This window comes from Neofelis nebulosa, chromosome 4 (assembly GCF_028018385.1).
Source record: "Neofelis nebulosa isolate mNeoNeb1 chromosome 4, mNeoNeb1.pri, whole genome shotgun sequence".
In the NCBI taxonomy this organism is placed as follows: domain Eukaryota; kingdom Metazoa; phylum Chordata; class Mammalia; order Carnivora; family Felidae; genus Neofelis; species Neofelis nebulosa.
Window position 1 is genome coordinate 12,674,348 of NC_080785.1, and position 238,959 is coordinate 12,913,306.

At 45.6% G+C, this 238,959-nt stretch overlaps 1 protein-coding gene, 7 long non-coding RNA genes and 8 gene segments (V, D, J or C); 5 read left to right on the forward strand and 11 right to left on the reverse strand.

Annotated features, from left to right (window-relative positions):
• The first annotated feature begins 23,888 nt into the window (after nucleotides 1-23,888).
• On the forward strand, nucleotides 23,889-26,158 carry LOC131508846 (T cell receptor beta variable 30-like). The segment is given in 3 exon segments: nucleotides 23,889-24,117; nucleotides 24,490-24,794; nucleotides 25,799-26,158. Coding segments are annotated over 3 exon segments (411 nt in total).
• A 9,076-nt stretch (nucleotides 26,159-35,234) lies between these two features.
• Nucleotides 35,235-50,653, reverse strand: LOC131508836 (T cell receptor beta constant 2-like). The segment is given in 5 exon segments: nucleotides 35,235-35,470; nucleotides 44,582-44,682; nucleotides 44,817-44,834; nucleotides 45,395-45,781; nucleotides 50,405-50,653. Coding segments are annotated over 5 exon segments (702 nt in total).
• On the reverse strand, nucleotides 36,748-176,863 carry LOC131508845 (T cell receptor beta variable 12-3-like). The segment is given in 4 exon segments: nucleotides 36,748-36,938; nucleotides 40,436-40,579; nucleotides 176,328-176,634; nucleotides 176,720-176,863. Coding segments are annotated over 4 exon segments (546 nt in total).
• LOC131508837 (anionic trypsin) lies at nucleotides 56,720-60,537 on the reverse strand. The gene is made up of 5 exons (XM_058724029.1): nucleotides 60,408-60,537; nucleotides 59,005-59,164; nucleotides 57,714-57,967; nucleotides 57,215-57,351; nucleotides 56,720-56,923 (listed from the first exon to the last, which is right to left on the reverse strand). Exons 1-5 carry the CDS (start codon nucleotides 60,445-60,447, stop codon nucleotides 56,771-56,773), a joined length of 744 nt encoding a protein of 247 aa, XP_058580012.1. The 5' UTR covers nucleotides 60,448-60,537; the 3' UTR covers nucleotides 56,720-56,770.
• On the forward strand, nucleotides 76,203-136,841 carry LOC131508852 (uncharacterized). 5 transcript variants are annotated; one of them, XR_009260169.1, is made up of 5 exons: nucleotides 76,689-76,887; nucleotides 124,813-125,174; nucleotides 127,207-127,407; nucleotides 131,872-133,627; nucleotides 136,731-136,841. It is a non-coding gene; the product is annotated as an uncharacterized LOC131508852 (long non-coding RNA). The 5 variants fall into 5 exon arrangements; XR_009260172.1 differs by lacking the exon at nucleotides 136,731-136,841 and having other exon boundaries at nucleotides 76,203-76,887; nucleotides 127,166-127,407; nucleotides 131,872-135,273; XR_009260168.1 differs by lacking the exon at nucleotides 136,731-136,841 and having other exon boundaries at nucleotides 76,206-76,887; nucleotides 131,872-135,273.
• On the reverse strand, nucleotides 136,775-138,132 carry LOC131508842 (T cell receptor beta variable 19-like). The segment is given in 3 exon segments: nucleotides 136,775-137,253; nucleotides 137,386-137,468; nucleotides 138,010-138,132. Coding segments are annotated over 3 exon segments (642 nt in total).
• On the forward strand, nucleotides 136,955-153,549 carry LOC131508854 (uncharacterized). Of its 3 annotated transcripts, XR_009260176.1 has the most exons (7): nucleotides 136,967-137,064; nucleotides 137,216-137,575; nucleotides 138,493-139,116; nucleotides 146,719-146,943; nucleotides 147,064-152,260; nucleotides 152,895-153,087; nucleotides 153,200-153,549. It is a non-coding gene; the product is annotated as an uncharacterized LOC131508854 (long non-coding RNA). The 3 variants fall into 3 exon arrangements; XR_009260174.1 differs by lacking the exon at nucleotides 137,216-137,575 and having other exon boundaries at nucleotides 136,955-137,064; XR_009260175.1 differs by lacking the exons at nucleotides 136,967-137,064; nucleotides 137,216-137,575 and adding an exon at nucleotides 138,264-138,378.
• LOC131508848 (T cell receptor beta variable 18-like) lies at nucleotides 138,136-138,960 on the reverse strand. The segment is given in 2 exon segments: nucleotides 138,136-138,530; nucleotides 138,824-138,960. Coding segments are annotated over 2 exon segments (477 nt in total).
• Nucleotides 176,864-192,038: 15,175 nt separating the features above from the next.
• On the reverse strand, nucleotides 192,039-194,160 carry LOC131508849 (T cell receptor beta variable 5-1-like). The segment is given in 2 exon segments: nucleotides 192,039-193,907; nucleotides 194,008-194,160. Coding segments are annotated over 2 exon segments (429 nt in total).
• A 9,306-nt stretch (nucleotides 194,161-203,466) lies between these two features.
• Nucleotides 203,467-204,412, forward strand: LOC131508856 (uncharacterized). Its single transcript, XR_009260178.1, has 2 exons — nucleotides 203,467-203,547; nucleotides 204,125-204,412. It is a non-coding gene; the product is annotated as an uncharacterized LOC131508856 (long non-coding RNA).
• An 11,849-nt stretch (nucleotides 204,413-216,261) lies between these two features.
• LOC131508847 (T cell receptor beta variable 6-5-like) lies at nucleotides 216,262-217,775 on the reverse strand. The segment is given in 2 exon segments: nucleotides 216,262-217,549; nucleotides 217,653-217,775. Coding segments are annotated over 2 exon segments (492 nt in total).
• Nucleotides 217,776-217,784: 9 nt separating this feature from the next.
• Nucleotides 217,785-224,181, forward strand: LOC131508851 (uncharacterized). The gene is made up of 3 exons (XR_009260167.1): nucleotides 217,785-218,418; nucleotides 218,721-221,657; nucleotides 222,227-224,181. It is a non-coding gene; the product is annotated as an uncharacterized LOC131508851 (long non-coding RNA).
• LOC131508853 (uncharacterized) lies at nucleotides 221,880-222,402 on the reverse strand. Its single transcript, XR_009260173.1, has 2 exons — nucleotides 222,273-222,402; nucleotides 221,880-222,137 (listed from the first exon to the last, which is right to left on the reverse strand). It is a non-coding gene; the product is annotated as an uncharacterized LOC131508853 (long non-coding RNA).
• A 395-nt stretch (nucleotides 224,182-224,576) lies between the features above and the next one.
• Nucleotides 224,577-224,982, reverse strand: LOC131508858 (uncharacterized). The gene is made up of 2 exons (XR_009260180.1): nucleotides 224,867-224,982; nucleotides 224,577-224,833 (listed from the first exon to the last, which is right to left on the reverse strand). It is a non-coding gene; the product is annotated as an uncharacterized LOC131508858 (long non-coding RNA).
• A 5,578-nt stretch (nucleotides 224,983-230,560) lies between these two features.
• LOC131508857 (uncharacterized) lies at nucleotides 230,561-234,343 on the reverse strand. Its single transcript, XR_009260179.1, has 2 exons — nucleotides 233,572-234,343; nucleotides 230,561-233,466 (listed from the first exon to the last, which is right to left on the reverse strand). It is a non-coding gene; the product is annotated as an uncharacterized LOC131508857 (long non-coding RNA).
• Nucleotides 234,344-234,630: 287 nt separating this feature from the next.
• LOC131508843 (T cell receptor beta variable 4-1-like) lies at nucleotides 234,631-236,910 on the reverse strand. The segment is given in 2 exon segments: nucleotides 234,631-236,078; nucleotides 236,179-236,910. Coding segments are annotated over 2 exon segments (618 nt in total).
• Nucleotides 236,911-238,959: the final 2,049 nt, after the last annotated feature.

Here is a 238,959-nt window from a genome sequence, read left to right on the forward strand (position 1 = left end):
ATCCAAGCATCTATCGATGATAGATAGATAGATAGATATATAGATGATAGATACCAAAAATTGGTATATACACATAATGGAACATTATTCAACCAGAAAAAGGAGCCACATTTCGATATATGCTACAAGGCTGACCTTGAAAGTTTTAATTAAGATATGACTTGTTGAAATAAGCCAGATACAAAAAGACAAATAGCTTATGATTCTAACTTTTTAAAAATTTTTATTCATTTTTGAGAGAGAGAGAGAGAGAGAGCGTGAGTGCAATTGGGGGAGGGGCAGAGAGAGAGGGAGACACAGAATCTGAAGCAGGCTCCAGGCTCTGAGTTGTCAGCACAGAGCTTGACACAGGGCTCAAGCCCACAAGCTGTGAGATCATGACCTGAGCTGAAGTCGGACGCTTAACCCACTGAACCACCCAGGTGCCCCATGTATAATTCTAGTTTTATAAGGTATCTAGAACAGACAAATTCATGGACGCAGAAAAATAGAATAGAGACTACCAGGGGCTGGGAGAAAGCAAGGAACGGTTATTATTTAATAGGTACAGAGTTTGTGTTGGGAGAGATGAAAAAAATTTGGATATAGATAGTGGTGATAATCACACAGCATTGGGAATGTATTTAATGCCACCAAACTGTGCTTCAAATGATAAATATTAAGTTGTATATATTTTACTACAATAAAAAAACCCACCTCAGCTCACAGATTGCTGTTTCAGGAAAACCTGAAATCCTATTAAAGTCACTCATGGAGTCTATGCTTTACTCTCATCACATTTACTCTGGTTTGTAAATATGTATTTACTTGTGCAGTTTTTGAGAAGCTCTTTCTCTCTCCCAGGACTGTGTGCTCCATAATGATTTCCACATCAGACTCTGTTGCTTTTCTCCCGACAATGTCTAGCCCATTGGAATAATTCGGTATAAAAGCTGCTATTGGATCAATTTTTCTAGTATTAAAGAAGGGCATTAAAATACAATCTTTTGTATTTTACATACATTGCAAATATTTAAATCTTTTGTAGCCATGACATTTGTGAAGTTGACTAAGTTTAATAGGTCATATAAAAATATAATTTAGCAAACATGGCATGATGAGGCCACACTCAAACACAGATAGAGAAACAGTCTAATTATTCTATTGTTACATCACATAATTACCCATGATTAAATTATAGATTGTAGAAGGGATAATTATTCCTAATGGCTTCCAAGAGCCATCATTTTCTTTCATTTGAATCTGGTAGGAATTGAGGAGGTAGCTGTCCAGCAAAAGGCATAGCAACACATTCTGATTTTCGGTAATTCATTCTGCAGACGAATAACCATGGCCAAGGAAGTTTCCTCTGAGAGTCGATGTGTCTTGGGATGGATTTCAAATACACTAGCAGAGTAGGAAGTATTACAGACTTTTATATCTAATGATCTACAATAGCTTTTGACACAATTGCTGATAGTTCAAAGGATGAACAACAAAAAAAGAGTAAGGCTTTCTCCTATGTTACTTTTCTTTCATTTCTTGTTTGACTAGAAAGTTTAAGATTTTAGGATAGCTTCCTCGGTGAATGCCTTAGATTCTGAACACCCAGAAGAATGTTGACAAAATGTTGTTCTGTCAGCATATTTACGAAGCAATTCTCCTTCCAAACACCCTTTTTCTTTCTCTTTCCTTCCTTCCTTCCTTCTTTTTCTTTCTTTCTTCCTTTCTTTCTTTCTCTTTCTTTCTTCTTTCTTTCTTTCTTTCTTTCTTTCTTTCTTTCTTTCTTTCCCTTTCTTTCTTTCTTTCTTTCTTTCTTTCTCTCTTTCCCTTTCTTTCTTCTTTCTTTCTTTCCCTTTCTTCCTTCCTTCCTTCCTTCTTTCTTTCTTTCTTTCCCTTTCTTTCTTCCTTCCTTCTTTCTTTCTTTCCCTTTCTTTCTTCCTTCCTTCTTTCTTTCTTTCTTTCCCTTTCTTTCTTTCTTTCTTTCTTTCTTTCTTTCTTCTTTCTTTCTTCTTCCTTTCCCTTTCTTTCTTTCTTTCTTTCTTTCTTTCTTTCTTTCTTTCTTTCTCTTTCTTTCTTCTTTCTTTCTTTCTTTCTCTCTTTCTTCTTTGTAGTAGTGATAGTGCTACTTACAACGGGGAATTTCTGTAGTTTACACTAATTAAATTGAAGTGATTTTACCATGTGTCTGTTCATACTAGATCTGCTTTGTTAGTGGTAAGTGTATTCTCCGGTTATGTCCCTTAGTCTGTTTTTCCAAATGAAAACATTTTCCTGCCTTTGTAAATAAATGATTAAGGACTTTAAGACTGTTTTTGTTGAGACTGATAAGTTTGTGTATGATTATGATGTGTGCCTTTCTCTGTGATCTAGGGTTTTTCCATCTGCTAAATGCCATTGAATAATTTCAAAAAAAGGCTGCTAAGAAACTGGTTGGCAGAGAGACAACATTCAAGCAGTAGAAGTTAGTATAATATGATAGAGAATATTTTTGGTTTTTCCCTCTTAGCAGCTGCTTTGAATAGTCTCCTAGGGGAAGGTTGTTTTGTTTTGTTTGAAGGAAATGTGTTGGTGAGCTGTGGCGGTGGGGGGAAGGGGTGATTGCAGTGTGCAGGATCCTATACTGCAGGATGCTTCCGTTAACCCAGTGCTAGTGGGGTTGACTGTTATCCCTGACTTTTTTTTTTTTTTTGGCTGAGTATTGTATGCATATGTAAATTTGGATATAGGGGCCAGTGAGCCGGACTGAACTGTTTTACATAATAGAGGGATGGGTGCTTAGGGGTTTGTGTTTAATTATTTTTCAAACAGCAATTGGATGGAAATTTCCAAGGGGAAGGGCAGTCAAGGGGATCAAACTTCCTTTCTTCTCAGTAAAAGGTATTGGTGGAAGGAGATGTGGTTGTCAACCCCACTAATCAGGGCTGCAGGCTTCCTCAGTGGCTGGTGGGTAATGATTACAGAGAAATTGGTGGCCCATCGGTGGCCACCTGAAGCTGGATCCTCCACGGGCTCCTAATCTACCAAAAATGAGAGTGTATTGTGGTCATAATTATTACTGTCCCTGGGGGAGGAACTTATGTCTACTTTCCAAGAGTCTTGTGGGAAAATCCATGAATGATTATTTCTGTATTATTTGAGATATTAAAAGATAACTATCTTTCTAATCTCCTGATGAAGCAAAAGTGTAAACAAACCAGGTTCCTGAAGAAAACATTGGTAGTATCTTGAAAGCAAGGATGCAATGACCCTGAGTTACTTTTCTGTAGATAATGATTATTATCTATTAATTAAGGCCTCTGTTCCTTTCCCCCAAAATGTGAAAATCACCATATACCTTTCCTGAAGAGCCACTTAAGAGATTTTCATGTGGAATCTGAGATCGAAGGAAGAGGACCTGGGGAAACAGAAAAGACACAGTGAAGCTGGAAGATGAAGGGAGAAGAGAGACAGAGACAGAGAGAGACAGAGAGAAGAGATTCCAGGGGAAACCATGTGACCAGTCTTCCCCAGTGTTTGCAGTTATAGATAACCTGTTGTCACCTCCACGTCAAGAAGCTTAATAGACAGGAATGTTATTTATCTCTTTTCTCTTTACTGACTTGATGTAGATGAGTAGAAGAATCCTGGAAGTTACATTGTTAAAAAGGCAGGTGGGGAAAAAACAACAACTCCTCAGCCTCTGAATTACTGCTTGGAGAGAGGACTCCTATCAACCAGAAACCACCACTGAGGACTTAACATAAGCAAGAAATAAACTCCTACCGTGTTTGTGCCACTATGAAGTTTGGAGTTTGCCTGTGACAACAGCTAATGTGTTCTGCTGGTACCTGGAGGAAAGAGATTGTTCTTGTGGGTGCTGGAGTCATTACATCAAAAAAAGTAGTTAATTATCCAAGTCGTATTAAGAGGCCAGGAGATGGAACAGAAGTTTGAATCTCGGCATCTGAAACCCACACTGTTAGGGCTCCTCCTATAATGTGTATGTTTCTGTGTTTTGGAGAAGGGAGAAAAGGAAAGCATTAAATAATACGGAACACATCTGCCTGGGTTCTGGCTTCTGTAACTGGTCATGAGGTTTAAATTTCTAGTCATTGTGACCTTCTTCAACTCTCCATTCCTACCCTCTCCAGCACCTTAGCAGGAAAGAATTCTTTCTTGGGATGAATCACATCTTTGTTCCCAGAGGTGCTGAGTCTGTGAGGTCCCAGCTTCATTGGGTTGCGGCAGCTTTTGTTACCTAGGAATATCGGACAGAGGAACACATCCCAGGGAATTCTCTGGGTTCCAAGCATAGTCCTGCTTGTCACTATTATGCAACAGCCACCAAATTTCCCTTTGGTCACGGAGATCATTCATTCAAGCTGAGATAGTGACCACCTGATGAAAATATGTCAGAAACATTTACCCGTTATTGCTTACCTTTTCCCCTCATGTTTTCCACCTGTCCTGGGTGTATGCTTGCTTGAGGTCTAGATTTTTCCAGTTTTTCTCCTGAAATTTTCATGTAATGTCCATGAACACTTTCTTATTCTTTGATTTTTGTTTGTTTGTTTTTATGTTATCCGTTTTCTAATGAATGAGCGCAATAGATCCTGAGACTTTCCCGAAGAGAAAAAAGACACTTACAATTAAATCAATGTCCTTGTCTTTTCTCTGAATGATCTGTTTCCTGAAGTCCATATTTTCTTTGATTGCCTTGGTCTTTCTCTTTTATGAAATTATGTTACTACATAAGTAAGAGTAATTAATGTAACTTGTAACAGTCTTCCAATTTTTAATACCTCAACCCAATAGAAGTCTCTTTGTTTCCTTTTCTTTTCACATGAAGGCCAATGCATATTTTCCTGGTCAGGAAGCTCACCTGGGCATCTCTCCTAAAAGAGGTGACTCAAAGATCCAGGATGAGAGTGCCCACGCCCTCCCATGGTTGACACAAAAGGTGAGGGGGGGGGGTGGGAATCATGTGTTGGAGATTTGGAGTTTGGGGCCAAACCTGGAGACGTCATATGCTTCTGCTCACATTCCACTTTTCAGGACTAGTCATCTGGTTCCATCTAGACCCAAGGGGACAGGGAAATGTCATTTTCCTGGAGTCCCAAGAGGATAATAAAGTGGTTTGATAAATCTATAACATTCTCTTTACCACAGCTGCTCTCTTGTTTAAACAAAATATCTGCTGACACTCAGTTATCCAACCACATTTATGAAAAAAAAATGGTGGTGATTGCCTGGAGCTGACTCACATTTCTTCCGAAGTGGTGGCCTCTTCCCTGCACGAGAAGACCGGCCACACGCGCTCTGTTTGTGGGCGTGGTGGGTGGGCTGGCAGCCTTCACTGGAAGATAAACAAGCTGGCAACCTCTTCTCTGGAAGCCAGTGCCCGTCTTAGGTCAACACTCTAATTCTTTTGCAGGATGTTTTTCCAGCTTCGTGTTATAGACATGTTCTCGAAACATATTCATACATGTGGAGGTCAGGAAGGAGACTCTGACCCAGAACCCATTGAATAGAAGTTCTTCCACCAACCGTGTTGCTTGAAGTTCTTTCTCATGTTCTGGCTATGTCCCTGTGGATTCAGGGACTTTGTAGAATGGCCCTGTCTCACTTCCTGCTTTCTCTGCTACCTGTGCTAAGGCGTGTCTCTCTCCATTCTGATTTATGTATCACTTTGGCCATAGCTAGTTTTGATCTTTCAGAAACGCGTAAGATCTTGTTTTGTTAATATTTTCCTTTCGGTATTCAGCAGCCATATTAACTTCTTTTCTTTTGTGAGTCGTTACTAATACCTGTACCTCGGTAGTTCATTGCTTTTTGCTTTTTTCACAGTGAGGAGTGGTAAATGATATTTTTTTCAATCTATCATCTTAAAGTAAAAGCTATACATTTTTCACGTAGCAATAAATGGTTTTGCATGCCAATATAATTATTTTCTGTATCATTAAATAATCTCCTAAAACAAGTCTTGACATATGAACATTAGTCCATTTTGTATACTATAATGTGCCTTCTAACTTCCTCTGGTTGAGCATTTAGCTTATTTTAGTATTGTTTTTGACAATTATAAACAACTCTGCAATGGACGTTCTTATACCTGGGATGTTAAATTTCTGATGATTTTCCTATATCACACTCCTGGAAGTGGAATTGTTGACTCAAGGTCTTTGCCTTTTTAAGACTTTACATAGGTATGCAAATTGTTCTCCAGAAATACCATACTGTCATATAAGCCCATCAGCTGTGCATCTGATCATTAAAAAGCTTTTTATCAATTTATTTATACTGGTAGCACTTACTAATTGGGCACCTTGGTTTCCTCAGCTGTAAAGTATGGTCTAGGTACTGGAAGTCTTGTAAAGATTAAGACATATACCTCATGCAAACATACGTAATCACAATATAGTACACATACATAATACAGTACACAGCAAATTTTGTTTTGTTTTATTTTATTTTTAAAGATTATTTATTTTGACAGAGACAGACAGACAGACAGACAGACAAAGGGAGTGTGGGGGAGAGGCAGAGAGACAGAGGGAGAGACAGAATCCCAAGCAGACTCTGCACAGTCAGCACAGAGCCCAGTGCAGGGCTGGAACCCACAAACTGGGAGATCATGACCTGAGCCGAAATCCAGAGTTGGACGCTTGTGGGACCCCATAAATTTTGTTTTAAAAGTAAATTATTAAAAAAAAAAATTAAAGAACTAACTGGCTGTCTTTCAGGGGTGTTATGAGGATTAAATGAGATAATATATGTGAAAATACATAGATAATATATGTGAAATATGTGAGATAATATATGTGAAAATATAGAAGTGGTACATACAGACTCTATAAGGGCAAAGTGTTATTGTTCACTCTCCTTCTAATCCAGGCTTCTTGAATGCAAGAGTAATCTAAATCCCAAACCCCTAGCTAGGACACGGGAAAGCAAGCAAAACATGTGCACAGGCTCTGAGGTTGGGGGTGGCAGGACTCACCCATCACTAAAGAAGATCAAAGACACCAACAAAGGATTGACCTCAGGAAATTTACTTCCCCTTGGCCAAGCATTCAGATTTCTTTTTGATTACGGATTTATCTAAGCATCTGTGTGTGAGCAACTTATCCACCAGACTGCCATTGTCTCCTCCCTATACTCCATCCCTGTGGCTAAGTGATTTTCTGCTCACCCCCACTCCCAGGGGGTGGGGTCTTTATATGAATATGACCCAGGGACAGAGGGGACACATTTCTGGTTCACTCAAGAGCTCTGGAGGTCTTGATAATAGTTAGCAAGAAGGAAGGGACAGAATTTTGAAAAGAATAAAGAAGAGAGAACCAGTATAATAAACTGTGGATATTTAAAGAGATAGTCTTGGATATGGAAAGGTGAATATAGAATTATTAGACAGGTAGGTCCAGAAATTATAGAATGAAGAGAGCTTGAGTTGAACAGGTGAAGTAACTATCCAGATGTGCTTCTGCCTTGAGCTTTTCTGTAAATTTAAGGTCTTTGGGATGAAATATTGCCTGAACGGAACATTTTATGTTAAAAGCCTTATTTTCGTCTTCCTCTTTTCTTCTTTTTCCCTCTGCTTTCCTGTCTGGGGTGCCTCCTAGTCAGTGAAATGACACCATTGTTTTACATCAACGGTCAGCTCTAAAATACATTTGACTAGGAATGAATGCCACTAGACTCATTCACGTGATCCTCGTGTCCTGCTTTGTTTCCTACATCTGTGCCTGGAAATCAACTCTGAGCATCTATCTTCCAAGTGTTGTCTTGTGAAGTAAATGAGGTAGGCAGGTGTCAAAAACAGGAGTGTCCTTTTTGAGTTTATATCAATTAGGTTATGCATTCTTCTGCCTGTAGGAGATGTTAAATAATCAAACAAAACTTCCTTGTTTTAATTTACATAGAAGAAGCCCAGAGTGAGGCAGCAGAGAGCTGGTAAAAAGACTGTGGGGGTGGTTTGGGCAAGAAAGAAGTTTATTCTCTTTTGCATGAAAGCCTGAATGTCAGTAGTTCAGGGCGGTTGTAGAAGCTGCGCAGAGCCTAGGACCTGGAACAACTTTCTGCTTTGTGTCCCCAGAGCACTCACTCGTGGTCCAAACGTGAGTGAAGGCATCCCACTCAGTCACCAAGGAGCAGAACAAAGAAAGGGATCAACTTCCTTTTAGGACTGTCAGTGGAAGTTGCCTACCACACCAGAGCTTACATCCCTGTCATATGATTCGCTATAAGCAAATCTGGAAAAAGTGCTTTTTTAATTCCAAATTTCCATCTGCCCAACTAAATTTAATTTTGGTTTATTAGAGAAGAAAAGTAGAGAACAGATACTGGGGGACAACCAGCAGTTTTTGCCACAACGGAATCATTTACTGGTAGACCGCAAGGAGAAATAGAGGGAAAATATGACAGTTAGTCAACCCGTCTAAAGAAAGGAGAATTCTGATTCCAGTAAAACCAATAAAAGTTATACAAGACAGTAACTGTAATTATGCCTGTATGACTTTGCAGTAAACAATTATTTATGAATTCGTGATAACAAACACTATTTTAACTTTTCAGCTTTGAGAGTTAACTTTATAGACAAAATACATAATACTTGGCCATGCTACAGAATAGAGTGTGGATGGTGTCAGCCTTCACAATGTGACAGTGAAATTATAGATGACAAAGGTAGTGCATGGGAGGAAGGAGGAGAAACAAAGATGAAATTTAGGGTGCCAGGGATATCACATTATGAAGTGAGGAGTCTAGGGATAGTATGGATTTTTAAGGGATAAAGGAATATAGATTATAAGGATGTGCCAAGTGTGAATATTGTTTACAGGTACAAAAGTAATTAATAGAGAATTTATGTAAACAATAATGTAATTATGGGAGGGTATTGGGCTCAGTTAAGAGAAGGGATAAGTAAACTAAATATTCATCTGTGAAGACTGTACCACCACACTCTGGTTAGGTCTCCCTTCCCAGACAAGGATGTCCATTGTTTAATATGACTGCAAGGGGGCCGTTCTATGGACTGAGGAGATAGAGAGCAGGGTGTCACCGTGATCTGAGTGGATAAGATAAAAGTTATATGCTGGATGAACAGATGAAGGAATGCAGAAATGAGTGAGCAGTTCCTAATGCAGGAGAATTCCTCTTGTTCAAGTGGATGCATCAGATTAACCAGTGGGATATAATAAACCGTCTGAGCCACCTGTACTCTCCTCATATGACTTTCCAGTTATCGTCTGCCTTCCTACAATGCCTTCTCCCAAGGAAACTATGTGCTGCCTAAAGAGCAGTTCCCCAGAACCCACAATGATTTTATTTTTCATTATTGAATTTTAAATTCACAGGTTGGCATTCTAGCTTATCGAGCAACCTTTGATCTTGAATAGCCCATGAGAGACTGACCCACCTTTTCTGTGCTGGTATGAATTTACGAGCCTGGAAAACTTGGGATTGCAACTTGGGCCACAAGAACTTCACTGGGGGTATGGTGGCACCACAGAGAGATCGTTTGGTGATCACCAAAGCAGATCTCCTGGAGATGTCCTTACCCTATTACTTCCTTCCTGTCATCTACCTAGTGTTTTTTTTTAAGGGAGTTAAACCCTTACTCTCATAAAACTGGGGGAAAGCTGGCTTCTTTGAAGTTGTCTTTTGCCATTGACCAACTGATCCCTTTCTCCGTCCTTCTTGGACATTCTGTGAGTCCTTTCACATGTCTGTTTGGAGCCAAAGCCTCCTTACAGGGGGGAATACTTTCCTTGTTGCCAGCCACTCCTGTCTCAACTACCCCTTATCTTAGGTTCTCAGGCCCGAATTTCTCACTCCATGAATGCTTGGGTTCAAGTCCTGGCTTCACCCCTACCAAGCTATGGGTGTCAAGAGACAAAAATTACTTAACTTTAGGACTCCTTATTTTCATCCATAAATATAATGGATTGACCTTAATGAACTAGGAGGACCTCGCCATTGTGGGAATTAATGAATCTATGGGCTCATAGGCAGACTTACCTAGACAAACAGTTCCCAATGTAATCAACTAAAGAGATGATTTTATTTTCGCATACATTTAATTCAAGGGTTCAAAAATGACAGTAATTGTTTTGTTTATTTATTCTAGAGACAATAGCTAATACTTGGTGATAATTTCCTATGTTAGGAGCCAAGTGCTCTCCCTCTTACAGGCCCTGGTGACCACTGCCGCTCCTTTAACGAGATCCTCGTGATCACATCCTCCCCAGATCTTCTCTTAGGTGCCTGTGTTTGCTGACCTGCCTTTAGTTGGAAACTGCTCTGAAGGCCTGGCCCTCTGCCCTCTGCTGATGTGGTTAGCATCACTTGCACCAGCTGCTTTCTTGCTTCTTCCCTCCCTCCCTCCCTTACTCCTTCCCTTCCATCCTTCCTTCCTTCCTTCCTTCCTTCCTTCCTTCCTTCCTTCTCCTTCCTTCTTTCCTTCCTTCTCCTTGCTTCTTTCCTTCTCCTTCCTTCCTTCCTTCCTTCCTTCCTTCCTTCCTTCCATCTCCTTCCTTCCTTCCTTCCTTCCTTCCTTCCTTCCTTCCTTCCATCTCCTTCCTTCCTGCCTTCCTTCCTTCCTTCCATCTCCTTCCTTCCTTTCTTCCTTCCTTCCTTCCCCTCCCCCCCATCCCTTTCTATCTATATTCGGCACATTTGGGTTACATTTTATCTAGTCATATATATGCCAGAAGTCACTAACTTATTTATCTATATTGAGCACATCTTATGAATACTGCCAATGTCTCGCAAACTACTTACCTCTACACTTAATTTCTCTGCTTGCTTTCTTGTCTCTCTACCAGATACTAATGTTCCCATAGTGTTAGATATGTAACGTATGGAAATGTTAGATATGTGCCATTTGTAGGTAGTATGGCACATGCACATTACAAATTATGTTTTAATGCCTTCTCCCTTGGTTTTTCATTCCACTGATATTTTTGAAGTCTAGACCAGGTGTTCTACACCACCTTCTTTCTTTATCTTCTTATCCTTTACTTTCCTTGGACTTGGGACATTGTTCAGAAGAAATATTGGAGTTCACCTGATCTAGACCAGCCTCTGCTATTAGTAAAAATGCCACAACAGGGGCTTCTTCTTCATGTTTTTTTTCTTCTCTAATTATTGTTTCATTAAGCCTAGAGGTAGTGGCCACACCTAGGGCTTTTATGAAATATGCAGAAGCCAGCTCTCCTTTTCTCTCTCAGGGTGTGTGTGTGTGTGTGTGTGTGTGTGTGTCTGTGTGTGTCTGTGTGTGTCTTGTTTTATATATAATCAGCAGACTGTTTCTGTGGCTATGTCCTTAGAATCTTGTTTTGTATCTAGGATCATAGACTCTGAATCATTCAAAGAATAGGCATGATGTACTTAATAACATTTTTAATGAATTGCAGTTAAGGAGATATTATTGGTCATTTAATCAAATCTTCCGTCCATTATTTGTTGACGCTATCTTCTGGAGGTGGTTCTGAGCATGTTGGCTGATCACTCTCATCCAGGGGAACATGCTGTCTATAACAATGCCCTCTGCATATAAATGTTTAGGAGGAGGAGGAGAAGGAGTATTTTTGTAGTCTGATTCAACTCACTTTGAACTTTTTTTCTCTTTCTCATATTCCCTGATCTCTTCACAATTCTTCCTTTGAGCATATTTGGCTTCGCTGAGAGACGCTTAGTCCACAAAGTCATTTAGTAACCCTGGAATTCTCAGTTTCTGTGAGATTCCCCTGTCTTTCAAATACCTGACATTCTTAACGCTACAAACATATACGCCAGCAGAAAAGTCAATCTTGTTGCTTTGTCTTTTGGCTGTCCAACACTCTCGTGAAGAGGAGAATTAAAAGTACTTCATCACTTGCCTCCAACCCGAGCTTTTTCTTGATTCTCTATCCTCGGGGGAAGCAAAAGCAAGCATTTACCCCATGTGGCTCTTTGGAGTCAGACTACCTCAGGTTGGCCTCTACGTTCAACTACCCACTCATCTGGTGGCCGTGGGCAGAATTGTATAAGTCCGCTGTGCCTCAGCTTTCTTACCTGTGGAGTGGGGTTAATAAGAAAAGCCCCTGGAACGCAGGGTCTTTGTCGGGATAGAGTCCTTAAACATCTCGATGCTGAGAGCGGTGCCTGACGAAGCGTAAACACTAACAGGCGACCGGGAAGGCCTCCGTGCCTCTGCTCAGCGGCAGTGTTGAGTCCCTGCTGTTCTCGCTCCATGATGAGGATTAATGCAGTGGAGTGGATTGAACACACGAGCTTTGTAGTCAGTCGGCGTTAGACCAGCCCAGATGATGCCTGTGTTGTGTGACCTTGGGCAAGGGATTTAGTCCCCTGCTAGTTTTTTTTTTTAAATATATGAAATTTATTGTCACATTGGTTTCCATACAACACCCAGTGCTCATCCCAAAAGATGCCCTCTTCAATACCCATCACCCACCCACCCCCCTCCCACTCCCCCATCAGCCCTCAGTTTGTTCTCAGTTTTTAAGAGTCCCCTGCTAGTTAAATGGAACACCAACTACCCCTCGGGATGACTCAGCTTTACTTTTGGAGCAGTAATACATGAAAACAACTAGCTCGCACCTGAGGCCAGCAACTCCTCACTCTGTGTTATCTGTTAGAAAAAAGAAATGGCCCATGCCCTATACCTCTTTAATCCAGCAACGAAAACACTTGTTTGGGGGATTTCTTTGTCCTTTATTTTCAGTGTGCCTAGGCAGCTTCTTGTGCTTCCTAAGATGCTTTCTTTAGTAAGTCTTTACTTTCCGGAATTGTTTCCAACTCGCCTCTGTCTCAACTTGCGTCAGCGAGAGAAACCCCATTATCACAGAGGACCTAACTTTCAACAGAGCGCAGTGAGGGCTGAAGCCGAGGCGTAAGCGAGGCTTTGTCACATCCTCCCAGCTCCCAGGGATGCAGTCAGGGATAAACATCCCTGACGGGTCACGTAATCGTTGCTACTGACGTGACTCATCACAAGTATGCAGTCTCAGGGTGTGCGGAGAGATGGGGTGCCCTGGCCTCTCCCATCCTGAGCTCGTTTTCCACTTTGGGGCACCTGGCTCTGGGAGGGATAGTAGCCGGGCGCCCGGCTTCTCCTTCTGCCTTTCCTCTGAACGGCCGTCCTTTGTGCCTCCTGCCCAGCTTTCCGTGACCCAGGGAAGCCACGCCTGGAGCCCAGGGCACCCTCTTCCACCACTGTGTGACTCGATTGTCACCCTCCATCCCCTTGGTAGCACACAGGCTCATCCCTGTCGCTGTTGACTCTATGCGGCTGGTGTCTGCTCTGTTGTATATAGTTTTCTCTTTCTGTCAACCGTGTCTCGACATTGGCACCTTTGCCCCATCTCGCCGTCCTCTTTGGCCACCGCCTCTCCCGCCTTTCTGTCCCCTGGCGAGCTCTCAACAGCAGCCCGGCAGGAGCGGCCCCAGAGGGTGGTGGGCGCGTCTCCCACCCTGCCTCCGCTCATCATCATCTCAAGTCCACACTCCTCTCGAAATGGTGCTCTGCGGACCCCTTTCACATTCTAGAGATTCCGTGGCTATTCGTGTTCTTTTCTCCAGTGCCCCTCCCCGCCCCCACGTCCGTGTAGGAGCTCAGTCTCTCTAGTGCGGAACCCCTCAAGGTCTTAAATCTCACACCTCTTGGGCCAAGCACGGATGCCTTTATTTTACAAGACAGTTCGTCCTCAGCATCTTTTCTCTCGGCACTTCCCATCCACCTATCGTCTCTCCCTGCCTTGGATCATTCACTCATGCCATCCCTGGTGCCTTTCCCCTAGGCACCTCCAGATGGACCACCCCGCCTCCTGTGAGTGTGAACTATTCTGGCACCTTTTTTTAGATGCTTTCCTCAACAGGTTTTACTATGGACTGAAAAAAAGAAGATGGGGTTCGAGCCTAATGACCTCAATTCATTTAGTTCCCCGCTCAAAATAAGCGGAGTGAGACTCGGGCTCAGTCAATGGTACTCGGGAAGTGTTACATAAATCCCTCTGCCTCCAAAAACACAAACCCTGCAAATCAAAGTCTCTCTCGACATTTCCCTCCCCTGCTTTATCTTTCAGAAGCGACTATCATTACCAGTCTGGTGTGCATTTTTCCAGCCCTTTATCTCTCTCTTTATTTGCATCCCTCCCTAACATATAAGCCCCAGGGGAATGTATAGCAGGCAATCCATTACTACTGGTTGAATGAATGTGTCTGTGTGCATATGCACACACACGTACAGAGAAGAAGCTGCTTTGTGTATGTTTGTGAGTGTGTTTTGATATAATTCATATTGCTTTATATATATTATTCGGCAACTTGGTTTTGTTTTGTTTTTTTTTTTCTTCTTTTTTTTTTTTCACTTAACAGCCTATCTTGGGACTATTTCCATGGTACAACAAATTGCTTTATTTCATTCAACAATACTGCTGCATAGTATGGTATGTTATGGATAGTTATTTCCCATTCCTTTACGGATGGATATTTATGTGTTTCCTACGTCTTGCCACTTATAAGCAACGCCGTAACATAAATCCTAGCAAAACTTACTGCCTGCAAGTACGTGTGTTTTTACGGAACTGTTTCTTTGAAGTGAATCGTTCCGTCAGTGTTATGTGCATTTTTAGTAAACATTGCCAAATTACCCTCCACAAAGACTACTGCAGTTTACTTTCCAGCTGTGAAAACTGAGTGCATTTCCCCACATGCCCACCAACGTCAGATATTACTGATTCTTTTCATTTTGCCACTTTGATGAGTGAAATGGTGTTTCTTTGTTTTTTTAAAGCTTCACATTTCACCGATCATTAGATTAGGCATCTATCTGTACGTCTATTGACCCTCCTCGTTGCACGTCTATCCGTTAGACATTTTGTGTTTTTTTTTCTCGTATTTCTTGGGCCTCTCCTGGGGCCCAAGAATTAATTGCCTTGTACTTGCCTTGTGTCTCAGTGACCTTCTCTCTTCAGCCTCTTCCATTTTCCTGTCTTCTCAGATTTCCTCCTCTTGGCTTTTGAACATACCCAGATTGCAATTTCCTTGGGATAAAAGACTTGCCTCAACGCTTCTGCCCCCCTTAACCTCTCCCTGTTCTCTCTGCCCGCCTGCTATCATTCGGGAATGTTCACATCCACCGCCCTGCCCTCACCACCTCTCATCAATGATACCAGTGGTTTGACTCCAGATTTTATTGACCTTTTTATGGCCTTTTAAATATTCTCACCCTCTCTTTCTGGCCACCATCTCCTCCTGGCTCCCAGGTGCCATCCCATTTTTCTTCTTACTTCTAGGACTACCTGCTTCCTTTCTCAAGCTTTTTTTTTTTTTTCCTTTCCTTTGTCAAAAAGTCTGGATTTTCAGCAATTCCTGTTTTTGGAATTGTGTTTGTTCTTTTCTCTCACTTGTTACTTTGGCGATCTCACCTGTTCCAGACCTTTCAATTATTATCTCTATGTAAGTACTCCCCAGTCAGTCCTGATATCTCACTAAAACTCTGGTCTTTCACTTGGGCTTTTCCCTGATGAATTGGGCCACTGTAACTTCAAGATCCGAGCACTAAATTACACTTACCACCCTCCCCAACGATCCTTGTAATTTTACCAATTTTTGTGGGTAACAACAAGGAGAAAAACCTTATTTTCTAACCAGCAGAATTCTCCCTAGATGGAGACTTAACTTTGTCTACTAGAAGTTTGATGAATCGCTTTCAGTGAAGGGGGACAGGGGAGTGGTTAATGCCAGAAACCATGAAGCATGTGTAAAATGAAGTGATGGTGGAACTGTTTTCCAAGGCAAAGCTGACCCACGGTCCCGCTTTTACAGGCTACTCTCTTCACAACCTGAACTGTCTGGGACAGTAATGAGGATGGCTGTGGACAGAAGAGGGAAAAGGTAGCTGGCATCCAGAATGGAGATCTGGCAAAAGAACAAGCACATTTAAGAGAATTTTATGAAGCTTTTCACTTGGTATGGAATTATAGATTTACACTATTTTTCCTTTTTAAAAAAAATGTATTTATTTAAAAAAATTTAATGTTTTTATTTTATTTTTAAGAGAGAGAAAGAGAGAGAGAGAGAGAGAGAGAGAGAGAGAGAGAGAGACACCAAGCATGAGCAAGGGAGAGACAGAGAGAGAGGGAGACACAATCTGAAGCAGGCTCCAAGCTCTGAGCTGTCAGCACAGAGCCTGATGCGGGGCTCAAAAGCACAAACCGTGAGGTCATGACCTGAGCTGAAGTCAGACACTTAACCGACTGAGCCACCCAGGCCCCTATTTTGAGAGAGAGAGAGAGAGAGAGGGCAGCAGAGGAGCAGAGAGGGCAGAGAAAATCCCAAGCACACTCTGCAATGTCATTGCAGAGCCCGATGTGGGGCTTGAACTTACAAATGGTGAGATCATGACCTGAGCCAAAATCTAGTCAGATGCTTAACTGACTGAGCCACACAGGCATCCCTAGATTGATACTATTTTTCTATTACTAAAGGTGTTGCTCTATTGTTTTCCTTCTTGCATTGTGTTCATCAAGAAAACTTCTGCTTCCTTCTCTTGTTCCTCTGTATGAAATGGTCTTTATTCTCTGGCTGCTTTTAAGATCTCTATAACAATGTTTTTTTTAAATTTTTAATGTTTATTTTTGAGAAAGAGCGAGAGAGAGAGAGAGTGACAGAACACAAGCAGGGGAGGGGCAGAGAGAGAGGGAGACACAGAATCTGAAGTAGGTTTCAGGCTCTGAGTTATCAGTGCAGAGCCTGACATGGGGATCAAACCCATGAACCGCTAGATCATGACCTGAGGTTAAGTAGGGCGCATAACCTACTGAGCCACCCAGGTGCCCTCTCTAACAATAGTTTTGAGCAATTTGATTGTGGTATTCTTGGGGAGGGATATGCATGTGTGTGTGTGTGTGTGTGTGTGTGTGTGTGTGATGCTTGGGTTTTGTCAAGCTTCTTGGATCTGTGGGTTTAGAGTTTTATCAAATTTGGAAAATTTTCAGTCATGATTTCTTGTAATTTTTTTAATGTTTATTCATTTTTGAGAGAGAGAGAGAGCGTGAGCAGGGAAGGAGCACAGAGAGAGGGAGACACAGAATCCGAAGCAGGCTCCAGGCTCCGAGCTGTCAGCACAGAGCCCCATGCGGGGCTTGAATTCACGAACCTGAACCATGAGATCATGACCTAAGCTAAAGTTGGACGCTTAACCGACTGAGCCACCCAGTCTCCCCTTGTAATTTTTTTCCCTTCTTTCCATCACTCTTCTTTTGTAGGGGGGACTCTAATTACAAGTATATTAGGACATTTGAAGTTGTCCTATACCTCACTGAAGGTCTGTTTATTTTTCAAAAATTCTTTTTCTCTATTTCATTTTGGTTTGTGTTTAATGCTATGTTAGTTCATTAATAGTTTTTTTGTCTGCACTGTCTGATAGGCCATTCATCTATACCAGTGTATTTGTTTTTCATTTCAGATGTTGTAGTTTTCCTCTCGAAGAGTTTGATTTGGGGCTTTTAAAAAAAGATCTTCTATGACTGTACTTAACATGCTACATCTTCCCTATAGGCTCTTGAACATATGGCATAACTTGTAATAGCCGTGCTAATATCTTTGTCTTTTAATTCTCGTATCCGTGTCAGTTCTGGGTTAGTTCTTATTGATTCATTTTTCTCCTCATTGTGAATTATATTTTTCCTCTTCTTTGCATGCCTGGTAATTTTTTTTATGGCATACCATGCGTTGAATTCTACTTTTGTATTGGGATTTTTATATTCCTATAAATATTCTTGGGCTCTATTTTAGAACACAGTTAACTCACTTGGAAACAACTTGCAAACACTTGATTCTTTTGTGTCTGGCTTTAAATATTTGTCAGGTGGGACCAGACCAGCATTTAGGCTAGGGATAATTATTCTCCACCCCTGAGGCAAAACACTTCTGAGTTCTCTACACAATGCTCCGTGAATTTTAAGGTTTTCTGATCTGGCTGGTGAGAATATGCACTATTTCTGGCCCCATGTGAAATCCAGTCACTGTTCTCTTTAATCCTTTTGGATGGTGGTGTTTCCCGTCTCAGATAGTTTCTTTGCATCTGTGCTCTGATCAGCACTCTGCTAAATACTAATGATGTGAAGATCTCTCAAATTCTCTTTCTGGGTGGCTCTCCCTTCACAGCTCAAAGGGGTTGCTGGTCTCCGCCTGGGTTTCCCCCCTGTTTGCCACAGCCCGGAAATTCTCTCAAAGGAGCAGCTCTGGCAATTATAAAATTCACCTGACTTTTCCTGTTCTTTCTTGCCTGATGTCTAATGTCTTAACCACTATTGTTTTTTTTTTTTTAATTTTTGAACATTTATTTATTTATTTTGAGAGACAGAGAGAATGAGTGGGGTAAGGGCAGAGAGAGGGAGAGAGAATTCCGAGTAGGTTCTGCACTGTCAGCACAGAGCCCGACATGGGACTTGAACTGATAAACCTTGAGATCATGACCTGAGCTGAAATCAAGAATCTGACACTTAACCAACTGAGTCACCTAGGTTCCCCTAACCACTATTGTTTGTTTGTTTGTTTGTTTATGTATTTGAGAGAGCGTGCAAGTGGGGGAGGAGCAGAGAGAGAGGGGGACAGAGGATCCAAAGCGGCTCTGCGCTGACATCAGAGAGCCTGATGTGTGGCTTGAACTCACAAACCATGAGATCATGACCTGAGCAGAAGTCGAATGATTCACTGACAGCCACCCGGGGACCCCCTGGCCACTATTGGTTTTTATATTTTGTCCCTTACTTCATTTTGGTTGGCAGTAGAAAATAATTTATTTTTTAAAATATTTAAAAAATAAAAATGTCATTTTTACATTTATCCCATATTTAGTATTGACATTTCATCAGTCATATTTTGTAGCTGGCTTGCAGTTCATGAGACCCAAATGTTAAATATTCGCAAATATCATCCGCTAGTCGTTAAACCATAGACGGCGTGACTTTGGCCCTGGAGGAAATATTTATGTTCACGATATTAGTCAGTGCTGTACATGTAAGCTTTTTCCCTCCTTTTTCATCCTAGCCCCCAGCCTTCCCTGACAGCTGCCTTACCGACTCCATCTGGACTTTTCTATTTTTTTCATTCTGCCTGAAAGATATCCTTTAACATTTCTTGTAGTGTGTATCTCCCAGTTCTGAATTATTTTCGTTTTTGCAAGGCTTTTGCAAGATCTTTTCACCGGCTCCAGGGTCATTGCGGGTGTGATCAGTTGAGTTAGGATGAGGTGCTAGTGGAGCAGCGTGGGCTCCTGATCCGAGAGGACTGGTGTTCTGAAAAGAAGACCGCCATGTAAGGCGGGATGTGCAGGGACAGCACCATGTGATGACAGGGGCAGAGTTGGAATTTCGGAGGTAGCTACCAACCAAAGGAGCGCCAAACATTGTCAGTAAGCCAACAGAGGTAGGAACGGGCAAGAGAGAATTTCCCTCCACATTTCAGAGGGAGCATGGCCCTGCCGTCATCTTGATTTTAGACTTCTAAACTCCAGAATTGTGAGACAATAAATTTCTGGTGTTCTAAGCCACACAGTGTGCAGGACTTGGTTACAGTGGCCCAAGGAAACTAATACAGGGGACTAACTGGATAACAGTTTCTTCATCATAGAGGGAAGCAGAACTCTCCAAACTCCTTTACCATTTGCCGTCTGAATGACTTTTCCACCTCTTACCTTCCTTGGTGGATATAAGTTATCAGAAGGCAAGTATCACATCTTATTTATTTTTGTGTTTTCCATAGCACCTCTTTAATGTTGAAGTTAACATGCATGTAAGTTGGCAATGAAATTTGGGACCCCAAGTATGGGTGGGCAAAATAATGTTATTTTCTAAAGTTAATATCATTTTATTTTATTTTTATTAAAAAAATTGTTTTAACATTTATTATTTTTGCGGGGGAGAGAGAGACAGAGAGACTCTGTGAGTGAGGAGAGGCAGAGAGAGGGAGACACAGAAATGAAAGCAGGTTCCAGGCACTGACTGCCAGCACGGAGCCTGACATGGGGCTCGAACCCACGAACCATGAGATCATGACCTGAGTCAAAGTCAGATGCTTAACCAACTGAGCCACCCAGATATCCCAATACAGTTTTATTTTTAAGTCCCCATTCCATCGGGATACGCCTGGTTTATTTGGGGGTTTGTCAGGTAGGCCATGCTTTTCTCCTCATCCTTCTTCCTGGTGGTATCTAAGTTATGGAGAACTTACAAAGTGTCAAGGAATTGGAGTGCCTGGGTGGCTCAGTCGGTTAAGCGTTCCACTTCCACTCAGGTCCTGATCTCAACAGTTCGTGAATTTGAGCCTCGCGTCAGACTCTGTGCTGACAGCTCACAGCCTGGAGCCCGCTTCGGATTCTGTGTGTCCCTCTCTCTCTGCCCCTCCCCTGCTCGTGCTCTGTCTCTCTCTGTCTCTCCAAAATGAATAAGCGTTAAAAAAATGAATCGAGAGATGTGTTCTTTAAAAAGTAAAACAAAAAACAAAGTGTCAAGGCATTGTCAGGCAGGGTACTCGGTCTTTGGTCATTGTTCATCTTTTCTGCAGAATTCTCATTCCTACTGGGTGTTCACCATCTGTCTCCACCTATGTCTGCTCCTCTTTGGAGTGTCTGTTCCTCAACCTCTGCTGATCCATGCAGGATGCTCTATGTCTTTCCTATTTCAACCAGGAGGTCTCTCCAGTCTTGGTGGCTTCTCCCAGTTCATCTGTTCTGACACGAGTGAGAGCATGGCTATACCGGATCTATCCTGAGTTCCTGGGGGTCCTTAGAGACTGTTTTGGGTCTCTCTGTCAAGAAGCATTGTGGAGACATGTCTTTGTTTTCCATTGCTGCCGTAATAAATTGCCACAAACTTAGTGGCCCAAAACAACGCACATTTATTATCTTACAGTTCCATAATTCAGAAGTTTGACGCAGGTTTTGCTGAGCTAACACCAAGGTGTCAGCTGGGCTGAGTTCCTTTCTGAAGGTTCTAGAAGAGAATCCATTTCCTGGCCTTTTGCCGCTTCTAGAGGCCAGCTGCGTTCCTTGGCTCGTGGCCCCCATCGGCCTTCAAGGCCAGAAACATAGCATCTCTCCGACCCTGTTTCCATCAGCAAACCTCTTTCTCTTCTGTTTTCCCCTTCCACGTTTATGATTCTCGTGCTTACATTGGGCACACCTGGATAATCCAAGATAATGTCCCTATTTTACACAAAGCTGATTAGGAACCTTAATTCTACCTTCAACCCTAATTCTCCTTTGCTATGTAACCCAACATATTCACAGGTTCTGGGAATGAGGACGTTGACAACTTGGCAGGGGCATTACTCTGCTTACCACAAACCATTTCTACTTCCCAGTCTGTGACACATGGGGACCGGGGACCTTGTAGTCCTCACCCTGGAAATCAGAATCACTGTCGTCTGCAAGAAACTTTGAGCTTCTGATTCTGCACCTGTCTCTCATTTCTTTTCCTGATCAGGATGTAGAGGCCAGGGCACAGAGAGAGAGAGATCAGAGAAGTTCAGGAACATCTCCTTTGTTGACTCGCCTCCCTTTCCATTAGCCCAAGTAATTTTTAACTCCTTTATAGAGGAACAAATAGATCCTGTAAGAATCTTTCAAATCCATCATTTAGGGAGAGATTTCAGTTTTAAAATGAAAAAGAGAAGAGTTCTATTTATTGTCATTCTCTTCACGCATAAAGCTATATCCTGTCAGTAGTGATTCATTAAGAATCTAGCATGGAGAAAGAAACCCAATATGGTAGCAAGAGGATTTGAGGGGAGGCTTGCCAGAGAGGCGGGTGCCCACCTAAGAAAGTGCCCAGAAGGGCAAGGAGACAGTATAGTTCAAGCCAGCCTTCAGTTCAGCTTGTCTGGTTGACACCTCCTCGTCTGGGCCGGAGATATGGCTGGTTCCTCCCGCTCGGAGATGGGTGGAAACAGAGCAGAGGACTTGTATTCTCATGCACATTTCAATATATGAATGAATTGGATGAACAAGGAATATTGCAGATGGGGATGGAGAGTGAGGGATATTTTTCTAAGGCATGGACCATATGGAAGGAGCTCCAAGCTACTGAGTTGTGACAGTGATCAGGGAGTCACGAGCCAGCTGGCTGCCCTGATCTGGAGGACACGTCTCTTCGCCCTCCAGTCTGTGGTGCCGTCTCTAGGGAGGAAGGCGGCATTGCTCTCGTGCGTGGTGCTGACACTGAGCCAATGCGGGCGATGAGTTACGTGGGCTCTCACGGGCCGTGCGGGGCCCACACGGCCTTAGCTGGTGTGAAAGCCTGCCAGCCAAATGAAACGATGATGCAGCCTCATCAAGAGGGAGAATAGTTCCCTTCTCCCTGTATCTGCGGCCCCTCTCTGTCTCCCTCCTTTCACTCACGCAGTACAAATTCTGCAAGCAGACAGGAAGGAGGACAGAAAGGGAAAGAAAAGGAGAAAAGAGGCTGTGGGTATGCCTGTGGGCACGTGTCCATCTTGGGCTTACTCCCTGCAGTCCTGACTTGCATACATGTTATACTGAGTCCTATCAACAGCCATAAAAATGGAGATTGAACAACTAATTGGCTACAGCAATTTTTCATGTGTTCTAAATGTTCACAGGATGCATGCTATGCTTACCACTTGCTTTACCATTATTTAAATAAATACTATAAAAGGATTCATTCAACTGAAAAGGATTTTTAAAAAAACCCCAGAATACGGTCCCACAAATACAGTGTGGCAGCTGAAACTCTGTTAGAAGCCAGAACCCCAGCGTGAACTTTGAATTGTGTTACTCGACCCTGATGAAATGGGACGCATCACAAATGCCCTATGTGCTGCAGGCTCACTCTCCCTGTTGGGTCACTTCTACTGCCTCCTTTCCTAAGTGCTCACCTTAAACCACTCCATCACATGCAACCCAAAGTGAATAAATGTTTTGAAAACGAATCGTTCAGGGGACAGAACATGGCAAAGGAAGAGGGCAGAGGAGGTTCTGAGGCACGTGTCGGCCGTCTTCCCGCCATCTTGGGGTCTTACGACTCATTTCAGCAGAATGAGGTTCTACCAGCTGCCTAGCAGATTCTCAGCCTTAGCTACTATGAACTGATGGTCTGGCAATGCTTCTTGCATCTCTGTCGTTCCCTCAGCCCCCCACCCCCATCCCACCCCACTGTAAATCTTCTCGTCTACTGCAGGCACAGGCTTTCCCTGGACTTCAAAAAACAGCCAACCCTCATAAGAGTTGCCTGTACCTGGCAACATGCATCTTTCAACCAGTTTGTAAGTGTTATACTCCTTTTACTTTTATAGATGACAGAATTGAAGATCAGGACTTTCTAAGAGTTCCTAAACCAGAAAGAGGTAGGGCTGTGATTTGAACCCCAATCTGTTTGATCCTAAGTCCCCATGACGTTTTCACTACTCATGTTGCATTTTGGAGCATAAATTAGATCTAGTGAGGTCCTTAGAGGCACACGGAACCCAGGTTCTAACTTTGATGGGTTCAGTAGTTGACTCTGCCTGTCCAGGTCTCAGATTCTGTCTGCCAGGGACGAGGAGGTTGCAGATCCCTCGGTTGGCTGTCAGAACAGCTTCCTTCCCTCAGAACTGAGCCTTTTTTTGCTTTGAATACCCTGAAGACCTAAATCTCTTGAGCTGTGATCCGCTTTGGTCTCCTTTCCAGCCACCCAGGTGACATGTCATAAAGCCAGTTTCCAGCTTCAGAGACCGAGATCTCTTTTCATCATCCTGCCAGGGTCACACCTTCTCTGATGGTTTCGAAGCTTCTCGATGGTCTCCAGGGGGAGCCACAGAGTCATCTGTTGTTTACAGGGAAATAATGAGTCATTAAATATATTTACATACTAGGACTTGCAGGATTTCAATAAAGATAACCAGTGCAGGGTAAAGCTGGTTCCCAGGGAGGATGGGGTGATTCATCACACACTTAAGAAAAGACCAGCCTCATTTCCGCCCCAGCTTGAGGGGAAATGAGCACTCTGTTCTGTGGCAACAGGTCTGCGAGAGGGAGGGGCCCCACAGCCACAGCTCTGGCCCAGATGAGCCCACCCGTACCAGATGAGCTGAGGCTGGCTTGAACTATGTCCTGCTGTCTCCTTGCCCTTCTCCTGGGCACTTTCTTAGGTGGGTACCGCTCTCTCTGGCAAGCCTCCCCTCAAGCCCTCATACCAACCCCATGCATCCAGAGCCTCAGCTGTCAGATTGACCTCTTTGGTACATTCCTTCCATTTTCTGGAATAAATATGGGACTTGAATCCCAGGGGCTGGCGTGCTGAATCTTAGTTTTCTCTATCCTCTGGGAAGGAGTTTGCTCTCGTGGTCTCCCCTTGTCCAGTGTCCCTCTGTGCCCTTGGCCAGAGGGAGGGTGCAGTCTACTCTTTTTGATGGATCCCACGTGCCCGAGCCATGGGAGGGCCTGAGCCTCCCCTATGTCAGGCAGGAAGGCAAGCTTGGCTGGGATCCTCCACTCTAAGTGGCCTTTCACATTTCCCTCAGGTGTCAGCGCTCAGACCATCCACCAATGGCCACCTGTCAAGGTGCAGCTTGTGGGCAGCCCGCTCTCCCTGGAGTGCGTCGTGAAGGGGGAATCAAACCCTTATCTATATTGGTACCGGCAGGCCGAGGGAGGGCCCCCCCAGCTGCTCTTCCGCTCCCTAAATATTGGCCAGGTAGACCCTGAGGCACCACGGAACTTCACAGCCTCCAGGCCCCAGGACGGCCAGTTCATCTTGAGTTCTCAGAAGCTCCTCCTCAGTGACTCTGGCTTCTACCTCTGCGCCTGGAGTCTCACACTGAGCCGGGTGAGGTAGACATTTGTGCAAAAACCCCACCCTCTCCGGGAGCCCTCCCTCTGGGGTTGGGCGGAGGATATTTGGGTTTCTGATTGTCAGCCAATGTGAGAACAACAGAATCCAGCCAGATTCTCCTAAAGAACTTCACTAAGTTCTAAGGGAGAGGAGAAACGTATTCGCGTGTGGGCCCTGCGAATCGCACACACACGGTCAAGTCCCCAGTGTACGGATGCCTAAGCCTAGGCTGTTACCCTCCAGCCCTCAAAGTGAGCTGGACCCTGCCTCACACCCTGTTCTCTCAAAGTCCCGTCTGTCCACGCTGGGGAGTGAGAGAGTCGGGAAACACCTGCAGCGGGATGTGGTGTGGTGGCAGACAGGTGGACAATTATGAAGATGCCGACTCAGGTGACTTACTTGGTTAATTTCAGTCACCTGGAGAGTCTCCTTTTGTTGATCTTTCTGTGGCAAGTAGACATCTTGGGGGAGCTTGGGTGAGGCTTTGTGGCGGGGAGGGGCCAAGGCGTTCAGCCGACTGTTCTCGTGTCGGCTAGAAGTGCGCATTTGTTAGTAGCAGAAACCACACTGAGGGATTTTGACTATTGATTTGGATTTTAGGCTTTTTAATTCGTCTTCCACTGTGTCTCATCCCTTCCCTTGTAGCGAAAGAGGGAGCAGAGAAGCAGATGGTGACCAAAGAGATACAAGAGACAGGAAAAGGATGAGGGCACGCGTGTATGATGCTAAAACCCTAAAAAGAGAAATTATTTGGATGAGCATGAGGGAGAGGAAAAGGCTTCTGGGGGTGGCTGGGAAGAGATGCCACGGTTTCCCTGGCAACCAAACTTCCTTCCTCATCCCTGAGTCCCTCATTCGTCCCTCGTCCTCCTTATTCTTAACAAGGTTTTCTTTTCTAATGTCCCTTGTGCTCCACGAGGGGGCACAAGAATCTTAAAATACTCTGTCCCTGGGATCACTTCATCTGGGACAATTCAGACATTTGTTTTTATTTTCAGCATCATTCGATCTGCAGAGGGAAATCTGAGACAGAGACGCGTAGTGTTGGAGACGGTATTTAAAATGCCCCGGGGGCTCCTATCGCCCCTTCAGTATCTACTTACGTATTAAGCAGCTATTATGTGCTGGGCACTCTGAGCCATCACAGGGATCAAAAAAGAAAAAAATGTAGTGCCCTCAAGACGGTGCTGGGCCTAGTCACAGCATGGTTTTAATAAAGGCTCTTGGTTTGCTTTTTTCCCCATGTGTGAGAATATTAATTGACGAAAGCAATCAGTAATGCCATGACCACAAAAGGAAAGATGCTTGTACGGCACAAGTTTGGTTCACATTGAAGAGTAAACGATGTTTCAAGCCAATGTTTATTTGTTAACTGATTATTGAATGTTGGTGATAATTGGATCTCTCCCCGAAAAAGTGCTGTCTGATAACTTGGAGTTAATAGACTTTAGAACAGGCTTAGTTTCACACAAAAACTGAGCAGATAACAGAGAAAGTTCTCACATTTGTTCCTCTGATCCCCCTGTTTCCTGTTATTAACATCTGACATTGGTGTGGTACATTTGTTACGTTTTAAAAAAATTTTATTTATTTTTGAGAGAGCGCGAGAGAGAAACAGAGTGAGAGTGGGGCAGGGGCAGAGAGAGGGAGACACAGAATCCGAAGCAGGCTCCAGGCTCTGAGCTGTCAGCATAGAGCCCAATGCAGGGCTTGAACCCATCAACCGTGAAATCACGACCTGAGCCGAAGTCGGACACTCAACTGACTGAGCCACCCAGGCGCCCCTGTTACTTTTTATGTCTTACCTGTCTATGGTTTTTGACAAATATACTGTGTCCTGTATTCCCCATGGCAGTGTCCTGTAAACAGTCTTACTGTCCCAGATCTCCTGCACTTCACCTGTTGACTTCTCCCCTCTTTCCCTGATCTTTTCACTGTCTGTATATTTTTAAGGCATTTAGTTTTTGAGGCTAAATTTACTAGTTGTCTTAACCTTGGGCGAATTATATCATTTCTCTTTCCTCAACTGTCAAACTGATTGGATTAAGTATATTAAATGAGGTGATGTCATGTTATAAAGCCCTATTATAGGGTCTGATTTTCAACGGATATTATTTTCCTCTTTTAGCTTACAAGATATTTTGATTCCAACTCACCCAAAAGAAAGACTTATTTTTTTTAAAAAAAACATTAAATTTTAAGCTATGTATTAAATATTTTAAAATGCTGAGCACACTCAGATGGCAAGCCCGCGAAATTTTCATCCTGTGTGGTACCCATTCCGATAGGGGTGCTTTCTGGTGGGGTTATGCAGCTTCAGAATCCTTCCTAACTGAAAGGGTTCCAGGTAATCACCACTTGTCAGGTGGAGTTGGTAGGAGGGTTAAGACAGATTTTTCATTCCTATAAGATATTCAGAAGTTCTGGAAAACCTCATGAGGGAGATAGAATTTTAGCAAGTGTTAGGTTTTTAGGAGTCTAGTATTTAGCTAAACAGAATGTCATTCTCAGCCAGAGTCTGTTTCAGTAGACATGTGGAGGTCCCAGTGGATATCGTGAGTTCCAGGAAAGCCGTGAGTGAACAGCTCTGATCATTGCACCGAGCGACAGGGAGACGAGAGGACATTAGCAGGTCAGGGGAGGCTAGTCGAGGAGAGACTCGAAAACCATCCAAATTCATCAAGACAAATTCCTATCCTCCACATTCCTGCCCTAGTCATGACTATGAGTCCTCATCCCTAACGGTTTCCCCATGTCTAAGGGCTCGGAGATCTACAGTCGCCTTAATTTCAGGGGACAGAAGAAAGCAGCCCAGACACCATCTCCCGCCAGGAAGTCACCAGTCTCACTTACGCCTGGGGCAGAGGAAGCTGCCTCCTCTCTAGGAGAGGTGCCAGGACCCCGTTCTTGGCGGATTCTGGAGGTGTGTCAGGAAAACCAATTCCCACGCTTGTCATTCCTAGGCCACCGACATGTGGAAGACCCCAAGCTACACGCTGGTGGCCAGCAAAACTCCACGCACTCCTGGGACCGATAGGAAGAAAGCCGGGGCCTCTCTCTAGCCAAGGAAGATGGGGAAGGCCCAGGTTTGGGGAGCTGGTGACACTGAAATTGGGCTGCTTCATCTTTTTGTCCAGGATTATATGCTTTGGGTTGAGCATGTCCCAGCCCTGTGAGCTGCTGCAAAGCCGGCTTGGCCTGTTGTAGAGTCTGTCATTTCCTAGTCCCTCCTTCAGGGTATTGTCTCTCTCTGGTTTTCTGTTGTCTCTGCACTCAGGTCTCCCTCCTCCTCTTCCCCAGATGGGGTAGAAAATATCTGTCACGCAGACCTCGCAGATCTTAGCAGTAGGGGACGATGCTTCGAGAAACCCAGGGAGTCAGGCACACAGACACCTGCCCAGATACCCAGGGACCGTCCATTTTCAGTCTGTTGATTATCTAGGGCTCTTTTTCCTGTGACTCATTAGCCCCTCTCATTAGATGACTGGAAGGAAGTTGGGGGGGCACAAGCGGGGGTGGGGGCCCATTTAGGGGACAGGTGGGAGGAGGGAGTTGCCTGAGGGATGTGGGGCCAGAAGGGACCCCAGTTGGGTCAGAGCAGTTTTGCAAGCTGTTTTCATTCCTCACTATCTCCAAGGTGCCCCCTGCGGCCTCTGCTGGGGCGGGGGGTGAGGGGGGGTCCGCCTCCAGCAGGTGTAGATGCCGGGTTGGGGGCGGGGAGGTCTGCATGGGACACTCAGGTGCCTAGATTCCCCCTCCAGAGGGGTTTTCCTCTCCTCTCTGTAGTTGTATTTTCCACCACCAGGGTGCTCATCTGAGGCCCAGGTAGAAAGAGTGGCAGGGAAGGGGTGGGGGCGGGATGGGGATGTGGTGAGTGTGGTTCTTGTGGTCCTCAGAGGGCAGGTGGTGGGGGGAAGGGCTTTCACAGGCCCCCAGATGCAGGACCTGGTAAATGTCAAACCACATCCTGTTGTGAGTCCCTGAGATGCTCCAGGGGCAGGTGGGTGTCTGTTGTTACTTGGGCTGATGTTGCTCAGAGATAAACAGTTCAGCAGCCCGCACTCGGCTCAGACACCCCCAAACCTGCCCCAGTTGTCTCCTCAAAGGCCCCAAACTGCATCTCTTTACTTCCTGCCTTTGATTCCAGGCCACTGTCCTTTCAACACTAGTTTCTTCTCCTCCTCCGGGGCCTGGCCTCTTTCCTGGAGGAGGGCCAGGGAACAGGTGTCAGGCTCCAGGTGCCGGTTGTTAGCACGGGGTTCCCGGGTCAGCCCATCCCCCTCACACCAGAGGCAGCCTCTGAGGCTCGGTGGCTCAGTGAGTGATTTGGGTCTAGGGAGAACTTAGATCCCCTGAGTTATCTCCCTCATGGTGATTCGGGGCCTGCAGACCTCGGATCACCGAATCAGAAGAGCGGAGTTTGAAGATTATTTAGACATCACTCTACCCCATCTCGTTACTTCACAGACAAGGAGATGGAGGCACAGGAAGCGACATGAGCTGTCCAGGGCCGCGCGGCTGCGGACGGAGGGGGACCAGAAGCGAATGCTCTGTGTCAGAGCAGCTCCTGGATCTCAGACGAAGCTCAGAGGAACGTGGGCTCCATACTGAGCTGTGATCTCGCTATGAACGTCATGAGCCACTTGTGTAAGGACGAGAAAGGCGCAACGGTCAGACCTGAGTGGCAGTTGGAGGGAGGGGTGAATACGATGACCACAGCTTTAGACTCCTCAGAAACTAGATGGGTTGGAGAGATGAGCTGACGAACTGCGATAAAATGAAACAAGTCTTCCTGTTTCCCCTCCTCCGCCCGCCCCCCTGCCCCAGAAAGAGAAGAGCAAAGGTCTGCACACAGGAAAGCAGCATATGGCTCATTTGCAAGACCTGTGAGAAAGACCCAGGGTCTGAGTCAAAAGTGAGCTCTGCGAGCGGGTACAGGATGTTGAACATTGCCCTAACGGACCCAGTGTGGACGGCATCGAAACTGAGGAGGCAGAGCTCTCTCTCTCCCCTATGTAGGTCAGAGCCCACCTGGTGCTGCCTTCCCGGCCGACCACCACGCTTTTAGAAAAGTGGGAGGGTAAAAACAAACATAAATGTTTTCAGAAGAGGGTGGCTGGGCTGGGGAGAGTCGGAAGTGCTCCAAACTGGGCCACCTGAGGAAAACATCCTGTGCGATGCATAGCGTGTGCGTTAATAAGATGAAGCCACCTTATGAAGTCAGGGTTGTGATTCAGCCCATTTTATTGGAAGGGAAGCCGAGTCTCCAACGTGATCGTATAGCTGATAAGAGCAGAGCTGAGGCTGGAACCTCGGTGTCTTTGGCTTAAAAGTCTATATTCTTTGTTGTCATCCTGTTCTCCTCTCTCTGCTGTATGCTTTCCCTCCGCTGCACGCTCAAGCTTTTAAGGGTTCTGCTCATTCTCTCACAGACGTGTGGACTCAGCTGGGGTGGGCTTGCTAGCTGTCACAGGAAGTGTTCTCATGGGAGCACCATGATGGCCAACGAGGGGCGCTACAATGGCATGGATGGATACGCAAACAGGATAGAATTCTTCATGAGAGCCATCCGGTGATGAAATGGCCTGCTCAGATGGGAGGTTCTCTGTTCCCAGGACAGGTCAAGCATAACTGGGGGGGTGCAAGACTGCAATGCATGCTTCCTTACCACCCAGAGTGTATATGATTCCCCGCCCCAGTCAAGAAGAAGTCTTACCGTGGGAGTGAGGGTTCCAGAGGACCGAGCTGGAATCGCTGGAGTGGCCCAGGACTTGGGCAGGAGTGGTCATGCCCAGGACCACCCTCAAGCCACTATCTTAAAAACCACTTCTTTATGTCAATGAGTTTGATTGGGAAGCAGTAGGGCCCTGGGGTTCGGTCTCCTGTGAAGACCACACTTCATACTCACGGAGGACAGCTGAGATAAGTTAGAGCTGGCTGATGACACTATCCTGGGGAGATAGTCACAGCCGTGGGCTCATTTTCAGGTCCTTCTTGTTGACATACAGATCCACTCACTGACCTCTGGGACCCCATGTTTCCCAAGGAGGGAACCCTATTAGGAGTGAAGTACAAAAAAGTAAAGATAGTGGGTGGAAATGGAGGAGAGTCCCAATGTAATTGGGACTGTGGGCATGTGGTGAGCAGAGACTATGTCCTCTGTTGGAAGGACATGATTCAGGACATGGTTCGGTGCTGTCACAGTAAACCTGAAAGAGAAACAGACAGGTATATTATGTTAAGGAACCCGGGGACCTCAGCTCCATAAACACAGCTCGAGAGAAGAAAGTCTCCAAGATGGGAGGGGAGGATATCCAACTGTGGACTGAGGCAGGAAACATTTTGTTTGGTTAACATCTCAGATTATGGGTTATTAAGGCCAAGCAGTCACCCTTCTGGTAACTATGGGAGTCTGCCACAAGCAATGGGAATGAACCATAATTAAAATTGTTGTCCAGGCTTTATGGCCTTCCAGGCTCTGTGTCTTATACGGGCATAGAGTAATTTCCATGGACGGGGCAAAAGTGAACCGGGTGATGAAAGTTTGAGAAGAGGTCAGTGGGTGAGCAGAAGAGCAATCCATCCATATGTCAGGCGTCATGCTGAGAATTGATATGGGTGTTGTAGCCATTTGTGATCTCCACCAGCATCTGCTAGCACCCCTAAATGAAAATATGTGTAGGCATGAGCGTGTTTTTGTGGTACACGTATAGTTTCAAGAGAGGGCTCAAGTACCAGTCCTCCGTTCTCACATCCATGATCTCACGAATGCTCCTCCTACATAGGACATTTAGGGCTATGTGTCACACTGACTGTTAGGGGCTGAGATCAGTCAGGCTGCCCTTCCCTGGGTCCCTATGGAAGAAGAAAAATAAGGAAATGTCTTATGGCAGGAAATGGATATATTAGTATCTATCAGGATCTTCCCCCCACTTGTTCTACAATCCTATTCTCTTTCTTCTCCCCCCTCCCTCCTCCCTAGTTATTTACTTAAGAGAGAAAAAACATCTTTGTCTCTTGAATGGTCCCAGCACCTTCTTCCCCCATCCCCGTTGCCCAGCCTGTGTAGCTTGGCCATGAGCCATGCAGTAGGAAGGTGTGTGGGTCTTTGACGGATACTTGTGCTGATAGAAAAATTCTTCTGGGCAAGTGACAGTGGCTTGAGCAGCCCTTCTCCATAGGAATCTCATCCCCCACCAGGATGTTCTTCTGATTACATGACCAGTTGGATGCTCCCTTTTCCCTCTTAATTTCTAAGTAAATCTCTAAAGGTCACAGGGTTGAGGTTCTTCTCCTGGGGAGCTGCCCATGACGAGTCCGGCTGTGTCCCAGCGATGGTGAGAACTTGGGGGCCCTGGACATCCTCCTAGAGATGTTTTGCTTCTAAGTTTCTTCATTCAGTAAGCATGTTTTGCCCCTGTACTGGTCTCACTTGTGGAGTTTGTCCCTAGATTACCTTCTGCCCACATGTTTCTTCAATGGGATGAAGTTTAAGTGAACCTCGGGTTGGAACAGGCAGACAGGCCTGGGCCAATGATGAGTTGCTTCAGTGCTGTCCCATTACAGGGATAACTCTGAACCCAGAAACTCTTTGGGGGCCGCTTTATTTTTATTTTTTAAAAAATTAAAAAAAATTATTTATTTTTGCGAAAGAGAGAACACAAGCCGGGGAAGGACAGAGAGAGAGGGAGACACAATCTGAAGCAGGCTCCAGGCTCCGAGCTGTCAGCACAGAGCCCGACACAGGGCTCAAACTCACAGACCACGAGATCATGACCTGAGCCGAAGTCGGATGCTTAACCGACTGAGCCACCAGGCACCCCACTTGGGAGCCCCTTTAATTGGAAAGGCCACATATCCTACTTTGCCGGGACAATCCTTATTCACCTCCTTTGTCCCAGAATCCCGTCTCTCGCTTTCAGTAGTGTCCCCGTTCATGCAATAAATGTTAGTATTGCCTTACATCTAACCTGTCTTTGCTCAGTTTCACCTGGGGAAGGATGGATGGGATGCCCAGTATTGGTTCCGAAAGACCTACTTAGAAACCAGAGAGAGGGACAGAGGCAGAAGAAGTTAACTTCCTAGTGCTGGGAGTTGAATACTGGGGAGCTGGGGGGTGTTGTCTGAGGGAGACAAGAAAGCAGCTGTAAAGATTTGGGGAAGGAGGCTCTCCTTGGGTCAAGCGGGCTGTGGGGTGGGGACTAGATGACATTTGTAACTTTCTCCATCTCTATTACGTCTCCTGGAGCGGGCAGGTAGAGGCTCATTCATCCTCCAGAGGACATTCCTTGGGTCCTCACCTCCGCCCACATCCTCCCAGCTGCCAGTGCCCCTGCTCAGCAGGCCCCCTATGAGGATCACCAAGCCTGCAGGCCCCATTTCCTGTAGGGGGGGATCTCCTCTTCCCACCTCCCCTCCATCTCTGTCCTGCTCTTGCTCAGTCCCCCTCACTTCTCTGCGCCCACAAATGCCTGTCCTCGATGCCCTGTCCCCGGCCACCCCCTCTGGCCCACACAACACCCTCCTCTCTCCGAGGCACATTCTTGTCCCTTCTGTGCCTACTGTCCCTGGCCCACCTTCGTGAGGAAGAGCCATGCCTGTCTAAGCATGGGAGGTGCTGCTCTTCTAGGTACTGGTCTAGGACCTAAACCCCCCCATTTGGGGGCTTCTTAGTCATTATAAAAACAAATGAACAAGAACTAAAAAACTGCTGCTGTTTGAGAAATCTAGAAATAATTACAACTGATGGGAAATTGCAGGCGTGTGAGGCATTCCCAGGGTCACCCCCGCCCTGGGCCATGTCCTTTCCCGGCCTGTGTGAGCTGGGTCTAGAGAACCCTTAACCACCCCCCTCCCCGGTTCCTAGACACTCAGTGCAGTGGGATGAATAGCGTCCCCCCAGAATTCATGCCCACCCAGAACCCCAGAATGTGACCCAATTTGTAAACAAGGTCTTTGCAGATGTAAACTTTTCATCGCGGGATGAAATCCTTCTGAATTCAGGGTGTGTCCTAAATCCAACGACTCGTGTTGTAATAGGAAAAAATAAGGGGGAAATCCAGGCCCAAGAACATGGGAAGAAGGTGATGTGCAGACAGGCCTAAAGTTGGAAGGATGCTGTCACAGCCAAGGGCCACCAAGAATGCCAGAGGTGGGAAGAAGCAGAGAAGATTCTCCCCCCTGGAGCTTCTAAAAAGGGATGCGGCACTGCCCACGCGTTGGTTTTGGCCTTCTGGCCTTCAGAACAGTGAGAGAATAAATTTCTACTGTTAAAACCATCAGGTTGGTGGTTCTTTGTTACTGCAATGCTAAGAAACAAATACACCCAGGGATCAAGGTCCCTTTACTCTGTTACTGTGGGTCTTGGGCTGGAGGTTGGGGGCAGCTACTCCAACGTCACCCGGGGACAGTCACACCCCTCTGGCCACTACTTGGAAAGAGCTTCCTGAATTTCCATCTTCAAAAGAATGTGCCGCAGTTTCCCGGCTTACCAGCCATTTGATCTGCGAACGGTGGCTTCCTTACCAGTGGAGTAGGGAGAATGACACCTGTTTCTAGGGTCACCGTGGGGATGAACTGGGGCACCCTTGTGCCTCGTCCAGCCCCAAGTCTGGAACCAAGCAGGCTACCAAAAAGGGATGCCACCTTCCTCAATCTTTCTCAGCTTTCAGACTTCCTTCTCACCCCTTTCTGCCTAAGCCAGCTTATCTCCGGTCTCTCTCACCAGTCTGTGCCTTCTTTCCCCTGGTGCATCCCTCCCTTCCCCTGGTGCAATGTTCTACCGCAGTGACTGTGATTTGCTTGTGAACCCAGAGTTTACCCCAGGAAGATAACTGTCTCTGCCCAGGCGGATGTGCTTGACCGGGTGCATTTGGGGTGGCCCGCTCTCCATCCCACTGAGCGAAGGGTCACTCAGGTGTCACACCTCAGCCCCTACTGGACCCCACCTCCCTCCCCCTCCCCCAGGGCCTGCCTCCACATGCCCCACTTCTGTGAGATCTCTGGACTTCACTTATCAGGGGTTTCAACTCTGTGCCTTCTTCAGGATTCTTCTAGATAGGCAGACTGGAGCTAGGTCTGAAGGAGGCATTAAGAACAGACGTGGATAAAACCTAAATGCATAATAAATGAAACTTGAGTCTCGAATTGAGAAATGACCAAGCATTCCAACACACAGGTTGCCCTGCCCTGTGCCCCATGCCAAGGTGGGGTTAGGGCTCTCTTGTGCCCAGCTCCTTACCCTGCAGACCAACCCCACACACCGGGAGCCTGGAATGGCTGGTGTGAATCAGGGAGCCCATCCTCCCTCAGGATGAACGGGAGGAAGCAGCATCGCTTAGGAAGAAGGGTCAGTGGTTTCATGTGCCAGAGGGGTGGTGCCTTTGCTAGGTCTTTGGAGGGCAGAACTTCACAGACACTTCTGAGACACAGCCAGGCCTGGCACGACACTTTTTATTGTTTTAGTCTCTTTCAGTGTCAGGGCTGAGGAGCTCAATCCACAGGGAAGTGGGGCGAAGGGACAGATAACCCGGCAGGAAGGAGATAAGAGGCGGAGAGAGAATCACGCTTTTAGAAACACAGGCTGGAAGCATGTAAAGGAGAATCCGGGGTGAGGATTATGAACTCAGGATACGCTTTTGGAGCTGGCCTCAGGAATCCTTTCTCTTGACCTGAGGAAGAGAGGGCATTGTCAGGGTCCCAGGGGCCACAAACAGTAAGAGAACCTGACTCTGCACCCGACTTGGGGTACAGCCCCTGGCTCTCCCCATCCTCTGGTGCCGCATTCTGTAATGTTCTTTCTCCCCAGTCTGGCAGCCACCTTATCATTTCTTTGAGACACAGGAAATATCAGGTCCGGGTCGGGCTCTGCGGTCCCCTCACATTCCAGGTTCTACCCTCTCCCTCCAGCCTGCCCTCCCCATCCTGCCCGCCTCCGTACCTTGGCCATCAGCACGATGACCAGCAAGGCATATACGGTGGCCTTCCCCAGCAGGATCTCATAGAGGATGGTGGCCGACAGGACCCCCTGCTGGTAGGACGCTGTGGGCGGGAAGGGACAGCACAGAGCTCCCTGTGAGCCAGTGCCCCTGGCTCCCCCTCGCCCCCAGGGTCCAGGGGTGCCCCAGCTCTGGTGCCAGGGAGGCAGAGAGGAAGCGGAGGGGAGGGTCACTCACCTGAAGTGAAGCCACAGTCTGCAAGAGAAAAGGGGGAGGGAAATGGATGAGAGACCCCATCTCCTAAGGCGGAGGAAGAGCTGCTAAGTCGGGCACACCTGAAACTAACCCGGTGTCACCTGTCAACTGTACTCCAGTTAAGAACGACACGAAGGTCACTAACATGACAGGCGGAGTCCGCCTCGCAGGTGGGCACGGACTCCCAGGCTCAGACCAGCCCGCTCTCAGGCTGGACGGTCCCTCCTGTGCTGAGCCAGCGCAGCCTCGTCATCCCTGAAACCCGTGAAACGTGGTGGCACGGGGGTGGGGGCACCACGCTCGGAGCTGAGCCCCACAGGCTGGGACACAGAGGGGCCCCAGCGGCAAGGCCCTGCAGGACTGAGGATGCGGGGGGGAGGGGGGAGTAATGAGTCCGAGGGGCCTGCTCACCCTCAGAGTGAGCTTTGGTCTTCCCGCTCTGCCCCACCCCACCCACCCCCCGTTTTCTGCATCCAGTCTTTCTGGTCTCCTGCCTGCCTGGACCCCCTTTCTGTGCCCCAACTCACCCCCTGCCCATCCCCCCCGGCCCCCCGCTCACCTGCTCTGCCCCAGGTGTCGGCACTGACGTTCTGGGTGACGGGTTTGGCCTCGGGGTAGTCCCACTGGTCATCCTTCCCGAGCCCGTAGAACTGGACCTGGCAGCGGAAGTGGTTCCGAGGGTTGTGCCAGAAGGTGGCGGAGACCCTCAGCCGGCTGCTCAGACAGTAGCTGGAGACATTCGCGCTGGACTGTTCCTTGTAGGGCTCAGGGTCCGTGCTGACCCCGTCGCGCACCTCCTTCCCGTTCACCCACCAGCTCAGCTCCACGTGGTCGGGGTAGAAGCCTGTGGCCAGGCACACGAGTGTGGCCTTCAGGGTCCTGGAGATCTCTGCTTCTGATGGTTCAAACACTGTGACCTTGGGAGGGCTCACCTTTTTCAGGTCCTCTGCAAGGGAAGGGGGGTTGGGGCCAGGCCTGGTCTGAGAGCTGTCTGGGTTTGGAAGGACAGTGTGTGTGTGTGTGTGTGTGTGTGCGCGCGTGTGATGGAGAAGGAGACAGAGAGAGACAGATAGAGACAGAGACAGAGAGAGCTGGAAATGGGGTCATCCTAAAGCAAAATTATGGAGTTGTAGGTCCTGTGTGTTTGGGGGTCACTGTCCCATTCCTCTGTCATTGTTCTCCTGCCTTTCCTGTCCTTTGTAGTTACCCTACAGACATTTTGAGTAATGTCCCTTCATTAATGTTATTTGATTTCTTCTCCATCAGTAAAAGCTCACCTGTCTACATTTCACCATATTATGTAGTAGTTATTTCAGGGGAGCGAGCACAGGATTGGAATCAGAATAATAGGATCCAAATCCTAAAACTTGACGTTGCCCACCACTGTGACTTTCAGATGATGTCTTAATTTCCCTGCATCATTCTTCCTTCTTGTGAAGGGAGGATTAGGACACTGACTCTCCAGAGGGGCTGGGGGGTTTACATGATGTAAACATTCAGAAGGCTCCCGTCCTGAGCCGGTGAATTGCATCTGAATCTAAGAGGCTCAGGTGTAATGGGGAACTGGGGATAAGGAGGGCATTTGGGGGCTGGGGATTTTCTTCAGATGACAATATACAGATGGCATAGGGTCGTGCACCTGTGTGAGGGTACACTTTTGTTTTATGGTGTGCTCATGAGAATGTGAGATTTTCTGACTTTTTTTTTTGAGGTTCATGAGGTCATCCTAGCCATTCATCTGCCTTCGGGTACCCCCCAAGGTTCCTAAGCTCAGACGGAGAGCAATGTCTCCTTATGTCAAATTCAAGGATTCTTCAACCTTCTTTGCTCTTTTGCTTCCAAATGTTATCCTTTTTTTCTACCAATCAGCTCCCTAAATAAGCATCTGAGATCCTCAGAGCAAATTCTTGCTAGCAGTTGCTTTGAGACAAGTTTTGTCCTGAGCGTCTCCTCTGCAGAGTCTTGGGTAAAGGCCCAGGCCACCTTCTCATCAGCCTGGCTCACTTCTCCTGGGCTTGCTCTCCATTCATTTTATCCCACTCCTTTGCTTTCTGCTGATTTTTTCGTTTGTTTCTTGGCAATTCTGTTAAAATGCAAAATCTCATTCTTATGAGAATCTAGTTTAGCCTGGAAGGTGGAGAAAATGTTCTTCTAGGGGATGCTTCACATTTCTAGGGCTGTGACCTAACTTCCAGGGCCAGCCTCATGGGTGTGTGACCCGTGTTCAGGACCCCACGTTTACAAAGGCCCCACTCTTGGTTTCCCGGCTGCTGTCACCATCTTGAAATTCTTAACAAGAGCCTGGCATTTTCCTTTTGAGCTGATCTGGCCTCCCAACCTGTCAGCTTCCTCTCCCTGCAAACGTCTACTTGCTAACTGCCCCTATGTTCCTAGGTTTTTCCTGGCTGACCCAGCCTGAAGTGCTAACAGGCTAACTAATAGCTATACTGCCCAGCTCCATCAACCTCCCTGCTCAGCCTGGTGTGTTCAGTCTTGTCTCAAAGACCCTGGCTCTGGAATTGTACCAGCTTTCCTGGGGCACCCCTCTGACCCCCTCATTGGCAAGCACTCAGTTCTTCCTGCAAAATTAATGATGTCCTTTGAGCCACGTGTGATGTTTACTGGCAGGACAAACAGGACCTGGACGGCACTCTAGGGCACTGTCTACACAGCTCCTTGTGAGGCCGGGTCACTTTATCCTTCCATGTTTGTGAGTCCCTGCGGGGTGTGGGTGAGCTTGCCTAGGTGGGTGTAAGTTTGGTACCAGTGAGCCTCTGTTTGTATCCGCTCTGTGGGTTGGACTAGCCTCAGGCAGATTTGTGAAGTTTCTTTCTTGTTCCCAGTCCACCTCTCACATATAGCCAGGCCTCCTCTCCATTATCCACAGGTCAAATCCTGTCCCTCCTTTGGCACTGGGCTCACCCTCTGCCCTCACCCCCCAGGGACCACCGAGGGGAAGGGTGGGGAAGAGAAGGGCTGAATGATAACAATCCGCCATTGCCGAGTACTTGACATACAGGGTCCTATGTCATCTGCACAGCAATAGTAAGTGGTAGGTATTGGTGATGACATTGTAGAGGGGACCCAGCTTCACACAGGTTCATCTGCCCAAGGTCACCCGCTCACTAGTGAGCCAGGGATTGGGACCCAGTTTTCTCTGGCTCTAAAGCCTGGTCTTTTCCTCACCCCTGCTGATTGCAGGAATCTGGCCTTTCCCCGGGACAAAGTTTAGCCAAGCCCCACTGGCTCCAGCTTAATGACAGTCTAACTGCAAATAGTGCCTGTTGTCATCAAAATAGTCCAGGTTCCTGTACCAGTCTTGTGAGTTTCTTCCCCTCTGTGGCCTCAACATTCTCAGCGCCAGGGGATGTTCCATCCAGGCGCTTTCCAGATCTAGGAGCTTGGGACCCCCCTGGGAAGTTTTCTCAACCCACAAACACCAAGTCTGCATTTCAATGTATGTTTGGGACAAATGAAATCCTGCCCACCTGGGCTGTTGAACTTGGTGTGAGGTCTGAGATTTCAGGCTGGGGTGGGGGTGGGGGCAGAGGGGGACATGAGGGGTTGTGAATGCACCCCCGGGCTGAGGTTCTAGTCCAGCCCAAGGCAGGACTGGTGCTGTAGGCACACCTCAGGGGCCTCCCGCTTAGGAGAGAAAGGCAGGGGGTTAAATCTAATTTTAAATGCTGAACAGTAAATCAGGGAACCCTGCTTGTTTGATGCCTTCCTTCACTATTTTTCTGGCCTCTCTCTTCCTCTCCCGCTTTTCATCCCTTTCCTCCTCTGTCCAGCGGCCTCCCCTCCATCGACCCCTCCCAGGAGCCGGCTAGGCCGGGTGCCCGCCATCCCTTGCTGGCCCTGCTTCTCCCCTCCCCCGCCCTCCAGCTCCCAGCTCTGCGTAGCAGCTACATCTGCGCCTCCCCCAGCCCGGAGTTTCCCTTCTCTGTCTGGTCCTCTAATCCGGTGGCCCTGAGTCCTAATCAACCCTCTCGTCCCCCACTCACCCTGGCCCTAAGTACCTCCGGAGCAGGAAAAGAGACCTAAAGCCGCCTTTGCCCTCCGCCTGGTTCCCGGCTGGGAGGACCCGGTCCCCGCCCCCCTTGCAGGGCTGGCCCCGCAGATGGACAGCGCGCCCCGGCCCACCCGCCCCTTCCACGGGGACAGAGGGGCTGGGACGGGGACGCCGGTGGGGGGGGGGGGGAGCAGACTCCCCAACCTTACCTAAGACGGTGAGCCTGGTGCCGGGGCCGAAATAGCGCTCGTAGGAGCACAGAGGTCCAGCCCCGCACGCAAACCCAGCAGCGCCCACCCCGCCTCGCAGCCCTGGCCGGCGCGGGGAGCCCGGCGGGCGCCCAGCGGGTGCCCAGGGGGTGCCCAGGTGGTGCGCAGGCGGGACCGGCCCTGGCACCCGCCGCCTTCCCTCCCGACCCCGCGACCACTCACCCACGACGGTCAGCCGGCTGCCCGCCGAAGGTCGGGGCGGAGGCTGCACAGCCCCGGGCCCCCTGCCGAGCACCCGGCCGCCCCCCGCCGCGCTCACCTAGCACCGACAGCCGGGTTCCGGAGCCGAAGTACAGAGGATTTTGGCTCACAGCCCCCGGGCGCGGCACAAAAACAGGCCCGCCCCCTGTGCCCGGCCCCGTAGCGTTCCCCGGCGCCCCCCGGGCACCCCCGCTTACCTAGCACGGTCAGCCGGGTACCTGTGCCGAAATACTGAGTTTCTGTGCTCACGGCCCAGAGCCCCAGGACAAAAACCCGGCGCTGCCCTCTCCCGCCAGCCCAGCTCCCTTGCGCGCCCCGCACCCGGACCCCGGGAGTCCCGGCCCTGGCGCTGAGCCCCGTCTCTGAGCGGGACCCCCAAACGGAGCCGGGCAGCTGCCCACCTCTCCATCCCACCCCGCGGAGCGCTCGGTCCTTACCCAGCACGATCAGCTTGGAACCAGCCCCAAAATACAGCTGCCCGGTGTTTGCACGGCCTTGGGAACCCAGACTCAAACCTGCCTTCCCGGACTAGGGCCCAGGAGGGGCCAGCACCCACTCCTTGAGAGCCAGGGTCGGTGCGGGAGGTGTCCAGGCTGGGCAACGCACCCCTCCCTCCCACCTGGAGCTTTCTTACCTAGGACAGTGAGCCGGGTCCCTGGCCCAAAGTGCTGCTCATTATTGTAGCACAGTGGGCAGGGGCTGCCAAAAATTTCTGCTTCTTCCTACTTCCCTTGGCACGAGCTGAGGGTGCACTCTTCTCCTTCCCAGGCTTCTCTCTCTCCCCACTTAGGGAACTAGCCTGACATAGTAACCTGGATACTGCAGGAGGTCATGGCCAATTTGCAGAGGAGAATCAGCTTGGCTTGGGGACAAGACAGTGGAGGTGGAAAATGAATGGGGATTGGTGAAGGGTGGTTTGGGCTGGAGTTAGGAAGTGTTCCAGGCTAGACCCCTGTCTCTTAGTACTTACAGAGCCTGCAACCTCTCTGGCCTTAGTTCCTTCATCTGAAAAATGGGATAACATCTTTCCCACAGTGTTGTTGTGAGTTCTTCACAAGTAACACATGTGCAAGTCCTCTGTCAAGGGCGAGGTTTGTGAAAAGTGCTGGGTGATGATCCCACTTTGACACTTCCTGGGATGCTGTCTGGAACAGGGAGATACAGAGGCGTTCCCTGAGTCCAGGTCCACGCGAGCGCCCATCAGGGACCAGCTCCCAAGACCTCTCCCAGCCACGCCCCATCCAGGAGTGTTCCCTGGGCTGGGTGGGGATATTTGCTGAGGCAGAGCTTTTTGTAAAAGCACCTCCTCTACCTGAATCATTGTGTGCTACTCCCACCCCCACAATGTTACAGCGCGATACAAAAATATTTCCTTCCCTCTGGCCCCCTCCCCCAACCACCAGGCAGAGACAGGAAGCACAGGTGGCAGAGGGCTGGTGGGGCAGAGAGGCCCCTTCACCGAGGCACACACCACTCTGAGGAGACCTATGTCGCCGAGTCTCCCCTCTGGGACTCACTGTGCCCACCTGCACAGACTGGCATTTATAGTGAGGCGGGTGGGAGGAGCCAGGAGTGGAATCCACAGAACAGGTGATGGCAGCTTGTGGCATGGGGACAGACAGCTGGGAAACCTCTGTAACACCCCGGTGCTGCCTGCACAAAGTCCAAGCTCCTCGTCCTTCGTGTATTGCACACGCAACATGAGCACCTACTATGTGCCAGGCCTCGTGCTGTTTGCAAGGACCTGAGCCTGCCCTCAGATGAGCCTGCACCGACCTCCCTAACGTCTTTTCCCTGCATTCCCTGAACCTCACCTCTGGCTAAGCACCCACGAGCACCTGGCCCTGTTGTTTCGGCTCTGGTTCATGCCTCTGACTGCCCACCACCACCCGCCCATGCGGATGATCAGACCGACTCTTCTCTGAAGGGTTTGCCACCTTCTCAGACTCCTCCCTGATGATCCCAGTGGGAAACCGAGAGCTAGCCTCTGCCTGCATTTTAGCAGACAGCTCACGTTGCCATTTCAAAGCATCACTTTGTATTTCAACGCTTTCTATACATGAGTTCCCCCCTCATGGTCAGGGAAGTGACTTGGATATCTTTATTTTCTTGGGGGTTAGTAGCAGAACATTGCAGTGATATGGGCTTAATGAGTGAGTTAGTGCATTTGCACTATTAGTGCACTATTAGTTAGTGCATTCATACATATCAGCATATATATATACAATATATATTATATATGTGTTGTAGATACTAAAGGTCCCTAAAACCAAGTATCAGCCCTATCGCTATTTCTAGAAATCCTTTAAGAAGTCTTTGTTGTCTCATATATATGTATATATAATTGTATGTACATGCATGTGTGTGTGTGTTGTATATGTGCACACACATCTGAGTACCTCATGTGTTGCAACACAGAGAGAAGGCTGTATGTCACAGTCCTGTGAGTGTGGCTACTTCAGACAGGCCTTATGGTGATGTCTTCTCCTGAACTGGGTCACTTGGGGCCCACTCCTTTATGCACTCACTTACTCAAAGATCGTTTGTTGTGTACTCACACTGAACCAAAGTGCTATGCCATATCCCAGGGACACTGTAATAAAACATGTCCTTGTTCTCAAGGAGCCGAGTGTCAGGCGGGGACGCTTGAAGGGGTGAAGGGGCAGTGTCCTTCAAGTGTGGCCTGTGTCTCATGAAGGGGGTGTGCACAGGGCACTATGGTAGCCAAGTATAGGATGCATGTGGGCCGCCCTCAGGGAGTAAGGGGCAAGGAAGCTCCTGAGAAGGCTTCTTGGGGGGCAGATGTTGGAGCTAAAGCTTTAAGAATGAGTAGGAGTCAGAGTACTAGGTCACTCCAGGTAAAGGAGGGCAACATAGTCTGAGAGCACGTGGGTCAGGGATGCAGGGGGAGACGAGTGAGTGAGGTACGCGTGGAGCAAGGAGGCAGAGGACCACTGCCGGGTCCCCTGTGCCATCCTCAGGACAGTGGGCCGCGTCACCATGGTGACAATGAGACCACCAACAGCTCTTAAAGGATTTCTAGAAATAGCAATAGGGCCGATTCTTGGTTTTAGGGGCCTTTATTTTCTACCCTGCCGGGAGGGATCAGGGGATATTTTCACACCCCTCTGCTACTGAGAATACATCTCCAAGTCAGCGTGTTCTCTTCGCGTCCGGGAAGCCTGCTTGTCAAGTGAAGACAGTCGTGTCCTCAGTGAGAGGGCGGAAAGGGAGCTGGCCGATATGTGTGAAAGCAAGCTGCGTTAGCCGGGGCTACCTGACCAGTTGCCGGTGGACACGCCTGTGGGCGTGGGCTCTTTCTCAGAACACCTTTGTCCAGGGGGGACACGAAGTTCCTGTAGGAAACGTCACCATTTTTCTGGGCTGTTCCCGAGTAAGCCTCTTTTCATCTCATCACTACCATTCACATTTACTAAAGTTCTCCTGGCAAGGGAGGAGGATTGCCGACCGCAGGTTGGGTCCCTCACTTTCCTCGAATACCTGGGGTATCTCTCCTGACTCGAGTCACATGGAAGTCAGAGATGGGCGGAAGACATATCCCAACACTCACAAGGCAGAGTCAAGCCAGAACAGGCCATTTTTATTGATTCAGTCAATTTCGTCACGCGAGGCCCCCCTGGCTTAGGGCAAGTTGAGTCATGAGCGACCGCGTGTGCATGCACATAAGGGGTAGCTACTGGGGTGAGCAGAGGGATGAAAACAGCTCTTCAGAAGCCCTGGCTATAAGTGGGAAAAGGAGGATCCATATTGGGGCAATGGCCGACTGGAAGCTCAGGACTCCTCCTCCGAGCTGGCTTCAGGAATCCTTTCTCTTGACCTGAGGAAGAGAGGGCATTGTCAGGGTCCCATGGGCCACGAACAGTAGGAGAACCTGACTCTGTGCCCGACTTGGGGTACAGTCACTGGCTCTCCCCATCCTCTGGTGCCGCATTCTGTAACGTTCTTTCTCCCCAGTCTGGCAGCCACCTTATCATTTCTTTGAGACACAGGAAATATCAGGCCCGGGTCGGGCTCTGCGGTCCCCTCACATTCCAGGTTCTACCCTCTCCCTCCAGCCTGCCCTCCCCATCCTGCCCGCCTCCGTACCTTGGCCATCAGCACGATGACCAGCAAGGCATATAGGGTGGCCTTCCCCAGCAGGATCTCATAGAGGATGGTGGCCGACAGGACCCCCTGCTGGTAGGACGCTGTGGGCGGGAAGGGACAGCACAGAGCTCCCTGTGAGCCAGTGCCCCTGGCTCCCCCTCGCCCCCAGGGTCCAGGGGTGCCCCAGCTCTGGTGCCAGGGAGGCAGAGAGGAAGCGGGGGGGAGGGTCACTCACCTGAAGTGAAGCCACAGTCTGCAAGAGAAAAGGGGGAGGGAAATGGATGAGAGACCCCATCTCCTAAGGCGGAGGAAGAACTGCTAAGTCGGGCACACCTGAAACTAACCCGGTGTCACCTGTCAACTGTACTCCAGTTAAGAACGACACGAAGGTCACTAACATGACAGGCGGAGTCCGCCTCGCAGGTGGGCACGGACTCCCAGGCTCAGACCAGCCCGCTCTCAGGCTGGACGGTCCCTCCTGTGCTGAGCCAGCGCAGCCTCGTCATCCCTGAAACCCGTGAAACGTGGTGGCACGGGGGTGGGGGCACCACGCTCGGAGCTGAGCCCCACGGGCTGGGACACAGAGGGGCCCCAGCGGCAAGGCCCTGTGGGGCTGAGGATGCGGGGGGGGAGGGGGGAGTAATGAGTCCGAGGGGCCCGCTCACCCTCAGAGTGAGCTTTGGTCTTCCCGCTCTGCCCCACCCCACCCACCCCCCGTTTTCTGCATCCAGTCTTTCTGGTCTCCTGCCTGCCTGGACCCCCTTTCTGTGCCCCAACTCACCCCCTGCCCATCCCCCCCAGCCCCCCGCTCACCTGCTCTGCCCCAGGTGTCGGCACTGACGTTCTGGGTGACGGGTTTGGCCTCGGGGTAGTCCCACTGGTCATCCTTCCCGAGCCCGTAGAACTGGACCTGGCAGCGGAAGTGGTTCCGAGGGTTGTGCCAGAAGGTGGCGGAGACCCTCAGCCGGCTGCTCAGACAGTAGCTGGAGACATTCGCGCTGGACTGTTCCTTGTAGGGCTCAGGGTCCGTGCTGACCCCGTCGCGCACCTCCTTCCCGTTCACCCACCAGCTCAGCTCCACGTGGTCGGGGTAGAAGCCTGTGGCCAGGCACACGAGTGTGGCCTTCAGGGTCCTGGAGATCTCTGCTTCTGATGGTTCAAACACTGTGACCTTGGGAGGGCTCACCTTTTTCAGGTCCTCTGCAAGGGAAGGGGGGTTGGGGCCAGGCCTGGTCTGAGAGCTGTCTGGGTTTGGAAGGACAGTGTGTGTGTGTGTGTGTGTGTGTGCGCGCGTGTGATGGAGAGGGAGACAGAGAGAGACAGATAGAGACAGAGACAGAGAGGGCTGGAAATGGGGTCATCCTAAAGCAAAATTATGGAGTTGTAGGTCCTGTGTGTTTGGTCGTCACTGTCCTCTGTTGTTATTCTCCCACAACTTCGCGATTTTTTTTCTGGGTTCCTCCATGAGGAACACACTTAGACTCTCTGGGCTAAGGTAGCAATGGGTCCTGATTCTCTTGGCTGTCTTTGCAGAGTCTCTTAAACAAGGCCTTGTTCCATATCTATCAAAAGAGTATATGTGTCTCTTTTTCTTCCCCATTCAAAGTCCTCTTCGCCGTGTGACTGTCTCTTGTTTTAGATGGAGAAGCAGCTTTAGTAGAGCTGAATGAGACCGGATTGTGAGGCAGAGGGTTCTCTTGCTAGCAACATGATCCTGGAAACCGAATCGACTTTTCCTAATTATCATTGTTCTCTTGTACAAGGTGTTGAGTGTCCGTTTAGGGAGGGGGAGCAGGTACTAGAATTAGCCTTTGTTGTCTAGAAGACTCACTGTCCTGTTGCGTCTGACTATACTTTTTCCTAAATGCTTCTTTTCCCAACTCACTTTTTTCCTTTTCTTCCTTCCCTTTTCTCTTTCTTTCTTTCTTTAGCATAGAACCTGCTTTGAGGAGCCATGAAGTCTCTGGCTATTACCAGATGCTCCACATTCGCTGCACTTATACTGGGGCACATGGGGTATGTGCTAGCTTGCCCGGGTTGGCTATAATCCCGTGAAAGATATTGCTCATGGATTGAACCCTTTTTTCCTTCCAATGCCCAGCAAGCCTCCCTGCCAGCTTTGGAAATCCTAGTTCACAGCCAAGCTTTACATTTTTAAAAGCAGCAAAACCTTGCTGGGTATGAACAAATTCCAAATTCCAAGGGCCATTTCATCTGAGGATTCATGTTGTAAAGTCCTGGGCCCTTTTACATGCCTGTCAGATAGGGGAGAATTTCTGGAGTTGTTGGAAGCCATGACCTTTACAACCAACCTTTACATGTTGGAAGCATGTAAAGACACACAGGGATAAAAGAAAACACATCCATCTTTTAAGCTTCCTTTTTTTTTTTTTTTTTTTTAAACCAGAATGGACTCTGCCATCTATGGCTCTATATTGACCAGAGGAATGATTTTTTTGGAGCAGAAATGTGGGGAACCCGGATGTTTACACTTTATCCAAATTTGAAAAATGTTTCTAATGGGAAAATTGAGACAGAGGTTGGGAAAAGGCCAAACTCTGACACATGATGATGAGCGCCAGGAGCAGAAAAGATTATCACGATGAGGTGAGCCTTTTATAAAGGTGTCCGTAGAAGTTAGTCCCTAACAATTTAACACCCCCAGAGGCTGGCGCTATTACCCCCATTTTGTAGATCTCAGAGATTCTGAGATTTCCACTTTCTGATTGTTCAACCTCCCCCCGCCCCGCTGCCAACTATCATCCCTTGAGCCCCAGCATTTTGAACCTCAGTAATTTGTACTTTCTAATTATTACACTCATCGGCATGTGCCTCTGTCTCTGCAGGACAGAGTCTGCTCGAGCAAACCAATCTGGTAGGACCAACTCTCCCGTTCTTCCCGCCTTGTCTCTGTTCCCAGCCCAGACTCATCCCATCCCTGCCCTCCCCTCCGCCTGCCTCCCTCCTCCGGAGCATGCCAATGGTGTGTTAGCATTTTGTGATGGGCCCCTTACCCTACCATCCCAGCACAGGTCCTGAGGTTTGGAAAATGGGGCCTCAGCCTCTTTTCTCTTCTTTGTACCTTATCTGTTACTAAGGTGGCCTAAGTTTCCAGTTGTATCAGAAAGTTTATTCACACCTATCTCCTCGGATCCTGCCAAGAACTATGTCCCTCAGACACCCCTTGCAGCTTTCATGACACTGCGACGCGCCTTCTGTTCCCAGGGCTCAGAGATGTCCCTTAAACCCCAGCCTCGCCAGTCTATACACCACCCCCTGTGCCTCCAAAGCCCTAGATCCCTTCAGGAAGACACACATGGGTCTTTGGAGACTGGTGGAGATGGAGAAGGAGGACAGGGAAGGCAAGGGTGGAGTTCTGAGCAGGTGGACGGTGTTAGAAGGATTTTAACATAGAAAACAGACCCATTCACCCAAATGGAGTCAACCATGAAGGACTGGAGTTAGCTCAGGAGGGAAAATGGAGAAGATCTGACTCAGATAGAGAAGGGAAAGTAAAACAACACACCCCTGAAAAAGAAGAGAGTGAAAGAAGGCGGACCGGAGAACGAGAAAACAGCAAGAAAACACAAAGCCCCCAAGACCAAGTCTACCCCTGAGGGTCTGAGACAAGCACAGCAGAGCAGCCAGAGAAACTCCCAGAGGGAGGGGGCGGCTCGGACTTCTGTCCGTCACCCTCGTCTCCTTCCTGGACTGATGGGTCACGCATGGGCATCCCCCCCCCGCCCGGAGCGTGGCCCCCAACCTGTCACGGTGAGCCTGGTGCCCATCCCAAAGTGGAGGGGTAAGTTATAGGAGCACAGCTGCAGGGAGCTGTGGTAAAACCTGGGGCGGGGGTCTCCTGCCAGAGGGCAGGTCCTAGCTCCCAGGGAACGGGCTCTGCCACCTTCTCTGCCTGGGTGCGTGGCTCTGGACCTGGAGAAAGGTCCAGGCATATGATGGGGAAAGAGGAGAAGGCTCAGGGTGGGAAGAGGCACACACATGAAAAGGAAGGATGAGCCGAGGAAAGAGCGAGGAGGTCACATCAAGGACTGAAGACCCAGGGAGGAAAAATAGAGGGTCCAGGTGAGCCACACCAAGAGCAATGGCAGCCACAGCTCTCCGGAGAAGGTCCCCAGGATATGAGAGTTTACCTGACCCCTGACAATCAGCCATGGGGAGAGATGGGGCCCCGGGTCCCAGGGACCACAGCTCTCCCACCCTGGTCCTGCTCCTTACCTGAGACAGAGTTGAGTCCTATCTCCAAAGTACTGTGCCTGGTTGCTCCACAGCACAGCAAGAGTGTGACAAACCCAGGATTGCTGCTCTGGGGCCTTTCCTTCCAGAAGCTAGCATCCACCCAAACTTCTGGGGGCTCTAGCACCTACTCTGTTCCCCACACTCTCTGCGCCTTTTCCCGCTGTGCCCCTGTCCCCACCCTGTCTCCGGAGTCCTCCTGGGACTGTACTTTTCCAACACACTACCCCCCAGGGAGGCCGCATGCTTCCCCAAGACAGAGAGCTTGGCTCCACTTGCAAAAAATTGTCATTGTTGCACAACACTGCAGGCTGGTAGGAAAACTGCCCACCTGCGTGCAATTCCTGCCCTTCCCAAGTGTACCTGCCCGCTCTCTTCTCCTTTTCCATAGCAGAATTTTGGCACTGGGAGGGGGAGGGGGGTACACATACAGCCTGAAATGTCAGGGGACCAATGTGGCCATGTGACCCCCACCCCTTTCTCCCGTGTCCTTCTCGTTTCTGGACGAGGGGGGAAAACAGCAGGACGAAGCTAGCTCTAAGGCTAGAGGCTTCCCATCTACCGTGGCCGTGATGGGGTGTGCTCCAAGGAGATGGGAGATGGACACGGTGACCCCAAGACGAGACTACTTGCCTCCCAGCACGGGAACCCAGACTTGGCATGGCCAGTCTGTGAAATTACCAGGGATGGAGGCCGTCCCCTCCCGATCGCCTCAAGGCAAGAATTCAGATCTTTCTGATAAAAATGTGCTTTAAGCTAAGCCCCCAGAATGGAGGCTCCATCTGGAGCCCTGCCCCTCCTTGTAGGTTCCCAGCCCTCCAGCCTCGACGAGCTTACCTACAACAGTGAGCCGGCTCCCTTCCCCAAAATAGAGGGTCTCTCCATAGCACAGCCTCTTAGATCTGCTTCAGAACCTCCCCTTGTCTGCTGAGCCCAGCTGGGATTCAGGGACAGATCGGGGTGTTCGTGGATCTCTTCGCTCACAGAGACACCAGCCCTACTTTGCATATCTCCGTGCATGGACAGTCAGAAAAAAGGAGACAGTGTGGCCTCCTGTGAAATCCAGAGCAAGGGAAGATATGAAACCCCTGCAGAGAGTTCCAGTCAGTGAGGAAGGTGGGCCAGCATCAGGGCTCATTGATTGCCTTCTGGGCTCTCTGTAGGTTTCCTCTGGCAGGTAACTACTCAGAGGGGGCAGTGCTATCTCCTCTCCCTCCTCTGCTGGAACCACCGAGGCTCAGCTCTGAGTTTACAGAGGACCACCGGTGGCTGCGTGGATTTACCCTGACCGGGACCCTCCCAGGTACTGGTTCCCAGATGCGGGCATGACATCTCCTTGTCCAGGACCCAGGGGCTGGGTGATCCCTTCCCTCCCACACTTTCCGGGATAGAATCCTCCCGGTCACACCCTGCCCGGAGTCCCCACCGCCTTACCGACGACTGTCAGCTTGGTCCCTGGGCCGAAGGTATAATCATAGCACATCAGAATATGGCCACTCTAAAATGGACCTGCCATTTTGGACCTGCTTCCCCTATGAGGGGCTTGGAAAGACCCAGAGTATAGCTTACCTATAACTGTGAGCCTGGTGCCCGCTCCAAAGAAAACTTCAGTGTTCACACAGTGACTCCAGGCCAGGAGGCAAACAAATTTGAGGGGTGGAAGGAAACGGGGGCTGTAGTTGGTGTCTGAGGATGCTGCGGTCAGAAATCCCCTCCTGTGTTTTACCGATATTGCATAGAACATTTTCAACTCTGACTCCTGGGGCCACAGAGCATGGCCAGAGTGTATCCAGAGGGTCCCACACTACTTTCTTGATTTTTTTCTGAGGGTCCATTAAAAGGATGTGGATCTGGAGAGAAAGGCAGGGTCCTAGAGCCAGTGACCATATCCACGGAGAGCAGGGATATCTCTGGCTCCTTCCTCTGTGGAATGGGTCACCTCCCATGCACCTTCCCACTGACCTTGCCCCGGGTTCTGTGGCGCTTGGGGTGAAGGAGTCTCCCTGAGTCCTTCACCTGAGGGGCCACTGAGACATTCTTCTCGCATCTGGGCTCTCTGCCTGGAAGATTCAGTCCTGATCCAAGCCTGTCCTTATCCATGGTCTTGGCTTGACAGGTGAACAGGGGTGAGGCGGAGGCGTTCTGACCTGAACCACCCTCGGGCTGGTGACCCAGGACAAAAGTGGAGAGACTGTGGGTTGGGAAAGGCAGAAAGGTTTTTGTAAAGCTTTCCCGTAGAGTTGAATCACCGTGGCCCCCCCTGTCCCCACAATGTTACAGCTTTGTACAAAAAACGACCCCTCCCATGGTTCTGCCCATCAGAGCCTGGGAGAAACCACCAGAGCAGCTGCTCCTTCAAGGGCATTGGAGGGCAGGTCAGTGACATCACTCCCCCTGGTGCGAGGCGGTGGCAGGAGTGCAGACCTGGCCGGGGAGGGGCTCCTCCCCACCCCCATGCCCTTCCTTCAGGATGTTCTTGGCTTCTCAGAGCTGTGTGTCTTTGCAAGGCTGGCTGCTGCAGGGGCTGGTTTTCCCTGGTTTCCGCCCCTCTGCAAGATGTCGTCACTGTGGGGACCCACCCTCCCCACCCCCCAACCCAGCAAGAAGCAGCAGCCCCCTTTCAGCCTCAGGCCTGCCTGTGGCTCTGTCACTCAGAGGCCACAACTTTCATCCGGGAATGGGATCCTGCAATACTCAGACCCTTTGGCCCAACTCGAACCGCTAGGGTGGTCTGGAGGGGAAGTGACCTTGAGCTACACTGCAGGGATGGGGTGGAGGACAGGGGCGTGTAGGGGTCCCTAGGTAGAGACAAAATAACAGCTGAGAGCTCCAGCATATTTTCAAGTGGGTTTGGACATGGGAGGGCTCCTGTGTGCATCAGCCCCCCTTCCTGTGGACTTCAGATGTCAGGTTAGGAAAAGGGAGTTGGGGACATGGAAGTGAATAGTCAGATGCATAAAGTTGCAGGAACACTCAAATGCAGTCATGGACATAGCCTTCTCCTTTTTATCCCTGAGGGGCAGACACATTTAAGTTGCTGGTAGATGTTTTACTTTCCTACACAGGAAGACCTTGAAATTCAACCTCCAGTTGAGTGGCCTGGATCTTATTTCACTCAATGGTGTTTCCTTTTATTGCCTTTCAAACTGTGAAGTTTCAAACTATTAAAATCTGGAAGAAAAAAAAAAAAGACAAACTTCACTCCTTAACGATGACACACTTCCGTGGAAAAATAAACGCAGAATCCAAAGAGAAATGACAATATGGGGAGAACATTTGCAATCTTCCTCATGAGGGCTAATCTCCCCAGTATATAATGAACTCCTAGAAATCAGTAAGAAAATAATCCAGCAGCACAATAAAAATGGCAAAGAACAGATGGTTCAGAGAAAAAGTACTGCAAATGGTGCTTCACCGTAGGAAAAAAATCTTGCAAAGAAAAAGCTGCATTGAAATATCTTTGTTCACCAATGTGACTGACAAAATTGAATTAGGGAAGACATTCTATTAGCTTGTGTGTCGTGGGATATGCATTTCTACACGTAAAAGGATACCCATCTAAGTGGGGACCAATTTAGAAATATCTATGAAAGCTACAAATGCATTTACTTTTTCACCTGGAAATCTCACATCTGGGCATTTATCCTGTAGTGATTCTTGCAGACAAATAAAAAATGTTTGTAAAATATTTGCGTTATCTGGGGGTAGCAAAGAGATTGGGGAAAGTCCAGTGCCCATCAGGAAGGGACTGGATAAGTGATCTGTGATACATCCACAAAATGGAATATTGCTCGATGCTAAAAAAAAAAAAATACAAATGTTTCATGATACTACAGAAAGCTCTCTAAGATATATTGTTAAGTGGAAAAAAAGCAAGCTGCAGATTAGCATTGCTGTACATTGCCTTTTGTCCGGCAAAGGAGGGGAATAAGAACTGCTTGCTTTGTTCTGCATAAAGATACACGGCAATGATACAAAAGAAACTGATCAAAGTAACTGCCTACTAAGAATGACGGGAGGAGACAGAAACAAGGTAGAAGTAAAAAGCAACATTTTTCAGTCTCAACTTTATTGTATTGTTTCAGTTTTTGAGCCAGGTGGCTATATGATCTATTTAAAATAAAACTTTAAAAATTTAAAGAAAATACAAAGAAAACATTGCTTTAGGTAATATTTTGAAATGTGCTACTTAAAAAAGAAACCTACTTGTGTAATTTACAAACTCATTATTTTTTCCAAAGAAGATCAGTTTACCTAAGAAGATATGTTATGGTCCTGACTTGACATACTGGGTCCCCAATCACTCAGGAAGTTTGTGAAAAATGCATATTTCTCAGTAGTCCTTGGGATACGTTGTGTTAAAAATCTCTAGTATTGGAGTTATTATGTATTTAAATAAACAATCAAGCACAAAATTACCCTGGGTATTTCCATTTCAGCATGGCGCTTGGGATGCACGTCTTGTCCCCTGACCAGGAAAAGCACAGGCGCGAGCCATGAAGAATGTCAGAGTGCTATCTGGTGGTGTCACAAGCTGGGTACAATAGTGTGGCTCTTAGAATTTAGGGAAAAAAGGGGCGCCTGGGTGGCGCAGTCGGTTAAGCGTCCGACTTCAGCCAGGTCACGATCTCGCGGTCTGTGAGTTCGAGCCCCGCGTCAGGCTCTGGGCTGATGGCTCGGAGCCTGGAGCCTGTTTCCGATTCTGTGTCTCCCTCTCTCTCTCTGCCTCTCCCCCATTCATGCTCTGTCTCTCTCTGTCCCAAAAATAAATAAATAAAAAAAAGCGTTGAAAAAAAAAAGAATTTAGGGAAAAAAGGAAAAGACAGTCTGTACTTTTTACTCACGAACAGTGCTGGATCTCACAACACTCTGCCAATAACCTGAATAAAAGGTCACGGATGGCCTTTATTGAGTGGAAAGTGGCAAGCTTCCTTCTTTATTCCTTTCCCACACTGAGGATCTCTTTCGTCGATGTAATGATTTATTTTGATCTGTTTCCATTTTCCTGCCTTATTGCGTATCAGTAATATACCCTCTAGGTAAGTTTCCTTTCGGCCATTTAGCTGGGGACTCTCCACCAGGCCGGCCTTACAAAGAATACCACTCTGCCTACTTCCAATCCTGATGGAGTTTGCCCCCCGTTTGCTACTCAGTCATGCTGTCAATGTGCGTAAATGCCCGTGAAGCTTTTTTTTAAAGGCTTATTTATTATTTTTGAGAGAATAAGAGACAGTGTGAGCCAGTGGGGAAGGAACAGAGAGAGAGGGAGACAGGGAATCTTAAGCGGGCTCCGCTCTGTCAGTGCAAATCCTGACGCAGAGTTTGATCTCACAAACCATAAGAAGCGACCTGAGCTGAAATCAAGAGTCCAACACTTGCTTAACCGACTGAGTCGCCAAGGTGTCCCAAAGCTTCCCCCCCGCTGTGAGAGGAGTTTAGCTGGTTAGGCAGGTGTCCAGTGGGGTCATTCATCATCTTGGGCAGCAGGGGGCAGCCTGTCCTTATTTATTTTAGACGGAAGTCCTTGCCATCTCAGCGTGGCCACTTGAGGGCGTGAGAAGAATGTAGTTAGTGCTGGAGGGGACCCACCCCCCAACCCCCCTCCCACCCCACCCCCCGCCCCAGCGGGAAACTGGGTTACCTGCCTGCCTTTCTCAAGGCTGAGGTGTGGGAAGCAGATAAACAAATTGCATCTCACATGTGTGTAATTCTTGAAACTTTTCAAGTGAGTTCTAGATTCATCTAAACCCCAAATGTGTCTCCTGATTTCCTCAGATGAAACTGAAATCTGAAGAGGTTAAATTAGTCGCCCCAAGTCATACATAATGAAGTGACAGCTGGCACTGACACCCAGCCCTCCCTAAGTTCTAGGGCTCTGCTGGGGCCACTGCAGGGCACTGAGGCCTCCACCCCTCAAGGAAGCCCCCCTCCTGGAGCCAGACTGCCCGGACTCCCACCCACCCCAGGCCCTCTTATGTCTGTGAGGCCCTGGGCCGGTTACCAAGCCCCTTTAACAATAATACCACCTACCTTATGGAGTTCTTGAGAGATCTGAATCAGATAATACACATAAAGCTTTATTATGGTGGCTGAATATAGTCAGCAAACACGTTAGGGACTACTGCTTTCACGGAGAGCACTGACCTAGGGATACCTTTGTTGCATTGGTTCTCACGCTTTAGCATGCGTCACAAGGATTTGGAAGTCTTGTAAAAATGCAAGAGGCCAAGCTCCATTGCAGAATTTCTGACTCAGGAGGTGGGGGAGGGGCGCCAGAATTTGTAGGTCTCCTAAATTCCCAGGGGATGCTGGTGCCGCCGGTCCCCCAGTCTGCACTTGGAGAACCATTGTTCTGGAAGGCGCTTTCTTTCTTCTGTACATTTCCCTCCAGTCCTAGCTCATACTTGAGTCATTCAACCACTGGGTGCCTATTCTATTATAGATGTTGTGTAATCACTAAATGTGCCAAGATGAGTAAGGCAAGATTACTTGCCTAAGGAGCTCACCGTTGAAGGCCAAGTAGATACAACCACAATTACTAGGCAGCAGGAGCAGGACTGACCTCTGTAAGCATGCGGCAGGAGGAGGAGGAGGACTCCTCGCTCAGACCACAGGGCCAACGGGGCCAACACAGGGCTGGGGGGGGGGGGGGCGGGGGGAAGGATCCCGGAGCAGGAGGCGTCAGAAACGACTTTCCTAAAGAAGGTGAAGGGGCAGGTGGGAAGGCATCGAGCCAGCTGGACCAGTAACACGCAGAGCTAGAGGTGAGAGGTCCGTGGCGTGTCGGAGGAGCCACCAGGATCTCTGAGCACAGGAGCAGAGACAGAGAGGAGAGGAGAGGAGTGGAGAGAGACCGAGGATGGAAATACAGGCAGGGCAGAGAAGGAAGACCCTCCCATCTGCAGGGTAAAGAGCTCAGGGTGTATTTTAGAAGCTGTGGGAGGTCGGGAGCCGATGTCACATGCAGGACCTCTGTGACTGCAGTGCTGGGAGATGGTCAGGGACCAGAGCCCCCGTGAAGTGCAGGGAGGCAGAGAATGGCCCGCAAGTCTGTGAAAGAGCAGAGCCCACGGCCAGGTAGCATCTCAGACCCCAGCAGCAGCAGGAGAGACAGTGAGGTGGGTAGAGAGAGCACAGGCTTCGGGGCCAGGCTAACGAGGAGCCCAAGTCCAGATTTACTATCTGTTGGAGGATGGACCTGATAAGCCAACAACCTTCTCTGAGCCTTTGCTTTCTTGTCTGTACCACTGGAATAGTAACCACTTCAGAGTCAAGAAGGGACCAGATATAAAAATGTCTGTAACGTGCCCAGTGTGGTAGACACATGTGGGTCTCATTACATGGGATGAGTAAGAGGCAGATTTCTGCAGAGTGTGGGGGCTGTTGTCTCCCTTAGACACACAGGAGCATGTTGTGGGGGAGGGTCCAGTGTGGCCTTCTGCTGCCGGGAGGCAGTACGACCTGGGCTAGAAAGAGTATGTGCACAGGGGGCTCAGCAAAAGCCAAGGAGATTGGCGCAAGGGTCTCTGAGGTGATTAGCTCTGGGTCCCAGTGAAAGGAGGTAGTGAGACCCTGCAAACTATGACCTGTGTGGCCCCACACGAGCCCTGCAGTCCAGACCCGGGGGAGTCCCAAGATCAAGGAAACTCTTTAGCACAGCCTTCTGCAAGGTATTGTTCTCTAGTAAATAGCCCCCCATTGCCCCCTACTTATTAGTTTTTAGATTCCTTCTCTTCACATGCTGCGAAACCAGTATTCCATGGAACATATCTCGGGAGCTGGGGCATTCTGTTTGTCTCTAAGGGGTAGAGCCCTGTCTGGCCTCAGATGGGAGGATGTCCACAGAGCGAGGGGGCAGGAAGGAGCAGGTACAGACACAGGCAGTTGTGAGAGGCTCACTTTATTAGAATAGGGATGGCAGGGGGTCTGGGGGCTTTAGCTGTTGGCTGCTATCGTCTCCTTAATCCAGTCTGTAAAGTTGCACACCTTGGTGTAGACGCCAGGCTTGTTCTTCTGGGCACAGCCATAGCCCCAGGAGACGATGCCCTGGAGCTCTCCTCTGCAGACCACAGGGCCACCAGAGTCACCCTGGGGAGGAGGCAGACGGGACAAGTGTTAGAAAGGAGAAAAGGGTAAATAGAGCCACACACAGTCTGAACCTTAAAAGACTGCGTTCTGGTCAGATCTGTGGTTCTGCACCCCTCCCATGGTGGCCCGTTCTCTGTTCTCACTCGAAGATGACTGTCACACAGACAAGCCTTCCTCGCTTCTTTACGAGTCCACTGCACGGAGCCCTCCTCCACCAACCCCACAGCCCTGGCCGGGTGTTCCAATCCTGCTGCTGGGCAGGAGTCTCAGCGTGGGAAGGGGTCGAGTCACCTGGCAGGAGTCCTTGCCTCCCTCGAGGAAGCCAGCGCAAACCATGTTCTCCGTGATCTGCCCGGGGTAGGCGGCTTTACACTGGGCCTGGCTCAGCAGCGGGGCGTCCAGGCACTGTAGCAGCTCGGGGTAGTTGGCTTTGAGGAGCAGGAAGAGATCAAGGAAAGGAAAAACGGGAGTCAGGCCAGGAGAGGGGACAGCCATCCAGTGCTGAACACGGAGGGCGGCCAGGAGAGGACTCCAGGCACGTAAGCCCCAGTGAGGGACAATGGGGTTCGGTTCCCAGAATGATCACTGCTGACCCCCTCCCTGGATGTGACAGTAGAAAGGGCTATATTTGTCCTATATTTCAATTCTAGGGAGTCAACTCCTTAAAGCTTTGCCTCTTTCTAGCACCCAGCCCCGAGCTCGGAGTATAGAGGGGTTCAAGCTCAGGGGCATGCTTGGTTCTGGGAAATGCGGGGAAGTCGGAGGGTGAAGCAGTGGGGGTCCCACTCACTGCCAGAGCTCAGGGTGTTGCCCCAGCCGGAGATGAGGCACTGGGTGCCGGCGGGGGCACAGGCGGAGGGCAGCGATATGGTGGACACCCGGGCAGTGAGGGCTGCAGGTGAGGAGAGCTTGATAAGCATGATGTCATAGTCCAGAGTCCAGCTGTTATATCTGGGGTGGCGGATGACCTTGGCCGAGTTGATGAACTGCTCATCCCCCTCCAGGACGTCGATGTTGTGCTCTCCGAGCCTCACTTGGATGTGACTGTTGGGAAGAGAAGCGTGGGGAAACCCTCTTGTCCATATGCCCACTTTTCCCCAGGGTTCTCCAGGTTCCTGCTCATGGGTAGGACTGTAGCAATATCACCAGGCAGGAGAGGGGTGGTGGGTCAGTGCAGGTGTGAGACCAAGAACTTTCTGCTTGAGAGGTGGGTGGTCATGGAGCAGGGATGAGGCGAAGGGACCCAGTGGGGACTGCTCCTCAGCCTGCTTTCCCCAACAAACCCCCATGCACCTGGCACCACAGGCACAAATGACCTGCTAGAAGCTTCCCATGCATCCCTCAGCCTCTGTCATTTCGCTACCTACACGCAGCAACCTTATTCCCTCCCTTCTCGGTCTGGTAAGTGCCATCGTCCTGTATGAGCTCACCCAGTGGTTCTCAAACTGTTGCCCTGGGACCTGCAGCCTCAGCATCACCTGGAAACTTACTAGAAGTACAGAGGGTTGGTCCCTGCCCCTGCCACCACCCCCGGATCTGCTGAATCAGAAGCTCTGGTGTGGGACCCAGCGGTCCATGGTTTAGCAAGCCTTTCAGGTGATTCTGATGGAGAACCCTTGGTCCAGGCAGTGATCCTCAGCTCTGCCACAGGGTAGAGTCACCAGAGGTGGAGAGCATTAAAAACTCACCAGTGTTCAAACCCCTCTTCCTGAAAATTCTGAGTTAAGTGCCCTGGGATGGGACCCAGGCGTCACTATTTTTTGAACAGATCTTAGGTGGTTTCAATGGGTAGTCAACTGGCAGAGGAGACTCGTGCAAGGTCCTTGCTGCTTTCCCATTGGACCTCACCACCCCCAAAAGAGTCCCTCCCTACTTTTCTGACCCATAGCCTTTGCTGTGTCATCCATTTGCTTTGGATGGGAGAGGCTTTCTATCCAGTGCCCCTCTTTGCCCCCTCACTTCTGTGAGTGGGTGGCTGGTGACAACCTTGCCTCTCCATCCACCCATCTTCTCCAACCTCCGCACTCCCGGGCTGACCCAGCACCTGAGAGGGCTCTGGGTGTGGGGGACCCAGCACTTACGACTTGTAGCAGTGAGCCGCAGACACCACCCACTGGTCACTGATGAGGGAGCCGCCGCAGAAGTGGTAGCCCGAGTTCAGGGACACCTGGTAGGGGATGGAGTTCTCCTCACAGGTATAGCCCCCAACGATCTTGTCATCGTCGTCAGTGGGGAAAGCAACTTGAACGGAGAAAGGAAGGGAAAAGCCAATTCAGCGGATGTGGGCAGGGGGAGCCTGGAGCCCTGTGGTTGGATCATGCTAATCAGGAGTCCTCAACAGGCACAGAGATGACAGACTGGCAGGAAGGGAGTGTTACACCCCCAGTAGGTGCCCGAGTGCGTAGCTCTCTCCTGAGCCTCTCCGTGTGTCTGCAGGGCACATAGCCCGGTGCCTGCTGGGGCTCAGGCCCAGACCTCTGCCGGGGGCACCGGGCAAGAACACAGGACATGCCTCACACTGCACTCGGTGTGACACAGGTCTGAATGTGTTTTTCTCATCCACTGAATGCTTCTCATCCATCATTGCTCTACTCCTCACGGCTGTTTGAGCCCCAGATTGTCAGGATGGATTGGCCTAGAGAGGAAAATCTGGCTAAGTAGCCCTGGCTGTACCCAGCTTTTCCCATAGCTAAAAATCTACAGGAGCCCCCAGGCCCATTAGGCAGGACAAAGGTAGACCAGCTGTTATTGCCTAATAGAACAGTGATTCCCAACCTTGGCTACACACTTGGGAATCCTAAAGTCTTTTAGGAAATTAAAAAATTCAATACACAGGGGCTACTGGGTGACTCAGTCACGTAAGTGTCTGATTCTTGATCTCGGCTCAGGTCATGATCTCACAGTTGTGGGATCGAGCCCCGCAGAGGGCTCTGTGCTCACAGCGCAGAGCCTGCTTGGGGTTCTCTCTCTCCCTCTGTCTCTGCCCCTTCCCTGCTCACTCTTGCTCTCTTGCTTGCTCTCAAAGATAAATACACAAACTTAAAAAAATAAAAAAAAAAAAATTCAATGCACAGGCCACACACCAGGCCAACTAAACCAGAATTTCTAAGGATAGGACTCTGGCATGAGTATTCTTTCAACTTCTCTAGGCATACCTGAGGTTGAGGACAGCTCTAGGGGAGCTATCCCAGAGTTGCCAGAATTAAGCCTCAAGACCCCCGGTTCCTTTCATGGATGACTGGCACCTGGTCTCCCTTTCCAGCCCCTCCCAACAAAGTCCTAAATGGGTCGATGATGGGGTTGGGAGTGAGGTCAGCACAAGGTGGGAGAGTCTTACAGAGAGCCCAAGAATGAGGAGGAGGGCTCCCTGGCAGGGGAGAGAGACTTTCAGAACCCAGGTAAACACAGAAGAGCGGCAAAGGTAGAGCAGGTGTCTCTGCCAGGAGAGGGGCGAGGGGGGCCCGAAGCCACGCATGGGACTCACCAGCAGCTCCCACGAAAGCAAGGATCAGGAGTGGAGTCATGGTAGCAGAAGTAGAACTGAGTGAGTAGTGGGGATGCTTTTATACCTCCCCAAACGAGGGCGAGGGGTGTGTGTGAGGGTGGAGGGTCACCGCTCCTCCCGGGACAAACACACCTGTAACTTTCCCTTCCCGGGGCCTTGCCTCAGCTCTGTGTTTGGCCATCTGTGGATTCGTGACCCACCGGTGATAAGAAAACTTACCTTGTGAGGGCAGAGAGGAAGAGCAGGTGACTCCTGGGAGGGTTCTGGGGTGAGGGGAAGAAGCCAAACCCCCATATGTCACAGCTGGACCTTCTTAAGCTGAGATGAGAGGAGGAGGAAGAATGGCCTGGGCCCTCTGACCTCATGGAGATTTATTGAACTTACTCTAAGCAAGATCTGATATTGGAAGCAAACTTGGCTGCTGGTAACCTGAAGCCCCCACAAGGGGAGAGAAGTCTTGTCTAAGTCTTGTATCTGTAAGCATGAACACCCTTCTCCCAAGTGTAAACCACTGGGTAGGAAGGCCACACTCAAGGGAACCAGCATCCCAATGTCAAGAGCTGATGAGAAGGGAGAGGCAGAGTTTCTTGGGAATCTGGGCTTTCAGCTGGTTTTCCTTCCTACCTAGGCTTGTGGACAGGAGCGTTTGGAAGGAGAAATGAAGTAGGCATTTGCCTGATGTATTTGGAGGACAGAAGGCCAACACCATATCCCTCCTCCTCATCCCTATCACAATGCCGATCTTTCTCGTCACTCACACTGTCTTGGGTTTTCTCTAAGCAACCTCTTGGTTGCCCTGGGAAGCTGCTCCCGTGTGTGATGAAAACTTCCCCCACCTGCTGGGGGCTGGCAGCCTGAGGTCCAATTGTGTGCTCCAGATCAGATACTAAAAAGGGGTTGAAAGTGGTAAACGTGGGTTCTGATCAGAGAACCAGCAGTAGGTAGAGAGATTAGCACATAGTGAAGGGGTCGAGTATTTGATCATCGGGAACAACAAAGGAATGGGGGAATTCTGGAATTTTCTATTTTAGATGCAGTGAGACTATTGTACTGGCCTCAGCCCAGAGTTCTTTTTCCCAGGAATGACTTCAGTTTGGGACCTGCCACCACCCACCAAGACACAACCTTGTAACCTATTGAGGCATAACCTGACCAGAGGGGACTAGAGGTGGAGCCAGTGTCTGTGCTCAAGTGTAATTATGTGAACCAGGTGGAGAAGCCATCTGGTGAAGACACTTCTCCTTCTCAGCTCCTCTGAGCTCCAGGGTGGTGAAAAGCTGGAGCGGGCATAGTCCATGTTCAAATTCTCTGAAAGGTGGAAGTGAGGAAAGTTTCTGGCATTGGTGAGCAAGGTGAAAAAGGCCTAGAAGTCTGGTGGTGAGACAGGAAGTAGGCTGGGGGAATGGAGTAAATGGAAACTGGCAGAAGTTGGGGAAAACACTATCGTGGGACTCGTGGTGTTGGGAGTGGCCCATAGGACGTCTTCCGGTCCGGTGCCTGGCATGGCTGGAGACCAGATTCCCCACAACAGGGGAGCCACTGCTCAGAGCTCTGGCCTTGCCTATGGCACCCTCTCTCATCCTGATGGGCTCACACCTCTGGGGGAAGGTGCTATATTTGTACAGTGCCTGACAGCTTTTAACGAGCTTTCACACACAAACAGCAGTGGCATTCTGAGCTTCGTTTGTGTTGAGTTTCAGATTTGGCTTTCCACAAATGTTTTAGTTGTGAAATGTGCAGAAAGAAATTATTTCCATTTCTAGAGGAAGAGACTGAGAATCAGCAAGGTTCGGTGTTGCCCAAGAACGTACATCTGAAAATGGCAGAGCTGGCCTCAAGGCTACTGGAAGACGTGGAAAGCGTTGGAAGTCTGGGAATTGCTGCAGGTGCCATCTAAGGGAATGCCGATTTGGGATCGAGCCAGAGGCTCCCAGAGGACAAAACGTACCTCCTGATCCCTCCTGATGCTTGGCTCCCTGGCAGAAATAGAAGATTAATTAGTCCTCTACCTGGCACCCGGTCTCAGAGCCTTACCTTGCCACGTCCAAGGCATGGATGGCATATCTCTCTGTGCTCCTGGGTGGCTGCCCCCGGTTGTGGAACCTTGACAGTAGGGGCTTTCCCCGTAACGTCACCAAATATGCTATTTTATCCCTTTGTTGTGGGGTATTCGTAGGAAGCCCTGCTGTAGTGGATAAAGAGAGGAACACGTCCAGTGTTCCCTGGAGAGGTGGACTATGAAAAGGGGATCCTTGGTAGGAAACTGGGGAGCAGGGAGAACATTTCTGGATAGGTGTTTGTGGCTTTGACTCTGAAAGGGAACACCCAAGAGCTTGAGGACTTTCTGTGTTTAAAGCCTCAAGACTAGCTTTTTCCTGACATTTTGTGCTCTTCCTCAGAATAAACTATTACACCCACAACACAGCACGAAGTCAGTTTTCTTGAACGTAGCGGGAATCACCTTCTAGGCAGAGAAAATAGCTGTAAGTGACACTATTACCTCATGCTTTAGGCTCAGGCATGTAGGATGGATTCAGGTGCCCCTTTGCCCAAATTCAATATGGATAAGTCTGTGCAGCTCTTACACTCTTCATTCTGAGCATTTCTCTAAGACATTCTCCTAGTTCGTATTTCACGATTAGGGTATCAAACCACCGGCTTTTAATTACGGTAACAGTGAATAGTTTCCTTGTGCTTACTATCCCAAACATTGTCTCAGTCTTTCATGGACCTTTTTGCTTCACTTTATTATAACAACTACCCATGAGGTTGCCCATTTTGTAGATGATAAAATGAGCCATGTAGAGGTGGAGTAACTTGCTCAAGGTCACACAGCCAGTAAGTTGTAGAGATGGAATTTAAGCACAATAGTTGACTCTAGAACCCGCCTGCTCTATCATAGAATATTCGCTTCCCTTCTTCTTTATTTGATCCGCAGTGCAACCTCATGAGTTAGGCAACAGACACCGTTTTCTCCATTTTACCATAAAGAATCTAAAGCTCAGAGGTAAGTGACTTCTCCAGGGTCACCTGGCTGATGAATGTGGAGTTGACACCAGAGGCTTTCCCTACACAAGCTAAGTTATTTCCCATTGTGTTGCTACACACTGGGGTCTTTGGGACATCTCAGTGGTCTGAAAAGTAGATTTTGGTCAGATTCCAAGTCACTAGTTGTGTTTTTTTTTTTTTAACACTTTTCTCCCAAGCCCACCCCTACCCCCCACCAGGCTCAGGTATTTCTCCTTCGCTTGTAGTCAACTCCCCCTTCGGCCCAGTGTCCTTTACTGATCTCCAACCACATTGTCCAATTCTGAGCTGTCTTCTCTTTAAACTTCCAGCTTTTTTCTTCCTCCATTATTTTTTTCTAAACCACATATTTTCACCATGGCACAATTTCTCATCCGGTAAGAACTGCTTTCTTGAATATCTGAGCCTGGGAATCACTGACTCTTGATAGTGAAGGGGTCCACTTTGTGTGGCCCAGAAAAACATGAAGGCTGAGACCGAGGTGTCGAGGCGTAGGCTGGCCATAGCTGATTGGCTAAATGGAGGTATCCACCCTTTCTCTCCCCCTTGTCCTGCTCCCCACCTTGAAGCCAAGGAAGATCAAGTTTTGTGCCCAGAGCAAGGTTCCATTTGCATATTTTACCTATTCTTCAGGCTTCTTTAGAGGGGTAAGTGGGAAGTCTCTGGCAATTAAGGCTTTAACACTAGTTAATGAAAGACTGGTTCCTGTAATGTTACGGCCTTCCTGTTCACATTCCCACTCCTCCTTGTCTTGTCCCTGAGCCTATTAGAGCTGCTTAAGTGGCTCCAGCATCTGTTGGAGGGTAGTAAGCAGAAGAAAGGCAGGAGAGAGTCCAAAAGGAATAGGCATGTGGGCTGTTATTATTGTAGCAGTCATGACTTGTCCCATGATACTCAGATTTAATTAATGGCATGTGTATTTATCTTTCTAAATCAGATTAGATCCAGATTGAGCTCCACAAGCAAAGTTCAATGATAAGCCCAATCAGTCAGTTGGGCTCTGTCCACTCATTTGGATTATAAAAACTCTAGAATGTGTTGTCCATTTGGAAGGCAGCCGCTAATTTGTCCACTTCTTATTGGCCAACCTGCCCAGAGGATCTCCAAGGCTCAGCACGGAGTGCTCACTTCACACAGGCACCTGTACAGTTCCAATTTGAGGACAATCCACTTCACAGCCACTGTGTTTGAGCAGGTTCTGGGCTTAGATCTCTAGAACCCATCACATCTGTTCCCTTTCCCAGCCTTGGGAATGCAGCAGAGGGGACTGGCACGTTGTGGGGCCACCTTTCTCTTCAAACATAAAAGTCAAAACATCAGTTCGTCCCTGTTAGAACAATTCAGTTCATTTGCTTATGGGATTACATTGTCTAAGCTCTTTTTCTCCTGGGAAATCCATACTGCCTGGCAAAATTTCCTCTTTTCTTTTGAATCATATTTATTTACTCAATATATTCGTTTTCTAGGGCCACCAAAGCAAAATAACACAGACTAGGTGTCTTAAACAACAGAAATCTACTTTCTCACAGTTCTGGGAACTAAAAGTCTAAGATCAAGGTATCAGAAGGATTGGTTTCTCCTGAGGCCTCTCTCCTTGGCTTGTAGATGGCCTTCTCCTCACTGTGTCCTCATGTGGCCTTTCCTCTGTGGGTACAATCCTCGTGTCTCTTCTAGGATGTCCTAATCTCTTCTGATAAGGATACCAGCCAGATTGGATTAGAGCCATCCTCATGGCCCCATTTTTAAGTTAATTAGATCTTTAAAGACCGAATCTCCAAATATAATCACATTCTAAAATACCGGGGCTTAGGGCTGTACTTGTACGAATTTTGGAGCGCATTTCAGTCTGTAACACTCAGTAAATATTGGCTGAGTTCCTGTAGCATTCCTGCAGTTTTTCTAAGCTGTAAGGAAACAGCAATGAAGAAGATAGGAAATGTCCTTTCATGGCATTTATGTGTATTTCTGGGTGTGGCTACACATATGTGAGGAGGTATATTTATATCAGATTATGGTGCTTAGGTATTGTTAAAATAGGATAGAGTGGTAATAAATGTGAGCGACTTCTGGGTTCACAAGTGCTGTATTAGGTAAGGGGGTCAGGAAAGACCTCTTTGGGGGAGATGAGATTTGAACTTGAGACCTCACATAAGAAGGAGCCAGTCATGGGGTGCCTGGGTGACACAGTCTGGCTCTAGATCTTGGCTTGGGTCACGATCTCATGTTTCATAAGTTTCAGCCCCGCATCGGGCTCTGTGCTAAAGGTGCAGAGTCTGCTTGGGATTCTGTCTCTTCTTCTCTCTGAACCTTCCCTGATTGTGTGCTCGCACTCTCTCTCTCAAAATAAATAAATCAACTTTAGAAAAATAAAAAAGAAGGGGCCAATCATGTAAAGGAAGAGTAGGGAGGGCTTTCATTATTCCCTGCTGAGTCTATAACAGAAATAAATCAACACATACACCATTGCTTTTTAAATTAAACAACCCTGTCATCTAGCATATGATATTTACCTTGCCATTGGTTTTAATTGTAAAAATTGACCATCAACATATTGAAATGATCTTACAAAACTTAATGTAGATTTTTTGACATGAAATGGTATTTGTGGAATATTAAGAGAGTAAGTTATAAAGCAGTATGTGTTGTATGATCTAACTTTATTTAAATGAGTGAGTTTACGTTTTGCAAAAATATGCATGGATTTTGTGATTCAAACAGCTAAAAGAAAGAGAAACAATGGCAGTAATAAATGAAATGTTCCCAGCGAGGGCAATACCTAACCTTGAGGAAAGAATTACTAGTGGTAAAATTTCATATATTATAGTGAGAAAGAAATTTAGGCAGGACTAAATTAATTGTCTGTTTTGTCTCTATCAGGCATAGTGTTCTGTGTTTTATGTGGATGATTTCATCTCATTCTCAATTTCTATAATCATAAGCCCAGGGTCGTGGGATCAAGCCGTGTGTCCGGCTCTGCACTGAGTGTGGGGTCTGCTTAAGATTCTCTCTCTCTCTCTCTCTCTCTCTCTCTGCCCCTCTCCCCTCTTGCATGCTCTCTATCTCTAAAATTAAAGAAAACATAAATAAAAATAAAAATATACAAGGGCAAGATGCTTTCAAAAATGACCATTCATATTTGTAAAAGATCCAAGTAGAATTTCTAGAAACAAAAATATAATTTAACTAGACAAGGCCAACTGAAGAGTTAAATGGCTTATTGGAACTGAGGAGTGAATTAGTAAACTGGATGCTGGTTCCAAAGAAATGACCCAGAATGCACCACAGGGAAGCAAAAAGAAGGAAAATGTGAGTGAACAGTTAAAAGGTCTAAATGACAGGGTGAAAGAAATGTGAACACAGGTTAGAACTACACCTCAGGCCATCTTTCCTCCCATAAAATGGGAACACCTAGATTTAGAGGCTGAAGTTCTGGCCCCTTGAGATGATCATCATCACCACTCCCTTTCCGACCACACTTGTGTGGCACTGTACTGATGATTCCAGGGAAACATGTCACCCGGGCCAGAATTCGGGCCCAGGGTTTTTCAGCTGGAACTAGGACACTCCCATGCAGCCTTGGGTGTGGATTGATGGTAAAGACAGGTGGGGTCGGAGCAACCCTGAGACTCACACTTGCTCTTGAGAGTGAATTGAGACTGGGCTTGTGTATCTACTCTGTGCACTTCTAGCTTTACAGATCTGAGGGGCAGCTAACACACAGTTCTGACTGCCATGATGCGACGTTGAGACAAAGATCTAGGGTGTTTTCCAAAGGAAAAACAGCTGTTGGCGGATAAAAGAATGTGGCTTTACGCTAAAACTCCTTGCGTCTGCTCAGTGCTTCTCTTACTGGGGAAGGCTGGGGGCACTCCCGTCCCGCCACAGGGACTTGGAGAACAATGGACCTGCCTGGTGTATGGCCTGAGGCAGCTTTAATCACCGCCTTGTTCTGTGGAACCCCCTCTCGCACTTCCCTCACCTTACAGATTACACAGCAAATGGACCAGACTGGCACACCCAACTGTGGTATATGGTAACTCCCAAGTCTAGAGAGGCCCTCTCAGCATCACACCTCTCTCCTTGGCAGACAGTATAAGGTTTAGCAGCTAAGAGGGTATAATCAAACACGTCCCAGACCTTGGACCACTCAAAAGCTCATCAATGTGGCAGGTCCCTGAACTTTTGCAGATTTTACGTTGGTCCGGCATGCATATGGCATACTGAGGCATCTCAAGTGCTTTATGATTCCAGGTCACCAAGAACAACCAGCAAAATGCCATCAGTCTAATGGACCAGTATGGTAGCAAGATGGCTAAGAGCCTTCTGAAGTATATCAATAGAAAACGAGCCAAATAGAGCTTTGAGATAAAATAGTTGAAGGGGATTTCTGACCCTGCCCCTTGAAGACAAACTGTGTCCAATGGTCTTTCCCAAGTACTTCTAAATACTCTTATGAAGGAAATTTTATCCATAGCCTCCTAACAGCTATACTTTCTGTGTCTGGCTGGAGTCCCCCTCCCCCACCCCACCCCCAGTTCGTCCTGCAGATTCTCTCCCTGTGGCCAGTCTTCCCCTTCACACCCAGACCTGCCCACAAGCACAGGAACAGCCAGAGCTGTGGTTTCCCCCTCCCACCTGCCTTGGCTGGGGCCTCGGGTTCATCCGGTGGGAGCCAGACAGGAGGGAGCTGGCTGAGGTTCTTGCTCAGACCTCTGATCCGTGCTGAGTACTGTGTCTCCGGCACTACAGAAGTAAAAGCTGCTATCTTCAAGGCTCACGTTGCTTATGGTCATAGTTGAGAACACTAGGGTTGGGCGGCTGATGGGAAACTTGTCCTTGGTAAATCCATGTTCGTAAGTGGCCTCCAGACCCTGGTTTGTGGTTGCCATCAGCACCAAGCTCTGTCCTGGGAGCTGATGGTACCAGAACATTAAGGTGAACTGGATATCGACCTCACAGTGGATTGTCACGGAGGTCCCGCGTTGACAGATGTCTCTGTGTGGCTTCTGAGAGAGGAGAGCGCTGAACACAGTGTCTAGTTTCAGTGAGAGAGAGAGAGAGAAAGCTGACAAGCTCGTCCCCAGGCAGGAAGATCTTTTCACTATTTGCTTTAATGTCACTTTGGATCCCTGGCACGACCTCCATTTTGTTCTTCCAACTGTTATACCATCAGAATCCACTAATCCACTAATCCAGTTCCCTCATCCTCTGATGGGTGGCCTCAGACCCTCTGCTCCTCCACTGGGCATCAACATTAATCCCAAACTTCCCAGTGGGATCAGACTCATACTTTGTCCCAGGAGAAGTAGCAGGCAAGTCAGCATCTTTAGGTGATAGCCTCTCACCTTCCCTGAGAAAAGGCACTGAGAAGGCAAACTCAAGTTCATCTCTCCTCCCCAGCGTGGTCTTCCTTTCCTACTGCGTCTGTTTCCCTTCTGTAGTAGGAGGAGGAGCATCTGCAGAATGTGCAGAAAATCCATCTGCCCCCTAGTGGAGCTGTGTGGCTCTTCACTTAGGATGGATCTTCACTCCCAAGGCGTAACATTCACCTGCCATCCATCTGCCACGTATCCACCACTTCCCCACCTGTCATTAGGGAGCACCACATAGGTGCTACCCTTTGGGTAATTGCCACTGGTGAAGCCTGAAAGATCACACATAGGCTTTCAACCATTTCTCACCTCCTCACAGAACCTTTGCATTTCCATGTACATTTTAGAATAAGCTTTCTAGTTAAACAAACAAACAAACCCCACCAAAATTCAGTTGGTTCAAGAATTAGGATTTTGTTGAATCCATGGATGAATTTGAGGAGAACGCTCATTTTAACAACATCCAGACTTCCAATTTGTGAACATGATCTATCCCACGTTGCAAAGTTGTCTTTCGGGGCACCTGGGTGGTTCAGTCGGTTGAGCCTCCAACCCTTGATTTCAGCTCAGGTCATCATCTCACAGTTTGTGAGTTCGAGCCCCACATCGGGCTCTGCATGACATCGTGGAGCCTGCTTGGGATTCTCTCTCTCTCTCTCTCTCTCTCTCTCTCTCCCCCTCTCCCTCTCTCTGCACCTCCCCCACTCATGTGCTTTCTCACTCTCAAGATAAATGAAGAAAACTTAAAAAAAATAATAATAAAGTTAACTCCCATTTCTCTGAGTAACGCTTTTTGCTTCTCAGTATACGTGTCTTGCATGTCTTTTGTTAAATTTGTTCTTAAATACTTTGGGCTTGTTTATATTCTTTTAAATTCAAATTTTAAAACTCATTTATCCCATTGTTTGCCATAGCATATAAACTGCAGTTGATTTTTGCATGTTAATATTATAGCCCATGCCCTTAATAAATTCACTTATTAATTTCATAATTTTGTAGTTTCTTTTGATATTTTAATATAAATGGTGATTTCATCTCTTAAAAGGTTTTACCTTATCATTTACTCTTCAGCCTTTTTGTCTTTTTCTTGCCTGGATGTGCTGCCTAGCACCTCCAGTAATGTGGGACAGAAGTGCTGTGCATGAACGTTATTGACTCATCTATCATGTTGGAGCTAAAGTGTTGAATATTTCTGCCATTCATTATGCTGTTAATTGTTGGCTGCTTGCAGATGTCCTTCGTTAGACTGAGGAAGTTCGTCCTGTTCCCACTTCTCTGAGTGTTCCTATCAACAATGGATATGGAATTTTATTAAGTGTTTTTTCTATCTCTAGTGATAACTGTTGTACTTTTTATACATGTGCTAATAAGGTAAATGATAATGACTTATTTTTTTAATTTTTTAATTTATTAAAAAATGTTTTTTAACGTTTATTTATTATTGAGAGACAGAGAGAGACAGAGCATGAGCAGGAGACGGGTAGAAAGAGGGAGAGACACAGAATCTGAAGCAGGTTCCAGGCTCTGGGATGTCAGCACAGAGCCTGACATGGGACTCGAACCTGCAAACCGCACGATCATGACCTGAGCCGAAGTCGGAGGCTTAACTGACTGAGAAACCCAGATGCCCCTAATTTTTTAATTTCTATTTTATTTTTACTTTATTTTTTTTAATGTTTATTTATTTTTGAGACAGAGACAGAGCATGAACGGGGGAGGGTCAGAGAGAGGGAGACACAGAATCAGAAGCAGGCTCCAGGCTCTGAGCTGTCAGCACAGAGCCCGATGCAGGCCTCGAACTCATGAACCGTGAGACCATGACCTGAGCCGAAGTCGGAGACTCAACCGACCAAGCCACCCAGGTGCCCCTTTAATTTCTATTTTAGAGAGAGAGACTGAGAGTGCGTGTCCAAGTGGGGGAGGGGCAGAGGGAGAGAGATCATCTCAAGCAGGGCATCCCATGCTCAGTGCAGAGCCAAACCCGGGGATGGACCCCACGACCGTGGGATCATGACCTGAGCTAAAATCAAGAGTCAGACGCTTAGGGGCGCCTGGGTGGCGCAGTTGGTTAAGCGTCCGACTTCAGCCAGGTCACGATCTCGCGGTCTGTGAGTTTGAGCCCCGCGTCAGGCTCTGGGCTGATGGCTCGGAGCCTGGAGCCTGTTTCCGATTCTGTGTCTCCCTCTCTCTCTGCCCCTCCCCAGTTCATGCTCTGTCTCTCTCTGTCCCAAAAATAAATTAAAAACGTTGAAAAAAAAAATTAAAAAAAAAAGTCAGACGCTTAACCAACGGAGGCACCCAGGCGCCTCTGCAGTGACTGATTTTTGAGTATTGAGCAAGCTTGTTCCTGGGATAGACCCTATTTAATTATTTGAAAAAAATCTATTTTGACTTGTTAACTATTGACATTTCAGCTATCTCTCTATTTTTTTCTTTTAGTGATTGGCTGAAAATTATCATACTCATTTTAAACTTTTTACAGTATACTTACGATTAATATCGTAAAGATTCATTGAAAATATAAAACTTTGTGACTACGTGGGCCTGTTCTCTCCAACCTCATCTTTTGTGGTATTGTTGTATCTTTATTGTGTCTATCTGCCACATGCCCGGCAATGCAGTGCTGAAATTTTTGCTTTCACCGGTTGTGTGTACTACAAGGAATTAAGAAAAATCTCTAATATGTATCTACACTTCAGTATTTCTTGTGCTCTACATTTCTACCTCAAAATCCAAGTTTCCAACAGCTATTGTCTTCTGATATTTATCTATAGACCACTGGAATCTGTTATTCTTTTTGCACACCCCCTCCGCCCCGTTCGCTAGACACTAAAATTTCTATTGCCATAAATTCAAGTTTACTGAATTTTTCTTCTGTTATCTCTGATCTGCTCCAAGCTCATTCAGTGAGGTTTTTTTTAATTTCAAATATTGCCATTTTAATTCTCAAATTTCCATTTATTTCTTATAGTTTCCATTATTGTGTTGTGAATTCCCATTTGTTTTCTTCATTACAGTAATATTTTCTTTTATGTCCTTGAACATGCTTTAAATCTCTGTTCATGAATTCTATCATCCAGGTAAGCTCAAAATATGTCTTCACATCAGGAGTTCAGAGCTTGGAGCCAGGCAGCTGCCATACTGATGTTCTTTTGACTATAGGTCATGTTATTTATTTTCTTCATATACCTAGTAATTTTTTCATTGTGTCTTACACACTGTCAAGGGTATGTCTGGATTTTGGTTATCTCTCTGAGGGGTGATTGGGTTCTTGTTTTCACTGGCATTTAACTTGCTAAATTCAACCTCTGAATTCTGTTCTCTTCTGTGTGACAAAAAAGGAAATTTCTGTTCAGTTCTTTCACCCTTAGCGTGGCTGATTGGAGTGCTTCTCTCATGCATAGTTCAGGCATTAACCAGAGACTGGGACAGATTTGCATGCAGAATTTTGGATTGCCATTTTGTGGATATCCTTTTTCTGAGATATCCTCGCTAACTTTTTAGTCAATTCTTCATGGGTTTCTACTTGACTACGATCTATTTTTTGGCAAAAATCTATAGAAACAGAAAACTTACCTTTCATCCAAGTGTTTACTTCCCCGTAGATTCTGCCTTCTTTTGGTTGCTTTTCAGCCCATTAAGATAAACTTTAAACTTGTTTTTTTTTTTTTTTTTGGTCCAGAGTTCATATTTGTGATTTGTGAAGGAAGAGTCTTACAGGAGTTATCATGACATTACAAGAACTGCCTCATTCTTTTGAATGGCTGTTAGGTAATCAGCAGACTTTTATCATTTAGTTGGTACCTATATCTGAAGCCTCTGAGTCATCTAGATTATTTTTAAGGAGGTCATCTTCTCCAGGCTGGATCTGGGTTTCTGATCGTGTGAACTGACGCTAGATGATGTTCTGGATGAGTTTCTCATTTAGTGTAGCCACAGTCTGTGTTTTGGCAGTAGCTGAAAATTAACCTTGGAGTCTTCCTGCTTCAGTCTGGCCTGGTTGTTAACTCGTTGCTCCATACAGTCGTTATCCTGATGCTTTTTTTGGTTGTTGTTATTCTGAGTCAGATTCCCTATTTTCTGAATCCTGCCGTTCCTTCCCTTTTCGACTTTCTCCTGTCGTTTGCTGATCCACATTATCCAGGAACTTCCTGAGGAAGAGTGAAATGGAAATAAAGGGTTTAGATCCTGGCAGAAATGAAAATTGCATTTGACTGGTAGCTTGGGTTGGTTGAGAAACATAGGCTGAAAATTGTTTTCTATCAGAGTTTTGGAATTATTTTTTACACCACCGTGTTCTAGCATTCAGTGTCGCTACTGAGAAATGTGAATCATTCTGTTTCTCATTTCTTTATTTATAACTTGTTTTGACTTTTAACATTTTTCTTTGTCTTGCATCACTTTAGATCATTTTGTCCGCACTGTTCTGAAACTGAATGAAGATATACCTTAGTTTCAGTTGTTTATATTCATCAAACATATCACTGGCCTTTTTTAATGGCCATCTTTACTTGTCCATCACTAGGGTGATACCGTTTCTTCTGTTAACACTTCATCGTTCTACTTCAAGATGGAAGTGTTGAAAGTATATGCTACATCATGAAAGACGTCTTTGATGCTGGCTCTGCTGCTGGCACAGAGGTAGGAGACCCAGATATTTGGCTGTGTGAATTATATCTTTCTACTAATGGTTGGATTTGAGACCCATTGAACTGAGCTTGGAAATTTACCCACATTGGACTCAATTATCTGATCGTTTCAAAAGCAATATAGGAACACTTATCTCCGCCATTAACTTTCCAGCTGTGTGGCTTTGGGCAAGCTATTTAGATTTAGGTTTTTCATTTAAAATTAGTAGGCAATAATATTTGTATTTCACAGCTGTATGTTACAATAAACTGCTTGGGGTATCTCACGCTTGTCTAGGAAAAAGGGGGGATGTTCTCTTCTCTCTCATTGCCCCTGTTTATTAAGAGGCTATCCCCACTTTTCCATCATGTCCTAGCAAAGCCTGTTTATATTTTCATTTAACACAGAGCAATTTGCTGTATTTACCCAAGTCACAGAATTTTAAACCTCTCTCTCTTGGAGATTAAGGATAGCATCATTCCTTCTATGAATTTCTCAGTATCTTAATATGATGTACCTTTATCCAAAATCATGGTTTACATTTTCCGAATGCTTCCTTGTACTCTTATGGTAAACATTAGTAATATTTTATGTGCTTTTAAGAGTGTATTCTGTGAATTCTCTTCGGGACACTTTTTTTTTTTTCCAATTTATTTCTAAACTCAAGCCTCTTATCCGAATCTACAATCCTTTCAACCTCTTTAGATGTCTTGTATAATTCATTTGATGTATGATATTCAATCTCTGCATATTTTCCATTTAAGTCATGTGTTCTACCTCTCTGCTTGGGCGACAGCTCCTTAGCAAGGTAAGATGCCTTTGAAGGAGCAAGTGGCAGCGTGTAAGGACTGAAACTTGGTCTGGGGTGGTGCTCTTTCCACCAGGGTCTCAGTTTAGTTGGGGATGGTCCCAGAAGGCACTGGGAATGCTCATATCTGTTCCCCTCTCTTGAGGTTGATCTTCTGGGTTGGTGCAATGCTTGCTGTGGGAAGTTAATAATTTATGAGAAATTATAGGAATCCCAGACACCCTGAAGGCCCACCGAAAATAGATGTTTGCAGATGTGTTCTGTCGTTTCACACTATTCTGCGAAGAGGTGCTTTCTCTCTTCTAGATGTCGACCTCCATTGGGAGACCTATGATCCCTAACTTTTTTTAGAGAAAGAATGCCACCTTTTCATTCCAGCAGGAATCTCTCACAAGAATGTTGCAGGATATTTCTTACTTTTAATACTTTCTCTTGCCTTTACTTTTTATCTAAAATCAGCTCAAACTGGGTGCTATATGTAAGTGATGAATCACTAAATTCTACTCCTGAAACCAATACTACACTATATGTTAACTAACTTGACTTTAAATAGAAACTCCGAAGAGAAAAAAAAAATCAACTCAAGTCTTAGCTCTCATGTGAACTTAATACTGAATATTGTAATGTGATCGATTTACTTTTTTCTCTGAGTTCTACACCATAAAAACTTAGCACTGAATCGAAGCATCTAATATGCCTGTTTTGTCTCGTTAATACTTTTGCACTGACATTTGGATTTCCAATATCCTTTACATTTCTTTTGTATTCCCAAAGCAGAATAGGCTCAATTAATATTTACTGACAGGATAGTGTATGTTTCATTCCTAAAACAAACAGATATTTTCTCCAGAGGATTGTGAGTACAGATATAGCACGACTAATTCTTTTTCTTTTAAGTTTTTTAATTTTTATTTTGAGAGAGATCTAGAGAGCAAGAAGGGGAGGGGTGGAGAGAGAGGGAGAGAGAGAATCCCAAGCAGGCTCTGTGCTGTCCACACAGAGCCCAATACGGGGCTCAAACTTACAAACCATGAAATCATGACCTCAGCCAAAACCAACAGTCCGGACATTTAACTGACTGAGGCACCAGGGTGCCCTTAGCTTAATTCTTACCACCTTCTGCATCAAAGTGTATTCCTTCCCTGATCAGAAATTTCCAATCAAACATCATCGCGCATTTAGAGAAACTTAAAAAGATCCATTTTTGTCGGTTTTTCTCTTTCTCAACTGAATAAACAGAAGTCAAACTCCACAAGCTTTCTCTTGAATCAGCACAAAGACAAGAACATTTAGCTAAAAAGTTTAGACTGTGTGAGCGCCCTCTAGCGAAATGTCAATTAAGAGCATACGGTGATCCAAGTAGCAAACAGTATGAGGGAGGAGGAAAGGAGCAGGGAGGGAAGATTGATAAATGGTCATAGGGCAGGGCCGCTCCAGTGTGAATTAGTGAGAGACTTCTCCTCCTGGTTGGGGTGGGGGTCTCATGAATTTAGGTTGGGGATGACACATACGGTGGGGCGGGTTAAGTAAGTTCAGAAGGGCCCCCGACTTGGGAAGCGGTGATGAGTGGGGCCTGAAAAACATCCACGCTCTCCTAGCCAAGATGCGTGTCTATGGCCTTGCTTCCCCTTAGAGGCTGCCTTACTTCTAATTGGCACAAATGTGCCATGGGAACCAGTGCAGCTCAGCCCTGAGTTGGGGTCACTTCCCCCTGATATCTGCCCTTTCTGAGCAGAGAGGATGTGGCTGTGAGGCACTGTGGATTTACTGCTGGCACAGAGGTACACAGATGTCTGGTTGGTGCTGGCAGAGTCCAGGGTCAGGAGGAAGGTGTTCTTCTTCTTCCTGGAGACGCTGTACCCGTCAGGGGCATCTCCTTTCTCAGTACTGTCAATATTATATGACCGATGGAGGAGCTGCAGCCCCAGACCTGGGTCTTGTCGATACCAGTACGTTCTTTCGTGGTCCATATTCTGCAAACATTCCATCAAAACTTTCGTTCCCACTTTCTTGATGAGATATCTTGGAGTTTGGGTTCCTTGTGTGTCCACAAAGCCTAAGAAGGAAGGACAGTTGAGGCGAGAAAAGAGGCCAGGAAGCCTGCTGAGGGATAAATCTTGTATTCAGGGCCTAGGAATAATGGCACAGGGGTCTGCTGCCAACTCCCCAGACTCACTGACTCCCAGGAAACAAAAGGCCACAGCACAGAGAAGCCTGGGCCCCATGGCAGGCTCGAGGCAGGAGTGGCTCTTCTCTCAGGCTCCAGGTTGGTTGTCTGTGATGTTGCTGTCCCTGCCCACGCTCACAATCCCTTAGTCATCTTCTAGATGCTGGAGACTTTAGAGGTGCCAGAGTGAAAGCCATCTCTGTTCTGCAGTGAGTGTGTGTGTGTGTGCATGTGTGCATGTGCTTGTGGGTGCTTGTGTGTGCATGCATGTGTATGTGTGTGCGTGCATGTGTGCGCATGCGTGTGTGTGTGCATGCACATGTGTGTGTGCACATGTGCGTGTGTAGAAAACAGCTGGCAAGGTAGGCCTGAGATGGCCATCCTTAGAAGGACCAGCTTGCAAGGCAGGCATCTGGGCACTGGGACTTCAGGAGCGTTCCCACCACCTAGTAACTGGTAAGTGTAGGTCGTTTTGCCTGGACTGCTTGCACAAACAATGTAATGTGTGCTGAACACCTGCTTTGTTTCTTTGGGTGTGGAATTTGGGTACGTATTAGGTAGAGAGTGCCTGTATGGTCAGCTGGATTAACTTTCCTGGACTGCCAGGGTGTTCCACAGACTGGGTGACTCTCCCTACGGAAATGGGTTTTCTTGATGTTCTGGAAGCTGGAAGTCCAAGATCAAGGTGTGGCCGGGCTGGTTTCCTCAGAGGCCTCACTCCTCGACCAGCAGGTGGCCTTCTTCTCCCTCTGTCTTCACACAGTCTTTCCTCTGTGCGTGTCTGTGTCCTAATTCCCTCTTCTTACGAGGACACCAGTCAGATCGAGAAGGGGCCACACCAGTGACCTCATTTAATCATCTCAATTAATTACATTAATTACCTCTCTAAAGAGCTCATCTGCAAATATAGTCACATTCGGAGGTCCTGAGGGCTAGGACGTCAACACAGGAATTTTGAGGGGACACAGTTCAGCCCATAACACCAGCTGCCCCACACAGTTGGGATGCTGTGTCTCTAACGGGCCTCCCTGGGCAGAACCCTTGCTCGTAGGCTCTGTGTTTTCCTTGCAGGGGAAGGTATGCATCTTCCTGGGAGGGAGAGAGCATGAGGATGTCTGCATGGATTTGTCCAGACTCCACCTTGTCTCTTTCTGCCACCGCCTGCCTGTGTATCCTAACTCGGTCTGTATGGTAGAGCTCAGCCAGGGGTCCTGATGTGCCGGGTCCTTCTAGAGAGTCTCAGGAAGTGAGTCTCCAAGATGGGGACTTTTTTTCCCTGACTAACTCTGATGGGGACAACATTATGTTCTCCCTCCCTCTCTCCCCCAACCCCTCTTTCTCTCCTCTCCATCTCTCAACATACATTTCCTTCACAGCAATTTTAGTTTTTCATACGATCGTACTGAGTAACAATAGTTACCACAATTAGCGCACTGGTTACAAAGGCAGGCTGTGGAGCTGACTGTCTGGGTTTGAAATCTGCTTTGTCGTTCATGTTACCGGCTGTGACCACGGGCAAATTCTGGGCCTCAGTGTCCTTATATGTCAAATGCGACTAATAACAGTACCAACCGCACAGGGTGAATGTAGGAAGGAACAAGTTGGTACCTATGGACCGATTATAAACGGGCAGGGCTCCGTAAGTGTGGCTGGTCAAAGCACTGACTCATCACCACACCGTTGTTTACTGAATACTGATTCTGTGTCAGACAGCATGTTAAAATTCTTCACCCACATGATTTCTTGGACTCATCCTTATGTTCCCCTTTTGGGATAAATCTTTGTCTAAAAAGACTTGCTTTCCAAAATATTTCTCCAGGAATTGTTTTCCCATGAATTCAAATCGACAAAAAACCAAAACCGCACTTGCTGTTAAACTCTTGATATTATACTCTGGTTCATTACCAACTGTCCTACACCTGCCCTGCTGTTTCTTCTTTAAGCTTCATGATACTTCTGTAATAGGGACTTCACCCAGGCAGTGTCCGATCCTGCTTATCCGCTAGGAAGGAAAAGCTTCAAACTGCAGAGTAATTCTGACTCAACCGTCAATATCTTTCCCCTGAATTCCCCGGGAATCTCATAACCAGAAGCGGCCAGAAGCAATACATCTGACTTCGTGTTCTGGTTCAAATTCCATCTTCCTGTTGTGCTGTTCTCTGCTTTTGAAATGATTAGCTTTAGTGTTTAGGGGATTTTATCAGATCCCTAGTAGCTCCTTGCCATCCTGGGCACATCCTTATATCCAGGTGGCATCTCGAATTGCAAAGGATCACCAGTCCCCGAGTCCTCATTTCTACATGTCCGTCCTTAAGTACACATGTAGTACGCTGAAAGTATTTAATTGTAGATACTTCTTTTATCTTTTTAATGTTTATTCATTTTTTATTTTTGAGAGAGACACAGAGCGTGCACGGGAGATGGGCAGAGAGAGAGGGAGACCCAGAGTCCAAAGCAGGCTCCAGGCTCTGAGCAATCAGTACAGAGCCCAACGCGGGGCTGGAACTTACAAATTGCGGATCATGACCTGAGCTGAAGTTGGATGCTTACCTGACTGAACCACCCAGGCGCCCCTAGTTGTAGATATTTCTGTTCTAATTGTTATGATTTGCTTCCATAGATGTAGGGACATAGAGAGGTATGATTCTTCCCATGAGTAATAGGCTAATTCCTTCATAAAACACTTGCCTTTTCTGTCCTCTGTGTTGGTGGTGGAGACACAGTGGTGCCAGTGCCCACACGTGCAGGTCCACCTGGCAGTGTAGTGGACACCATGGGCGACCAATGGTGGAGTCCAGGTGTGGCTGGTTCCAGGTGCAAACACTAGTGTTACCGGAGGGTGGGAGAGACGCTGGCCCCTGTCTCACGGAGTCAAAGGATGGCTCTTGCAGACAACAGGGAGTGAGCAAAGCAGTAGAGTGTATTGAGAGAGAGTATAAAGCTCTCAAGAGTGACAGGGTCCCGACTGGGTAGCTGCCAAGGATTTTTGTCCCTGACTTTTTATTGGGACCTTGTCAGAAAGTTCGTGAGACTCCACGCATGGCACCTAGCCCAGGCGGGTCTGGAATACCTTCATCTTTTTTCTCTCCAAACCCCTCTGTTTCTTCAGCCTCCCACTTGTCGCTGCAACCTGCCTCCCCGAGCCCCCCTTCTCTCTCCCTGCCTAGTGTCACCCTTCCCTATTCACTAGGAGTGCACTGTCTGCAGAGAAGTAGAAGAGGACAAAGAAGAAGGGGAGTGGGAGGGAGGGAAAAGGGAAGGAAGAAGTACTTCAGAGACATCACAAGCAAATGCATAAGCAGGTATTTAAAAGGTCATTTTCAAGGTAATAGGAAAAATGTGAATATAATTCTGGCAGTATATAATAGTAAGGAATTACAAATAATTTTGTTAGGTAGGTAATATGATATAACAAAGTGTTATTCTTTTTTAGAGCTTACTAAAATCTGGAATAAAATACTGTGATGTCTGGGAAATTGCTTCAAAATGTATCAGCCCAAAATGCTGGGGAAATGGATGATGGTGGAGGGGGGAGGGGAGTAGCAAAATGTTAATTATTGAATCTGGGCGATAGGGCTCATTGTATTATTCCTCTCTATGCTTGTGATTAAAATTTTTCATCATAAAAAGCTTGAAAATGTAATATGAGGGGAAACATGGAAAGTACAAATTATTTTCATCTAACACTTCACCTCCAACATGCTTTACCACAGTACTAAATTAAGTACCGTTTTCTGTAAAGTAACTGTGTATACTCCTCCAAAGTATTGAATTACAAAGGACAGCCTGAGGAGAGGTCCAGAGTAAAAGAGTACAGGGAAATAACAGCTAAATACAGAATGTAATTCTGGATTGGAATTACATGGGCCAGAATCTGTTTTCCTGTTTGTTATAAAGGAATCATTTGGACAATTGCCAAATATGAATAATGTAGCAGATACTGATGTAAAAAAAAAAAGACAATAATAAAATCCAATTAAAAGTTGTTCTGCTTGTGTTCCCACCATGTGCCAGAAATTCTAAACAACTTTGGTGATAAAAGACTCCTTTTGTGTAATATCTGCCCTTCGGCGACTGCCTTATTTCACTCAGCCCAGTGTCAAATACCTAGAAACAGAAAACAAGCAGTTGCCGGGGCCTGGGGGAGGGGAAGTGGGGAGTCGCTGTTCAGCAGGTACAAAATTCCAGTCTTGCAAGATGGTTACCTTCTAGAGATCTGTCTACAACATTGTGCCTGTAGTTAACAAGACTGGATTGTACATTTTTTAATGTTTATTTATTTTTGAGAGAGAGAGAGAGAGAGCAAGGGAGGGGTGGAGAGAGAGGCAGACACAGAATCTGAAGCAGGGCTTTGGGCAAATCCAGGGCTATCAGCACAGAGCCTGACGCGGGGCTCGAACCCACAAACTGCAAGATCATGACCTAAATGACTGAGCCATTCAGGCGCCCCCAGACTGGATTGTACACTTAAATACTTGCTGAAAGGGATTCGTGTTAAGTGCCCTTATCACAGATATGCACACACACACACACACACACACACACAATTTTAAAAAATAACTCTACAGAACAAAACAAATCCTCAACAGGTGATTTTGGGGCATGTTAAGATTTGTAATTATTACATGACTGTTAACAAAAAAAATATTGTGTAGAGGAGGGAATGCTAAAATATTATTTGCTCTGGCAGTTGAATAGGCTTGATACGCCGTGGGCAGGAGGCAAAGGATTATAGGACATTTCTGTTACTTATTATGAAGAAGAGAAATCCCAAACTGAGACATACTCCAGTAAAGCTTACTTCCACAGTGCCTCTTTGTCACAGTCTTCTTCCTGAACTCACAATAGCAATTTGGGGCAGAGGGTCAACACGTCGGCTCTGAGCTCAGTGACCCCATAGTTCCCATGAAGGGTCTTTCCTTGGGAGAGCTTGCCTCCACCCTCCCGCCCCCCCCCGCCCCATGTCACCATAGCTCCTCTCTGAGGCTGGAGGTGATTATGGAGTCTGTGACTAGAAAATTCTGTCCCTGAATCTTTAGTGGTGAAGCTGTTGCAGAAATGGGGCATGGCTAGCTCAGAGATCAGCAGCATCTATGCTTAATAAGAAAAGCTTGTCTCAGAGAATTTATCCATAAGATTTGTCATCTAAGCTGCTTATTAAAAGGGTGCTTAGCTGGAAAGAGAGATCAGGAAGACAGATCCTGATTAGAATTCTCGAAGGCCTCTTAGAATCCTTGTATTGGTATTTCTCGAACATTTGCTATGTGCCTGGCCCCGGGAAGGCCCTCATGGACCACAGAGGCATGCTCCATGCCTCACGGAGCTTCGATTGGATCCATGGATCCATCGTGCGGTGCTTCAGGCACAAACTGGAAAGGTATATTACCTTAAATCAAAGAACAGATGGCCCTAAGGAAAGATTTAGAGCAAACAGTAACAACACGGTAAGACGATTGCAGAACTGAGATGTGTAGAAGGTGTGTGTGTCCAGGAAGTGACCAGGGACATTTGGGAGAGCGTGGGAAGCAATCAGGAGATCAGGAGAGCAAGAGGGAGCTTGCCAGGCAGGCCTGGCAGAGGAAACGTCGTGTGCAATTGGATGTTATCCTGGCAGAGAGGTGGCGGCGACAGCTGAAATGCAGTTATAAAATAACGCTGAATACAATGTTGAGCCTTGGAGAAATGAAGTCTAGAGGCCGACACCTGAAATTAGAAAGGCAGTTTGTCTAGAGATGGAGTGGAGCTGGAAAACGAAATGTGGGCGATGGGAGAGGGAACAGGGCAGTGCAAAGGGCCAGACAGCGGGGGGTCCTGGAAGGAGTCCCTGAAGCCCTGCGTGTCTGGGTGGAAAGAAGCTCCCTCTAGCAGGTGCTTGGAGGGAAGCCAAACTGACCGCAGGGGGATCTTCTCAGGTTGCCTGGGCTGCGGAAGCTATGTACAAACCCCGAGGAGGGGGGAGGGAGAGAGGACTGTGACAGCTCATTCCCAGGTGCTGTCCCCCCTCACTGTCTCCCATGTGGGTGCCACCTCCCTGCTGTGACAACCCTTCTGGAGCAGAACGGAAGTGGCTGGGCAGTGCTGTGGGTTAACCGCTGGCAGGTGTGTCTGAGAAGGGCTAGATGTCTGAAGGTTGGGGAGAATGCTCGGTCTTATTTATAAGGCACCCTGTCTCTTAGACTTCCCATTTGTTGGTACCCCTGGCACTGAGTAAAAGATTAATTGTAGCCTCACTCCTGGCTCTTGTCTGAATCAGCATATACGGGTCATGGTATGTATTTTGGTCACATCACAGTCACCCTTTGTTTCTGACCCTGGGATTTCAGTGGCACTGACATTCATGGGCACTGTGGATTGAAAGAGAGGGTACCTGAAGAGAGAGAGCTTAGGAAGGATGCCAATGTATGACCACCAGAGAAAGGCTTAATGTAGTGGTCTGGCCAACCAAGTTGAAAGACACCTACTGTGCCCATGAACCATCTATCCCAAGGAGGATATCATGGCAGGTGAATTCATGGTAGGGTGTCTGTGTTGGCTCTGCTGTTAGTGTAATAATACCTGGGTACCCCACTTTTAAGGGAAGAACATAGAAATAGTAGTCCACCAAGGACATTGACAATTAGTGAGCAAAAATTAATGTAAAAAAAAAAAGTGACTAGGATTCTAAATCTGAAAATTCTCGAACTCTTGTAGATATTTCTTTAGCATGAGTGAGATTGATTGAGGTGTGATTTACGCATCAGAAATAGATTCCATAAAGCAGGCTGTGGGTGCATCCTCTAAGGAATGGTTTAGAACCAGAAATCTCCTGGTCCTAGAATCAAGGGTAACAGAGTAACCTGGTGCCTAAGGCAGGTCCAAGTTAAGAATAAGGGCATCCTAGCTCAGATCCCTAGGTCCTATAATAGAGGGCTAGGTGTGTGGGACTCTGTATAAATATGAAGGGGTCTGTCTACATCCTTGTCCCATGGGTTCGCATGGGATAAGGGGTCACTTGAGATGACTTCCAGGAAAGAGGTCATTAGATGGCAGAACCATTTACAGGAAACAGTCTCTCGTCTTATAATCTCCATTTACATCTCCGATTTAATTAATATAATTGTATTTATACTGAGGATGTGATCAAAGGTATAATGGAAACTCAGCTTAGACTGGAGAAGGAACAAGTTTTGTAGTTTAGAAATGTCTGGGCAAGTCTTTCAAAAAGGAGGGATTGGTCCACTGGAAGCCTATGTGAATAACAGCGTAAGATGCCTCCTTGAGAGAGCTCATCCTTCCGTAAGGGGTGGGGGATTCACCAACCCAGCAATGCAGCCGTAGTTCTTGGAGGGATGAGTGAATTCTGAGCTCAGCTGCTGTATTTTGTTTTGTTTTGTCTTGCCAGATTCTGCATCCTGGATGAGGTTCTCTGTGTTCCATTGTTCCAGGGTGTAACTACTATTTTGCTGGTTGGTGAGGAATGTATGTCATTGAACGAGTCTTTGTGCTAAAGTCTGTGTAAGAGATTGGGGATCAAGATACAGAACTGTAATTTTGCCCTTCCAACACAGAGAAGGGAAGGGAAAAGCCCGGGCAAAATGTTTCCTCTTGTGCTTCATTAATAGAGGTGTCACTCTGCAGGAAACTACCTGGGAGGGATGACGGAGCCCGCTGGCCCCATCTGGCACATCGTACCGCTTGGCAAATGTAATGGTTCGGAGCAGAAGCAGCAGCAGTGGTGGGCAGGTGTTTTAGGGCCCATCAGAAGAAGAAAAGGATCCTGTGGACACAGTGGTACCCGGAGAGGCAACATCCTTGTCAGGCTGACATATAGCACAGAGTCAACAAGGGGCCGGAATATAATAAAAAACTCTATTAGAGCACATGAGTTGTCTGGCTTGTCTACAGATGTGAAAAACCCTGGAATCTCCCCAAACTATGTGTAGGAGAGAAATTTGCAAGGGGTCTAGATACTGGACTAGTCAGAGAGGCTTTAGAAAGAGGGTCTGAGAGAAGACGGAGTCACTCATTTACTTAACAAGTCAATGGCAAGTATGGAGATAAAAAAGGTAAACAATATAGGCATGATCCTTGTTCTCATTAACCTTAATATTTATTGGCATAAACTTAAAAAAAAAGTTTATTTATTTTGAGAGAGAGCACGCATGAGCGAACTGGGGAGGGGCAGTGAGAGGGGGAGAGAGAGAGAGAATCCCAAGCAGGCTCCTCCGCTGTCAGTGCAGAGCTTGACGTGGGGCTCGATCTCATGAAATACGAGATCACGACCTGAGTCAAAATCAAGAGTTAGACGCTCAACCGACTGACCCACCCCGGTGCCCCAATTGTGTAAACTTTAAACAGTAAACAGTTGAGCACATTGATTGCCTTGAGGCTAGCATGTCAGGCTGTCATAAGAGCAGGGGGCAGAGGCCTCACCCAGCCAGGGCTTCAAGGAAATCTTTCTGGAGGAAATGACTTCTGAATTAGCATACAGAGGAACGATTGGTCAGCTCTCCGGGTAGGTGGGGAGAGGAAGGGGGCTCTAGGTAGAGTGAACGTTATTGGTAAAGAACCAGCAGTGAAGCAGCAAAGGGCATATGTGGGGACCTGTAAGAGATGGAAATGCCCCGTAGTTGTGAGTGAAAGAAAGAGGACTTTCACGTTAGGAAGGTAGAGACAGGTATGCAAAGACCACATCATGGAGAGGCTTGGAAGTCTCCAGTTTATACCGGAGACTTTGGCCAGGTTAAGAAAAGACACTGATGGGTTTCAAGCTGGAGACAGTGGCTTCTGGATGGGGGCAGGTGGGGGGTGACTACTTGGAAGGTGGTTGAGGAATCCAGGTGAGAGACATTTGGTGGGCCACACTATCATCGGTGAGGTCAGAAACATTGGTAGAATTGGCGAGGGATGGAACATCTAGAAATCTGCGGGGGTGCGACGGATGGGGGGGTGGATGGATGGGATGTGAGAGGGGGTGAGGCTGACTCCTGCATTTCTGGCTTGGCCGTCTGGGTGGATGGCGGGACCATGTGCTGAGATGAGGAAAATGGGAGATGGCAGATTTTGTAAACAACCCAGAACGTGCTCTTCCTCCCAGTGGCCAACATCCGGGAAACAGGACCTGGAATGTGGGACAAAAGTTTGCGGAGCGACTGGAGTGAAGATGGAGGGCTCGGGTTGGGCACCCCTGAAGCCCGGTGAGGAGAAAGGGCTGCAGCCTGAGCTTGGGAGGAGCTTGTTCAGGGTCCCCGGATGTGGGGAGTCAGGGAAGTGGTCAAAGTCAGTGCCCACACTGATGGTGGAGGGAATTTTCCTCCTGCTTGTGTGTGTGTGTGGGGGGGCTCCCCAGGAAGGAGCCTCCTTGCTCTTGTGGTCCTCTTTTTGTGCAGAGAGGATTTACTGCTGGCACAGAGATACAGAGGTGTCTGGCTGGTGCTGGTGGACTCCAGGGTCAGGGGGAAATTCCTCTCCTCCTTCTGGGAGACAGCGTACCCATCGGGGACGTCTCCCTTTTCAATAAAGTCAACATTCCTCGAATAGTAGATCAGCTTCAGACCCAGCTCTGGGTGTTGATACCAGTACATAGCGTCATGGTTCATGTCCTGAGAACAATGCACTGTCAACTGCTTTCCAGTCCCGGTGATGACGTGTCTTGGGGTTTGGGTCACCCTAGCTACCATGGGGCCTGTGAGGGAAGGAAACAGAGCTAGAGACAGCCGAGGAGGGCATCTGCGGCTCTAGAAAAGGACTTGAGCTGAGACCTGCAAGCTACGGCCAGGTTGTCCACGTGTCCCGAAACTCACCTGCTCCCAGGAGACAAAGCACGACCAGCCCAGGGGCCGGAAACCCATGGTGGCTTCACACAGGTGTCTCCTAGCCCCCGGGGCTCTAGTCGGTCTCTGTAATGTCTCCATCTCTGCAGCTTCTTGGCCCTCATTTTCAGGGGTGAAACCACCCCCCTTTCCTCCTAGGGCTGGAGTGAAACCCAGGCAGTCAGTACCGGCTGCTGCGGTCGCTCTCCTTTGAGGCTGCGTATTTCTGCGCACTGGACAACGTCTCATCAGTATCCTCTTGCCCAGCTTGCAAATATTGGTATATTTTAAATCTTTATGATGAAAACTGGTATAACATGTTGGTCACTCAGATATGCGAGAGCGTGAAACCTACACTGTCATCAAAATTGCACTTTAGAAGTCTTCACTTCTACTCTGCAGAGAAAATTCCAAGTGTTTTCCTATCCTTGTGTACCCACCGACTAGTGTCCACCGTTTACAAGAGGCACATGCGTAAAAATCCCGTCAGGTCCCCAGGGCGGATTATTTCACCGGTCTGTATCCAGTTCAACATGTTAGATGCAGGACCCTCTCCCCGTTAGCACAGTATGCGTAGTTGTGGGCACGAGTGGCTGCTTTCCTCAACGTTGGTGTTAGGCATACCTTTCTTCCTTTCCCTCTTCTCTCTCTCCCTAAAGGCAGGGGCGACATCTGCTGGCTTCAGTGACCTCACATATTTACCAGCCCACATGGTTTCTTTGTCTGCTATAGACTTACAACCTCTTTCTTGCGGTCTCTTCGTGCCGCTCCGCAAGGAAGCATGGATATGTCCCAGATCCTGGCTGCGACTGGCTGTCTATCCGAGTCATGGGAAGTTCTGTCTGTGGCTGGGGCCATCGTGGCGTCTCTTCTGAGTTCCTGCCACACATACTGCTCCCTTTTCTGGATCACTGTGTCCTTCCTGCATTGAGGTGACTTGCCTGGGGTTGCCCCGAAAATTTCCCCTCTCGGACACCTTTGAGTTTGTTTGTGCTTTGTTGGAGCCAGAGTATTCTTGAGGGGCCCAGGGGAGGAGGAGCGGGAAGAGACTGCCTCATCTCCCCGAAATGCTTCCATCCACGGCTAGGGTTTCCCAGAGATTTTGCCAAATCGTTGTCATCCCCAGGCAAGAAGTGGGCCCTCATCCCTGTTTGGGGGCAGTGCCGGCAACTCAGAGATAGCTTTCTTGCCTGAAGTCGCCTTCAAGCTGGGGCTCCAAACTGTCACCATTCTAGGCCAGTGAGAGAGGCGCGCTTGCTCTCAGGATGGTAACTCTGCTCTAAGGAGGCGTGTTCTCTCTTCGTATGTCGCTACCAGTTCTGTTCCTTCCAGGAAAAGCATGGCGGGGAACAGGTTTGGCTCCACTTCAGCCCTTGGTGTTTTCCATTGTCCTGAGAGTACTCAATATCCTAGCTGGGAGACAGGTGTTCTCCAGGAAGGGAAGCAGTTTTCATTCTCAGGAGCCCTCCTCAAGTCAACAATTTCCTTGTTACTTAGTAAACCTTGTCGTCCTGAATTTCACCTTTAGAAATCTTTCACAGTTTACCTACCTCCACAAAACTAAACCCACTATTTACCTCCCATCCAGTGGGTTTTCCCAGGTTCCATGGTGCTTCCCACATCATAGAGGTGGATAATTACAATTTAAAGATTTATAGTTCATCCCAAGCATTCTCCATGTTAGATTAACCCAAGATTCAGGAGGTATCTGATTAATTTTCTTAAAAATGTTTATTTATGAGAGAGAGAGAAAGAGCAGGGGAGGGGCAGAGAGAGAGGGAGACAGAGGATCTGCACGGATAGTAGAGAGCCCGATGTGGGGCTCTAACTCATGAGCCATGAAATCACAACTTGAGCTAAAGTTAGATGCTTAACCAACTGAGCCACCCAGGCACCCCCAGGAGGCCTCTGATTCTGTCGTCCTTCCCCCCAGTAGCTAATTCACTCTCCTCAGACACAAGCCGCTCCCCTCCACCACACCCCATGGCCAGTGATCTGGTCTCTCTTTTCTTTCTCTACATCAACCCAAGACTCTAAAGCAATGCCACTAACCTGAGTTCCTGATACCCTTAGATCACGAGCCAGTTCCTACACCTTCCCACCTTTCCTTCTTGAGGCTTCCTTGTGACATTTCCTTCCCAAAGGCCACCACTTTCAAGAGTTTTGGAGCTTTCTCCCAGTGTGGGGCAAACTTCTATGTCCCTAACAAAGAGACTGGAAGAAAAGAGAATCCTGTAGATGGCCAGGAGCCCTGAAATATCTCCCTCGTCTTTTGTACTTTAATGTAATGCATCTTGCTCTGTGCTGTCCATCTGTCCATGGACTTCTTCAGTGTCTGCTCTCAGCCCCCTCCTTGGGCGCACTACTTAGGAAATCTGCATTTCCCATGCATTCCTTCTGGGGTAACAGTCTTGGGACAATAATGCTTATGCCTGCCTCTGCCACTGAGGAGCCATTTCTTAAAAAACCCTGTAAGGGAACACATTTATCCCTTTAAGTGCATGGCAATATTTTTTCTATGGGTGATCCTGAGCCCAGATATAGGCTGTAGAATGGTTACCACACTTCAAATCCTATTTTACTTATGCTGCAGCCATTTTAGTTCTGAGGAATTTGCTTTGCCCTATATATTTCCCTATTATATGATTAACCTTTGAAAGACCTCATGAGAGATATTTGTATACTGGTTCTCTTTAACTGGTGATACAGTGTTCAGTTTTATCAGATTTTCTCATTTATCATTATTTGAAATGTAGTGTTCATAATAAGGAATACGCTAGTGCCCTCTAGTGGAATCTTACTGCAATTGGCAGAAAAATAGGCTCAGAAGTTCACACCCCATAAAATGAAAATGTTCAGAGTAGATTACAACAGGGAATTAAGGTTGTAGATACAATGAAGGTTACTAATCAGCAGGCCTTGATCGAGGAGACTATCCTGGGTTATCTGGGAAGCTCAGTCTAATCACATGGGTCTTTAAAAACAGGGAAACTTGGGGCGCCTGGGTGGCATCTGACTTTTGATTTTGGCTTAGGTCATGATCTCGTGGTTCTGAGATCAAGCCCCATGTGGGGTTCTGAGCTGATGGTGCAGAACCTGCTTGGGATTCTCTCTCTCCCTCTCTCTCTCTCTCTCTGCCCCTCCCTCTCCCTCTTTCTCTCAAGATAAATAAACAAATAAACTTTAAAAGCAGGGAATCTTTTGCAGCTGTGTTTAGAGGGAGACGTGAATGTGTAAGAAAGGTCAGGGAGATAGATAAAGATAAAGGTAGAAGCGGGGAGTCACAAGGCAAGGGTGCTTGATTTTCTCCTAGAGCCTTCAGAAAGAAATGTAGCCCTACCAATACATTGATTTTAGCTGAATGAGACAGGTATTGGACTTTTTTTTTTTTAATTTTTTTAATTTATTTTTGAGAGACAGAGAAAGAGACAGAGCACAAGCAGGTAAGGTGTAGAGAGAGAGGGAGACACAATCCGAAGCAGGCTCCAGGCTCTGAGCTGTCAGCACAGAGCCCGATGTGGGGCTCGAACTCACAGACCATGAGATCATGACCCAAGCTGAAGTCGGACACTTAACCGACTGAGTCACCCAGGCACCCCAGGTACTGGATTTCTAACCTCCAGAACTGTAAGATAACAAATTTGTGTGTGTGTATTAAAAAATATATTTACTTATTTATTTTGAGAGAGAGAGAGAGAGAAAGAGAGAGAGAGAGAGTGAGTGAGTGTGAGCAGGGGAGAGGCAGAGAGAATTCTAAGCAGGGCTGCTGGGCCACCTTGTGGGTGGGGGTGGGGCTCACGAGAGCAGAGTCACCGTGTACCTTGGGTCTGCCATTTTTTGTTCAGAGGATGTGGCCGCATTGATAAACTGCTGGTGCAGAGGGACTTGGGTGTCTCAGTTACTGCTGGAACATTCCAGGGACGGGGGAGCTCAATCTTTTCCTCCTTTCCCTCTCTCTCCTCTCTCTGTCTCCTTTTCCCTCCCTCTTTCCATCTGCATGCTTGAGTGTGTTTGTGTGGTCACCTTGCAAGGGGGTGGAAGCTTCAAAGCCAAGGGACTTCTTTTTTTTTTTTTTTTTTAATTTTTTTTTCAACGTTTTTTATTTATTTTTGGACAGAGAGAGACACAGCATGAACGGGGGAGGGGCAGAGAGAGAGGGAGACACAGAATCGGAAACAGGCTCCAGGCTCCGAGCCATCAGCCCAGAGCCTGACGCGGGGCTCGAACTCACGGACCGCGAGATCGTGACCTGGCTGAAGTCGGACGCTTAACCGACTGCGCCACCCAGGCGCCCCAAAGCCAAGGGACTTCTGCTGAGATTCACAATAACAGCACATTCTAATCTCCTGCTGTTTGGAATGTGACTTCCTGTGTCCCATGTCACAACCTCCCTGCCTTCTGGGCAGCAGCACCTTGGTGGCTCTGAGCTACTCAGTGCTGGCCGCTGACTGTCAGACCAAAGGCAGAATTCTTTCCAAGAGAATAGGCCCCCTGAGGCTGGCAGTGACTCTCTTCTGGAACATTCTGGTCCAAAGCCTGTGCAGAGGAGGCATTTGCAAACATGGAGCGCGCCAAAAGCAGGAACTGGCAGCATCTGCCTTTAAAAATGGCATCATCTGATTCAACCTCCTGTCCTTATTATCCCTCTGCCTCTTCTTAGGCTTCTCCCGGAGTGACTTTCTTCAACAGCAGCCTTCTTTCAGGGGCTCAGGAGTGGGGCTCTCTCTGTGTTAGTTTCCTGTCGCTGCTATACCAAAGTATCACAAACTCAGTGGCTTGAAACAATGTATATTTAGTAGTTTGGGTTCTCAATGGGTTGAAATCTAGGTGTAGCAGGACCCTATGGTCTTCTGGAGCCTCTAGGTGAGAATCCGTTTCTTTGTCTTTTCTGGCTTCTGGAGGCTACCTGAGCTCCATGACCCCTTCCTTCCTCTTCATTAAAAACAAATTATTTAATGTTTATTTATTTTTGAGAGAGAGAGAGAGAGAGAGAGAATGAGCAGGGAAGGGGCAGAGAGAGAGGGAGACACAGAATCCAAAGCAGGCTCCAGGCTCCGAGCTGTCAGCACAGAGCCTGATGTGGGGCTCAAACCCACAAACCATGAGATCATGATCTGAGCCGAAGTCAGATGCTCAACCCACTGAGCCACTCTGGCGTGCCCTCCATTTTCAAACCCAGTCACAGAAGGTGGAGTCCTTCCCACATCACTCTGTAAGGACCCATGGAACTGCGCCCACCTGGATAATCCAGAATAATCTCACCATCTATCTCAAGTTCAATTGGTGTGCAAATTTAACTGCATCTACAGATGTAATTCTCTTTTGTCATGGAAGGCAATATATTCAGATTCTGAGCATAGGGAAATGAATACTTTGGTGGTGGGGGGGCATTATTGGGCCCACTAGGAACCCTTAACCAGAAAAGGAAGGTAAGGTTGGGAACTGATTAAATTTAAGGAATGTAATTTTTAGGGGGAGAAGAGGAAGCAAGCCCAGGACCCAGTCACTGTGGACACTGCTGAACCATTTATCCTTTCCTTTAATGGACATATAATGAATACCAATTGGGTGGCAGGTTTTAGACTATGTTTTAGACTATGGGAATCCAGGCACGAACAAAAAGGACAATGTTTCTGTCTCTAGGCTGATAATATTTAATATTGATTGTTCACGGTACTTGTATCCCAAGCACAGAGGAAAATTCTGGGGAAGGACTGATGGCAACACGTGTCTTCTTACATTGAAGATTTTGTAGTCCAATGGGAAGTTAGCCATACCAATAATCATTTTAACTTGGCATCTGCAGGAAGGAAGAATTGTGTAAGGTGCAGTGAGAGTACAGAGGAAGGAGCTCACGATCTTGGGAAAACAAAGCACATTTTAGATAGTGCTATTGTAAGTGAGATTTTGAAGAGCAAAATGAGTTGAGGTCATTCAAGGGAAATGTATGTGCTGCATGTTTGGAAATAGCTGGAGTTCGATGTTGCTAGAGTCAAGTGTGTGAGAACACGAGTGCCGGGAGGTGTGGGTGGATTTTCTAGAAGGGCTGTGATCACACCTTATATATGCAGGAAGTTTTGTCCACCGCCACACATCTCTGTCCTGGGGATTCACTTCTGTGTCTTCCGAAACCCACCACCATACCCAGGACTCTCTTGACCCTTATCAAGCTTGAGAACTAGAAAAACGTTTAGTAGATGGAAGGAAAAAGAGCACTTGTCAGCATAGTACACATGTGCTTTAAGAACTGGTAAACCTAGGAAGACAGAGGGGCGGGAAATATCTCGAGTGTCAATTGGAGGCCGGATCTGGTCAGGTCATTTGGTTTTCTCCTCCTGTGAGAAGACCTGAAGACTCTGAAGCACGGACCTCTTCCAGGTACATACAGCACATGGGTAGGTCTTCCCTAATGCCCAACTGTGATGGACCTAATGGAAAAAGAGATCCGTAACTCAAGAGGGAAAAATAAAGAGCTTTTTATCATTATTCTGGACTCTAATGAGAACTTGACATTCTAATGCAAGGATGTCTTTCTTGTAAGGTATTTAGTTTCCTTCCTTTCAAATTGTTTAAAAGGATTGTCATAAGTTTTTTCCCCCATGCTAATATAGTTAGCTTTTATGTCTGATAGACCACAGAGAGCCATGGACGGATGCAGCGGAAGGGAGTGACATGGCCGGGTTCTTGCAGTCAGGATGATGGCACTTGGTACTGGGAGGCTTATACCGCATTAGATGGGGGAAGCTGGAGCTGGAGAAATAGCTAAAGAGGCTACTAAATTTGCCTGTGGAGCTGATTAGAAGAGCATGAACATGGCAGCGGTTGCACTGAGAGAATGGATGAAGAGAAAGGTTATGTAGGAGTTAGAAACCAAAGCACTTGGAGACGGATTGAGTGTCCAGGGTAAAGGAGAACGAGAAACGTAGGACAACTTCAGTCTCATGCAAGCAAATGCCTCACGCGTCAACTCACCAAATCGGCAAACCAGAAGGGTGGCTGTGGGTCAAAGGTGACACGTTGTGTTTAAACTCCAGGAGGGAGTAGTCAGTTGGTGTCCTGAATGGACTTGAGTTGAAATTAGTAATTGGGGTGGAGGGGTCGGATCTAGAACTCATTAATTACAGAGTGGGATTCTTTATGCTCCCAGCCCCCATCTTGGGATGGTGGAAGGCAGCCACCTTATAGAGAAAGACAAAAGACTGATAACTTCTCAGAAAGTAGCTTTTCTGTCTAAGAAAGTAACTTTTCTCTCCTCTTCCAATGATCACTCTCCATCTATGGCAGCAGGTGGAATTCAGTCCTGCTTGACTCATTAGCACTTGGGTTACCCTGACAAGAGCTCTGTTGTCTGATCATGGAAGAGTAGGTCAATTCAGGAGAAAAACAATTTGCTGCCCGAGACACTGATCAGTATCCAGATGAAGCTCCAATTTCTTCTCCAGGAAACTTTCGCAAAGTGGCTGATAACGAAACTAAAATCACATCCAATAATGTCCTGCTAACTGGATCCTGATATCTGTTGTTTCCCCGAGGCCCCACATCAAGGTTGTTCACTTTCTGACTCATTGGAGTTTCAAGAGATTATACTACCTCCCCCAAATAATCAATGAACTGTTAAGTTATTTCCATGTCAGGTTACCTCAAAATTCATAGTAACGAAGCTTATTACAGATCGCTTTCCCTCTGCCCACCGAGTTTATTCTCTTCAAAAAAGTTCTCTCAACTCTCACTCCATCCTTTTCATGGGCAGCTGTTCTGGTCTCATCTCTTGTTTCTTTTCTCAACCCAGAGACTAAAACGATATGGTTCTTTAGCCTGAGGCTTTGGTGTCCTTCCAGTAGGAACTAGATCTTTCTTCTTCCCCTTTCCTTCCTGTAACTTCTCTTTGCTCCCTTTACCAAGGGCCACTCCGTTCTACTTTTATTCTGTGTCCTTGATAAAACAATAGGAAGAAAAATTGATCTATTGTGTGTCCAAGACTCAGAAACATCTTTCAAGTAGTTCTGAATTCTAATTTAGTGTATTTGGTTGCATGCTCTCTGAATTTCCTGTCCCGATACTTTTGGTATTTGTTCTCCTTTGGTGTGGTAGACGGAATGCTAAGAACAACGCCCAGGGACCCTTGCCCACGTATTAGCCCCTCCTCTTTGGGCATAGGTGGTACCTACGGATATGACAACTTGTCGCTCCTATGATTGTGTTACAGTATTTGGCAAAAGGGATATTATCCAGATGACCCCATCTTACTCTAATCACATGAGACCTTTCAAGGCACAGTTTTCTCCAGCTGGTAGCAGAACGAGGGGGTCAAAGCATAAGTAGGATTTGATGTGCATTTCCGTCCTTGAAGATGAAGGGGACCAGAGAGAGAATGCAAGGAACTGAGGGCAACCCCCCAGTGACCACCAACAAGGAAACACGATCCTATTCCTACCACCGCAAGTAAGTGAATTCTGCCAATAATAAGAATGAGCAGGGAGGAGGAGTGGGCCCCAGAAGGGAGTGCAGCCAGATGACATGGTGGTTTCAGCAGACCTTGAGCAGAGAGCCCAGCCCCACCACCCTCACCTTCCCACATGCTGAGGTGCGGGATGATGAATTGGTACTGTTGCAACCCGTCTAATTTGCAGTGATTTGTTACACCGCAACAGAAAACGAATACAGTTCGTTATCACCCAACATTTGCCTTTGGGGAACTGCGCGATGAGCCTGCTGCGTCTCTGATCTACCTACTCAGCACCACACGTTTTCGTTTTCAACATGACACCTGCATCTACCCAAGTGAGGTTCTGCTCCCTAACGATCCCTGTGAACAAACACATTTTATGTCTCTTATTACCTACCGCTCTCCCTTCCACGAACTTTTTCTCCTTCTCAGTAATCCTGAGTTCACGAGTTGTCTGAGAACTTGTCATCACCCTCTGTATCTACGTTACTCACGCTCAGGAGTTCACATTGGAGGAAGCCCCCCTCCCGACTTATTTTCCTGTATGACTCAATTATTGAGAGATGCCATTGTAGAATCTTTGAAGGATCTTTGCAAATCTGAGGGTCTTTTTCTTTACTTGATCAGGCTTCAGTTTTATCAAAATTCCCCTACATCTGTATCTGAAAATTGAAGTTCGCATTAGGAAATATTCACTTTGGGTTAATGCCCTCTGGTCTAGTGTAATATCAACCAGGGGTAAAGATTTTGATTATGACAGGAAAGATGTCTTAGAGGGACAAGAATGGGGAAAAAAAAGGAAGCAAGGAATATTAAAGTCAAGGCAGGGATTCCATACAATCTCATGTGATAACTTTCCCTAATTTGGGTTAGGAATCTGTTTTTTTAATTTTAAAATTTTTATTCATTTTTGACAGAGAGAGAGAGGGAGAGAACAAGTGGGGGAGGGGCAGAGAGAGAGAGAGAGAGAGAGAATCAGAAGCAGGTTGGACGCAGGGCTGGAATTCACGAACCACGAGATCACGACCTGAGCCAAAGTCGGAGGCTTCACGGGCTTAGCCACCCAGGTGCCCCACGGTTTGGGAATCTTGAAGGCAGTGTCCCCTCCCTTCTTGGTTCGCCTCTTTCTTGTGCAGAGAGGATGTGGCTGAGCAGCGCTGTGGATAAACTGCTCGCGCAGAAATACACAGATGTCTGATTGGTGCTGGCAGAGTCCAGGGTCAGGGGAAAATTCGGCAACTCGTTTCGAGAGACGTGATACCCCTCAGGGACGTCTCCTTTTTCAAAGGTTTCAGTACCAGTTGAGTAGTAGATCAGCTGCAGGCCAGATCCAGGGTCTTGGCGATACCAGTACATTGAAAAGTGATTCATATCCTGTGTGCACTGGAGGATTAATTTCTTTCCTGTCCCCAAGATCTTATGTCTTGGGAACTGTGTGACTACAGCATCCTTGAGGCCTGTGGCAGAAAAAAAAAAGTGGTCAAATAAAGGCAGAGCCTGGGGAGGGGAGACTGATGCTACTGTCCTGAAAACACGTTCTCTGGGTGGATCCTGGGAAGACGGTGACAGGTGCCCAGGACTCACCTACTCTGATGAGACAAAGGACAACACAGCAGAGGAACCTGGTGCTCATAGCAGGACCTGATGAATGGTGCCGTCTGGTGCTGTGATGAACTTAGTCTCTGAGGCCCACACTTTTTCAGCTGCTTCCTGGCTGGAGACCACACCCGCCTCCCTCACTGCTTTAGAGAAGAATCAAAAGCCTCTTAGGCTTAATAGAATGTGGTTGGTTTCCTTCATTTAGGTCACACAATCACGTATGATGTTCTCTTAAAGCATTAGCGTGGCAGGTTTTTTTGGTTTTTTGGTTTTTTTACCTCTATGAATTCTAATTTCCCTTATACGATATATCCTTTCTGATATGGTGGGTTCGTGTTTTTAGAATTTTTACCAGACCCGGGGCACCTGGGTGGCTCAGTCAGTTGAGCGTCCAACTTCGGCTCAGGTTGTGATCTCATGGTTCATGAGTTCAAGCCCCACATCAGGCTGGCTGGTGTCCCCCTGTCTCTCTGCACCTCCCCCAGTAGTGTGCTCTCACTCTCTCTCTCTATCTCTCTCTCTCTCGAAAATAAAAAATAAAATCAAATAAAAGCATTAGAATTTTTACCAGACCCTTATTGTGAGTTGAGCAGTGTTGCATGAACCCTTGAGGATTTTCTCCAAACACTTCTCTGGAAACTCACTTCCTCATGGGAAACCATGGTACCTCTCTCCGCAGCTTGAAATTTTACTGTAAAAGTACTCTGATTTTAGCCAGGCTTAATGTCTTCATTTCCATGAATTTCCACCATATAATCTCGGCATGCTTTCCCCATAATGCCTGTGTTTCCTGGGCTGTGAGCAGGTTGTGGTGGAGGGAATGGAACAGGAAAAGGTGCACAAACAAAGGAAAATCTGGTAGGTGCCTGGAACATGCTCAGAGGTGGTCTGGATCTGTTGTAGGAACTCGTTTTACCGGAGGTTTACCAGTGGGGACAAACACTTTGCAGGCACTGGTAGTTGTTGATCCCTTTGGGTGACCTCGTAACTGCTCTCAAAACTGCTTGCCTGGGGAAAAAAACATTTCAGGGAAATTGTGGGATGTGAGTCACCACAGATGAACTGAAGTTCCAATGTCATAGATGTGGCTTTCCGCCGTTTAATGCTATTTCTAGGATGATTTTTTTTTTTTCTCAAATTCTGGGCCACCTGAGGAGGTGGCTGTGGATCGTCATAGAATGCTAGCACAGAGCGCAAAGATGGGTCCAGGGCCTGAAGAAACCTCCTCCTTCTTCCAGGAGGCACTGCACGCATCAGGGAATCTTCTTTGGTGTGGCCAGCAGCAAGTGAGCTGTGGATCAGCTGTGGCCCCAACCCTGGGACTTGGTCACGCCAGAACATTCTGTTACGAGCAAAGTCCTAAAGACATTCAAACAAAAGCTTCCCCTCCCTCCCCCCCCCCCCCCATTCTGGATTTCCTGAATATTCAAGTGACCTGGGAGAGAAGGAGGCAGAAGTGATAGGCAGGGTCCACCAGGAAGGTCGTTTGGTCCATGAAAAAAAAATAAGGTTTATGCCACAGCCTAGAGATCCCAGTGTGTGAGTATTCCTTGCGCTGCATGATCTCATCCGCTCCCAGGAGACAAAAAGCTGGTTCCTCAGAGGAGCCTGCTCCCCAAGGCATGATAAAAGAAGGGACGCGTCATCTTCCAGCTCTCATCAGCCTGTAGGTGGTTTGCCTGTGATGTCACTGTCCCACCCGCGCCCATGGTCCTAGATCCTGCAGAAATGGAGTCCTTCCTTCCCATCACAGAGCATCACCCGGCTAGGCTTCACTCCTCTGGGCAATTCAGATTGGGAGATGTGGTTGTTCTTTTGGGTTTATACATGCTATTCCTTTGCGTTCTTTCTGCCTCAGACATAGTTTTTCATCGCTGGCATTCTTTGACGACCACTACTGCCTCTAGGTTAGCGGTTACTATGGAAGGCTCTAGAGGGAAACTGCCTGGATTCGAATACTGGCTCCGCCGCTTCCTTTCATCGTAGGTGAGCAAACGAACCGTTTCGTGCCTTAATTTTACTGTCACTAATTCGTGCCAATGAAAGCGTGTGCCTCGCGGAGATGCTGTGAAGATCGAATGGGTTAAAATTCAAACGTTAAGAGGTTGTAACAAAGCCCCGTATAAAGTACCCACTCATTAAGATCGAGCTCGCAAAATGGTGAACTAGAAGCACTGCTAATGATGTTACCGCTACTAACATCATCATTTATTATGGAGTCAAATTTTTGTGCTGGGGGTTGCGTTAGGCAGTCCATACACGTTTTCTCGACTAAATAAAAACTCTGGGAGATACATATTACTGACTCCATTCTACAGACTAGGAAATGTCTTTAGAGAGGCTCAGCACCTTGGTAAAACTAGGAAGTGGCCAGGTAAGTCGAATTCCAAAACCTGTATTTTCAACTATTAATAATAAATTTCTCAAGGTTTCTCTCTCTCTCTCTCTCTTTCTCTCTCCTTCTCTCTCTCTCTTAAGAGTTTGACTGGAGTCTTATGCCTTCAGGAATTATTTTTCAATTTACTCTAACTTATAGAAGTAAAAGCACACTTAGTATGCTATCTCCATCTGCCTGAAATGCAAAATATTCTTTACTCTCTGGTGTCCTAGGCTAACTCTGTCTATTCTTGCTGCAAACCTTGAGCATACTTTCGGCAGATGGCTTGCTCAAGCCCAATTTTTTTTTTTTCTAAATTCTTGGTGGGTCTCTTTTCTTCCTTTTTATCTTTTTCTTTCTTTCTTTCTTTCTTTCTTTCTTTCTTTCTTTCTAAATATATTTTTAAATTTTTTAATCTATTTTTGAGAGAGAGAGACAGCATGTGAGCAGGGGAGGGGCAGAGAGAGAGGGAGACACAGCATCTGAAGCAGGCTCCAGGCTCTGAGCTGTCAGCAACGGAGCCCAACGCGGGGCTTGAACTCATGAACCTGCGAGGTCGTGACCTGAGCCGAAGTTGGTTGCTTAACTGATTGATCCACCCATGTGCCTCCTATTTCTTATTTGTAAACAAATATCTTCAGCCTTTAGCAAGTCTGAAGTGATTCCAAGTACTTTCTTATCATGCCGAAGCATCCTTGTTAACCAGGTTGGGCTCTTATTATGAGAATTAGGATAGAATTCTGAAGAATTTTGTCTTCAAGTAAACATTTCTGTTTATAGTAAATACTTCATCCAACTGATATTTCTGTTGTAGCGATTTCTGTTCCTTTGGCTACCAGTTTGCTTCCAGTAAAGGAGAAAGTTGCAGGGAATATGATTCTGGGAATGTGCATGCCGCTAAATGCCCCATAAACTCTCTTCCCACCTTTCATTTTTATTGGGGCTGCTTTGTTGCTGGGATGGTGATGGTGCACGTATTTCTCTTAGGGCCATTAGCTACTGTGCTGCTTAGACTTTCTATCTGCATTAGAGTCAGTTTTGTTAGACTGCATTTTCCTAAAATGTGATCCATTTCATTTAGGCTTTGAAGTTATTTATGGAGAATTGTACAAAATACTGTTTTTAAAAATGTACTCTATTTTGATAATTTCCCCTTGTCATTCCTTATTTAGTATATTTGTTCTCCCTGTCTTTTAGTTGACAAGCAATTTTCTATTTTTCCCAAGAACTTATTATGTATTTCTTAGTTCTACTGTTTCAAAATTTTCTACCTCATTAGCTTCTGCTTTTGTGTTTATCTATCAATCTATATCTATCTATCTAACTACCTACCTACCTACTTATCATTCCCTTTATATTGACTTTTTCAGGTGCTTTTTATTTCTTCCTGTGGATTCAAGGTACTGTCAGTGTCATTTTCTTTCAGCCTGATGGCCCTAAGATTTTTCTGTAAGGCAAGCCTGCTAACTAGTAATCTCCTATTTTTTGCTTATCTGGGAATGTCTTTATTTCACCTTTGTTTCCAAAGGGTATCTTTGTTGGGTATAGAATTCTTGGCGACTTTTGTTTGTTTCTTCCTACATGTCACATATCTTCTGACCTCCATCATTTCAGCCATATTGCTGGTCTCCTACACATGATGAGTCATTTTTCTCTGGTTTATTTCAATATTTTCTCTATGTATTTTGGCTTTCTGAAGTTTGACTATAATGTCTAGATGAGTATCTCTGTGTTTATTGTACTTAAGAGTCATTAAGTTTCTAGATTCTCTTGATTAATGTTTTCAATGACTAGAGAAATTTTTGGCTATGCATTCTTTGCTCCTCTTTCTCTTGCTCCTCTCTTTCTGAGATTCCCACTTTGCATATATTGGTAAAGTTGGTGGCATCCGATAAATTTCTAAATTTAGTCCATTTTTGTGTAAAGAGCATTTGCATGGGCAAGACTGGGGTGTCTCCTGACACATAGCAACAGAGTTCCAAAATGCATGAAGTAAAAACTGACAGAAATGACAGAAGACATGAACATATCAAAACTATAGTTGGTGGTTTCAATGCTCTACCTTCAAAAAATTAAAAAAAAATTTTTTTTAATGTTTATTCATTTTTGAGAGACAGAGAGAGATGGAGCATGAGTGGGGAAGGGGCATAGAGAGAGGGAAACACAGAATCCGAAGCAGGCTCCAGGCTTTGAGCCGTCGGCACAGAGCCCGATGCGGGGCTCGAACTCACGTACTGCGAGATCATGACCTGAGCCGAAGTCGGGCGCTCAACTGACTGAGCCACCCAGGTGCCCCTCTACCTTCAAAAATTGATTGCACCAACTAGACAGAGAACAAGTCAGGGTAAAGAGACTGAACAACACTATCAACCAAGTTGATCTAACTGATGGTTTTAGAACACTCTACTCAACGGCCAAAGAATATGCATTCTTTTCAAGAATGTATAGAATGTTTTCCAATATAGACCACATATTATGCCATAAAATAATCTCAGCATATATAAAAGGATCGAGAGAATGCAAAGTATCTTCTCAGATCAAATTACTTAGAAATAAACAACAGAAAGAAATTTGGAAAATTCCCAAATACTTGGAAATTTAACAACATACTCTTAAATGAATCACGGATTACAGAAGAAATCTCAAAGAAAATTATATTTTTTAACTGAAGAAAGAAATATAAAATATGAAATCACATGGAATGAAGTAGTGATTAAAAGAATATTTATAGCGTTAAATGGCTACATTAGAGAATAAAAAAAACCAAAAGTCTGCATTCTAAGCTAAATTTCTTCCTTCAGAAACTGTAAAGAGAAGCAAAAAGTATACCAAAAGTAAGAATAGGGAAGGAATAATAAAGATCCAATTTGGGGTCAAATAAACAGAAAACAGAAAAACAATGAGGAAATCCATGGAACTAAAAGTTTGTTTCTTGAAACAATCCACAGAAGTAATGGACCTCTAGTTAGACTGAATAAAAACGCAGGGGACAAGTCAGTCCTCGAATGTGGAATTGGCCATTCCCCATCTTCGTAGAGACTGACCCAGGGTTAGTTTTCTACCCACACCGTCATTCAGACCGCACTGTCTTCTCAGGGCCGAGGAGTCTGGGAAAATCTTTGGTGGCTTTTGTAGTTTCAGATGAGGTTAAGGTGGGGCTTCCTCACTTTTTTATGCAGGCTGTAGGTGCCTGTGTAGCACTGTGGGTTCACTGCTGGCACAGAAGTACAGAGATGTCTGTGAGGGGCTGGTGGACTCTAGTGTTAGGGGAAAATGCTCCTTCCTTATTCTAGAGACGGTTGATCCAGAGGAGGCCTCTACTTCCTCCGTGGTATTAATACCATATGAATAATGGATCAGCTGTAGTGCCTTTCCTGGGTCTTGACGATACCAGTACATGTTCTCATGGCCCATAGTTTGAGAACATTCCAGAGTAATCTTCTTTCCTGTTCCTGAAACATAGTGTCTTGGGGTCTGGGAGACACTAGTATCCACGAGACCTGAGAAAAGGAGACACAAATTGACGACAGGGTACCGGGTGGACCTTGATGCTGGAACCAGGTTCAAAGCCAGAACAGGGGAAAATGTTTCTTTCTGATTTTAAAGAAATCTGTGTCAGTGACTTACCTGCACCCAGAAGGTAAAGGGCCACGTAATAGAAGAGCCTGACAGCCATGGCACAGTTAGAGCAGGAAGGGTGTCTCCCAGTTCTGGGGAAGAGGGGTGGGCTCTTGATGAAGTCACCATGTGGCGACACAGTCCCTGAAGATCATGTGGGCCCGACAGCCATCCTGTTGACATAGCGGTGTCATCTATCTCCCTTTACCTGTCAAAAGACTGATATTTCTGTTTACTTGTCTCACGCCAAGTAGGCTCGATGCTTTGCTGGTTTATCTTAAGTCTCTACTCTTTTTGCAAAATATTAGATTGCAACCCTATCACAAGCTATGAAAGGGAGGACTGCAGAGCTTTGAAAGGCCACAACAGGAAGATGTGATCTAGTTGGGAAGGTCAGGAAAGGAAGGGCTGTTTGGGGTGAGCTGAAGGATGAGCTGGAATGGATTTTGCAAAGCTGAGAGAAGAGCTCAAAACCAGGGCCCAGGGAACAGGGCGGCTGGATCAGACAGGGCACAAGAGACCATGTTGGGAGGATTACACGAGGGAACACATTTAGGTCACACGTGGGAAGGGCTTAGGGCGGCAAGCGACATGTGCTGAGTTCTCCGAAAAACATATGGTCATTGTCAGGTGCTAATTACATTGCTTTCTTGGTCTTGTTTCTCATGGACTTGGGGTTCAGATTTTGCCGACTTTATCAACTTTGGCTCCATTTTATCAAGTTCATCTTTCTCTTCACTGCACCATCAATCATGATAGAATAGAAAATTCAGACCTGCAGTTCTTTCTAATACATGCTTTGGTAACACTGGCTAAAATATTTTGGGTGCTGTCGCAGTAAACAGCATCCACACCAAGTACTGTCCTCTTTCCCCCATTTGTTTTCAACAGAAAAGTCTGTAGCTTCAGTCATGAGTCACAAAGATTAATCCCAGGACCCCTTCCCCCTTCCTCTGCCTCTTTTTGCCCTGGTTCACTGGGATTCACAGGTGACAGTCACTCAAAATCTTGCTTAGCTGCTGCTGACCCGGGATTTGGAGCTGACGGATGACCTCTTCAGACTTTATGCATTTTTTTGAGTTTATATATTTATTTTGAGAGACAGAGAAAGAGAGAGAGAGAGAGAGAGAGCTTGAGCATGAGCAGAGGAGGGGCAGGGAGAAAGGAAGAGAAGGCGAATCCCAAGCAGGCTCCACACTGTCAGCGAGAGCCTGATGTGGGGCTTGAACTCACGAACTGTGATATCGTGAGATCATGACCTGAGCTGAAACCAAGAGTCAGATGCTTAACCAACTGAGCCCCCCAGGTGCCCCTGGTCTTTATGTATTTTACGTATGACAACTGCACACTCGTGTTCATTCTTGGTCTCTCATACATCCCAAAAGAATATACCAATTTTGACTTACCAAACCCTGACATCTTCTTGTCCGCGAAAGCCTTCCTTTAGACAAGGGTGATCATTAAAATTGAATAACATTCTGGGGCGCCTGGGTGGCTCAGTCGGTTAAGCGTCCGACTTTGGCTCAGGTCACGATCTCACGGTCCGTGAGTTCGAGCCCCACGTCGGGCTCTGGGCTGATGGCTCAGAGCCTGGAGCCTGCTTCCGATTCTGTGTCTCCCTCTCTCTCTGCCTCTCCCCCATTCATGCTCTGTCTCTCTCTGTCTCAAAAATAAATAAACGTTAAAAAAATAAAAAAAAAATTGAACAACATTCTGTCTTTGCTTTTACTTTGAAAGCTGGTCTTGCCTTAATAGGTAGCATCTAGGAAGAACAAAATAATAATGAAATTTTACTGCCCCCTGCTGAAAAAAAATGTGAAAAAGATGAATAAACACTTAGAGATTTGGGAAGGGTTTTCTGATGAATTTTAAAGAAATAGGAAGCGGGGAGGCCCCAAGTTGTTCTAAGTGTGAAGATTTAAGAATGAGTGATGAACGGATGAAGGCGCCAGCAGTAACTGGGTGTAAAATCTGATTCTCACAGTGGAAGGAATTAAAGAAAGAAGAACTTGGGGCAGGTCTTGGGCTGGGGCATATATGAGAGGCTCGGGTCCCACTCGGATGAAGGAGTATTTGAAAGAAGACGTATTTGAGTCTATTTTTCTTTCCTCCCTCCCTCCCTCCCTTCTTTTCGTCCATCTTTCCTTTGCTAAGTCAGACATTATACACAGTTCTAGGGATATAAAATTGGAGGGACATCAGTCTTCTTTCAAAAAAAAATTTTAGTTGATTTATGTATTTTTGAGGGAGATAAGAGTGTGAATAGGGGAGGGGCAGAGAGAGGGGAGAGAGAGAGAATCCCAAGCAGGTCCTGTGCTGTCAGCACAGAGGCCAATGCGGGGCTCGAACTCACAAACCGTGAGATGATGACCTGAGCCAAAAATGAGAGACTCTGAAATCAACTGAGTACGCAGGCACTCCTGGAGGGACATCACTCTTAAACTAGAGAATGTATAGACTCGGTGAGAGTCAGTCTAGAATACAATAAGTATAGTATCTGGAAGGGATAAGAGCTGAATCTTCTCTGTCCACGGGCGTCACAATAGCCGTTACAGATAAGCTCATCTCTGAGCTAAGAATTAAAGGCTGTGCAGGAGTGAGCCAGCAGTGAAGAAGTAAGTCCATCTCGGATGAGAGGGAACATTTGCAAAAGTACGGTTGTCCAACTGGCCTTGGCCTCATCAGGGAAATGTAAGGCGTTTCAGCTGAGCTAGAGTCTAAAGGGCTGAAGGGAATGTGGATGATTTGGCTGCATTTTCAGACACAGATCTTTTCATGAAAGGCTTTGTGTACCGTGTGAAGAATGCCACATGCAATCAGGCTGGTGGCAGCATCTAAGACCGAGTAAAGCAGAGGAAGTAAGAGGCAGATAGACCGTCAAGAAGGGCACCGAGGTTTTTTTCTGGGGAGTGGATGATGAAAGTCTGCACTGGAGTAGAAGCGCCAAGGAAGGAAAGGAGCAGCTGAATCAGATAAACATGTGTATCGAAGACTGATGTGTCCCCTGTATCTCCCTTCAGGCGTGAAGGACAGTTTCCCCATCAATTAGGGGTGCTGCGGGCTGACGGCCCTCTTTATGAATTGTTTCAGCTGTCCCCATCACCTGCGGGCACGCCCTTTCTCAGGGCAACACATTCACACTGACATCGTTGCAAGGAGAGTGGGGTATAAGACCTGGCCCCCTCACCTCCACCTCGGGTGGTTCTCAGGGCCACCCTATGGCTCAGCTAAGGCTTTTGCTAAGGTTGCAGAACAGCCCGGCTTCTTCCCCAGTCCATCCTTCCTTCTTTCCCTTCTACTTATGTTGATCACAGTGGCATTTTTTTTCAATATATGAAATTTATTGTCAAATTGGTTTCCATACAACACCCAGTGCTCATCCCAAAAGGTGCCCTCCTCAATACCCATCACCCACCCTCCCCTCCCTCCCACCCCCCCATCAATCAACGGCATTTTCTAATAACCCACCGAACACTGATCTCCCCTAACGAAGTCTGCTTTCTAGAAAACCAAACCTATGACAATATGAAATACAGAAATAATAGATTTGCAAATGGATTTAATGAGGGCTTATGGAAGGAGGAATCTAGAATGGTGGTTTAAGACTGAGAAGAAACACAGGGTTTGGGCCAGAATGGGTGCATGTAGGGGAGAGGGGATGATAAATTCAGCAGTAAATCACTTGAGTTTGAACTGTAGAGCAGGTCCGGGAGACAGTTGAGTCCACCAGTTTGGAACTTGTGAAGAAATTGTCATGATCATGAGTGGGAAGGTTGAGGATGGATATCTATACTAAGGGGAAAAGAAGGCAGAAGAAAAAGTCCTGGGAAAATCTACTAGACATATCTAGTAAATAATTAAAGGGTACAGTTAATAGTTTATGAGAGAAGAATTATTATTACAGAATGAGGCTTTGATGAAGTGTGCATAGAAAGCAGAGAACAAAATTCTAGCAAACCGACCTTTTAAAGGGAAAGCAGATGAGCTAGAACTCACACAGGAGATTTTTTTTTTAATTTTTTTTTTAACGTTTATTTATTTTTGAGACAGAGAGAGACAGAGCATGAACAGGGGAGGGGCAGAGAGAGAGGGAGACACAGAATCTGAAACAGGCTCCAGGCTCTGAGCTGTCAGCACAGAGCCCGATGCGGGGCTCGAACTCACGGACCGTGAGATCATGACCTGAGCTGAAGTCAGACGTTTAACCGATCAAGCCACCCAGGCGCCCCCAGGAGATTTTTTTTTTTAAAAAAAGTATGACATTCTTCTCAGATCAGAACGTGTAGAAAATGAAATAATTTGGGTTCTTTGAGTGAACTGTCACTGAGTCATGGATTCTTTTGCCAAAATAATTGAGGCTCATGGAGTACAGAGACAAAGCACATAAGAAAGTCCTCAATTTGATTCTTAGGCAGGTTTTATGCTATGGAGCCCTTGATTGAGTATTTTTGTGCCGGGAGTTCGCTGGCTCCCAGGAAGGTCCCCTATGCAGGGGGCTGGGGACTTATTCCAGGGCCTTTGAGAGAAAGAGGAATCTCCAAGCTCCAAGCTTTGGCTCCATGCTGGGGAGAAGGCACATTTTTGGGAGATCCACTACATCCAGATAATGACACAGTCTACCTGCTCCTGCAGGTTAAGATTATTCTCAGCAGAGATCCACATGTGGGGCAGTGGATGAAAGATAACTTTTCTAGATCCCAGTCCTGGTACTTGACAAACTTCACCTTCTGAGTCAGATTTAAATAGTAATGGAATTTATTTAGGATGAAGTTTTAGAAAACAAGGTAGTCGGTTTGTTCCTGGTCTAAAGGCACTCAAATACAGAGCTGAAGAATGGCTGGCACTTGGAGGAACCAGGACAGAGAAGGGGACAGCAGGATGAAGGGGCAGTCTGTAGAAACAGAGTGGAGAGGGGCACAGTGCAAAGTGGGCAGAGACAAAGGCAAAAGAACCATGAAAAACCACATTGTGTTTGAGCTAATAAGAGATGTTCTTATTGAAAATCATGGTGGGGGCACCTGGGTGGCTCAGTTGGTTGAGCGTACAACTCTTGATTTCAGCTCAGGTTATGATCCCAGGGTCGTGGGATTGAACCCTGCATCAGGCTCCTTGCTAAGCATGGAGCTTGCCTAGGGTTCTCTCTCTCTCTCTCTCTCTCCCTCCCTCCCTCCCTCCCTCCCTCCCTCCCCCTCTCCCTCTTCTTCTCCCTCTCCCTCTTCCTCTCCCCACCACACCCCAAAGTAAAAGAAAAAGAAAAACAGAAAATCATGGTGGTATTGACAAATGTCAGGTTTATTCTAGAATGACACTATTGGGCTAGCCCCACTAGAATACATAAAGAGGGTCAGTGGGCAGGGAGATAGGTTCAGTCCAGCCTGTGGTTTCAGTCACCCCATGGCCTAGGGACATTGATCTAATGTGGCCTCAAGCTCAGATTGAGGCACATGGAGCATAGAACTACTGAGACCTCTAAAGATCCCCACATCTCACATGGGGGAAGCCTTCTGTGCCCCTCTGAGCAAATGTGCCTGTCTTTCTGTATAGAAAGCAGGTGGCCAAGAAGCACTGTGAAAGTCTCTGGTGGCACAGAAGTAAAGAGCTGTCTGTTTGGGAATGGCAGTCTCTAGGAACAGGGAGAATTTCTCTCGCTCCTTTCGAGAGGCACTGTACCCATTGGAGACCTCTCCTTTGTTAATATTGTCGGTACCGTAGGATAAGTAGACCAGCTGTAACCTCAGTTCTGGGTCTTGTCGATACCAGTACATATAGGCATGATCCATAGTCTGAGAACACTCCAGTACAATGCTCTTTCCTGTCTCTATAATCCCATTCCTTGGGGTCTGGGTAATGCCAGCATCCACGGAGCCTGTGAGAAAACAAGACAGAAACTGGAGCCAGAGCTCAGGAAGGGTCCTCTTGCCACAGGCTCAAGGGAAAAGCTTCAGCCAGGACCTGGGAGATGTAAGGACTTCCCTATGTTTCCCAAACTCACCTGTTCCCAAGAGACAAAAGGCCACACAGCACAGGAGCAAGAAGAGGTCCATGGCGGGGAGAGGCAAGATGGAGGCGTTTCCAACTTGGAGTGTTGGGGAAACAGAGCACTGAGATAGGAAATGGGAAAAATTCAGTCAGTGATGTCCTTGCCCCTCACAGCTTATCTGGCCTTGGAAAAAGATGCAGCCACACCCCTTTCCCCACCGGGCCTTACCTTCGCTCCCTTATTACTCAGGCAGGTGGTGCCTTGGCTTACTTACTGGGGGTCCTACCAGAGGATGTTGAAACTCTTCAACTCCCCCCTCTTCTCTTCCTCCTTCTTCTCTGCCACCGACCAGAGACTAGTCTCTTCCTCTTCCCACGCCTTAGCTATTTCAGTAGCTCAAGGGCGTGCCCTCATCCCTGTTGAATAGGCTATGGAGTAAATCCAGATTCCTTTCACATAAAGAGAAACTAGTTCCTGTGGAGGTTGTGACACTGTAATCTTTCTCTTTCTTTCTTTCTTTCTTTCTTTCTTTCTTTCTTTCTTTCTTTCTTTCTTTTCTGCATTTATTCATTTTTTTTCTCACTTAGGTCTAGGTAGGCTATGCAATTTGAACATATTCACCATAAAGTTTGAGAGTTTTGTCTTTTCCTAGGGGACCAGCACTATTAACTTGGGTCCAAATTTACATTGCTCTTCAATGATGCTCTTGTTCTGGTCAATGTTTCCTGGGCACAGATCTTTATGGGAAATACAGGCTAATTGTAGGAAGGTATTCTCTTAATGTGGGTATACGCTTTAGAGAATACTTAGCACCTTCCCTCACATTTGAATGAACTGAAAAGAGTTCCGTGAAGAGGTAATTTTAGCTCAACATAAATTGTTCCTGACTTTAGGAGGAAAGTCTTCAGTATTTCATTACAACAAAGTACAAAGACAGCACAACCACGGGCATTGAGGTTGGCGCCTGTTGGGATGAGCACTGAGTGTTGTATGGAAACCAATTTGACAATAAATTTCATACTAAAAATAAAAACAAAACAAAGACAGCACAACCGCAAAGATCATGTGAAATATTGATGTGATCGGTTAATCTTCTTTGCCCCTCCAGGTCTGTGCCTCTCCTTGTTCCTTATCCAGGGATATACCAGAGCCTCCTACACTAATCGGTTCGGCTGTATATCACATCAGGAACGTCTCCTTTTTAATAGCTTCTCTTTTGATTACGAAAATTTATAACATGTATAAAACAGATGCTGTCATGATACAATGAGCCTCCCCGTACCCCCACGTGACCTGGCTTCAATAATTACCAACTCATGGCCTCTCTTGTTCATTTGCCACCATTTCTCTCTCCTGTTATTTTGAATACTCATTGCTTTATTCAGGAGTATGCAGGCACATTTTGCAGCCAGAGTACACATTCTCTATGACATATTCCAGTGTTCTCTCCCTTCTCTCTCTTTCTGGATAGAGTTCTTCATTAATCATATCCATAGAAACTTGGGGTTTCCCCCCCCCCCCAATAAATTGCTTATCCAGGGGCTTGATTAAAAGAAACAGGACAATTGTAAGAACGATTGTCATTTGGGTTTGTCCTTAGTGGGAAAATCATCACCTGAATCTGCAATTCTTAACATAAACATGCTGCTTTGCTGCCCCCCCCCCCCCCCCGCCACCTGCTGTGGGCAGTGACTGGAGTGGGAGAGATTTGGGAGGTGAATGTAAACTGTTTTCGGGGATCCTGTCCGTTGAGGGCTAGTGGAGTCTGATGGGCGAAGTGTGCAGACGCGTGACAAAGAGAAGAGAAACATACATCGTACTGGGACCAGAATCTGTGCCAGAGGAGGAGTGAACGACCATCATCAGTGAACGACCATCACCCATCATTAATTGGGTGGGAACAGAATTAAAAAAGACACTCCAATTTCTGCACAACCCAGACGGTCCTTGATGGCACGGACCAGTATCCCCCCTCCTCTGGGATGGCTCTTATGATTCTTAAATCTTATTTACAGCCCACTTCTACTCTGACCCATCCCTCACCACAGGCAGAGCACACATCTCTCAGTCTCCGCCCACACCCTGCTTTTCACAACGTGCTGTGTGTTCCTGGGTGTGATCCTAGGGACACTGGAAGCTCTCTTCTCATTTGTGAATTATTGATCTGTAGACATATCCTTGGGCACAAAGAATTTTTACTACTGGTTAGTGCTTTCTGTATTGTAAGAAAACTCACAAAGATGTTTTCCTGTTTTCTTCCAGAAGGTTTGTAATTATAGCTTTTATACTAGGTCTATGATCCATCTCAAATTGACTTTTGTTCATGGGATGAGGTATCAGTCAAGTATATTTCATTTTACATGATCATCCAATTGTTCCAATGTTATTTGTTGCAAAAACTGCTATCTTAATGCACTGAAATTTCTAATCCATAGACATGGTACATCTTTCCATTTTTAATATTTTCTTTAATTTCACTTTGTGATGTTTTGTAGTTGTTCACTGAACATCTTTTGTTAAATTTATTCCTGTTATCCTTACTATCGTATATGGTATTGTCTCCTAACATTTCTGTTTCAATTGTTTGCGATTAGCTTAAAAACACTTGATTTTTTTTATATTGACCATGTGTCTTGTGTTGCTACATTCACTAATTATTTCTAGCTGTTGTTTATTGAGTTCCTAATGTTTTTAATATACACAACAATGTGAACTGAAAATAATCATAATTTTATTTATTCCTTTACAATAGTTAGGACTTTTTATTTTTTTCTCTTATTTTTTTTTCACTTGTCACAAGGTCTGGTTAAGACCTCCAATCTAATGTTGAAGAAAAGTGGTGAGAGTAAACATCATAGCTTAATCCAACCACAAGAGGAAAGTGTTCAATATTAACCATTAAACAGGACGTTCGCTGTGTGTTCTTTGTTGATCACCTCCAACAGACTGGGAAAATTCTGTTTACCAGTTTGATCAGAGTGCTTACTTTGAACGAGTACTGGATTTTGTCAAATTTTTCTCAGCATCTATTAAGATGATCAAATGAAGGGCGCCTGGGTGACTCGGTGGGTTAAGCGTTGACTCTGACTCAGGTCATGATCTCACAGTTCGTGAATTTGAGCCCCGCAACAGGCTCCGTGCTGACAGCTCAGAGCCTGGATCCTGTTTCAGCTTCAGTGTCTCCCTCTCTTTCTGCCTCTCCCTCATTCATGCTCTGTCTCTCTCAAAAATAAACATTAAAAATAATAAAAAAAAGATGATCAAATGATTATTCTTCATTATTCTGCTAATAATTCTCCTACAATAAACCTACTTGGTCATGATGTATTACCACTATATATGGATATACACATATGCACACACATCCATATGTATATGCATTTGGATTTGATTTGTTAATATGTTGAAAAGGATTTTTTTCATCTACGGTCATAAAAATATTGTTCTGCGATATCTTTGCCAGATTTTGGCATCAGGTTTTTGCTAGCTTCACATAATGAGTTGTGAAGTAGTTCTAAACTCGTAGTTCTAGTTTAGTTTATTTTCTAAAAAAAGTTTCTGTAAAGTTGGCATGATTTTTTTCCCCCTTAAATGTTTACCAGAGTTCACCAAGAAATGAATCTGGGTCTGTACTTTCCTTTGAGGGAATGTTTTTGATAAGTAATTCAATTTCTTTACATTTCTAATTCCACCCTGAATCAGTTTGGTAAGTTTGTGTTTTTCAAGTAATTTCGTCTAGTTGTAATACTTATATATGATATCCCATTATTTTAAGGTCTGTTGTGTTTATGGAGATATTCTCTTTTTCATCATTGATATGGGAATTTGTGTCTTTCCCCCTTTTGTCTTGACTGCTATGGGTTAATCACTTTTATCAATTGATCAAATTATGAACACAGTTTCCTGTAAATCCTGGAACATATTTCTATAATAATAATTATTTAAAATTTCTTGTCTGAAATTTCTGTGTTATTTCAGGGTTGGTTTCCATTGCCCATTTCCCCCTATGTATGGGGGATATTTTCCCATTTCTTTCCATGTCTAGTACTTTTTCATTGCATGACTGAAATTGTGCATGCTGCATGGTTGAGAGTCTAGATTTTTCTTTCTCCTTTCTTTCTTCCTGCCTTTACTTAGCGAGTGCTATGCAATTTTTCTCTAGAAGCCATTTAATTTATTGACAGATCAGCTAGCTCCCAGGGAGGCTTGTTGAAGTTTGTTAGGGCAGTTGTAGAATGGCTCTTGCTCTTGGACCTGGGTGGCCCCCTTCTTGAAGTGTGACCCCTAGACTTGAGGTGCCAAGTGTATTCCCAGGGGATTCAGTGGGCTCGCTCCTCTCTGGCTGGTCAGGATTCACATGGACCCCTGGACTGTGTGGCAGCCAGAATCTCCAGCTCTGCTCTCTGTCAGGCTTCACTGAGGCTCTCTAAGTGTCTGCTATTTGGTGTTTGACCCCTGGGCAATATTGGAGCCCTTTGTCTGCCATTTTCCTTCCCTACAGCAGCTCAGCCCTGAACTCTGCTCTCTGTCTCCCTGATGTTGCTCTGCTTGGGTTCCATGCTCTCGTGCTGCAGTTTAGAAGCTGTTCCAATGCACAGACCTGGGGCAATCATGACACCCCCTTTCATCTTCCCTCCTCTCTGTGATGATGGCCCTCCACTGCCTGCTGTCTGATGCCTGAGAGCTGCCTTAAAAAATTCCATCAAGCTTTACAGTAGCTTCTAGATGTAGGCAAGTATGGTAACAACTGTCTGTTCTGACTTGAAGCCAAATTCCTGTTATTCTCATTAAGGTCATATAATTATGACAGTGTTTATTGCACTTTTAAGGTTCTGATCCTCTTGTCAAGCTGACACTATTATAAGAAGTTTGTAAGAGTAACCCTCTGATAGGGTTCTTGATCAAACTGGATAACAAAATTCATCATTTAAGGGTTCTTAAACAATTTTCATAAGTATTATTTATTTCCAAATTTACATGAGACTTTTTATATTCATATTTTCTCATTCCTTGTTAAATTGTTGGTTTGATCCTTTTCTTAAATTATTATTATTTTTAATATTTTCCTTTGTGTGATTTTTTTTAATGTTTTTTTTTTTTGAGGGGCGGGGCACAAGTGGGGTAGGGGCAGAAAGAGAGAGGGAGACACAGAATCCAAAGCAGGCACCAGGCCCTGAGCTGTCAGCACAGAGCCCAGTGTGGGGCTTGAAGCCACAAACTGTGAGATCATGACATGAGCTGAAGTCAGATGCTTAATCGATTGAGCCACCCAGGTGTCCCCTTTTCTTAAATGATTATATCCATCTTTATAGTAAATGCTGATAGTTTTCTGGGTATCACTTAAAATTTGTTTCCCTAAGTTTATTCCTCAGGAATTTGTTTTAATTTGTCCAAAGAAAAAGTTCTCCCCACAGAGCATATAACATTCTCATGTTTTTGGTTAAAAAAAAAAAAATCTATTTGCCATAACTATACATGTTATTTGAAATACACGTATTGTGTCTCTCTTTTTACTCTTCTCTCTTCCCCAGAGACTAAAATTCCATGCAATGTAACTAAAAAATTCCCAATCTTTTTATGTCTCAGTGACTTAAAATGGTGAAATTAATGTGAATCAGCTATCATATCAAGAGCTCAATGAAATTGGTGATTGCCCTGGATGGCATTTGGTCCTGAAATAGACAATCTGAGGACAAATGTTAAGTCTTTAAGAAAAATGTGTGAATTTTTACTGCTCCTTGCTGTAACCAGCCAGCAGAATCCGGTTAGAAAAAGAGGGAGAAAAATTCATTTGGTTTACTCCAGGGGGCAAAAAGCATAGCCGAATAGATTGAAGCATTTTCTTTTCATTTCTGGATGAAATGAGGTTGTTGATGGGTGGTAAGCGGTGTGGGGGGCAGCAGTGGTTGGAAACGTTTGTGTGATACCCAATGATGGGAGTAACAATGGGGGAGAAATAGCGGTGTCTTTCATGTAATGGAGGTAACGTGCACCTGCTCAGAGGATACCCACCTGTTTCTCTCCATACCTACTGGCTCTTTGAAGTTTGAGACAGGGGTGCACCATATAGGGAGGCGATATTTCAGCTTTATTCTAAAATAAAAAAGGGACTGATATCTACAAGCCTTTGAGAAAAATACAGAACTCTCAGTAGAGAAATGGCCTAAGAATACAAATAGACCATTTCGAGAACAGAAATCCAGGACCACCATCTAATGAGGAAGGGCTCAAATTCATTAGCAGTCAGAAAAAATGGAAATGGGAGAAGTGGGGAGGGAGAGACCATCATCCAGCTTTCTAGATTGTTGCCAGTTGATAGTATAGGAGTGTAAAGTAACTTCTCTCTCTCTTCCTATTAAATTATTGGTTTTATTTATTTTTCTTAAATTGTCATCTGCATTTTTAAGGTAAGCACTGATGGTGTTCTAGGAGAAAGGGGGTGGATGAGAGATTGGAATCTCTTTACCTTCTTAGACTGCAATAATCTAGACAACTGGATAACACCATAAGAGGGTGGGGGATATGGGAAGCTTTATGTACTTTTAAGTGAGATTTGAGACTCATACACCAACCTGCAGGGCCCTCTGATGGTATCTAGATACAGAAAATAATGCACACAAATGGTACTCGATGTCTCAGCAGTCATGATTCTGGATGTACAATCCTATAAAATGATCCTACAGGTCCAGGAAGCGTTGTATACAAGCATACTCAAAGCTGGCATGACATCAGAGGAAAACTGGGTCTTCCCGGAGAAACAGGCATGGAGCGCTGTAACTCACTTAGAAGCAACAGACTACACGTACATACAGAAGAATGAAGCGTTTCACTCACGTGAGCTGAGTGGGGAGAATCTAAAAGGCAGAATTGCATGCATAATAAAGATTTACATGATTTTAAATACATGCGTGCATGCACACGTGGTAAAGGTTGAATGCTCTAGGAGAAGGCTCATGGTTGGATCATGACCAGGTTATTGTTTCCCCTGGATTTGACCCCAGGTTTAGAATGAGGTGAGCTGGTCAGTAGCATTGCAGTGGAATGATGACAACTGAACTCGTGACCTTCAGTTACCATCTCATCATCACCTTCCACCGTGAGGACTGGAAGAAAAGAGAAAGAACACAGGGAGAGAAGAACATGAAGTGGACGAAACAAGAAGAAAAGTGAGCCCCGAGAGGCAGTCATTCCAGCCCCTGGCCCAAGTGGTGTTTTTTTTGCACAATTGTCCATCTCTCCTTGATGGCTGCTGAACATCTTTTAGCCTCGTATTAAAGCCTCTGTGGCTTAAGCTAGCTCCAGTTGACTTGTTGCTTCCTTTCAACCAAATTTGCCACCCACTTCCTGAGTGGGGTCCACGACGAGTTTGTGCACTAAGAGGAGCTAACACTTCCGCGCTCTGCGATAGCCGCAGAAGTACGGCGCTGAGCCTCCAGGTTCAGAGGACCGGGTTTCCAGGCTGCAGGGTGAGTTTGGGGGACACTTAGCTGAGAATCGCTCCTTGAGCAAGTCGATTTGAGTAAGCACTTGATTGTTCTGAAAGTAAATTAAAAAACTTAAACTTTTTTTTCTGGGTCTGTTGATATCGGTAAACAAAAGTATGTCCTTTTTCGGGGATACAATCCATCCTTGTTTTCTGTCCTTTGCCTTTGACCAGATGTCCTGGAGTCTGGGTGACTTTGGCATCAAGACAGCCTTTAAGAAGAAGACACAGAAGCTGTAGACAAAGCCCAGGAGGGATCCTGTGAGGGAAGAGCTTGGGGCTGGGAGTCGACAAGCGGGAACTGGATTTTTCTTTTGTGCTCAGGACTCACTGGCTCCCAGGTGACAAAGGGCTGCACAGCAGAGGAGCCCTGAGCCCATGGTGGCATCAGAGTAGCAAAAGGATGAGGCTTTTTCAGGCTCCATCAAGAACCTTCCTGTGACGTGATTGCTTTGCAGACTCATAATCATCATGAAACTGCTTCATGTCAATGAGCTAAAACACATCATGACATTGGAAGGAAAGCTTTTATCCCAGCTCAGTAAATACACCCAGTTTGTGTTTTATTCATTTAGAAATATTCATTTTATTTACTCTTTGTCTTTTTTTCTTTTTTTAGAGAGAGAGAGAGAGTGCAAGCAGGAGAAGAGGGGCACAGGGAGAGAGAGAGAGAGAGAGAGAGAGAGAGAGAGAGAGAGAGAATCCCAAGCAGTTTCCGGCTCAGCACAGAGCCCGACGAGGGGCTCGATCCCACTACTGTGGGATCATGATCTGAGCTGAAATCAAGAGTTGGATGCTCCACTGACTGAACCACCCAGGAGCCCCTAGAAATATTCACTTAAAAATTTTTTATATCTAGTTTTGCCAACAGAAACAACATCTATTGATATGCCCCGATTCGAGAGACCCCCCGAAAACAAGCCACCAGAGTCCAGAGCCAAAGCCAAGCGGCAAGGGTCGTTTATTGCAGGTTCGAACCCGGTCCTCCCCGCACTCGTTGCCGGTGACGCAAGAGGCCCCGAGCAAGGATCTTACAGCTTCTTTTATAGATAGGCACAAACAAGTTAGGGATTTTTTTGAGGTTACAGAGTTCTTATAGGTTGACATTTAAATTTGAACGCTCAGCAGAACTTGATTGGTTCCCGCCTTTATTTCAAACCATTCAGCAGAACTTGATTGGTTCCCGCCTTTATGTCAGACTACGACCGGGCACCCCTGGGTGGTTTCGGGAAAGGCGGGGGAAGGGAAAGATCTTTTCTTTGCAGTTGTGAGTACACCTGGTAATTTTTCTCTTAGCCTCTCACTATTTTTTAGAAAGTTAGAAAATAAAGATAAAACCACATGACTGCCAAAGATGATGCCTGTTAACACCTTAGTGATGGTCTTTCCAGATCTCTCCTTTCCTCCCCCACTCTGCGTGCATGTGTACATTCTCTTTGATAAAAAGTATGTCATTCTGTGAACACTGTTTTATAACCTTTTAAAAAATTGTATTAACTTAATATAATTTTCATAATCATCATCTTTCACTATCGATGCATTTTAATTTTATCTACTACCCAATTTTTATTCAGTTTAGCAGCTGTTTGAAAAAACCCTTTTACATGGATTTAAACACAGTTTCTAACCCAGGACTGGGCATTGCTTTTGATGATTAATTATCTAATTATCTTTCCATTTAATACAGGCCCCTTTCGTTACTGTTGTTTTTGTGATTCTGAGGCTAAACACTGCTTTGCAGAATATTTCACCTTCTTGATATTTTTGGTATGTTTTGGCTTGTTCATTTATTGTGAGATAACCTCTCATTTTCTTCTCTGATTTTTCTATCAACCTTTAATTTAAGTAGTACACTTCTTTTCTTGTGATCTATTTTTGCTTACTTTCTTCCTTCCTTCCTCCCCATCCCCATTCTAGGGAAGTAATGTTAACAGCTTAATGTATACCTTTCCATAGGCTTCTCCTTTCTCCTTCAATTGTTCAATGAGGTTGTTTTCTCCACATTAAAACACTGATATTGAATATATATCCAATAATTTGATAACATACCAATACAATAAGCACTTGAACAAATAACCCCACTCCGGAAATAAAATATTGCCAGCGTCTTTGAAATCTCTTGGTTTTCCCTCCCAGACCTCATGACCTCCCAATACCACCCCTCTATTCTATTCTATTCTATTCTAATTACTCTCTTCCTAGACTATTAGCTCCTGGCAGAAAGGATGTGTTTCTATTCAATTTTGTATCCTTTGCATTCAGAAAGGGAACCGGGCACAGTAACATCTCAAGAAAAGACACAGATAAATGTAAAAGGAGTGATTAAAACCCGGGAGGCGCACAGAATTAAGTGTATCCCCTGGGTCTGTTCTCTTGAGTGCTTGATTAAGAATCCAGAGAGAGGGTGCCTGGGTGGTTCAGTCAGTTAAGTGTCTGACTTTGGCTCAGGTCATGACCTCAGGGTTTGTGAGTTCAAGCCCTGAGTCTAGGCTGACAGCTCAGAGCCTGGATCCTGCTTCGGGTTCTGTGTCTCCCTCTCTCTCGTCCCTCCCCCACTTGTGCTCTGTCTCCCTGTCTCTCAACGATAAATAAGGATTAAGAAAAATTTTTTTAAAAATTGCAAAAAAAAAAAAAAAAAAAAGAATCCAGAGAGTGCAGGAAGGCTACTCGGCAGAGGGGGAGTTCAGAAAGATTACAACAGGGGGCCACGGGCTGCAGCAGGTGTGCGTGCAGGTGGCCAGTGGCCATGCTCCACTGTGGTGCGGTTCCAGAACAGAGGTACAAGCCTGTTTGGCTGGTGTGCGCCAGCTTCACAGTGAGAGGAAGTGAGAGGAAGTAGCGCCTTCTCCTCTCGAGAGACACTGTGGCCTTCAGTTACGTCTCCCCTCTGAACATCTTTTTCAGCCGTTGAGTAGTAAATCAGCCTCAGACCTCGGCCTGGGTCCTGCCAGTACCAGTCCATTGCATTGTATCGCAAGTTCTGTTTACGCTCCAGGGTCACATGGCGCCCAGCCCTGCTGAGCAGGACTGCTGGAGTCTGGTAGATTTCAGCATGCGTGGGTCCTGTGGGGGAAAGGCTACAAAGGCTGAGGATAATGGCCAGAAGGGGGGGCCCAACGCTATCGTAAGAGCAAGGTAAGCAAGGTAGCCAAGTGGGGGGCTGCACACCCAGGATAGGAATTTGCTGACTGGGTGTTGGGCTCACCTCTTCCCAGGAGAAACAGGGCCACGTAGCAGAGGGCGCAGCTGCCCATGACAGGGGTAGAGTCTTTGTGAAGGTCTAGACACGGACTGAGAGAGCCCAAGGGAGGGGACTAGAACATAGGGCTCCCCCTGACTTAGTATGTAGAAGTTATCACCGCTAGAAGATGAATGACTGTCAAAGCTCATTTTGCAGATGGGTACAGTAAGGCTCAGAGATCAAGTCACTTGCGTCTTCTGCCTACGCAGCTCTTTATATCCCTTCTAAAGGGACAAGATCCCGAGTGGTGAGAGGACCAGGTTCCCCGTTTCCCGGTCAGTCACACCCGATACACCGCGTGCCTCTGTGCTCGCTGTGACGAGAGCTTGGAAAAGAAATGCCTGCAATTTTCAGAGTCTATTGCTTGTCTATCAACTGCCCTGTTCCTGTCAATACTGTTGCAGATACAAGAACATGTTCGAATTGTTCGTGGTTATAAGATAAAGCCAATTCTGCCCATCCTCTGTATTTATTATAATTGATACGGTAGATGGAGCACAGACTCCTTGAGTGATTTTGGTGATAGCAAAGGGTCCTAAGCCCACCCTCCCCTGGGGCCCGGAGTAGGGCCTGGGCTTGCGTCCTGGTCCGGACATTTAGTAGTTACCTAAAGGTGGACAAGTCTCGTGCTTCCCTGTAATTTTATTTTCTTATTGGTAAGATGGGTATCATGAGTACCTACTTCAAAAGTTGTTGTGAACTTTATATAAATAAGGAATTTAGGATAGTTCTTCATACAGAATAAGCACCATATTTGCGTTTGCTATTATTATTCTCTGGACCTGGTGTTGTAATCCATGGGATTTGTGGAATTAGTACTATGTCAGAGAAAATCGGACATTTACTGACACAGAATTGTGCTAGCTAACTAAAATATCAGTTTCCAGTATTGAGTTGAAATGCATGCAATTAATGTAAATTCATTGCATAACATAGTTTCTTTTTGAGAGTTTTAGATAAATGAAAATAAATAATTGCAGGTTAATTATTTCTTTTTTTTTTAATTTTTTAAAATTTATTTAATTTATTTTATTTATTTTTGAGAGAGAGAGAGACAGAGCATGAACGGGGGAGGGTCAGAGAGAGAGGGAGACACAGAATCCGAAACAGGCTCCAGGCTCTGCACGGTCAGCACAGAGCCCGACGCGGGGCTCGAACTCACGGACAGCGAGATCATGACCTGAGCTGAAGTCGGCCACCCAACCGACTGAGCCACCCAGGTGCCCCAACAGGTTAATTATTTCTTAAATGCTATTATTTTGGTAGATTAATGGTTTCTTTATTTTTATGTCTGAGGTCATCTGTAATAAAAGACAATTTCATGGGGCACCTGGGTGGCTCAGTCAGTTAAGCGTCCAACTCTTGGTTTTGCCTCATGATCTCGCTGTTCTGGGTTCGAGGCCCTCACCAGACTCTGCGCTGACAGTGTGGGGCTTGCTTGGGATTCTCTCTCTCTCTCTCTCTGCCCCTCCCCTACTCATGCATGTGTGTGTGTGTGTGTGTGTGAGAGAGAGAGAGAGAGAGAGAGAGAGAGAGAGAGAGAGAGAGAAGGAAAGGCAGTGGTATAATGATATAGAATTAGGAGCATCAGAAAGTGCAGCAGTGAGTGTAGAACTCAGAGAAAGAATTGCCTCCAATGACCAGGTCTAGGCTTCAAGTTCTCAATCACATCTGCAAAGCTGAGGATCTCATTCCTCATGCAGGGACTCTTAACCTTATTCATACATGGACCCCTTTGGACCTCCAGTGAATCCTAAGGACTCCTTCTCAGAATAATGTATTAAACCCACGAAATAGAATATATTGTATTATGAAGGAAGCCAGTTATTCTGAAATGCAGTTATCAAAATATTTTAAAATAAATTTATGATATGTTAATATGACATCTTTAAAAGTTATTAAAAAATATATTCTGGTGAATTGAAAACTACCCTTATTCAAAGTAGTAATAAGAGTAAATGATATTTATTTTATGTAATGAGGTATAAAAATATCTATGACTTTCATACCAACTGTAATATATGCAAAATATCTATGATTTCTATTATTGCCTTTGTCCAGGTACTGTGAACAGTGCTATGTTTATTAGCTGTATCTATCATGAACTAAGGTCTATAGTTTAGTTAGAGGTTAGTGAAGATAAAGATAACATTTATCCCATTCAAATTCATGGATTCCCTGAATCCCATCTATGCACACTTTGGAGGTCCATAGGTCACAGATTAGGATTGCTGCTTTTTTTTATTTTTTCATTTATTTTTGAGAGAGAGAGCGAGCATGAGCAGGAGAGGGCCACAGAGAGAGGGAGACACAGAATCCGAAGCAGGCTCCAGGCTCTGAGCTGTTAGCACAGAGCCCGATGTGGGGCTCAAACTTGTGAACAGCAAGATCATAACCTGAGCTGAAGTCAGATGCTTAACCCACTGAGCCATCCAGGTGCCCCAGGATGATTGCTTTGAAAGAGGATATGATTCGCATTGCAATATGTGGAAGGAAGCATTAGGAAGCTCATATATTCCCAGAAATAGTTGGCCCACAAGTCTCAGATTTGTCAAAAGTGTCCTGATTTTTTTTTAAAGAAGAAGAAAAAATGTAAACCACTACTTTAGACTGATTTGCAGACCTAAATTTGACCATCATGGGTACTTAGTGTAGTTGTATTCTAGTCCTGAGAATGTGATACAGTTTCTATAATCTAGCTTTCTATGTACCGTCTTCAATATCAGCTACCTTCCACCTCCCCTTCCTCCTCCTCCTCTTCCTCATCTTCTTTATCATGACGTCTATGCGATTCTTGATGGAACTTACCGGAATAGAGAGTGACAGTGACACAGTGTGATAGAGATATAGTTTCTTGCATGGAAGAGTGAGGCTTTATGCAAAGGAACTCTGCAACTGGAAATAATATCTCCAAAATGGAATAGCAAAAAATCTACACAGTATAAACTGTAAAATAACCTCTTACAATAGCAAATGTAACTAATTCTGAGACACATCAGATCCCAATGAATGGTAATATATGTGCGTGTGTGTGTGTGTGTGTGTGTGTGTATACACACATATATAGTCTTCTTGTTGACCAAATTTAGACCATTCTGGTGCATTCAAGATCCTTGTCACATTCATTGCTAAGCTGTGTCAGGTTTCAGAGGCAGCTCAAAGGAGTAAATAATGAAAAGTCGTATTATTAAACGTCTTTTCCCATATTGCAAAAGATTCCATGACCCGTTCCCATTCCATGCCTTTGGTGAGGTACTTCACCATCTGGGATGTTTATATATTTTCTTATTTAAAATTTTTTTTCTTTATTCTTATAATTTTTTTTAATTTAAAAAAAATTTTAGATTTATTTTTTATTTAAATACAAGTTAGTTAACATATAGTGTAATAATGGTTTCAGGAGTAGAACTGAGTAATTCATCACTTACATATAACACCCAGTGCTCATCCCGACAAGTGCCCTCCTTAATGCCCATGCCCATTTAGCCCATCTGTCCACCCACTTCCCCTCCAGCAACCCTCAGTTTGTTCTCTGTATTTAAGAGTCTCTTAGAGTTTGTCTCTCTCTCTCTGTTTTTATCTTATTTTTCCTTCCCTTCCCCTACATTCATCTGTTTTATTTCTTAAATTCCACATATGAGTGAAATCATGTATTTGTCTTTCTCCAACTGACTTATTTCACTTAGCATAATACATTCTAGTTCCATCCGCATTGTTACAAGATTTCCTTCTTTTTTGATCACTGAGTAATATTCCATTGTGTGTTGTATCTATCATCTATCTATCTATCTATCTACCACATCTTCTTTATCCATTCATCCATCGATGGACATTTGGGCTCTTTCCGTACTTTGGCTACTGTTGATAGTGCTGCTATAAACATGGGAGTGAATGTGTCCCTTTGAAACAGCACACCTGTATCCCGTGGATAAATACCAAGTAGTGCAATTGCTGGGTCCTAGGGTAGTTCTATTTTTAGTTTTTTGAGGAACCTCCCTACTGTTTTCCAGAGTGGCTGCACCCATTTGCATTGGGATGTTTATATATTTTCAAAACAAACAGTGAAAGAATAAGCCAGGAGAAAAATAAAAATGGTTACCTAGAAGGGGAAAGAAGAAATAGGGTAAATGGAACACATAGGAAACAAGAGCAAGATGTGGCATTTTCACTCAAATATATTAATTCTATTAAAAGTAAGTGGCCTAAACAATCCAATCAAAAGGAAGAGATTGCTGATCTGGATACTGAAAGCCAGGAACACTGAACTGATTGGGTAGGAAGGTGAGGAGAAAGGTGATCCTGTGCTGCAGGACCAAGGACCTGACAAAATGGCCCCCGAGGGGAACAAGAAGAGGGTTCCCGGCAGGACCAGCAGGGCTGCGGCGCCCCAGCTCCACTCCAAGTCACGTGCTGCAGGTACAACACACCCTTCTATTATTCTTAACTCCCGCGTATTTCCACCACCAAACCTCATCTTAGAGGGCACTCTGCAGAAGTTTCGCAACTTTTACCAATATGTTTGAACTAGTATGTTTTACCTGACAGCAGAGCAGACTGATACTTAAGTGGTTCACAGAGGAGGTGAGGTTGACATTGTGAGCTCACATACACCTGCTGGTGATCGACCGTCTTCTCAAGAAGGTCTGTATTTTACGTAATGTACTTATGGCGAGGCATCAGTTGAAAATGCAAAGACTAAACTGAATTGGGCTAATGTGAAATCTTGGTGGAAAATATTTGAATAAAGTTCTTATGAATATTAAAAAGCACATTCACAGTACATTTCTTTAAAATGAATAGGAAAAATTCAACAAAATACGTGCAAGGTGCGTCTGATAAAAAAATTCATAGTGGTGCTGACAGAAATTAGCAAAGGCCTCAGTGAAAGAGTTTGGGGGAATGTTTTGGGGAGTAGGAAATGTTCTATATCTTGAATGTCGTGCTGGTCACATGGGTGTCAAAATTGGTCAGAAAGTTTTGAAATCCATACTTAAAATGGATACATTTTATGGTGTGTATGTTATGCCCCAAGAAAGTTGCTTTTAAAAGTTGCATAATTGTAGTATTCTGGAAGGAGGGGGTTACTGAGTTTCCTACCAAGTTTCTAGGGAAGGGACAGCTGTGAGGAGTTATGAACCCTAATAAGTCTCTGGGTCTGGTTCAAAGAAATGTGTTGGCCCAAATGGTCAGGGTTCACATGAAAGACGGGTGACCTACCCATTATCCTTTGCCAGGTAAAAGCACAGAATTACATATTTTCATAGAGATTGTTAAAACTCCACCAGATTCATGGGGAAAAAAGGTATCTTGGGTCTTTCCTTCTTTTCTTTGCCAGATATCCTGCAAAGTGGGGAACCTGAGCGCTTTTTTTACACTTTCCTTCTCTCTCCTTGGGTTTCTGTCCCCATCAGCTGTTTTAAACATCCCTTTCTGCTCACCTAGAGTTGCTGTCTACCGTTTTTTCCTTCTGGTTTATGCTCCTCCACACTGGGTTTCTGTTAGTTCCTACCTACCTAATATACCACATATTTCCTGGGCTGGGTCCATGATGTGTTTGTGTTCTAAGAAAAGCTGACATTCAGCACTGTGGATTCGCTGCTCGCACAGAAATACAGGGCTGAATCCCCTGGCTCAGTGGACTTGATTTCCAGGCTGCAGGGTGAGTTTTTGGGGCATTGAGCCAAAAACTGATCTTCAAACTTCTCTATCTTATCAAGAATATTTTCATTCTGTAAGTAAACCAAAAACTTGAACTCTTCCAGCTTTCGTCGATACCAATAAACATAACTGTGTCCTTTTACAGGGATACAATTCATCTTTGCTGTCTGTTTCTTCCCTCTGACCAGGTATCTAGGACTCTGGGTGACCTGGGTGTCCATGGAGCCTGTGGAGGAAAGAGACAGAAACTGGAGAAAAAGCCCAGGAGGCAGACTGATATTACAGCCACGGGAGAAAGTCCAGAAACGGAATCCAAGAAGCTTACCTGCTCCCCAGAAAAAAAGGGCCACACAGCAGAGAAGTCTGAAGCACATGGTGGGCTCAGGGGAAAAGCAATGGCACACGGCCTTTGCTTTAAGGCTTCCCCGTCCCCATCAGAACCTCCTTGTGACGCGATCGCTTGCCGTTGGCTTCACAGCCACTGTGTGTACGAGTCCAAAATATTTCATAGGACGTGGGAGGGCAGGGAGAGCTGCTGAAAACCACTAGGGTGAGTTTCAACCTGCTTTCATTTTCTTTTTCCCAGACTCTGTTCTTTTGCTACTTTTTATAAAGTCACTTACACATTATTCACTTCTTTGCTTTTTAACTTGTCAATTTGCCTTCTCCCTTTCATCTCAGGCAATGAATCACATAGCGTCGTGTATATCAATCATAGTTTTGCCACACTTACACAATCGCTGAGCAGTTACTTTATATGAAAAAATGTTGAACTATACAAAACAATATTTATGACAAACGCGTGATGCATCTAGGGAAACAATAGAATGACTACTCTCGCCTGAGGCAATCAGCTTAGGAAATGGGTTACGATTAAGAATTTATATTCTTCCAGTTGTCATTGTTTTTCTCACCATGTCCAGGTCTCCATTGCCCTTTAGTTTATATTTTTATTCTCTGGCCTTTCGTCATATTTGTAGTACTTAAGTAAACATCTATACGTTACAGATTATTTAATGTTGTATGTCTTTGAAATTTATCTCAGGGGGATCATTTTGTTCATATTTTCTCTGTGACATGTTCTTTTTTCCTTCAACATTAAGTCTGTGATATTAATCTATGTTGATGCATATGATTTTAGATAATTCGTTTTTACTAATATGTAGCATTCTACTCTATTCCACTCATTTGCTAAAATTCATTATCCATTCTTGAATAAGCGTTTGTTCTATGTTTTAATGCTACTACAAACAGTGCTCCATTTTTGTACATTTTCCTGCATATCTCGGTGCAGGATTTCCTCTACACCTGGGAATTGAAGACTGAGCCTTAAAGTGTCCATGTCACTTACATAATGTGGCAAGATGCTTTCCACATTAGTCAAGCCACATAAATGGTCCCATCAACAGTTCGTGAGTGTTTTCAAATTCTCCACATCCAAGACTTAAAGAGTAGTTAATATCCTTTTAATGTTGTCAGGTTAAAATGGATCCCGCTACACTTCCATTTGGCATCTTTCTGATTGCTAAGGAAGTTGAGTATATTTTTCATATTTCTAGACCATGAGTGTTTTCTGTAAATGGCTCTTTGCTCATATTTCTTTGTGGTTGACTAGCTATTATTAATTTGTAACAGTTCTTTGTATATTCTGTGAACCAAACCTTTGTCAGTTATATATGTCATTAATATCTCAATCTGTCACTTGTGTTTTCATTCTCTTTATGATTTTTTTTGGTTGAATTTCTTAATTTGGTAGAGTCTATCATTCTTTTTTTTGGGGGGGGCATACATTTTTAAATTTTTTATTAAAATTGCTCCCATAACCTAAGTTCATAAAGATACATTCCCATTTTATGTACCAAAACAATGAGCATTTAGAATTTTTAATTTAAGTGTTTAATTCATCTAGAACTTATTTTTGCTTATGTTGTAAAGAAGGGTTTCAATTCATCCTCCCTTCCATGGATAACCACTTATTCTAGAATAACTTACTGTCTATTCCATCATTCCCTTATATTCCCACAATGATGGCTGTCATATATTAACTGCCTTATAGGCATTTAATCTTCATATTATTTTCTTTTTTTAAATGTTTATTTTTGAGAGAGAGAGCACGAGTGGGGGACGGGCAGAGAGAGACAGAGACACAGAATCCAAAGCAGGCTCCAGGCTCTGAACTGTTGGCACAGAGCCTGACATGGGGCTTGAACCCACAAGCCATGAGATCATGACCTCAGCTGAAGTCCAACGCTTAACTGACTGAGCCACCCAGGTGCCCCAAGTCTTCCTATTATTTTCAATTTGTCTATTTATTTATGCCTTTCCCATTATATTAAGTTATAAAATAATTGGGTGATCGGTGGGGCAATCTTTTGTAAAAAGCAAGAGAGTTATATAATCTGAAGAGAAACCAGAGTATTGGTAGGGCAATCTTGTGATTTTAATTAGTGCTGCATTGATGATGATACTGCGGAAACTGGAACACTATTCCTTTTGGGTTTACTTATTTATTTTCATGGTACGTACCTCCACTTACTTCAGATTTTTAAATTTTCTGCTTCTAATATCCTGCAAATCACCAGGATATTCTTCCAACCAGCACCGAAAGTACCTCACCTGAGGTACCAAAAGTATCCGACAGCTTCTTAGATGGAGGAAGATCTATGCTTGCTCCTTAGGCATTGGAGGTTATTTTACAAGAAGACCCACATCACCCCCTAGTGGTCAAAGGGGCAAATTCGTCAGCCGACCTCTGATCCCTCCCTGCCTTCACCTGCCAGGAGGTGAGTGGGGGGTTGCCGGTTCCACGTTGTGAAGGAGCAGCCAAGCACCTCCAGTATTAGAGGGGGACTAGGACCCAAGCAGCCCTTGGTGTGGTAGCCTGCCTCCATACCGCACAGAATTGTTACTAGTAATTGCTACACATTTACTCAGTTATTAATCTAATATTGTTTGATGCTTTATTGGTATAATTTGCCTTCTCAACCTTTTCTAGCCGCATTTAAGTGCGAGTGCTCCTACAGTTTCTGTCCTAGATTCTCTTCTCTTTGTACATTCCATCATCAAGGATCGTATGCTTTCATTCTTCCAGTTTTGCTAAATGTCCCAAAGTTTTAGCTCTCTCCCGTCTCATCTTGTACTCACCCTCTTCCTCCCTCTTTGCTCATGCCTCCCTACTGCACCTTTCATTAATTACACCAATTGCTTTCCTAGCTGAAAAGTGTTGCACCGACTCTTCCAGGCATGCCTGTCGGTTCATTATCCCCAGTTCCACTTAATTAACTCCGGCTCATCTTTAGGATGTCGTCTTAAACACGACGTCCTCTAGAATCTGCTCTGTGGCTCTGTTAGGTCTCCCTGTGTCATAGGCAGAGACACCTGGGTCCACACAATACCCTGCCCGTGCCTGACTGATACAAGGGCAGAGACACCGGATCGCAACACATATTTTTTTCCCATGACTTTGAAACTTTAACCTAGACAGGAGGTAGTGGTTGCTGAGGCTTTTTATGCCTCTTTCAGAAAGAAGATGTATGAGCTCCTGTTGCTTAGGAACACGGGGCTAGGGTTTCTGTTCTCATTAAACTGCAGTCAGTTGTCTCTTTTCTCATCCTCTGAGCTCATCAGGGCATCCAGGCAAGCAACCAATTCCCTTTAATAAGTTAAGTTAGTGGGTTAGAAAAGGGGCCCTTTCCTTCTGTCTCGGATTTACTTTCCTTTTATTTTTGAACAGCTTTATTGAGACATCATTGATGCACAGAGAGCTGCACATATAAAATGTATAGAGTTTAATGAGTTTGGAGATAGGCATACACCCACGAATCCAGCACCACAATGAAAGTAACAGATGTATGTGTTAGCTCCAAAAGTTTCCCTTTATCCCTTTGTTTTGTGTGTGTGTGTGTGTGTGTGTGTTTGTGTTTTGGTGGCAAGAACAGTTAACATGGGACTTACCTTCTTAACAAAGTTTGAAGTGCACAACACAACATTGGTAAGGATAGGCACTACGTTGTACAACTGTGTGAATAGCAGATCTCGAGCAAGTCTCCATCTTGCATAACTGAATTTTATATCAGTCCAACAAATCCCCATTTCCTTCTTCCCATAGACCTTGGCAATCACCATTCTACTTTCTGCTCCTGGGAGTTTAACTACTTTGGATACTTCATATAAGTGGAGTCATGCTTTACTCATCTCTCTGTGACTGGCTCATTTCACCTGGCTTTGCTCTCCAACAACATCCATGTTGTTGCAAATGGCAAGATTGCCTTCTTTTTTAAGGTTCAATAATATTCTATGATATGTATACACCACATTTCTTTATCCATTTGCCTATTGATGGTCATTTGCGTTGCTTCCATATTTTGGCTGTTGTGAATAATGGGGGTGCAGATCTCTCCTCAAGATCCTGATTTCAGTTCTTTTAGCTAAATACTCAGAAGAAGAATTTGTTGGGTGGTAGTGTTTAAGTTTCTTTTCTAATTAAAAAATTTTCTTTAAATTTTTGGTGGAACCTCCATATTGTTTTCCATAGCAGCCCCATCATATAGTGTAGGAGGGTTCCAGTTTCTCCACATCCTCACCAATACTTATCTTCGTTCCTTTGATAATAGCCATGGGAAGTGATATCTCATTTTGGTTTTGACTTGCACTCCCCTGATGATGAATGGTCTTTCGTGAGCACCTTTTGATCTAACTGCTGTCCATTTACATGTCTTGAGGAATGCTTATTCAAGTCCTTCAGCAATTTTAAAATTATTATTATTTATTATTTTTCAATTTGCTATTGAGTTGTAGGAGTTTCTTATACATTTTTAGATACTAACATTTTATCAGGTATATGGTTTGCAAATATTTTCTCCAATTCCATACAAAGCTATAATAATTAGTATATGTGCTGCCGAAGTGAGCACCAAAGCTATAATAATTAAAAGGGTATGATACTGACATAAAGACAGACATATAGACCAGTGAAACAGAATAGAAAGCCCAGAAATAAACCTACCTTGACCTTCGACAAGGGTGCCATAGTGGGAAAGGACAGTCTCTTCAACAAATGGTGTTGGCAAAAGTGGATATCCACATGCAAATTAATGAAAATGGACCCCTATCTTGTACAATGCACAAAAAAATCAATTTAAACTTGATCAAAGACTTAAACATAAGGTCTGGAACTGTAAAACTTCTAGAAGAAAACACAGGAAATCTTGTTGACTATGGTCTCGGCGCTGATTTTTTTATCACCCTAAAGGCACTGACAACAAAAGCAAAAAATAGACAAGTGGGACTATATCAGAATAAAACGCTTGCTTTCCTTTCAAACAGTGAATTGGAAGTTTTTTACAAGAATCTTAAAACTGTCTAAGAGATTTTCTACTGGCTTTTCAATTTCTACCCAAGACACTCACTTGTTGTCTATCCTGTTTTCAGCCCTCTGCTTATAAGAGGCAAACAGTGAATTGGAAGTTTTTTACAAGAATCTTAAAACTGTCTAAGAGATTTTCTACTGGCTTTTCGATTTCTACCCAAGACACTCACTTGTTGTCCATCCTGGTTTCAGCCCTCTGCTTGTAAGAGGATTAATTTCAAAAGTCTGAGCCCTCTCTACCCACACCCCTTTGGGGATAGTGCATCCAGAGGTTTTACTTACAATCAAGTAACAGCTTCGAAGGTGGATGTTATTTTGATTGTTTTTATGAACATTTTTGGAGCAAGGAAAAATGACAACCATAGCATCTAATCTTAATTTCATTAGTTATTTGAAGTGGTTTATTTTATGACTCTATGCTTTCAGAATGACTACAAATATGTTCCTCAAAAATAATTTAGACTGGGGTCTTTCAAAGGATCTTGTAAAACATTTTCTTTTTGCCCTATATTCTTATAAGGAGAAAACAATGTGTCCGGCTAAAAGGACTCATGGATCTTGATATTAGGAACAATATTTAATGTTTTTTTCTTATACCTTTTCTTAAAAGGAGGATAATCATCAAATCTATAAAATCAGGGGCTTCAAATTCTCAAGGGAGTAACTGATCAAGAGTCACCTGGAGTAAATTAGCCATAGTCCATTTTTCTTAGAAAAAATAAAAGAATCTTAACCGATTAAAAAATTTTTTTTAATGTTTATTTATTTTTGAGAGAGACAGAGCATGAGCAGGGGAGGGACAGAGAGAGAGGGAGACACAGAATCTGAAGCAGGCTCCAGGCTCTGAGAGTCAGCACAGAGTCTGATGCAGGGATCGAACTCACAAACTGTGAGATCATGACCCAAGCTCAAGTTGGATGCTTAACCGACTGAGCTACCCAGGTACCCCCTTAGTTGATTTTTTTAAATGGCACCAGAGAGTAGATTACAGATGACACTCGGATATTTAGAGAAAGTTTTAAATGAACATTGGTCAGTCAGAAGTAGTCAGACTGCTTTCCATATTCCAGAATGGAGGAGCGACCACAGTGGTAGGAGGTTGTGATAGGTAGGAGCCTATCAATTGCTCACTGCCACGCCTGAGGTAGGGCATGTGCTGTAGCCACTGGGTTGAGACTCCTGTAAACTACTTCTGGAAATTATGTTTGTGGGACGTTGAATTACAGAGCCAATAGACTCATAACCTGGAAAGTCTCTCATGTATAAGATAGGAAATGGACGCTCAGAATGGGCGCATCCAAGGATATGGGAGACTTAAGGAACCCTGACTTCCTAGAAGCCTGTGAAGTTCTCCCAGTGATGTCTCCATTGCTGGGCAGTGTTGTGCCTCTGTGGAGTGTGTGTGTGTGTGTGTGTGTGTGTGTGTTGGACAGTCAGGAAAAATACCTAGGTTTTACAGCTTTTAGCCCAGGGACATTTCTATGTAGCTTGGCCACTTTATAGGCCCAGCTCTGTTTCCATCTTGCTAGTTATGAAACAACTCCATACTCAGATATTCTCTCTCTCTCTCTCTTTCTCACACACACACACACACACACACACACAAGCTCACAGATGTCTCAGTCAGAAAAGCTGTGGTTTTTTTCTCTCCGCAATTCCTTCCACAAGGCTCCAGGAGTTCGGTGAGGTGGGGAAGAGGGTGGCTGTTGACAGGGTTCTTGTCTGGGTCTCTGGTCTCTGCCCAGCGCTGTGTTACTAGCACTGCAGAAGTAGAGGCTGCTGTCTGCAGGTTTCACACTCATCACCGTCAGAGATGAAAATGTTGTATTTGGATGGCTAATGGAAAACTCGGTCTCAGAGAAACCTTGTTCATATGCAGCTTTGGAGTCCACATTAGAAGTTGCCATCAGCGTGAGACCCTGTTCCGGGAACTGACGATACCAAAACACAGTTGTGGCTTGAATGCCCACCGAATGGCACTCGATCATCACAGAGGTTCCACTCTTACAGACAGCTGTCCTTGGATCCTGAGAGACGAGAACACCAAGCCCAGAACCTGCTGACACAGAGGTCAAAGAGGTGAAGGAGGCCTGTACCACAGGCGGAAAACTCACGGCACCCAGAGATTCCTGCTGTTCTGTGAAATCTTCCTGTTAGACCCCCTAGGACCATAATCCCCCACCTCCCCTGCCTGGTGACTTCTCACCTTTCCCTTCATACCTCCAGAGAGCAAGAATGTCCCCCCTCATTTTGATCTGCATAAAATAATCCACAACCTCTGCCTACTGCTCCACTCATGCCATTACACACACACACACACACACACACACACACACACACCCAGACACACACGCACACTTGCCCCAACTACTCAGATTGTAAGGCTCATACTGGGCCCCAGGAGCAGCAGAAGCATGAGCATCTTCAGATACTGGCCTCATATCACACCTCTCTCACTGTATCTCATTCTCCCTTTCTCCACCCCTAGAAGGATGGACCACTGCTTACATATTCCTGAAGATGCTCCAATCTGCCCTCTCGTGGTGATGTTTTTTTCCAGTGATGCAGGATCTATCAAAGAGCTGAAAGGGGCCTCAGATGTTCTAATTCTACTCCTAACTTTATAGAACATGCGCTAAGACCCAGATCATTGAATTGACTTAAAGAAGTTTCTTAGCTTTACTCATGAAAAAAGCTGTATGTTTGTGCATTAAAAGGAATTATCGCCTATTCTTTACTTCTGTAACATATCCTCAAAGTAAGTCAGACAACTGATGATTGTTAGTCACTAACAATCGTGGCGATAAACAATCATGAGTGAGCATCAGAAATTCTAGGCTATAAGTTCAATGTTTCTTCATACTGATGATAAAGACAATTTCTCATCTTCTAAATGAAGTATTTATTTCACGACTATCTCATGCTGGTCGCCGTCATATGGATGGTCTTAATACTAAACATAGCTATTTATCGTAGTTTGCACATCTCTGTGTAAATCACTGTGAAGCCTACGAGGATAATTTGTTTACAGCTATTTCCCCATGATACAGGTCATAGGCTAAGTATTGGCCAATGGAAATAGGTTGTAGGAGATTTAGGGAATTATTTCTGCTTTGAACATGCTGGAATATTTATTTAAATGGCTCGTGCTTAGAAATGTATAGCAATTTCAAAGAAACTGAAGATTTTTCTCCAAAACATTATACTTTTATTCTTATAACAACCTCCCAGTTTTGCTTCATGAATATTTAGTTCTGTATATCTGGAGTGAGTAACTAAGGAAGGTGGGATTAGGCTTGATCCAACAAATTATGTTTGTAGCATAGTGACATAGATTTTTATCATAGTGAATATAATATTGTGTACTAAAGATTACTATGTGAAAAATACTGATGTATGTATTAAAGGGCATCTGACATGCTCTTGTGGCTGTATTTTTTTCATGGTGGGGGCAGACCGCATTATGATGAGGCCACTTTTCACCATAACTGTACTTTTTCTGCAAAGAGTAGGTGAATGTGCCTTGTAATGTATTACATCTGCACAACATTATGATGTATAAGGGATGAAGTGTCTGGAGGCTCCTGGATCAGAAGAAACTCTTTCTACTCTTCTTGAGGACCAGCAGCCATCAGGTATATATCTATGGTGTTTCATACTCATCATCAACTGAACTGTGGAATAAATGCATTTCCCAGAACTTTGTGTTATAGCTCTTGATTAGAGTTGACCTCAAGAAAAATATTTGCAAATGAAGTAGCTGTCATTATACTCTGAAGTCATCATTGGTCTAAAAGCAGTGAGGAACAGGATTAGCAGTACCAATTTATTACATTCTGGTAGCTACTTCTCAAAGATGGCACCCAGAAGAACCATCCTTCCCAGCATTCCCATTCCTATAAAGATCTGGGCTGACTTGAATGTGGGGGGAAGTGACACTGTATGATTTTCATATGTGGCTTTATAGATTCCACCTGGGTCTCTTGAATGCTCACTCTTGGGGAAACCAGCCAGTATGTAATAGTTTTAACTACCCCGAGGCCACCGTGCGGTGACGAAACCTACCTAACCGCATTGAAGGGCTCTGTGGAGAAAAGAGACATGCTGGGTGGTCTACAGCTGCTCCAGCCGTCCCAGGTGAGGTATCAGACATGGGCATCAGGAAGCCACCTGGGATGTCCAGCCTGGCTGAGCCTTCAAGTATCTCCAGCCCCAGTGACTGTCTGTCATTACATGAGAGCCCCCAAGTGGGCACTGCCTAGAAGAGCCCATTCAACCCACAGAACCATGAGAGAGACTATATATGTGTTTTAAGTCAGTACATTTTGGGGTGGTGGCAGTGGTTGTTTTTCTAAGCTTTTAAAGGGAGATATATAATCCATATAGTAGACTGCACAAATCTTAAGTGTACAGCTTCTTGAATCTCAGAATGAATGCACTCAGATAACTACCAGCCAGATCAAGATATAGGACATTTTTGGAACCCCAGAAACCTCTCTCATGCTTCCCTCTAAGAAAATTAAAAATGCCTCCACATGCAGCCACTACCTTAACTTCATACGCTATGCACTCTTTGTTCGACGTTAGGTCGATGAGATTCAGCCATGATTTGGCAAATAATATTTGATTCTTTTGTTATATTTTATTCTAGTGTATAAATGTCGCACTATTTATCTATTGCATTATTGATAGATGTTGGGGTGTTTTTCCATTTGAAGTCATCATGAATAAAGCTGTTGTAATGTTATTTTTCTCCCATATCCTTTTCTATTTCCTCAGAATCCTGGAATATTCCCTGAGTGTGCATACAATTAGAAAATTGGTTTTCTGGCTAGCCTAATTTACTTTTGATTGCTTCCAGTATATTTTTAAATTCAGAAATTATGTTTACTGTTCCCAAGAAATGCTACAGCTCTTTGATTATACTTTTATATAAATTGCCCTTCCTCATTAATAGGCATAATAGCTCCTCAAAACTTGCTAAGGAAAGACCTAGTGATATTTTTACTTTTTGATTTCCATTTCATGTAATAACTCTTACAATTTGGTCATGGGAATGGAGGAAATAATAATAATAATAATAGGAATTATTATGAAACGTCACAGCTAAGCAGTTCTTTTTAGTATCAAGATCACTCTGAAAAGGTAAATGGTTCAATAGTTTTAGAGTGGATGTTTTAAAATCCTGTTAAGTCTTTGTTTTCTAAATTTGTCAACTGACAGGAGGAAATCTGTATCCTTTCAAGTTGTATCCAAGATAATAAAGAAAAGCGAGATTGTCTGTCTCCTACTGTCCTCCCTTTAATTTCCTTTCTTTCATTGGACAGATAACCTCACCCCATTCTATCACCTCTGGAATATGGTTTGTACCCATGGAGGAGCAAACTCCAGGGGCTGTGTCTCCTACTGGTCCATGACTATATCAGCCTGCTCAGGAAATTATTGTCAGAAGGTATCAATGAACATGGTCTGGACAAAGTAAAGCATCTTAGATCCATCCCGTTTCGGATGGTTTCTTTACTATGGTCCAAGGACATTAGTTGCAATGAGGGCTAGTGTTCGTCACACCATATTTCAGGGTTGTAAATCCTATTCGTAGGTTAGTGTCTCTTTCCCATTTCTGTTTCCTCAGTATTTTGGCTTCTGTGTGAGTCAAGCTTCCACAGAATACATGAGAGAAGAAATCCAAGGTTAACAATTCAGAAATGAAACCAAATAAAATGCACGAAGCCCAGGCTTATATGTAATGGTCAGGGACTCCCCACATCTTCCCAGAAATTGCTTGTCCTGGGAAATACAGGGCCTTTCAGGAGAACAGACTAAGGTTCTTAACTGCTTCCAAGAATAATTAAGAATATATTTCATCCAGCATTTTTAGTTACATGCAATGGAAGGGACAGTCTGAACAATATAAACTGTCATTCATTTCTGCAAGCAGAATTATGTGATCAAATAAATATTTGTAAACAAATGAAGTCCTAAGAACTAACACCATTAGCCTTTTAATTTGATAGATTTGGGTCAGACCACAGAGGGAGAAACCATACAGACAACATAAAGAGCATTTGTAAACTAATACTGACCTCCTGTCTGATGATTAATCATGCAAATATTTCTCTCAAGTCCAACTGTCTCTCTCAAGTGCCAGGTGTACATTTACAGGGGCTTACTAGGTATTTCTATGCAGGTATCCAAAGAAGGCCCACTGGAAATAGAAAGTCAACTCTCTTAACACCCTCGCTCCACTCATTCCTCCAAATCATCTCCTGTTGCCATGTTCTGGGGGTGGAGGTGACCATCTTCATTCCTGACTTTAGCTCATCACTCCCTCCTGCCAGTTCCTTAAGCCTGTCACTGTTGGTGCTTGTCTACCTCATGAAATTCTACTCATCGTTGAAGTTTCATCTCATGGTTTTGCATTCTCTTTGAAGCCCTTCCTGGTGTCACCAAAATCGGCCATGTTACTTCCCATAGCCCACTGACATCTCTGATTAAAACACACATTATATGAAACTTGACCACTTTGTCTTCTATTCCTCTTTCTCCCTCCTTGGCTTTTATTATTCTGAAGGAAGAGACAATTTTCTGTTCATTTGTGTTTTCTAGTATTTGGTAAGAAGAGCCAGGACGTAAAATTAACATCTTTTTTCTTTTGTCTATTCTCTTTCCGCCTCCCCACCCCCGTCCTCCTCCTCCTACTTTCTCTCCCTCTCTCTGTTCTGTCCCTCTCTGATACAGATACAAAAAGATATAGACGTAATTTCAAAAACCAACTTAGTGGATCACTGAGGTGTCTTGTCATTCCGTGAAGCACGTTGATGGCAGCAGCTGCTTTGAGCGTCTGGTGAAAGTGGAAGAAAGCAGGGAGGTGAGGGCACTGAACACAGAAAGACCCTGCCACCTGGTGGGGAAGCAGGGCTTGAGACGCACTTCTGCGTAGAGAGGAGGTGGCTGTACTTCACTGTGTCTCTACTGCTGGCACAGAGACACAGAGCTGTCTGGTTCTTTTTCGTCGATGTCACAGTGAGAGGAAAGAATGGCTTCTTGTCTCGAGAGACACTGTAGCCTTCAGGTATGTCTCCTTTCTGAACATCAGTTACTACTTGTGAGCGGTAAAGCAGTCTCAGCCCTTGCCCTGGGTCCTGTCGGTACCAGTACATGGAGTCGTGATCAAAGTCCTGTTCACATTCCAGAGTCACGCCTTGTCCTTCCTCTCTGATCAGGTATTTTGGGGTCTGAGTGATTCTACCATCTGCTGTGCCTATAGAAGAAAGAGAGGCTCTAGAAACACAGCCCAGGAGGGTGCCTAATGCTGCTGTCATGGGTAGAAGGACTTAGATCTGGAGCTTAGCACCTTTGGGACAGGAATTTGCTCCCTGACCCCAGGACTCACCTGCTCCGAGGAGACAAAGAGCCACACAGCAGATCACCTGGTGACCCATGATGGGAGAGGGGGCTCCCTGGAGTGCTAAGCACCTGTTGGAAGACAAATGAGGATAGAAACTTAGTTCTGGGGATCCCCCTGGCTTAAAATGCAGAAGTTGTCAGAAGGCTGGAATGGATAATTGGAAAGGATCCCAGAGGTATTCTGGACGGGGTCTCTAACTTTGCAGATGAGGAGACAGACAGGGGACCTGAAGCATTTGCACCCCCTGGGACGTCCCTCCCCAAACTGTGTTCAGCCTGCCTGAGTGGGCGGGCAGGGCCAAGGGTGCGGCCAGAGTCTCTCTCCGATTGGCTCACTGCACCCTGAGCCAGACAACCTGGGTTTGTATCTTTCCTCTCTCTTTTGAGCTTGCGGAAGAAAAATGAACTCGTGAAACCGCATTTGCTTTTTGCTCATGTTGCAAAAGACAAAAATATTTCCTTTGTCTGATTGTCTTAGATGATTAAATGAAATTCTCTATTTAAAGCTTGCAATAGAGAACTTGAAATAGAGTATAAAGTGAAGAAAAGAGAACTTTTGCTCCCTAAATATCTAACCTGAAAAATCATGTCCGGTTTTAAAAATCTTTACCTTTTTCTGGTGACAGTCTTAGTTCCTGAGCATGGGCTGGGATGTCTGGTGATACTTCCACCACCATCCCCTATTTCCATGCTCGTCCTGCAAAATGCTTTCTAGCGAATACGTTCATTAATCCAACTACACGCGCCCTTCCCTTCCCCAGCCCGTGGCTGTTTCTGGGGCGGGGCCTGGAGGGTGTTCCTGCATTGACAGGATGGGACTCTGCATTGATGTGGGTAAGGAGCTGGCACAGAAGTACACTGCAGAGTCTCCCAACTCTGCCAGCCGGATCTTTAAGACGCTGGGTCCCTCTTTGGGAAATTCAGCAGAAAAGCGTTTTGTCGGCATTCCGGAGTCGTCTATGATATTTTCCTTCTGGAGGTAAACCATGAATTTCAGACCTTCTCCCGGGAGCTGCTGATACCAGTAAACATAATCGTGTTCTTTCTCTGGGCTGCATCTCAGCATTGCTTCTTGTCCTGTCCCTCTGACCAGGTGTTCTGGGTTCTGGGTGACGCCAGCATTCATGGGACCTCGGAGGAGAAGAGGTTACATGAGACAGGGTCATAATGGCGGAGGAAGTGAGTGCTTGGCAATGCAGCAACCTGAGGCGAGTGCGAATATCTTTTAAGTCTCCCGTGTTCGAGTGAAAACTCACATGAATTTTGCTTTTCGTGCCATGAGGCAATTATTTGTTTTCATTTAGATGTCAAAAAAATCGGAAAATCTTTCAGAAAATCTTTGGGCAACATGAAGGTCCAGGGCCTATTTGAGACACAGAGAGCCACAAAGCCCAGTGATGCTGATCCGTTAGCCCAGAGCTCACCTGCCCGCAGGAGCCAGAAAACTACCCAGCAGAGGAGTCTGGTGTGCATGGCAGAGAAGGCATGAAGAGGACCCACAGGCATGGCCCAGGAAGGATGCTCACTGTATTAGCCCAGGGAGTTAGACTTCAAAGCCCCCTCGTCTGAGGCGGGTCTTCCTGTGAAGTCACCATTTCCAGGGAGCCTGTTGTCTCTGGACCTAATCTTGTACGTCACTTGAATGAGACATCTTTTTTTCTTTACTGTAAACACATCCTGGCCTAGTATGTGTTACTACGGGGACAGCGTTGCGCAGGTATGTGGAGTGATAAACACCTTCGTGATTGGTCCCCTGGCCTTCCAAAACATTTTTACCATTCCCCTCTCTACTTCTTATCTTGAGTTCCTTTATTTTCTTTCATTGGCTCATATCATCCCTTCATTTTCTGTTGTTGAGTAGAGGCAGTGACCAGGTATGATGTCTAGTTACACACGTTGAGAAACACGGAAGTGGAAGCCAGGGTTGCTGGGAAAAAATTAGAGGCAGGAAACGATTTGATTCTGGTTCCTTCTTTCCTCCTCCCCCTCAGCTAAGCAATGGTTGCAAACATCTTCAGGGAACCTTGTTTTATGGTTTATAACTCAGTTTTCTTTTTCTTTTTCAAAAAAAAAAATGTTTATTTATTTATTTTGAGAGAGAGTGTGTGAGTAGGGGGACAGGCAGAGAGAGAGGGAGAGAAAGAATCCCAAGCAGGCTCCATGCTGTCAGCGCAGAGCCCGATGCGGGGCTCGATCTCACAAACCATGAGATCATGACCTGAGCCATAATCAAGAGCCAGACGCTTAACGGACGGAGCCACCCAGGTGCTCCACTCACTTTTCTCATCTTTTGTTGTTCTGCCTGAATTTTTGATGTAAGCAATTCAAAGAAGAGCCATTAGCTCTCCCTCTGACCTTGTGTCCCCCGATTCTATTTATCTATCTGCATTATTCTCCTTTATCATGGATGGGATGCCTGATTTTGAGGGATCTTCCTTCCTTCCATTCTTCTGTCCTTCTTTCCTAACCTGCACGGTTAAATAAAAATTATGTGAAAACCTTCTTTGTTCTAGGCATAGTGAAAGGAAGAGTAAGGCACAGCCCACCCTATCAGAATGTACAGGCTCCCTGTATCGATGAGGAGATAAAATCTGTACACCTAGGATACTCCAGGCTTTGAGTAATGAATAAGATCATCTTAATGTTTAGTGTCCAAATCACAGTGGTTTATGACCTTCTCTTATTGACAGCAGGGTCCCAAGTCCTCCCTCAAAGGGTCTCCATTATTTTGGTAAGTAGTTAGTAGGCTTCCCAAAATGTACACTTGAATCAAAATACAGCTGCCATCACCACTTAGAAGCACCTGAGTGATTTTTCTTGGAGATACTCCTGTTGTTCACTAATGCTATTGATGAAAATGCCCCACACTAAACACCCACGCCCAGTCTGAAGGGTCTCTTCCTGGGTGCCGTTAGACACTTATCCTCAGTCAGCTAGGGCAGTGGTGGAGTTGACACAGATGTGGGGGAATGAGTTGTCTCCTCCTCATCGATGAGGTGTCCTTGTTACTTAGGGCTCAAAGGAAGCTCTGCCTGTGTGCAGAATCTCACCAAGAAACTTGTGAACGGTTCCGTCAGCTGCTAGTTACCAGTTTTCCCTCTCTCTTGGCTCAAACCCAATAGAAGGGGTTAGATAAGGAGCAGGTGACTCACCATTCCCTTTTTTTTTTTTTAAATATAATTTATTGTCAAGTTAGCTAACATACAGTGTATACAGTGCGCTCTTGGCTTCGGGGCTAGATTCCCATGATTCATTGCTTACATGCAACACCCGGTGCTCATCCCAACAAGTGCCTTCCTCAGTGCCCATCACCCATTTTCCCCTCTCCCCTACTCCCCCATCAACCCTCAGTTTGTTCTCTGTATTTAAGAGTCTCGTATGGTTTGCCTCCCTCTCTGTTTGAAACTACTTTTTCTCTTTCCCCTCCCCCATGGTCTTCTGTTAAGTTTCTCAAGTTCTACATATGAGTGAAAACCTATGATATCTGTCTTTCTCTGACTGACTTATTTCACTTAGAATAATGCCCTACAGTTCCATCCACTTTGCTGCAAATGGCAGGATTTCATTCTTTCTCATTGCCAAATAGTATTCCATTGTATATATAACCACATATTCTTTTTTTTTGTATTTATGCCTTTTTTGGATATGAAATTTATTGTCAAATTGATAAACCACATATTCTTTATCCATTCACCAGTTGTTGGACATTTAGGCTCTTTCCATAATTTGGCTGTTGTTGAAAGCACTGCTATAAACATTGGGGTACAAGTGCCCCTATGCATCAGCACTCCTGTATCCTTTGGATAAATTCCTAGTAGTGCTATTGCTGGGTTGTAGGGTAATTCTATTTTTAATTTTTTGAGAAACCTCCACACTGTTTTCCAGAGCAGCTGCCCCAGTTTGCATTCCCACCAACAGTGCAAGAGGGTTCCCAATCCTCCGCATCCTCGCCAACATCTGTTATTTCCTGAGTTGTTATTTTTAGCCACTCTGACTGATGTGAGGTGGTATCTCAATGTGGTTTTGATTTGCATTTCACTGATGATGAGTGACGTTGAGCATCTTTTCACGTGTCTGTTGGCCCTCTGGATGTCTCCTTTGGAAAAGTGTCTATTCATCTCTTCTGCCCATTCCTCCACTGGATTATTTGTTTTTTGGGTGTTGAGTTTGGTGAGTTATTTATAGATTTTGGATACTAACCCTTTATCTGATACGTCATTTGCAAATATCTTCTCCCATTCCATCGGTTGCCTTTTACTTTTGTTGATTGTTTCCTTTGCAGGGCAGAAGATTTTATCTTGATGAGGTCCCCATAGTTCATGTTTTGCTTTTTTCCCCCTTGCCTTTGGAGACATGTTGAGTCTCCTGTTCATTACTGCATGTTCCAGACCAAACCTTTCCCCTTTGGTCTTCCCTACCAATCAGTCATCATAATGAGAGTCAATGAATGCAAGCAATAAATTGTGTGTTGGGATGTGAGGAGTTACAATGCAGTGGTCCTGGTGTCCCGAAGAGTCATGGTGAGACTATGGTCGACGGTGGCAGGGCCAACACCCAGCTCAGCAGCTCTGGAGGCTGCGGGACGACCGCTACAGCGTATGTAATCGCCTTTGGCACGTGGAACTTACCTGGTCAAACTTCCAGACCTTCAAACTTGGCTCTTCTGGCAAAACTGTAGGTCTCTTCCCTCCCCGTGGAGTATGCAAAGGCTAAAAATTCATCCCAGGGGCTAAAGCCTCATTTCCTCCAATTTAAAGCCCTCATAATGTGTCCCTGCCTTCAACTGAGAGAGCACTTCTTAAGAGGGTAAAAATTGGCTAAACTACAGACAGGTCAGTAGCAAAAATTAATGCAGAATAGAAAATGCCATTTAAGTTCACTCATCTGTTCAAGCAGGTAAATTATTGGCTTAGACACTTCGTCGAACACTTTTGGATTCCCTTTCCTGTTATTACTATTATAAACTTCAAAGTGGCTAAGACACTGGATCTTAATTGTGTTCACCACAAAAAGAAATAGTAATTAGGTGACGTGATAGAGGTGTTAAGGAGCACAATGGTGATAATCATGCTATGATATATAAATGTATCCAATCAATATACTGTACATCTTAAGCTTACATAATGTTTTATGTCAATTACAACCCAATTAAAAACAGCTTTATTGAGGTATAATTGACATACAAATCAACTGCACACATTTAAAAAGTTTTGATGTATGTATGATAACAGGGGACCATCACCACAATCAGGATAGTGAACATATCCATCACCCCAAAAAGTTTCTTTCTATCACGTTTTAATCCTTCCCTCCCGATCCTTCCCACACCTGTCCCATCCCTAGGCAACCACCGATCTGCTTTCTGTCAATATAGATTTGCTTGCATTTTCTAGTTGTTCATATAAATGGAATAAAATAGTATGTTTTTGTTTGTGTCTGGCTTATTTCCAACACTGTAATTATTTGAGACTCATCTATATTATTATGTACCTCATAGTCAGTTAATTTCTTTGGCCACTTAAAGAGTGAATTTACTGAGAAGTTTATAAAATGTTTTATAATTTTAGAAGATTCACAAATTCATCAAACAAGTTGGTACACAATGCAAATTATACAACACGTTCCTCTATTCACGAGGGTATCTCTTGAAAATATGCTCTTCCCCCTGACATTCAACCTACAATATTTGAATCTTTTTAAGTTCAGCTTCCAGATCTTTTTTTAAATTGAGATAGTAATTCATGTACCGTAAAATTCACCATTTCAAAATGTAAAATTCAATGGCTTTTAGTGTTTATTAACCGGTGCAAACAATAATGCCATATCATTCTGGAACACTGTCATCATCCCCAAAGAAACCCTGTACCAATTAGAAGTCACTGTGCATTCACTCCTTTCTGCAGCCCATGGCAACCGTTAGTCTACTTTTTGTCTCTGAGGTTTACCTCTTCTGGACTTTTATATAAATGGAATCTTATGCGCCTTTTTGTGCTTAGCTTCTTTCACATAGCATTTTTTTCAAGGTTCATCTATGTTACAGCATGTATCAGAGCTCCATTCCTTTTTATGATCGAATAATGTTCCATTGTATGCATACACCACATTTTGTTAATTGACCAATTGATGAACATTCAAATTGTTTCCATTTTTTGGCGATTATGAATAATACCCAAATAAGGGACTTGTATCCTGAATATATAATTTTCAAGGTTTTCTGGATGCAAGTCCCTTGCAAGGTATATGATTTGCAAATATTTATCTTATTTTGGGGGGTGACTTAAGCTTTCTTGAAAGTGTTCTTTGAAGCCCAAATTTTTTGATGTATATTTGTTTTTGAGAGAGAGAGAGAGAGAGAGAGAGACCGCACAAGTGGGGGAGGGGCAGAGATAGAGGGAGACCCAGAATCTGAAGCAGGTTCCAGGCTCTGAGCTGTCAGTACAGAGCCCAACATGGGGCTCGAACCCATGAACCACGAGATCATGACCTGAGCTGAAGTCGGACGCTTAACCGACTGAGCTACCCAGGTGCCCTGAAGCTTAAATATTTTTTAAGTTTGAAGTCCAATTAATCTTGGTTGCCTGTGTTTTGGTGTCATATTTAAGAAATCATCACCTATCCCATGGTCAGGAGGATTTACACTTGTGTTTTCTTCCAAGAATTTTATATTTTTAGCTCTTACATTTAGGTCTTTGATCAATGTTGAGTTAATTTTTATATGTGGTATGAGGAAGTCATGCAAATTCATTCTTTTGCACTGGATATCCAGTTTCCTCAGCACCATTTGTTAAAAAGACTATTCTTTCTCAATTCAATGGTTTTGGCACTCCTATCTAAAATCAATTCCCCATAAAGGTGTGGCTTTATTTGAGGACTCTTGATTCTGTTTCACTGATCAATGTGTATTCTCTTCCAATACAACACTGTATTGATTTCTGTAGTTTCACAGTAAGTTTTGAAACAGGCAAGTACTGGGATGCCTGGGTGGCTCAGTCGGTTGAGTGTCCGACGGCAGCTTGGGTCATGGTCTCACAGCTCATGAGTTTGAGCCCCGCATCAGGCTCTGTGCTGACAGCTCAGAGCATGGAGCCTGCTTCAGATTCTGTGTCTCCCTCTCTCTCTTCCCTTAACCACTCTCATTCTGTCACTGCCTCTCTCAAAAATAAATTAAAAAAAAAAAACATTAAAAAGTTTAAAAAAATAGGCAAGTATGAATTATCTAACACCTTTCTTCTTTTTAAAAATGCTTTGGCTAATTTTGGTACCTTAGACTTTCATCTGAATTTTAGCATTTACTTGTCAATTTCTGGGGGAAGAAAGATAGCTGGAATTCTGGAATTTGATAGGGATTTAGTTGAATCTGTAGATCAGCTGGCGAATTTTGCCATCCGAAAAGTATTAAGTCTTTCAATCAATGATCATGGTATATCTTTCCATTTATTTGGGTCTTTAATTTCTTTCAAGCAATGTTTTGCACTTTTCAGTGTACAACTTTTTGATTTCTTTTGTTAAATTTAGACTTAGATATTTTTATTATTTTGATGCATTGGCTCCCTGAGAAACTCTAATTGGCAATTATATGTCCCTTAATAGTAAAAGTGGAAATATGGATTAGCTTCTACTTCTCCAGAACAGTATTCTTGTTGGATATAACAAGTTAGTTAAATGGGGGTGGTAATAAGACAAAATTGTTAATGAAAATAAAGCCAATTAGACTGCTTTTTAAATCTGGTGGTGCCCTCTGCTGGGGAGGAAAAGCCGACGTGTACCTCTACGTGGATGTCTTCCTAGGCATGGGTATGTATGTGCATTAGAATGTGTATGTGTAAGCCTTGAAGTGTGAGGTGGTATTGGGCAAGGCCACTGGCCAGGGAAAGAGAGAAAAGGAGTTTCTTTTAGTTTTAAGGGTATTCATGTGGATGCTTCAAATGTTTCTTATTTCAAAATGACCTTTTGTTGAACATTCTCTTTCATCTTTGATTTCTAGATTTGTTGACCATCTTTTTATTCTTACTCTGTTATTTTTAGTCTCCTTCATCTCCTATAATGGATAAGAGTTAAAATTCTGTCCATTCTGTATCTCAAGAGTCCATTCTCCCCTTTTTCTGTTTGGTCCCATTCTTGGGCAGTCCTCAAGAGTCTAATTTTAGTCAGAATCCTGCTAAGGTGGTTAGCCAGCATACCTTCAATATCTGAGTGCTCTTGATGTAATACCAAATTCCTATCCCTGACAACTATCCCCCAGATGATTTCTGATCATCCTGGAGGGCGTTCAGCAAGAGTTCTGCTAGGATAGTCTAGCCAGAATCCTCCCTTACCCTGACGTCTCCTTTTCGTAATTCTCCATCCAGTTCCACTCCCCCTCCTGGCTTCTTGGCTATAAACTCACTTTTCCTGCTTGGAGTTGGAGTTGAGACCAATACGTCTCCCCTACCACAGTTCCCCGTTGCGGCAGTCCCCCTGAGTGAAGTCTGCCTCATAGTTTGAGCTATAAGTCTGAATAACATTTTCTATAACAAAATTCACTGCAATAGTAATAAACAATTTTATTACACATCTCTTTCAGCACAGAGATGTTATGGTTTGTGTCATCATCAACAGTAGCTTTCTTAGTTTACACTCTGAACCGGGGACCCGTTAATATGTGAAAGAGCATGCTATTAATAATTTTGCCAGAACAGCAAGCCTGAACCAGGGCTGTCTTGGGAGCCCAGAGCGCTTGACTGCTCTACATGGTCGACTCTCTGACGCTCGCCTTTATTGTCATCGGGCAGTAGTAGGGGGGATGGGAGGAAATAATCGACCATTTTTTTGTCATGACCTCATTTCAAGACTACATCAATGCTGGGGCATACAGGGATGATCTAGAATGCCCCTTCCAACCAGATCTTCCCTGGATCTGTGTTAGCTACACTTACAGTTTCCTCAGTTATTGCCAGATGGTAGCGACATCCCCGGTGGTCACACGTGTGAGAAACGTGGAGATATATCCTGAGTCATACTCATGTCAAATCTTGGAGAGCAAACGGTGCGAGTTTCTAATTTTAAAGAGGAGAAAACTGAATCATAGAGCTAAGAGGGCACTTGCCAACACCTTACAGTTTAAAAAAAAAAAGCCAGAGTTTGGATTAGGAAGCAGGTATCCTGACTCTCATTCCACTGTCTGTGGATCCAAGATCTCCAAGAGAGAGAAGGGACCCACTGAGTGTACGAAATCACAGAGTCAAAATCCATGATCCCCTGGATTTGAGACTTGAATTTCCTGAAGAGTCTCTGAATGGGATTTACTAATCAGTGTTTCTCCTGTTTCCTTCCTTTCTAGAGGTTTGTGGTTGCTGTTCCCTCACGTTATTCCCCGTTGAATCACTGCCCTGGAGAGACAGTCTTGTGGGGGAGGCAGATCTGTGACAAAGGGAGGAGAATAAATCTCTAGCAGTCAACATTCTGTTGTTCCACAAACAAGGAAGTCATTCGTGTCTGTAGAGGGAAAGAGTCTTCAGAGGGGTCGTGTTTGAGATAAAATCAGTAGTAATTTCTTAGAGTTTTGGTAAGTTAATATCAACTTCAAATATCCAGTTTCTGTAGTTCAAAAAAGTTTGGGGGAGGGAATGGGGGCTTTATTCTGAACTTGAGATCCACAGACTACCCAATTCTGTGTTCTTTTTAGGCATTTCCGAAGCCCATGTCCTGAAGCATGGCATGCCCACTATGATAATTTAAGAGCTAATTTGTAGCCTTGCCCTCTCCCGCTTGCACATGGAGCCACAACTATCCACCTGCCTCTTTCTTTCTTCTGAAGCGCAAGACTGAGAAGTGGCCTTTTCAAATGCCTCCCTAGAGCTCAGGGGAGAGGAGAAGAGCCACTGAGTTTGCACGCTGGACAGAACCGGTTCACCTGCACTATTCCAATGCCACCAGCATGGCGATTACAGCTGAGTCCCCCCGCTCTGCAGCAGGATGGGTCTTAGGATAGAATATGTCCCATTGGGTCTTTCAACCGAAAGTCGTTCCTTGGGCATTCCAACTCAGCTGCAGTGTTTTGGTATCGGAAGGAAATCAGAAATTCCATCTCTTGCTTCAGAGTCTGTGGGCACCAGTAAACAAGTATATGACCAGAAATTGGATCACATCTCAGATTCCCTTCTGTCCATCTTTGTGATCCCGTGGCTGGGGATCTGGCTGACTGCCGGGTCTGTGTGTCCTGTGGGAGAAGACGGAAGCCATAGAGAGTGGGCCTGGGAAAACATCTTCTACACAAATTCCCACACACTCCCAAGCTCACTTGCCCCCAGGTGTCCAAGGCAAGATCACTGGCAGGACAAGCTTCCCCAGCAATGGTTTCTGATGGACAGCAGCAGAGACTAATGGAAGTTTTGGGTTCCCTTAGCCCCACAAGGTAGAATCTAGCCATGAAATCACAGTCCCTGGGAACACCCACAGTCTCAGGGCACCTTCCACAGAGGGGATCATTGGTCCAAATGTATGACCTCATGTTTATTTTGGTACATGGATGATGTAAACAGGCTCCAAACCCACTTGAGCATTCTTAGGAAAAGAGAAGTTCAAGGAAGGCACAAGAGGAAGAGGAAAAGGGGAGAAGAGAGTAAGAATAGTAAGAACAAGAAGAAAATGATGGAGCACCGTGCTAGAGTTGCTATTTTACGAATCTTATAAAGATTGGCAGAAGTTCTCAAAACCCCACCAGGGGCTTGATAAGATGAAATGTATTCCTATAACCCACTTCTGGAAATTTTGACTCGAAATTCTGATCCTGTCCTAGAATATACCTGTGTAACCTGTTCCTCGGGTGATACCGAAGAAAGAAGTTGTTTCAGACAACAGTTTCAATCCCTTCTGAGTAGACATTTTGAATATCCCAAACTAACAAAAGAGAAAACCTCTTAATGAGTTAGATTAGAATGTTAAAACTTAAATAGAACAAGAATTTTCCTAGGACTAGGAATAACTAATGGATAGACTTAAGTTCTGGAAACTCCATTTACAAAAAAGAAGAGGTGGGAAATTGAAACCTAATTGAAAGTGAGGTGAGTGACGTCGAGGAAAAAGAAGTTTCCAGGATTTAGGGGACAGTCAATATTGTCAAATGCTTCAAAAAGATCAAGTAGGCAGAGGAATGAAAATAAGCCTTCGATCCAGCGAGTTTATAGTTTTAATATTTAGGAGAATAGTTTCATAAGAATGGGACTATTCCATGAAAAAGCTGAAGAGGCCCCCGAAGCAATGATTCCTCTGTGATGAAAGCAAAGGTGTGGGTGATGGATTGCGTGTTGTTACTTAGAGAGGAACAGAAATGGAAACTAAGGAGGACTCACATTTGAGTGCTGGAAAGAGAACCTGAAATTAGAAGCCATAACATTGGATACACCAGGAAGTTGAGAGCTTCTGTTTCAAAGGGTCAGAATGATGTTTGTTTGAGAGATGAAGTAAATTTGGACTTCTGGGGGTAAGAAAACCAGGTTCAGCTTATACTGAAATAAGAACAGACATGACTAGAGAGAATATATAAACTTCTCTGAAGCTGAGTGGTAGGTGGTGGGGAAATGAACAGTTTTATAAACAGGATGGATCATCAAATTTTAACAGACGTATTTTGAATTCTGTCTGTTCTATGTACCTGCAATAACCTTCCAAGGTACAGTTGACGCCATAATATCTCCTTTACTCCCATTGGTGTTGAATGCATTGTCCCTCAGTACAATTTGGATCACATAATGGGATTTTCAATTGTCTGCACATCAATTTTCAATTGTCTGCACATCAGGTGTTTTCCCGCTGAGGTTAATCTGTCCCCTCCCTCAGCTCCATAGAATTAGCTCCTACTAATTAGTGACTTAGGTTTGAATTGTCATACTGAAAATTAATGTGCTTTTTGTATTACCTGGATTTAACTCCTTAAAAACAAATTAACCAGAGTCTTCATTTGGTCTGACAAACTAAGGATCTTGATCCCCTTTCACATTCCTTCTTTTTTCCTAGGTTCTCTGTTTCCGGCACTACTTTTTTTGTGATGGACACCCATTGGGTGTCCTGCCCCTAACTGGAGAATTCCTGTCTTTGAAATCTTTGATCCATAAGGCCAGAGTGATAGGCCTCCAGCTGCCATGTTGTTCCAACTGACCCCCTTGGCTAACGTTGAATTTTCCAAGAGCATGTTCTTAACTAAAACAGGATCAGTTTGTTTTCTGTTTTTAGGCTTTGTGGTCTTACAAGAGAGAAAGTCAAGTTGGTCCTTCCCAACGTGCCTGGAAGACCGACATCTCAATCTATAGTCTTTTGCTCTATGAGATCAAAAAACTGGAAACGACAATTTCTACTAATGGGGAGAACAATGGGGCCAAAAAGGTGGAAAAAGAAATAAGAGTTGTTGAATCAGCCATGTCACAGTCCCAAAGATTTCATTCCAGTTTGTTCCTGAGAAATTGCTGTGTTCTTGTTTTGGGTTCTATAGGACATACATGTAGCCTTGTGATAAATTCCCATTTGGCTTAAGCTGGCTCTAGTTAGTTTCTGTTATTTCCTTCCACCCTAATATGCCAGCTGCTTCCTTAGCTGGGCCCAGGATGTTTGTGTATTAAGATTAGCTAATATTTAACACTGCGGATTCACTGCTAGCACAGATACATGGCTGAATCCTGCAGCTCCGTAGTCTGGATCTCTAGACGAGAGGGTGAGTTTCGGGGACACCTAGCTGAAAATCCCTCCTTGTGCATCCCTGTTTTATCGGTTTCATTCTGGAAAGAAATCAAGAACTTGAACTCTTTTGCCGGGATCTGCTGATACCAGAAAACATAACTGTGTCCTTTTATCGGGACACAGTACATTGTTGCTCTCTGTCCTTTTCCTTTGACCAGGTGTCCTGGAGTCTGGGTGACTTCTGCATCGAGGGGGCCTGTGAAGCAAGCAGACTGAAGTTGGAGGCTTAGCCCCGGAGGGAGTCCGGTGACAGGAACCAAAGGCTGAGAGCTGCGGGGTGGGGGGCTGAGGAGTTCAGAGAAGGGGCTTACCTGCGCTCAGGGGACAAAGGACCACGGGCAGGTGAATATGAGACACATGGCAGCATCAGGACCACAGAGAGGCAGGTGGCTTTCTCTGAGGCTTTGCTTCCCCCACATTACCAGCTACTCTGTGACGTGATCACTTCACAGAACCCAAGCGTCTCGTGTGTGCTGCTCTGTACAAGTGAAGACACAAAGTGGGTCTTCACAAAGACACAAAGTGGATGAAAGAACGGTACTCGGTCGCTGGAAAACAGGCAGCTCAGGACTGGGATTTTTCTAAAGCAAGAAGGAATAGGACGATGTCTGCAGATGGCGAGGGGGAGACACTGAGCATGGCAAATTTTCTGAGTTGACGAGACAGAGGTTGAATGTTAGAGGCAACACAGCAAGTGGAACTCACGAGGAGGACGACCAGGGAGGTGGAAGATACCCAAAGAACCCCGGAAATGTTCAGAGGGATCGTAATGAAGTTTCGTCCTAACAGGAACCCGTGTCTGTGTGAGATGAAACTTTAAGAAGCACCAGAGACGAACCCCAGAAATGAGTCACCAGCATCCCCAGAGTGGCCATGCTTTTGCAGTAGGACAAAATTTGTTTAGAGCAGGAGGTGGTAACTGACAGCCCAGGGCTGGCCACCTGTTCACGTACAGTTTTACTGGGGATGAGATGCGCTTCTGGAATGGCAGCACGAGATTTGAATACCCTCTTCCCAGAGGAAAAAAAAAACCAAACAAACATAACTTCTGAAAAGTTAGAAACAATGATTTAAAGGGCACCTGGGTGGCTCGGTTGGTTAAGTGTCTGACTCTCGATTGCGGCTCAGGCCATGATCTCACAGTTCGTGAGTTGGAGCTCTGCCTCAGGCTCTGTGCTGACAGCGCGGAGCCTGCTTGGGATTCTCTCTCTCTCTCCTTTCCTCTCTGTTCCTCCCCCAGTTGTGGTCTCTCTGTCAAAAATAAATAAAGTTTAAAAAACCACAACCATTTAAAGCCTCTGAACATTGTCCCAAGAGCATACGGCGAATGAAGAAACACTTCTTGGAGAAAATTGAAATCTCAGTGGGGCCAGTGAGACTGGATGGCATTTGAGCCTCTCTGCTTCCTGCATCAACCTAAGCTCAGGGTGATGGACGCTGTATGCTCTGCAGATGTGGTCGAGGAGGACACAGGGCTCCCGCAGTTTTTCCTGAGGAGGCACGGGCTGCCAGCAATTCTCATCCCCACCAGGTCCGTGATGCAGAAACTCTTTTCCATAGCAACTGCAGCTCAGGGGTCTGGGCTCCCTTTCTCCACCCAGTGCCCACTAGTGGGGTAGACCCTCTATTCCAGAAACAGCAGGCCAAGACTGCTAGGCCCCAATCTTCCTCATTCTGGCCTGCTCATAGCGTGGAGGTTCCACAGTGGGAGATGCGAGTCAAAAAGACCAGGGCTTACCACCCCACCCAGCGACCCCTCAGAGCGCAACGGTGTCCTTCCAGAAGAAGTGGGCCAGTGTCCCTAGCCCCAGCTCTGGAGGCTTGATGCAGAGTTTCCGTCCATGGGGGGAGGGAAGTCACAGAGCTGCATAGCTCTGCTTTGACCTAAGGACCCTCCAGCCTGGCTGAGATTTGCTTGGAATTGTGCTGTAGCCCAAGACCTACTTTACTTCCTGCCTCCTCCCTCCCTTTTTCTTCCTCTTTTCCTTCTTCCTTCCCTCTCTCCTTACAGGGGTCGGATCCACACCGCGACCTGATGGCCTCCCAGCCTCCTCCATCTTTTGTCCCATTTTCTCCGCTACGTCTCCTGCATGACTGACCCACCTTGGCATCTACTTCTTGGAGGACCTGAAATAATGCTTCTTTCTTAGGTGGGTGTGGGGCCTCGATAGGGGTCACAGTCAGTAGTCATCTGTGCTGAAGGAACTGTCAGTTCCAGGAAACAGTTGGTGCCTGTAAATCCATCTGATGGCACTGGATCTTCACAAGGTTCTGCTCTTACAAGATGTCCTCATTTGGCTGTTGGGAAATGAAAGCCCTGAGCATAAGTGGGAGAGATCAAAGAAGGCTGAGGCTGGGATGAGCCATGAGCCCAGAAAGAAAGCCCTCCTTCCTGTATAAGTGGGATCATCCAGTGCCTGTCCTTCTGTGACCGGCTTAGTTCACTCAGCATAATGTCCTCAAGGTCATGTATGGCAGGATTTTGTTCTCTTTTAAGGCTAAATAACATACCATTGTATGCACACACCACATTACACAAGATTTTAAGAGGGTAGATCTCATGTTAGGTGTTCCGGCCACAGTGAAGTGAAATGAAATGAAGTGAAGTGAAATGAAATGATAAAATAAAATAAAATAAAATAAAATAAAATAAAATAAAATACAACATTCACGCTTGCTCCCCAACTCTCTTTAAACTCCCAGAGCATCCAACATTCCCTTGTGTATGTTTTCCAGTTTTTTCTATCAGAGTCTCCAAAGATTTTCATTTTCTCCTTCCCTAAGCGTGCCCTCGCACTTTGGGCGACCATACCTGCTAGAGAACAAGGGGATTCTCTGCTGCTCTGCTTCGCTACAGCAAATCCCACCCCCTTCCACCTCCTCCTCCCCCGGCTGGGTATGAGGATCAGATGGTCACCAGGAGCAGGACTTCATCTTCAGTCTCGAGGCCTCAGCTGTTATCTGAGCCTGGAATGGGGTGAGTCTTTGCTCTTTATTCCTCGCCTCCCTTTATTCAAGAGGATGTTGGGTATTTACATTGTCTAAAGAAGCTCTAACCTGCCCCTGGGTTGGATTATTTTGTTGTTTAGCTCAAGATGCATCAATTTCTTAAGCCTCATCATGGAGCCACAAATGAAGAAAGAGATCTGACCCCAACATCTCATTTTACAGAAGAAAGTTTTGAAATGTAGGTAGAAGCATAGAGATACACTTGTGAGGAACAGAGTACAGACGGTGGTGAGCAAAAGAGAGAGGAAAAGCAGAACACTGTAGTGACGGTGGGTGGCCCGGATGACAGTGGTTAGATTCTCTGAATCTCATTTAGTTATCAAATCAGGTACTGGGTGGTACCTCTTGGCCTCTTGATTACAGAGTTGGAAGCATATGGCATTGTTGATGACTCTATGAGGAGATGTAATAAATCACTGCTTGGTAGGAATATCTTTGTGTTCTTCAGAATTAAAACGAGGACTTCGTCCTATCCTCTGAAGCGGGCATCTCGCAGCTGGCAGATGCTGGTTCTTTCTTGCACTGATGATACATGTATTTTTTCGATCGGTTATCGTGAATACTTCAGTCTCTTAAAGGCCATAAGATACATACTGGTTTTCAGAAAGCTGTTCAAATACGTTCCAGAAATCCCTTTTGCTTCAAACAAACTGCAGTACTTGATATTTTTTATTAATATTAAAAACATAGGGCAAATCTAGTAATTTTAATGTATCTTCTAAAGCACAGCAGCTGGGTTTTGATATGTGTCCTATCTACGTGCCACTTAAGTGGTTTATAGGCAAATCTATATCATGCAAAATAGCTAAATGCATTGTGAATAATTCATGTCCTAGGCAATTCATTCATCTTTGAATCTGGCACAAATTTTTAGCAGTTCTAATTTTCCCTACTCAATAAGAAAACCGTGAGATTGCAGCAATGCCTCTGAGGGCACATTCTTCCCTTAGGGCAAGGATTCATGACAGTGAGGCCATCTCTTGCCTGGTCCTGCCCCTTGTCATATTTCTATGTCTCCAAATTATATTTATTTATTTTATTATTTATTTTCTAAGCTTATTTATTTTGAGAGAGAGAGAGAGAGAGAGAGAGAGAGAGAGAAAGAGCCTGAGAAAGCAGGGGAGGGGCAGAGAGGGAGGAAGAGAGAAAATCCCAAGCAGGCTCTGAGCTGTCAGCACAGAGCCTGACACTGGGCTCAATCCCATGAAGCATGAGATCATGACTTGAGCTGAAATTAAGAGTTGGATGCTCAACTGACTGAGTCACCCAGATGCCCCTCCAACTTATATTAAAAAAAAAAAAAACTACCTAAAAAAAAGTCCCTATTTACCTACTGAAGAGAACAGGATGGGCAACTAAGGTGATCCTGGGAAAATACCACAAACTGTATGTTGGGTTAATGTAACCACTTTTCCACTCTTGGCATAACTGTCAGTGGTTTTTGTAGGTTTCTGCCCAACTTCTATGTAGAGATGAGATGGTGACAGCCATAAACCCACATCCTACCATTGCTGTAGGGTGGGAGGGTGGTCTGTCGAAGGATCTTGGATCTGGGAAACAGAGAGGTTTATGATCAGGGGAGAGGTAACACCCTAGCTCTGTGTCTTTGCTGCTGGCACAGAGATACACTGCTGTGTCCTCAAAGCCAGCCAAGAGGATGTCAAGGGAACAGAAAGAAGAGTTAGTCCGGGTGGCTTTGAAGTTATCAGAGGTGTCTTTTTCGGTGTAAAGGTTTGAATCATAGTAGTAGAGCAGCAGCTTTGGGGCTTGGTTCGGCTTCTGTTGGTACCAGTACATGGCATCATGATTCAGATTCTGAGAACAGCTCAGAGACGCTTGTTTTCCGATCCCGGTAACCTGGTATCTTGGGCTCTGGATGACCCTGGCACCCGTGTGACCTGCAGAGAGAGAAAGAAAATACAGAGACAGAGCCAAGGAGACTGTTATTGCTGCCGTAAAATAAAGATACAAAACTGAGGACAAGATCACTTTCTCAAAGATTTCCTTTCTGACCAGGACTCACCTGCCCCAAGGAGACAAAAGGCCATACAGTAGAGCAGCCGGGGACCCATGGCAGGGCCACAACAGGAATAGGGCGTCTGTGTCTTCTAGACTCTGACTCTGGGTGGAGAGATGGGAGTTCAGAGAACCTGGTCCCTGATAGGTAAATCTGTCTGTGATGACAGTCTGCCGTTGGCTTCACCAAGACAAGGGTCACTCCTTTTTGTGATGTTACACACAGCTTCCTGCTTGGCAGTGGGACCTGGGCTTGGCTGGATCACGTATGGAGCAGATGCCGTGCTACCTCATTTGCCCCTTTTCCTACATCTGCCCCACGTTCATCCAGGCTTCTCTGTCTCACTCCTCATTTCCTACACCCCGTAAGCAGTTCAGGGGTTCCTCAACATAAGAATAGTTTTTGCTGGGGCGCCTGGGTGGCGCAGTCGGTTAAGCGTCCGACTTCAGCCAGGTCACGATCTCGCGGTCCGTGAGTTCGAGCCCCGCGTCAGGCTCTGGGCTGATGGCTCGGAGCCTGGAGCCTGTTTCCGATTCTGTGTCTCCCTCTCTCTCTGCCCCTCCCCCGTTCATGCTCTGTCTCTCTCTGTCCCAAAAATAAATAAAAAAAAAAAAAAAAAAAAAAAAACATTAAAAAAAGAATAGTTTTTGCTAAAGTATCATTTATAAACCCGTTGAGATAACGTCTTTGTGTCTTGCTGTCTACATCACAGATGGGATTGATGGCTGCAAACTATCCTCATCTTTTTTTTTTCCCCGTATATTTCTGATTTCAATGTTTATTAAGCACAGCACCGAAACAAAATTGTTTGTGTGTGGGAGCTAAATTCTCCAAGATGGAATGTCTGAGTCAGGATGGCAGGGTGAAAATGGAGGTGTAAAAATAGCAAGATCAAATCATCTGCTCATTTTTTCCCTAGTCTTATGCCAATTTTTTTTAAATTTACATCCAAATTAGTTAGCATATAGTGCAACAATGGTTTCAGGAGTAGATTCCTTAGTGCCCCTCACCCATTTAGCCCACCTCCCCCACACTCCCTCCAGTAACCCTCAGTTTGTTCTCTATATTTATGACTCTCTTCTGTTTTGTCCCCCTCCTTGTTTTTATATTATTTTTGTTTCCCTTCCCTTATATTCACATGTCTTGTCTTTTTAAGTCCTCATATGAGTGAAGTCATGATGATTTTTGTCTTTCTCTGATTAGTTTCACTTAGAATAATAGCCCCCAGTTCCATCCACGTAGTTGCAAATGGCAAGATTTCATTCTTGTTGATTGCCAAGTAATACTCCATTGTGTATATATATATATATATATATATATATATATATACCACATCTTCTTTATCCATGCATTCATCGATGGACATTGGGCTCTTTCCATCCTTTGGCTATTGTGGATAGTGCTGCTATAAACATGGGGGTGCACGTGTCCCCCTGTATCCTGTATCCTGTGGATAAATGCTTAGTAGTGCAATTGCTGGGTCGTAGGGTAGTTCTGTTTTTAGTTTTTTGAGGAACCTCCATACTGTTTTCCAGAGTGGCTGCACCAGCTTGCATTGCCACCAGCAATGCAAAAGAGATCCTCTTTCTCCGTATCCTCACCAACATCTGTTGTTGGCTGAGTTGTTAATTTTAGCCGTTCTGACTGGTGTGAGGTCGTATCTCATTGTGGTTTTGATTTGTATTTCCCTGATGATGAGTGATGTTGAGCATTTTTTCATGTGTCGGTTGGCCATCTGGGTGTCTTCTTTGGAGAAGTGTCTATTCATGTCCCCCCAATTTTTTTAATGATGAGAGATTTTATTTCATTTCTTCTTTTTGTCATGATAAAAATTCTTTTTCTTTAAAAAATTTACATCCAAGTTAGTTAGCATGTAGTGCAACAATGATTTCAGGAGTAGATTGCTTAGTGCCCCTTACCCATTTAGCCTATCCCCCTTCCCACAACCCCTCCAGTAACCCTCTGTTTCTTCTCTATATTTAAGAGTCTCTTATATTTTGTCCCCGTCCCTGTTTTTATATTATTTTTGCTTCCTTTCCCTTGTGTTCATTTGTTCTGTGTCTTAAAGTCCTCATATGAGTGAAGTCATATGATATTTGTCTTTCTCTGACTTATTTTGCTTAGCATAATACCCTCTAGTTCCATCCACGTAGTTGCAAGTGGCAAGATTTCATTCTTTTTTGATTGTCCAGTAATACTCCATTGTGTGTGTGTGTGTGTGTGTATATATATATACATATACATATATATATATATATATATATATATATATATATATATATCACATCTTCTTTATCCATTCATGCATCGATGGACATTTGGGCTCTTTCCATACTTTGACTATTGTTGATAACAAACTATCCTCATCTTAATACAGAAGTCAAGCCCTGCAATCCTCTGTTTATATCCACACTTCATAGAATGCCAAAGACATTCTCTACAATTTTTGGCTATCAGTGACACCATAATGCCTCCTTGTGGCCAGTAGAAAAGTATCTACAAGCATCCTTCTTTCACTTCTTGTATTTCCAACTTGAACTCTGACATCAGGGAGCTCACCATGCTCTGCCTGGGTCTCCTCTCCTGGGCCCCATCATGGCCTCCCTCCAGGTGGTGAGGTGGATGGCCATAGAGCTCATATTGGTTATTTCTCATCTCTTGGGGATCACTGTCTTTTGTTGCCTGATTTATAATGCTTTGAAAACTGTTGTTTCATGTATTATGTTTGTTTGTTTTAGCTGCTTTGAGCAGGTTAAATCAGATTCCTGTTAATCCATCTGGGTTGGAAGCAAAAGTCCACTCCAGGGCCATACTGAATTTCTTACTCTTGGGTCCCCAAGGGTTTCAATGGTTGTAGACCTTTTTTTCAGTTTCTGAGTGTGTGGTTTCCATTTCACACAACATTGGCAACATTTTATTCCAAAACGTGTGAGACACAGTCCAGAATTTCAATTTCTCTGCTAACTTCTCCCTTTTGTCTAGCACTCAAGGTCCTGACCAAACACACAATTCTCTAACTGCATTTCTGGGTCTTTGGGTTGTAACACTTTTAGTCTGTGAAGGCTGTGACCATTTTGAGACTCCAGGATTAATGTAAGACTTGTTATTATAGGTCCTGTGTCATCTCTATTATATGGTCATTGAAAACCTAGATCTGGTCTGAAACCTCCTAAGTTCCTATACCTTTAGCTCTTCCTTGCTCTGCCTATAAGTTCTCTCTTTTTTCTTCTATCTGGTGAATTTCTTTTTCTTTTTAGATTACCTATGTATCATGTAGAGGTAAAGTGTATTTCAAATTTAGAAAGAAAAATGGACTAAGACAAGGGTAATGATCTTTCTGCTCTTCCTCTGTAGCTTTGTCCTAAATAATCAGTGGTACATTTTACCACTTCTGCCTTCCTTGTACAAACATGCAAACGTATATAAACTTCAATAAGGGGTTTTATTGATTTAATTATTCTTAAATAACCTTACATACTATGCATTATTGTGCAAATTATCTCCCCCTTGACAGTTTGCCTTGATCATCCCTACAAAATAAATAAACATGCTATTTGGTTTTCTTTTAATTTCTTTGTGCCTGTAAGGTGAAGCACATACACATAAATGCGATCAGATCATACATTCTAGGTAAACATATGTTTTCTTAGTGTTTTTGTAGTCATCAAAAGTTTAACTATGATTGGGGTGCCTGGGTGGCTCCATTGGTTAAGCATCTGATTCTTGATTTTGGTTCACATCATGATCTCACAGTTTGTGAGATGGAGCCCTGTGATGGGCTCTGCGCTGACAGCTCAAAGACTGCTTGGGATTCTCCCTCTCTCTGCTCCTCCCCTGCTCATGCTCTTTCTCGCAAGATAAATAAAGTTAAAAAAAAGTTTAACTATGATTGATGGATGAAACTAACAAGCAATAAAAAACAATAATTCTTTTAATAAAAGTCTACGGCCTCCTATGTTCAGATGGCCTTACAGGCTTCAAGACACAGTCTGCAACTGTAATGCTGCTTGGGGAGAGTAAGGAACCTTTCAGATTCTCTGTGCCACTCAAAGATCCAGAGAGTAGACACCACCCCCAACTCCAGGTATGAAAAGTAGTAATATGGTAGAAGGAAATAAGAGAAGTGAAATATGACGTATTATAGTTCCTAATGGGGCTGAAGAGTGGCTTCAGGGTAGAACCAAGGATGGGATGAGAGGAGGTTGTGGGAGAGACTAGGATGTTTGAGAGATTGATTTTGGAGGCAACTCAAACTATTTGTAATTACAAGACTAGGATATGAAGAATGGAAGTGAGTATCTGAGATGCATTGGAAGAAATGATTATTGGGGTGAGCAAAGGAAGAAACTGAGTATCATCTAGGTGCTGCAATCCACTCAAGATGCTGGGAATTTTAAGGTAGGAGAAACAAGAAATGGTTGAGAAGCAACAATGGAAAGCAAAAGGGACCTCAGTGCTGATGAGGGTCACTCACAGAAGCCGATAATGCCACTGATTAATACCAGCAAGAGGAACGAATTTTTCCACCACTCCATTTCCATTGGGAGGTCAGGATCTGGGAACAGCAAATCTCCGACTATGACAATAGATTTGTGGTCATAAGGCAGTATTCACGTGATCCTAAATTTCCAGCGAAACTTCAAACGTAGACTTCTTAAAGCCAAATGCCACCGAAGCATTGCTGACTACATTACAATCTGACGTGTACGTGGGCTGCCATTGGAATGGCTGTATAAAATAGCTTGGTAATTAGCACAACCAGAATGAGTTGCAAGCAATGTCTATGAATTCCAAGCAAAATCCAGAGAAGGGTATGTGGTCTTGTCTCTGGCAAGAACATGCCCAGAGAAGTCAGTGTGTACTCTTGGAACCGGTAGAACTAAGCATGTTGGAGGAGACGTCATTGGGAACTTGATGTTTTTATGAATCACGTGGCCAGCAGTGGATTCACAGCTTTCTGAACGGCTGACCCTGCATCAGACAGCCGCAACGAGTGATGACTGCACTGAAGAGGCAGATCCCCAGTTGGATGCGGATAGAAAGAATTCAAATATTCTAAAGAGAAGCATACCAAAACATCCAAAGAAAAGAGTATTTGAATCTACCACGTTTGATTTTCTGTTCTTTTCGTCCTTTGCACACCTGTTGTGGAAATAATAAAATGGTATATCGCATGTAAATTGAAATCACTGGATGAAAATGAATCTCTAGGAGTGTCAAATGGTACAGCCATTCTGGAAAATAATTTGGCTGTGTCTTTAAAAAGTCAGAACACACTCGGGGCGCCTGGGTGGTGAAGTCACTTAAGTGTCTGACTCTTGATTTCAGCTCACGTTGTGACCTCAGGGTTCGTGAGATCGAGCCCTGTGTCAGGCTCTGTGCTGACAGCATGGAGCCTGTTTGGGATTCTCTCTCTTTCTCTCTCTCTCTTTCTCTGCCCCTCCCCCACTCTTGCATGCTCTCTCTCTCTCTCTCTCTCTCTAAATAAATAAATAAATAAACTTAAAAAAAAGTCAGAACACACTCACCGTGTAATCTAGCTACCTCACTGGGCATAAAAGTATCCCAGAGAAATGAGACCTTGTGTCCTCACAGAATCCTGCACACAGATGTTTATGTATAGACACTGTATTTGTCATAGTCAAAACTAGAAACAACCAAAATGTCCTACGATAAGTGAATGGTGAAAAAAACTCTGGTACACGCATGCCCCCAGAACAAAACTCAGCAATAAAAGAAATGAATTATTGCTAAATGCAGCAACTTGGGTGAATCTCAAGGGATTACACTCAGTGGAAAAGCCCATCTCAGGGGTCACCAACCATATGATTCCACCTGTAAGACAATCTCAACGGTCTCAAAATGACAACATTATAGATGTAGAGACTAGTTCAGTGTTTCCCAGGGGTTACAGATGGTGTGTGTGTGTGTGTGTGTGTGTGTGACATTATAAAGGGAGATTTTGTAGTGTTGCAAAAGTTCTGTATCTTGACTACAGTGGTGGCTGTGTGAACCTACACATGTGACAGAAATGGCTTAGAACTGCTTCCACACATGGAGCCAATGTCAACGTCATGGTCTTGCTAACTTTAGTATGATGATGTAAGATCTAACCATTGGCAGACTGGATGACGGGTCTCTGGACCCTTTTGATCTACTTTGCATCTTCCTGTGAATTTACAGTTAATTTTATTATTTATTTTTTAAATGTTTATTTATTTATTTATTTATTTATTTATTTATTTATTTTTTACCCGAGATATTTTCATTTTTTTTCAATATATGAAGTTTATTGTCAAATTGGCTTCCATACAACACCCAGTGCTCATCCCAAAAGGTGCCCTCCTCAATACCCATCACCCACCCTCCCCTCCCTCCCACCCCCCATCAACCCTCAGTTTGTTCTCAGTTTTTAAGAGTCTCTTATGCTTTGGCTCTCTCCCTCTCTAACCTCTTTTATTTTTTTCCTTCCCCTCCCCCATGGGTTTCTGTTAAGTTTCTCAGGATCCACATAAGAGTGAACACATATGGTATCTGTCTTTCTCTGTATGGCTTATTTCACTTAGCATCACACTCTCCAGTTCCATCCACGTTGCTACAAAGGGCCATATTTCATTCTTTCTCATTGCCACGTAGTATTCCATTGTGTATATAAACCACAATTGCTTTATCCATTCATCAGTTGACAGACATTTAGGCTCTTTCCACAATTTGGCTATTGTTGAGAGTGCTGCTATAAACATTGGGGTACAAGTGCCCCTATGTATCAGTACTCCTGTATCCCTTGGGTAAATTCCTAGCAGTGCTATTGCTGGGTCATAGGGTAGGTCTATTTTTAATTTTTTGAGGAACCTCCACACTGTTTTCCAGAGTGGCTGCACCAACTTGCATTCCCACCAACAGTGCAAGAGGGTTCCCGTTTCTCCACATCCTCTCCAGCATCTATAGTCTCCTGATTTGTTCATTTTGGCCACTCTGACTGGCGTGAGGTGATATCTGAGTGTGGTTTTGATTTGTATTTCTCTGATGAGGAGCGACGTTGAACATCTTTTCATGTGCCTGTTGGCCATCCAGATGTCTTCTTTAGAGAAGTGTCTATTCATGTTTTCTGCCCATTTCTTCACTGGGTTATTTGTTTTTCGGGTGTGGAGTTTGGTGAGCTCTTTATAGATTTTGGATACTAGCCCTTTGTCCGATATGTCATTTGCAAATATCTTTTCCCATTCCGTTGGTTGCCTTTTAGTTTTGTTGGTTGTTTCCTTTGCTGTGCAGAAGCTTTTTATCTTCATAAGGTCCCAGTAGTTAATTTTTGCTTTTAATTCCTTTGCCTTTGGGGATGTGTCGAGTAAGAGATTGCTACGGCTGAGGTCAGAGAGGTCTTTTCCTGCTTTCTCCTCTAGGGTTTTGATGGTTTCCTGTCTCACATTCAGGTCCTTTATCCATTTTGAGTTTATTTTTGTGAATGGTGTGAGAAAGTGGTCTAGTTTCAACCTTCTGCATGTTGCTGTCCAGTTCTCCCAGCACCATTTGTTAAAGAGACTGTCTTTTTTCCATTGGATATTCTTTCCTGCTTTGTCAAAGATTAGTTGGCCATATGTTTGTGGGTCTAGTTCTGGGGTTTCTATTCTATTCCATTGGTCTATGTGTGTGTGTGTTTGTGCCAATACCATGCTGTCTTGATGATGACAGCTTTGTAGTAGAGGCTAAAGTCTGGGATTGTGATGCCTCCTGCTTTGGTCTTCTTCAAAAATACTTTGGCTATTCAGGGCCTTTTGTGGTTCCATATGAATTTTAGGATTGCTTGTTCTAGTTTCGAGAAGAATGCTGGTGCAATTTTGATTGGGATTGCATTGAATGTGTAGATAGCTTTGGGTAGTATTGACATTTTGACAATATTTATTCTTCCAATCCATGAACATGGAATGTTTTTCCATTTCTTTATATCTTCTTCAATTTCCTTCATAAGCTTTCTATAGTTTTCAGCATACAGATCTTTTACATCTTTGGTTAGATTTATTCCTAGGTATTTTATGTTTCTTGGTGCAATTGTGAATGGGATCAGTTTCTTTATTTGTCTTTCTGTTGCTTCATTGTTAGTGTATAAGAACGCAACTGATTTCTGTACATTGATTTTGTATCCTGGAACTTTGCTAAATTCATGTATCAGTTCTAGCAGACTTTGGTGGAGTCTATCGGATTTTCCATGTATAATATCATGTCATCTGCAAAAAGTGAAAGCTTGACTTCATCTTTGCCAATTTTGATGGCTTTGATTTCCTTTTGTTGTCTGATTGCTGATGCTAGAACTTCCAACACTATGTTAAACAACAATGGTGAGAGTCGACATCCCTGTCGTGTTCCTGATCTCAGGGAAAAAGCTCTCAGTTTTTCCCCATTGAGGATGATGTTAGCTGTGGGCTTTTCATAGATGGCTTTTATGATGTTTAAGTATGTTCCTTCTATCCCGACTTTCTCGAGGGTTTTTCTTAAGAAACGTTGCTGAATTTTGTCAAAGGCCTTTTCTGCATCGATTGACAGGATCATATGGTTCTTTTCTTTTCTTTTATTAATGTAATGTATCACGTTGATTGATTTGCGAATGTTGAACCAGCCCTGCATCCCAGGAATGAATCCCACTTGATCATGGTGGATAATTCTTTTTAGATGCTGTTGATTTCGATTTGCTAGTATCTTATTGAGAATTTTTGTATCCATATTCATCAGGGATATTGGCCTGTAGTTCTCTTTTTTTACTGGGTCTCTGTCTGGTTTAGGAATCAAAGTAATACTGGCTTCCTAGAATGAGTCTGGAAGTTTTCCTTCCCTTTCAATTTTTTGGAATAGCTTGAGAAGGATAGGTATTATCTCTGCTTTAAATGTCTGGTAGAACTCCCCTGGGAAGCCATCTGGTCCTGGACTCTTATTTTTTGGGAGATTTTTGATGACTGATTCAATTTCTTCGCTGGTTATGGGTCTGTTCAAGCTTTCTATTTCCTCCTGATTGAGTTTTGGAAGCGTGTGGGTGTTTAGGAATTTGTCCATTTCTTCTAGGTTGTCCAGTTTGTTGGCATATAATTTTTCATAGTATTCCTTGATAATTGCTTGTATCTCTGAGGGATTGGTTGTAATAATTCCATTTTCATTCATGATGTTATCTATTTGGGTCATCTCCCTTTTCTTTTTGAGAAGCCTGGCTAGAGGTTTATCAATTTTGTTTATTTTTTCAAAAAACCAACTTTTGGTTTCGTTGATCTGCTCTACAGTTTTTTTAGATTCTATATTGTTTATTTCTGCTCTGATCTTTATTATTTCTCTTCTTCTGCTGGATTTCGGCTGTCTCTGCTGTTCTGCTTTTATTTCCTTTAGGTGTGCTGTTAGATTTTGTATTTGGGATTTTTCTTGTTTCTTGAGATAGGCTTGCATTGCAATGTATTTTCCTCTCAGGACTGTCTTCGCTGCATCCCAAAGTGTTTGAGTTGTTGTATTTTCATTTTCATTTATTTCCATATATTTTTAAATTTCTTCTCTAATTGCCTGGTTGACCCACTCATTCTTTAGTAGGGTGTTCTTTCACCTACATGCTTTTGGAGGTTTTCCAGACTTTTTCCTGTGGTTGATTTCAAGCTTCATAGCATTGTGGTCTGAAAGTATGCATGGTATGATTTCAATTCTTGTATACTTATGAAGGGCTGTTTTGTGACCCAGTATGTGATGTATCTTGGAGAATGTTCCATGTGAACTTGAGAAGAAAGTATATTCTGTTGCTTTGGGATGCAGAGTTCTAAATATATCTGTCAAGTGCATCTGATCCAATGTATCATTCAGGGCCCTTGTTTCTTTATTGACCATGTGTCTAGATGATCTATCCATTTCTGTAAGTAGAGTGTTAAAGTCCCCTGCAATTACCACATTCTTATCAATAAGGCTGCTTATGTTTGTGAGTAATATTTTTATATATTTGGGGACTCCTGTATTCAGCGCATAGACATTTATAATTGTTAGCTCTTCCTGATGGATAGACCCTGTGATTATTATATAATGCCCTTCTTCATCTCTTGTTACAGACTTTAATTTAAAGTCTAGTTTGTCTGATATGAGTATGGCTACTCCAGCTTTCTTTTGACTTCCAGTAGCATGATAAATAGTTCTCCATCCCCTCACTCTCAATCTGAAAGTGTCCTCAGGTCTAAAATGAGTCTCTTGTAGACAGCAAATAGATGGGTCTTGTTTTTTTATCCATTCTGATACCCTATGTCTTTTGGTTGGCACATTTAGTCCATTTACATTCAGTGTTATTATAGAAAGATACGGGTTTAGAGTCATTGTGATGTCTGTAGGTTTCCTGCTTGCAGCGATGTCTCTGGTACTTTGTCTCACAGGATTCCCCTTAGGATCTCTTGTAGGGCTGGTTTAGTGGTGACGAATTCCTTCAGTTTTTGTTTGTTCTATTCTAAATGACAGACTCTCCTTTATCTCTCCTTTATCTCTCCTTCTATTCTAAATGACAGACTTGCTGGATAAAGGATTCTCGGCTGCATATTTTTTCTGTTCATCACACTGAAGATCTCCTGCCATTCCTTTCTGGCCTGCCAAATTTCAGTAGAGAGATCGGTCATGAGGCTTATAGGTCTCCCTTTATATGTTAGAGCACGTTTATCTCTAGCTGCTTTCAGAATTTTCTCTTTATCCTTGTATTTTGCCAGTTTCACTATGATATGTCATGCAGAAGATCGATTCAAGTTATGTCTGAAGGAAGTTCTCTGTACCTCTTGGATTTCAATACCTTTTTCTTTCCCCAGTTCAGGGAAGTTCTCAGCTATTATTTCTTCAAGTACACCTTCAGCACCTTTCCCTCTCTCTTCCTCCTCTGGAATACCAATTATGCGTATATTATTTCTCTTTAGTGCATCACTTAGTTCTCTAATTTTCCCCTCATACTCCTGGATTTTTTATCTCTCTTTTTCTCAGCTTCTTTTTCCATAATTTTATTTTCTAGTTCACCTATTCTCTCCTCTGCCTCTTCAATCCGAGCCGTAGTTGTCTCCATTTTATTTTGCAACGCACTGGTAGCATTTTTTAGCTCCTCCTGGCTGTTCCTTAGTCCCTTGATCTCTGTAGCAAGAGATTCTCTGCTGTCCTTTTTACTGTTTTCAAGCCCAGTGATTAATTTTATGACTATTATTCTAAATTCACTTTCTGTTATATTGTTTAAATCATTTTTGATCAGTTCGTTAGCTGTTGTTATTTCCTGGACGTTTTTCTGAGGGGAATTCTTCCATTCTGTCATTTTAGATAGTCCCCGTAGTGGTGCAGGACTGCGGGGCACTTCCCCTGTGCTGTGGTATATAACTGGAGTTGGTGGGCGGGGCCACAGTCAGACTGGTGTGTGCCTTCTCTTCCAGTCTCCTAGGGGCGGGATTCACTGTGGGGTGGCGTGGCCCGTCTGGGCTACTTGCACTCTGCCAGGCTTGTGGTGCTGGGGATCTGGCGTATTAGCTGGGGTGGATCGGCAAGGTGCACGGGGGTGGGAGAGGCAGGCTCAGCTCGCTTTTCCTTCGGAGATCAGCTTCAGGAGGGGTGCTGGCACCAGGAGGAAGTCAGACCCACTGCTGGAGGGATGGATCTGCAGAAGCTCAGCGTTGGGTGTTTGCTCGGTGCCAGCAAGTTCCCTGGCAGGAACCGGTTCCCTTTGAGATTTTGGCTGGGGGATGGGCGAGGGAGATGGTGCTGGCAAGCGCCTTTGTTCCCTGCGAAGCTGAGCTCTGTCGTCCGGGGCTCAACAACTCTCCCTCCCGTTGTCCTCCGGCCCTCCCATTTTCCGAGCAGAGCCGTTAGTTTATAACCTTCCAGATGTCAAGTCCCGCTTACTGTCAGAACACACTCCATCCGGCCCCTCTGCTTTGCAAGCCAGACTTGGGGGCTCTGCTTGGCCGGCGGGCAATGTTTATTTATTTTTGAGAGCAAGAGAGAGAGCCGGGGAGGGGCAGAAGGAGGGGGACAGAGGATGTGAAGCAGGGTCTGTGCTGATAGCAAAGAGCCTGATGTAGGGCTTGAACTCGCCAACCGTGAGATCACGACCTGAGCTGAAGTCGGATGCTTAACCGACTGAGCCACCCAGGTGCCCCCCCCTACAGTTATTTTTAAATGAAAAGTTAAAATAAATGAGACTATGAAAAGAATTTTACTATAATTAAGGAAGACTGTTATGGGAAACTGAGAATGAGAAGGGTTGGAAGAAATGGGAAGGGCTGGGTTGTTCTGTGGAGGTAACCACTCTTGGTCAACCATTCTGATGAAGGCAAAGGCAGGGGGTAGGGGGGCAGGAGGAGCACAGATCACTAACTGAAGAGAACTCAGGCTATGCTGTGGCACAGTTGTGAGTTTACTTAATCACTTGAAAGCCCAGTGGGTGACATTCACCCTTAGTCTTGAACTCAGTCATCCTCTGTGAGAATTTGTGAGGAATGTCAGAAATCAACCCCCTATTGTCTTCCTACCCAAAGTTTTCTACTGATCTGTTCTTGCCTTCCCCGGGGACATGTAGAACACCAGATTCACGTCCTTGTGCTGAGAGAAGAGAAGCCTCAAAAGACGGCCAAGGACAGCTGGGGGCTGGAGGGAGAAGGGGAAACCTGGGGGTTTCTGTGCAGGGAGGGGGTGATTCTGCAGTGCTGTGTCTTTACTGCTGGCACACAGGTACATGGCCGAGTCCCCGGGTTCTGTGCCCTGGATCTCCAGGGTGGAGAATGATCTGTCAGGCATCTTGGCCGAGAAGCCGCCATTGGGCATTCCCTAGTCATCTATAGTGGCTTGATTATTGAAGTGAATCAGCAGCTTGAGTCCCTGCACTGAGGTCTGTCTGTACTAAAAAAGGACTTCATGACCAGAAATAGGCTCGCATCTCAGAGTTATTGTTTGTCCCATCATTGCCACCTTGTGCCTAGGTGTCTGGGTGACTCCAGCATCTGTGGGCTCTGTGGAAGGGGACAGAATTTGGGGGCAGAATAAGGGACATAAACGGAATTGTAATTGGAGATATCTAAAAATGAAGATTGTTTATTTCTGGGGACCTACCTCCTCCCAGGAGACAAAGGGCCAGACAGCAGAGGAGCCTGGTGGCCATGGCAGGGTGGCCAGGAAGGGGCTTCACCCAGATGAGGCCCCTGTGGGCATGAACAGAGGGGCGGGGCACTCTAACCCCTCCCATTTCCATACAGTAGAGAATGGCCTGATAGCGATATTGCTCTCTGTCACTGCTCATGGGACCTCCTTCCAAAAGTGAGCATGACTTGGCTACAGAGGATTGACTGGACTCGATCATAACTACCCCAGGATGTGATTGGCTCATTCAAAGCACCTTCCTCAATTATACCTCCCACAACCCAGGCCTCCACCACTCTACCCTCCCAGACACATCACGTATCCACCATCTACTGGATATTTCCACTTGGGTGTGCCACCAGTACTCCGGATTCCGACATCGATAAATCACTTTTTGGGGCTCCTGGGTGGCTCAGTCAGCTGAGCGTCCAACTCTTGATTTCAGCTCAGGTCATGATCTCACAGTTTGTGAATTTGAGCCCTGCGTCAGGTTCTGCACTGACAGTGCAGAGCCTGCTTGTGATTCTGTGTCTCCCTCTCTCTATTTGCTCCTCCTCCATGTGTGTTCTCTCTCTCTCTCTCAAAAATAAACACTAAAAAAAATAAATTACTTTTCAGATCTCACTACTTTTCTTCTTCCTCTCGTGGGCAGTCCCTATCATGATACCAAACACAAAGTCAAAATTGTTCCTTGCTCAGTTAGGGCTTTGCCTCAGATCCTTGCGAAGAAGCACTTTGACTTGGCCACAGTGCTCATGGGGGAGGAGCCTAAATAGAATCCCTGGGAAGAGACAGGATTGTGAAGACGTTATTCTTGGTGAAGCCTAGAGACCAATGCCCTTGTGCTGTGTGATCCCTGGCCTCCCGCCCACATCACAGTGCTGCCTGTATTTCTGCATTTCCACACATAGGGGTCCCATTTGACTTCTCTGTGGTGAAGCCCAAATTTGTACTAATCCTTCAGGCACTGGTGTGGATTGTGTGTGATAAATGAGGGCTTTAGTTCTCCTTGAAGATCCACAATAAAGTGTCCCCAGTTAATCCTCAGCTCCTAAAGGTTCCTCAAAAATGAGTGCCTATCTCTCTCCCTATACTAAGCCAACCCACAAACTAACTCTTTCTGCGGGGGGGATGCAAATCTAGAAAATGACCTGGTTTTTGGGGTATGAATAGTGATAAGATTTCTGTCCATGGAGAAGGTGGAGCACGTTTGCTCCCAGGTCTCTGCTGTTGGCACAGAGCTGCACTCCTCCCATTGCCCAAACTGGGAATATGTCAAGATGAGAGAGAAAGGTATGATTAGCCACTTGGAAGTTATAACAGTAAAACTTTCTTAACAGAAGAGAATCAGCAGCGTTCACTCCCCAGTCCTGTGTTTACTTGTTTCTGGGTAGCATCCTGCAGCCTGGGGGTGAAGAAGTCAGAGCTGCATACAGACCTTAGGAGGTGCAATATTGACAGAGATGCATGGGAAGCATCCTGGATCGGGGCATAGCATTGCAGCGGGGATTTTCTTACTCCTGTGCAGGATCTATCTCCTCTGGGAGACACAAGGTCATAAAACAGAGAAGCTGTGAGCATGTAACAAGTTCAGAGGGTGAGCAGGTTAGCTCCTTCCTCAATACTCTGAGCCTTGGTCGAGAGAAAAGTCAGACCTAAAGTCACTCTAGGTCCTGGTGTTGTCAATGTATTCGTGGACTTCTGAAGGTTCAGAGCCCCTCGACTTAGCACATTGTGGCCATCCTCCTCCGGGCCCTGCCTTAACCCCCTGCCCAATGCCATCCCCAGCAGTAGGCTGGGACCAGGTTGGGATTAGAGGACTGTGCATGTCAACAGCTTCTCTGCTGTTCCTGACTCGGCTTTGTTTTCCTTCTAGCAGGACACGCAGTCTTATCCGCGCAGCCCCTCGCCCCCACATCTTGTGCTGGCTCGGAGGTGCCCACAGAGCAGAGACAGATGGCCTTGGGGGCTCATTTCCTAAATCTCTTCAGTAACATAGCAGAGAGCTGACTTGATGATTTGTACCAACTTAGAGAACAACAAGATCCTCTTTTCTATCAAGGCATTTCTGCCACCGGGAAGGGGCTTCCGTTATTACGTAGTCACAGAAATGAACCCTGCCCTGCCCTCCTGTCCCTATGCAGGGAATGGGCCCCCTCAACAGAAACTCGGCCGTGATCTTTGCAGTCTACTTCTGACCCACCTAAACACACACCTCTGTGGGTCCACGAGACTTGGGTCCGGGGAGGGAGGGGATGGGAATCCTATGTGCTTGTTTACTCCTCCACAGTGTCTGTTTGCTCAACACACATGAAAACTACTTTAGTTTGGACTCTCTGGTACCTCTGGGGTGTGAACTTGTGGCCCCTGTGTATGGTGGCCATTCACAACTTGCCTGCAGTCCCATGCTCCCTATTGGTCTTAACCCATCTGCGCAAGAATAGAAGTCTTTGCGCCCTCGTCTTCTTTCCGACACTCACCTGGTGTCTGCAAATCAGGTTCAGGATTCAGCTACCAAGCCAGTGCTTCGCACTAAGGGCCGCTGCTGTTAGGCAGCGCTCCCAGCTCCCCCCAGAGCCGCTGAGTGGTAGTGGAACCACAGTGCCTCCTGGCGGCCAGTGGGGCAGAGTCACTAGAAATGAGCTTTTTTTTTTTTTTTTTTTTTTTGGTCAGGATCCAAAGTGCCCTATACTGTGTCCCATGCCTATAGGGGTAGAGCGGAGTTAGAGCTGTTGGTTTTTTAGGGGTTTCGGAAATACTAACCCCTGTTTCTAAGATCGAAAACATTTGAGAGAGAGATATTGACGTCAGAGAAACTGAAAACCAAACTGCAGCTTTGGCGCTGGTGCAGGTAGGACTGAAGAGCGCAGCTACACGGGCAAGCGAGCATTCCCCTAAACTGAACGGCCCATCACCCTGACTTCCTACTTCCTGAATTGGGTCTGCCTACTAATTTTACTATAATTTCAAGGCAGGAAAACAGAACGTGTCTTCCCCACAGGCTGACAAATACAAAGGGCCAAGCTGGAGGCCGTGAGCTGAGCCTGCTCAGGTCCTTCCTTTCCCAAGTCACCCTCGGCGAACTCTGCTCTCCTGCCACCGAGAAGAGGGAGGGGAGGGGTGGCAACTGGGAGCACTGCTCTGGAGGACCGCCCCCGTAAAAGAGAGTGGTGAATAAAGGTGCCTGATATGCAAACTCTTTGCCGGTGAGCAGCAAGAAATGAGCATCTTTTAGGACAGTTCTGCTCGCACCTGGAGGCATCTCCCCCAATATCATCCCTGCTCCTTAGGATACCCTCCTGGAACCAAGGCTGTGCAATTAAGCTGGGCCTTGGAAGACAGGAAAAGGTTCACAACAGTATAGTAATTAATTCCAAGTCAACACTGGCTGAAAAACTGAGAACTAGCTCTCTATTCTCTCTTCCCTCCCCAATCCGTCCTGCCGTATTTCCCATGATGCCACAATGAAATGACATCGTAATGAACTACCAGTAATAAAATCCCAGAGATGCCCTGAATCTGATATGTATTACTTTCATTATACAGTTCCTTATAAGGGACCAGGAAAGTCCAATCCAGTTTTTTTTTTTTCATCAGCTGACTCTCTTGTTCAAATATGGAATGTTCCAGGATCTGATTCGTATTTATTTCCATTACACCTTTTTATTGCTACAAGAACGATACAAATGTAATCATTTTATTTCCCTCGGCTCTTACCTAATCCTTTAAGAAAGATTGGGTTGAATTTCCAGGAGTTTAAAATGCTTTGAAAATTCATCCTGTTCCTTCTCAAACACAGTGATGTTAGTAATAATCACTGGAATTGAATATGTTTTCAAAATTCTATGTTTGCATCCTGGTCCAAGTCATAAATCTTTCTAATATAATCTTGATGTTATCTCTGTGATCCTTCCTAATGAGATCGGTGACATTAACAACGTCTGGGTCTTCTAAGACAAGCACCATTAAAACAAATATTGCATATCTTCAATTTCCTCTGCTGAGTAATCCTATCTACAAGGTATTCTCATGTTTTGCCTGTTTCCTTTGTAATATGCCCCATTTTTCCTAAGACTTTGCTAAGATTCATAATTTTATATTTATAATATGTTTTTTAAATTATTTATATATTTTATACATAATAGACATGTCTTTTAGGCCAGACTATAGCTGGGACTCACAGAATAATTTTAGTGTTTTCAACTGATCTTTTAGGCCTCCCTGTCAGAACTATCCAACTATCCAGATCATATGTAGCCATTCTTTTTTTTTTTTTTTTTTTTTTTACGTTTTATTTATTTTTGATAGAGAGGGCACAAGTGGGGGAGGGGCAGAGAGAGAGACTGAGACACAGAATCTGAAGTAGGCTCCAGGCTCTGAGTTATCAGCACAGAGACTGATCCGGGGCTCGAACTCACAAACCACGAGATCATGACCTGAGCTGAAGTCAGACGCTTAACTGACTGAGCCACCCAGGCGCCCCCATATGTAGCCATTCTTACAGGTATGGTTCTGAAGGTCATCCTGTCTTTTGGGGAGACATTCCAATGTGTCCCCTGAGGTCCTGTACTATTTCCTCTATTAGGATTCTTCGGGCCCAATTATCTGATCTGCCTCAGAAACAAGAACTCCTTTGAGAGCAACTGAACCCCAATGCCTTCCCTTTTCCCCTTAAATCTGTCTTTCCTAGCCCTCCAGACTCCCTTTTCATTTCACATGAGAATACGAAGTCTCCTAAGATTTTAGCACTTCTCCCAAGAAAATCGCTTTCTTTCTCTAGTTGAGTAAATCTGGATTTTTAATTTTGTTTGCAGTAGTTTGAAAGTGGTTAAAAAGAATTTGATGCCAAATTTCTTGTGTTTGAATCTCCCTTCCATCATTTCTTAGCTGTATGACTTTTGGAAAATCACATTTCTTCCTCAATTTTCTTGTCTGTAAAATGGAATGTACTAATTGACTGTTTTCAGCTTCTAGAGGGATGCCCAACATATATTAAGAACCATATAAGAACTTTCTACTGTAAATAGTCTTCTTTTGTTCCTATCCTGGTGGCAAAGAGGAAAGACATGTAATGTTTCATCGAGGCTCTTAGCAAATTAAACTCCCTGTGACATTGTTCCGGCCACGAGAGTCCTTTTTAAAAAAAAAATTTTTTTTAATGTTTATTTATTTTTGAGAGACACAGAGACAGAATGCGAGTGGGTTAGGGGCAGAGAGAGAGGGAGACACAGAATCCGAAGCAGGCTGTAGGCTCTGAGCTGTCAGCACAGAGCCCGAGGTGGGGCTCGAACTCAAGAACCGCGCGATCATGACCTCGACCGACTGAGCCACCCAGGTGCCCCACAAGAGTCCTTTTAATTGTCCTCTAAACTTTTGCTATAATTATGTTGATTGATTTGGGGTCTTTGTGTATACATGATCTAACTTATTTCTCCCAGAGTGTCCTCCTAATTACTCTTTCTTTGAGAGAGAGGGTCTGGCCAGTTATGCTTCCTATTGCATATGACAAAGTATTTCTGTCTGAGAGTTCACCGGTTACTGATAGTTCACTCTCTCTGACTTTCAAGAAGGTCCTTGGAAATATAAATTCTCCCATGACAAGCCACCTAATGAGGCTATTTCAATAGGTACCTTCTCACTGTCTAAAAGACTTAGTATTAGATTTGACCTTGTATTTTTAATCTCTCAACAGTAAATGGGGAGTTTGTCATCAACCAGGATCTCAGAAAATATCCAGACAAGAGTTCTTGCCATTTTATAGCTTTTTGTGTAATGGAGAGCCCGGAGCCTGGAACTGTGTCATCCAAAATACAGATTCTGCACTTGATTTGAGGAGTAGGGAAGAGAAGAGTTCTATTACTAAACCCAAATAAATCTGTTGGATGTTATTAATACATAAATTCAAATAATCTACATGGAAAACTAAAAGAGCATGACTTTTTACATGTGAAGGCAAATAGTCCTTTGTATTGCGTTTTTTGGAAAAAGATTATTGTTGAATTTGTAACTACGTGTCAAAGAATTACCAGGGATGATGAACTGTCTCAGTAAAAGATAATGGCCACACTTAGGCATGACTCAGAGACACTAGAAATAGTTCATAAGATTTGATACACAAGCAGGAACTACAGAGACCACGGTCTATTCAACTCCTAATGAGATATATCTCTGATCACTAACATTGGACACATCACAACATTTGGCCACTTAGTTTTAAATAGAGATAAATAGGGGTGCCTGGGTGGCTCAGTCGGTTGAGCGTCTGACTTCAGCTCAGGTCATGATCTCACGGTTTGTGGGTTCAAGCCCCGCGTCGGGCTCTGTGCTGACAGCTCGGAGCCTGGAGCCTGCTTCTGATTCTGTATCTCCCTCTCTCTCTGCCCCTCTCCTGCTCATGCTCTCTGTGTCTCAAAAATAAAATAAATGTAAAAAAAATTTTTTAAAAAGAGATAAATAATGGCAAAAAAAATTAAGCCTCTCTTTACCACCCCCCCGGGTTCTTTCTTTTTCTCCATTGTGTAGCCATTATTTGGGGGTCAGTAAGTCTATCTCCATCTTTTTCTTTTACATTTTTTTTTTTTTGCATATGGGTTTTTATCCAAAGCCAACAGTCAGAATAAATGGCTATAGGTGTTGAAAGCTTTTATGTACTTTTCATGGATTAATCTCTTAAAAAACACCACAAGGCACTTATCACAATTATTCCTGCTTTAAAGATGAAAACATTGAAACGATGAGACATGGAGTAATTGTGCACATGGTGACATACTTATTAAATATATAAATCATGTATGTGATGACTAAGTCACCAAGACTGACGACAGGCTTTGTGGTAGAGCGAACAGAAGGGGAAGGAAAGGGCTGATGGCAAAGAAGTCAGTGCAACACTCAAGAGTGATATTCTAATGCTATATTGTGTAAAGGAGCCGAGTTTTAGGGCAGATGAAGAAAATAGTCTGGGAGCAGCAGGGAAGGGCCAGAAGAATAAAGAACACATGAAATCAGACACGGAAACAGATTCTGTGTCAGTGTAAACACAATAGAAACGGAATTTACTTTTTCATGGTTTCCATCATAGAAGTCAGGACCCTGGAGGAGCAAAAAGTGGGATAGCGACAAGTGGAATTTGGCTGTATATGCAGAACTCATTCATGTAACCCTGAATTTCCTTGGGCAGTCAAAATATAGTCATCTTTGCACCAGTTGCCAAAGATGCTTTAATAAGGGGTGAGAAAGGATCAGTACATAAAATAAGACCATAGAAGAAAGTAATCATGACCATGCAGAATAGAATGGGAGTTTCTGGCATAAATCAGAAGAAAAATATAGGTTTGGGTGTTCAGGATGTATGATCAGGGAGGAAAGCAGGCAAAAAAGTGTGTACGGGTCAGCACACTTTTAGATATTCGGTGTGGACTCCATATTTATTGTTCCAGAGCAGGGCAGCTGAACAGGCCCCACCCAGCCTCCAGCTGGCACTGGGCTCTGCTGTCTATCCTCCGTCAGGCCTGGGCTCTCTTTTGGCAGGACAGAGACAAATAAATCCCAAGATTCCAGGAGTGGTAGCTTGAATCTCATGTATGAACCTGGCTGCTTTACCTATATTTGTGATGTTCTTTGAATGCAATGAAAAGGCCCCACATAAATGTTAAGTTGTATTAACACTAAGGAATGTCTACAATCACAGTAAAGAGGTTTCTGTCATCATCAGGAGAACTTGTGGTGGGTGGCAAAATTCTAGAAAAGAATGAAGAAGACTGAGTAGCTCTGAAGACACCCATTGGCAGGAGTGCCCACCATTCAGATGCGGATGGCCAAGGCAGGAAGGCAGGGAAGTCTACCGGGTGGGTAATTAAAGTGTATCTTACATGTGTGGTGAGTTTTGAGCTCACAATTTGAGAGGAATCCCTGAAACCCATTTCATATGTCATTTCCTACATAAGATTTTCTACGTTGATACCTTATCACTTTCTGTCCTTGTCGTGCCTCAAACCCACTCATTTCTTTTGTGAAGGAGGAGCAGGAAAGACCTTTACTCAGGAGGGAGAAGGGGAAGCGAGGGTTTCTGCACAGTTTGGGGACGACTCTACAGCACTGTGTCTAAACTGCTGGCACACAGGTATGTGGCCGAGTCTCCGGGTTCTGTGCGTTGGATCTCCAGGGTGGAGGATGATTTCTCAGGCATCTTGGCTGAGAAGCGGTCGCTGGGCATTCCCGAGTCATCTATAGAAACTTGATTGTTGAAGTAAACCAGCTGCTTCAGTCCTTGCCCTGAGGTCTGTCTGTACCAGTAAAGGGAAGCATGGCCTGAAATAGGCTCACATCTCAGAGTTACTGTTTGTCCCTTCGTTGTCACCTTGTGCCTGGGTGTCTGGGTGACTCCAGCATCTGTGGACTCTGTGGAAGGGCACAGAATAAGAAAAATATTGGAGTCACAACAGAGAAACCCAGAATGAGGATGCTAAATTTTCTGGGGACTCACCGACCCCTAGGAGACAAAAGACCCCAAGGAGACAGATGGCCGGAATGCTCATGGCAGGGTGACAAACACATGTGGAACAGCCCAGACCAGGGCCCTTGTGAGCATGAGCGGAGCAGTGAGTTTGGGGACAATCTATCTCCACAAGATGTGTCTGTCAGTGACATCACTAAATAAGCCACCCCCCCTCCAAGTCAGAAGCTCGCTTGAAGTGAATCGGATATACCTGGACCCAATTACGATCGATGCGAGAGACAGATTCACACATCCAGAAGCTACTCACAGGTTTGTTTTGAAACTATCAATTCATAATGCCCTCTCTATACTATGTCTTCATTAGAGTCTGCCAACTATTCCCATTTGAACCTACACTCCACGTATTTAAAGATAACTGCATGGTCTCCCTGCAAGCTAGCTTCTCTGCAAACTCTCATATTCCCCTCACTGGTGGCTAAAGGCTCCTGGTCATATGACCAGGATATATATACACACACGCTCAAAACCATCCATCAGTTAGGAGCTGGGCTCTGAGCTCCCCAGGAAGAACAAGAATACTAACTGCGTGGTTAGGGCTCCAGGGGCTGAATTGATGCTCCCAGGACTGATTGAATTTGAAAGCTCTTATTTGCAGTGAAAAACCGAGTTTATTCATCCTTGAGCTCTATTAAATTCTCAAAGCCCATAGGATAGAATCTCCCATATTGCTGTCTGCCCACCATGAAATAAGTGAAGGATTTTCTTGTTCTTCAAGACTTGCAAATAAAATTCTCTAGAGTTTATTTAAATATTATTCTTGGGAGTGTATATGGAAATTTTCAGGTGTGCCCAACAGAATCACAAGGGTCCCAACAAGAGGAAGAAGGAGTCAGATCAGGGTGATGTAGTGTGAGAACAGACTCGACCGGTCATCGCTGGCTTAAAAGATGGAAAGTGGCTATGAGCCAAGGAATGGCAGTGGCTTAGAGGCTGAAACAGGCAAGGGAACAGAGTGTCTCTAGAGCCTCTAGAACCCTGCTGACTCCTTGATTTTAACCCAGTTAAATCCATTTTGGACTTCTGACTTTCAAAACTGTACGATAATGAATCTTTATTCTTTCAAGCCACAAAATGTGTGGTCGTTTGTTAGAGCAGCCTAGGAATGGAATACATTACAGTGTCCATGAGCCTTGGGCAGAAGAGGCAGTGGCTGGATACAAGATATGGGCAGGGGAGAGACTGACACACAATCACACAGAAAGAACTTGAAATCAGGCCGAGGGAAGTCTAGGCAAAGCCTTCTTATCTCTCATCCCCAGACATCATTTGCTTTCAAGGGACACATGGGAGTCTGGGGCAAATGGCAAAGTCAGCACTACATTGTGGCCTCTTCCTGGTGAGAACGAAAGACCCTGGGGAGAAATTCTGTTGTTCTGGCCCACCCCAGTCCCTGCTTGAAAAGTGGATCTGCTGGTGGCGTCCCTGTGACTGCCAGCTCCATGGGGCGCGGGTCCCTCTGATGTGGTACAAAGTAGCACCTGCAGGTCTCCCTGCTTTATCCTCTGCAGAACCACAGAGCAGGTGGGCTGGCCAGGGCTGGTTTGGGTCAGGCTCGCTAAGGCTCCTCTGACACTCAGCTTTTCCCAGAGCCCAGAATATGCAAGCCTCACCACCCCCAGCTCTGTGAGCCGCCACATCGTCAGCAAACCACTGCAGGCATGCTTTCTGTTCAGAGCCCAATTCAGAGCAAAAGTCATCTCCACAAAATAGAGGAAGAAGGCTTGGTCTCTAGTTCCTTCATTCTTAGCCAGCATTCAGGGCATCTGCAGCTCCCCGAATCTAAACCCAGCCCCCTGGTTTAACTCTTAAGCCCCCTCCTTCCAGGGAGCTTGTTCAGCCCCTCCAGACTCTAGATGACAGCGAAGCCACAGTGCCTCCTAGTGGCCAATGGACGGAAACAGCACCGATGTGCTCTCTTGCCAGGATGTAAGGGGAGTTGTGCTTTGTGTCACTGAGTACAGGGAGTATGGGTGTTCTCATTTGCTTGCCTTAGAGGGTCAACAAATAATATAGTCTTATAACCACCTGAGAGTTAGACACTGGAGTCACACTGGTGGAGATGATAATGCCCTTTCTGATTTGGTAAATAATGGGACTCAGATGTGAAACCCAATGGGCTGGCTAGCAGTATACCAAATCAGAATTTAACCCATTTTCTCTCCCCTCCACACTGCAGGCTACCGTGTATGGAAAAGAAAGTTCTCCACTAATCTTAGTGCATGTTGAGAAACCAGCAAGGAATTGATCTCTTCCCTAGGTACTAGGAGGAAGCCACAAAGATGAAGAGAGACTAAAGAAAGATGAGGAAATTAAACAAGATCATTCATTTCCCTTCCCATAGAGAAAGCTTGGTAAGGAATAGGAAGATTAGAACGGGAGAATTACTTTAGGGAAGCCTCCCAAAATGGGGAATGTGGAATAAAGTATTGTCCCAGGAGACTGGTTTAAGTGGGGAAGACAGAGTCACTTATCAGTTATTCTCTCAATTCCAACCACTGCTCCTGGGAGTACTCATGAAAACAGCTCAAAAGTGTCACGACAGCACCTCAGTTAAATGAATTCCAAGTCCACTTTGTGCTGTCTGACCAAATCTAAATATTCACTCCCTATTTTGTTTTCCATCCTGCCACATGGTTCAAAGGCATGTCAGAGATTATGCGATAAAAGTAAAAAAGAACATAAAAATACTCCAATAATAAAATGACAAAAACCAAATGTCTCAACTTGATTGTAAATACTCTTTAAGTTCTTTTTTCTTAAAACAATTTTTTAATGTGTATTTATTTTTGAGACAGAGACAGAGCGTGAGCAGGGGAGGGGCAGAGAGATAGAGAGGGAGACACAGGATCTGAAACAGGCTCCAGGCTCTGAGCTGTCAGCACAGAGCCTGACGCAGGGCACGAACCCACGAACTATGAGATCATGACCCGAGCAGAAGTCCGATGCTTAACTGACTGAGCCACCCAGGTGCCCCAATACTCTTTAAGTTCTTAAAAAATTCTCTGATTGAAATTAAAGTTTAAGTGTTACATCTCTATGCCACGTAAGTCAAATACAAAGAAATTACAGACTGAGAATCTAACATGAATGAATTTTTATTTGAAATTCCTTGACCTCAATCCTGTAATTACAAGTAAGAGCGCTCAAATCAATCCTTCTGTTGTTATCTAAACAGATGAGACAAATAACAATATCAAAAACCTCAGTTAATTAATGTCCCCCCAATATAGTGAGAGACACAAGGCTGGAGCCTTGCAGAAAGTGAACAGCTGAAGAGGAGAACATAATAACTTCTTTGCCTTTGGGGTCACTTGCCTACCCTCACTCAGGACTCACGAAGCTGACTCACAGGCCAGGAGAAGTCAAAGTCCAGAATGTATCGAATGTGGAACATTAACAGAATCAATGTAAAGATGAGCGAGAGAGGAATCTGTTCTCTAGGTGATCCAGGCCACCTCGGGCCTTGACTTCTGAATCAGCAGCCCCAGGTTGTTTATACCCACATGCAATGGGCAGAAGCAAAATGAAATTCTCTCTGGAGGAAGATCCATCCATCCTAGACAAGAATTTATTTCTACAAATCTAGTGTCCAGCACAGAGCCAAAGAGAATCAGGTTCATAAGGAAAAATACAAACATCATGGCTTGGGAAGCAGCAGAAAAAATCAACAAAAACAGCCCGACAAAGATGTTAGATGTGAAAATTATCAGGCAGACTCTGGAGCAACTAGATTTCCCAGGTGTGAGGAGACAAAAGACATGTTATTAGGGTAATCGTAACCATAAAATATAGCAAACAAACAAAGAAAAGAAGAGACCAACAAAAAACCAGACTCTCAAATATAGAGAACAACCTGGCGGTCACCAGAGAGGAGGTGGGTGGGGTGGTGGGTGAAAGAGGTGGAGGGTAGTGAGAGTACACTCATTAAGATAAGCACTGAGTAGTGTGTAGGATTGTTGAATCACTGTTGTATGCCTGAAACAAATATAATACTATATGGTAACCATATATATATATATATATATATGATTTACACACTTTTATATATAAATAAGTTGATATATTAAATATTTATAATATAAATATACATAAATATATAGACAATAAATTTATAAATACAAATATATAAAACAGCAGACTAGAAAAAGAACCAAATAAAAATTCTGGCAAGGATATGGTGGATAGCGGCATTCATCAATGACTGAGGTTTTCTCAGCCACGTAAATTGGATGAAGATACGGGCAGAGGAGGTGATACGGGCAGAGGAGGTGATACGGGCAGAGGAGGTGATATAGGCAGAGGAGGTGAAGGGATATGCAGCAGTTAAACGGACATAACTGATGAGTTGCCTCTTGGTTGGATAAAGAAGGAAGGGAAACCAGCAGGGACTCAGGGGCAGGGAATTTCAGGGAAATCTCAATTAACTGCTTTCCCGACAGTTCCAACCAATGGTTCAGAAAGCTATCCAGTACTGTCTTAGAGAATCCAGCAGAATTTGTAGTAGAGGATATGAATCTCAACACAAAGGGCATTAATTAGAGAGTTCATCAGAGGGCGTAAGTGGGCAACTGTTTCAGAAGTTCTCACTAAGGAATATTGAATGCATGGGGGAGCTATTTTAATGTACTAAGGCAGACAGCTGGCAATGCCCTCAAAGCCCCTGAGCTGACTGGCTCAAGCCTGGGCACAGTGCTGAACTGTGTTGGTCACTTTGAAAAGTTACAGCACTCTGGAGAAAGAATCCGTTTTAGAGCTAAGATTTGGGACCAGATGCCAGGATATCCGTTTGTGTGTGTTCGTTTCAAGTTGGGAAAGGGCTGAAAAGAACAGCTGAAATCATCATCATTACCATCATCATTAACAACATCAGGAAAACAGGAAAAAGATGCTTTCCAAGCACACGCTGCGTTGAGACTTCGATGCAGAAAACTTCCCACAGCAGAGGAGAAGCTGGAGAGCAATTCGAATCATTTAGACGGTTTTAAGAACCACAGAGGGAGAGCCTGCTACTCACTCCTCTCGAAGACCCGCCATCTGTATTATTAAAGTTTATTGTACGTGTTTGGTGATTACATATTTTATAGGGGAACAGCCATCACTGGCCCCTGGTGGCTGAGTGTGTGACTAGTCACTTTTAGTTTAGGATCCTTGAGTTGTCACCAAGAGGTGCTTCTGAACCCTGAGTCATAATTATTTTCGCACAACATTTTCAGTCCTTATGTCTCAAATAAGCCATGTCTTCCCTTTATATGAATCATAACTTATCTCTGCAAAGCTGCTTCTATCCCTTGCATAATGAGGAATAAGGTAAGGCCTCTGTTCAGAGCCTCCAGGAGCTGAATAGAGAGAAGAATCATAATGTTTTGTGCACAGAAAGGAAGGGCCTCTGTGATGCCATGGCCAAGGTGCTGGCACAGAAATACACAGCCGAGAAGCCCAGCTCAGAGGCCAGATCTCGAGAATAAAGTCTATTCCTTTGGGCCTCTCTGTAGAAAATCGATTCTCAGGCAACTGTGAATCATCTAACATGGCCTCATCCCCAAACTGAATCAGGAGCTCCAGGCCCTGTCCCAAGGTCTGTCAATACCAGTAAAGGGTTCTGTGGCCAGAAATAGGATCATACCACAAAGCGACAGCCTGTCTTTTTTTCTGTGATCTTACGTCTGGGAAACTTCTCCATCCAACCCTCGATGTGCATCCTGACCACCGCTGGTTCAGGGCCGCTGGGCTGAGGTCCTTCATCCACGGCTCAGGGAGCCTAGTGTAACTACACCACCTGCACTAGAATCAGGCTAGTATTGGACGGTGCTCATGAGGTGACAGTGTTCATGAGGGACAGCATTTGTGAGGGACACTTCTCATGAGGGTAAATCCTTCCAGTTCCATCTGATTCTCTTGTCCCTCCCATATTAGGCAGATGCATGCTGTTCAACCACAAGTTGGGGACACGCTTCTTTTCTTCGGTCTACAGTCAATGAACTTCCCACTTTGTGAGTTTTTCACTAACCTTCAGGATGCTTGGACTCCCTTGGCACAGAGAAGCCTACACATTTGCTGAAAGGCCTCTTGGCATTCACCACTGGCTAAATTTTGTGCTCATCTCAGAGACATAGAGCTGTTTGTCCTCAAACTATGAACTGTCTTGTCTTTCAGAACGTCTTTTCAATCATAGCCTGTCTCCTGTGGGGAAAGTGCGCTATAGGGCTGTAAGAGGTCTTCTCTTACACTTTTATTTTATGGTCACTATAGGATATAATAGAGATTAAAAATGAATATGGGGCACCCGGGTGGCTCAGTCAGCTAAGCGTCTGACTCCTGGTTTCAGCTCAGGTCATGATCTCACGGTTCATGAGATCAAGCCCTACATCAGGCTCTGTGCTGACGGTGAGGTGCCTGCTTGGGGATTCTCTCTCTCCCTCTCTCCCCCTATCCCCCCCCCCCAAATAAATACATAAATCAATGAATATAATAAATACCTACCATCACACTAAAATAATGCCAATATTATGGGATCTTAAGATTTATCCTCCCACTTTTCACCTGTGGGAAAGTTGAAAGAATAGTAAAACAAACAGAATAATAAATGGAACAACAATACCAGTTGTTGACATGTTGTAACATTCGTTTTATCTCTTTGTATATATTTTACCTTTAACTTCCGGAACATTTTATCCTTAATAATTCAATTGGCCTCTCCTATAAAAAGATGGCATCGTCCTACATAATCACAAATGCCATCATTACAATTAAAACAGTTAACATTCACATAATATCATTATCTAATATACATTTCACATTCAGCTTTCTCTAGCTGTCCCCAAAGTGTCCTATTTTATAGATTTTGACTTTTTTCCTGGGGCAAAAATCAAAGATCAGTTATTTCACTTGATTGCCAGGTCTCTTTAGTCACTTTTAAAATAGGCATGTCTGTCCTCAACTTTTTTGTTTTTTATGACCTTGAGATTTTGAAGAGTCCAGGCCAGCTGACTGGTAAAATGATCCACAATCAGATTTCCTCCATTGTTAGATATTGTTAAATATCTATCTATTGTTAAATATCTTGGCAAGTACACACTATAGATGATCTGTAGATGATGCTCCCGGTACTTTTCCTGCCCTGGATCTGGAAGAATCAATTTCAGCTCTGTTCTTTCTATTGGGGAATAACATTTAGAGATCAAATATTTGGCAACAGTGTTGCTCATTGGTGCTGGAAGCACAACCACAAGGAAAATAAAACAATTAGCCAGTTGGCTTTTGAGTTGTTTCCTAGACCCTTCCATGGATAGAATTAGGAACTATATCATCTTTTTTTTTTAATGTTTATTTTATTTTTGAGAGAGAGAGTGTGAGCAGGGGAAGACGCAGAGAGAGAGAGAGAGAGAGAGAGAGAGAGAGGATCCAAAACAGGTTCTGCACTGACAGCAGCAAGGCCCACATGGGGTCGAACTCACAAACCGAGAGATCATGACTTGAACTGAAGTTGGTGCTTAACTGACTGAGCCGCCCAGGCGCTTCAGGAACTATATCATCTTTAAAATCATAAGTTCATACCGGGGGCACCTGGGTGGCTCAGGTCATGATCTCACAGTTTGTGAGTTCAAACCCTGCATTGGGCTCTCTATTCTAAGTGCAGAGTCTGCTTTGAATCCTCTGTCCCCACCTCTCTCTGCCCTTCCCTTGCTCGTGCTGTCTCTCTCAAAAATAAACATAAAAAATAAAATCGTAAGTTCATGGGGCGCCTGGGTGGCACAGTCGGTTAAGCGTCTGACTTCAGCCAGGTCACGATCTCGCGGTCCGTGAGTTCGAGCCCCTCGTCAGGCTCTGGGCTGATGGCTCGGAGCCTGGAGCCTGTTTCCGATTCTGTGTCTCCCTCTCTCTCTGCCCCTCCCCTGTTCATGCTCTGTCTCTCTCTGTCCCAAAAATAAATTAAAAAAAAAAATCGTAAGTTCATACCAATACCTCCAATTCAAATCAGAACAGATTTCTTCCTCATCTTTCCCTGTTTTTTTGGTTTTTTTTTTCATTATAGCTCCCTTCTCTTAGTAGGAATCCTGGTTTCCCACAATATCAGTAAATTTACTCTTCTATGTCTTCCACAGTATACTACAAATATTTCAGAAGTACCACGTGCACTAAAAACATTGGGAACAAATCTCCCAAGTGAACTTCATCGTCAATCTCATTTAGCCTCATCACAGTAAAAGTGCTAACATATAAAGACAAAGAGAAACTCTGAAATGAAAGACAACCAGACAAAAAAGACATCACTTCCAAAGATTTACAAATGGCCAATAAGTACATGAAAAGATGCCTTAGTCATCAGGGAAATGCAAATCAAAACCACAGTGAGATTCTGCTTCTCACCTACTAGGATGGCTGTGGAAGGAGAGGAGGAGGACGAGGACGGGGAGGAAGAGAAAAACAAGTGTTGGTGAGTATGTAGAGAAATTGGAACACTTGTACGTTGCTGATGAGAATGTAAATGGTGCAGTTACTGAGAAAAACAGCTTGTCAGTTACTCAAAAAGTTAAACATAGAATGACCATATAACCCAGAAATTCTACCTCTAGGTGTATGCCCCAAAGAATCAAAAACAGGAATTCCAACAGATACTCGTAGGCCAATGTTCATTGCAGAATCACTCACAATAGCCAAAAGGTGGAAACACTCCAAATATCCATCAGCTGATGAGTGGATATACAAATGTGGTCTATCCATACACCGGAATATTATTTGGCCGTAAAAAGAAATGAAGTTCTGATACAACATGGACAAACCTTGAAAGCGTTATGCTGAATGAAAAAAGCCAAACACGAAAGGAAGGATATTGTATGTTTCGACATTATATGAACTATCTAGAACAAGCAAATTCATACAGACAGAAACTAGATTAGAGGTTACTAGGGCTTGGTAGGAGGGAGAAGTGAATGGGTAGCTATTGCTTAATGAGTACAGAGTTTCTGTTTGAGGTGATAAAAAGTTTTGGAAAAATATAGTGGTAGTGGTTGCACAATATTGTGAACGCATCTAGTGTAGTGTAAGAGGGTTTCCACTAATCTATATTTTTACTTGAATTTAAGACCGTTAGTCTTTTAAAAATTTTCCAGTCTGATAAGTTTGAAGTCATAACTTATTTCAGTTTGCGATACTTTGATTCTAGGCAAGGTTGAGAATCTATCCACATGTTTAGTGGTAATTCATGTTTACTCTTCTGTGAATTACCTAGATTTTTTTCAAAGTTTATTTTGAGAGAGAGAGAGAGAGAGAGCATGCACATTCATGCACAGGAATGGGGGAGGGGCAGAGAGCGAGGGAGAGAGAGGATCCCAAGCAGGCTCCATGCTGTCAACACAGAGCCTGACATGGGGCTCAGTCTCACAAACCATGAGATCACGACCTGAGCTGAAATCAAGAGTTGGACACTCAACCAACTGAGCCACCTGGGCGCCCCTGCGAATTACCTAGATTAAGTATTGCCATTTTTATTGGGTTTTCTTTTTTATTAAGTAATAAGAATTCTTTATTCCTTCTGGATACTATTAGACAAAGTCAACTATGCTACAGAAAACGAAAGAGATCCTAACATTTCAGTTGTTTAACTCTATGAAGTTCTATTTCCCATGACTGTAAAGCCCAGTGTGCCATGAGCAGCTTTCTTCAGTGATTGTCCACCAAATTATGATCGAGTGAGCCAAACTGCTTCTAATATTATCATTAGACAATCTATAACTTGTACCTTTCAAGTTCACCATGGCATGGGAAAGAGACATGAAGAACTGCGCAGAAAGCAGTTAACACAGCCTGAGACGGTCATGCTCAGAAAGCCTTATAAGATGGGCCTTTGGCTGGCATCTGGGAACTTAGCAGGTAGACAGTTATCTGTACTGATACTGACTTTTCCCAGCTGAGAAAGATGCCTAGACTGTTAATGGAAACACACAGTTTATGCTGAACACCATAAACTTCTGGGAAACCACATTTTTAGTATGTGGTGGGCAGTGGGTGCCTATATAAACAGCCCCCAATAAAAACTTGGGCGGGAGAACCTGGGTAGCTCAGTTGGTTAGGTGTCCAACTCTTGATTTCAGCTCAGGTCATGGTCCCAGGGTCCTGGGATTGAGCCCCTCCTCAGGTTCTGCGATAGGGGTGGAGCCTTCCTGAGATTCTCTCTCTCTCTCTCTCTCTCTCTCTGTCCCTCCCCTGCTCATGAGCATGTGCACGCACTCTCAAAAAAATGTTTTTTAAGATTAAAAAAGACAGTAAGCAAGCAAACAAACAAACAAACTTGGGTATCAAGTCCCTAAGGGGCTCCTGTGGCAGAAACATTACTGCCTTTTTGTTGGGGGAAAGTGTGGGCTCTGTGTGACCTCTCCAAGGAGGAAGAGAGCATAAGAAAATTTGCCTGTGGATTCCTTCAAACTCTGCCTGTGTCTTTTCCCCTTGTGATCTGCCACTGACTATTTATTGTGTCGCCAATAACTCTTAGCCTTGACTACAACTACATACAGCTCTTGTGAATCCTCTTAGTGAATCTCCAAACATGGGTGTATACTTGGGGACTCCCAACACAGATCCGCAGGATATTTTACAAGGCAAGCCCTGGAATTGACTTAAGTCATTTTTATACACATCTCATTGTTCAGAACATGGTTGTAGGTCCCCAACCCCTCAAGTGCAGGTGAGGCCGGGAATCCCAGTGGTGAGGCTGGGAATCACTGGGGAGCGGGAATGGTGTCTGTCATATGGATTCCTCATCATTTATTTGTACTTCTTCGGTCTTTTCCCAGGCTGTGCCTTACCTTTTCATTTGTATGGTGTTTTTTGATGGAAAAGAGTTTAATTTAATGCAACTGAAATTATAGTTTTCTTTGTGGTTTGTGTTCTTTTGTGTCTCCACTTAAAAAAAAAAAAGATCTGGGGCGCCTGGGTGGCGCAGTCGGTTAAGTGTCCGACTTCAGCCAGGTCACGATCTCGCGGTCCGTGAGTTCGAGCCCCGCGTCAGGCTCTGGGCTGATGGCTCGGAGCCTGGAGCCTGTTTCCGATTCTGTGTCTCCCTCTCTCTCTGCCCCTGCCCCGTTCATGCTTTGTGTCTCTCTGTCCCAAAAATAAATAAAAAACGTTGAAAAAAAAAATTAAAAAAAAAAAAAAAAAAAAAAGATCTTTCCTCAAATAAATGCCTAAAAACGTCTTTCTTAATCTCTTCTAGTAAAATTTAAGTCTTACTTTTCGTAGTTAAAAGTAGACCTGAAATATATTTTCATATGAGGGATGAAGTAGAGATCCAGGAATAAGAGGGAGGGACATATGTTTCGTGAAGAAATAGCCTGTAAAAAACAGATCCCTATGGTGGAGAAGAACGTGGCGTGTATGAGGAAACAACTGAACGTACATGAGTGTGGACTGGGCAGAGAGAAAGCCGGGGGAAAATTGTCCAAGCTGATGGTGGAGAGGCAGGGGCAGGACAGACATTATAGGACCTTGTAGTGCTATCTATCGCCTCACAGAAGAAAGGCAGCCAGGAGCAGAGACCATATGAGTGAAGGTCTATGACTGTAAGCTGAAGGGTAGTAGAGGGTGGGGAAAAGAGTGAGGAAGTCCCTGAAACCCATAGCGGGAGAGAGGAATGTGGGGGCTCTGAGATTGTCGAGAGACTCTTCATGTACCTCAACTCAAGGTGTATTTTTCTTTCTGCCAGCAGAAAGAGAGACCAGCAGGAGAGAGAAAGAACAAACCAAGGATGTTAGGGTGACTTCCAGTCAGGGTGAGACTGGCCGAGGGATGGACGGCAACACTGGATGCTGGGGTCTGGGCCAGGCCTTGCGAGCTCAGGGTAACTCAGTGCTTCTAACCACCCTTTATGTGCAGAGAGGAGGCAGCTGTGTGTCACTGTGGAGTAACTATTGGCACAGAAGTACACAGATGTTTGGGAGGAAGTGGCCGATTCCAGTACGAGGGGGAAATTCTCCATATTTTTTCTAGAGACAGTGTACCCATTGGGGACATCTCCTCTGTTAATGCTGTCAAAACCGTTTGAATAGTAGATCAGCTTCAGCCCATGCCCCGGGTCTTGTCGATACCAGTACATATAATCATAGTTCTCAGTCTGGTCACATTTTAGAGTCACCCTCTTTCCTGTCCCTGTGACCTTGTATCTCGGGTTCTGGGTGATTTCAGCATCCATGGGTCCTGTAAAGGAGAGTGATACAGACTGAAGTCATCTCTGGAGGAAGGCTTGTGTTGGGTGTCGGGGACTCCAGGGAATGGAGCCGTCCCGTACTCACCTGCCCACAGGAGACAAAGAACAGCTCCAAAGAAGAGCCTGGTGGCCATTTCTGGTGGAGGGCAAGACCTCCTGTCTCCCAGTTTTGTTTTGGGGAAATAGAACTGGGGTTCTCGGTCACTCCGTGACGTCACTGTCCTTGACAAATGCTCAAGTTGCAGAGCTACCCTGCCCCACCCCTTCCCCACAGGAGCAAATCATTAACATACACGAAGTTGAATGTCTCAGAAAGGGAAGGATTTGTAAGTGTGCTTTTTGAAGAAGTCTTACAGGTGTATATGCTTTTCCTCTGCCTTTTAGTAAGGAAACTCGTTCTTCTATGAATAATGATATAATTCCTTACTTGTATATTGTAGCAATTTTTCATACAATTTCTGTAGACTAAGAAATAGTATTATAATGCTCTTGGTACTTTTGTGACTTTTCTGCTCAAAATTTGCCTCCAAACACCTTTCACTAGTCTTTCTCTTTGCCTTAACTCTGGATAATTGGGTGTCAGCCTATGGTGTTTGTTTGTTTGTTTGTTTTGTTTTGTTGTTTTTGTTTTGTTTTTTTGTTTTGTTTTGTTTAAAATAACCCTGCCCGGAAAGTTTCCCAAGTATCAAGGTCAGGGTCGTTGGAATTTGAAGAATTATTTTATGTTGTCTCACAGATCACTGATCGATGGGAGCCCTGCCATCTGTATCTAGGTCTTTGTGCTGTCGTGAGTAGGATTCCTCCTTTGTTTCAGAGGAGGCCACGGGGCACTGGACCACTTCAGTTCCATGGCTGTGCTTTCTTTGAAAAAAAGAGGGAGCTCATTAGCCGCATGGATGAGATACTCATCGAGCAGTACACACTCTTGCTTGATGTTTTGTCTCCATTCAGGAGGTCTTGCACCCACCACATGGGTGAATATTGATGGGATCCTAAATTTGCTGTAGTGTAAAACTTATAGGTAGTCAACACCAGTACGTAGTGTTACTTCGTTTGTCGGTTGTTTCTCGGTGTGAAGCTTCCCTATTTCTGTGACTGCATGTCTTACATACTCTTGGTGGGTAATTTCTACAGTCACACGGTAATGAGAAAGGACATGGAATAAGAAATCAGACACGGGTGGAGGCTGTGTAGTACCACACAGAAAGGCTTGTGGCTGGGGCCTGGCAAACCCAGGAAGGACTTTCCCCTCTACGCCCAGGACTCAGTCCCATTAGCCTAAGAACCACACAGCAAAGAAACCTACTTCCCATGGCTAGGTCAGTGCAAAAAGGGGGAGTTTTTCCATTAGGACTCACATTCTTGGGCGTAGGGTACATGGAATCCCATAGATCTAAGGATTGTTCTTACGATAAAGTATGGTCCACCCAGAATATCGGTATTCTCAATGATACCTAATTTCTTTAGGGAGTTAAGCATTTACCATGAATATTTCTTCTCAAATTTATTTTTAAATTAGTTAAATATTGAGTCAAGAATTCATCACAAAATTTGCTAAAAATATAGACCTCATCTCGAAGCTTTGTCTGTGTTTTTGTTTTGTTTTGCACTTGTGTTTCCCAAACACTGGAACACTTCATACACATGGTGAACAGTCAAGGGTGGGCTGTCTGTGAAGTTAATGAATAACTTCAGGCCCTTCTCATTTGCCCAGGACCTTTCTAAGACTTAAAATAAAAATTTCTATCCTCTTTTGCAAAGAGCACCCTGAAATGTATAAGGTTTAGGCTCTATAAAACCTGGATCTGCTTTGCACTGGCATTCAATAAGTATTTGTTGAATTCATGAAGAAAGTCCAGGCAGACTCTCCTCCTATAAACATAACCCTAGTCTATTCAGTTTCTGATAGCTTTGGAGCTTCAAGGGAGCAGAGACCCATATGAGTCTGTTGGGAGTTCAAAATAAACCGAAATGAACTGGGAAAAGATTCATTCCTATATGTTACTATAAGACTTTGAACGGATGGATGGCAATATGAATGAAAGAAAAATGGCCGTCTCTTCCAAAGGGAAAGGTCTTGTGATGGTCACTTCATTCCATCACTGTCAGAGAGCAGGAGGATGAAACAGGAGAAAGGTACAATATTGAGGATGTGTTGGGGCAAGAGGAGACGGATTGCACTGGGACCTTCTGAGAAGCCCATGAAATGCCTCCCTAAATTTTCCTCCTGAATGCGGACACTGGAGCTTTCATGTCTGGGCTCGTGTTGCTTCAGGAGTATCGGCACCCCTGCGGCTCTGGCTGCCCTTCTGTACGGGCTAAGTGGGCTCCTGTGATGTCAGACGGCCTTGGGGCAGGAAGCAGAGGGATCCCGGGATGCGCATGAGGGGTGCCGTCAGCACAAGGTGAACAGAGGCAGACTTGCATGAACGTACTGTGCACAGCAGTGGAGGCTGAAATCAGAGGCGGGGCAGAAGGCACTACAGGCTCCACCATACCGGACTCTCTTGAATGAAACTGTCCCTTTCTTTTTTAACGTTTATTCATTTTTGAGAGACAGAGAGAGACAGAGCACAAGTGGGGGAGGGGCAGAGAGACAGAGAGAGAGGGAGACACAGGATGCGAAGCAGGTTCCAGGCTCTGAGCTGTCAGCACAGAGCTCAACGTGGGGGTCCAACTCACGTCCGGAGCCGAGGTTGGACGCTTAGCCGACTGAGCCACCAGGGCACCCCTGGAAACTGTCGAAACTGTCCCTTCTATCAGACCTTTTGCGTGGCCACCGAAGCCACAGCTTTTTGGAAGCACCATAGCTTCCTGCATATCAGACTTAATATCAAACACCAAGTGCTGTCATAGGCCTCATTCTTGCATTCCCTTAAGTGGCACCTTTTTGCAGTGAATTTCACATAATAATGTTCCGACGACTGTATTTACGTTTCAGATGACTTTGTGTCTGGAACACAGGTGAGTCAGGCAAGAGTAATCCGTGCCTGCCTTATGATCCCACAATTGCACCCAGTAAATAATTGTGCCAGACCAGAGATTTATCAGAGTTAGCAGAGGAACTAAGACTTCTTGGACCTACACTTTGTCTTGGGGAATTTGTTTTATTTTTTTCCTTGCATAAAGTCTCTGCAAGACACATATTATTGGCGTCAGTTTACAAGTGGGAAAACCCAGCCAAATATTTTCCCAGGTCGCCCGTCCAAGGCAGGTCAGAATACGAACAGACAGAAAGTAATAAGCATCCGAAGTCCTCCTCGGCAGGTAGCCTCCCAGCTGAAAGGCGAGTCAAGGACTGTGTCAGCGCCGGTGTTTCTGAAAGGCACTTTTGGGCCAATGTTCCAGTCGTGAAGATGTCTCCCTCTACCAAAATGCAGAAGGGGCAGCGGTAGGGTCGGCGTGGCCTAGGCTTGTGTGCTCATCTGCCATCTGTGTGCTGTGCCTCCTTTAGCAAATCACCTGAACTCTAACAACCGGCATTTTCACCTGCAATGTGGGTAAATGGCTCTATCTCACATGGGCCTTAAGCAAAATAATTGAAATAATGTACTTAAGTATAGGGCACCTTGGGGTGCCTGGGTGGCTCAGTCGGTTAAGCAGCCAGCCTCTGCTCAGGTCATGAGCTCATGATTTGTGAGTTCGAGCTCTGCACTGATGCAGGATGCACTGATGCACTTTCTCCACAGAAAGTGCTTACGTAGCCTGCTTGGGATTCTCTCTCTCCGCCCACTCTCTGCCCCTGCCCCACTCGTACTTTCTGGTTTCTGCAGGGCAGAACCCTGGGCAGAAGTCGCAGTTTCAGCTTTTCTGACCGAAAGGGCTAGGTGTGGGAGCGAGCGGCAGCCTCCGGAGACCTCCCCGCCTTCCAGAACTCCCAATGGCTTAAAAGCACTCCTCCCGTGTTAGCTCTCGTTCTGCTTAAAATTCCCAGAGAGCTCTTGTTTCCTTGGCTGAATCCTCTGATAGGCTGGGAGTCCCCTAGTCACTTAGCTCCTGTACTGGGGGATACCCTGGCCCCACTCTAGTGGAACTAAGACAGGACTAACACAGGACAAACACACATTCTCTGGCTGGAAGCTAGTCCTAGAAGGGGGGAGGCAATAGCCACGGTCACCCCACATCGTGACGTGCGACCTCCCCACCACGGCTCAGCTGGTCCTGAAGTGGAAGAGACGGTGCTCTGCTACGTCATAGTGACCAAGGCCCAGGAGACGCCATGGAATTTTAGGGAAATGTTGATTTCAGAGGCACGGAGACATAGATTTGACTCCTACCTCTGCTACTTGAAATACAAAATCTTTGGAAAGCTCACGAGCTACCGTTTCTTTCTTATCTATAATAGGGCATCCGGAGAATTTCCTCATCTGTGAAACGGACACACTAACGTCTATCTTGCATTAAAACATGTATCGTACGCAGACACTCTAGCACAAACGCAGCAGCTCCTCACACTGGCTAGAGACCGTGAGAATATTCACGGAATCTGGGCCCCAAAATGTTCAGGAGTGCTCCGGCTGAGCTCAGCAAGGCAGAGTGCTGGGAAAAAACTGGAAGCATCCCTGGAAGTTGGCTGAGGCCCCCTTCCCCTCTCCCTCTTACATCCTCAGCTGGGACAGGAAAGTTTGAGTACGGAGAGCCAGTCATGCTGCAGGGCTGTGCCTAAGCTGCTGGCACACAGATACAAGGCTGAGTCTCCCAGCCCCAAGGAGCTCATGTTCAGCTGGGAGCTGTAGTCACTGAACTGTTCAACGGAGAAGCGACTGGGGAGGTTTCCTTTCTCTCTCGTCTCCTGGTCGAAGAGCTCAATGAGGAACTGGGGGCCCTGCCCCGGGGCCTGCTGGTACCAGCTCACACTTCTGTGTCCAGACATAGGACGGCATTTCAGGACGGCCTTCCCTCCGCTGCCTTTGACCAGGTGTCTGGGGGACTGGGTGACTCCAGCACCCGCTGGACCTGTGGAGGAAGGAGATAGCGGCTGACAACGTGGCCCAGGAAGGAGTCTGAAGATTCTAGCAGCAGTTCAGGGGGTGTCCCACCTGAGCTCAAGACTCACCTGTCCCCAGGAGACAGAGGGCCACACAGCAGAACAGCTGGATGCCCCTGGCTGACTCAGGCAGGACAGGACCCGCCATCTTCCTACTCAGGGCTCCGGTCTCCTCCCTTTTCTCTGTTTGGAGGGCTTGCCTGTGACGTCACTGTTCTGACGTCACTGTCCTTGTGTAGGCTCCGGCAGGCACCCTGCACTGCCTGGACGGGCTCAGCGGATGCACGGCCCCCTCCGTCTTGTCCAGAGGCCTACTGGGCAGGCGTGCTGGCCGTGCTAAGCCGGGCCGGGCAGGGTCGGGCCAGGTGGCCATCCCCCGCAGCTTCTCTGTTTTCCTCTGTGCTCCTCTCTCTGCACCTGGCTTGGATTATGCAGGCTGCCTCCCTGAAACCGGTCACACTGCACCAGTGGAGGCTCCAAGAGATGCCTTTACACCAAGAAACGTGGAGTTCATAGCTCCCTGTTGTGGCATCAGTTCACGTGGGAAGACTCTGATCAGCCCTTCCCGTTCCAGCACTAACTCCGATTCACCCGCTATCTCCTGATGCCCACCAGGGCACCGCTTCTCCTCAATCCTCCCTCTCCCAGCTGCTGCCGTCAGTGGCTCCCTCAGTGGACCCGCAGCGCCCCCAAGTGGCCCAAGCAGGCCACGTACTGTCAGAATTGGGCCCCAGGATCCGCTAGGGCAGCACAGCTCTGGGGGATTGGACGTTCACCTGTATCAAGCTCACCCTTTGCACGTGTCCACGTGGGAGGCATGAAGCAAACCTTTTTCCAAGAAAAGAATAAACATTCTAAATCTCATCAGTTAGTGTTCTAGGAAAGGGGATACCAGCCAGTCATTGGATGCCCGCTGCCCTGGAGAGGGATAGGACTTTGGGCAAAGTGCTGTCTTTAACCAAAGAGAATTCCTGCAAGTGGCTGATGGTAGAGTTCTAGCAGCCAAAAAATCTAAGCAGCTGGGGAAATAAACCCATCAATCCCATGAAGAGGGAAGTGCCTATGTATATACTCTCTCTCTCTCTCGAGTATATATATACACTATATATACTATAGTATATATATATACTCTCTCTATATATAGAGTATATATATATATACTCTCTCTATATATGTATATACATATATACGTATATATATGTATATACATATATATATGATATATATATACGATATATATATAGAGAGAGTATATATATATACTATATATATATAGTATATATATATACTATATATAGAGAGAGTATATATGTAGAGTATATATATATATATATAGTATATATATAGTGTGTGTGTGTATATATATATATAGTGTGTATATATATATAGTGTGTGTATATATATATATATATTAAATAGCCTCTTCACATCTTTTGCTATTTTTTAAAAATTGAATGACTTGTCTTTTCATATTATTGGCTTCTAGGAATTCTATACATTGTGGATACCTGTCCTCTCTCAGATAGCCATCTATCTATCTTAATATCTTTTGATGAACAGAAGTTTTAACTTTTTGATAAAGAAAAATGTACTTTTTCAAGAAGAGAACATTTTTTTGTCCTCCTCAAGAAATCTCTGCCCACTTCAGGGTCAGGGAGCGAATGTGCTATGTTTTCTTTCAGAAGCTGTATCGTTCGGAAGCTGTAGAGATCATTGAGGATATTGACCCGGCTCATAATAATTTTCCTTTACGGCAAGGCCAGTAAGCTTTTTCTGTCAGGGGTCAGAGAGCACATGGCGTGAGACTGGTGCACTAAGGTCCCCGTGCTCACCACGCAGCTCCACCGTCTTACTGCAAAAACAGGCAGAGAAGATCTGTAAAGGAAAGGGCATGGCTGGTCCTCCAACAAAACTTGCCTTATGGATACTGAAATATGAATTCCATGAATTACTGTCTGTCACAAAATATCACTCTTTTTTTCTTTTTAACCATTAAAAAATGCGGAGACCATTATTGGCTCTGGGGTCACATAAAAGCAGGCAGACAGGGCACCTGGGGGGCTCAGCTGGTTGAGCGTCTGACTATGGCTCAGGTCATGATCTCACGGTCCCTGAGTTCAAGCCCCTCTTTCAAATATAAATAAACATTAAAAAAAAGTTTTAAAAAAAAATGGTAGGCAAAGGCCATGTTTGGGTTGTGGGCCTTAGTTTACCCACTCCGAATTTATGGTGTGGCAAGAGTGTTGAGATTCATCCTTTTTCCATGTGGATTTACAGTGTCTCTAGCACCATTTGTTGGAAAGACTGTTTTCCTTTCTGTGCTACTTTTAGTGTTTGGTCTGGGGATCACAGAAGGCCATCTTTAACTTATCATAGTCTACCTGCAAAAGCAGTAATTGTTTTCTTTTTATTCATACCCTTTATTAGGGGAAGGAAGTTTCTAATTCTCCTTATTTGCAAAGACTCTTTATCAGCAATGGATGTTGGATTTTTCAACTATTTTTTGAATATCTGTAGAGGTGATCAGATGATTGTCCTTTTTTAGTATTTGATATGGTAAAGCACAATGATAGCTTTCTTAATTTTTATTTATTTATTTTTTTTAGAGAGAGAAAGAGAGTGAAAACTTTAGAGAGGGGCAGAGAGAGAGAGAGAGAGACAATCGTAAGAAGGCTCCATGTTTAGCACAGAGCCCTGTGCAGGGCTTGATCCCATGACCCTGGGATCATGACCTGAGCCAAAATCAAGAGTCAGGCACTCAACCAACTAAGCCACCCAGGATCCCCCATTGATAATTTTTTAAATGTTTAGCCAACTGCACATTACTGAGACAAACTCCACTTGGTCATGATGTGTTACCCTTCTTAGATATTGTTGGATTCCTTATACTAAAATTTAAAAGGATTGTTAATCTGTGATCATGAGGGATATGGGCCTGTAGTTTTCTTGCAGTGTTTTTGTCTCATTTTGGTATCAGAGTAGCGCTGGCCTCAGAATGAGTACAGGAGGGTTCATCCTTCCATTGTCCCCCCAAGGACGACTTTAGTATTTTATAATTTATAAACACTTTATAGTTTCCCTTTTCTTTCACTCTTTGCCCCATGGTCAGAGAACATACTTTGTATGACTTAGATTCTTGTAAACATATTGACGCTTATTTCAAGCCCAGAGTCTATAGTCCATCTGGGTACATGGTCATGTGCATTTGCAAAAAAGATATATTCTGCTGCTGCTGTTGTGTGAAGTATTCTATTAATGCCAATTCGGTCAAGTTGGTTCAGAGCGTTGACCTTACTGACATGCGCGTGTGTTAACTTGTTTAGTCAGTTACTGAAAAGTATTACAATGATGGTCTTAGTTGTGGACCTGCAGCCCTACCCATTTGCTTCAGGATTTTGAAGCTCTGTTTTTAGGAGCATAAACATTTATGGTTGTTACGTCCTCTTAAGAGATGGCCCCTTGGTCATTATGATATGAAGCTGCTTTATTCCAGAGGATCTTCTGTGCTCTTAAATTTACTTTGTCTGATATCAGTATTGCTTTCCAGCTTTCTTTTGATTAGTGTTATCATGGTACACCTTTTCTATCCTTTTACTTTTTACATTCTGAGTCTTTATTGTGCATTTCTGGAAGGTAGCATATGGGTTTTTTCATTCAATATCACAATTTATTCTTTCTAATTAGGGCCTTTAGACTATTTAGATTTGATGTGATTACTGATCTGGTTATGATCATGTCAATCATGTTGCTATTTATTTTTATTAGTCTTGTCTCTTCTTTGTTCCTTTATCCTTTTTTAAACATCTTATAGATTAATTGAGCATTTTCAAAATTATTTTATTTTTGTTTTTATTTTTTATTTAAATCCAAGTTAGTTAACATATAGTGTAATAATGATTTCAGGAATAGAATCTAGTGATTCACCACTTACAAAGAATACCCAGTGCTCAGCCCAACAAGTGCCCTCCTCAATGCCCATTGTTTAGCCCAACACCCCACCAGTAACCCTCACTTTGTCCCCTGTATTTAATAAGAGTCTCTTATGGTTTATTAACTGGGCATTTTTATAATAATTCCATTTTATCTTTTTTGTTGCCTTTTTAACTATACGTTTTGTCATTTTAGTGGACCTAGGGGTTGTGGTATACAGTATTCAAGTGCTATTATACCACTTCACATAGATTATGAAAACCTGACAATAATGTGACAATTATGCATTTTCTCCCTCCCTATCTTTATGGTATGTTACCATGTATTTTACTTTCATATATATTATAACTCCCCCCACGTTGGAATTATTTTGGCATATACACCCAATTGTTCTTTAAAGACATTTACGTTTTTAAAACCTTGCCTTTGGGTCATTACGCATTGGACTCCTTGAAGTTTCCCGGTAGCTCACCAGTTCCCTTCTCTCTCCATTTCATTATGAATCATTTACGATTACGCCTTCGAGACCATTCATCTTCTCTTCCATCATGTCTAATTTGCTACTAATTCCATCTATTGTGTTTTTCATCACAGAAATATATTTTTATCTCCAGAAATTTGATTTGGATTTTGACTTAATTTTGAACACATAGGATATAGTTATAGCAACTGTTTTAATATCTTTGTCTACCAATTTGTCATAAGGGAGTTTGTTTCTGTTCGCTGATTTTCCTCCCCATCATGGGTCATATTTTCTTGCCTCTTTGCATTCCTATAATCTTTGATTAGATGCCAAACATTGTGTATTTAACATTTTTAGGTGCTAGATGTTTCTATACTTCCATGGCATTCTTAGCTTTATTCTGTGATTCAGTTAAGTTACTTGGAAACAAAAAGCAAATAATTCCTAGCAGGCATTTACTCTTGAAGAATTTGGCAAGATTATTCTAAACATGTATGAAAACTACACAAGGGTCAAGAGTGGTCAAGAACTCTTACTAAAAAGGAACAAATCTTGAGAAATTAGACCTCAAGATATCGAGCACTATTATAAAGCTATAGTAATCAAGACAGTGTGTTATTTGCGCAGGAACCGACAAAACAGACCAACGTAACAGATTAGAGATGTAAGAAAACAGACCCACACATATACAATGACTAATTTATGACAAAAGCGGTATTACAGAGTAGTGAGGAAAGTGTTCTTCAACAAACAGTATTGGGTCAGTTGGAAAAAACATATGGAAAAACATACTGACTCCTTCCCCATTTCATACACAAAGAATTAATCCCAGTTGGGCTGCAGATCTAAATGTAAAAGGTATGAAATAGAAAGAATTTAGAAGAAAATATAAGAAAGCATGATCATTCTGAAGTAGGCAAAGATTTCCTAAACTGGACACCAGAATACAAAATGGAATGATTTTTGATTAAAATTTTTTGTTTATCAAAAGATACCATTAAGAGAGTGGCAGAGCAACCCACAGGGTGTGTGCATATGTGCACGTGTGTGCATGTGCACATGCATGGGTGAGCATGAGTGTGCATGAGTGGGTGCATGTGCATGTGTGCACCAGCTGGAACCCTCCAATAGCCCTGGTGGGGGCATCATGTGGCAAAGCTACTTTGGAAACCTCAGAGTCCCAAATGGCTGATAAAACTGTCATTCAGATCTTCTCTGAATCACTTCCTTTTACCACCTTCTCAAGTGGAGTTATATTTTATGAAAACCACGCTGGGCTTCTATTAAAAAAAAACTAGAGAAGAAAGAAATTAAACACAGAATCGTCAAGAAATAAAAAAGGAACATAGGAACATATGTTAATGTGCATTGTTGCGGCTGACGGTTGTTCTGGACAAATGATATCAGTGGCAATAGTTACTAAGGATTCTAATGTGTTTATCTTTATGGCTGGTAGCTACATATGGCCTTAGCGGTGTTCCATATTGACTGGCCCACCCTTGGGCAGAGCGTGGCCTGAATTAGTGACACTGAGTAATAGTTTATTATAAATGTGCTGAAACTTCATCGTTTTACAAAAGACTATGTCACTATACCTGAGTCTAAGCTCTGACATTCTATCCCAATTATAGAATCTGTTTTTAAAAAGTTTATTTATTTATTTTGAGAGAGAGAGAGAGTGCTAGTGGAGGAGGGGGCAGAGAGAAAGAGAGAGAGCGAGAGAAAGAATCCAAAGCAGGCTCCTCACCGTCAGCGCAGAGCCGGTGCGGGGCTTGAACTCACGAACTGTGAGAACATGACCTGAGCTGAAATCAAGAGTCGGATGCCTAACTGACCGAGCCACCCCAGCGCCCCTAGAATCTTGAACTGTATGAAGGAATCCCAGAAGCACAGGAGCCAAAATTATTATTACCCAATAGATGTTCTGGTATTTTGAAGGTTATTTCTTGACATTTTACTATCAGAAGAAGAGCCTAAGTCCCAAATCCACATGTTGCCTCTGATGAAGAAGAAGCAGGCAACTCCTTTGTGCGGGGATTCTGTGAACTACGAGAAGCAAGCACATGAGGTTGGTGAAGAGGAAGGAGGTGGCTGTGCCCCACTGTGGTAGGGCTGCTGGCACAGAGGTACACAGCTGAGTCCCCCGGCTCCGCACGCTGGATCTGCAGAATGGAGTAGGACCCCTCGGGCCTGTCCACCTGGAACCGATCGTTGCTGGGCATCCCTGAGGAGTCTACTTTGTCCTTGTTTCGGAAGGAAGTGAGAAACTCCAGGCCTCGCCCCGTGGCCTGTCGGTACCAATAGAGGCCAGCATGACCAGAAATTGGGTCACACCTGAGGTCCACGTCCCGGCCCCTCTTTGTGACCTTGTGCCGGGGGGACTGGAGGACACCAGCTCCTGTGTGACCTGTGGAGACAAAGTTGGGAACGGCGAGGAGGAAATCGACTGCGATCATTGCATGTATTTATCCCTCACGCTCACACACATGCGCTCACTCGGTTTTCTGAGGACTCACCTGCCCCCAGGAGACAGAGGGCCACGCAGCAGAGGAGTCTGGTGCCCATGGCAGGGTCAGGACAGGGCTAGGATGTTCACCACATTAGGTTCTCCTGAGCACGAGCGGAGGAGGAGGGAGGCCCCTCATCCACACAAGGGAGTTGGCTTAGTGACATCACTGAACCTCACGTTCAGCTGCTATCAATGAGTTAAATCTAAGGTTCCAGCCACCTCGAGATGCACCATTCTATCCTGACCATTAAGGAAGAAAAAAGATGAGTGTCGCTCATATTCAGAAATGTTAAAAGGGAAAAAACTGTGAGGCATAGAATGAATGGAAACTGGTCATTTGAAAGTGGATGGACAGATAAGCGGATTCCGTTCAGTCCACTGGTCGTGAGCCCTCTGGCCACAGCGCTCAGCTGCTGGTACCCCCACCGGGTGTGTGGCCTTCCCCTTGTCTTGTGACTTCTCCGTGTGTATGTGTGTGTGTGTGCATGGCACCTCCAACCTGAGGGCTGGAATGATGGCCTTATCACCCCCCTCTGCATGCTTTTATTTCGACCTCAGCCCTGTGTTTGCCTGGTCGAATCCACGGTTTGGGTACGGGACTTGTGGGGGCTGGGGCGGCCACATCTTTGTCCGGAAAACATTTCCAATTCACAGTTCAGAGCTGCGTGATGTCAGGCTCCACAGATCTTCCTAGCACTGCGTCCAGTCTGAAGATGGTCCTCCCAGTGACCTTGTGGTTCCTGCCCCTCCTCCCACACAAAGACGAACAGACTGTCCTGTATAATCTGGTTCCAGCATGTGTTAGCTCAGCCTGTGCACAAGGCCATCAACCCCCGCAAACCTGAGCCTCTTCATCTGTAAAGTGGGTTAACACCCCCTCACAATGTCTTATGAGGAGGAACTGAGAGATAGTGTAGTTTCTAGCAAGTACCCACCCCTTTCTCCCTCTGGTCTTGTCTTGTGAGGGGGTGTGGCTGGGGCTCTCAGACCTCCAGGACTATGAGTGATGGAAACACTGTACTCATCAAGAAGGAGTTGGAGGGGCGCCTGGGTGGCGCAGTCGGTTAAGCGTCCGACTTCAGCCAGGTCACGATCTCGCAGTCCGTGAGTTCGAGCCCCGTGTCAGGCTCTGGGCTGATGGCTCAGAGCCTGGAGCCTGCTTCCGATTCTGTGTCTCCCTCTCTCTCTGCCCCTCCCCCGTTCATGCTCTGTCTCTCTCTGTCCCAAAAATAAATAAAAAACATTGAAAAAAAATTAAAAAAAAAGGAAGGAGTTGGAGTCGAGAACGTGGGAGCATCAAGAGGCTATTCCGTTCCCGGTCAGGGAAGCTTTTCTTCTGGGGCGTCTGGGTGGCTCAGTTGGTTAAGCAGCCGGCTCTTGGTTTCTGTTCAGGTCAAGATCTCGTGGTTAGTGAGTTCGAGCCCTGCCTGAGGCTCTGCACTGACAGCCCGGAGCCGGCCTGGGATTCTCTCTCTCTGGCCCCCACCTAAACATAACAAGTAAATAAACTTTTTTGTTTTTTAAAGGGGCTGTCCGATCACTTTGGGAAAGATAAATCAGGAAAGGTGTGAGACAATGATGACAGAGTCAACGTATCTGTCACCCCATCGTGCAATCTCAAGATGGCACCAAATAGGAGCCAGTTAGGTGTCTATCAACGTGGACAAATAGAGTCCAAAGTAGATTAAAGGGGGAAAGTATGCATGTGGCAATGAAGGCGCACAGGCGGTCCCACTTTTTGTAGATGTGTTTGGGTGGACAGGTTTTCATGAGCCCGGAGGAGACAGCTGGTAGGAAACAAACCGGGGTGTTCATATTGGCTTCCTACCTGAGGTAGCGACAGATAGAGGTGTGTTTGGAGAGGAGAGAGTGTTATTAACCTTAAATATCTTCTTTACACATTGTTGGTGTTTAAATTACAAAACATAGCTTAACCTCATGACAACTTTACATTCAGACCCTTGATCGGGTTGCAAGACGTGTGGGGTCTAAATGGACAAAGTCCAGAAAGGCACGATCCATGGAACACATAAATGCCCATTTTCTTTGAATATGCCAAGGGGAGGCTGTTACGTAAAAGATCACAAGCCCTCAGTGCACATGAATGGCCTCTCCCTGGCGAGGAAGGTGGGCAGGGAGGTTCGCACACTTGATGTTGTCTTTAGCTGGTGCCGACTGTGAATTTGCACGGCTCCTATCTCTGAAAGACTGACCACCGCCACGGAGGGGAGGTCCTGACTCCTCATTACAGAACAAGCTTTGAAGAATCCCTTGATTTGAAAAAGAAGGGGCATGAGCGCCCTCTAGTGCCTGCATTTCCGAACTCAGTAAAAATAAGTTGGCGTTTTTACAGGCTAGAAATGCATTTTTTTTTTTTTAATTTAAATTCAAGTTAGTTTAGCATATAGTGTAGTAATGGTTTCAGGAGAATTTAGTGATTCATCACTTACACAGGACACCCAGTGCTCATCCCAACAAGTGCCCTCCTTCACGCCCATCACCCAGTCATCCCCCCCCAAACCCCCCCCCCCACCCGCAATCCTCAGTTTGTTCTTTGCTTCTAATTCAAGCAGCATTGTTACAAGCTGATTGTGATGTTGTCCCAGGGTCTGTCAACAGGTCACAGCTTCCTCAAATAAAGTCTTTGCAAATGAGTGGGAAGAGAGGCTGTCCCCAGGGAAGATATTCTGACTCTGGTCTTTGTCAGGTTTGACTCTTTGAAATAAATAGTCTATTTTTGGTCTTCCCCTGCCTTAGGAGATGAAACTGTATTAGTCTTTAAAGCTTTGATGTGAATCATTCAGGCAAACTGGGGTTTCAGTTTCTCCTTGGGCCATCCTAGGCAAGCGGTTCATTATTTCCACCCAGAAAGACTCTTACAATTCTTCAAGGACTAATACAGGGCCTCTCCCTATAAATGGAGCCTCTGAGTTCACAAACAGCCTTACTCATCTGGCAAAGGAAGGGGAGCCGGGCAAGGGTCCTGCACCCCGTCCACAACACTGTCAGGGTGCTAGCTGGGGGACGCCGGGGCGCAGGGTTGAGGGACCCTCAGCTCGGTGACTCCGGTGTTGCCTAGGGATACGTGGACGTGGACATCCATGCCATGGTTCAGGGTTTTAGGCTGGTTACTTTGGCCCCTAACCTTTCCCATGGGTATGTGTGCCTTGGGAATCACCCGCCCTCCCCGCCCCCAACAGAATAGAGGAGCCATTTTTCTCTCTTCTCCGTCACCTTTGAATACCAGTGTTTGACATCCTGTTTCTGATCATGCTGCCATTTAGGGAGTCCAGGAGAGGCTTCCCTGGGACGACATCTTCCCTGATGGGGACAGGCCCACCTGTGTCTTCTGCTGGCCTGTCTGTGCAGGGAGGTGGCTGTGGGGTGACGGCTGGAACAAGAGGACACAGAGGTCAAGGATGGACTGTCAAACATGAGGACAACACCTGTGGCTGTGACAGAAAGTCACAGGCCTGTCGGGGATCTCTCCTTTGTGGGTGCGATACTATATCAGCTTAGCTCTGTTCGGGGTCCTATTGATACCTATGCATATAGTGCAGACGACAACCATACACATCTCAGTGTCCCTTTCTGTCCCGTTCTTGTTACTTTGGGGGTCTGGGTAGTTCCCGTATCCGTGGCACCTGAGGTGGAGAGGAGCCGAAGCAGGAGACAGTGCCCAAGAGGGACCCTGATAAGGTAGACTCAAAGTAAAGGCTTAGAATAGGGCTTAGTGTGCCCCAGGACAGGGCTCTAGAGGGCTCACCGGCCCCAGGGGACAAAGGGCCACACAGCACAGGAGCCTGGTGGCCATGCAGAGTCGCAGCAGAATGGGAGATGAAGGGGACATTTCTCCAGCCTGGGTGTTGGGGAAATAAGAGCTGGCTCTCAGTGGAGCCAGCCAGTGACTCCCTCATTCACCTCCTACCTTCGTCTACCCTCAACCACCCTCCACATCCAGACATAGACCTTCACTCATATGGTCTCTGCTCCTGACTGCCTTTCTTCTGTGAGGTTATAGCATTATAAGGTCCTATACTGTTTGCCCCCCACCTCCCCCCTGGCTCTCTCTGTCTCAGCCACGCTCAAGCGGGTCCAGGTTTCTCCTTGCACGTGCCGTGCTCCTTTCGTCCCTCAGAGTCTTTTGTTACAGGCTATTTCCTCTGCCCCGAATGAATATATGTCCCTTTGTCTTATTCCTGGATCTCCACTCCATTCCTCACATAAAAATATATTCCAGGTACACTTATTCTTTCTTGTGAAATGTAAAATTGTCACTTTCCTGGAATAAATTAAGGAAAATACTTTCAGGCTTTCACTTAAGGAAGAATTTGTTTCGTGGAGACACCAAGAAAACTGTCATTTCAACTGCATTACATCAGACTCGCGCGCAGCAAAGCACCCCGTAAAAATGAAAACGTAAACTACAGATTAGGAAAAGACATGAGGAATGTGTACAGATGACGAGGAATCCGTGTGGAATTATACGTCCCCCAGAGCTGCCACGGAACAGGCCACGATGGTGCATGGACTTTCCACCGCGGCCCAGCGGGGCCGCAGGGGGCCCTGGGGGTGCCTGGGCCTCTACTGATGGGGAGGCTCAGAGGCTATGGGTGGGGGAAGGGTACGTGGGGGAAGCTGGGGCTTGAGAAACACAGACAAGCTGACTTCCCAGTTCTGCTTCTTCTAGACCAGGAGACACGTGGGAAACGACTTAGCCTCCTCACCTCTCTTCATCTACAAAGAAGGTAGAGGAGTATTTGATTTGGATGATCGTCACAAAGCATTAAAACGTAGAATATATGCAAAGGATCTAGCCCACGCTGAGGGCTCGGTTGCCCCTCCTATGCTGGAGTCACCCAGGACTTGACAAGCGCCTGGTGCTGTGGGGACAGATGTGGAAACGCTCAGTGCGCATGCGTGCCCGTGAGCCTGGGTTCTGTGTGGGTCGTGCTCTGAGCTCAGGGGGATGCAGGAAAGGTCTTCGAAATGACTGAAAAGCTCCCTGGAAGGAGTGAACCCTGGGTGGAAGCCTGTGTGCTCTGTCGCTGTTGGAGCAAGCAGGGAGGTTTGTGCACAGAAGGCTGGTGACTCTGCAGGGCTGTGCCAAGCTGCTGGCACAGAGATACATGGCCGAGTCCGTCGGCTCCAAGGAACTCACGTGCAGCTCAGAGATGTAGTCATGGAACTGTTGCCCTGAGAATCGATCCGGGAAGTTTCCTTTTGTTCTTTGTGTATATTCAAAAAACTCAAAGATGATCTGGGGACCCTGATTCAGGGCCTGTTGATACCAAGATACGCTGGAGTGCCCAGAGATAGGGGAACATCTCAGCGTTCCTTGCTGTCCTCTTGCTTTGATCAGGTATCTTGGAGTTTGGGTGACTCCAGCCTCCATTGGCCCTGTGGGAAATGCAGACACAAAATGAGCATGGGAGAGAGCCTGACGGCTTACCCAGAAGGTAAAGTGGAGGATTCAGGAGTCAGCCAGCTCAGAAGACCGATGCTTGTCCTTGTTCACGGGACTCACCTGCTCCCAGCACACAAAGCATCACCCAGCAGAGGAGCCTGGAGCCCATGGCAGTGCCGTGGCTCTTGTGCTCAGGGTTCTGGTCCTGATGGGTAAGAGCTGAGCTCTCGGGTTCCCTTTTCCTGGCTGGAAGATGATTCTGTGATGGCACTGCCCTGTTGGCATCACCCCATGGACAGCGGGGCCCGGCACACCAGACTCCCCTCTCAGCCTACAGGCAGGAAGGCGGGCCCATGGGGCTGCGCTGATGTTTCTCTGAGGCTGGCCTCCTCTGATGCACCTGCTGACCACCCCTCCCCCCCACCGACCCGCCCTCCCTACCCCACCTCTTCTCCAGCTGGAGCTCGCCCACCATCGCACCGGCTGGGGTGACGGGCTGTGAGTAAACTCTGTCCCCACCCTCCCTGTGTGTCCTCAAATCCTCTGTCAGATGTTAGGTTCGAACCAAGCTTTGTCTTTGCGTGTGCCTTTCCCCGACAGCATTCCCAGCCCCTCGTCCTGAGTAGCTGGTGCTGCAGAGTCACCACGATTCAGTCCATCTGATTGGATCCAGAGGGGCCTGGGTTGCCTATCAATTACTAGGAGTGAAGATTCCCCAGAAACCATTCCATGACTTTATCGGCTTATAGCACAGGCTTAGCCATCCTGGGGTTTCTCACCCTCGAGGCAATCCCGGGTGTAATGTTCTGGATAGTTTATGTTTATCCCTTCAGATCCACCCTGTCCTAAGAGGCTGACCTCTATGGATGATACTTACTGGGGTCCTTTCTTTTCGACCTTGCAGTTGGGTTCTGCGTGTGGGACATAACGGCAGGGGAGAAAAGGGGACGGGGTCACCGACTCTTTGCAAGATCTGTTCCCTCAGCTCCCTTCTCGGGGCTACGTCTCACAGTCAGTTTTTTTCCCTGCCAGAGGCCACAGCACCAACAGGCTTAGCCACGGCGCCTGAGTGTCCAGGGACCCACACGTGTCATTTCCTTGGGCCCAGTTGGCTCAGGGATTAAGAGCCACCCACTTACCCCAGTCCTAGGATGATGCTTCTTCCCTTACTAGTTTCTCTTAGCCCCGCCACACCTGTGCACTAATAGATACAACAAGGGAGAAGGAGGTCTGGAGACGGTATTTTGGCTTAAAAAAATAAAGCAACAAAAGCCCAAACATTCTGCAGTTAGCTCTGCTGAGATACTCAGCAGAAGCGTAGAGAAACGTGAACATGAAAATGAACAGTGTGACTCAGGGACAAAGAATCCAGAGGCTTCAGGGAAGAATGACTATATTCCTCACCTACTCTCACCTAGGCAAGTTCAAGGCAGGCCAGTTTCTTCACGTACGTGGTAGACAGTATGGTGCTCTGGGGAGATCCCTCTTCAGGACCCTCACTCTGACCCCCCCCCCCCCATGGTTTTTGTCCTTCACGGGACAGTGCCCTTGGCTTTTGATTTAAACAGCAAGAAGGAAAGAAATGCAAATTTTAAGGTGAGTGAGAAAGGTTTGAAATATTAGACACATGTTAGATATTTGAAGGCTAACAAGAACACTGGAATCTCAAAGCAGGGATGCAAAGGCAGGTAAGGTTATTAACCAGTGATTAATCACGATACTGGTTCGTGCAGGTGTGTGGCTCATTAGGCTCACTCGGCTGTCGCTGTGAAAAAGAGAGATCAGTGCATGCAACTCTGGCTTGGTTTCTGCGATGTAAGGGCAATCTAAGAAGTTCCTGGTGGGAGAGTGAAGATGGTTTGTAAGGTTGTATCAAAAGAATGTAACATCATTGAATTTACCCTAGTGTGAGGTAATGAGACTTTGGAAGGACCCCAGGGAACAGGAAGGAAGCATGGATACCAATGGATGGGAGATCCCAATAACGTCAAGGAACAAGAGGGATAAGAAGCTGTGGGCAGAGAGTGGGGTCATTACCTTGTGATTTTGGAGGTGGGGCATTTTCAGCTGATGACAGAGAACAAGGAATGGGGCAGCCACAGCAAAGCAGAGCAGGAAATAGAAAGGAGAGACTCGGGGACCTGGGTGGTTCAGTTGGTTAAGGGCCCAACTCTTGATCTCACGGTTCATGGGATCAAGCCCCACATCAGGCTTTGCACTGATGATGTGGTGCCTGCTTGGATTCTCTCTCCCTCCCTCTCTGCCCCTCCCACACTCATGTTCTCTCTCTCTCAAAATAAATAAATAAACCTCAAAAAAAAAAAAAAAAGAAGGAGGAAAAGACTCAACTTTGGGGTAGGCAAACATGTTTTAGACAGGATGCAAAGGGCACGAGATGGAAAAGTAAAAAAAATACATAAATTTCTTTTTTTAACATGTTTTATTTTTAATTTTTTTAATGTTTTATTTTATTTTTGAGAAAGAGAGAGAGGGAGAGGGAGACAGATGACCCAAAGCAAGCTCCGTGCTGACAGCAGAAAGCCCGATGCAGGGCTTGAACTCACAAGCCTTGAGATCATGACCTGAGCTGAAGTCAGACGCTTAACTAACTAAGCCACCCAGGTGTCCCAAAAGTGAAAAATTGTAAATGAGATTTTACAAACATGTAAAACTTGAGCTTATTGAGAGGCAACATCAGGCAAGCACAAGGCAAAGCCACTCCAGGAAGACAGACTCGGCATATTCAATGGTCAAAAGACTCCTATCTAGAACATAAAATATCTCCCACGAATCCATAGTATAAAAACCACCCAATTTTTAAAAAATGAACATATATAAAAGCAGGCACTTAAAAAAGAAAATAGGAACATAGAAATGGCCCAAAAGCAAACATCATTACTCAGTGGTGAAATGTAAATGAGATACCACTACATTCCCCACGGAATGGATAATAACAAAAAGATGGAGGTCACCAAATGTTGGTGAGAATGTGGAGCCAGGGGACCCCCATCCCTCGATAGTGTAAATTGGCCACTTTGGAAAACTGTTCAACTCTTTCTAAGGAAGTCAAATGTGTATCCACCTGCGAATCAGTAATTCACTCTTTTGTCTATACCTGAGGGAAATAAATGCATTTATCCACAACTATTTGCAAAAGAATGTTCAGAACAACTTTATCCATAACAGCTGAAGACTGGTACAGGCCTGGTATCCAAGCAGAATAGAATGGAAAAACAAATCTCACTACATTTATACAATGGAATACCACATAGTAATAAGAAAGAATAAACTGCTGATAAACACAACAACGTGAGAACATTTCAAAAATATTAATTTTTGAGAAAGATTAAAGCCAATTAAAAAAGAGCATTCATTATATGGTTCTATTTATGCAGCTGTCAACCTAAATAAAAAGGAAAACTGAGGCCAGATCAAAATTGTCAAAAAGATGAGTTTGGGGAAACAGCAGGAAGTACTGTTCAGGACAGGAAGACTGAAGCAAGCTCCAGGGGAGTCCGCCGAGGGTTGGGGATGGGCTGTTCCCATGGGCAGGGGATGCAGAGAGGAGAGAGCTCAGTTAGGTCTGTTAAAATTGAAAACAAAGGGAGACCAGCTTTGAAAATACAGACAAAAACCAGTCCAGTCAGGCAAACAAAGCTCAATTCAGCTTCTTTTGCAAGACCAACATGACCTGGGTCATTTCTCATTTATGCCTCTGGAAACCATAAGCAAAAATTTCCCGAGGGCGATATGAGGCAAGTCCTGACCAACTCTCTATTATTAAGAAAATTCCAACATTAACAGTTTTCTATAAATGAGGCATTTGTGGGAAATCAGTCTCTCAGTCCTTACATTTTGTTTTTCTGAGGGTTCACATGCATGAGATTTCTTCAATTTATATCCTCTGGTCCCATTTTAGATTGAAATTACTTCACATGAAGTTCAAGTATAGGCAAAACATCAGAAAAGTGGTTAGCTCTGGGAGAGAAATTGATTGGGATTGAGCATGAGGAAACTTTTCTTGGGTGATGGAAATGTTCTTTATCTTGATTTTGGTCAAGGTCGCACTGGTGTATACATTCGTCCAAATTTACCAAGCTGTACCTGTATCATGTGTTAATTTCAGTATTTTACTCTCTCTTAATTATACTTTAATAAAGCGTTACTAAAGCATAAGTAACTTTCATAAAAGGTGGGAGACCTACACAATTTTATGCTTGCATTCCACATAGTCCGATTTGGAAATAAATCACACGCAAATAAGAGAAGACAAGACCACTCACATACATGAAATACTGAAAATGTTAGAAGTTCTCCAAGAATGAAATATATAAGCCTCCAAATTTGGCATCAAAATAAGCCTGACTAACAAGTTTGTTAAGAAACAGCTGAGGATCAATGGCTGAGATTTCGAGGGTCAAAAACTTAAAAAAATATCCTCCAACGCTTTAGAAATTCCACGAACCCTAAAGTGCTGTAAGCCCCATAGTTTGGGAAATTGGTCATTTGTTAGTTTTGCCACCCAGCATTTCATTTCAGCTTTCAGCAGATTGTCCCATCAGTGAGTTGATTTTTTGCCAGGCAAGCAGCCTTCTCCCCTCTCTGTGAGCACGTCGTGGGTGAGCCTGCAGCAAATCACAGGTACAGTCACCTTGTCCAGAGTGGACAAGGGCAGTGCAGGACCACACCCTCATGCGGTCTGCACTTCCTGTAAAACCCAACCATGGACTGTCCACTGTTGGGAGTTAATGGATGCCAAGCCAGGCCACATCGTTCCTGGGTTCGGACTTTTACCTACAGGGACCCAAGGAGGGAAATGGACTGTGGGGAGAATAAGATGATTGCCCAATATCATTTTGTAATATTTTACAAGAGAAACCCTGAGGAGCTTGTGGATTTCAGTGTGAACCAATGAGATGGTAAGAACTCGGTTCCTTCCTTAAGAATTTGAACCCTCCTGAGCCCCAGAAGGTTCAGAACACTAGGCGACAACCACAGACAGAAACTTAGTTTGTAGTCTCTTTGGCTGTAACGCTGCTGTTTAAAGCCTTTCACATTTCCCCTGAGCGGGAAATTTCCCCTTATGTGTTTTATAAATTGTTATTAACAATTTTTTTTTTCCTCCAGAGAATTTTTGCAGGGTATGCAGTGTTTTTGAAGCCCGAGATTTTATGTAGTAGTTTTAGATCTGGAGAATCCCAGACCATCCAGGGAGTTTCAACCTGTTTAGCTGCTTTCTGCTTTGTTCCTCTCCATTGAAAAGAAAGTGAAACACACATTTCATGTTAGATGCTACTGTTTCTGTGCTTGACTCAATTACCAGAATATTCCAGATCAAGTGGAATAACATTAGGTGCTATTTGCTTCTACTTACACACACCCCCTCCTGTAGTGATGGACCTCAGTTCACACCAAGGGTTCCTGGAAGAAGGCCCCTCGGCCTGAGATCCCATCGCTGGGAAGTCAGGCGAAAGCCTCGAAAGCCTCGGTAAGGGCTGTTATTTCCCCTCTTGAGGCAAGGCCTCAGGCAGGAGTATCCTTCATGCCTCCAGCTGAACTTTTTGTGCAGAGAGCAGCTGGCCATGCAGTGCTGTGGACTCACTGCTGGCACAGAGGTACAGAGAGGTCTGGTTGGTGCCGGCAGCCTCCAGGGTCAGAGAGAAATGCTCCTTCTTCCCTCGGGAGACCCTGTACCCCTCCTGGGACACCCCCTTTGACAGAGCTGCCCGTACCACTTGAATAATGGATCAGCTTCAGCCCCTGTCCTGGGTCTTGTCGATACCGGTGCATTGCAAAATGGTTCTCATCCTGAGTACATTCCAGGATCATCCTGGTTCCTGTTTGTATAATATGGTGTCTTGGCGTCTGGGTGATTGCAGCAACCACGGGGCCTGCGGGAGAGGGACACAGAGGGTCGAGGCAAGGCTGAAGGCGTGATCTGAATCTGCAAAGCAAAGGGAAAGGCTTGGAGCTGGGACTTGGCAAAATCATGGCTCGGGGTTCCAGCTGAGTCCAGAACCCACCTGCTCCCAGGAGACCAAGAGTCACACAAAAGAGGTTGAGGCTCATGGCAGGGGCAGGGTGAGAAGGGTGCTGTCCCAACTAAATGCTGTCATCCGCAGGACTGGGAGAGCGAGCTTGGAAGCTCTTCAGTGGACAAACGGGTCTGCCTGGGATGTCACCGCCTCCCACCTCTCCAACTCTGCCTGGCCCAGGGTCCCTTGTGACTTGGCTCAGGAGAGGTCAGCTACTCCTCACGTAGACGTTGCTTAGCAAGGCCTGCAGGGGCAACGGGGTGTGGCCACGGTGCACTGAGTTTAGGGTGCACCCACCCCCTTGGTTTCCCATACTCCTCTGAGACAGTTGCTCCTCTGTCTGCACCTGCCCCTGACATCAAGCCTGCCTCATCCAAATCCTTCAACTGTGGAGCTCATTAAAGTTTAGAGGGACCTCCCACCTCTTCCATAGCTGTAGGTAGCCTAGCAATAACGGAAAACTTCAACATCTGCCTGGTATTGGATCCACGCCTGTTTTTCTTAACCCTCTCCCTCCCCAGGCTGCTCTCCCAGTCTTCTCCGAACCCCTCAGATCTCAGTGGCATCACAGTGCCATCTTGTGGCCAGTAACTGAAGTTGCCTCATTGTTTCTTCTGCAATGGCCCAAGGGACGCTGGGAAGTGTCTGCATAGTCAACGGGGAGAATATTCCAGAAGTAGTGTCTTGCAAACTTTTTTAATAAAAACATTTTTTAATGTTTATTTACTCTTGAGAGAGAGAGAGGGAGAGACAGAGCACGAGCGAGGGAGGGGCGGAGAGAGGGAGACACGAATGTGAAGCAGGCTCCAGGCTCCAAGCTGTCAGCGCAGAGCCCAACATGGGGTTTGAACTCATGAACTGTGAGATCATGACCTGAGCTGAAGTTGGACCCTCAACTGACTGAGCCAGCCAGGAACCCCAGCATCCTGCAAATTTTATGCTCAACTTCTTTAAACCCTAATCCCAACACCAATCCGAACCTTGACTCTACTCCTTTGAGATGCCATGCTTAATCTCCCACCCTCATTCTACTTAACTGCTGTCACACATCTGGCAGCGAGAGTCCAACCAAAATCTTCTCCCTTAAAACTATCTCCTGAGACGGAGAGGGACAAAATGGGAGGAATGGAAGGAAATAGTATTTAGTCTAAAATAAGAAGAAAAGTATGGGAGATGAAATATAAGAAGGCTCGTTTATCTCTGTTACTAAAAGTAAACAAAAACGCCCCTCTTCCACCACCAAGGGGGCAATCAACCAACCGTATCTCCAAAATACAGATCAGCTGAGGACTAGGAATATAACGAGACTGCCTTCACAATGGGGTCCCGTGTGTGCAAATAAAAAGTAAAATTGAAATATAAGAAAAATATGGAACATCTTACAAGACAACAGGCAATCATGGAGGATACAGCGTCTAGTGGGAAAATAAGGATGAACGGAATCAAGGTGAGCCAGGGACAGGCGACACTCAATGGAGAGCTTGTGCAATGTGTGTGTCCTGATTTAGGCAGCAAGGAGGGAAGATGGGATTGCCAGGGCCACGTGGAGAATGGTGGCACAGTTGGAAACAGGGCCTGGGAAGGAAGTCTCTGGCATGGCCTTCCAAGGATAAGGGATTCCCAACTGGGCCCTAGCCTGGCTCACTTCCGGAGACACAGGGAAGCAGACTGAGCAGTGCTTTGCTGATGCCACATTAAAATAAGACCAGGATTGAGGTGCCCGGGTGGCTCAGATGGTTGAGCACTGGACTCTTCATTTCAGCTCAGGTCATGATCTCACGTTTTTGTGAGATCGAGCCCCGCATCGGGATCTGCTCTGACGGTGTGGAGCCTGCTTGGGATTCTCTCTCCCTCTCTCTCTGCCCCTCCCCATTTGTATGCCCTTCTCTCCCTCTCTCTCTCTTTCTCCCTCTTTCAAAATAAATAAATAAAAATGAAAAAAAAAAAAAAAGACCAGGAAAACTCTCTTCCAAGAACACACATTCTCTGGGGAAACAAATCTCGTGTCCTGAGACACCACAGTTTCTGATAAGTGGATTTGGGATGATTGTAACTCCCTTACCAGCTGTGAAAGGCTCAGGGCACCTCCATCATTGCTGAGTCTATGACAGTCTATCCCAGACTCAGGGTCCTGGACTATCTCTTAGGACACCCAGAAACTCATGTTCCATGATTCTATGAGCTCTGACCATGGCTTTTGACTTCATAGATACAAACCATAGCTTCACCGGCAGGTGAGTGGAAGATGTTATAACTGCATAATTATTTATATTTATAACAAGTAACATATCATGATATATAATGCAGCAAATAAAATAAGTAAAAAGGAAATAGGGGCATTATTATCAAGAAAATATCCTGTCTTCTTGAATCAAAGAATTCAAGGGAATTTTTTTTTCAAATGAAAAGGCCAGTGCATCAAAGAAAACACTGCGTCTCTAAAAATTGGATTCACTCAGGGTGTCGAGGCGAGCCTGGGGAAGCTGTTCAAATGTGCTGCACTCTCACTATTAGGACCGCACACGTGGGAAAATGACGACAGAGAGAGAAAATGGCTTGTCCAAACTGGGCAGAGGATGGGACGTCTTGTCGTTATGATCCTTCTTGTCCCATCACCACCACGAAAGCAGTAAAGACCGGGTTCATACAGGAAGACAGACTTGCTCCTGTGTTGCTCAAGCTTCCAAAGTTCAGGGACAGAGAGGCTTTAGAAGTAAGAATATGGGGGTGCCTGTGTGACTCAGTCAGTTGGACATCTGACTGTTAATTTCGGCTCGGATCGTGATCTCACAGCTTGTGGGTTTGAGCCCCACATTGGACCCTGCGCTGGCAGCCTGGGGCTTGCTTTGCATTCTGCCTCTCCCTTGTTCTCTGCCCCTCCATGGTCTCTCTCTCTCTTTCTCTCAAAATAAATAATTAATAATGAAAAAAAAAGAAGTAAGAATATGTCAAGAATGACACAAACTTCCCAGATGGGACCACAAATGCAGAGAAGGAGGCACCGCCCACTACACGGAAAGCCTCGGGTCTTGCAGAAGGACCACTGTGTCCCTGGTGTTCAGTCCTGGCCTTGGAGCCCAGAGCCAGCCCTGGGAGTCTTCCAACCCTATGGGCCATAATTATTTGATCCACCCTCATTTACATTCCCTTCAGGAGTTTAGTGTCTTTTTCTACCCAAGGACAGCTGAGAGCTGATATCCAAATCTACTTCTTGTGATTGGGGAACGATGAATAGGAACAGCCTTTTTACGGTCTTCAGGTGCAGGGAGAGAGAAGTCTGAGGTTGGTGAAGAGGAAGGAGGTGGCTGTGCCCCACTGTGGTAAGGCTGCTGGCACAGAGGTACACAGCTGAGTCCCCCGGCTCCGCACGCTGGATCTGCAGAATGGAGTAGGACCCCTCGGGCCTGTCCACCTGGAACCGATCGTTGCTGGGCATCCCTGAGGAGTCTACTTTGTCTTTGTTTTGGAAGGAAATGAGAAACTCCGGGCCTTGCCCCACGGCCTGTCGGTACCAGTAGAGGCCAGCATGACCAGAAATTGGGTCACACCTGAGGTCCACGTCCCGGCCCCTCTTTGTGACCTTGTGCCGGGGGGACTGGAGGACACCAGCTCCTGTGTGACCTGTGGAGACAAAGTTGGGAACGGCGAGGAGGAAATCGACTGCGATCATTGCATGTATTTATCCCTCACGCTCACACACATGCACTCACTCGGTTTTCTGAGGACTCACCTGCCCCCAGGAGACAGAGGGCCACGCAGCAGAGGAGTCTGGTGCCCATGGCAGGGTCAGGACAGGGCTAGGATGTTCACCACATCAGGTTCTCCTGAGCACGAGTGGAGGAGGAGGGAGGCCCCTCATCCACACAAGGGAGTTGGCTTAGTGACATCACCCTCTCTGTCCATCCCCTCAACCTCAGGGAGAAGGATTTATGTTGTAACATACTTGGATGACTAATTAAGTATTTGTAACCTCCTTTCTGTTTTTGAAATTTATTTATTTATTTTTAATTTTTTTTTTTTAATATTTATTTTTGAGAGAGAGAGAGAGTGTGAGCAGGGGAGGGGCAGAGAGAGAGGGAGACACAGAGTCTGAAGCAGCTCAGCCTTCGATGTATGGTTGTCAGAGAAGTTTGTCCTTATGATACCAGTACTTTAAAACCGATTGAGAGAAAAGTCTGGAAAATCTAGAACAGAGATACACCAGCTGTGTCCGCCATTCCCCTGGAAACAGGTGTGCCCAGAAAGGGCAGGCCACCCAGGGTGACCTTGAACAGGAACATGAGTGGGCGTCAGCCATTGCAAGAAGGAAGGACTCATGCCCAGTGCAGAGGAACTAGCCCTGGATGTCCCTGAGATGGGAAGGGACATGGCAGAATTGAGGGCCTAGCAGTGTGGCCAGAGCCGAGGGCCAGCGAGCTGTGCGAGCTGGGCCCGGAGGCAGCTAGAGGACAGACCCAGCAGGGCCTTGTTGGGGCTGCCCCTATGGAAAGGCTGGGGGGGAGCAGGGTTCATACCTGGGCATCGGAGAGCAATGCACTGAGGTGCCAGGGGGAGACAAGGAGGGGGGCATCTAGTTAGATCTGATTTCATAACACATTGTTAATAACACATTGTGTTGTTTACCCAGTGCAAACAATTTCCATCCCGGAAGCGTCAGACTTAGGCAGGGGGTAGAATAGTCAGAGCTGGGGAAGCACCTTCGCAGCCAGCCAGGCGGCTCAGAGCACAGACAGACCAGAGGTGGAGACACGGCCGCCTGAGGTCTGGTCGGGTCCAGGCCAGGCTGTCAGTGCCTTGCAGACGGACCTCAGCCCACACCAAGGTTCACTCTGGGCGCTTGGGCCCCTCGGGGCTCTGGGGCTCGGGTTGGGGGCGGTGCTGGGAGTGTGCCGAGGGCTCTGCTGAGTCCCGGGGTGCAGGCCCTCCCCCTGCCTTTTTTTGTGCAGAGAGGAGACAGCTGTGCAGTGCTGTGCCATCACTGCTGGCACAGAAGTACACAGATGTCTGGGAGGGAGTTGCAGACGCCAGCATGAGAGGGAAGTTCTTTGTATTTGACCTAGAGACGTTGTATCCGTTGGAGATTTCTCCTCTCTCGGTGATACCAGCACTGACAGAGTAATGGATCAGCCGCAGCCCATGTCCAGGGTCTTGTCGATACCAGGACATGTAGTCGTGGTCCTTGTCCTGTTCACATCTCAGCGTCATGTTCTGTCCTGTCCCCAGGATCTGGAATCTGGGGGTCTGAGTGATGCCAGCATTCACGGGCCCTGTGGAGAAGGAGACAAAGCTGATGCCACAGACACCACAGAGAGGCTTAGAGCGGGGACCTTGAGATTTGCACTCAGGAAAGGGACGCTGCTCAGGACTCGCCTGCCTGCAGGAGACCCAGGGCCACACAGCACAGGAGGCCGAGGCTCATGGCAGGGGCAGGGCGGACGGAGGGCTCTTCTGGGAATGTGTGCTGAGGGACGGGGAAGGAGGCTTTCAAGGGAGTCGTTCCTGCCTGGGCCGAGCCAACCCTCGCAGGGGGCCGCAGCCCTTCCCCAGAGGGTCAGATAAAAAGCTCCACGTACACGTGAACAGCTTAGGATGGGAAGAAAGGACTTGTCCGAACTGACACAAGCCTTCACTTTTTTACGAAACAGTTTGTAACCTTATGTAATGTTTTCCTCCCGTGATAGAATTCTTCATCGATGCACTGGTTGTGTGTGTCTGCGTCTTTCTGTAGTGCTGAATTGGGGAAAAATCATTAAGGGCTTCCCGATGCCTTTTATGACTTGTGCGTCCCAACTCCTCCTCCAAGTATCCGTTTCCGCTTTGCTTAATTGACCAGCGTCCTGTTAACATCCTTCCGGCGACGGTTCTCCTGATACTGGGTTTCCAAACCTCAAGGGCCGGCTCATCAACTCTTGGGGAACCGTTTTGCTCTGTTTCTTACCGAGTCAGGACACCTGCCAAAGGTAGCAGAGCACCTGCCTCCCTCGTTTGGGCTGAGACAGCGGCAAGCAGAAACACGTCGCACCTGTGAGTGACCTTTCCTCGTGGCAGGACGATGGCTACTCAGTGGTGCCGATGATGTGTTAGCACAGAGGTATTCACGTGTGTGAGGGACTGTGGGGAAGTGGCCGCCTCCAGGGTAAGTGAAAAATGCTCTGTTATTTTCATCTGAGACATGCATTCCACGGGGAATAGCTTCTTGTGGAGAACGGCTGGCATTAATTAAGTAATAAGGACAGCAGAGCTCAGAAACGATCGTGTTGCCCACAGTCCCCCACTTAGAAAGACCCCACACCCCGGCTTCAGTGCTCTGCTGTTGTGATCTTCAAATTCTTAATAATATCTGAACCATGAGCTCTGCAAATTATGTAGCTGGTCCTGGGTATATAATTTTGTGTTTCCTGTCTGTGGTCACCTTCCTGTCTGCTGGTTTCCCTTTAGCATGACCACGTGTCTGGAGGCTCAGTGAATCAGCATCTCTGGGGCCTTGAGAAGGACACAGGCACTAAAGCTGGAACCCAAGGGGAGCCTGATGTTATAACCACAATGTCAAGCCTTGAATTGGGGCCATGCAAACCTGTGAGCGGGTTTCGCGTCTGTGCCTGGGACGTCGCTGGTCCAGGAGACAGAAGAACACACAGTGCAGAATGGTGGCAGGCCAGAATGGAAAGGGGGATCTTCCAGTCCAACGCTTGTGTTTTGAGGGTTTGGCACTGGGTCCAGACAAAGGGGACCCTTCTTCCAACATGGAATGACCTCTCAACAAAGCCACAGTTGCCCGTGGTCTGCTCAGCCCCAGCACACAGTGTGTGAACATGAAACCCAGCTATGTATGCATCTGACAGGAACTCAAAATAATGTCCTTGGAGATGATGAATTTGTGTCAACACTTTATTATAAAATAATTTGAATGAAGGGGCACATGAAAAAAGAAATGAATTCAAATAAGTAAATTTTATAGAAACAGCTGCAAACAGCTAGAAAGAACTTTCGGTGATCCTTTTATCAAACCATCTGTCTCCAGATAGAATTGTCCCTGACATGGATCAGGTATCTCACATGATTTCAAGCACTCCTTATCCATAGAACTTTCTAGAAGCACCTCACTCTCTTGAATATTTATCTGTGAATTATTGTAATGGGTAGAGACTTGAAATGCCTATTAAAAAGATGCCTAAGCAAAATTAATCTATAGCAATAGAAATCATATCACTAATTTGTCAGAGATGGAGAGAGGTGTTTGAAAGGAGCATGAGGGGACTTTCTGGGCGATAGAAATGTTCTGTATCTTAGTAGGGTGTGTATTACATGGGTACATACATATAAATTGCAAAAGAAAATCACTGCTCTGTTCATTTAAAGTGTGGAATGCTTATTGTATATAATTCTTATGTCAATAAAGTTTATTTTAAAATGGCTGAGAAAGGATGTATGTTACATGCTCTAGATAATTTCAAAATGAATCATCAGGCATAAATATTACCATTTCTGTGACAGCTATAGGAGTTTTAGGTAAAATGTGTCCATATCTACCTTTGCACATAGGAAATGGTGGAAAAAGCTGTCAGAGATTAGCACAAGGAATCAATATATCCAGATTCTTATTATGTGCTAGGTACTTTGGCTTATTAAATTTTATTAGTGGTTTAAAAAATATTTTTAAATGTTTATTTATTTGAGAGAGAGAGAGAGAGAGAGAGAGAGAGACTGGAGGAAGGGCAGAAAGAGAGGAAGACACAGAATCTGAAGCAGACTCCAGGCTCTGAGCTGTCAGCACAGAGCTCGATGCAGGGCTTGAACTCACAAACCGTCAGATGGTGACCTGAGCCAAAGTTGGATGCTTAAATGCCTGAGCCACCCAGGCACCCCTAAATCTTTTATACAAACCTAGAAGTTAGTATGATGGCTAATTTTATGTGTCAACTTGGCTGGGCCACAGGGTACACAGACACTTGGTTGAATATCATTCTGGGGGTTCCTGAGAGGGTGTTTTGGGATGTGGTTAACATTTACATAGGTAGATTTTAACATTAGGTGAGAGTAACATTTTAGACAGTAGAGTAAAGCAGATTGCCTTCCATAACGTAGGTGGGCCTCATCCAATCAGCTGATGACCTGAATAGAACAGAAAGACTGATTGTACCCCAGGTAAGAGAGAATTGTCCAGCTGCTGGCCTGCGAATTGGAACATCAACTCTTCATGCTCAACAGCCTTTGAACTTGGACATCAGCTCCTCCTGGGTCTCCAGCATGACCAGCTCAGCTCGCTGATGTTGAACTTACTGGCCTCCCCAGTTGTGTGAGCTGATTCTCTGTAATAAATATGTTACATACACATACACACACACACACACACACACACACACACACAGTCTGTTTTGTTTCTTTGGAGTACTCTGAGTGATGCTGATAGATATTATTAGTCTCATTTCCTACGTGAAAATTCTCAGCCCACCATGTCAAGAAGGTGGGTTCAGGTCTTGACGAGCGGCTTGTATTGGAGTTGGAATTAGAGCCAGGCACACACGGCGGCCAGCCGGAACTCTTTCCCACACACCTTTCTCCCGGGTAAACTGATCTCTGTCAACGATGTCATTAGAGCTACCCAGGCTGAGAAGAACAGGCAGCAGCATTCTGGTTTTGAGGGCAGATGTCCCCACGAATATGCGTGATAGCAGAGAGTTGTAAACAGCGCTCAGGAGGCAGTCAGAAAGGGGGGGCGGTTGAGTCCCACATCTGCCCCTCAACAGCTGATATTCAATATGGTCAAGTTCTTTAACTTAAGGGCAAATCCCTTCATCTCTAAAATGAGAGCAGTCATTGCATTTGCCTCTTAGGCTTTTTTTTTTCTCATCATTAATTGAAATTTTGCAAATAAAGGACTTTTATTTGGCATACAGTAGGTTGTCAGTAAGTAATAGTGTTATTTTCCTCTGTGAGTCTCTCCTGCTGCAGAATTGAACCGTGGTCGTGCATTCACGTACCCAGCACTTGCCGTATTGTGATTCTCCTACACTCGGGTGACAGGTGAATCCAACAGAAATAGTCAAATATTCAAGACGAATATTATGCATTGAATACTGTAGATGCTAAAACTGTCAAAGACAAGAAACATACTGATTTTCATTTTGCATTTTATGTGATACGGTATCTTGTACAAAGCAAGGGACCCACAACTGTTTGGGTCTGTTCCTCTTCCCAGGAGGAGGTTGTGATAATCACATATGGATGCATGATCTTTCCTGTCCTGCTAATGTGGACCTGGGAAGGGAAGCCAGATCAGGGGACAGTTCTGGGCGGGGGAGAACCACAGGTGTTGAGGAACAGAACTGAGTTTGATTTCTTGCTCTGAGACCCGGGAAAGCCACTTCTCCTCAGGTAAACGGGTAAAATAATACTTAACCTTGCATGATTTCTGTGAGCATTAAGACGTGTCACACACATAAACAGCAGAACAAGCGTCTGGGAGAGGCCTGTCTCTTTAACAGGACAAAAGCCCACTTCCTGAGCTGGGAGGGGGCAGATATTTTTGTTCAGTAGGCTGTGGATCATGCAGGGCTGTGTTAGGGCTGCTGGCACAGAGATAGAGGGCCGAATCCGTGAGCTCCAAGGAGCTCATGTTTAGCTCAGAGTGAGAGTCAGGGAACTGTTGAGCCGAGAATCGTTCCGGGAAGTTTCCTCTGCCTCTCTCTTCCCTGTTGTAATACTGAATGAGTAACTGGGGGCCCTGGCCCACGGCCTGTTGGTACCAGTACAAAGACAGGTGTCCAGAGATAGGGAAACAACTCAGCGTCACTTGCTGTCCCCTTGCTTTGACCAGGTGTCTTGGAGTTTGGGTGAGTCCGGAATCCACTGGGCCTGCGGGGGAGGAGGGAGAAAGCAGCCGAGGGCAGAGCTGGGAGGATGCCTCCTGCTGCGGCCATGATCAGCAAGCCTGTATTACTCAGGTGGCAAACGCATATCGGAGGCTTCCACGCGGTGCCCAGGACTCACCTGCTCCCAGGAGACAAAGGGCCACACAGCAGAGAAGCCTGGAGCCCATGGCAACACTGGGAAGCCAAGATATCATCCAACTCAGGGGTGGGGGCCCCGGGGGTGAGCAGCCTAAAGCTTTGAACCTCCCATTTCCCTGAAAGGAGTATTTGCCTATGACGTCACCACTCCCACATCGCCACTCTGGTGACTCTGCAGGGCTGTGCCGAGCCCTGTGGCTCCGAGAAGTTCATGTGCAGATCAGAGAGACGGTCACACAAATGTCACACTGAGAGCTAACCTGGCAAGGGTCATTTTGCTCACTGTAACTCATCCCAATAGGCAAAGGAGAGCTGGGACCTGACCCAGGGCCGGTGGGTAACAAGATCCACTGGGGCGCCCAGAGAGAGGAGAACATCTCAGTGTCACTTGCTGTCTGCTTGCTTTGATCAGATGTCTTGAAGTTTGGGTGGCTCCAGCCTCCACTGGGCCTGTGAGGGAAGGACACAGGGGCTGGGGAACAAACACGAGAGGGAGCCCAATGGTGCCACGCACTTAGGTGCTGTCATGCTTAGAGGAGAGATGTCCTACCTGGACGAGGACACACTTGCTCCCAGGAGATAAAGGTCCACATGGAGGCTGCAGCCCACAGCCTGCAGCGGGGAGGGCAGAACCTGACAGCTTTCTCCCCGCTCAGAGTTCTGGGTCTCCGAGAGCTGAAGATCTGGGCGTCCCTTCTCTGACTGGAGGTTAGGCAGTAATGTCACTGCTCCGATGTCATTATCCCTCCTGGTTCCCATGAGCCTCCCCTGCCAGGTCCCTGGCTACGCCGGTCCAGGAGCTCTGCTTTGTTCCACAAAGCCCCTCACATGAAGGGCAGGGCTGGGACGGTCTACGCTAGCTGGGGTTAAGCCACAGGCGTGTCCACAGCTCCTCAGCTTTTCCTTTCAGGTGGGTGTTCCTCTACCTGTTCCTGCTAGGGCAAGGAGTCTGCCCCCTCCCAGCACCACACTGCACTTTTTTCCCCTTGAAAGCTCAGAGAGACTCCCTAATGACTGCCGAGCTGAAGGTTTGGCCCCCTGATGGGACTGCACAACCTCAAATTAGTGTTGATAGCATTAAGCCTTGTAGTGGAAAAGAGCTCCAAGCAAGGCTTTCCTTAACCCTCCTGGTCCCAGTTAGCTGGCTCTATGCCCCTGCTCTGCCCAGCGGTTCCACAGTGCCCCCATGTGGTCTACTGGGCAGTAATCAAGAGATTGCCTCTACCGTAATGTGAGTCCTGGGGTATGTTTAAATTAGAAGCTATTCTGGGGCACTTGGGTGGCTCAGTTGGTTAAGCAGCCGACTTGGGCTCAGGTCATGATCTCACGGTTTGTGAGTTCGAGCCCCGCGTTGGGCGCTGGGCTGACAGCTCAGAGCCTGGAGCCTGCTTCGGTTTCTATGTCTTTCTCTCTCTGCCCCTCCCCTGCTCATGCTCTGTCTCTGCCTCTTAACAAGAGATAAAGGTTAATAAATTAGAAACTATTCCATCCTTTGTCTATTGCACTATTTTTGTTTTCTGCCCCCACCCCCAGCAGACCAAAAAAAAAAAAAAAAAAAAAAAAAAAAGGTCAAAAGACAGCCCTAACTACATTGTAATAAAAATAAAGGTGGCAGGAGGAAATGTTTTGGTTTTGAGAAAATTCCCAGTAAACCTAGCCTAAGTTAGATGGCGCTGCTTAAGGAAGAAGCATGGCCGAGATCACCCAGAGACAGCCTGTGTCTGATTGCGGATGGAATGCCAAGGAGTTTAGGATGACAAATAATTAACTGACGTTGTTTTTGCTCTGCTGACCCCAGACAGCTCGCTCGAGGCAGACCATTCAGACAGGTCTCTTTGCAAGGTGTCTGGCGATCAGCTTTCCCCAAAATAAAGGAAACAATACTCACTGTTACTCTATTGCTAGAGAATTTCTTTCTTTCTTTTTAAGATTTTATTTTTAAGTAATCTCTACACCCAATGTGGGAATCAAACCCACAACCCCGAGGTCAAGGGTCTCTTGCTTTACCTGCTGAGCCAGCCAGGAGCTCCTGGAGAATTTATTTCTTCCTCTTCTAATCTTACTCTTGTAGAAACGCTATTTTTTCCTCTGTTCATTGTTACCAGAATGCCCATTTGTCCACATATGATTGCATATGTGCATGTGATTAAATTTCTCTAAACTTTCTTCAATGCCCAAGTAGGAAATAAATATTCTAACCCTCTGTACAGAATGCTAGGAAGGAGAAGCAAGCCAGTCTGGATTAATGTACAGTAAAATATAAATAAATAAACAGGAATTTGGGAAAACAGAATCTGAGAAAGTTTAATTCCTAAACCAGTTAACATCCATCCACTTGCTACTTTCTTAGTTCACTGCCAGCATAAATTTCTTTAAACATTTACATTTGACCTAAGTGTTGCTAAATTTTATTTATGTATTTGTTTGTTTATTTTTAAATGTTTATTTTTGAGAGAGAGAGAGAGAGAGAGAGACAGAGCAGGAGTGGGCGAGAGGCAGAGAGAGAGGGAGACACAGAATGTGAAGATTTCAGGCTCTGAGCTGTCAGCACAGAGCCAGATTTGGGGCTGGCACTTACAAACCGTGAGGTCATGACCTGAGCTGAAGTCAGACGCTTCACCGACTGAGCCACTCAGGCGCCCCAAGTGTTGCTAAATTTTAAATAGTGCAATTTGTAGAGGCGTCTGGGTGGCTCAGTCGGTTAAGTGGCTGACTCTCGATTTCCGCTCAAGTCACGATCTCACGGTTCGTGAGTTTGAGCCCCACATTGGGCTCTGTGCTGGCAGCACGGAGCCTGCTTGGGATTCTCTCTCCCTTTCTCTGCCCCTCCACTGCTCACTTGTGATATCCCTCTCAAAAAAAATAAATAAATAAGAACACATTTTTAAAAGAATAGTATAATGTATAAAGTGAATATGGACTAATCTATTGAACTAGTCCAATAGTCCAATAGTCTATGGACTATTCTAATCTATTTCTTGACTTTCTAAATCCGTGGCAAAGCACCATGTCAGGTGCCACTGAGACGAGATCCTTGGTGCAGCTGCTCTGGCACTGACGGTCACCAGCTCCAGTGCCAATGAGCTATGACCAGGGACCCCTTCTCAGATGCCACCCAGAGGCGGAAAATCCCAGCCAGAGTGAATCTCCATGGATACAAACCAGATAAAATTATCTCAAGCTCAGATGGCAGTGTTCTTTAACTGAACGCTTTTTATGAATTTTGTGCACATGAAACTCATTAAAACCTTTTATCAGGGGCGCCTGGGTGGCGCAGTCGGTTAAGCGTCCGACTTCAGCCAGGTCACGATCTCGCGGTCCGTGAGTTCGAGCCCCGCGTCAGGCTCTGGGCTGATGGCTCGGAGCCTGGAGCCTGTTTCCGACTCTGTGTCTCCCTCTCTCTGCCCCTCCCCCGTTCATGCTCTGTCTCTCTCTGTCCCAAAAATAAATAAAAAACATTGAAAAAAAAAAAAAAACAACCTCTCAGTCTTTAAAAAAAAACAAACAAACAAACAAACAAAAAAAAAACCTTTTATCAGAGCAGCTGATGCGTCTTCTGGAATTTCTGACGGTACAAAGGGAGAAATTTCCACACCAATACATAGAAATATAAACTATTGGTATAAACCACACTAAGAAAATATATTTTCTGCTTTAAGGAATACCTGGCATGTTTTTATTCAATTAGATAAAATTCCTGGATTGTCAATCAATTCTTTTTTTTTATTCTAATGTTTATTTATTTTTGCGAGAGAGAGGAGAGAGAGAGAGAGTGGGAGAGGAGCAGAGAGAGAGGGAGACACAAAATCCTAAGCAGGCTCCAGGCTCTGAGCTGTCAACACAGAGCCTGATGCGGGGCCCGAACTCATAAACTGTGAGATCGTGACCTGAGCTGAAGTTGGACGCTTAACCAACTGAGCCACCCAGGCGCCCCGCCAATCAATTCTTAATTATAAATAAAAACCAAACAGAATATATAAGATTGCTTCAGAGATGCCAGAGACCCTATGATACATAGCCATTATATTTCAGACAAGAGAAGCCCAGCTGATATTCTAAAGATATATGAAATATGAAGCATTGGCTTCTGGATCCTTCTAGTATTGCAAACTGGCATCATCTCCTGCCTTTCCCCCCCCAGAGGAACCTTGTGGGGCACAAGGCAAATAGAAATACTAGAGACTATCCAAAAACCAAGCGAATATTCTGGAAGGACTGAAGCCATTTTGGGCTGGACTCCAAAAGAAAGATAACCAACTGGACAATATATAGCCCCAGAAAGTGAATTATTAAACCATATGAATCAAGAATTTAAAACAAGCATGACAAATATGAAGATGTGCAAAATAAACAGGAATGTAAAAGATGTTAGCACATAAGAACACATAGGGCCAACTTATTGGAGGTCTCAACAGCAGCATACCTCGCATATTTTACATCAGCATGCCCAAGTGTTTTATTATGGGGAAGAATGTTCATGTTACCTGGTGCTCTAAGAGAAATGAATGCCTCATATAAACACTGAGAGTTTTTGTCCAATAGGAACTAATATTATTTTCCTAAAGTAATGACTCATCATCAGGGTTGGGTTTTTTTCCCTGTTTTTATAAAAATAAGATTTTGGCTAATACATTTATAATCCAGATAAGACCTGGGAAATTCTCTCTTCTGGAAAAACTAGGTGGAATTTCCTAGAGCTTATAAATTGCCTAGGGCTTCTAAAAGCTATAGAAATCCAAAATCCTTCCCGAGATTTCTGACCATTCCCATGGACGACTGTTTTCTTCTGGTCTTCTCTAACCTTGACTATAAAGCAGAGGTCTTTTTTATTCCTTCAACAAAATCATGAACATCAAACATTGGAGAGTTTAGTAGAAGTGATGAAGATTTGGGGAGGGCTACAAAGGAATCACGTGAGGCAGAACACTGATTTTCACCACTTCCGTCCCATCCTTAATCGAGACCGCCCCTTCCAAGGCTTTCCAGGGTATCCAGTTCTTCTACGTGCATGATACATGTTTTCTAACTTTTAATTTACAGTGTTTTTTACTTTTATTGTGGCGATAAAATATATATACCATAAAACTTACCATTTTCAAGTCTACAGCTCAGTGGCATTAACTATGTTGACATTGATGCACAGCTGTCCCCACCATCCCTCCCTAGAAATTTTTCATCCCAATTGAAACTTTGTATCCATTAAACACTAACTCCCACCCCTCCCCCATTCCGGGTCAGGACCCGCCATTGTACCTTCTGTCTCTATGAATCTGACCCCTCCCCCCCCCCCAGATACCTCATAAGTGGAATCATACACTATGTGTCCTTTTGTGACTGGCTTATGTCACTGACCATAATGTGCTCAATGTTCACCCATGTTGTGGCATGGGTCAGAATTTCATTCCACTTTAAGTCTGAAGAATATTCCATTTCATGTGTATATCACATTATGTTATCAATTTATCTGTTGATTGGATGGGTTGTTTCCACCTTTTGGCAATTGGAAATAACGTTGCCATGAACATTGGTGTGTTGAGATCTGTTCAAATCCCTGCTTTCGCTTCTTTGGGGAATATATCCAGAAGTAGAATTGCTGCATCATGTGGTAATTTTATGTTTAAATTTTTGAGGAACTGTCATACTATTTTCCACAGCTATTCCAAAACAGCACACTCTTTTATCTTCCATCAGCAATGCAAAAGGGTTCCCGTATCTTTACCACCTCATCAACACTTGTTATTTTCTGTCTTGTTTACTTACTATTATCCACACTAATATTATCCTTTAACATTATCCGCATGAATAGGTATGACGTTCTTGAATTTTTGAAATTAATGGGAGTGCATAGTGAGGTTCTCTTTTATTTTTACTGCTGCTGTTATTTTAAGCATACTATTTTTCAAACCTCAAGTCAAGTCAATATTGGTCTCCAAAATTTTGGCAGGTAGACTTCATCTATAAAATCCACTCTGTACCTTTTTGAAAACTAGACAGTCTTTCCTCACATGAACTGGACATCAGAAAAACACGATTCTAGCTTGGGTCTTGCTACAGTCTGTAAGTAAGGATCCGGTGAATCAGATTATGCCTTGGGGACAAGTCTTCATGAAGCGAGAGCAGGTCACATGCTAGCCCCTGGTCACCCCACAGCTCACCTGGAGTGTGATTCTACAAGAAGTAAAGAGCACCAACTGAAACTCAACAGGGGCTTGTTTAAAATTTGCAGCTGGTGGGTGAGAGGGGGCTGGAAAGGGCTTCTGGGCTTCCTTCTGTGTAGGGCAGGGGCCTCACGAGCGAGAGGCCACCTGCTCTTTCTGAGCTGAGTGGCTGTGACAGTGCAGTCTTGTGGAATCACAGACGAGCATGGAAGTACAGAGAGGTCTGGTGGGTGCTGGTTGACTCGAGAGTCAAGGGGAAATTCTCCGTATCTTTTTGAGACATGTACCCCTTCCCGCACTTCTGTTTTGACAATAAGGTCAACACTATCTGACTAATGAATCAGACTTGGAGTTCAGTCCACAGTCTTGTTGATATCAGTACTTTGAAAAATGTTTCATTTGTTAAGAACATTCAAAGGTCAGCTTCTCTTCCATCTCTATGATAAGGATCTTGGTATCTGAGCATCCGCGGGTTCCATCAGAGAAGGATAACTAAACTAAGATAGAGACAGGGAAGCGACAGTTGTCCAAATGAAGGAAATGCCCAGGATCTGGAATTGAAAAGCCCACATCAGGAGTGTGCTTCTATTTCCTGGACTCATCTGCTCCCAAGAGATAAAAGTCCACAAAACTGAGAAACCTGGTAGCCATGGCAGGTCAGGGAGTGAGGGACTATTCTCCAGCTCTGGCGTTCTCAGGGAAAAGCTAGCACTCTGAGCCTCTTCACCAGCCGATAGCCAGGTCTTCCTGGGATGCCAATCTTCCTACAGGTTTTTTAGGTCCAGAATCTCATTTGGCTCATTCTTCATTTCTTTCTTATTTCTACAATAGGGCATTGCCCAGTGGAACTGGGTTCAGGGGACAAGTTCACACCCTAGTTTCTCTGATTTTTCTTTGAGGTTATTACTCCTCTGTGTACATGTCCCCTGGGGATCCAGTATGCTCCTTCAAACTCCCTCACTGTCCTCCAGTTTTGAGAGACTCCCCACCTCCTACAGAAAGCTATATTCCTGTTAAAAAGGGAAACAAGCCCCAAATGGAGCAAACGAAGACTTAACTACAGTTTCAACCTGTCCCAGGAATGTGATCTTTAACAGTCTCTGAAATGTCCTGATCCCTGAGAAGGAGGTCATCTGCATGATAAAAACTCTGTCTTCCCTTGCCACCCAAAGGTGTCCTGTCTTTTGCCCATTTTTAATTGGATTATTTGATTTTTTGGTGTTGAGTTATATAAGGTCTTTATATATTTGTGATACCGACCCTTTACCGGGGAGGTCATTTGCAAATATCTTCTTGCCTTCAGTAGTTTGTCTTTTAGTTTTGTTGGTTGTTTCCTTCACTTTGCAGAACACTAACTCGAAGGAATACATGCATCTCTATGTTTATCGCAGCATTATTTATAATAGCAAAATTATGGAAGCAGCCCGAGTGTCCATTGATAGATGAATGGATAAAGAAGAAATGGTGTGTGTGTGCATGCACACACACACACACACACACACACACACACACACTGGAATATGAGCCATAAAACAGAATGAAATCTTGCCATTTGCAACAACATGGATGAATCTAGAGAGTATAATGTTAAGCAAGATCAGCCAGTCAGAGAAAGACAAATACCATATGACCTCACTCATATGTGGAATCTAAGAAACAAAACAAATGAGTATAGGGGAAAAAAAAGAGAGAGAAAGACAAAGCAAGAAACAGACTGTTAACTATAGAAACTGATGGTTGCCGGAGGGGAGGTGGGTGGGGGGACGGGTGAAACAGGTGAATCTCGGAGGAAGAGTCCACTTATTTTGATGAGCACTGAGAAGTGGATAGAACTGCTGAATCACTATACTGTATACCTGAAAGAAATATAACACTGTATGTTAACTACACTGGAATTAAAATTAAAAAAAAAGAAGAAGAAGAAGAAAGAAAAAAGAAAGTACCCTGAACTCACACCACTCTCCTTTCTTTTGCTAATAACTTCCTTTCCCCACCCTTCCTTCTAGAACAACCTTAGATTTTGTACAGCTCCTCGGAGCATCGCCCTACTTGCTCAATGGGATGCTGCCCCATGCATTAACTGCTTAATAAAGCCAGTTAGGTCTTCAAATTCACTTGGGTTGAATTTTATTTTTCAGCACTCGTATTCTTGTAGTGGCTTAAGTAATTAATCCGCCTGACAAATTACAAAGCCTTTCTAACCCCCTTTCCCAGTCATCCTCTGCTCTTTCTGCCTTCCTGCATCTTCTGTGTCCCATTGGAACCACAGTGCCTTCTTTCAATAAACTGAAAGTGTTTATATTGTCAGCTGTGCCAGGAAGGTTTCCAGTAAATTCCCTGGATCCCATATTCTCATTGTCGCCGGAGCCCTCCCTGTTTCCTGTGTGGTATTTCCCAGCAGAATGTAGTACTGACTCCAACTCCTTTGAATGACTGTATTGGCTTCTTCCCCACGTTCTACTTTTTTGCCCAGTGCGAACAAGGGAAGCAAATGGAACTCACATTTCCGACGAGAAGGCTAAATGGTATCGCCATGTGGGAAAACGGTGTGGCCCCTTTTGATAAAGTGAAATGAGTACTTACCATATAATCCAGCAATCTCACTCCTGGGTATTTAGCCAACAGAAAATAAAAGTATATGTCCACACCAAAGTCTCGTACCAGAATGCAATAACCCAAATCTAGAAACAACCCATGGGTCCATCAACATGTAAGTAGATATACAGATTGTGGCAGGGTCACACAATAAAAAAATACATAGGATAAAAAAAGAATGAATTACTAATACACCTAACGATAAGGATGAATAACAAAAGCACGTGTTAGGTGAAAGATGCTGGTCGCAAAAGAGCGTACGATTCCATTTATACGAGTTCAAGAACAAGTACATCTGATCTATGATGATAGGCATGGAGCAGTGATTGATTACCTGTCAGATGGGTATCGACTGCAAGAGGACTGAGACCAAGAGGTGATGACGAGTCTGCATCTTGGGGTGGTGTTGCTAGTTTTTCCATTTGACAAAATGTATATAGCTAACATTTATATTATGCATTTCACTTCATGTAATAAAAGATGCATCCCGCGATCCAGTGTCAACAACCATTAATATATTTTTGTATCATTCTTCCAAACAGAATTCTTTCTAAAATTACTTGTGAAATCTACATGTTATCAGATGTTCACAGAACTCCCTAAACTGTCCTTAAAAAAGGAAGAACACATATTCGTGCATATCCAAAAGGCACCACTTCTGGGCATTAACCTACCAATGTTGAAGTGCAGGTGTGTGCCTGGCTTGATTGCCTACAAGTCAATCAAGATTGACTAGGGAGCCCCAAGATTTACTGTTTATTGTTCCTGAATCACCTTCCATCTGAGGCTGAACCCAACCAGGGTTGACTCCTGAAGATTTCCATCTGCTGAGTTGCATCAGGGACTTGCATTTCTTCCCAGATGCCAGGAAAACTGGCCTTGTCTGCTGCTTCCGGGGGTCAGGACTGGGGGAGATGGGGTGTTTGCCACAAGATACCATCTGCTGCCCTGTGCTCTGCTTTTGTAACCATTGGTGCAGGGTGTCCTCCCTGGTGCCCTTGTGCTCAGCCCTTAGTGGTTCCTCAGGGAATAAGGGACAGTGTCCTCAGGGCCATCCTGCCAGGGAAGTCCCCCAGCAAAATTCCCTGGGGGACCATGGCCACTGTTCCCAGGACCATTTCTCTGGCTCCCCCTCCTACAGTTCTCCTCTTCATTTTGCATGTTCTCTCCATGGCGTTTCTGTCTTCGCAGCCCCAGCACCCTTTCTAGAGGACTTGGCTGCTTCATGGCGTGAAGGAGAGTTCACTGCCTAGGGAAGGCTGAGCCCTGATTCATATATGGCCCTGTGACTCATTCCTCCTCTAATCCCCATGGGGTCCCTGCAGCACATTAACTATACTTTCCGTATCTTGGGGTAGGATATTGTCTGTTTAAAGAATAAATGAATGGGGGCACCTGGGTGGCTCAGTTAAATGTCTGGCTGTTGATTTCTGCTCAGGTCATGATCTCACAATTCGTGGGTTCGAGCCCTGCATCCAGCTCAGCACTGACAGTGTGGGACCTGTTTGGGATTCTCTCTCTCTCTCTCTCTCTCTCTCTCTCTCTGCCCCTCCCTGATCTCACACACTCTCTCTCTCCAAATAAATAAAAAACTTTAAAAAAGAATAAATGAATGAATTAGTAAATGAATAAATAAATAGGTGTATAACCAATATGATAAATGCAACTAGCCTTGAACGCTAATGCTGATTTATCTAATTGAAAACCTAAGTCTATCTGCCTTATTCCCAAGAAATATAGTATCTCCCTCATAAAGTGTCCCCTACATCATCCCTCCTGCTGCTTGTTCAAGAACCCTCGGGTCTTAGCTTCTGAAAAGTCAGTCCTTTACAGGTTCCTCTGTAGCCTCTTCTGGTCGCTCACTTGGCCATACTTGTCCCACCCTTGGTTGGGGTCCACAGCCACATTCCGTGGCACCTGACAATATTTCCTTAATACCACAGCCCCGGATATCCCCGTGCAAATTTCCTATTCTGCAAATTAAAGTTAGCTTCTGACCTCTGCTCCTGGGAAGACGCTGCAGCCTGGCCCCCCGCTCCTGTGGGCAGGAAGGGCTGCGGGAAAGCCTGGGGGCAGAGCAGCCTCGAGTTCGGGGCAAGGGCAGGAAGCACCTGCAAAGCCATGGATGAGCTGCTGGGGCAGGGGTGCATGGCTGGGTCTCTCAGCTGCTCTGCCAGGGTCTTTGGAGCAAGTACGATCTGTCAGGAGTCTCAGCTGAGAATCAGTTCTTCACAAAGCCTGTCTTCTCTGAAGGAAGCTTGTTACAGATGGAAATCAGTAACTCCGCTCCGCTTTCCAGGCTCTGTCGGTACGACAGGCGGTACAAGTGACCAGAGACGGGCTCACACTGCAGAGCCATGCTCTGTCTCATCTCTGGGATGTAGCAGCTAGGGCTTTGGGTGACTTCTGGGTTCTTGTGCCCTGTGGGTGGAGACAGAGGCCAGAAAGAGAATGAGGCAGAAGTTTGGAACCGGTCTTAGATAAAGGGGGTGGGAAAGGAATGTCCCCCACACTCTCAGGACACACCTGCTCCCAGGAGTAGGTGATCAAAAGTCACCCAGCGAAAGATCCTGCTGCCTGTGGCAGGGGGCAGGGGGAGGGGAGGCCTCTCCCCTTTGGGCATCTGGACGTTAGTAGCCCAGGAAGGAGACCCTGTGATGTCACAGTGTTGGGCGGCACCCGCAGGTTCAGGAGCACCCCTGCAGGAGGGAGTGGGAAGCCCTAGTGCCCCCCGCCGCCCATACGCGATGCCCCGGGGCTCAGCCCCTGGCCTTTACGCTCTACTGGAATATGGCAGCTGCAGAGGGACCCTCCGAGAGTAAGGGCCTCAGGGCACCAGGCCAAGGGTCCGGCAGGACCCGCTCTCCTCCCCGCGGCCACATCGCAGCCACAGTCCGGAGGCGCGTCGACTCTGTGACTCGCACTTCGGAGCCTGACGACTTAACGCTGGGAATAAAGGGACCAAAAAAAAGAAACAACCTGGGAGCGTGAGTGTGGAGAGGAGCCCACGTGAGGAGGAGAGACCTGAAACCTGACAGGACATTTCAGCGCAAGGGAAGGAGGACGGACGAGGACACTAAGTGTCCAACCCATTGTCCACTGGCTCTGAGCTGGTGGCAGCAGAGGCCCGTTTGCTGCCTGTGTGGTTTAGAGCAGGTGTCTCTGCAGATCTGAAGCTCCAGGTCGAGGCTTGAGTGAGAAGAAAAGAGAAATCGGAGAAGGACAGCTGGGTTACAGAATAAAAGAACGGGCGAAGACACACACACACTTGTGTCTCGAACCCATTTCCCAAAGGCTGGTCTCCTCCTTCCCTTTGCAGCTGGCTTTGGCGCCGGGACCTCACCTGGAAGCCCCTTCTCCGATTCCCCAAAGCTCAGTGCTGACCCTGAGTGTCGACAGCGATGACTCAGGGACCCCTTGGTTCCTGAGGACCACAGCTCAGAAACCGTGGGCCTGCCGGGTCGGGAGCAAGACACCGCCCGTGAGGACCCCGTTCTTCTCCTCTGGTCCTCTGTAGGGCATGATTTGTGGGGACACAGTGTTTGTTTAGAGGATCCCTGTCAAACCTTAAACCAAACAATGCACTTTACAGCAGGCTAGTTTTATTTCATGATAAAACAGTCCTTAAAAAATACCGAATCCAGAGGTGTTTATCTCTTTCAACCAGTTGACAGGGAAGAGTTGCATTCAGGTAAAAGAAACCCCACAGTCTAAGGATGTGCTTTGATAGGAGAGTTGCCACATTAGTTGAACCGGCACGTGGTTTTTTTGGTCTGAAACTTTGCTCAGGGGTCCTCACTGCCCCCTACAGGAGAGAGGAGGGAGCCTTTGTGTCAGTGCGGGCATTGGACTCCCCAGGACACAGGGCTCCGCTCAGCCCTTGGGGTCCCAAGGTGTGTGCAGAACTGGGGCCATTGCAAGGGGCAATGCCAGAAAATATGGGGTTCAGCACAGACAACCCCGAGTATACGGTCCTGCTCTAAAACGCTGGGGGGCCTTCTCCCCTTCCTGCCTGTTGCAGGCAACGATCCAGGGCCATCAGGCTCTCTGGCTGATAACGCAGGATGTGGAGACCTGAAGAATTAGGATTAAAGGGACAGAAGGAAAAAGAATCCAGCCTCAAAGTGTCAAAGCCCGAGAAGAAGAGGAGCCTGCGCAGAGCTGAGTCCCCGGGTGTGCAGCAGAGAGTGGCCTCGAGGACAGCGATCCGAACCTCACGAGGGAGCCACTATCCTCAGTGGTAGGGACTGACAGGGCCCTGTGGTGAAGCAAGCAGGTGTTCTGCAAAGGGGCTCGGAGCGCGTCTGGAGCTGGGACCAGGGCTGAGATCCAGGGTCTCACCTGGGTGGAAGGAACAGGCAGAGAAAGGTACGTGTTGGCAGGAGGCTCGGCAGGGCCGCCGCGGCCAGAGTGCAGCGTGTCTCCTGAAAGAGTCCCCGGGGCCACGTGCCGATCGATCGGAAGCTACCGGAGGAACTGGAGGTGGACCCTTTCCGTCCCGCACTCAGCCGCGGGCACAGTCTGGCCCCGGGCAGAGCCAGGCCACAGGCTGTGGGCGTCTGTGCAGGGAACTGGGCCTTGCCGCATCCAGCGAACCGACCGGCACGTCGTGGCCTGGGGTTTCTGTCTGTCTGGGGTCCCACGGGAGATGTCGAGCTGAGCCGTGGTCGCCCCCACGGCTCCCCGGCTGCACCCAGGAAGTTTGTGCACGGGGAGCTGTTGGCTGTGCAGGGCTGTGTCCTTGCTGCTCGCACAGAGATACACGGCGGAGTCCTCTGGCTGTAGGGCGGCCACGTGAAGGTGCAGGTGGGAGCTGTCTGAGCACTCGGGTGTGAAGCGACTGGGGACACTGTCATTTTCGGCGAGTTCCTTATAGCTGTAGGCAAACATGAGCTTCGGTGGCCTCTGAGCACTCTGTTTGTACCAGTACATAGTGTTATGTCCCAGATGTTGTTCGCACTTCAGGGTCCCCTTACTCCCTGTCGCTGCGACCAGGTGTTTTGGTGTCTGGGTAACTGCAGTGTCCCCGGGGACTGTTGGAAGAAAGGGGCAGAATTCACACAGAGAGTATTGCTGCAGCCCTTGGGACTTAGCATGGGATACAGGGGCTGCCCATCGGGACCCAAGACTCACCTGCTTCCAGGAGACAGAGAGCCACACAGCAGAGCAGCCTGAAGCCCATGGTGGAGTCAGGGCCAAGGTGAGCACCATGTAACTAGGTGTCCTGGGCAGGGAGCCAGGCTCTGGTCTCCTTGGCCTTGGTTGGTGGTTGGCCTGTGATGTCACCGTCCCAGACCCAGGGGGGTGTTTCTTCCTCCAGCTTCACACCTTGTCCTTGTACAGATTCTGGCAGAAGGTGGATTTGAATGGACTGGGATGCGCTATTCCTCTGACAGATGCTCCCCTGCTATTAGCTTCCATCCTCGTTTTTAGGCTCTCTCTCTATCCAGCTTCCTTCCAAGACCCCACTCGGCAACAGACCGTTTCCGCTTCAAGAGATCTCCTTCCTTCTCCGCTCAGTCATGCAGATGCTTCCCTCAGTGTCTAAGCCCCATGGAGCCCTTTTGCCCACCTCATGGAGGAGGGAAATAGGAGGGCTGTGGTTCCGTTTGGGCCCAGTGCCCACCACTAAAAAGGCAGGACTGGATGCCAGCCAAGAGTCACACACTGGTGGGGCGGGGGGGGGGGGGGGGGAGGACGAGGGAGCAGCCATCCTCTGTCCCAGCACTGAGGGTACAAAGCTTGGCTGGGCTGAGAGCAAACAGGATGCTCAACGAGAACAACAGAAGGCATCCTGTGCAGGATGAAGGGAAATCAATTTGAAAATGATTTTAGTTTAGTATCTTTGAGGGACCTTCAACTGATGCTCCCAAATGACTCAAGGATGGAGCCCCAATTCACTCTTTTCCTCCTGACCCCTTCCCTCCCTTCAATCCCATCCCTTCCCTTCACCCCGGCCTCAGTTTCAATGGCGCCACAGCGCCTCCTTGTGGCCAAGGCAGCACATTTCCCAGATTGCGGGCTTCGAACCAGCCCAGTGGCGGCGCCGCAGAGGGCGCCCTATCCCTCATTCCACAGATGGGGAGCTGGAGGGGTTGGGGCTGTGATGACACCAGATCCACGGAAGTGTGAAGACGAAAGATGCCTCTGAAACAACAAAAAGTGTTGGCAACGTTGCCGTTCATCCGCATACCTAGGACATTCAATTCCTACTCATTTTTCTAGCGGAATAAAGTCTATCAGACTTTCCGGGTGGCCCATAAAACAAAAAATGTAAGGGTAGTATGGGTGAGAGTTTAAGCAAAGGCGTTGGATAGTCTCCTCCTGAACAGGTTACATATATGAGGGGCCTCTAACTCACTACAGGTGGAGATATTCCATTCTTAGGCAAGAACCTAAAATTAAACTTAGTTCAAAGGCTGGCATTGCTACCGTTGTATTTCTTACGCTGGACATCCACTGTAGCAAGAAGACACTCCTCTACAATGAAACCGCAAAAACTTGGGATTGTTTGGCTCCCAATAAGTAAACTTCCAAGGATTACAAAAGACAGTAGAATTTAAACTGAAACCTGGAACAATAGGTGGAAGAGAAAGGCGGGGTTGCCCAGAGAACAAAAGCGAACATAAGCATTTCCCAAAGCAAGGGGTGGGTGAAAGGGGAGTTTCGGGTACCTGAATTAGGGATGTGCCTGAAGGAGGAAAATGATGTAAAGCAAATCTGAGTTGCAGTGAAGAAGTAGAATGGTAAACGTGTAAGGAAATTCAAATAAACGTTATCTGTATAACGTAGAATAGTGTATGTTGCTTGAAGATCTAGAGAAAAGACATAACTGATCCCAAGACAGCTTGGATTGGGGCACAGAGTACTGAAAAGGAACCCCAAGGCTGAATGTAAGGAAATCCTTTTTTTTCTTGTCTACTTCCTTATGTGTATGCTCAGGGTGGGACTCCAGAAGGCTGAGCAGAGGACACGTAGTAGGCTGGAGAGCTGAGCAGAGATTTCAGAAGGCACTCAGCTGGATGACATTGGCATTCAGACCCAGGTAAGATAAGAGACACTGGTGGATGTTCTGTGATGCCCATGGAGTCCGCTGAAAGGCCAGGCTCTAGTAATAATGACCGCATGCTGGGGCTCCCTACCAGGGAGGGCAAAACTGAAATAGATCCTAGCAAATCCTACATTAGAAACTGAAAGATTGAAATCTAATGTTCTTCAGGAGATCATAACATAAGCCAGAGCTTCTCTTCTGTATTGTCTATAATCTTTCAGGTAGAATATTTTATTTTTTTAATGTTTATTTATTTTTAAGAGAAAGAGAGAGACACAGAGTGTGAGTGGAGGAGGGGCAGAGAGAGAGGGAAACACAGAATGTGAAGCAGGCTCCAGGCTCTGAGCTGTCAGCACAGAACCCGACGTGGGGCTCGAACTCACCAGCCATGAGATCATGACCTGAGCCAAAGTGGGACACTTAACCGACTGAGCCACACAGGTGCCGCATCATGTAGAATATTTTCAAAGTCTTCGAGTTGTTTATTTCCTCCCCGAAACATCTCTCTTCTGATCCATACTGGTACCAGTGCTGTACCAAATACAAATTTGCTCATGTTATCTCGCTTAAGGTAGGGCCAACAACTAGCTACCGCATACAGATTCGTGTAGAAAGTCCTTTCAATGTTCAATGTCCTCTGCCACCTGGGTACTGCCTATTCTGGAGGAATCTTCAAGATGCTACTCGGTCAGACTTGGGAAGAATCGCCCCGGTCAGCCCTCCTGGAGGAGGAGTCTGTAGTGCACAAGCCTACCCCTGTGGGTGTTTAGGAGAACATAAGCAATCCAGAGTTTCTATTCTATATTGTCTTTCTTTCTCTCTAGTTTACCTATTGCCATGACCTTTCATGCTTCTCCAAATAT

Coding starts and splice junctions, on each gene's coding strand:
- LOC131508837 (XM_058724029.1), bottom strand. CDS start 60,447: ATGACTCCACTCCTGATCCTTGCTTTCGTGGGAGCTGCTG. Junction 57,352..57,713: donor CAACACCCTGAGCTCTGGCA/GTGAGTGGGACC, acceptor TGCTCCTCAAAG/CCAACTACCCCGAGCTGCTA. Junction 56,924..57,214: donor GAGGCAAGGACTCCTGCCAG/GTGACTCGACCC, acceptor CCTCCTCCCCAG/GGTGACTCTGGTGGCCCTGT.